This window comes from Ammospiza nelsoni, chromosome 5 (assembly GCF_027579445.1).
Source record: "Ammospiza nelsoni isolate bAmmNel1 chromosome 5, bAmmNel1.pri, whole genome shotgun sequence".
Lineage (NCBI taxonomy): Eukaryota > Metazoa > Chordata > Aves > Passeriformes > Passerellidae > Ammospiza > Ammospiza nelsoni.
In genome coordinates, this window is record NC_080637.1 from 39,217,180 (window position 1) to 39,460,665 (window position 243,486).

The 243,486-nt window shown below is 38.1% G+C and overlaps 4 protein-coding genes across 5 annotated transcripts; 3 read left to right on the forward strand and 1 right to left on the reverse strand.

Moving 5' to 3' along the window:
• The first annotated feature begins 21,610 nt into the window (after positions 1–21,610).
• PTPRQ (protein tyrosine phosphatase receptor type Q) lies at positions 21,611–121,090 on the forward strand. Its single transcript, XM_059472321.1, has 45 exons — positions 21,611–21,664; positions 22,133–22,244; positions 22,867–23,093; positions 25,060–25,129; positions 27,150–27,349; positions 28,734–28,983; positions 30,113–30,241; positions 30,983–31,129; positions 32,840–33,012; positions 35,372–35,585; positions 37,246–37,398; positions 37,516–37,695; positions 38,497–38,604; positions 41,002–41,283; positions 42,034–42,216; positions 42,885–42,986; positions 45,251–45,371; positions 49,093–49,253; positions 50,816–50,961; positions 57,896–58,049; positions 58,530–58,820; positions 59,041–59,316; positions 60,079–60,230; positions 61,365–61,506; positions 63,126–63,395; positions 72,987–73,319; positions 79,708–79,829; positions 83,468–83,654; positions 85,942–86,186; positions 86,808–86,874; positions 87,435–87,593; positions 88,795–89,017; positions 89,457–89,530; positions 94,940–95,039; positions 95,832–95,960; positions 103,508–103,534; positions 104,182–104,263; positions 108,618–108,708; positions 110,100–110,176; positions 112,571–112,705; positions 112,822–112,947; positions 115,114–115,262; positions 117,102–117,237; positions 120,372–120,495; positions 120,783–121,090. The coding sequence occupies exons 1-45, from the start codon at positions 21,611–21,613 to the stop codon at positions 120,818–120,820; spliced, it is 6,921 nt and encodes a 2,306-aa protein (XP_059328304.1). The 3' UTR covers positions 120,821–121,090.
• Positions 121,091–142,676: 21,586 nt separating this feature from the next.
• On the forward strand, positions 142,677–144,310 carry MYF6 (myogenic factor 6). Its single transcript, XM_059472712.1, has 3 exons — positions 142,677–143,206; positions 143,442–143,532; positions 143,685–144,310. The coding sequence occupies exons 1-3, from the start codon at positions 142,691–142,693 to the stop codon at positions 143,801–143,803; spliced, it is 726 nt and encodes a 241-aa protein (XP_059328695.1). The 5' UTR covers positions 142,677–142,690; the 3' UTR covers positions 143,804–144,310.
• A 6,075-nt stretch (positions 144,311–150,385) lies between these two features.
• On the forward strand, positions 150,386–151,942 carry MYF5 (myogenic factor 5). The gene is made up of 3 exons (XM_059473007.1): positions 150,386–150,892; positions 151,376–151,451; positions 151,589–151,942. The coding sequence occupies exons 1-3, from the start codon at positions 150,386–150,388 to the stop codon at positions 151,780–151,782; spliced, it is 777 nt and encodes a 258-aa protein (XP_059328990.1). The 3' UTR covers positions 151,783–151,942.
• A 19,072-nt stretch (positions 151,943–171,014) lies between these two features.
• LIN7A (lin-7 homolog A, crumbs cell polarity complex component) lies at positions 171,015–217,543 on the reverse strand. 2 transcript variants are annotated; one of them, XM_059473242.1, is made up of 6 exons: positions 217,198–217,543; positions 198,117–198,235; positions 181,585–181,656; positions 179,011–179,220; positions 174,558–174,766; positions 171,015–173,042 (listed from the first exon to the last, which is right to left on the reverse strand). In XM_059473242.1, the coding sequence occupies exons 1-6, from the start codon at positions 217,475–217,477 to the stop codon at positions 173,000–173,002; spliced, it is 933 nt and encodes a 310-aa protein (XP_059329225.1). In that variant the 5' UTR covers positions 217,478–217,543; the 3' UTR covers positions 171,015–172,999. The 2 variants fall into 2 exon arrangements, with proteins under 2 accessions (XP_059329225.1, XP_059329226.1); XM_059473243.1 differs by having other exon boundaries at positions 174,554–174,766; positions 217,198–217,540.
• Between the last annotated feature and the right edge of the window lie 25,943 nt (positions 217,544–243,486).

Consider the following 243,486-nt stretch of genomic DNA (forward strand, 5'->3'; position numbering starts at 1 on the left):
GTACTCTTAGAGAGTCGTGCTGGAGCCAGTGGGACTCAAATGACTCTTGAGTATACTGCTGGATACTTATATGCTCAAAATTAAGAACATGCAAATTCTTCAAGGTACTGTGGTTTGAAGGAGGAGTTTAACTTCTCCAGGAGATGCACAGATGCTATCCCTAGACCTCAGCAGGAAGGCATTATTCCTATTTTCTGTGCAGGATGTCCTGGAATTTAAAGAAAATATGGGGATTTTAATATGAAGGTGTTTTTTATTACTGTGATTTCTAAAAGGCTTTGTTTCACGTGCCTTGAATATTTTGCTGTGTAACTGCAGCCTCAAGTTTGACAAGCAGCAATATAAGCTCTCCTACAAAAAGCTTCTTAGATTACTTATAAACTGTATTTTTATTACTCTCACTATATTCAGAAATTCTTTTAACTTGCAGAATGTAAGAAACATTTCCAAAGTTGAACAGAAACCTGTCAATACTGCAGTTCTGCTTGAGGAGAATAGGAAGTATGATATTACAATAGAATCCCTGAAGAATGGCCAAATCTTAAGTGTAAAATCATTTCAAACACGTAAGTCAAATAGCACCAAAAATTTTTGGTATCTTTATAGTTAGTCTAACGCTGAAGATTAAAAAGTAGGGGTTCAGCTCCCAAGATTATTAATGTATTTAGGAACTGTTCATTGATGTATTTTTTCAACCATGAGTTGTTGAAGACATAATTTTATATAATATGTTTGGTTCATGTAACAATTCTAAATTATGAGACTCACATAAAAGTTTGTGAGATTTTTAAATATTACAGGTTTTTCTGTACTACAGTAATTGTAGAAGAAGAAATTTATAAAAGAGGACCATGGAAAAAGTTACTTAAAGCCTGGCAATTTCATAGGGCCATTGTCTTATATAAATTAAAAAAAAACAATTTTTGTTTCAACTTTATAAGAATCCCTCCTTAAAAAGGGTTAATAAGTATCTTGAAGATCTTAGCATTGTGACTAACTGGGAGCAGACTTTCAGTACTAGATTGTATGAGTTTAGCCACCGAATTTGTAAAAACATCATTTATAGCTGTAAGTCTGTTCAGGACCACAAGTCCCACTGCTTTCTAGAATGAAGGGGCTTTCCAATCTTAACTTGGTCAGTGAGAATCGTTTATAACATTACCTTTGTACACATTGCAAGCTTGTACTATTGCATATCTTTGGAATACAGACTTGTATCTGAATTCAAACAACATAGTTGGGAAAAAAAATAGTAAAAGTGCTGCAGGAGCCATCAATGGATGAAAGAACATTCGGCATGCTACAAAACATTTTTATGCTGCTAATGTGTTACTGCACTTAGCATCTATTACTTAACTGATATTCTATCTAAATATGCAGTTTTACAGTTAAAACACTCCTGAAAGTGTGCACTGTTATCTCTGCTTGCTTCAGACACAAGTTAATGTACCATGAAAATAAAGGAAAACATAACTTTCTTAAATTATGCTACATTTCCTTCTCTATTGAGGCTATCCCTCATCCCCTCTCAAAAGAAAAAAAGTAATAATGATGAAATAAAACTTTGAGTTAATTTTTTCTTTGTGGCAAACACAGTATTTATTTTTTCATTGTCTACCAGGTGGAATTTCACAAAACGACATCAAAATATTTGTGACAACTACTACAGTGTCTTTTAATTGGAGTAGGATGATCAAAGAATTTTCAGTTTCTCTTTTCCTGAATGGTACTTCTCAGATTATAAAAAGACCCAGTGGATTCTTTGTATGGAGAAATTTGACACCTGCAACCATTTATACATTTAAGTTTATATTTGAGCAATTAAATCCTGAATTTGTGAATGTGTCTCAATCACTGGATATTCAAGCTGAAACAGGTATATATTAGAGTTTCCTGTAGTCACAGTGAATGTAAGTTAGTACTGCATATTTTCTGGAAGGGTTAAGACTAAATCGTAAAATCCTGTATTGAATGTAATGTATTTTTGTAGATATGCATGTTATTTCTAGAAAGAAGAAATAAATTGAATGTTAATGACATAGGAAGGTTATTTCCAGTCAATACTTAGTATTTTAAGAGCAATAATTCAAATTTGCATGTGCAAATATTTGAACTATATCTTTGCAGTCTAAAATAGAGTGAAGTTAATGTTGAAGTTAAGCCTTGTAATTATTGGAGTGGATGGATGAATTTGGTTAGTTTCCATGAAAAGGCAAAGAAAATCCTGAGTTTGGTAAGAATTTGGAACACTTTCTGAAGCATTCAAAATGGTGGGATTTTTATTGTTAAGTGGCAAGCTTAGCTGTGCAGTATTTTAGAAGTGCTGTGAGGGAGACAAGATTCTGAGGATGTTATATCTTGGATGTGTATCCTTATTCCTTTAAAAGTGCTACTCTCATAATGCAACCTAGAATCTTTACAATTAGATACACAAAAGAAGGAATTATATACCATCAAATTCAAGGAAATAATTATTTTTCTAGATGCAAGAAGATATTAAAAGCAAATTATTTGTTGAATTTATTTTTATAATTAAAACAATTAAGTCATCAGAAACTAAACTTAAAAATTAATTCATTTTCTAGAGTATGACAGTGATTAGGGGATCTCCTCCATTTTTTTTTCTTCACTGGCCTGCAGTTGTAGCTTTTAATTCTGTCGGTCAGATTTTTTAAAACGCTGAGGACTTTGAAGGAGTGTTGGTTTATAAACACTGAATGTTTTGAGGGTTGAAATAATGACTTAATTAAAGGCTATTGTCCTCAAAATGTTGGTGTAATTGTAAAAAATCAGCCCTGCTTCCATGAGTAATACAGCATACCATTAAAATCCTGTCCTTGTTCTCCTGTAGGCACCTGCTCCCAAGGGTGGGTGGCATTCCAGAGCAGCTGCTACCAAATGGGTAAGGAGAGCAAGCCATGGAAGGTGGCACAACAAACCTGTGAAACCTCCTCACAAGGGGCACATCTTCTTGACATAGGGAGTGAAGAAGAACATGGGTTTGTGTTGTCATATCTCCAGAAAATTAGTCGAATAATCATGTTATGGACAGGCCTTAACGACCTAAAGGTCAGTATATTTTATCATCTTTGTTATTACAGATATGGCAGCAGAAGAATTTTGAAACAGAGGAGCCAATCCTTTTAAATAAATACAAACAGTACATTTATACATTATTGTAAATTACATTATTTCATAATATATTTAGTTTTTAAATTTTAAAATTAAATAATATTTAATTTATGTATATAGATATAATTTAAATATATCTATAATATATTTATAATTTATTTTATAATAAAAGTAAACAGTGCATTGGCTATTTTTTCATACAGTTGTTAGCAATTGGATGAAGAATCATTGTTTCTTCCAATTTAGAAATACTGAAAATATTTAGAAGGCCATACCTGGGGGGAAAAAACCCCATTGTGTATACTTAACCTGTAATATTGTGTGTGTGTGTGTGTGTGTGTGTGTGTACGTGTGTGTGTGTGTGCGTGTCTGTGCCAGGGATACTGTTTTGCCTGCAGGTGGTGCTGCATTACCAGATTTCACACCTCAGTCTACTCACTTGTTATTACGGATGTCGAAGTCTGGGGTTGGCTTTCTGTGTTTTGATGCAAGTCTGAAGTGTTGAGTGTTGAGCTTAGTGAATTTGTCCAGTATAGATGGAGCAAGGTGGTTCCTGTAAAATATTTCCTGTTCCTTGTATTTGGGACATGAAAGTTCTCAATGCCACATCTGCTGTTACAAAATGATCCGGTGTGTGGTTTGGGAGGAAGTACAGACATAAATGAAAGTATTGGGAAAGCTCTTGGAAAGATGGAGGCACGGTGCCAGAAATGTGGGACCCAGGCTTCTGTGATTTGGTTCAGTGAAAACTTACTTTGTGCTAAGTGTAGAAGATTGGATGAAAGCCAGTGGTTTTCGTTTTAAAAAATCTGCAATCTGAAATTTAATTTTAATATTGGTTTGGCAAAATTATTTTAAAATTATTTTCCTGTGAAAATAGTAAAGCCAAAGGAAACTTAATGTGTAAGAGCAGGAGTGGTAAGTGCCACACCACACATCATAGAGATAGAAAAATTCCTTTTTGCAGACTCTGTTAAATAATGGGCCTACCCAAAGAAGTCAGAGTGGGATAGCGTGCAGACTGAGCAAACACAAATCTGTCTAGGTTAGAGAAGCACTGTAACCATCCTGGTTAGTAAAGCACCAGAACATATGCACTTAACATGTAATAATATTCTGTTAATATGACTCCAAAGTCATTTCTCAAATTGCTGTAAGTTTTACACCATAGTGATATTCCTTGTAACCACCTGGGTATTTTAGAAATGAGGTAGTATTTGTAAGAGGCTGTCAGAAGCGTTAAAATTTTTCAAGTTGGAAAGAGTACTAGAAAGTTGTTTTTTTAAGCTCTGATTACACAAAAAAGAGTTGATTGCCAGTTTGGAATTTGACTATTGGTTAACTGTTTAATCATTGCATGCATTTTTATGTTCGTGGGAGTCAGTCAGTTAAATGAACTAGATGAGAACCATGTTTTAAGAATAACAAGATGTAATAACAAAATGCTTGTTTTACAAGAACTTCTTTCCTAAATATTTGTACTTAATTAATATGTTCCAAGTGCTGTCTGAACATGTTTCAGTCTGAAATGTCGTTGTCATCTGTTCTCATCCTATGAGAACTCTGACTTGTACTTGCACCAAATTGCACTTACCTCTGGAGTTCAAATATCATGGGACATACAGTACAAATTGCAGGCTTTCTTTAAAATTTGAAATTTGGATTGCAGATTCAATTATTTTTGCTCTCTCATTTGTATTTGAATTATTAGGAAGTTGAATCTCTGTTTTCAAAAAGAAATTTCAAAATGTCTATTTTTTCTGCAAGAGCCCCAGAACTTGAAATACTCGCTGAGAAGAAGCTGGGGCTATAACCTACTCAGAAGATTTCAGCAGCCTTAGGAAAACTGCCGAGCACTCTGACACTGATAAGAATTAGCAGCACTGTGAGCAGGATTAATTCTGTAGCATTTGTGTTCTCACAATTTCTTCTTCTTTAACCCTACTCTGATCTGTATCTGAATTCAAACCCTCTCTGATGAGGGTGATCACTCTGTGGAATGCAACAGAGGCACTGGAGGTGCAGGTTAGTGCACGAATGGATGGAGTGCCCTGGAGGGCACCCTCATGTCTGTCCTGACATGGTGCAGTTCTTCAGTTAGGAAGTGCAAAAGGCAGCCAAACACTGTTTGCTTTGCTTTCTCTTGCAAGCCTTGCTGCAGAGGTTTGTGGTCTCCTGTGCTTGTCATTAAATCTAGTGTCTAGGAAGACCAGTACATAAAAAACAAAAAAAGATATTCATTGATCTGTGTAGCATGTTTGAAATGGTAGACTATATGCATAAGTCCTCTTGAAGGACAAATTCAAGTACTTCATACCATTGAAGAGGTTCTTTGCTCTCTTGGGAAGTGAAAAATACCACAATATTTTATTTCATTTTTTCAACACAACAAGTTAATTGAAAAATAGGATTATTCTCAACAAATATAATTTTTCAGTTTCTCAGAGAAATGAAAAAAATGGGTTTTTCCTCCCTCTCCCCTCTTCTGAGCATCTTTAATAAAAGAATAAACAACAGAAGTCTTAAAATCATGGTGGTACCTCAACTTTTCTCCATTGGAGTACTTAAAGCCTTCACTTAGCCTGTAGGACCACAGACTTGCTATGTCTGAAAGCAGTCATGCTCTTTCAGCTCTGGGGTGTGCCCCAGTGCCATGCCTAAATGTTCTGGGTTATCCATTAATCCCCTGGAGATGTTAGAATATGTTAGAATACGTTACTGTTGTGCAGATTGAAGCCTGTGTCCCACAGGAGGGCTCTGCCTTGAGATGCTGCAAGCAGATCCTGCAAGCATCTTTCCTCCAAAATGTCATGTTGTGCCACCCTAGTGTTTGCTTCCTCTGCTGGGAAAACAGAAAGCACCTCAAAGGTACTTTGAGAAAGGTACTCCAGAAACCTGGAGTGAGGTGAGAATGAGTGTCCTAACAGCTGAGAAGCCAGCAAACAGGAGAAGGGGAAGATAGATAGCATTTCCTCATCTGACCTTATCTAGCCATGGTTTTTCAGCTAAATATTTTTGTTTTCAGACTCAATTTATGAGTATTTTTGACTGAGTGATTTTTTAAGAGAATACCCCTTTTAAAACATTATCCATACAAGATTTTTAAGTTATTAGATTAATAATGATTTTTAAAGTCTTGTTTGTATAGATAACGCATAGTCATGTGGCTTATATTACATTATGCTATGTTATATTATTATCTTGTAATCTTTTGTGATAGAAAGGATGGAATTTTAGATTGGAAACTTTATTAAAAATAGACCTATATAATTAATTTGTATAAATTAAGTACATAATTTTTGAATATTTAGGAAAACACTTGCAATGAGGGAAACCTTAATAATTTATAAAATAATCTAAAAATGTCTGGGTTTTAATTTCATGTATTTCAATCTAGGAAGAAGGTCAGCTTGTGTGGACAGATGGATCTCCTTATCTTCTAAAAGATGATATCTCATCTCTATCAATGATACCAGAAAATCAAACTGACTGCTATGCCCTTCAGAGAGATCCCACTGGCCCAGACTATTTCTTCACAGGATTTTTCTGCTATGTCCAGCTACCATATATTTGTGAATATGAATGTAATTATATTTTAAAAATATTTTTCATTTATTCTTAAATGCCTTGCCCTGATTGAATTTATATTTTAAAATACAAATATAAAAATAAAAGGGTTAATAATTTTCAATTTTTTAAATTTTTTGATGCCTTTTTTCAGTACCTGTGGTACCAGAAAACTTCATGTTTGATGTGAATGATGTCAAGACAACGGAAGCTGTATTTGTGTGGAGCAGTATCGACATGTGGCTTAAGTCAGACTTTACACTTACACTTAAGCACTACTTTGATCAGTGGAAACCATATATTCTGAAGTTGCCTGTGAATACAACTCAAACAAAAATTGGGCATCTGTCTCCAGGCCTTCACTATAGTTTCTTATTAGCAGCAAGGAACCCAGAAGGAGCACAGACTAGCTTAAGTCCAATTCTGAAGATAGAAACAAGTAAGTTACAAAAATAAATAGAAGTAACAACCAGATAACCACATATATTTTATATTTTCTCTTTAATTTTACTGTTTCCTGTATTCTCTGTTCATCAATATTCACTGTCACTGATACACTGTCAAGGTTGCTTTGTTAGATTTGCTCTAATGTATTTAGCCTGCATGTAAGTGTGCATTGTTAGGTTTTCAGGCTCTATTGGGAACAAACAAACAAACAAACAGGTGCAATAAAACACCCCACAGTTATTGATGAAAGGCATGAGAAACTATTCTCTTATTTCTGTTCCTAATCTTATTCAACAGGGCCCTTGCACTCCCAGAAGTTAGAGGCTACATATGTTTCATCTACAGAAATACATTTAAAATGGAAGTCTCCCCAGCATTCATACAGCATTTCTTTTCATCACTACCTGGTCAACATATTGGATACTGAAACCAACATCTGGGAGCAGTTGCCAGTTGAAAAAAGCAAGACTTCAATAGTCATACAAAATAGAAAACCTTTTCATCAGTATCAGTTATATTTACAGAACGTAGCAGAGAAAGGAACTCTAAGCTGCCACGAGAAGCCTATATTAATCACAACAGGTGATGTATCCATTTTCTAGTTGTTTTATTTCGCTAGACAGAGTCTAAATTGGAAATAAAAGGCATAAAGCTATTTTTAAAGCCATGTCAGTCAGATTGTGGTTGTTGGGATATTCTTCAGAACCTTCCAAAACTGTGTAAGTACCAATCCCTTTATTTATTTATTTATTTATTTGCCTACTTACAGCACATTAGTATAAACTAAAGAAGTGATATTCTGCTTGAGAAATTCTGATTTATAGTTTGAATCTCTAATTTCAGCAAAGCTAAAACATTACCATGATTCCTCAAATGGTTTAGGGCTGACTCTGTCACCTTTTTACTCCATATATATCCAGTGCAATGGAATATGCTTGCAAAATGAGTCCTTATTTGTTATGAGAATACAGAAAATAGAATCTGCCTTTAACAGATAGTTGCCTGCAAATTATTTTACAAAATAATTAAATGAAACAGTAGGTTTGAAGTTGTGACATTTTAGAAGAAAAAATAAACCCAGAGACATTATTCGAAAGTGATTGTAAAGTGATAGTAAGTTTGATGTGTGGTTTTATATTGACACATTTTTCTTTGATTAAGCTGTCAGTCCACCTACAGCTGTTTATATTCACCCTGAGGATGTAGAAGAAGAGAGTGTAATCCTTCACTGGAAGCTGCCACAAGAGTGTCAGGAATCCTACATTCAAGTGAAACCTAGTGCAGGCATCGGTGAAATGAAAAAGTTTTTATTAACTAATAAAGAAGAATTAAAGGTTGATGACCTAACTCCTGGAATGGCTTATCAAATAGCAGTGGCAAGTGTGAAAAATGGAACTATGAGTGAACTGAAGACCATTCAATGCACTTTAAGTAAGAGATTATTTATAGTGGAAACTACAGACTGCAATACATATGTTAGTCTCACCATTGCTGCTGTCATCTAATAAATTTTGTAGATCAAGTCGATTTGCTAAATAGCCAAGGATCAAAACTTAAATATGAAATGTAGAGATCCAATCCTAACTTTAACAGCAAAGTTAACAATTTTTGTATTAACAGCAAAGTTAACAATTTTTGTAAACACAGTGCAGCCTTGGAAAGCATATTGGTACTAGTGATAGCTGTGATGGGGACCACAGTTGGAAATCCTGCTCCCACTGGCAAAAGAAGCTGGGTCAATCATTGATTTGCATTGAAATCGGAAATTATTGGAATGGTTGAAAGAGATTATTGATTTTTGGAAGTACTTTAGTTGTTCTGAGAACTGTGAGAAACAAATGCCCTACCATTAGTGAGAGGCCGCTAAGAAATAATTAGAAGTAATAAAAGCTGAAATAAAAATTTTGCATTGTTTCTCAAAGCATCCTTCCCATTGATAGAGAAGGGTTTATTGAAGGGTCTTACTTTATCAAAATGTTGAAATGCTTTTGGTGAGGTATAAATTTCTTGAATATGTGAAAGAACTGGGCAGAATTCACTTATACATGTAATATATAAAGGCTGTAGCTGTCAGGGTATAGATTCATGAAACACTGCATTGTAATTTCTTTCTAAATGACTACACTATTTTGGAGGGTAACAGTCTTAATTCTTTCCCAGAATTTTTTATATAGGACTATATTTAATACCTCATTCACAGCACAGATGACAAAATTCTATATAGGATATTTCACAGCTGTCAGAGCTAACTGTAAGGGAAGAAAACTAAATACGTCAATGTTGTATCCATCAAGTGCATCTCATTCTCCATGGTTATCTCCCTGTCCACAACTACATTTCTGTATAGTTTTCCAGTTATCCTGCTTAATTTCTTGGTGCAGTTGTGTTTGAGAAGGAAATTCCAGTAATAAATAGTTTAAAAATCACGTTATTACTTAAGGGCAATGACATGCTATGGTAGCTATTAATTTGCACTAAGCAAGAGTATTTCTCAGGGCAGTTGCTTCAGATGTATTATGTGTTTTCACTTAATTTATTTTCAGCTGGTTTAACATGTGGCAATTTTTTTTCCTTCTAGAGCCCAAGCCTGTTCAAATTGTAGTTCCTTATGAGCTCTACAGCAATGCCGTGGTACTGTTCGTTCGCATGCCTGATCTCGGAGTATTTGATGGCATATATGTTACAAGTAAAGAAGGACCTAATGCAACATTCATTTTAAAAAGTGATGGTAAAATAACAATTGAGAACCTTACTGCAGGAAGAGAATATGATTTCTGTGTCTCCACAAAAAGTGGAAAAATGTTGAGCTCCTTTTACCATATAAATGGTGTAAAAACATGTGAGTGTTTTAAGTTCTTATAAAACTGCACAATATAAAATCTTTTAAACTTTATTTTTATTTCAGTGGAATAGAAAAGACATGCTATTCAAAAATCATCTTGATATATTTATGTAAGCAATTTGCAGTTGTATTAAGACTGTTTTTTAAACAATACTATAAGAATCCTTCATAATTTCTAAACTTACTAAATTGTGTTTTTTGCATTGTGTATAAAATGTCTAGCATGCATTTCAGTGACTGAGGCAGTATTAAATTATTATCCTTGTGGGACACAAGACACATTTTGACCACAAGTAGATGAGTATCAAAGGGGTTACTTCTGTGCCTTGAAATTATTGAGTTTATTCCTTCTGGTGCATCTTTAAGCAAATAATAAAAGTGTTCAGGTTCTCCAAGGTAATAAATTCATTTACAAGGACATTAAAAGAATTGTAGAGGATAGGACACCTTCTAGCAAGGCCTTTAAAAACATAATTTTAATAGAAAATTTAAAAATGTTTAAAAATGTCTGCTGAAAATCTGTGTTTTTACTTTCTTATTTTTTATTGTATTTATACTTCCATAAGTTATTCTTTTCCCATTTTATCATTTTACTTTAAAATTCTTTTTCTGCTCTGTTTCTCTCAGATTAGAAATGTTATAAAAGGAAAAGTTAAGATGGGATCTAAAGAAGTAAGAAAGACAAGGAGAATGAGGGCAAGACAGAAAAAATTGTCCCCAAATAAAGAAAGCCTTGAAAGCTGATACTTCTTAAAACACAGTTTTAATAAAAATTTGGGGTTTAATCAATCTTCTGACAGCATTTCCTAAATTTAGTGGGAAGCTGCCTTACAAAACCTTTTCTTGTTCTGACTCTTCTGGGGCCTCAAAAATTTGGAAGAAATAAAAATCCTGACACCTCACATGTATACAGCTTTCCCTTAGAAAAAGTGTAAATTTTGGTATATTCCAGAGAGAAATGGCTGTGATGGGGATGAAAGAGATGTAGAGGAGAGTGGAAACTCTCCAGTAATGTGATCTGAATTGTACCTAACAAGACTATACTAATAAGGGATTAATTGTATGTGTCTTGCCTGATCTACCCAGTTTTGCTGAGTCTTTTGACAAAATTGAGGTGCATTCTGACCACTATGGTACTGCTATTGGAGGGATTAGCTTCATCCTAACAACTTTCGCCCCCAGGAGTGCCAGCTCTGTCCTCAGGGAGAAATGTAATTTCAACCTCAATTAATTTTAAGATAAAAACACCAGCATTTTTTCATAAATAGTGGCATTACTGTATCTTTTTTCTTTCTCTATTTTCTTTCCTTCTCTATTTTGGAATTGCTGTGTGTCTGTACGCCTGAGATCAGATTTTGCCCTCTGTTAGTCTGTTACTGATTATCTTCACTTTTATGTCTCCCCAGGAGATATGAAAGTGTTAGATTGAGCAATGCCTGGGATTGAACAGAGGTGTTTTATGTTCATCTCTAGGTCTGGCAGCTCCCCTGAATGTTCGAGAGGGTGATGTCACTGACACTTCCATCCAGGTCTGCTGGGACCGCGCTGACGGAGATTTCGAGCAGTACGAGGTTACCTGTACTAACTGTGCAAGTGCTTTCAAGGTAGGCTGTGTGGAGCACCACCTGTGCCTACACACTGCAGCTATTTTTCAATCTTCTAATAAGTAGTCAGAGGCTAAATGAAGTGCTTTATTTCCCATTAAAAAGTTGGATGTGTGGTTTATATACGATAAGCGAATTTTGTAAGCAGTTCTGTGAAAACTGTACTTGGTTTTCTAGGTCCAGAAGGTCAAGCAAGAGGCAGCAACATTTTCCAACCTTATTCCTGGTAAGCTGTACAGTTTTGCAATTCGAGCAGAGAAGGAAGGTTTCAGAGACAGTGTTTTTGTGACAAAAGACATAGAGACAGGTAAGACCACAAGGTTGTGAAATTCAGTTTGTTTTACTCCGTCCATATCTCTTGCTTTCTTCTTAAATTTTATTTTGTTTCAAACAAAGAAGAGTAACTCAACTATCTTGGTAATTTTCTCCTTATTCTCTTTCATTAATATTTTTCGCATTCTTTGACTGCAAGGGGCCATTAAGAATCTCAATATAGCTGCTGTGTACAATGAGATACCAATGCTAACTTCATGTTGATTCAAGCAGCTGTACAGTCCAGTGGCTGGCTACCAATATTAGAAAAAAACAATTTTTTTTCTTATACTTCTCTTTAATGCTTTAATTTTTCTCTTCTTCTGTGACTTTGAACACACACTTAAATAACCACAGCTAAATTAGTTTTATTGTGTTTTCTCATTGCCTCCCCTTACATCACAAGTAAATTTGGGATTTACTACATTAGGTTTTACTTTCGGTTAGGACGTTTAATTCTCAGTAGTGTAGTTCTCCTCCATTCCAGTACCTCTGGCTGGTTGACACAGCCTCTCAGACTATTAGATCTGGTATGTTACAGTTTCCTCTAAAATATCACTAATGTGAAAAAATCAAGTATAGTAGATGTGATTGAAAAGATTCAGCATATGTGATCAAAGATATGCAATGTTTTGCACTTAAGTTAAAACTGGTACAGGAACAATGTAAAATTTTTGAGAGAACAAATCATGGAGAAGGAATTTTGGAGAAAGCAAATGATGTTTCTCTGATATTTCCTTTTCAAGAACTAAGTACTTGAAATTAGAAAACAGAAAGTAGGAAAGAAACAAAATTTGTAGATTAATTGCAGAACTTCTTGCTACAAGGCATTTTGTCTGATGATTGTGATCATAGGTTCAAGAGGTGAGCAAAGATATAAAAGAAAAATCTGCTGAGATTTATTACTTTGGTTCCTGAAATCCTTGGGCTGCAAACTGCAGTCTGGGGGACTACTGAAAGGAATTATTACCCTATGCAACTCTTGCTTTTTCTGCAGACATATCCTTTTGGCCACTGTTGAATAAAAGGTGCTGTGCTAGTTGGGACTTAGCAGTCTGCACAGTATGTTACCTCCTCCACTGACATTTCCTTTCTTAATATTTTGACAATGTCAGAACTGCTCTAGGCAGCATTACAGCCGGCTTGGCTCTGGATTTCCTGGATAACAAAGTCACTGTACATGTTTCTGTAGTGGTAGTATTCTGTATGTCCTTGAGATAAAGAAGAACGTGAGTTCACGTATGTGGAGTTTCTATTGCTTTCTGATGATGAGAGACCTGTCGTAAAGAAACATCTTTAAGATGTATTTTTGAATCAATGTATTCTGTTTTATTGTCACACAGCCCCAAGTGCAGTCAAATACCTGAACTGTAGCAGAGATTCTGAATCAATAACTGTTACCTGGCCCCCAGCCCAAAGCATGTTTGATGGATATGCTCTTTCAATAAACAGTAAGGTCTTCAATGAGAAGAAAATGTTACCTTCTGGTGTGAGGTATGATGATTACATTTTAAAAATAACTGACATGAATTCAAAGCAGCTGTTTCCCTTGATATTTAAAATAAGTAGCCTGTGCTGTTATCCATATGTTATATGTATTTGATAGCTTAGTTGATATACATTACTATGTTCATGTATTTTAAGAACTGCATTTTTAAATCAAATTGCAATTCTCGTATGATGTGTTTATACAAAGAAGAGCAAACAAAATACTGCATTGGGGTGAGCACCAGTAGAACCTATGTGCCACTCTGGATATTTAATTCAATATTTTAAAATTTTCTAGTACTGGAACTTGCTTTGAACCATAGTGTAATACAACCTACTTAAGGTTTTATAGTGCTAAAATGTTTTTTGACTCACAAGATACACACATAATGTGTAAATAATATCCATACAACTATAAAGAATTAACATTTGAACATACATATTTTTTTATAATCCCAAAGGACATAATCTTTTCTTTTGATCTTTGTAGAATGCACAAATTTGAGCATCTTCTGCCAGGCACTGATTTCTTAATCAATATTGTGACAACCAATGGATTAAAAAGAAGTCATCCTACTGTCCTCAAGATTAGCACCTGTAGGTTCAGTTTATTAATGACTTTTCATGGTTTCAGATACTTCAGGTGTTTTCTAAGAAAAGCTATTCCTTATATCCATGCATCTTAACAATTACTGAATGAACTCTTTTAAGTTTTTCTGTTCAATCTAAACATCTTTGAAAGTGACGAAGTATATAAAAGCTTTTTAAACATAGTTTCCTCTGCATTAAAGGGGATATTGCCACTAACTGAATCAGCAGTAGTGTTAACATGATAAAACTTGTCCATAAAAATTGACAAAGGTTGAATTTATTTCTGATTCTGTTTCTGATATTAGAGGTGATTTTCATTTATTTCAAATTCTTTTTAAGTACAAAATAAAATCTCTTTCTCTAAAGAACTATAAAATAATGAATTAAAACTATACTTTCTGTAGATGTCAACTTCTTTAAAATAAATATAGATTATTTTAAATCTAAATTTTACGTCCTCAGATCCTGATCCACCATCAGATTTGCAAGTGTTTGGACAAGAAGAAAATACAGTCTATTTTTCTTGGAAATTACCAAGAGGAGGATTTGATATGTTTCAGGTGAGATGAGAATGAGAAGAAACAATGAAATTTTTTTCTTGCAATTTATCAATTAGATTATCATTCTGTCTGTGATGCAAAACCAGTAATAAATATTTATTTTGATAATCCATGTAAGTATTGGGAGGAAATAATGATATTCAAAAAGGTCAGCTAAATATATACCTCCTATTACATAACAATTAAAAAATTATTAAAAAATTATAATTTTAATAGCTCTCAAAAACTGATTTTTCAACTAGTGTGAAGTAAAAAAGATCACAGGTCAAGAGTTGAATGTAACTGCAATGTAATATTTTTTCTTAGCTTTTCAAGTTTGTAATGCAAATTAATTTAACTGAAGTCAAAAATAAAAAAATTCCTTCCTTACAGAAGAATGTAAAAGAATGTAAATGTTTTTTAGAAAGCTAGAGAATAATTATAGGGTTTTTTTTTAATATAGTAATTTATTAGACAAAAATGCCAACCTTGAATACCTGCCATACCCTTCTGGCCTTGGGCAGTAAGTAGTTTAAGGATTTCCTGAGTGAAATCAGATATACATAAAGAAAAACAGGCACTATTCCTGATTTTTTTTTGTTATTTATAGTTCACAGATTTGTTATGCCTTGTTTTAAAAAAACTAGTACTTCCCTGTTCACAATACCTTTCATGATTCATAAACTTCAATTTTTTCAATTTCTCATCATTCCTTATTTCAGTTCTCTGTCAAATATGATCCACAATAGCATCTAAATAGCATGGATCACATTTTACTAAGACATGCAGCCCGTCTCTCTTTTGTATCCTGGCTTTTGCAGTCTGTCTTGTATTAGCCTTAACATTTTGTAGCCACCAACCAGCTTATGGTGAACAAAACTTGTATATTGCTGTTTTAACACATCACTTGAATCAGTATGGATTTCAATGATCTTTCACAGTTAACTTGAATGGGATATTCTTTGGTATACAGCTCTACCATGAGTCAAAGTACTTTGTTTTAATGATCTACACGGTTTTTACCCCACTATAGCAGTGCCCAATTCTTTTCCTTCTGCTCTCCTGTGGCTTCAATTATATCCCTACCTAAACCTGAAATCGTAATATCCTTAGGATAGTTCCTGGACATTTCTTCTCTCTTCATTAGTGTAAAGCTGCATTGATCTCAATGGATAAGAGCAGACAGTTAACCTCTCACACTATTTGCTGGTGCAGTCTGAAGCAAATTTACGAATTTTAAAATTAAATTTAATGATCTTGTTCATGTTTTGAGCCAGTTCAGATAGACTTCTGAAAATGATAATGCTATTTTCAGCACTCTGTGGAAAATAATTGTCATCTGTAATATTGATCTTTATGTCACGGTACTATTGTTCAGCATCTCATAGAGCAAGCAGCCACATTAGACAGTGCTTTGTCTGTATAAATGAGCTTTTCTTTAAATCTTTAATGAGAAAGGCTTTCGTAGACTGGTTGCTTAGTAAGGTGCACCTGCATAAAAGGGATCACTTTACTAATCATTTAAAATTAATCATCCCTGCTCACCAACTTTCTATGCAATATATTGTAGTTTGTAAAGTGAAGAGTGCACAAAAGGTACTTTCCTAACTTCTTCATACTAGATGTAAATCTTTAATCTATAGCTTTGCTTCTAGCATCTTGCAGTGCTGTAATTCTAATAAGGTGATGACAGTTTCCAAGATTTTGTTTGCATAAACAGACACTGTACTGGTAAAATAGACAGAGGGGAAATGGATCATTCCCCCCCAGATGAATAGCAGCTAACCCCAGTGCTTTCAGGTCACTGCCATGTGTACAACATCCCCTTTCTGCTGGAAGAAACAACTAGTGGCAGGACAGGACTCACTGTGCAGGCAGCTGCAGCCCTACTTGGTCTCAGCATTGAGCCATTCCTGAGATATATGTGTTTTTTGTTGGAGGTGCTTGTCCAGCGCCCTCCTCTGCAGGGCAGGCATGGTCTGCATCTTGCCTCTCCCTAGTGCAGATGGGAATGAGTCTGCAGGGACACTCTTCTAGGTCCACAGAAAGAACTGGTGCAGGAATTTTTTGTTACCTTAGAATTGTCTGGAAGGTCAGAAGGAATCTAGGAGTTAAGCCTAGCCTCTAGGAGTTAAGTCCCTAGATTTCAATGACTTTATATCTCCAACCCTTCTGTTTTCTGCAGTGGCTCTTAACAGATGAATTTTCAAGGGATAACAGTGAACGGAGTTCAGTGACCGATCCCTTGGGAGTCTTTTCAGAATCTCAGCTCTTAACAGCTCATGGGTGTGTTTTTTGGTTGAATGGTTTTAGGTGTTCGGGTGTTTTCCTTTGTTTTGCTTTGTTTTGCTTTTTTGTTTTGTTTTGAGGTTTTTTGCCAGAAAGATACAGAGTAATTAATTGTGCAGTTCATTAGTACAGCTGTGAGACTGAAGAGTCAGGGCACACTTTATTGTCCTTCCTCTAAGAGCAAAAACCTGTAAGCCTCAACTTCACTTTGCTTACTCCATCTACTTTTTAATATTAAAGTCATTGCTTGCACTTCTGGGCTATTAAGGAATGATGGAGTTTTATATTGGTGGAACATAATATAAAGCTCCTTGATTCTTTTTGTATTTAAAATGTGAAAAATATTCTAAATGTTTTTATACTAACAGGTAGTTGCAATCTCTAATCATTACCTTTATGAACTTAAATGGTCTAATATAAAGAATTCTTTTGCTTTGATAGCTTTCATATTCTCTGATGAATAATGAAAAGCTGCTTACCAGAACTATTTATGACAGCAGAACTGTAGTGAAAAATCTGACCCCTGGGACAGAATACATTTTTCAGTTATGGACAGTTAAAGGTTTGGATTCCTCTGTGGTTGTGGAGAAAAAAGTCATCACAAGTAAGGAAATATAAATTGTCCTTTTGAAAACCAGTAAATGTTCAGAGATATTTAAATCATCATTTGTAACTGAAAAAGATCACAGAGCTCAAAATGAGACTTCAAATTTGGGAGGAAAGTTGTGCTTCTTCTTGTGATAGTTGTTTAAATAGGAGCCTTGTACATGACTTGCTGAATTGAGGTTGAGGAGTCTAGACATGGCTGGAAATAGCTCTTTGAAAAAGCTTCCAGTTTAACAAAGTAATATCTTGCCAGAATAGCTTCCTATACTTTTATAATTACCTTGAATTTTGTTTACAATTGTTTCTGTATCTCCTAATTTCTTGCGAGTCCATGGTCTCAGATTGCAGTACTGCTCCTGTGCAAGGGCACAGAATGTTCAAGACAGTAAGAGGAATTGTGCCTCAGAGAGCTTAACAAAGTCCAGAAACCAGTACCTTGCGCTCATTTTCTGTCTCTGAGCAAACATGTATTTTCCAATGCTCCTGTGATACAACATAAAAAAGAGGGAAATGTATTTGTGGCATAAATTTAGAAAAGATTTACATTGAATTCTGGGCTTCAAAAGCAGATAAAAAGAGGCTAGTTGTAATCAGAAAATTAATCAACTCCAAGATTTATAAATATGCGTGTCACAGACCTCTTCTCTTTGATGGATGTTCTGTGGCGTGTTTGGACTATAACTCCTTAACTCAGTTAATAGTCAAGGAGGCTCTGCACTTAGTTATTCAAAGATAAGTGAATCTCTGAAAAAAAAACCAGAACAAGTCCTGCAGATTTTTGTGAATGAAACATGCAACAGAATATTCATTATCATGTTCCTGAAGATGCTTTTGTTCCTCAGATAAATATTTTCAAGAGAATTGTGGATGTGTCCTGAGTATGCCTAGATTATAGAAAGTGTAATTTTATTGGTAAACCCTTAGGATTTTTTTCATGCTGAGTAATAGGCATATGTTAATTATTATTTTTCATAAAGCTTCAAGCAAGATAAACTAATTATGTGGGAGATTCACTTTTTAGGGGGAATGGAAACATTTTTCTTTCCCAAGCAGCTGTGCTACACAGATAAATGGAGATCTTATTAGTGAATTATCTGTGATTTTAGGAATCTTCATATCATAAAAAATACTATTTAAGAAAGAAAAAAGGGATAATCCCTGAGACTGTGCTATTTACTCTGTCTCTAAGTGAACAGATGAACAGTTTTCTAAAATTATGTGGCATATAATGTATTAGAAAACTTCAGAATGACCAAAATCTCTACTTGTGCTTACGAAGTGTTCCATTCTCATCTTGTTGTACCAGTGAGCAATGTTACTGTTCTTAGAGAAGACCTCATAAAATTGAAATTTTCTCCCATAAATTTCATAATGCACACAGGAGGTACATCCCCAGGTTTTATTTACCCTGTGCAACATAGTGGCACTGTTTTCTATATATCCATACAAAGAGCTCTAAAATTTATATACATATTTCATGATGTTTTGAAGTCTCAAAACATTACTTTAGGTAAAAACTATTTATTTTTAAAAGCTGTTATTGTCTTATGTTTTAAGTACTAAGGATTAATCTTTTCTTTATTAATCTCAATAATTTTTACCATAGAACCTGCTGGGATATGTGGTCTGAGATTAAAAATGGTAACTACTTCCTCTGCAACTGTAATGTGGAATCCAACCAAGAGTAACTTCACTTCTTATAAAGCATCTTTATCCAACAACACCTTTATAGAAAAGTTCAGGATCCCAGGAACAGTGACAGACTTCAGTGCTACAGACCTCACAGCTGGGGGCATTTACAATTTCACACTGAGAAGACTAAAAGGAAATATTGAAGGATCTTCTGCTTTCCTTGAATTTGTAACAGGTCTGTATGGTTCCTGCTTCCTCTGCCAGAGAATGGTACCTGTCCCTAACAGTGCATGTTTATCATTTTGCATCTCACTCAAAATTTCAGGAGAGATTAGGTGTAATAATTTGCTGTCGTTGTGGGCATAACTTACTAAGCATATTATTTGTACCCTATTCAAGCTGCACATAGGGATACCTGTTAGAAACATAATGTCTTTAGCTGTGCTGCATTTCTTTTGACCATTTTTAGTATTTTGGATCTTATCCTGCAAAGAGATACACAGAAGCTGAATTTTACCTTGCAATTATTTCAGTAGTTTGTTTTTACAATGGGCGAAGTTAAACGCATTTAGAAATGTTTGTAGAATTAAGATTTTAGATTGTAAACTACATTCAGAAATTTATTGTGGGTCTGTACAAAAAGACCTCTATATGCCTAAAATCCAGCTTTAATGGAAGTTGAGATCCATGCAAGTAATAGGACTGATGAAAGCTGTAGGACTCAAAACTTATTAGAGTATATTAAAAGGAAGAACTTATGCTCTCAGTTAAACTTGCACAACTCCACATATATTGTTAAGATTTTTTTTTTCTTTCAGTGTTAAAACCATGAGTAAAAAAACCCATACATATAAGACAAATACAGATGGAATGTAAAATCTGAAGTTAGTATTTGGATATATTAATATTTCCGATTATTTGATGAACTGGAGTTATCTGTTTGAAACAATTATGCAACTTTGTATAGTCTGTATAAAGGGTTCATCAAATATATATAATCTTAGCAGACTTACAGCGAATAAGAAAGGAATGGAAATCTTTCAGAGCTGAAGCTATACATTACTCAGGCTGTACAGTATGATACCAATGGATAAACTACTAGAAGATTTAGTCTGAATTCAGAAGTACCATGTTAGAAAGGCAGACAGAGGACTGAGTGCAAGGGTGAATCTGAAATGAGGCGAAAAGCATCACTGACTGGGCTTGCTCTGAGAGATGAGCATGGGGAAAACATATAGTTATATGTGAATTCTAAAGTAGAAAGAAAACAGATGAACATGGCCAGAGATTGTAGAGATGAACAAATTATACAGTCTTATATGTAGATGACATTTTAATGATCTCCTGAAGAATTTAAATTCCTAATTTTTCATTCATTATTGATTATGAGGCTTAGAGTGAATAATACGCTAAATTTAAATACAGTAATTTAAAGGTGCATTTAAAAGCAGAAGAAAATGTGATGTTGTGACATGAGCAGGTGGATATTTGGCTTTAATAAAAGGAGTAAACTATCCACATTTTGGGATCTTAACTGAGTAGAGTTCATGGAATTACTGGGATTCCAAATACATGAAATGTATAAAATAGTTACCAGCCCTGTGGCAAGCAGCAGGGCAAACACTAGCTATATCTTGAATTTCAACTGTAGCAGTAGTTATGTCAGCAGTAGTGCTAAGTTTAAGGCTGAGGGCAGCAGAAAGCCCAGGACTGTGCAGAGATTTTGTTGTTAACTGAACACTGTGCAGAGACACTTGAGCTTGATCTCTGTGAACGGGCGCCCAGCACAGCTGAGAGGCCATCGACCAAATCCCAGGGGTAGTGTAGCAACCGTAGGATCACATGCTGCCATATCCACACTAATCCCTTGCATAGCAAGTAAACTCTTCTTTGATGCTTTTCTATTCAGTTGTAACTACTAATATACTTTAAATGGAGTTATTTAAGTGAATGTCATTTATTCCACAATTCTCTTTCAGAACCTGCAAAACCAGAAAGTCTTAAATTCTTCAATGTTTCATCACATTATTTTTCACTGTATTGGAGACTACCGTATGGACTTGTAGACAGATTTCATGTGGCTCTTGCTCCTGATCATGCTTCTGTTGTTATCCTAGATCTGGGAGTTAGGGAGTATCAAGTAAGTGCTTTTATTACAGGACTTGCAGGGCTGGCTTTTCCTTATGTGCTGTGCTGATGAGGAATTCAAGCTTTCCTCCTTAGCTGTTTAATGCATATATGAATGTGAAAGTATTAATGAAAAATTGGTGGGATGGGAGCAAATTTCAGCACCCACAGTTTGCTGCCTAACAACAGGTAGTGAACTTATTGTTGTTTTAAAGTCTACTAGAAGTACACAGACCGTCATCCAAGGATTCATGAATAGTTTAACAAGGGAAGGGCAGAGCTATTGAGTAGTACAGACTCATTAATTGTGTACTTGCCAGGAGGATCTCTGCTTAAATCATTAATGCAGGCAACATTTCACTGCTAAGCCATCAAAAAGATATAGGAGCACTTTTTGATTCTGCTCTCTGGAACATATAATATTAACAGAAATAATGGTTGTTCTGGATGTTTTGCTTTTGTTTTTCATTGGAACTGCAAAGACACAGGTATTTTATATAATTTCTTGCTAAAAAGGTTAATAATTATGCTTACTGAAAAGGATGGGCTAGTTTAAGGGTCAAAAACTTGTTTTTCAGGGATTTTTTTGTTCATTCTTTCAAAAAGGAGTTTTATAATGCTTCATATTTACTTTGATAATGATAATACAGAAAAACATCTATAGATACATTGATAGGAGACTCTGGGAAAAAATTAACTATTAATTTTATTGTTCTTCTATATTGAATGTTGCACACATCTTATGAAGGGTAGTTGCCAGCAAAATACTGTATCTAACAGATGTAGAAATTTAGTTATGAATTGATCAAAATTTCCTGTGGCTTTTTGTGCTTTTTTTTTTTGTAGGGATATTTTCTGTTTGTTTGTTTGTTTGTTTGGGGGTTTTTTGGAGGAGAGAGGGATTCATTTTTGTGATTCTTTATAAAAGGCTTAAATAAAATGATGTCCTATTTCAGGCTGATTTTTCCAATACTCTTCCTGGAACAACGTACAATGTTACAGTTTCTGCAGTTTCTTCATCAGTCTATAGCTCACCCGCAAGTAGAACTGTGACAACAAATGTGACAAGTGAGTTAAAAATGAAATTTTGTTCATTTTTTAAACTATGCTTTCTTATATTTTTTATGTCCACAGTAATGTACAAAAAAATATAATCAGTTTTCAACAGCCATTAAAATTTTTCATCTTCTTTTACTATTTAAAAATACGCTGAATTGGAAGTGCTCTATGAGAGCTTAAAAATTTACAAGCTTTTGAAAAATTTTCTATTGTGTCATGTAGTACTATCCAGACTCTGATTTACACCTATAGTGGTACATAAAGAAATGTTCAGAGCTATTTCCAACAAAATGTAGCCAAAGCAAATGTGCTTTTTAAGAGAGCACACTTTAATTGAATGTTAGAATATGTGAGATATTAAATTGGCATTAAACTCTGTTTTTAAACAAAGTTCTTGACCAATACATTTTTTACATTCTTACAGAATAATGTTTCTGGTGTTTCAAAATTGACCTAATAATTTCTAACAGGATTGTAGCTGGCAGATGATTTAATTTCTCTGTAGAATCTGTGAATGTGTCTCCACTCTCATGAATCTTAATTAAAAATCGGTTTACATGTGTGTGCTTGTGTGTGTGCATATGTGTGTGTGTGCACACATATATAATTTTTTTTTTTTATTTATTTTTAGATCCTGGGCCACCTGTGTTCCTTGCAGGTGAAAGAGTGGGTTCTGCTGGGATTTTGCTCTCATGGAACACACCACTCTATCCAAATGGGAGAATTCTATCCTATATTGTTAAATATAAAGAAGTCTGCCCATGGATGCAAACAGCTTATACACAGGTCACAACAAAGCCAGACAGTTTGGAAGTCCTTCTCACCAGTCTTAACCCTGGAACAACTTATGAAATTATGGTAAAGGCTTGACAAACACCTTTCAGTATTTTGAATTCTGATTTATTGTAAATTGTGTGAGTTTATAGTAGGATCCTGTAAAGTTTTCTGAGGGACCATGTTATTTACTGTTGCCATATAACAAAATATATTAGCCAGATATTTGTTTAGTTGAGTTTATTTGAGTAGTGTTTTTAAAATCTACTTAAAAATGTCCCAGTCAAACTTTCACTGAAATATACCTGCTTCTACTGATATTTGAATTAATATATGGCATTATGTGGTAAACCATAAGAAGCAAAGGGTAGAATTTTTGAGCACATCTAAATCCTTCTTTATCTTCATTGAGATTTAATCTTTCAAATTACTGGTGTACTTTGCATATTACATGTAGATTACTAAATCATCTCAGCCAGATTCTAAAAAGCATGTCTTCCATATATAGAACTTGTTTGCTCTGAGAATAGGCACTTCTGATACATCTCTGAACTCTTCAACAATAGATGACTTCAGGTGGGCAGAAATTCATTTCTTCTCTCTTGGCAGTATTTGCCAAGCAATTATTTGTCTGCTTTACTCTTTCATGAGAACCTTGGAGAGGTTCCTCTTTTCAATACCAAGAATTTAATGAAATTATGTGTTGATTTGCTTCATTCCATTCTGTTGCCTTGAAGCTGCACATATGAGGTAGGGGTTTCCACATCTGTCTGAATGCTAGTTTTGTTTCTGACCTCTTTCTACAAGAGCTACCTTGAGATGAGGTGATAAAAACAATGTTTAGGTGAGGACATAGTTTAAGATTTATATGGTGTAATTTAAATACTGTCAGAATTTCCTGACTGCATGTCAACCTGTGAAGATCTCCAGTCAATTTCCTCAGCTATTGCAATTCCTTCATCAGTTTCTAAGGATGTTTCAAGATTGTTCCTGTGAAGCACAAGTAGGTGGGGTTGGCTGTAGTCATGAGGTGGGTGTGCATGTGTTTGTATGGCTTAGGAAGGAGCTAGCCAGTGACACAGGTTCTTCTTGTCATCCTAGATTGTCTTTGATGCTACCTTGTATTCCTTTACTGTGTTTGTCTGTTGTAGCTTTGTCCTTTCGTTTAATCTTTACAGCATTTGAAAAGCACGCTGTTTAGTGCCAAGAAGTGATAAGAGCAAGTTTCCTTTCCTGGCCTGAGGCCTTCTGTTTTCTTTTGTCCTTTGCTACCCTTTGTGTGCTCACCACTCACCATCACTGTTGCAATTTTACTCATATTTACCTTTTGTTGTCCCTTTTACTTATTTTCAAAAAAATAAGTTAGACTTCCTTTCTCTTTCTTTGTAAATACTGGATGCCATGGCCCATCACTGAGTTGAATTGTCACCAAACCCAATTTTACCAAAGTTTTGATATATTGCTCTTCTGTGGGAAGACTTGTCCATGATTGTGAGCACTGAAGCATTTCCATCATAAAGTGCATCTACACTCTCCCTGACCTATTGCCTTTCTGCAAAAAGTTATACTTTCCTTGGGGTTCTGCTTTGAGTAAGGTTGATCTGCTCTCACTAGCCTACAGGAGACAGAGAAATAAAAGGCAGCTTGTTCTCCTTTTTACCCCTTTAAATTATAGTAAGTAAAATAGGAATGAAGAACCTGGAGTAAGTGTATTGTGGTAAGAAAAAGGAGTGTTACTGATGTTATTCTTGTTGTGGATTTTTGCATAAAATAGGGACTAATAAAATAGGGATCCTCTCTTCATGTGTGGATATTCACATGTGGTTTTCTCAAATTCTTATGCTGTTACATACTTTTTCCTTTTTATTTTTTTATATTTAAACATTGAGTATAAATTATACAACACAACTATAAAGGGCGTGTTCATCTGTATATTTATGGTTTAAAAGCTAAAAGCTCTATCTCTGTGTATCCTTAGGATTTTCATATTCCCTGAAACTGTATATAGTGTAGATTTTCTAATGTAGATCCTTTCTGTTTTTTCCTGTAGGTTGCTGCTGAGAACAGTGCTGGTATTGGAGTGTTTAGTGATCCTTTCCTTTTCCAGACTGCAGAAAGTGGTAAATTTAATAAAGCTGTCAATTATTTTGATTAAATTTGCTCTAATTTGTTCAAATAAATTTCCATTATGAATTTCAGACTTGAACAAATTCCAATGCATTTAGAACAAAATCCTTATTCTTATTCTGCCACTCAGTGACAAGGTTTCATTTAGTTCTATTTGCTAACAATGCCATTTAGGGTGTGCCCATAGGGGTGTTTGTTGTACACAAAGTCTGTTTTTCTTGGAGTTTTCCTATGCCAGTTTCTAGGTAGGCAGCTTCCAGAAAGCAAGGTCTTAGCAGAGCACAACTACCTATCAAGTGGATCCATCTGTTGTTGCCTGCAACAATTCTAGGAGACAGACTTTGTTGTGGGATCATCTCTGCCATTGTCTGCTAAGTCAATCTGTGTTTGTTTAGTGATGGGTTCTCAGAACTTCAGCACAGAATGTATTTTATTAAATTTTGAGGCATTGATTCTGAAGGTGAAAAAAAATCTGAAATGAAAATTTGATTTGGAGGTTTGATTTAGAAAGTTTGGTTGTGCAAACTCAAACACAGTCTGAGTTTGCACAATTTTTACTAATTTAGTGTTTGTGGTCTTGCTTGTGCTCCAGGAGCAGTTGTGCCTTGGCTGATGAGCTTGCAGCAGTGCACCTGTGAACCAGTCTCAATGAAAAACAGAGCTTGTGCTGCCAAGGCAGTGACTGCCCATCTGGGTTTAGGCTGCTTTCTCTTTCTGTGCAAACTGCAAAGCGAGATATCTCAGTTAATGGCAGAAATCATCACTCTGAACTAATAATGCAATAATTTATGAACCCAATATAAGGAGGAATAGTAAACTTGCCACATAGATATGTGTGAGATCCTTATTCTTCAGTATTTGTGCATTATTGCTGGTAAAACCTTATTTCTGTGAGCTTTATTATTTACTCATGTTTGACAGAGGACAGCACTGGCATTTCTCCATATGAGAAAATAAGCTTTTTATTTTTTGGAAGCATTTCTGTCTACATTTTTATTAAACCTAAAATGCCTTACTATAGATGTAATTGGAAGGTTTCTTAAAATTATAGGTGAGTTGTGTGTCATTGGTATAACATTTGTACTTTTCTTTCTCAACTGTTTTTTTGTTCTAATTCTTGCTTTATGGCTAAGGAAAGCCAAACATCTTAATCAATATAAAAATGGGAAGTTTAAAGGGAGAAAAAATAATTTAAATATAAAGGTTGAATTTTGGGAGGAGGGGAAAAGAGGTGAAATATGCGGAAGAGATTTAGCAGGACTGAAAGCACTAAATATGAGGCTTGGAGGAGCTGTCTCAATTCACCTGTGGAAGGTGTGTAATTGTGGAATGCCTTTTTTTAAAAAGACTGCGAAAAGCCTTTTCTCCTTGGTACTAAGACAGCTATAGCAGAACCTGCTGCTGACTCTGCCACATGTAGGAGCACGAAGACAGGGCCACAGGGCTTTAATTCCCAGGAGATTTCAGCATGTAAAATAGCATGTAAAATCTGATTTCAACGCTGCATCTCATTCCTTTGTGCTGTGATTCATACTGATGCGCTGAAAAAGGCCACAGAGACTGTCACTGATACAAAGAGCAGCATTTATGCAGCAATAGTGAATATTCCAACTTAATTGAGTTACTTAAAGCTATGTGCAGCAGAAAAGATGACACAGGTAAAGTGAAATAAAACAAAAAGTGTTATCAAATGCTCTTAATCAGAAAAAAAGGCAATGTTTTTCTATTTCTGGAACAATAGATAACTTTCTTCTAAGAAGAAAATTTCTTAGTTGACCAAACCAATTACTGCATATATAATGAGATTGAAATACTTATATTTCTCACTTAAACCAGATTGAAAAATAGCTGGTTGTAGATCAGCTACATTACATGTGTTTGTGAATATTTTTTTATGTGTTTGCTTCAGAATTTGGAAGCTAGAAATGGCATTTTAAAAAAATAAGTATTTGCTAATTTTCAGTGCTGAGAAGAAAAGTTTATCTCACTGCTTTTGTTTGTTTTCTTTTCAAGCTCCAGGTAAAGTAGTGAATCTCACAGTTGAAGCCTTAAATTCTTCAGCTGTAAATCTGATCTGGTTTCTCCCTCGGCAACCAAATGGAAAGATAACTAGTTTCAAGATTAGTGTGAAACATGCAAGAAGTGGAATTGTAGTGAAAGATGTCTTGGTTAAAGTAGAGGACCTTCTGTCTGGGAGGTTACCAGAATGTAATGTAAGTGCTATAAACCTTCTAAATTAGAAGTAGACTCAACCCACAGAATATAGTTTTACATTTAAAATTTGAGACTTAAAAATGTAGAGCCTTACTTTTCAGAAAGATTCAAAAACCTTACAGATTTAGTCCCAAGACAGGATAAAATGCATGAAGAAAAGCCTTTCTGTTCAAAGTAGTTTAAATTGAATACTTTTGCTTGAAAAGTTCAGTTTAATCAAAATAAAAATGTTATGAAAGGTTAAGTTTGGCATCCTTTTAACAGAAAATCATGAAATAGAAAATTTCTGTTTTTTTCAGCTTTCAATCTTTTTATTTTACACACAATTCAATTAGAAAAAACCCAAGAATTTACATGGATTTTTTGGTCCGTGAAGACATACTGTATTGTTAATATCTTATTTTCTATACAGTATGGTATTTTTGATATAGTGTGATATTTTTGTATTTTAGAAGTATGCTTTATTCTGTGTTGCACATTTCAGTATATTTAAAATACTTCTTATACCAAAATAAAAACTGAACATGATTGGCAGAGTGATTTTCAAAAATATGGTTGCAGTCTGAATTGTTCTTATTGTTGAATTCAGACCTGTAACCATTGAATACTTTTGGAATTTCTTGAAGAAAATTCTCTCTTCTAGAATTTTTTTTCTCTTTTTCCTTCTTACTTTGAGCAAAGTTTAGCAGTTACAGAAATGTCAAAACGTCAAGTAACCAAACTTTTTTTCCTTTGACTTTTTTTAAAAATTTCCTACACTTAGCGCTTTAAAGAAAAGTGCAATTTTAAATTGCATAAGTTAACATAAATTTGGTTTCAGTTTTTATTTGAAAGATCATTTTAGGCATTGCAAAGGTTCCTAACACCAGGCTGGTTTAATTCAGCTCTGAGAAAGCAGGCTGCCACCTACTGAACCATAAGCATTGGTCACCACAATGCCTAGCAATTTTTCAGAGTTGTCTCCTGACACAATGGATTAAGAAACTCCTTTCTGGTTTTATCCATGATGTGTGCATGTGTATGTTATGCATCTGTGTGCACATACACACATACAACATATATGTGATGCAAAAGGACCTCTCTAGGGAACGCTTTTCAAGAGACAGACTGAATGCTGAAAATGGAAACTGGGAATAATTAAATGAATCCTAGAGAGATGCTTCTGTTTATTCAGATTTGAGATCTTCTAGAATAAGGCAGGAAATTCTAACACTGTCACGAAGAGGATGCACTAGCAAAGTCTGCCTAAATTTGGAAACTGAAGTACAAAAAGGAGAACCAGTTCAGGGTAATTTCTTTCAAAGATGGTCAACCTAATTTTACATTTATTTACATTTATTGGTTATAGATGCACTTTGTTATGTTTGTTATTTTTACTTATAGGATAAGAGTGAATCTTTTTTGTGGAGTACTACCACTCCTTCAACTACTTTTGGGAAATCCACAAGTCTTTCACAGACTACAGTGACACCAAGTGCAGAGGCAGCAAGTCAGATGAGCTCTGTTTGGAGTGAACCAATCAGCTTTGTTGTAACTAACCTCAGGCCATACACCACCTATCTTTTTGAAGTCTCTGCAGTTACCACTGAAGCAGGCTACATTGACAGTGCAATTGTCCGGACACCAGAATCAGGTATGTTAAATACATATGGCTCTAAAATGGCAATAAAGGTCTCAGATTTGTGTGAAAAACTTCTTTCTGCTGCAAGATACTTCTGTCCTAATCTGTCTTTATCTGTATCATGCTTTTGTATTTTCGTGATTACTTAATTTTACCTGATGGAAACAATTGAAAATGCATATATATTTATGTATCTAATAATGTTCAGTGAGTGAGAGTTCACTTGTTGTTAGGAGTCAAAGATACCAAGAAACTCAGGACAGATCAAATTTTATGAAAAACTGAGGACAATTTAAGAACTGCTAATAATAGAATAATGGTAGCAGAATTGAAAATAAAGATGAAGGGTCATAACTGTCAGGCATAATATTGTAAAAGGATGTGTTTTGTGTACATAGAAATGCATTTTAGGCTTCTTTGCCTTTGTTGAGAAATACATTAATGAAGAAAACTCCTGTACTTTTGTTGCCAATCTGCACCTATTGCAGAAAGTTGTTCAGTGCTGAAGAAATCTTTAAGCACCAGGTGAAGTTGATTTTTGACTACTTGCAATGCACTGAGAAGCTGGAATTGGAAGCAATGGTCCATGAGCAGCACTTTTATAATGGCTTAGGTAGTGGGAGCACTGTTAGCAGAGCTATACAAAAAAAGCATTCCTAAGGAGCGGTATTCTGGCTTTCTGTTTGCAAGTACATCTTTCTCTTGCTTGACATGATTTGATGTTACTCAGTTCCCTTTCATACATACAAAATAGATAGCACTGTTCAGAAGAAGAAATTTTATTTCCTCCTAGAAATGTTCAGTTGAATTGCTTTGATGGAATTTCAATAGCCTTAGTTTGCTGCTCTCTCAAGGGTTAATGAAATTTTTGTCAGTTTCTCTTCTAATGATTTCAGGGCTATTTTCCAGTTTATTTTTCACCTTTGTCTTTTAGAGATTATTTCCATACTATCAACTCTCTTGATACCTTCCCTGAGAATTACCTTAAATCATAAATTAAGTTATTTTAATGATATGCTTTTATGGCTGCCCTTCAGAATATTTAATGTTTATGTTAGAAATGAGTTGTCTGTTATGGGGTTCTTGGACATCCTAATATAAAGTATTTTATGTTCAAAGACTTTTCCCAATATTGTTTAAGTTCCAGAAGACCCACCACAGAATTTTGCCAAGAGCAACATTACAGCAAAGTCTTTCTCAGTGATGTGGGACCCACCGACCATAGTAACAGGGAAATTCAGTTACAGAGTTGAGCTGTATGGACCATCTGGTAAGTCAGAGTTGATGTTACCATTTCTTTTGATTTTTTTGTGATTATTTCCTTACACATTCTTCTGGGCCTGCCAATCAAAAGTGGATAGTCAAAATCAGTCTTATAGATCCCTTTTTGGTATTATATGTTTTAATGGTTTGTAGATTGATTTTAAGGGAAAAGGAAGAGTATAAAGTTAAATTCACATTAGATATTCCTAGGAATGGATAAAATCAACTTCTCCTCAATCTTTCAGGAGATGCACAGGTTAAGCATAGCTGAATCGTTGTGCTTATATATCTAAATCTTTACTTTTTTCTCTTTCTGTTAAAGATTTCTTGAGAATGTTCATTCTCATGCAGTATGCAATCAACACTAAGTCTGTTTTGATGTTTTTGCATTTTTTAAAAACTCAGACATATATAAATGCAGAAGTTATAGAACTGTCTGTAGTTAAGTAAGACATAAGCATAAGCTGCATTCTAATGTTTTTATGGGACCACACAGGAAAAGTAAGATGCATTTTTTAAAATCTCTTAGTCTTAAAACTCACACCTCCTTGAAGTGGCTTGTTTGGTTGATTGGTGGATTGATTGGTTTGTTGTTTTATTCCCCATATATTCAGCATTATTCCACTAAAGTTGATTCTTGATTAGCCTTTCCCTGAACAAATTTGTCCTTTCATTTGTTCATCATACCAGAAAGTACTCATGGGCTGTTTCACTTTTAGACCTAAAATCTCTTTGTTTTTAATTCCAGGTCATGTTCTGGATAACAGTACAAAAGACCTGAAGTTTGTGTTTAGTAACCTTGTGCCGTTTACAACCTATGACGTGTATGTCAGTGCTGAGACAAGCGCTGGGGTGGGGCCAAAGACCAACCTCACGGTTTTCACTCCTGCAGATGGTAAGCACAGAGAGGAAAAAAAACTGATTGAACACGATAAAGGGTTTCAGTTTTCCCTTCAGAGCCTTTAAGGTACTTTGCAAAGGAGTGAATGGATGTAAGAGCCCTACAAGAGAGGAAAAGAAATCAGCTGAATATTATTATGACATTTATTTCTTTGTTTTTGTTAAGTTCATACTCTGTCAGTACATTTATCCACTATCAAAGGCCTTCAGAGATTGTGAAAGAAATGTAGTGTCTTTCTAACAAAAGAAGTTAATTTTCGGTACAGTAATTAAGTTGCAGGGCCCCCTCTGCCCCGTTAGATGGCAGCAAGAGGAAAAGAAAATGCAGCCCAGATTCTTGCTGCTGGCTCGTTCAGACCCCTGTTCCTTATGAAATCTCCCCTTTGACTCATCTTCACCAAATCCAGGACCCATCTGTGATGGAGTCACCCTCAGCAGTGAGACAGGCCCCACATGGAGGGCTTGTCCCAGTACAAGTGGCTGGTTCTGCCTCTGAGCCCTTGGTCCCGTGGAATTGTGGTCCCAAATGGTCAACTCACCAGGTTGGAACCCTTGGCTGCACGGAAATGCAGATTTAACTTACATATATGAGAGATTGTGCAGGACTCTTGGTCAGCATTTGAGGATGCATGGAGGAAAAATTGAGAGTTGCTGTGTAATAGAGAGGAGGTTTCAAGATGGTTATTTCTGTCTTAATTTTATGCTGCACAACAAAAATTTAGAAAATCTCTGCCTCGGGGATTGCTGGCAATGTTTCTTGTCAAGATGTAACACTGGGAGGAAAACCTATCTTTATTTATTTATCATATTCTTTTCTGAATGGTCTTCTTCAGGCAGGTGTCAGGGACAATTTCCAGAGATTACCTACCCAAGTAGAGGTGCTCATCTTTTGTTGAAATGCACTGACAGAAACCAAAGGGAATTTTGGTGGGTTTGGGGTAATTTTAGCATAACACAGAGTGTCTTATTTTAATGCCAAATCTAAAAATCCTCCTTATACAAGTAATTTCAAAAATGTCTTTTATTGATGTGTATTAGGAAAAAAAAATCTTTTTGTATCAAATCTGAATATCATTCTATTGAATATAAATGTATTTTACCTCTGGCAGTCCTATGGAAGTTACAATATAATTTAGACTGAAATTTTAATGAAAAAATTATAGAAATTATGTAATTTCTATCTATTTTATATATATATCTATATTTACACACATCTATAAAATATATAATATAAATAAAATTATATAAACCTAAATAAAATTATATAAACTTTTGTGAAAGGGAAATTAACAAGCTGTATCACATTAATTTTTTCCACCGCTTTTTTACTTCATTCTTCTATGGCTTTGATGATTTTAGAGCTAACCTTTTATTTTCAGGAATACTTAAGAGTCCATATAGGAAAATAGCAAAAGTCTGCTTGATTCCAACCAAGTAGACCTCAGTAGAGCAATCCTGGTTTACATCTTATTAGTCTTTGACCATACTCATAGATGTCTTATGTGTTAAAAAAAGTCTGCATATTTTTAGAACTGTAACTTGTTTGCTGAGAGAACACATGAAGTAACTCTCTACTCTGCACGGGATCAACTCAAAAGATAAGGATGTGAAATTGGACTGTCTATTGGACTTTGTATACAGTGCTGAAAAACCTTGTAAAAATCCCAAGTGTTTAATGAACTGAAATTTCTTCTTGGAAATTTAGTCCCAGGTGCTGTATCAGATTTACAACTAGCAGAAGTGGAAGCCACATATATAAAAATTACTTGGAGAAAGCCACAACAACCAAATGGAATCATTACCCAGTACAGAGTTAAAGTACATGTGCAGGCAACACTCGCCACTCTGGAAAACACTGTTCTTGGAGACAAAAATAAGGTATTATTTTCTTTTTTTTTAATATGGATTTTATGTTAGATTAAATTTGCTCTCTGTCTTATCTGACATTTACAGAATGAGCTAGCTCCCACTGATAAGTTGTCAGTTTTTTTAAAAGCCATCTTCCTCAGTCCACTGTCTTTCTCTGACTGGCTTTCAAAACGATTCCAGTAATACTGTTTCCACAACATGAAAAATTAAATCATTCTGGTAAAATGATCCAGCTGCTGAAGGCAGGAAGCCACAGCCCACAGTCCTTGGGTTCTTTGCAGGCCAGGGTGGCCAGACTGTTAAGAGTAAAGAATTGGGTGCCTACACTGATACACAGCCATTCAGTCAAACCTCTAGAAGACATGGGTATGAACCCTCTGAATTCAGCAGAAGTGTCCAAATGCTAACTAAGTGTTTTACTAGCAGGGCAGACAGGCTTAGACATTTCTGCCTCCTTTTGTATCCTTAAATTCACATGTGTGATGCTGCATGCTTAACTCCATGCTGTGGTTACATACTAAGGATGTCTGTGCACATCTATGGGATCATATCTCTGAGGGGACTTAGGCTGTCAATCAGTCTAGCTTCTGGATTTTGGGTGCTGATGTGCTTTATGTGCTTAGAGCATCTCTGAGTATGCAGCACAGAACTGCAGACCCCTGGCAAACATTCAGCTCAGGATTTAATTCTTTCTGGGTAGGGCTTTTTGGGCTGAATTTTGGAAACAGGTGCCCAAAGTCTGCATAATTCCTTATTTTTTCAGGCAGTGATGTCTTTCACTGGATCTGGATCTAATTTTTTGATGTAGGGCTCAAGGAAGGAGTTCACTTTCAAGTTGAATGATATACATTAAATAGAGCCTGGAGTCAAATGTTAAATAAGGAGCAAGGGGAAAAAGAATTAGGATAAAGATCCATTCATTAAACCAGACAGGCATCCTTGGGAAAGGAAAGCATGTAACTCTATAATTATAGATTGTATCATAGTCCAGACACAAAAAATTAAAATATTCTGCACAAAAATGTTTTGGTGATGGAATTTCCTAATTTTTGAGTTCTCAGTGCAGTATCATTGCTGCTTTATTATAATTTATAGAATGTATTTTTCTAATTAAAACCCAAAGCAAGTCATAAACAACCTTGCTTTATCTAGAACTGCATTGACCACAGCTTAGAGCAGCTACAGGGCTTGAACTGACAGACTCACTGTGCTAATGGTACTCAAAAACCAATAGCAATAAAAAGCTGTTGTCTTATATGTGGAAAATCCTCAGAACCAAAAAGTATTTCTATGTGGCCTACTATTTTGCTATAAAATGCTGGTGAAGATGAATCATAGATAGTTTTTACCTCCTGGTACTTAGGTGAGATTGGTGCTCTGTCTGTGCCTGCGGCTAATGTACCTCATGTTAAAGGAGTAAAAATGTGGCTTTGCCCTTTCTCTGCCCAGAGTCCATAGGGAAAGGACTAATGTGTATTAGTTACATTACTGTAAAAATATGTCTTTCTGGCAATGAGGTGGGCCATATGTGTGAGTGGGGAGGGTTCCAGATGACAGCAGAACAATTCAGAGATACTTGAGTCCTGGATCTGGTCCCAGATTTTGAAGGGGCATGAAGATCTGGTACTAACACACCATTTTGTACCTATGCTTTAGCCTCTCTCTCTCTTTTCTGCTTTTGTTTCTCCTCTCTTTGTTGTTCTTGCTCCACTTATATCTGCTGCCATCCCTTTCCAACATTTTTTCTTTGCATCTTCTGTCTTATGGGCCCCTATATCACGTTACCTCCCCTACACTCTCCCTTTTCATATATATACACCCTTATTTTTCTTTCTCCTTTATTTCATCAGCTTCTGGTTTTCTCCCTCTCCTCTTATTCCCTCTCAGAGATTTAGTCAGCCTGCTAATCCTTTCCCTGAGGGACTGGAAGGACCATCTGAAGTCCTTTTCAATGCCTGCTGCCTTCTTTCAGGAGAAAGTACAAATAAAATCTCCCAAGTTCAAATGTGTATGTATTCAATATAGCTCTAAATTTATAGCTGTAAAATTAAAGGCCTTACTTTAAAATTGTCACATTATTATAAAATACATATTTTAAGAATTGTTTTTAATAAAACATTGGTGGTGTTTGATTAAACAATAACGAGAATGAAATGTTGTAGGCTACTGGCAGCTGAACATTTTTATGACAAAGCTTATATTTTAAAAATTATTCTAATGACCAATAATGTTTGTATGCTAAAATTTATATAGTATTTATCTGCATGTACAAACATACAAGCATCACTTCTATATTATATATAAATTCAATTCTATAATTTAATGATGACTAGGTTTGTGCTTTATTTTTTGTATTTCTAATTTATAGTATCTGATTGACTCTTTGGAACCATACACAATAAATGAAAATATCAAACTTTCTTCTACCCCTTGGAATTCAATGGAAGCAGACAATGATTTATATGAAGGTTCAGCTGAAATGTTTTCCAGCATTCAGACAACTTCCCCAGTAATATTTACAAGTGTATCTGGTGATAATTTGCCTGATATAAATGGAGCTACAGAACTACATTCCGCTTTGGGTAAGATATTTTAGGATATTTTTCTACCTGCTTCTTTGTGCTGAAGGACCCTCATCACTGTCCCAGATATGATCTTTAGCACATGGTTCAAGCAAATTATAAATGGGTCATTTGCTGGAGTCAGATTTTTTTACTACCAAATAACCTTCTGAAGCAAATGGGAATGCCACACAGGCAGGAACTAGCCCCTTGTCACCCAGCTGACCTTCTTCCTAGTGAAAGGAGCACCCGAGAGCCACCAGCCAAGCTGCATAGACAATCAGTTATTACAGTTGCCAAAGCAGGTGTGATTGTCAGGGATTAACATATCTCCAAGCCCTTCAGAGACCTTGATTTTTCTAAGCCTTTTGACTAATAGGTTTTCAAATGTCAGTGAAGGTAAATAGGTCAAAAAGTTACAACTTTGCTGTATGGGTTACAAACAGGTGGAGATGACCCCATGACATGGTGATGTCGTTAGTGAGTACACTTGTTCTGTATTATCAATGGACCACTGTTTCTTTACCAAGTATGGATATTTACAAATCATTAAGCAGCCCTCAGCTGACAGACAGGGATTTCAAATATCACTCAAAATTTTTACAGTGTTTTGAACAGTGGGGAGAAAATATAGGTTTTGTTTTTTAAAAAATGATTTAATTAAGTCACTGAATTCATCTACATGCATCAGTATCTAAAACCAGAATTTAATCCTTTATTTTAAACGACAGTGGATATTTTCTGTGCTATGTTAATCCTGAAGAATCTTCTTTGTCGTACACAGGAAATGCACAGCATTTAAATGTAAATCTTCTTTTTATGGCCTCATTCAGTTTGAGGTATTGAGTTGCTAAAAGATGTCTGTGCTGCTGAAAATTTATTTCAGCCAGTGTCTCTTGTGATCTACCATCCAAGTATTGTTTTATAGGAGTTATTATAGTAGTTAAAGCTGTTGACAGCCAAATTTTCAACAGGGCCTGATGTTTTTTTCAATGCCCTTATTTTAATGCCCTTCTCACTGAATTCTGAGCCTGATGTTCAGGTATGTGAGGTGCCCACACCTTTTCATGTTGCACTGGCATAATGACTATTTTTTAGCAGATGGTTTTGGTTAACACAGTTGGATTGTGGCTGACTTTGAACTTTATTTTGAGTGCACCACTCTCTTTGTGGGCATGCATGGCTTCATCATTCTACTGACCACAACTCTTCTGGTAAAAATACCAGCGTGAAGGGATCTGTGAAGGCAGCCTTTCCAAGTATTGTTATTCTAGCACCATTGGGAGGGCAAGGAAGATGGAATTTGTCTTTCTTGATTGAAACTATTTAAAACCCCTCAAAAGCTCCATCAGTCTAGGAGCCATTGCTCTGAAATCACTGGAGAGACTAGACCTTATACAAAAGTACCCTTTCCTAGCTTCTAGAGGATTACTCACAAAACCTCACAATTCTACTCCTTTTACCTAAGCCTACCTATCTATTGTACACATGAAAAGGGACTCTCCTTTGGGGAAGTTAAAAGGTTGAAGGCAGACTTTTCTTTTTATTTTTATAATTGACATATAAATTAATTCTTTGAGAATAAAATAGTTCCAGGTTGCCATGCCAGAGTGAGTTTAGAATGAATAAGAAATAAAATGACTTTATGAGTAAGCAACAATTTCTCTCTATTGACTCATAGATATTCAATATAACATCGACATTTTGGCTGAAGAACTGTCATATGTTATAAAGGGCCTCACACCTTTCACAGATTACACAATTAGTGTGTCTGCTTTCACTGCTGTTGGAGAAGGACCACCATCAGTTCTTACAGTCAGGACAAGTGAACAAGGTAAATTGAAACTGGTATTACCAAAGTTGACATATATTAATTACTTATTTCACTGAATGTTTGAATTTTTTTTACTTATTTATTTACTTACTGTATGTTCTTGTGTTTTTGTTTAAGTCCCAAGCTCAGTACAACATATATTTTACAAGAATATTAGCTCCTCCTCTGTCTTGCTGTATTGGGATCCTCCAGCAAATCCTAATGGGAAAATCACTCATTATACTGTTTATGCCATGGAACTGGATACAAAAAGAGCATTTCATGAAACAACTTCAAACAACAGCTTACTTATGACAGGTACGGTGTCATTTAAGTAAAAAAAATATAAAAATTTAAACTTGCAAGTAAATTTTACAAACTTATTTTTTCTAATTTTATATTGTAGCCATTTGAAATATATGTAGATCAAATCTCACACATTCACACACATCCACACACACAACAAAACTGCATATAAAACCAAGGTTGGGACACTACTCAGATTGTCTACTGTGGAGGAATATGTAGGGTATGTGAGGTGGGAGAAGAGGGCTGGTTAAGATAAACAGTAATTTTTTAAATGGTACAAGCAGTAATCTGTGAAATGGATTTCTCCTTGGAATATTTGCCTCAGTCTCCTGTTTCCCCATAGGAAAATATTCCTAAATCATCAAGTCTTTTTCAGATTTGCGTTTTTTTTTCACAGTATTTATCTGACATCAATAACAATTTTCTTATTTTAAGGTAGTATTCTTTATAGTAATTGAAGCAAACACATTCTAATAGAGTTTCACTTATCATCGATGCTAATCAGAATAATGCGTACTGATTAAACCCCCATATTTGGATGTTCATATATGCATCCTTTGACATACTTCACAAATTCTTTAAGCTATTTACAGGGTTGAAGCTGCCTGACTTACTTCAAAATCTGCTGATTTAACTGCATGCCTGTTTGACTGTCACCAAATAAACAGTATTGTACATATTCTTTTAGCATGTATCAAAAACTCTCAGAACAGTATCCAGTACTATAGTTTTATAGGTAGCTATGACAAAAGAAGTCAACAGTCTTGCTATGAAGTTAAGAATCAAGATGTTTTAAATTAATCTTTTCAGGTTTAAAAAAGTACACAGATTATAAAATGAGAGTCACAGCCTCTACCGCAGTTGGAGAAAGTGCTTTGTCTGAAGAGAATGAGGTGTTTGTGCGAACCCCTGAGGACGGTAATACACTGTTTGCAATGATGATTTATTTTCTGTACTGACGTTTGTGTCTGTTCAAAAAGAAGACTAGCACACACAAAAAAGGGGGAACAAAGTGTATAGATAAAACCAATGTTGAAATTATTAGTCTTCTATCAGGCAGTGACTTCATTCAGATAATTTTTAGGTAAGTGCTAAAAAAATAGTAATGAAAGCTGCGGCATGACCTGCAATCAACTAATTTCAAATGTGATAGACAAATGGAAGGAAAGCTGCAGAGCTGAGGCTCCCTCTCTCAAAACAATGTCCCTAGCACTCATCTAAATAATAATCTTTGTGATTCTATTTTATTGTCTTTTTCTTTTTATCATGTGTAAATTAGGTTGGTTTGAAGCATATGGGCATTTCACCAATTCAGAGACCATATTTCTATTTGTAGGCAAAGATGCTAATAAAGTGAAGATTTTTTAATGCTGAATATAATAAGCAGTTGGTTTTGTATAGGTTTTAATAATTTTAGGACTGCTCAATAATTTTAATGTCAGGTGTAATACTACATTATAAAGATTTTTGAATCTTCCTTTCTTACTTGCAAGGCAGTTTCAACCCATGAAGGCACTGGGGCAAGAGCCGGAGTTGTCATTGGCTTCTGCAAAGAAAACATGGGAATTTGATTTGCAGAGCAGAGCCATGAATGTTAGTCTTTTCTTGTTTGCATCAAGTCTGTATTTTCACTGGTTTCAGCAGTTATTTCCAGGTTTACTGAAGTAATCCAGAGGGTGGTTGCCCAATTTTCATTTAGCTCTATCATTTTTAAATGTACTGTAATACAAGAAAAATAATTGAGTGTCAATAAAGGAGAGAAAACAACTACAGGATTAAAAATCATGGGTATTTTGGTAGCTTAGGTGACTTGAATAACCACACAAAATATCAGATTAAATGCTGAAACTTAAAATAGTTGCAAATCTTTTAAAAAATTATATTCTCCTATACTTTCAGTATTTTTACAGGGGAAAGGCATATCACAAGAGAAGAAAATTACTTATATCAGTATTTTTCTCTCTGAAAGCTTACAGTCCCTTGCCTGAGAGTATTAAAGAAATTTTTCATGGTAGAGTTTCTCTGTTCAGAGCCAACAGCCAACTGTTCATTCACTCATAAAAGAGCCATGCAAAGCTTGAGGAAACTAGTGAGAAACCCACCGAGAATTCTTGCCTTTTTATAAGGCTATCCATAATTGTTTATCTTCTTCTTCTTGTTTAGCTTTCCTGAAGTAATTCAGGCTGAGATTCATGTGTCCTAATTTTAGCCCAGAAACAGAAATTTGTTTGACTCTTGAAAGGAGAGATTCCTCCAAATAAAAGATTCACTACAACTGTCTTAGATAACTTGCATTAGGATGGAAGAAACTAGGCTGTTGCATTTAAATATTTTACCATGCCAGATAAATGGCAAAATACATTTAAATTAAAAATTAATCTTCTTCACATGGAAAATATTCATGTGGGCAGTCTTGTCATCCAGAGAACAGTGATCTGTTACAGTTAACACTTTCATGTGCTCAGAAATCAGGAATGAAAATGATTTGTGGGACCTTTTAGGCAAAAATATTCATAATGAATTCTGAAATATCTTCAAATGGATATTTGTACACAAACTGAATTCTATGATCCTGAGTAGGTAGTATATTTTCATATTGATTTTACAGATTATTTCAGGGGTAAAGTCGTGAAGCCTTCAGAGGAATCAAAGTTGACATTCAGAGCTGATTTTATTCATAAGTGCAGCCCACTCACTTCTTCAGCACTTCCATGCCTTATTAGCACACTGGAGTCACATGAGCTCATACATTGCCAATAGATTTAACCACACACCACCCTGGAGCTGGACTTGCTTTGTGCATGACCTTCACACCAGAGTGTGCAAGATTTACACAGGGTTCTCTAAATGGAATTTAGTTACTCTGCATGCAGGCCCTCTCTTGGTTCAATAGTTGATTAAGTACTAAGGGTGGTGATTTTCAAAAAAAGCAGAGGACATTAATCCAAGTTTAAAGAACTGAATATGAGGAAGACAATGAGAGGATTTGAAGGACCAGTCTGCATGAGACTAGTAGAGAGAAGAAATTTTTTTCATAATAAGTGCAGTTTCAGATAGATTTAGAAGTGGATGAGAAAAGAAATTCCAGAAAAGCTAAAGTGTCATAATGCAAAAAGATGCCTAATTTTATGGGTAAAAAAGAGACATATCCAAATTAAGTAAGGTAAAAAGTGGAAAGGCTTTGAGAACAAGATTGAGAAAATGAGCATAGCCCTTTTGTTACAGTTAGGATCCAACGCCAGGATCCAATAGGTTTATGATCTCAGCTCTGTATTCTTTATTTGAAAAGGTTTTTTTCTGATTTCTGTGTTGCAGAACCAGATTCCCCACCTCAAAACTTAGAATTAATAAATGTAACTGCAACAGAAATAAATTTGAGATGGTTACCACCTGAGCAGCCTAATGGTCTCATAACTCACTATGAAGTTCTGTACAGCGATTCCAACAATTTTTTTATTAAAAATGCCTCATCTACAAGTGTATCACTAAGTGAAATGAAGCCATATACTCTCTACAACATCTCAGTAAGAGCATTCACCAGACTTGGCTATGGGAATCAGTCATCTTTTCCTCTTCTGGTCAGAACTTCTGAAACTGGTGAGTACTTTTTAAAGAATGAAAAATTTTGACAAGAAGTTGCTTCATGATAACCTTTGATGTCCAGGAGATAAGTTTCAATAATTTAAAAAGTATTTTCTTACTTTGCCAGGCAGTGAGTTTGAATCCCATTTTTCTCTTTTCTATACAAAGCAAAAGAGCAAGGCCAGGTGCTTGGTAAGGGATGGGGAGTTAAGAGCCCCAGGGTTCCTGGGCCAGATGAGCAGAGGTGTCACTAGCCAGGACTCATCTCACCACCCTACTGCAAAGCACATGGAGCAGGCAAGGTGCGGCAGCCAGGGCCAGTCTGCAGTGCCAAACACCTCCTGCTGATGCCGCGGGTCTGAGATCAAGCCAGGAAAGAAATTTCACAAGTTCAGTGACAATAACCAAGGCAGACAGAGCCCAGTGACAGTGGGGCAGGCCTGCAGTGGGGGAGCCAAGCTGAGGCTAGGCTGCCATGTCAGGCAGGGACTGGATCAGTGGGAGTGGAACCATGGCCAAGCGCAGCCATAACAGCGATGAATATGAATTAAGATGATTTCTATATTTTTTTTAAAGACTTTGTTGGTATTGTGTGTGTCTAAGTGTTTTTGATCTTCAAATTCAGCCTCTTTAAAAATGTATTTCATTAAAAATATAGGATACAAATCTGAATATTTACAATGTGTTTAATTGAAACTGGTTTATAAGAATTCTTTCCAAATCAATGAAACTGACTGAAATCTTCTATTTTTTTTTTTCTTCTAGTTCCTGCTTCTGCACCAGAAAACATAACCTATAGGAACATCTCATCCATGGAAATTGAATTATCATTTTTTCCACCATCCATTCCCAATGGAATCATACAGACCTACACAATATATCTCGTGAGGACTAATGGGACTGAGCAAAGAGTTATAAACACTACCCTTCTGACACTACGTATTGCAGGCCAGTATATAATGATCTGGAACTTAGGGCAACTGTCAGTTTTGCTGGGAAATGTGCAACAGACAGAGATATCTTAGTTCATTGGTTGGACCTGATCCTTCTTGCCCTTACAGAAAGTTTTTTGCTCCCTGTCCTGAAAAAATAATTTGTGTCCTGTCATAATGTGGTGAAATGGGCCTCAAATGGTGGAGTCTAACATAAATTTCATTGTATTTTAGATGATTAAAGTACAAGGAACTTCAATATCGTTGTAACAAAGGAAACCCTTAAGTCACCTGCATATCTTTCTAATCATATTCTGGATAAAAAAATTCCTTTTCCACTCACCTTTGAATCTTTTCCTAAGTTCTGTCATTATTTCTGAGGTGTGGCACAGCAATTAATGCTGGGAGCTCAGTACCCTCACGGCTACATTTTCAGACTACAGCCAAGGACAAACTGCAAAGCATTCTAGGAATATGAAGTATAAACTGGTAATTAGGGCTTTGACCCTTCTTTTGCCAAGCTTTTGGTGTCCCAAGCTTTCCCAATGCTTATTTCAGTCTCTAATGACACAGATCAGTGTGATAGGCTTATTCACCACTTCAAAAATACTTGCAATCCATTAAAAAACTAATTTGTTCCATTGAATAGTTGTTTTATTGAATTATTCTTTTTTGTTTGTTTAGATTTAAATAAGTATACAGAATATACTGTAGAAGTGTCTGCTAGTACCACAATGGGAGAGGGCGTTCGTAGTTCACCTCTGCATGTACTAACTGATGAAGATGGTAAGTCAGAACAGAAGTTTCAGTGCATAATTTTCTACCTGTATTTTTAATTTACTCTTAAACTTCATGTCAGGTATTTTTAAGTCTTATGCATTTTTGTTGTAAGTTATATCTCTCCATTTCTATCTGTGCCTACGTATCTACACACAAACATATTTATCTACCTATCCATCTATCTACCAATATATTTATCAGGACAAGCTGTATGAAATGCTGCAATTGCTCTGCCTGACTTTTGATCTTAACAATATCTTATGAATCTGAAGTATCTTAATTTACTCATACTATTTTAATCTAATACATGACATGGTAGAATTATTGTACTTGGTTTTTCAGTCATGTGAGACCTGGGGAAAGGGAAAACCACAAAAAGGCAGTTTGGATGGTCCAGGGACATTTCTGTGGGGTTTCTTGTATTATTCTAAGCAGATGCACATACAGGTACACATAGATAGATATGAAATTATTAATAATAAGAAAATGCCCAAAGTCCATCATCTGTAGCACTGGACTTCCAAATTGAGCTGGGGTGTGTGCAGGCTGAGGGTAGAACACAGTTGTTGCAAACCCTGCTAATTTTTACAGTGGGTCACAAACCAGCAGAGGAACCTTAAAATTATACTTAAAATGTACTTTTAGAACACAATGTTGTAGTGCAAAGTTATCATTGGTCACCTTTCGAGTTTCTGCAGGGGAATCCTGAAAAAAATTCATGGCAAAAATCTTAACTTAGGTGCTGTGAGTGACATTTTGGAAAAGGCTGTGTCTGTTCCTCTCCTTTGCTTCAGCTGGAAATCTCTGGGAACATATCTAAAGGGACATTGACGCAAGCAACTCATCAGCCACACTGTCAGTAAAAAAACTTTGCTAAAGAGTTATTTTTCTGGAGCAGACTGAAAAGAGCTAGATTGGATAAATCAATTCTTTTAGCAGAGATTATTTTTATTTAGACCAATGTAGTTTCTATTCTTTAGAAAAAAAAAATTCCATGAATAAGAATTGTAGAATTAACTAGACATGTCAAAAAGATGACACTTGCCATATGACAGATCTTTTATTGTGTAGTCACTGAGGATAATATAACAAGTAAAACACAAAATACAGCTGTCAACATTTTTCACCAGTAAATACACTCACGGAATGCAGTAAACCTTTGTCCATGAAAAAATATAAAATAGTTTTTCTATAATATAAGGAGTTATAAAACCTTTATGCCAACTTTCAAGATAGTGAAAGGAACAAGAAGTGAAAAACAACAATATTTATAATACACCACATGTTCCGTATTCACAGGAACACAGTGTTCCAAGGTTCAGACCAAATGTTTCATAGATTTGCTAATAGTTATGCTCATATTTTCAATTTTCATGCATGACTACAGCTATGACCTGAATTTTTAGTGCATGATGCTCTTTGGTTTGAGAAAAACAAATGTAATTCTAATATTACTTCATGGTGATGCATAGGTCCATGAATCAAGATGCAGATAAAGATTCATTTCTCAATAACATGCTGATAATAAAGCAGCATAATTTATGCAAGCATTAGTTATTTGTCCTCAGTAAAATTAATAAGAACCTTAGAACAAAGACAAACGTGGTCTAACATTTTCATTTATTTACAATGTTTCCCTGCAGAGCTGGGGTATGGTGTCATCTAGGGATCATCTTAAAATTAATTTTAAGGATCTCAGTCAATGCCTATCTTTTCATTTGCCCTTGCGACACGTTAAATCTATGAATGTGGTCCTTGTTTGATGGAGTGAATAGATTTTACTGCTGTCTGTTATCCCACAATTTTATCATCTCTCAATGCCATGCTTATCCACTTTTCCACCTTTTGGCACCTCGTATAATTCTTTACAGCACATTCTTTTCCTCAGGGGAACTATTATGCTGTATTTTCATGTGTTCATATCTATAAAGCTCTTGCTTTTATTAGAAGGGGGAAAAAAATTACAGCAATGTACTTGGGTAGTAGGTGAATCACTGTGACCTAGCCATTGCTCTGTTTTCTCATGAAGTACTTTTTCCATTGAATCACAGAAACAGATGTTCTAACAATACCATGCAAAATCTTCTTTTATCATCTGTCAGAAAAAGGAAAAGAAGCTGTGCCTTAACATTAGCGGATGGATACTGTACCAGTGTGGTACAAGGTTAACTTTCTATCACAAGTAATTCAAAGCCTAATTAAGGATGCTGTGTATCCCACTGATCCTAGCTGTTTAACAAGGTGTTGTGTCCTATTCTCTCGTTTTACAGCTCCAAGTTCTCCTCCACAAGCCCTCTCTGTAAAACAGTTGTTGGGTGTCACTGTGAAGTTGTCATGGAAACCTCCACTGGAGCCAAATGGAATTATCCTCTATTACACAGTTTGTGTCTGGTAAGATTTTTCTGGAAGTACTTCTGAGGATAAATGTTAATCTGTAACCTATCAGGAATGTTAGGTTTTTGTTACACAATATGTTGAATACATGTTTTGGGAGAACAAATATCCATCCAGCACTTAAAATACTGGACTTCTTTATATGAAAATTCAGACTAGCAAAAAAATGGGGGAAGAATTTCAGCATTTCATAAGCATTTCCAACATCTTTTTCCAAAGGTTATGCTATAGTAAGTGAACTCAGAATCAAACTAGAGCATGGTGCCTATTTCCATTATATTCTGATTAGGCCTGCTGCAAGGCAGGGTGCAAACCCATGCTGAATTGTCAAGGAGATTTGAAGTAGGCTTAAAATAGAGAAATATTGCCTCCTGTTATAGACAGTGTGTAAGAGCCATGTTTAGAGTTTTTGTATGTGCTATCAATTATGCCTACTGTTGTATTTTGTATTTATTACATTCATAGCAAACACATATTTTTAACAGATACTTTTCATTTATTGGGTTCTAGTTTTTTCTATCTAACCATTTCTATTATATATTTTTTTAGTCCTGTCATATTTTTTCACCTTTACACAGGAATTCTGCTACTTTAAAACTTGCAGCTTCTGTCCTATTCCTTGCAAAACATAGTTTGGTCTAGCAATGTGACATCTTTTCAAAAATCTATAACTTCTACTGGAAGTGAAAAGGTTTTTTATTGATCACTTTTAATATATTGCATTTATGTTTTACCATTTTATTGCCATTGCTAAGGTGCAGGGAGCAAATACTAAAGTGCATAAGACATGAAGTAGATGTGCAAATCCTCAGTTTTTATGGGCATACTGCTCTTGAGCTTACATTATTTTATTGTTATTTGGGGTGGGGTTTGGCCTCAGTTACTACTATTTTTTTAAATGATAATTTCTAGTTAAGTTGATGATAAAGTGAAGAGAAGAAAGCTCTTCTTTCCAGAAAAGTTGAATTTGTCTTCTCTTGTTAGTTCTACTCTACTGGGAATGTCTGTTGCTCTTTAAAATAATGACTGTCCTCAAGCTAGGGAAAAGTTACTTTATGATAAGGGCTATGGTTTTGATGCACACTGTGTTCAAAGACTTGAGGTTATGCAACTTTGCATCCTTATGTTCCCTTATAACTTACTGCTTTTATTACTGTAAGAAAAGGTTTAGACAGAATTATTTTTAAAAAAGAAACAACTCTTAAAATATCCATATTTCTAAATATTGCAATTAAGCAACCACATAACTTCTTGCTGTAAGCCTTGCCCCTATTCTTCTTGCTCTGTCTTGTCTTTCCTTACTGTGCCATACCTAAATTTAGGCTTTAAGTATCATGTTAAGGCAAGGACATTGGAGAAAAACTCCCTTTGCCTTCAAAGGGGTCACAACTTCACTCCTTCCTTGGCAGGGAGCGAGGGGTGTGGAGGAAGGAGAGTAATGTTAAGTATTTAAAAGAATTGTCTATACAGTTTCATCAAATGCCTTGCAGGGGGAGATTTAACAAGGCAAATTGTCATGCCATATAGTTGCTGCTCTTGGGAGGTATTCAATATATTTTGGAGGAGACTGTTAATCCCAGTGCTTCTCAATGAAGCAGAAAGAAGAAGGTTACTACAGTTGTTAAATAAATGTTCCTTCACTTCATTAAATATTTTGCAACAGTTATAGAGAATTTGGTAAGCTTTCTTTAGCTGATTTGGAACAAGAATACACAATCAATAGAATAGAAAGGGTGATGTTTGCAATGTTTTCAGTTATATTTCATGGAATTTGTCAGAGGACAAGGTGGTTTTGGGTGCTAGTAGATAGTAAAGCAAATTTCTTCTTTCCTTGAACCCAAAAACTCATACTCCTTTAATGTAATTTTTGAGTATTAAATGTGCAATTAACAAAATTGCTGAACTTGTATGTAGCTATTGTTTTTTGACATTATCCTTTTCTGCAAATTTTTGTGAGATACTTATTGACTAGGTCTATTTGGAGGTATAGATTTTTAAGACAGTATGGTACCTGTCTTTGTCAAGTGGAATTATGCAATTTCTTAGAATCTGTCTTGTCTCCATTTTTGAAAAAAAAAATGCATTTTAAAACCTTATATTATTTTTTTTCAGTAAAATTTCTTGGCATAACTTATTCTGCTAGTTACTTCCTCACTGTCTGTGAAGGCTGCACTCACTTTGATCAATGTTTTCTTATTTTTATTGTAATCTTTGTAGTTTCTAAACAGAGTAAACTTCCCTTGAAATACTTCAAGTTTTTTCTCTTCTTTCCGTGCCTGGTTGTGGAAATGTTTTTTGGCAACTCATATGTAAGAATGCAGTACTCAGAGTAGAAATGTTCACAACACTAAGCTGTGGATTTTCTTCTTACTTAAATTATAACCAGATACATATTTCCATACTAAGAATACATTGGGCAAAGATCCAGGAAAAAATGTCTTTCTTTGTATAGAGTTTGATAACTGCAGCTGTAATCTCTTGTAAATTTCAGTGACTATTAAAAATGTCTGAAGTTTGGAAAAAATGTAAATGTTAACTTTCTCTGTTACCAAGAGTGTTTCCCATGTCAAGTGACATTCCACTCAAAATCTGATGGTTAGAAAGAATTTTTTTCTTTCATTCTTGTACATTTTCTCATTCCAGTTGTCTTTTAATTTGTTTTAACCTTTTTCAGATATATTAGATGGCGATCTTTGCTAATGGGACAGTCATTCAGTTATCAAAGGATGAAAGTTTAGTAATTTTGAATCACTTTTTTCTTTTTTTTAGTATTAGAACACATTGTCATTTGTGAAGAGTTTCACAGTGATTTCTGGAGCAAGATACTTGCTTTTAATTATCAAATTATCATCTCTGTATGAAATCCTATTAGAGATGCAGGACACATACTCGTACTATACCTAAACCTACTCAAAGAAATCTTTGAAGGAATGGAATGTTAGGTTTTTATTTTCCTCCTATTTCTTTCTGAAAAGATTATGTTAACTTTACAAGGAATATAACACTTTTTGAATTCAAGTTAGCTCTTTCTGTACCTTATTTTACTTTCTGATAATCATTTCATACCTATGCTAATACCAGTGTTTTATTAATGTTACATCTTGCAGTCTTTCTAGGCGGGTTTTGACCTGACTGGAGTTCCATTCTGATCCTCTGCTACATTCCACCAGAATTAACTCAGCACCAGCTAATTCCTGTTCCATATCATCTTCTATTATTCCATTTATAACTTCAGCCTTCTGACCAATTTCACAGAGTCACAGTAGGGCATGCTCCCTGCTATAATCTTTTTATATTTCGCTATTCCTGTCCAGGGAGACAGTTTAGTTATGCCCTACTGTGTCCTTCCCAGGGGTACCACATAACCATTTGAAAGCAGTTAATAGATAGAAATAATTCTCCTTAATATTTCATGTAACCATTGTCTTTGTTGATGTAATTAGCAAACATATTTCTGTGGGGTTTTGGGGTGGTTTTTTTTTTAAGAAACAACATGAAGAGCCCTACTGTGTGCCATGGTACAAAAGTTAGCTTTTAACCATAAAAGACAAAAATTTATCCTCGCCTCTTTTAAAAACCTAAATTACTTGTATTTAACACAATATTGCATTTTTCATTTTTGTTACAAATGCTGTAATTATATATATGGAGAGAAATGGTGTGTATATATAGAGAGAAATGGTGTATATATATAATTAATAAAATAATTTTTCTTTAGGAATAAAATGTCAAAGAGGAGTGTAAACGTAACAGAAACATCACTGGAATTCACAGACCTAGAATATAACTGTGAGTATAGTGCTTACCTAACAGCAAGTACAAGATTTGGAGATGGCAACATAAAAAGTGATACTATAACATTCAGAACTTCTGAAGGAGGTAAGCTTATATACAGTATGAACCTTTATTTTCATTCAGACTTAAAATTCTGTCAGCCTTTTTAAAGTTAATAAATCCACTGAAGTAGAAGTGATATTTGACTTGTAAAAGACAGACATTCTACCTGTCTCTGTGCCTCTATCTTTGTGTATACATGTATCTATGGCTCTATAAAATTATGATAGGTATCGCTACTAATTTACTGAGAAAAAAAAATATTTCTCTTTAGGACAGACAAGATCCAAATAATTTCTTTCTAAACTTTGAAATAATTAATATTATTTTTATAATATATTTTAAGAGATCCTTGCTTTAAGCAGCTGTGACACAATTTCTGATAGGGAAAATACTTCTTAGAATATCACTCTTAAGTCTGAAATATTTTTAATTTGAAAATGAACACTGTCAGTGTATATTTCATTTTAATTATTTTATACTTCCAACATGGAAAGTGACTTTTATATGATCATATGATATACTGGAAGTCATTTGGAAGTTATTCAGTTTAAGTTTTGTTTCTGGTTTTCCATCAATCATATTGCTATAATCTGTTGCAAAACAGATAGTATGCAGGCATACTTCAGAATCGTCCTGCACAGATATCAACAATTCCCCAATGCACAACCACTGGCAGGATAGCATCTATCCGAACCATCCCTCCAAAATCTGTCTACATCATCAGCTTTTAGATATTCACAGTTGCTGTTGAAACTGGTATGGGAATATAATTTTACTTTATAGGGACAGACTTTAAGGAACTGGTGCTGGAGTTCCCCCTCCAATTAATATTTTAATATTTTACACAAACTAGAGCAGCACAAAGCAAGAGAGATACATAACTCATAGTATTCAGTACTCTACTGCAAGTTCTGTAGAGCACTTTCTTGGATGGTGAGAAATATGGATTTAAATTCTCCTAAGCTATCTTAAGGAATTGAATTTAACTCTCCTACATCACTGTGTTACTGAGAAAAACCATATGCTGCTATTCTTTATAAATAGGAGGAGGGACTAATGGAAGAAGGCTTACAGAGGTCTTTCTGCACATTTAATAGGATGAGAAAAGAGGAAAAAAGATAAATTATCATACTGTTCAAGCTTAAGTAACTGGTTTACCTACATGAGTTGGGAGCCTAAATTCTGTTTATAATCAGAGAGAAAGAGGCTTTAAATTTAGGTTTTGTGAAAAAAATCACTTTTTTCCCCCCTACTAACTATATTTGGAGTATAGACACGTAACTCAGTCAACTTCCATGTCTACAAATTAGATTTTCTATGAGCACAAAGCAGTAAGTACAGGAAAAATTCTATAAGAAAAATCTTATCTGTTTAAAAATGCAGCTAAATACAAATATGATTGAAAAAGTGTTTTAAAAATTCATTTCACATATACAGTTTTAGTTCATTATTTTGTGAAACAGTTTCTACACCATAATCAGAAATACATTTTATTTGCCATAGGATGTTGTAAAATCTACTATAGTGGATGAACCTCCGGTATTAAGTGTAAAAATCCTTGAGGTACAAAAGCTTAAGTTATGCTAAAATTAACATTTTTGCAGCACCAAGTGATCCACCAAAAGATATTACATACAGAAACCTTTCTTCCACATCAATAATGCTATTCTGGTCTCCTCCTCAAAAGCCTAATGGAAATATACTGTACTACTCAGTTTATTTCAAAAACAACTCAGGAATATTCATACAGGTAAGCGTGTTTTTATATTATTTTGTAGAAGTAAATTAAATGTTCTAATAATTACTTTAAGATGAAATCAGTTTTATAGTTATCAATAAATTGCTTTTTCATATTTCCTTCATCATGATGTAGATTTTAAACTTACAAAGACAGAAGTACATCTTGTAATCATATGTTTTACATTGTGCATCTCACTGAGCATTCATATCATATAAGCATTAATGCCAATAGGTTTTGTGTAATATTCCATTATGCAATGTTTATATGTACATATATATATATATATATGTACACATACACCTAATATACATACACACTTTGCATATGTAGTGGATAGACTCAAGACCCACTACATGCATGGCACACCCCCAAGAGTGTTCTTTAAGTCTAATCTATCAATTTCAGTAAATTTCTGTTTCTGGTTTTACTTTTTAATACATAATGGTATAGTATTGAAAATATGGATGTAATGTGAAAGTAAGGATTTTTTTTTCATATTTTTCTTACTCTCAAAAGGAAATTACTGTTTAGTATATTGAAGCAAAGATTTTTATTCTGAAGTTAAAGCTTAAAAGACAAAATCCTGTAAATAATATTTTGGAGATATTTTGGAGATATATTTTAATTTAGTTTTTTTTTTTCCTGATGCTGCTTTTTTTTTTCCTGATTCCTGCTTTCATCCTTAATTATGCACTTCACTTATTAATTGTATATAGTCTTTTTATTCTACTTTCTGTGAATATCTTATAGTACAGAAATATAATAAGAGAAATAAGCTTCCTTTACAGTTTTTGGGTCACAAGTTTTACACATATGGAAGAAAAACAAGAAATATAAATTCATTTAGAAAATTATGTACGGAAAACAACCTTGACTGCATAAATTTATGATCAAGATATGTTTAGGTGCACTTTTTGAGGATAACTAGAAAAAATATTCACAAATGTTAGACATAGCTGTGAGTGAATAATTGCTGACATACTTCAGTGTATACATGTCTCTGACTTGTGTGCAAGTATGTAGTTGCTGGGCTCTGCATAGTTTCAGGTGCAAGCAGGACTGTGCCATGAATTCACATTCTGATGAGATTAAAATCAGGGCTACAGTTCAGATCAAAGATTCTGTTTGCACACACTGCTATGGCAACAGCTTTCTTCTTAAATCTCTTTAAGAGATTTAAGATGTAAAGTGGACAAATTTAAGTGGAAAAACTTTACATCAGTGCATCACCTGAACCAGCTCATCCTATGAAGGACACTTCAAGCAATTTTAGAGTAGGACTATGGACTTGGACTATTCCTGCCTTTAGGAAGGTGTAACTCTGAGATGAATGAGTAAGGCAAAGCTGACACACTGAGAGAGAGAGAGAGAGAGAGAGAGAGAGAGAGATATAAAAACCCCCAAGATGTGCCCAGGATTCTGTAAATAAAGGAAGATAGGGAAGATGGAGCACAGTAGCATTGGCCCAGCAAAGTGAGGGTCCGGTTTTATTATCATGTAATGTAGTTAGACCAGGAAATGTTGGTGGCACAAGTGGAAGTTAATGCTGCTTTGGCATATTATGTGTTGTCAGGACAAAAGTGCTGACAGTAGTTCTGTCAGCTACTGCTGACAGTAGTTTTACCTCTGTCTGTGGAACCTACCATTTTCATCCTTTTGACTTTGATTTCTATTCCATCCCTCTGCCCTCAGAAGATAAGTTTCAGCTGCTGTTGCATCTGTCTCTTACTGCCCATGGGATATGAGCATTAATCTCTCAAATCATGATCAAATCTTAATCTGTCTACTCCCTTTAACTCCTTATGCCCTTCACATCGTGTCTGCTCACTGTTTCTCTTGGCAACTACCAAATCTACACTACAGTCCTAATCTGCATTCCTATGGATGCAAGACAGATTTCAAACAGGTGAAAAAAAGCCCGCTCATTTCTGTCAGGTATTTTATATTACTCCTTTTACAACAGAGAAATGCATGTGTGAAAGTCAGCCTGATGTGTGACTATATATATATATATATATATATGTATATGATATATACAGACAGTTGTAAGCTGCATGAGTATGCACACATATAGCTTACAGCTTTCTGTAACTTAGAACTATAACCATGTAATTGCAGGGTCTGCTGCTAAGTTTTGTATTGCACATATTTGGAAAGAAAGAATCCTTGGCCGAAATACTCTGTGTCAAAGTCACCATTCTGATTATATTTAGCCAAACTGTATTTTCAGTTGGAGAAATTATACAGGAGAATTGAAAAAGTGGGTGATCTTTTCACATTTCAAATTTTCACATTGCAGGCAGCCATTCTCTACCAGTCTTTGCGTCTTTGTCAGGACATAATGCCAGAGGTCCAAGTCTTAAAGCATAACTTCTAGATGCCTGAATAAACACCTTAGCTGAAGAATATCAAGCAAATTAATATTTCCCAATGCTCTCATAATCTGAAATAGATACAGAAGTCATACTAAACTATTCTGTTGTCTCAATTTATCACTGTCTGTGTATTCTGTTGTCTCAATTTTTCACTTCTCACACATTCTCAAAATACTCAGGCATATTAAAACCTAATCAGCATAAACCACTGACTATTAATATGTTAAAACTAGGAAGTTAGTAGTTGCATAGTGAAGCATTTTGTTTAGGGAAAAAATGACCAAATACAAAAAAGACCTGAGAGAAAAGATACAGTTTACTCCCTGACATGATGCAGAAATTTGAGTTTTCTGTCAAAAAGGGAAAATTTATGTACCCTCTTCAGTCAGAAAAATAATGTATAGTTTCTTTGCTTTACTGGTCTACATGAAAAATAACACTGCAGCTGTCTAGTCAGAAGGCCTGGGATGCTCAGACCCAAGGTTCAAGACGAGAATAGCAGAAGGAAATATTTAGTGATGGAGATTAGATTTAAGGATTTTGGTAGATGAGTGGACTGTTTCTATGGGGATGCTGACAGTTGTAAAAGAAAATGTGTCAGAGAGGGAGGAATGGCTGGTAGCCAACTAGAATAAACCATCACCTGCATTAGGCTAAGTTCCAGTTCAGCATTATCTTTCATCTTCTGCTGTCATAGGTCTAGGGAAAATGCTACTTCATGGTGTATACACCCTGTCCCAGTGCAGTAAAGATCTGACAGGTATGCTGACAAAGAGTGCTTCCTTCACAGATGACATGACAGTGTACCTCTTCTTCACCTCACATCTCTGTGACACTGCCGGGTTCCTACAGTTTAAGATTTCACTGTTTGCAATAGCAGCTTTGCAAGTTTTGCTCCACGATGCCTTGCCTGGTGCTTGAAGCAATCATAGTGTCCATATTCTCAGTCCTATCCACGAACTAAATCAAAGACTCAATGGAAGTAACTTTCTCATGGCTAAATATGAATCTATGAAAGATATCATTGGCTTGAATTAACTCCCTTACTCAATCTCTATATATTTCTGTTTTGATTAGCAAGAAAGTGGAAAGGTGCTAATTACAAACATAAATATATGCTTCAATAAATTTCCCCAGTGTAGGAATTTCAGTACAGATGAAAGCTGTCCTGCTCTGACAGACCAGAAAGGGGTACCAGGGGCAAGGACTGAAAAAAAGCCCATGATCCTTCTAGCAACTGAATATCTGACACAAATCATCCAACCTCTACCTCAAGCCAAGCAAAATGGATATGACTGGATACAGTTCAGAGTGAAATTCAACTTGCTCTACCCCTGGGATCCAGACAAGGGATGCAAACGATGTATTATAGTACTTAACAATCAAACATTTTCTTCACCTGTATGACTAAAGTAGGGATAAAAAGGGGAACTTCTCTACAATACACTGCAAATTTTTAAAAAGCTGGTCTCAGAATAGTACAGCAGACAAAAGGAAATAACTTCACTTAGGTTTTTAATGGAACAGTGAATATTCCACTCCTTGAAGGATGATTTGGATAAGCCTTCACAGTATCACCACTCTCACCTGATTCCCAGAGGCAAGTAAGTGATCCTCTGACTCAAAACAAGAATGCAATAGAATGAACCTAAAAAAGAAAACAGAACAGAAGTAAAAGCTTAACAGTGAAGAAGAGCATCACCATGTTTTCCTTATACAGCTAACTACAGCTTTATGTCACTGGAAATATCTGCCACTTCCTGAGGTGAAGAAGATACTAGTTTCTGCTGACACTTTCATGGCTGGAGTGTATTGCTTACACTTAGCTGCTTTTAATAATATGATACTTTGCTATGTCAAAACTTCTTTCATGTATGGATGAAGAAAGGGACAGAAGGAAGAATTTCTTCAGCTGTAGCCAAAGATCCTAAGCTGTTTGCTTTCATCTACAGCCACAGTTAATTGTAAAACTTCCCAAAGTGTTCTATCCCCAGGGTACAATTAGTACAAGTTTCATCTTTTCTCAGTTTGTACCCACACAGCTCTTCCTGCTCACTATTACTCTTAATTATGTGCTCCTTTTTTTCCTGATATTTTGGAATTTACCTAATATTTTTTCCTAATATTTTGTCATATCAGTAGTGAGAGATATCTCCTTGGGGTCCTCACAGTAAAGAAACTACATCTTAAAATAGTTTTTGTTGACCCACCAAAACCCTGTTATTCATGTTGGTTCACTGAGTCCTTAACTGCCAGACAGCTGCCTAAATTGTAAAGGCCTTTTTAAACTAAGAGTTGAATTTTCAGCTGTTCATATCAATAAACTCCCATTAAATCTAGGATCAAAGCTTGATGTGGTAGCCTTGACATTTTTACCTTAAAACTCAGGTAATTCTTTAAGGTCTTATTTTAAGAAAAATGTGATTATTACGTGTTGTTATAAATTACTAACTTTTGCTAACAATAATAATAATAATAACAAAAAGAGGGTATTAGAATGCTTCCTCTGGGCCAGATGATGTTTTCTGTCATACCCTGCTTGAGTATCAGTGTTTAACTAAATACCTTAGAATCTGATCCACTGTTTCCTGTATCTTAACTTACCAAATATAACACAAAGCTCTTTCCAGGCTTTTTCAGTTAGGTGTGCAGCTAGTATGAAATTCAAACTACTTCTAGAAAAAAGTCTTATATTAAGGTGGAATTTTTTTGTATTTTGACTGATGTTGACTTAACTTAGTCTATTGGGCAAAACTAACAGTGTGTTTATAGTCATTTAATGAGTGGGTACTCACACATTAAATAAAAAAAATTATACTCACAATTTGTGCAGCTTCTGTTCTGCATTCAAAACGAAGGCTTAAGTTTTCATTGCCAAACTGTTTACTTATTCATTTTATGTCAGTACTAGTGACTGCAGGCAAAACTAGGTCTTCAAATACAGACATGAAAATCTCAGGGAAAGTAATGAGAGTGTCACCTATAGTTTTCTGCAAAAATAAAAATATTTTGCTCATACAAAAAATTGGTGAAGTGCTGCATGAGATATATAAATTGATATGTGACAGACATTACTGACAGACATAAAGGTTACATACTGAACTATCAGCTTGCATAGTATGGATTCAACTGTGTGATAAAGCATATCACGGTGACTTCTTCAATAAGAACTTTCCTTATGAGAAATGTAATCAATTTTTCAGCGTGCAGTTTTAGCATTCCTGTGCTTATATGTGGTATTTCTAAATTTCAATACCCAAATATTTCTGTTGCCTTTCTCTTGCTTTAGTAAGTTTGCTCTTGCAGCCTCTCTTTTTCAGAAAAAAAAATTTCCTTGAAAGCTAACTTGCCTTTTAAAGAAGTGGAGGGTGTGGATTTGATCTAACACCAAAAATAGGGGGCAGGTGAAGTAGCTGGAATTCATCAGGAGGCTGGAAAAAATCCATCTCATCCTGAAAATATTTCTGTGTAGAAAAGTTAGGATTTCTTTGGTCCTGAGAAGTGCTACCCATGCCATTTGCTCAATAGGGCAATGTGGCTGCTGGAGAGAAATGCTACTGGCTCTTTGAATCAGCACTGATGATTTGACTTGCTACCCAATGCTTGAGCTGAATATGCTGAAGGGCTAAATGACTTCTCAACAATTTTCAAACCATGAACCAAACTGTGTTGGATCATCTAAGTCAGGTTCCTGTAAATCAGTGGATGATTCAACACATTCAACTTCAACTGATTTGAACTTATGTGGTGTAGCTGAACTTACATAAATAATAGCCTTTATATTTTGTCTTTTCATCTTCCAAAATTGTTGATTCTAAATAGGAATGGCCTCCTTAGAGGTGCTGATCTGAGCACTAACTTGCTGTTGTAGTCACAGTATTAATTTTTTTATATAGTTCAAAAGACACTGGGACTGGGATCTTCTATTCTTTCTGTACCAAGTAACTGCACAGAGGAAAAAAATAATTCTGTTGATGCCTTCAGTTTAACATGAGTCCACTCACTATAGACATTTCCTTAGAGATAATGGCATAGTGTTACTGCAAGGGACAACTAGCAAAAGGAACAGTTTATCAAGGGGTGAGATGAGATCTCTGCCACTGAAAGATTTAAGTTCAAAATCTACTCTCATAAAAATAGATTAAAGAGAGAGAGGTCCTTTGATTTGATTATCAATGATCAGCCAAGGCATGTGTGGTTCATGTAATCTATAAACAATTAGCAGATGCTGGGTTTTTTGTTAATTTTCTTGATGAAATATGGATAAACATACTGCAATATTACAGTTTTAATCTCTGAATTGGTATTCAACAATTACAAACAATAGAAGAAGCCAATCATGTACTCTGTAGTACTTACAAGGGGTATAAATAGACATCATAAAATCAAGTATCTCAGAAAAAATCAGTACTCATTAGGAGTCAAAGCAGAGGCTTATGTCTTCTGAGTGCTATGGTGAATCATGTCTGCTGCTGGTGGTGGTGATGGCTAAATGGGGAACTAGAAAGAGAAATCAATGAATAAAAATCATTTTATGTGGTAACATTTTCTTTTATTTCTCTCTTTAGAATTTCACAAGTTATGGTAATGACAGCAATGTCAGTGTAGTGCTGGATGACTTGGCAAAATACAGCCATTACACTTTGTGGTTAACTGCAAGCACAGCATTTGGAGATGGAAACAAAACTAGTGAAAAAATAGATGTGTATACAGATCAAGACAGTAAGTTAATAACTCTTTTAGTGCTCATTGTATATCAGGGTTTTTATTAAATATTTATTAAATATTGTCTAACTTAAAAGTTATTTTACTGCTATGATGGCAAAGTTTGAAAAATACCATTAAATGTATTTTTCATGCTGCAATATTTTTCTTTGCAAGGAAGGCATTTTGATCTGAGTCTTTCAAACTCTAGAGTACATAGAACATGGAGCACAAGCCTCTGTGGATACAAGCAATAAAATGATTGTCTTAAGCTTTCATTAAGACTCTTTTCCTAAACAAATTTAACAGAAATGATTATTCATATATACCTTCAACCATTTTGCTTTTGATATTGAAACACAAATTATTTTTAAAAGTTGTAAAAAATGTTGCAGCTGACTCAGATTAATTATATTTGAGCAGTTATTTCTGGTTGGGGTTTGGATGTTTTATTACTGTAATCCATGCATTTAATTTTTTGCTTATTATCTCTCATAGTCCCAGAAGGTTTTGTTGAAAATCTGATCTATCAAAACATTTCCTCATCTTCTGTAAATGTAAGCTGGCTTCCACCATCCCAGCCAAATGGCTTAGTCTTCTTTCATGTTTCTCTAAGTTTAATGCAACTGGGAACCAGTAAGATATTATCTTTCCTTACTTACAACACAAGCATAATTTTTGATGATCTGGAGAAATACACTGATTACATTCTGAAAATCACACCAGCCACTGATAAAGGATCTTCTGAACGGCATACTCTGAGTCTTCACATAAGAACTGATGAAGATGGTAAGACTTTTTATTAATTCCTAAAGAAATTATTAAAAAACCCAAATAGCTTTCTGAAAGAAAAAAATGGTTTCTTTTTCTTGTTTCACTGAGTGTTTTTGTAATACAGTGACACAAACAACTGCCGCACATTTCTATTTTAAGACTGTGAAATAGAATTTTTCATTTCATATTTCTCTGAGATTATAGTTGTTTTTCTCTTTCTTATTTCTTCATGTAGTCCCAGAATCAGCACCTGTAATGAAAACATTTTCAAATCTCTCAACTACCTCAGTTATGCTTTCATGGGACCCTCCTGTTAAGCCAAATGGTATTATAATACATTATGATTTAAATTTGTTTGGGCCAGAAAGGAATAGCTCGTTCTCTACTACCAACAATTTTATCATTTTGGAAGATCTTCTGCCATTCACATTGTACAGCATTTATGCAGCTGCCAGAACAATAAAAGGACCTGGTCCCTCTGCTGTGCTTCAGTTCTACACAGATGAGTCAGGTGAGCAAATTCAATTATAAACAACTTCAAAATATCAGCTCTATTACAGCATCCATCTTAGATCTGAGCATCAGACCTGTTGATGTGAAGGATTAATATTCCATTGGTCTGTGAGTGAAGAGCTTTCAGGCGAAGGAAGCACTGCAAGGCAGGGGTTTCCTGAGTGCTCCTCCTCCTGCCACAGTGCACAAGAGGAGGTCACATTCTGTGCAGGATTGCAAAAATAACCCCATGAAGAAATATCTTTTGCCTTTGGAATGTGTTAGTTTGCAAATGCCAGGGATTTTGAAGCAAACAAAAGAACCTTTCTCTTCATCCCCCATGTAATTGAAAAATGATAAAACATGGAAATATTTCTGACACATTCACACAGTTCTCCTGGACATGGACCTCCTCTCACCTGCATGGTAAATTACACATCTTATAAATGTATGATGAGTTGTGGTCCATATATGGGCGGAGGAAGTAAAGTGTATTGCATTCCAGTTATATATGTAATGTGACTTCTGAGAAATGTCTTAGTTCTGACAGCAGGGATGTTTAAGTGACTAATAGATTTGTTAGATCTCCAAGAAGATCCCTTGCTGACTAAACATGTATTCTGGATTAATGGAATTTGTTTCATGTCAAAGAGGAAGACAAAAGATTGAAATAGAAATGAAGTACTGTTAGCTTGAGTTCAGATACAAATGTTAACAAAAGTGCCTATGTTCTTCTGCATGTACTATTTTGCCTGAAGTATTTGTGATTTGTCTTTTGCAGTGCCATTAGCTCCACCCCAGAATTTGACCATTATCAACTACACCGCAGATTCTGTGTGGCTAAAATGGGATCCAAGTCCTCAGTCAAACGGTGTTATTATGAGATATAATTTTAAGATTTATCAAAACAACACTGAAAAACTGGTTTTTTGGGTATGTTTATAATTAAGAGTGTATAATCTTTTAAAGTATTTTTTCATGCTTTAGGAAAAAAAAAGATATGGCAAATATTTTAAATGTCTGTTATGCTCCTAGAATTTTGAAGTGCCTATAAATTCCTATTTGCTAAGACAGTTTATTTTCCTTCCCACTGTACCTGTAACTCAATTTTTCAAATTAAACAGGAAAAATAGTTTGGTTTTAATGTGCTTTGGGCTTCTAATGTTTTACTGACAGTGAGATTTATTACTCCTACTTGGTGCTTTAGTGTAAGCTTGATGTTAGAAAATGACAGAAGTTAATTGATTTGTGGCTACCTTTGTTTAACTATTTAGTACCTATGGACTTTCAAGATTCAAAAATTTTTTACTATCTTAAAAAATAGTAAAAAACTGTTAAGAGGTCTTCATTTAAAAAAAATATCTAAGAATAAGAACTGAGTAAGTTGTAACTGAAGTAGATACTACATAAATGTTCAGGGCCAGGCTGGGTGAAGCTCTGAGTAACCCAGTCTTATGGAAGATTCCCTGCTCACAGTATGGGGGTTGGAACTGGATGGTCTTTAAAGGCACCTTCCAACCCAAACCATTCTATGAATCTATAATTTTATGATATGCAAAATTTTTAAAAGGCTTAAATCTGATTGCTTGGGTGGCCTCAAGGAATGTTCCGTGAACTGCAAAGGCAGCAAGCTGAGGTCAGGAATGCATCTCAAGCTTAGAAACTATATAGTGAGCCCTGTTCATCTGAGATACTTGTAAAAGCTGCAGGAAAAGACAATGCTCCAGTGAAGTCTGCTGTTATTCCCCATTGTGGAAGGAAGTTTCTTCCATAATGCCTGAAGGCCACTATGAGCATGTGAAAGAGAAACAGTGGATTCTACAGCCAGATACCTTTGGGAACACATTCTTAGGGTAGTTTCATAGAAACCACCAAAGATCTGTAAGGAAACAGAAGGTGAAAGGGGTTAATGTGAAGCTGGAGATAATTTTCAGTATTTGAGAGCTACTCTGATTGGAAGATGCAAAACTATGGCTGTAAATTTTCTGTTCATTTCAGTAGGTTCAAGGTGAAGGCTACAATGTTTCTAGAGATTAATTGTGTACTAATAATATTTCCTTCCTTAAGAACATTTCAGGTTCAAACCATGAGGCAAACATTGTTGGATTAGAACCATACAGCCCCTATTTCATCAGTGTCTCTGCGTTTACCAAGCTTGGGAATGGCAACCAGTTCAGTAATGCTGTCCACTTTACAACGATGGAATCAGGTTGGATATGACTTTTTATAAGCTGTCGTTCTGGCAGTTTTAAATACATTTCTATTTGTTTTCCTTGTATGATTGAACAAATGTCTTCCTCTTCTCTCCAAAGAAAATATAACCTAATACTAACTCATTGTCTCTTGCCTGTGTAGCACTGATTCATATTCCTATTGTAGCCTAGGTTTGAAGTCTGATTTCGGAAGTGTAGAATTAAAAATGTCCTCATCTGAAATGAGAGGCTTACATGGCTACTATAAATCTTTTAATAGCAACACAGATAAAGGGAAGAAAATTAGATAGGTATCAGTCTTTGCAGATCAAAGCAATAATTCAGATCCCTGTGAAAATAACTGAAACATTAGCAGTATCAAAAGCAGCTGGATAAAAGATTGGCAAATGAACTGGAAATTATATTAGACAAATAGAAATTTTTAAACTTCTTTTTTTTTCTTTTTAGAATTTATTTTAGGAAGGAAGCTAGCCACTAAAAGTGAAATACATAACATTCACTAAAGAGAACCCGTGGGTTTATGAAACTGGCTGTTGTGCAAAACCAGTTTTGCGCAACAAAACTCCTTTTCCAGGTCAGAGCAACCCCTAGGCTCTGTAAGAGCTGTCAGTGCCAGGAAACAAGCATGGGTTAGGGGGCTCCCAGGGTCCTCTACACTGTTAGCAAAGGGAGCAGATCCCAAAATAAAAAGGTCCCATATGATGACTACATGTCTGCTAGGTTCATGCTTCCAGTGAAGACACTTTCCAGAACCAGTAAAGAAGAGTTTCTGGGGAAGAGTTTTGAAGTTTATTGTACCAAAGAGTTACAACACCGTCAGAAATCTGGACCATCACTGAGTTGTTTCAGTTTGTCTGTTGGAGTCAGGCAGCTGAAGGTGGTCCTCCTCAAAAGCCATGATCATCCAGGAGTTGTTTCATTTCATCACTGACATTCCATACTTGTGTTACTTTCTTTATTTCTCTTTAACCAGTTGTTCATAAATAATTGGTCTATTTTCAAAGTGATTGTAGGATTATCTACCTTCACTAATTTTTATGAGCATTTAAAAAAAATTCTTTTGCTACAACCAGCAAATAGATGGGAAACAATAAGTTGAAAGAATTGATATGAAAGCTCTGAAATCTGCCCAGTGACTTCTGTACAGAGAAAAGTGCAGAAGGGCCTGAAAGAAATAAGGCTGACAGATATATAAGAAAACAAATAAGGAACTTCTACTGTTGATGCTGTTGCTATGTATATGGAGTAGGTACATACAGTATGTATACTGTGTATGTTATAGTACACTGTGTTTAAAAAGACATGGGGGAAATATGAGCAAAAAGTTTTGTTGAGGAAACAAAACTGAAGCCCACAACTAGGAAGAAGCCAGATAGATGCCCTCTTCTCTCTCAAGTACTAACATGAGTCACATTCATAGTAGTTGGAAAGGAACCAGCTAACGAGGACAAAGTTATAATTTTGTTCTTTCAATGTGTTTTTTTATTAATGTCTGACACTGCAGTGTTTGACTCTTGCTATGAACACCGTGTCTGCTTCTCTAATGATACTGTTGTGTGATTACAGTTTTAGTTGCATGCACATGTTAATCTTTGGTGCCTGTGTGTCCTTTAAGTGCCAGATGCTGTACAGAACATTCGCTGTATCGCCACGAGTTGGCAATCGATCCTAGTGCAGTGGGACCCTCCTGCTTCTGCCAACGGCATAATTACACATTACATCATAGCAGTCGAAGGAAATTCTACAAATTTTTCATCTTCTGGTACACTGCATACTTTCAGAAATCTGCTTTCCAACGTTACTTATCAAATTAAAATAAAAGCTGCAACGTCTGCTGGTGAGGGTGAAGAACAGATATGCAATGCCAGTACACTTCCAGAGAAAGGTAAATAATTATTCAAGTAATTTTTTTCTTTAATTTAAATGATGACTATGAAACAAGCAGAAATGGAAAAACTGCTTCAATACAGGCAGTTAAATCATTCTGTTGTTTAAATTTCTTGCTAATAAGGAACAAAGAGAAACAGGGCTTCCTCTTTGTCCTGTTATAGAACACACCTAGGGATGAGAATAAATTGCCATTTTTAAAAGCACAGCGAGAACATCTTTTTCTATGTGAGTTTGAATAGTTACTTTATTCATTTAGGTTGCTGTATAATATCTGCTTTGTTCCTAGAGTATTTATCATATTTGAGACTCTATGTCTGAAAAAGTTTTTGGGAGTGAAATTTTTGTGTTGAAATTTTGTAGGCTTTTCCTAACTGGCAGTGGTATGAATTCAATGGCAATAAAGCTGTTCAGAATTCAGGAAATTGAGAAGAATTTAGCCTCTACAAGCAAACTTTGTAATAACTGATCATGGGTAGGATTTTTTAAAGGAAGAAGGAAAATTGTGACCTAAATCCAAAGAAAAATGTAGACAGGTTTTCTGGCATCGAAGTGAAAAATTGTTACCCAAAGTCTGTCTTCCTTTTTCTCTACACACACACACTTCACACTTCACCTAATCTTGGCAGTGCTTTCACTTGACATGTGGAACATGGAGATGATATTCTATGCAAAATAGAATTAGTTCCATGTGAATAGCTGTGTACCTATCTTCTAAACTGAAAGTGGTGAGGAGCTCAAATCTGAATCCAGGAAGCACAGGCTTGTTTCAGTCCTCCAGTCAGGGATAATTGTTACTCTTGGGACTATTTCTTGGGATTTTTTTTCTTCTTTTGTGATAGTTAAATATAAAAATAAAAAAAATTATGTTAAGCTGAGAAACATCCAGATAAGATTTCATGTTTCTTCTAAATTAAAGGAGAAATAATTGCATTTAGCTCTTTTTTTTGTGTGTGTTATCTTAACTGAGATGAATTTATGCAATGGAGTTGAGGAGGTCTCTATTTCAGAAAAGCTGGGTAATTAGAAAACACAGGGGTGGGATGGAGGAGGGCTACTGTACCCCAGAGGCTTACAAACCAAACCTAGCTTTTGTAATATTTTATTACTAAGTTTTTGAATAACTTTAAAGATGAGTTGCAGCACTTGTATATACTTCAACAGAAAGAGTGAATTTTCTCAGGTCTGTCAAAGAATAAACACAAGACTGTGTCAGGAGCAGGGTTTTGGTTCAGAATGACAAATGAAGGGGAGCAGCTCGGCTGAGACATTGAACTCAGGGTAGCTCAGACTTACCCTTACTCTTAGATTCCCTGTTGCTAGCTTCCTGAGTGGCATGCACCTCCACTGCATCCCTCCTGTGGATCCCTCCACAAAGCCTTGGTCTCCCATTATGAGCTTTGATTTCCAAATTTCTTAAAATTAGACTCTGGATGTGCATGTCTGAATGAATCTAGACCACGTCTGTGTTGTCAGCTGAACTACTGCTGCTTTGGTTGCAGATCAAATGGATGAGCTCCAAATGAAGACGAGCCCCTTGCTGGCATATTTTGGTCAGCATTGTGAAAATAGCCAGGGTTGTACTTTGATGACTGCCCCTCCTCATGATACAGTCTATCCCACTAAAGCCTGGCCACATCTGTTATTTGAACTATGATGTGGCACATTCATACACATTTCTGATGAAAATTTTCTGCCTAAATTGGCTTCCTTGTCAACAGTTCCCCTACAAATGCTGCCAGTTTGTGATCCCTGATAGTCCCCTTCTGTCCAGAGCCTTGGCAATTTAAGACTTATGTCTTGTTCATCTGTCCTCTGGTTTGCTCAGAAACTTCTGTTCATCAGCAGGGCTCAAAATCCAATTTTGAAAAGGCAAAGGCATTGTTTAAGTATTAGACATGAGCATACTCTTACTCAACGTTTTACGGTGTTGGCTGGAAATAATGTATTGAGTTGAGCTGCTGTGCTCAATGTTAGATACATGTTCCTGCATTTCTGGACATTTCACAAATGCAGTCAGAACACTCAAAGCTTTCTTTTACACTGTGGCTGCTGAGGAGCCAACTCTCAGAGCCAGAGCAAGACTGAACCTGGGCATGGAGTTCATGGAGATAGCTGCCTAGGAGGGATGTTACCCTGTGGTAACAGAGGAGAACAGGAGACTTCCTCTGATCTTGGAGGATGGGGGAAAGGCTTCTAGTGGTGTTAAAGAAGCCTGACACCTGAGAAAGTTAATTGTTGGGATTTCTGAGAAATTTGGGAGTGTATATTTATTAGTCTTTGAGGAAAGACTGAGAAAGCTATGGATTAAGACTGGTAGTGTCCTATGGTCCATGTTATAAGGAGTTGTGCTAGCAAGGAGAAAAAAAACCACTTTATTACAGTCTTTATTTTGTAGCATTTGTTTCATGTGTCTTATCACTAGGAGCTTTCCTAAGTGAAGGATTTATACTACAACACGTGCTTTTTGCCACAAGCTCTGCACTGACCCTTTCTTGCTTCGTTGTTGCTTAGTCATATTTACAACAAACTAGTTATTATTAGGACATTTCTTTATCTGTGTGTTTGCATGAATTGTTTTGTAGTGACTGGATACTAGGAATTGGAGATTCATGGATGGGAATGGAAACAGTTTTATAGCTGTTGTCAGCTTCTTATTTATGGTGGTCTAAGATTAGTCACAGAATATGTAGCCAGCACTGAGTCACTGACAATGCATTTATTTCTGACATAAAGTGAAATCGAATTTGGCTCAGTGTCTCACTGCATAGCATTTGACCTTTAAATTCTTCGCAAGATTGTTTGCCTTTTTTGAGGTAAATTTGTTCATACCTGGGTACAATTAAACATCAATCATAAAACTTAAATTTATGAGGAGATTAGTAGTGTTTTTTGTCTAATCTAGCTCCACTGTCATGGTAAACCGCCTTTGTCAGGTTGCAGTATGTCATAAAAGCTGTCAGCTTTGTAGTGAAAGTATTAGTTTGTGATTAAATACATTATAAGGGATATCAAAGATAATATACTATACATACACATGCATAAATGAGTTAGGATTTTATGACTGAATATATATCCTTGTATTATTTTCAAGATAATGCACTTACTAAACTGAAATTTCATTAAGGTTGAAAGAATTTTTAGAAGCAAGATACAGCCATTAAACAGTAGGAATCTTCTCCAAAAGGCACACTAAAGCTGTGAATATTCAGTTAACTCACAAATCTGGGCAACTCACAAATCTGGGATAAGTGTCATTCAGTTTACAATAAAAATAGAACAATTAAAAAAACACTTGAGGTATGCAAAGCTTGAAAAGAAACCTGTTTCTGCTTTAAATTTTTTCATTTAGATTTTACTTTATTGACTTTTCACTGTTTTCTGAGAATATTAATCCTATTGATTGCAGTACTAAGACACAGAGAGTAATTTCCCCACTTCTCCCCCTTACTGCTAGTCATACCTGATATTATACCTGAGCACAGTCTAAGAAGAGGTTGAGGCCCCCACTGTACTCTGGTGACAGTCCTTACCATTTGTTTTCTGCTAAACAGAGATGCATTCATGATGACTTGCTTATAAAAGAAATATGGCTAGAAATTTGCCCAAGAAGTATTTTTTCATTTAAACTGGGCTTCATTTTCCAGGCCGTTGACTTGTAGCTTTACACAGAAGTATGCCTTCTGAATAAAGAAGAGCAGTGCCTAAAGGAACTGGTGATGGGAAACTTTCTCAGGTCTTTTGGCCTGGGGGTGGCAAATTAGCATCATCTTTTGTTACATGTGCACAAAATGTCTTTACACTCTGCACTCGAAAGGTTCTGGATTTGTATCTCCAGTATGCAGGTTCCCACTGGAAAGTGTGGGCTTTTTTAATCAGGACCTTTGAGAAGCACAAAGCATAGCAAGAGCCTAAAGCCTTCTTCACATCCAAGGAAATGCTGTTTCCTTCACCATAAATCCTTTTCTCAGGATTTGGCAGTTCATGACAGCTCTGAACTGGAGTTACATGATTTTCCTCATTAAGTAGTGAAGAAAATGACAGATGACCATGATGCACTGGAAGAATATTTAAACCCATGCCCTCAAGAGATTCTTAGGGCTGCAAGTAGGATGTGCAGTACAGATGGTTTGCCCTGGTTATCCTGAAGAATCAGCCTGCTGAAGAGCCACTGTGTTGGAAATGGCAGAGCTTCAGTGTCCCCTGTCACTGATGCAGGAAAGGGCGGTGTGTTTCACGTGTTCAATCCCTCCTGCAAATTCACATTTTGAAATTGTATTAAAGTAAAATCATCCAAAAATTTCAGAGTGAATTCTTTGAAACATTTCTTTCCAAGATGACTAATTTTTTTCCCAGATGTAATTTTCTTTATGACGTTTGGACTTCTTTACATCTTATGATTAGTTGTCTGGTCCAAATTTAAGTTGATGGCTTTGAGGCTGATGGGAAATCTTCACTAGAAAAATGCAGTATCAGTTGGTTGCTGCCAATGAAATTGTACTGGTGTGATTTTTATAAGGAGGTTGATAAATTAGATTATTCATATAGCATAGGATAATGGAATTTCTGTATTTTTTTGTAGGGACAACTCTGCATTACTATATAAGAAATGGTGGTGACATATATGTACAAAGCTGACATGTATACCATCTACAGGTCAAATACAAATGCTTACTGAATAACAGACAATGTTTTAGTTTAATGGAAAGCTGAACATTTAAGACTTGAGTACAGGTAGATTTTCACTACTCTTTTTAGCTTAAAGTAGTGCATTTCTCTCTATATTTGCATGATTTTATTTTTCAGTACTTACATTCCACAGTTGGACACTGAGGTTTCTAATGTGCTAAGGACTGAGAAACATGGTCCATAGAGGCTCTTTTAAGACGTGCTCTCAACTGTGCAATTTCCTTTAAAGCATGTCTGATAATGTCAGTCCTAAGTCATGGGAAAAATAGTATACAGTTTTTTACATTTTTATGTTAGCAAAATAATTTGAGTCCTATTCATGATGTACTTATTCATACTGAGCAGGACTTTGTATCATGATGACTCCTCCTGAAGTTAGCATTCTATACTCAAATAGTATTTAGTATGATCAGGGTTATCAGCTTAACCCATGGAACTCATTTGTGTAACTAAGCTTTCAAAATTTAATAGAGATAGTCAGTAAGAATATTTCATTTCTTTTCAGTTATTTCTATTTTCTGAAGACTTTTTTTGCTGTGTGCCCACTGCTGTCGGTTCTACTTTGTTCTTCACTTTCCTCCTATTGACGCTCTTAATACCGCCCAACAGACTTCTAGGCTGCCGCAGTCCTGTTAATCCAAACTCCAGCTACAAGCAGCTGTTCTGTAGGCAGGCTTTTTTTCATTAACTTTGTTAGGAACTATGCAATATCATATTACTTCTTCTGTTCACGGCCTTTGCAGCTGTAGTTGTTGCTTTCTACAAAAGTCTCCACAGAACACCATAACCTCTCTTTTCTCAGTAGATTTGTGTACGTGTCCTTTGCTGCCCTCAGGTTATCTTTGCATTGTGAATAAGGTGTTTTCTACCACGTGTTTTTTGTTAGTTTAAACCAGTTCTGCTGGCCAATTTTAACTTGATACGAGTCTTTCCACTGTGCTTTTTCTACCAAGAATTTCCTTATATTTATGTTATCAAATAAAAACTTACTCCAGAGCAGTCCACCAGCTTTGGAAGGACTGATTAGAATTGTAGCCAGACAAGCATAGGGCTGAGATCTGCCAAACTAACTTCTATTTAGGTGTTTAACTTTCTGTCAACTTCAGTGAGAGTTCAGGCATGTAAATAGGTTTTAGGAGCTTAATATCCCATGCGGATCTGATTTCAGTGACTTTGCATTGAAATTTAGGCATCATATGAACAATGGGAGATGAATCTGAAAATACCTCATTCCTCTTCCATTCCAGAAACTGAATTCACCAGCATTTCATGGTTAGCCTCTATGCCAGCTCCCTGGCTGGCTTTCAAAAGCTGAATTAGAAGCTATTAAATGGAAAATTAGGTGGAGTACATTGCACCAAATGTTTCAGACTTAGAAAAACTCCCTACTCCCAGAGATAGCTGAATTATAGTAAACATAATACAATAGGGAAACACTGTGAGATATGTGATGAGACTTAAGGGATCCTATGTATGATTCTTGGGAAATTTAAACTTGGAATTAGGATGAGAATTTCCACTAGCCAATCAGAGAACAGTCCTCAGCAATTAGTTTCTCACAATACCACAATCATAACCTTTCTCATGCCCTTTCTTTCAGTGCACCTTTCTCGAAATTTGGATTAATAATACAATTCCCATGAGGTACATATCAAATTGTCAGTGTATAAGAATTGATAATAAGTCTTTATACAGTTCCAATGTAACCTGCAATAATATTTGAAAAATATGCAGTTTCTGGCTTCCATAATTTTTAGTGTGAACAGTGATCACTTCATCATAGTTAAGTCATGTTTAGAAAATTTAAACAAGCTGCATGATTACTCTAGGAAGCATGGAATGGTTTGTTCAAATCAGTACCATCTGTGGAGAGAAAAAGTTGGGGGAATTTTAGTCATTCTTGAGGAATGGAAATCTGATTCTCCATGCTAGAGTAATTGTAATCTTCTTTGTATCTGTAACCCAATAGCATAGCTGTCTTGAAATTGTCTCTGAACACAATCACCAAGTTCAAGAGACACTGTGCCACTGGGTGTCACTGCTCTTCACTGGGGCCCTAGGACCAAATGTCTTTGATCTGCTCCAGTTTCAGGTCACATCTTTTCATTTGTTCCAATGAGTGATTACATTTATGTTTGATTTGCCTAGGTAAGGAAGGAGACAAAATTAGCTTGATTTTAAACTGACTAACATTTAAGGCTCTGATTCCATTTTAAAGGTCTGTCTAGGGAACGAGAGAGAAAATTTTACTGTGAATTCTGCTCACTGACTCTTGATTTTTAGGTTACAAGTATTTTGTTTATATAGGTCTTCATAAAGTGGAAAAAAGACAACAGAAAATAGTTATCCAAGCTTTTGTGTGAAAGAAGAAATGCTTGTCTGATTGTCTGCTATCAGGATACCTGCAAGTTTATCTTTTAAAATGGTTGTTTTCATGTAGTGTTACTGGGATGATCCCAGGTGTTACCCTCAGCCTTGTGAAGATATGTGTGGGCATCCTCAGCATCAGTTGGAAAAAGGGCAGATAGAAAGAGAAACATCATTTCTCCACTGTCCATTCTTCCCCCACTTTCAGTGAGTTTGTCACTTTTCCAAATACAAGAGTTTTCCAAATACTCATAGAAGCTGGATTTATTAGAATTTTGTTAGTCTGCCAGAGAGCCCACAAATCAAAGCCACCACCATTTTGCCTGATACAACTTCTAGTTCTGTGAAAGCCAAACATCTTTTCCTTCTTTACCGCAAAATTGCTAACACTTGGTTATTTTTGATGTCATCATGCATGTTGAAAATAAGGGAACCAGGTACTCTCCTTAAGAAGGAAAGGCCACCGTGGTGTCTAGACCATGGGCATTGCTCTTCCTTTGTCTGTGACCAGCCTCTTTAACCTGCCTTGGTTTAGGTGCAGAGACTGCAGTTGTCCCAGCCAGGGCTTAACCAGATGCACATTTCAGCAAGTGAAAGTATATATTTCCACCTTCCTACTAACACCCAGCAACTAACCAGTTACTATCTGCTTTATGACAAACCCTAGTATCTGTATTGGAATATAGTCTAAGAGTAGTTTTCTATTATATCCCACATTTTATCATTATCATATTTGAGTGTATAAGAAGTAAAATTTTTGCAGTATCTTAACAGCATACATTACAACAAAAATTAGAAGATTTATGGAAGAAAAATACAGGTATTTTCTACTAACCATGTAGTATTTCTCTGCCTTTTTTTCCATAAAGTAGTAGTCAAACTAGGACATTTCTTGTAATTTACAAAAATAGCTAATACAGCTTATATAGTTTTTATGACAATATTGCAGTTATTTTTTGAAAGGGGGGTAAATTAAGTATTACATCCCCAAATCTGAGCAAGCAAGAATGGTACTGCATGTTTTGATATTTTTTCTACTTTCTGTACTTATCTTCATGCTAATAGCAGCAGAGAAAAACAACTTTAATTTTGATAGCATGGAGTATAATGATGGAAGTTGTCTTTAGCAAAGATTTTTTTAATATCGTTTGGTTTTGTTCTGTGTCTGGTTAGTGTGTAGCGAGATGGGGGCCTATGGGGCTGTTGCATGTTGGGGTGCTGCTGGGTACTTGTGCATGAGAGCTCAGTGGAAGAACAAGAGATGGCCTATGGTTCTCTGCCTACTCCCTCTCCTGCATACTCTACCTGTTTTGGGTTCATTTGAAGGGATTTTAATTTCTCAACCTTTTCATCAACACATCTTTGTCTGATTCAGAATTTATATTTCTTGTTAAATATCCATATTTGGTGGAGAAGTTTTATCTTATTATATTGTGATAATTTTAATAAACAAATTGTTGCAGACAAAATCAAACATCAGATATTCCCATAGGGCTGAAAGAAAAGAAAAAGGAGTGTTTTCTCTTCCCCAGTAACGTTGGTCTGGGATCCTTTTCCTCTTTATGTAAGCCTTGGGATTTCTTCAGTTTCAGTTTGAGGATGTATCATGTGTTTTTCTTTTACCAGTGATACCTCTTCCCCCAAAGACTCTAAAGCACTCTTTAAAGCTATGTGCACACAATGATTTCTGAGCTGATTTTTCTGCACATTTTTTTGCCATAGAGAGTATTAGTATTATCTTACAGAGTCTTAGAGATAATATTAGCTTTCTGTATGACTATGTGATATAGAACAAAACCATATGTTCAACTGGTCTGTGAAATCTGGGAGTACACTGCTGACTCAATATACACAGGGTAAATGCGTGTACATGTACATATCTGCACTGCTTCTGTCGCATGGATCTGAATATAACTTCATACAATAAGTGGAAGCAAAGTTTGTGGGAAGCTTATTTTATCTTTTATTCAGCTCTTTCTCTTAATTTTCTTGTAAAGCACTTCTATAATGCCAGATAAACATATTGCATGTATTGACACTTTTCATTCAGAAGGTGAAACAGGAGATTTACAAAACTTACCTTGATGTGTTGTGTGAGGATTTCACATATTAGCAAGAGAGAAGGAGATACATGAGTATTTCTAAATGAGGGCTGAAGAACCTCAGTTAGAAACCACAGTAAAACATGCTATGGGTTTTAGCATAGAAAAATAACTTTGTGCAATATTCCCTCCATTAGTTGAGACAGTGCCCCAAAAGTAGAAATAGAAATGTAACATCTCTCTAAACTGGTCCTACATCCCATGCCTGCAAGAATTTTTTTCTTTATTTCAAAAGCTATAGTTAACATATGCTACCTAAATATGTACACTGTGATTTATGCCATTGGAAGTATTGCTTATTAAACATATTAATTTGAATCTTGATCTTTAGATATGCTTATTAAAATATGTTTTCAACAGTGGATAAAATCATATAGTTGCAATCACTTTTGATTCAAATTAAGGTCTCTTACAAGTGTTTTAATCTATAGTTCCTAGTGCACCCAGAGATATTGTATTTTCCAATGTACAATCAACAAGTGTGACCTTGCATTGGAGATCACCAAAATCTATCCTTGGCTACTTTCAAAACTACAAGATTACCACACAGCTACAATCCATCCACTGCAGTGACTGGGAGGCTATGGAATGTATTGAATATGAGATGCATCAGTATTTATATGAAAATGTCATGGATGACTGGATAGAAGACACAGTGTATGAACTGAAAAAATACAGATGGTACAGATTTGCTGTTGCTGCCAGTACAAATGTTGGTTATGGCAGTTCTTCACCTTGGATTTCAACTCAAACCCTTCCTGGCTGTAAGTAAGGATGTCTGCCATGTCTCATAATGCTATAACAATGTGATGTTCATTTAAATAACAAGAAATCTTGTAGAAATTATTTCTTCATAGACCTACAATGCTGGTGAAGTCAATAAGGATTTATAGCAACTCTTGACCTACTATATATATGTACATATATATATATAAGATATAAATTGTGTGGTAGGTATACATACCTAATACTGACTGGTATTTCAATGTATTTTGTGTACTCTTTTATATTTACTGCTTATCCAACAGTATTTCAATCCTCAGCTGTACTACATGTGTAGACTTGGTAAGTCTGAATTTTTGCTGGTATGAGTTGATAGGCCATTTTTCAGTACAATTTCACCTGCGGGGTGTGCCAATGAAAAAAGTATTCTTTAAATTCTTTGACTAAAAGTCTGTTCATTAAGTTGTAAAACTTTCCTGAAATGCTGTTGTGTGTTTTTGGCAGTGGAATTTAAGCAATAGTTTCTGAGGGATTAAGATTTCTTTCTAAAACCATATCTGCCTACAGAGTTTACTAATCAGAGTAGCCATGAAACATGTACAGGATTGCCTTACCATATATTAGAACTCTCATGCCTCAGCTGAGGACTTCAATTTCCAAGTAAGAGAAGAGGTAGTTGTCATAAATAAGTCAGCACAAAATATTTGAGAGAAGGGGACATGAAACATAAATTATTTAGGCAGTTGTCATGGGAATATATGATCTTCCCTACCAGTTTGCAGCCAGCCTAGGACAGAGAATACCTGAGATCTGGCCTCTGTAGAACAACTGAGAATCACCATGGATAGCCTGACTCAATCAGAGCTCTTTTAGTAATTTCCCCTTTCAAAATAATAGTAATAATAATAATAATAATAATAATAATAATAATAATAATAATAATAATAATATTAAAGCTACCAGGTACTTAAAGAGCTGTGTACCAAGGACTACTCAGTGGTCCAGATATTTGCCTTGTCCCACTCAGGTTTTTATAATCATGTGATGTGTGGACACTGTGATAGTAAACATCATAAAAGCCTGATTTTTTATAAAGCTCAGAAGTAGTCCTTTGGATTGAGAATTGCTGGAATCAGCTGCAGAGTCATTCTCATGTGCACTTACTCTCTTTGTCTGGCATCTCATGGGGAAGTTCTGCCTGTAAATCAGTGCAACATTTTAAATTAAGAGAAAGAAAAACCCAACAAACTCAAATGGAGCAGAAAATAGATAACAGAAGTTCTCCACAACTTGAGCAACTCTTGAGCCAGCAGCTCTGGGGAGATTTCTTACTATTAAAATGATAGAACTCAGCTGCTGATGTATGCAAATACTTTTAAAAAATTGTTGCGCAGTTAAAAAAAAAGTTAGGGATTTAAACTGGAAGGGGAAGCAGATAATGAAAACACATATAACTGCATACAGTTAGGATGCTTTTTATGATTTCCTCTTCAGAGAGTGGTGATTTGGTTTAAGAGAGAGCTACTTTCCTATCCAGCCCCACTGAGAGGATGGTAGATCAAAGTATAACCATCTCAATAGGCTGCATGAGCCCTTTCCATTCCAATTCAGTGCTATTCTCAGCAGCAGGTCCTCTGTGTGTTCTATTAGATGGTTTACAAGTGGTGGGGTGGAAAGTATGAAGGTTTCACCAGTTCTTCCAGCCCAGTGTCTGGGGCTGCTGGCCTGTATCTGTGGTGATGGAAGTGGGCAGCAATGAATTTCCTGGGAGTTAGGCTGGTGACACATCAGGAGATAAGCTGCCTATAAAACACGCCGCTGTGGAGTCAAGGCAGCATGGCACTACTCCAAACGTCATGTCCGGGCACTGGTCATTTTCTGGGGTAATGGCAATCAGCTGAGGAGGAAAATGAAGACAAAGGTTACATGACACATCTGGGTAGCCAGCTGACAGCTCTGTCGTGCTTCAGCAGTGCTAGGAGCCTCCATGAGCACTGGCTGATCTTTAGCAAGGGCAGGTTTCTGGGCACCCCATACTTCTCAAAGCCTAATTTTTAGAATTGCTGTTAAAAATCTCTTCAGTTCTGCTCTTTCTTTTGCAAAGGCTACAGCCTATAGCAGGAAAGAGCAATTCAGAATGCACCAAGCAGAATCAGCACTCTGGGCAGCCTTGTAACAGAAAACAGGTGTTGATCTCCCTCTCCTTTCCCTCATGAACAGGGCCAAGCATCCTCTGGATTAGCCTGCTGATACACAGCCAATATACTTGGTCTGTTAGGGCTTAAGAGTGCTTAGCTGCTATGTAAAATACCCTGAGTACTTAGCCCATAAAATCAATGGGAGTTGTGTTTGCACATTTGAGGGCAGAAGTTAGGCACTGTTTCACTTGATTTTCAAGAAGTGCCTCTGTAAGACATTGTTTCTACCAAAGGTAAAGTTACTTTTGTTGTGAAATAATAGTTAAAGGATTTTTTTCTTCATAATTAATTGGGTTCTCAGAAATGTGTGTTTCTCTCAAGCCTAAAGAAAATATTCACCTATCACATTCAGAAGGTTATTTATTATCATATTCAGGAGGAGCATACAAGGTGAAATCTGTTAGACTCATTTCCCAGAATATAAAGAGAAGAAACCTGAAGAGCAGCAGAAATTACATAAAATAATTCCTAAATGTTTTTTACAAGTTCTGAGGATTTGATTGTTGTGCTAAAGCAGAAATACCTAATAATTCTGACTATCCAGGGTGTAAGGTGAGGATCTTAGCTGTCTTTTTCAGTTATTCATTATGAAGAATAATTTAAGTCTATAGGAATTATTTTCAAGATTCTCTAACTTATTTGCAAGTCTCAAACAAAAAGTAATGTCAGTGTTCTGTACTGAGAGTGGTTATAGAGTTACTCTGTGAAAATACTGTGGATTGTTCATGCAGCCCAGTTCTCACATCACACAGATAAACTATTCAGCCTTCCATCCTGCAGATTACTCTCACAGGAATTGTTTTACTGTCTCATAAAGTAGTGTGATGGCACCATTATTACTTAGCTGATTGATTGCCCAAGAGCCAAATCTATTCTATAAGATTAAATATTTCCATCATAACTTAGATTTATATAGATACCAGCACAGAAGATCACAGTGTTGTATCACAGTAAGGGAAAGGGCAAGAAATGTTTTCCATAGCTATGGAAACTTTGTTCCTTCACCCCTACACTTACCCCAAGTTTCACTTTTATGAGGAGAACAAGATTGGCTGAACTAAGGTTTTCTGAGAGAAAAATAATCGTGGAGGGTCAGTGTTAGATGGAAAATGAATGACAGTGAGATCACTGACCTCATTTTAGATCTCATACAATTACACAATACAATGTTTTTGGTAAAGTGCCAAGGCCCCTAATGCCAGGATACACTGAGGTACAAAGGAAAATCCCAGATGTTCCAATGTCCCATGAAGGCCAGGACATACAAGCATGGGGCAGAGGGTTATGCTTCTCTTTTCAGAGCCTTCTTTCCCAGTCCCTGCTGATACCCAGTTGCTTGGTACTATTAAAGAAATGTTTCTGTGTGATGAAAAGCAACGAGATTTCATGTCTTGTTATGTGTTCTTTCTTCTGGAAAGCTTTGCCTGGGAGAATGTGTTTCTCTTTGTTACATTTCCTCAAAAGTAAACATTTGAAAATAATTATGGGCTAATATAAAATCTAACTGTTCAAATCTACATAAAAAGAGATGATTAAAAATTAAATAACTGAAGCACACACTTTATTTTTGCTGGGAAAGGGAAAAAAAGGAGCTGATCCTAACGAAACTGGCAAGCATGAATTTCTGTTAGAAAACTGGAGTATTCAGTCTTATTTTTGAAGATTATGCTAAATGATGGGCTATCCAGACTCATCTTCAAACCAACACACTTAACTGCTGCCTTAGCATCAGGACACAGATGGATGGGAAAGATGACCCTGACCTCCATAAGACCCACATTCCTGTGCAAGGATAGAAGCATGATAATCAGGAAATGATGGTTATTAGTTACAGAAAATGCATTATTGTGAAAACCAGGAGAAAAGTGCTTATGAGAGGAAGTGATTGGATTATGGGGGAATGAGAGAATAAGACTAGGTCATTCCTCCAGAGTAAATTGCTGTGATTTATAAGAGAAAGGGGGTAGTGATATCATGGCTTCATACTGACCAGATTCATTTCACAAACAAACCTAAATCAGAATGCGGCAGTCATCCACTGAATCAAACACAGATTAAAAAAAATATGTTTTTTGTAAGACATAATACATGTCAGATACCTTTCATTTTCTGGTTTTCTCCCCAGTTATACATGTAGTTTCAGAAAATATTTCTACATTTCAGTATTATTTGGTTAATGTCTGATATTTTACTTTGCATAATGAAAATAAACCATGTATTAATATTTAGATGCACTTTAGACAAGTAACTTAAATATAGCATAGTCAATCAGAATTTTCTTGCAAATATCTACAAATACATCAAATATAAACTGCATATTGAAATTAACCATAAAAGTAACTGCAGACTGTATAATTTGTAGATGAGATTATGCTTTAAAATTATTTCACACCATCTAATGCATAACTGCAGAGTCCATTAGTTCTATAAAACACCATGGAAAATGGTCTTTGGAAACTTGGTTTGTATGAAAACTAAGGCCCAAGAAGCTGTATATATATGTATATATATATAATTTTATACTGTTTTTCAGAAATTTCCTTTTGCAATAAAGCTGATAAATATCATTGCCATAGTTACTAGAAGCATTGTTTACACTGAAAGGGTGTTTGGTAACAAGCCTGACATGCATTACCTGAAAAATAGAATTTGTGCTTATTCTAATTTTCAGGGACAATGCTTTCCCTTGTATTTTGTTTTATTTTTTGCTGCTCTCCACTTGACAGCCAGCCTGCTCTGAGCACTCTCCTCTTTTGCCACCCCCCATGTGCACTCACAGTTCATTCAGTTACACTCCATTCATTTGTTCCATGCTCTTCAGTATTTTTGGGGACTGCTTCCAATGGTTGAATTTGATCCTGCCTATAAAGTCTTGTATATTCCTGCTAATCCCTGCACGGGAATCTAATTCCTGTATCCAACATCCCAAATTCATTTTAGTACCTTACCTAATCCCAAATATTTCTCTTTTATTCTGCAACGATGGTGCCAAATTTTCACCTTCATAGTGCAAAATTTTATTATTTTCCTCATTAATCTTTCACACATAACTGCAACAGCTACATACTTCTTTCCATGTTCTTTTCTTTTTCCTACCCTGTTCTTCCTGAAGAACTAAGTACCTTCTTACATCCTCCAGTTTTTTTCCTCATTTAGCCCTCTTACCTAATGATTAAATAGTGGAAAACTACATATTTATGTGTTAATCTTGTTTGAGAAAAGAGGCTGCATCTTCTGATTAGCATAGCTATGATCACTTTAGTAATTTTTTATAATATACTGTTGACTGATATGGATATTTTTGTGGTAGATTGAAAAGAAGGCACAATGAAGGCAAGTTGTGGAAATATGCACAAATACTTTTTTGTTTTTTACCAGGCTGCTCAGTGATACTTTCCACAGTTGTCCTTTTTTTGTTGTGCATCCAAAAGCAAGGCACCCTGGAGCCAAGTTCTGTGATTATCTACAAATCTGTTGTCATTCTATTCCAAATTTAATTTCCCTGAAATTTAAATGGTTATTATGGAAAAATAATACAATTTTCTGAGAATTGCTGAGTTGTTATTATGATTTTATAATTTTCTTGTTCATGAATAAGAAATAACTAGGTTAATTCACATATCACCTCAACAATTGGAAATTTTAGGGAAATCTCATTTCTTAATGTGAGCATTCTTGCCCACTTGCAATTCTTACCACTTCTTTTGTTTGGGTTTTCTGTATTTTCTCAACATGCTAAGAATATATTGAAAGGAAATGCAGAAAATTATTTCTGCTTCTACTTTCTGATACTACTGGAAATTTTTTCTAGCATTCAGAATTTGATGTCTTTTCACAATTTCTTGTTCTTGGAATGATTCATTTGACATAAACAAATATACTTGACTATTTGTATAAATATTTGCATATATTATGCTTGTGTCATGTGAAATACTTATAAAGAACTTGTATTTAAATAACCCCATAATCTCAATTTGAAATGAAGTCGTAGGCAGTCTATACTCTAGAAAAATTGTAGTGGTTATAATGAAAGATGTATTTCTAAATCACATGGTGTGACTTACATATGAAAAAAAAGAGAAAAATTATAGTTATTTAAGCAGTGTGTAATCTTAATTGTGAGATAAAGTTTTATTTTCAAACCTCTACTGGCCTTTAAAATTATACTGGGTTATTTTTTGCACACTTTGTTGGCCATGATTCATTCACATATACTTTTTTTTTCCTACAGCTCCAGATGGTCCTCCAGAAAATGTGACTGTTTTAGCTACATCTCCTCACAGTATTAATGTCAGCTGGAGTGAACCTGCCATCATTACAGGACCAACAAGCTACCTCATAGATGTTACCTCAGTAAGGCAACCCTGTTTACTCAGTGCTTATACAGATGGTTGGGGATATCAATACCACAGCAACAGAAATTGCAGGACAGACATAAGTGGCTTGAAAACCATTTAAGTGTGTCTATTTCCACAGAAATTCCTCATAAGAATTAATTGTACATTTATTCATTTATTAATAGGAGATAAAATCATTGGTTCATATTAAAAATGTGCTAATAAGAGATTAGCACATTTAGATTGCAGGGAAAAAAGTGTACCTGTAAATGTACACAGGAGAATAGTAGTTGAGCTTAGTGGAAGTGGACCTCTTTTTAACCATAATGACCTTTTCTTCTTCAGAGGAAGGAAAGGTTCATCGCAGTGATTTTACAAACCAAAAAAATGGAGAGCCTAGCAAAAGGAAATTACTTGTACCAAGTTACACAGCACCAGAGGGCAAACTTTAAAGTCAAGCTAGATTTTCCACTTTGCACTTGGTGCTCTGTCCATCAGATTAGTCCTATTTTGGTAGCACAGTAATAACACTTCTTTCTCCTTGATCTTTATAACCAAAAAAAGCTGACATAAGAGGAAAACTCTGGTGGCTTTTCTCTTTTCATCCTCTACTGCACTTACAAAACTCCTTAAACCCACCATTAATAAATCCCATTTCCTGCCCTGTGGCAAGATAGGCATCTTTCTAAGTTCAAGCCCAGGAGAAGTAGAATATAAGTTCCATGTTCTGCCAGGAATTATACAGACAGGGCTGTAAGTGAAAATAAAAAGTAGCTTACCAGATGTTACCTGAGCAAAGTTGCTGTTTACAGCTTCAAAAATTTTGAATCATTCTGTTTTGTAGTAGGAAAAAAAAATTAAAGTCTATTTCAAACTATTTAAGGCCTTTAAACACAAAGTTAAGTTTTCTGAGAAGAAAGTAAGACTGTGTGTCTATATTTAATTTTTCTGAATCTGTCATAAGGATTACTGATCTGCTAATATATTAATGCTGAGCTATTTCTGCTATCAAAATGTCTAAGGATATTAGTAAAAAAAAAAAAAAAAACAAATATTTTTAAACTACTCAGAAAAGTTTCAAGAAAGAGTAATGTGTAGTCCTGTAATATTCTCTTCCTCTAAGTTCATTGTACAACATGCAGAGAGAAATGTGCTCAGTTCTGAACAGGCTTAGTGCAGCAATAGAATGGCAGGATGAAGGATGTATGACAAGGGGAGGACTTATAGTGATGATTGCTTGGCCCAACGGGTAGGTCACTAAAAACTACATAGCAAGTTTTATTTCCTCTCTAATAAAGTAAGAGAAGACTTCTTCCTTGAAAGAATTCCTGTCATTTTTGACTAAGTAGCATTTTAGTGCATCAGCAGGGGAACATTTCATGGGTTTTATAAAACTTTAAAATTAAGTTTTCAAAGCTTGAATTTTTTGGGATTTAATATTTTATCAATTTGCATTGAAACAATTTCCTCTCTGTTTGATAATTCCAAAGTTACCAGTGATATCATCTCAATCTACACTCTAAAAATATATAATATAAGTTATAATAAAATTCCTGAAGGAAGATGATCTATGGAATGTTCTGTTGTTCCGTGTGAACTTGCCAGCATTTGAAAGGAACTTAAAAATTCTTCACTTTGGAGAAACCGTGTTTACAAAGTGAATTTTTTGGGTTTTTTTCAAAGTATATTTTGAAAGACTTGTGTTTATGGATTCCCTGTAATTAGATGTTGTCAGTCTGGCACTACAGGTGCCAGTTCTGGAGAATTTTAGTAGACAAACCTCTTCCTTCCTAAAGACCAGTAAAGCTGTCCCATTCTTTCTTGGTGAAATTTTTAGTATATATTTTATTGTCCCAGTGAGAAAGTTTTATGAAGACTCCAAATTCCACAAACTTCCAGTATGTATAATTTTACTTGTTCTTATTCTCAGCTGAGTATCTTTAAATATTTATAAAAATAGCATAATGGAACAGAATAATTTGGATTTCTCCTCTGTTATATACTAAAAGTTAATGATTAGTATTCATAACTGAATAGGAATATTAGGATTCTGCTTAAATTACTAGGATGTGCCTTGCAGCTTTAAGGATCAGAAAAGCTAAAAATTACTCCATTATTTTTCCTCATAGTCATGTTTTAGTTTGTCGTACTATAATTCTGAATGAGTACTTCTGAATAAAATATTCATGGAAATAGGTAAGGAAAATGGAATTTAACCATTAAAATTCATGGAGAATAGAAATAAATTTAATGATGTAGCGCTGTGATTGTACTTTAGCTGTTGGGTAAATATTTATATGCCTGATTCTTGATAGTCAGAAAGAAGAAAATGTTTCAGCTCTTGATGGCCATCCCAGGAAATGAATGTCTGTGTAATTCATCAGAAAGTTTAGTTCAGGTTAATTCTCAGTGGGGATATATGCCTATCTGTCAAATAAATGGTATGCTTGAGCTGTTCTAATGTTTTATCAGCTGCATTTAATACAGATTTTGTTCAGTGGGAAAACTACTGTACAGCTACCTAATTCTCTTTTCAAATTACACACTGAAGAAACAATAATAAAAACATTATTAACTGAAGCAGTGGGAATATACATAAATAAAATTTTGTAATTGATACTTGATGAAACACTAGAAAAGCACCCATTTTTTCCTTTTTATTGTTTTTGAAGATACCCTTAGAAGTGATTAATTGGATATAAAGTCCAACATAGGAGATTTTTCTACAGAACTACAGATTATTTGAGATGTAAAGATCAGAAGTATCCACAGTGTAATTCAACCTGTAGCCTGCTCTAACACAGAAAAAAGTGTATCTAAAATATTTCTCAAAAATTATTCATTGTCTTTTTCATATAATATCCAGTGCTGAAAATTGCTCAGCAACCCTCAACATATTATTTTACCTGATAACTAGATTCCTAGTCATGGCTTTAGTTCATTTTTAGGTATATCAATGCAAATTGTGGAATTTTTATTTCTGTTTGGTTTTTGGGTAAGTAAAATTTCTATTTGTATTTTTGTGAACACTGTAAACAGTGGCTTATCTTCAGTTTATTAATACTTTTTTTATATTTTAAAGTTATTGCTAGGTCTCCTATAGTCCACCCATTTTTAGAATGAACCTTAAGTCTTTCCAGGTTCCTGCTGGGAGAATTAATCCTTCCCAATTGTCTCATAAAAAAGAGCTTCTATGAATATATCCAAAGAAGAATTGCACCTTCCAATGTTGCATCAACATTATATATTGCTGCCCAACTTTCTAATTGTATCCCAAACAATCTTCTGATATATAGATGCTCATCTTCTGGATCTTTGCCTAGTTTGATGCCTGTTTCAGGTCACCATAATTGCCTTGGCCCAGTGTCTCCAAATTGGTTCACGTTTGCTTGGTGTGAGACAGCACCAACCCAAGAGCCCGTTCCCTTAAGCACAAACTACATGAAGTGCCAGAAAGGAGCACATGGGTTAGATGTATTCCCCAGCACAGCTTTGTACACTTGGGATCCAGAGACCCCTTGTGAACCCTTCTATATAACTAGTTAGGGAAGTGGAAGAATAAAACTTTAATAAGATATTAAAATAATAATTTCCTGCTTTTGCTGTTTCAAACCTTGTAACAACTTTTTTTTTTTTTTTACTGTTTTTTTACAGGTGGATAATGACAACTACAAAGCTCAGTTTTTGAAGACAAATGAGGAGGATAAAATCTTAGAAATTTCTGATTTGAAAGCATTTACAAGGTATTCTGTAGTGATCATTGCCTTTACAGGGGATGTTAATGCTGCACTCCTAGAAGGCAAGCCTAGTTCCCCTGTAATTGTCTCCACTTTTGAAGCAGGTTTGTAATATTTTTTCTACTTTATACAGATCAAAATTCACAGTTTTTCTTTAATTTGACAAATACATGAGGACTTTAAACACAATATGGGCTTTTAATACAGATTTGTTCTCACAATATTCTTTCTTTAATATTTAAAAAGTTGTCAGATAACAAAAAAGGGATGGTTATAAATACTAAGATTTACCTTCAGTTATGCTGGATCCTGTCTTGCTCCATGTAAAATTTGGCTTTGTGGAACACAGCCAACTAGATTACTTCTCTGGGCAATGAAGAGAGAGGTTCTGTCTATACAATACCATGTGTGTATGAGATACCTGTCTTAGTCAGGGGTGACTACTTTGTGGAGGTACCTGTTAAGAGACTACTGAAAACTTCACACAACATCCTTGGTATTGGTGCAAAATTTAAACATTAAAAATTAGGTGAAGTGAATCCTACCGTTTATAAGTGGTATCTGTGCAGACTTGAGGACATTATCTGTGTATTCTCTGTGGAGGGAAGTTCCTGGTGAAGGCCCATAGGAAACTCTGCTTGAGTTAGCTGTTCCACGGATTCTAAATGATCTGGAGACTGAGCTAGATGTTAAGGTGACAAAAGTAGATGATGCTGTGAAGTTAGTCAGAGAAATAAAACTGAGAAATGAGATGTTAAAGAAAAGTAGACAGCATTTGCATTTGCTTAGAAAGCTATAAATAGTACAGAAATATAAATATGTACATGGGGAAAACTTAGTCCTAACTTTACATACATAGATCATGGTTATCGTCTGTCTACTCTCTTTTCTGTTTTTGAATTTTTTTCCATTGTTTAAACCAGCAAACAAGCAAAACAATAAAAATATTTTCTCAAGAGGTATTGACGTTCTGTTTCATTTTAACGAATTATCATCTGTGTATAAAGCATAATTACCTTATCTCTAGAGGGTCTGATGCAGAACAACTTTTTAGTTACATACTCAGGTTAATATCAGATTTAAATGTACTACAAAGTGACTTATTTATCATCTAGCTTTCCTTTGATGTATGAAAATCCAAGGTCCCTATTGAAATGATACTATATGCATATGATATGTATGTGTATAGATAGATATAGATGCAGATATAGATATAGATATAGATATAGATATAGATATAGATATAGATAATCTCCAATGCTTTAAATAAGATAAATTCTAATTATTTCATTACCTATTTCTATGCCTGGAAGATCATATGCTCTTGTGCTGTGGAAAAAGTTGTGTCTGTGTGGTAGCTGGGACTATTCTGAGACAGACAGCATCCTGTGGTGCCTTTTCTGGTAGCTCTTTTCCTTATATCAATATGTGATACATTAGGAGGTGCAGTAAAATTGGAGACGAACAGGTTTATTTTTTTCCACCTCATTTCATCTGGTTTGTACAGCTTAGCATATGGCTTAGTCAGGACCAGTTGACACAGACTTACTGCAGAGAAACCTCAGTAAGCATTTGTTGGCTGGTATAAAAAACCTGGGAAACAGGATGACTGCATCTAAATCCTTGGCTGAGGGAATGTGTTTACCTTCCATCGCTTGATTTCACTATTTAGAGGTCACGCCACATACTTGTCTTCTCAGGTAGAGCAATAAATATTTAGCTGCCTGGAAAGAATGTTACAGCCTTTTCCTTCAGAGAGGGACATTGAGAAAATGATTTATACCTCTGCTGTCTTAAGAATAAGCTACTGGAATCAGCATTTGACAAGATACTGCCTCCAGGAAAAATGCATGTTGTGCTTGTGTCTGGGTGTCAGTTAGTGGAAAAATTTTCCCAAAGATTTAGTTGTGAAAAGCAGAGACCCTTAGGAGCACAGTGGCTTGTTTATATGTTGGGAGAGAGCTTGCTGTTAACAGAGCTGTTTTCAGAAAGGAATACTCACTGACTCGTGCTTCTTGCTTGTCAACTTGTGCAAGGATCTGTCAACCTCAGATGTGTTTTGAGGTATAATGACGCTTTCAGGCTTTTTAAATAGATAATCAGGAAAAAATTTTCTGAGTAGCGACTACTGAGAGTTACCTAATCATTACTTTAAAAGTTTGTAGCATTCAGTGCCATCATTAAGAAAAGGATTTCAGTAGATATTTGACTTTTTATTGTGTTTATGAATATTTGCATATGCGATAAGTATTTGAGAATTTTTAATACAACCCAGAAAATATCAATGAAATAATACTGATATACAAAAAATATAATTTTAATTTTTCAGGTTTTGCTCTAATAGTAATAGTAGTAAACTGATTAAGTGGGTCATTGAAATATTTATTTCAGTGCCTGAAGACCCACCTAACAACATAACTTTTCAGAAGATACCAGATGAAGTAACAAAATTCCAAGTAACATTTGTGCCACCATCTGAACCAAATGGAAATATTCAAGTGTATCAAGCTATGGTTTACAATGAAGATGACCCTGCTGCCATCCAGATTCACAACCTTAGTGTCATTAAAAAAAAAGATCAGTCAGTCACTGCCATGATAGAAGGACTAAAAGGAGGACATACCTATAATGTCAGCGTAAGAACTGATACACTTGTTGGGTGAGGGGGGGGGGGGAGTATTTCTTTTTCTTTGATATACGCGTGAGATTAGTTTGAAACTTTGGCTGAATATGAGATTTTCATGCCAGGAATGTTAGCTGGGGTGCAAAGAGAGGCAAGTGTGAGGAACAAGGGGAACAATGAACAGGATAGAGCAAGTGGGAGCAGGATGCATCACTGGTTTGGATGACCAGTTCATGTAGCAAAGCAATTTGTGACACATAGTCACAAGCACAAGACTAAATGTCTCTCTTAATTCCAGTACTGGCATTGCTCACTGGACATGAAAGGTCCAGTTCTGCAAGGAGAGCTTGCTAGAAGTATGTGCATGAAGTACTTTGAAATAGTCAGAGGCTGGGACACAAGACAAAGAATGATCATTCTTTGAGTGAACTTAATTACTCCTTTTTTAAGAGCTTTGTCATAAACAATGAAGTGTTACCACACTTAGGACTTCAAAGCAATATAAAGTAAGTTCTAGCCTAGTGTGAATGACAAAAGGAGTGTTTCAGCATTTCTTGTTGCTACAGATATATCCAGAACTGTCAAATATGAAGCTAATACAATACTCATTAAAACAAATGTTTGTTTTTTTAAGGTGTATGCAATTAATGGTGCTGGTGCAGGGCCAAAAATTCAATTGAAAATAACCATGGATATCAAAGGTATGTCCCATAAAGTATGCTGTATCTGAAATCTCTATAAATTCTGAAGAAATTGCTCTTCCACCTGTGATTACACAGCTGTGTGCCTTGAGCTAGTATTTATGGGCTGCATAATGTAGGAACAAGAATGTATCATTGATCTCCTTGAATTGTAGTGTTCAGTTTTGCTGATCATTTGCTATTTGTATCAGAAGCATACTGTCAAACACATGCAGACTCATTGAAATAATCATATCAAGTTCAATATTTCAATCACTATCAGCAAATAACTTAGGATATGACATAGGAATAGCTAAATATGCAGTATCACAGTTGTCAAAGTATTAATTGAAAAATTAAAATCACTCTTTTTATTGTTTTTTCTTTTAATTGAAAATTATATATGTAGGCATTTATCAGAATATAGTTTTTAGAGGCTTAAGATAGTAAGTGAAACTAAGTTGTCCCTGAAAATATGCTGGAGATTTTTTTTGCATAACTCAGCTGTGTCCCTTAACAACGTACCTCCAATGAAAATATTGTAAAACAGAACTCTGTGGTATATCTTTTCTTAAAAACAGAACCACCAAGGCCCAAAAAGAAACCAGCACCAGTTTATGATACCAATGGAGCATTACTTGTCACAGATACAACAATTACAATCAGAATGCCAATTTGTTATTACAGTGATGATCATGGCCCTATCAAGAAGATACAAGTTCTTGTTGTGGAAGCTGGAGGTAGAGTTTAATAAATTCCCTTGAAAACTCTTTTCAGGTTCAGGCTGTTTGTCTTTTTAATTTGTTTCTTGGATTTCAGTAATTTCATTTTAGAGGACAGACAACAAAGTCACTTCTGCTGTGGCAACAGCACTAAGGGCACACAATACCTGTGGGCTGGGTACTGGATTCTGGGAATGCTTTCCAGTGAAGTGTCTTCCATGCTGTTTGAAGCCACCGATATTATTCAGTCCCTAATTTTATCACTGCAGTTCTTTATTTTCTGTTTCGTTGAAAACCACCCCAGCATTTCACATTTGTGAGTATAAATAAATATGAGACTTTTGGGGTTTGGCAAGGTTATTCTTCTGTTGCTATTAGAGTTGCCTGTAAAAGAATGCAGCCATGTGCAGTTGATATTTCCATTTCATTATGGGGGCAGAGAGTTATATAAATCCCCTCTGCACACTGTGGGTAAGAATGTTTATTCCCTTGTATGGGCTGATGAACATTTACGTGTGCGAACAGTGCTGTGAAACCTTTTGAGTAATTGCTTACCAATGTGAGTGGGAGTTTTATGACAGGAGAGCTCATGGTCAGGCTTACTTTACCTAAGAAGGACAGACTCCAGGTATTTAAATACCCTATTTTACTTGGTTTCAAAGTATAGAAGTAAAGTATGCACATTAAGTGAACACACCTTAAGTGTCTCACCTTCTTCTGAATTTTGAATTTTAGCACTAATGCTAATGACACTTAGTTCATAATTATTGCAGTGAAGAGTCTCTTGAACTGAAAGATAAATGAATACCATGCTAAGCCACATTGTGAAGATTTTTCTCATGAGCTGCTGTGTAGTATCCACGTATGGATATCTAGTAATTTAATTGTGAAATAATCCTTTGCTAGCTAGCTAGCCATGCTCAGTTTCAGAGTTGAGTGTCTTGTGCAAATAATATCCTCTACAGGCAGAACTGCTGTGTGAATATGCCTCTCAGTTTTTCTAGTTGTGATTTAGTTGGCTTACTCAGAGTTAACAAAACATGGATAGTGTGGATAGTAAGGAAATTTGGGTTTAAGTGGAAATTCAGTTATAGGCTTATTTGTGTAAATTGTACCAACAGCATGCTAAGCTCTTAAAAATAAATTTCTTATGTAACTTCTTTAATTGCAGTCCGGTTAGAATGTAAATTGTATCTATTATTTCTTTTCTTGACAATAGCTCAGCATGATGGGAATGTTACCAAGTGGTATGATGCCTACTTCAACAGACCAAGGCCATATTTTACAAATGAAGGTTTTCCAAACCCACCATGCATAGAAGGAAAAGAAGACCTGAGTGGGAAAGAAGAGATATATGTCATAGGTGCTGATACTACATGTCTGATACCAGGCAGTCAAGACAAAATATGCAATGGCCCACTGAAACCAAGAAGGCAGTACCTGTAAGTACATTTGTCTTCATGTTTGTCCAAAAGAAAGATTTAAGTATAATATAGATTTATGCAAATTCTCAAAACATATAGTTAAATTAGAAAAGGAGGAAAACTGATCATCATATGTATCTAATTTTAATTTTTGCCTGAGTCTAGATATGGGAGACAATTTTTTTACAAAATTTTCAAGCAAAAAAAGATGCTTATTGAGTTCTTAAATTAAATAAATCCAAATTTGAGATAAGTAATTCACACTGGAATTTTTTATACATTTAAGATTTTGACACACTTCTTGCTGTCTGTCATAATGTCACTTTTGCAGGTGGAAAATTATTTAAAATTATGTTATACTAAACTTAAATATGTTTTTTTAGTTTGTAAGTGAAACCATACTTAAGAAAATGCACATCAACTTTATTTCATTACTTCTCCTGGTTTTCTTTCACAGATTTAAGTTCAGAGCAACTAACATTAAAGGGCAGTTTACGGATTCTGACTATTCTGACCCTGTCAAAACATTGGGTAAGAAGACTGTAATTTACTAAACTATTTCTCTAAAGTCTACACAATTCCATGTTTCTTTTTAATACAGTGGTTTCCACTAAGTCAGTAATCTCTGTGTTGTTGGATGCAGTTTAACTAGAATGACTGAAGAAATATATCCATTGCCTTGTATGTCCTTTTGAGGTAAAGGGATTCTACAGCCTGGACTGTTAAATGAAGAGGCATTATTGACAAAGTTTGTGTGCAGAGATTCAAAAACCAGTACAAATGTTGCCAGGATAGTTCATCTTGTTTTGCAAACTGCCAGTAGCTGTTCTGTTTGTGCTGTTTCCTTCTGTGTTGTATGTGGAACAAGTACTGGATGCATGACAAATTGACTGGGTGCCCTGGACCAAGGAATGGTGGCTGAATGGAGTTCATCTGGCTGGCAGCTGTTCCCTAGTGGAATTCCCCAGGGCTCAGTATTTGGCCATTCCTGTTTAATGTCCCTGTTGATGACCTGGCTGAGGGGATCTAGGACATCCTCACTCAGTTTGCAGATAACACAAGCTCAGCAGGAGTGTTGATCTGCTGGAGGGCAGGAAGGCTCTGCAGAGGGCTCTGGACAGGCTGGATCAGTAGGCCAAGGCCAACTGGATGAGGTTCAATAAGGCCAAATACTGCATCCTACACTTGGGTCCCAACAACCCCATGCAGTGCTGCAAGCTGGGGACAGAATGATGCCCAAGGGATAAAGCAGCTGGGAGTGCTGGTCAACAGCAGCCTAACATGAGCCAGCTGTGCCCACATGGCTGAGAAGGCCAATGGCATCCTGGCCTGGATCAGCAATAGTGTGGCCAGCAGGACCAGGTACAAATATTGTCCCCCTGTACTTGGCACTAGTGAGGTCACACCTTCAGTCCTGTGCCCAGTTCTGAGCTCCTCAGTACAAAAAACATTGAGGTGCTGGGTGCTGGAGCATGTTCAGGGAAAGGTAATGGAGCTGATGAAGGGTCTGGAGCACAATTCCTGTGAGGAGCAGCTGAGGGAGCTGGGGTCATTTAGGCTGGAGAAAGGGAAGCTCAGGAGAGACCTTATCACTCTCTACCTCAAAGAAGGTTGTGGCAAGATAGGTGTCGAAATCTCCTCCCCAGTAACAATCAATAGGACAAGAGGAGAGGTGGTGACAGGGGAGGTTTAGGTCAGATATAAGGAAAAATTTCTTCACAGAAATAGTGCTAAGATTTGAGCAGGCTGCCAAGGAAAGTGGTAGTCACTATCACTGGAGGTATTCAAAAGATGTGTAGATGTGGCACTTAGAGACTAGATTTCTGGTGGCCTTGGCAGTGCTGGGTTAGCAGTAGGACTTGATGATCTTAAAGGTCTTTTCAAATCTAAATGATTCCATTATTATATTCCAGTGAGCTTAATGGCAGGTCATTTGAGGGCATGACCCTTTAGCCCCTTCATCCTTTAGATATAGAAAAAGCTCTATATTAATTAATAAATTAATATTGTCTAATAGAATTCATCTGGTTCTAAAGTCACTAGCAAATAGGCCAGCAGTTATTTGGTTGGAAATCAAACATAATTCTTTCTTGGCCAAGTTGATATACCCCCAAAACTGGGAATGGCATCTCTTGTAGCAGATTGCAATAAGATCTGTTAGTTCTTTTAATATATTTGTAAGTCAAAAACTTACTTAGCTCAGCCTTAGCCCTGACTTTCTGAAAATGGATATCAAGACAACTGGATGACTACCCAGAAGAATTTTAGTGGGCACATATTTTTCATTTGGCATTCATCTCTGTGATATGAGCTCCCTTATTCATCTAATCAATTTTAGGAATTTGTTACATGATCTGATACTGAAGACCTTGAAATGCTAATTCATTACCTGAATAATCTGAAAGGATCTGGTACTATTTCTCCAGCCCAGAATGCTTTGGAAAGTGCAACATAAAAGTTGTCTTTATATGTTCTGAGTTTAAAAGTTTTAAGCAAATGAAGCAAATATTTTTACCAGTAGGGGAAAGATAGTGTGTCCAATCAGGGAAAACAAATTTACTGGAAATGAGTCCAACTGTATCCCATCCTCTGGGTAATTTTCTCCTTTCTAACAGAAAAATCCGCAATACTTAGTGGCAGGGAGATAGTGTAATTCGTTGCCTTATGTATTGTTACTGAAAACTTGCAACATTTTCTACCTTGTACATGATAAATAAGCAAGATCTGTTTGTATGCTGAATAAAATGCAGCAGGGAAAAAAACCAAAACAGGGGTAAATTCCCCAGCTATGAGGAGAAATGGGTCTCCTCATACCCATCCAATGCCTTCTATGCTAAACTTCAACATCAAGCTGTGCTTTTTAAGGCCAGATTACAGCATACTTTTGTCTGGTCTTAGCTTCTAAATTTCAGAGCTTCTAAATTTCATTGTAATTCCATCTTATGTGGAATAGATAATCAAAAGCTCTTCGAAAGCTTTCTTACAAGTGTTGGGAAATCAACATCAAGTTGATATATCACAAGTGATGCAGCTACGGCAGTTGAATGGTCCTGAAGATAGAGCACTCTCTTGACACATGGCATGAGGAACCTTGCCCAAGAGTTTCCTTAGAGAAGATGTTTGGTTATAGGAACTTCCAGATTGCTCTAGAAATATAATTCAGAAAAGATGCCAAAAAGTCAGCTTTTATAAATCTTTGCAACCCAATTACTTCTACTGCACTCAAAACATCAGCTGCTCTCCAGGAGAAATTTATGCTGCCTGGAATCCAAATTGCAATTTTATTTTAAATCAGATAGCTTCTTTAATAATAATCTTTAATAATAATGTAGGTTTCCAACATTATACTTTCATTTTATGAGCTGAAACATTAATTTAAATTCTGGCAGATGTATTCATACCAGTTCAAAAAATCCTACATTGCTCTGGTTTCTAAATCTACTGATATAAAAAAATCTTTGATTTGGAGAATAAGCAAGTTAATATTTTGGTGCAATTTAATATTATGTGTTTGAAACAGAAAAAATATAGAAAATTATGAGAAATCATTTTGTGAGACATGTCAGATGCTCTTGTAGATAATAGGAATTTTGTTAGGGAGGAACACTGAAGCAGAAGTCATGGAAATATACAGCTGCTGCAATGTTTTTTAATTATAGTAAAGGATGCATTTTAATAGGGCGCCCACCCACCCAATCATATTTGTTGTACCACAACCTTCTTTTGACCCAGAGAGGGGGAGTTTATTCTTCACAATCCATGACTCTCATTGCAAAGTTATTGTCCATGCTACAATGAAAGGTCAGCATTTTTCCATAAGATAATTAAGGTACAGTGATAAATACTGTTTAAACTTGTAATACATTAAGGCAGCTTGTAACCTTTTTGTAAACTCCAATGGTTTTTTAGATCACTCTGGGGCAACTGGTAGTTCTGTGTAAGTGCACCTTTTCCATGTTAAATATAAAGCTGATGAGACAGGAAATAATCAAAATGGGATTTCCTGACACTGTCTTTTGCGTAGAAACTGACCTTAAGGTATTTTATTATTGCAATTTTTTATCATCATGTATTGAGTGCAGTACTTCAGAATTATACATTATGATATTCTCTATTTTGTCTCCTTTTCCATGCCCATGATTATCTCTACAGACATTCCTATAAAGATATGTTTAGTCCTCCCCTGTTGCAAAGAAGCATGAGAAAATGTGGGGTTTTAATTCTTGGTTGGCATCCTACCAGCAGTGTTTTTTTTAATAACATTTGCATTTTTTGGATTAATGTTAATTGCACATTTTAACATAGACTTCAATGTGCAGTGCAAAATAGATATAACTTTTGTAGAGGTTTCTTTGGATATTCTTCTCTTCTTTCACTTTGCTAACACTTTTGCCCTATCACTGTGAAAAGTGAGTGGCAGGAACTTTTTCATTCCTTTTCTCATTGAAATATTTTTGTATGTACTTGGTTTTCTATCCTATTATCTTAACCTAATATTAAACTTTTTCTTTGTAATGTCCAGTGTTGCATCTAAAATTTTAATAATGCAGTGGAAGGATTGTTTCAGGTGTTTTTCAAACTATACTGAATTCTGTTGTCTGTCACTTCATACAGGCCTGATATTGCTCATTAATGTCCGTGTCAGTCTATAATAATCTTGCACTTTCTTCTGATAAATTTCTAACTAGCCTACTGCTTCCTATGCTGTATTATTGTAGCTGATTATTCCTGCCTACATGTAGAACCATGCACTTGTTCTTACAAAAGTTTATCCTACTGTTTTAAGGTGACTTCTTCTGATAAATCAGGATCATTTTGAATTTTAATCACATTCTCTTGTGTACATCAGTCCAGATCATTTGCAATATACTCTCAAATCCAAAAATCATCCAAAAAGCCAAGACTATGGTGTTTCGCAGTGTGTCCTTGGGAGGATGTCATTCCTTGTCTGGGAAATAGTTTCATATGGCAGGAAGCAGTACATTTTCTCCTTCTCCCTGAGGCTAAACAGGAGCTAAGTTTTTCTACAGTGGACCATCAAGTGGAGGTGAATGTCAATAAAAGGGAACAATACCAGCAGTGGAATTCCCTTGCTTTTCTTATTTTCACTGTTGTCTAAGAGAAAAAGAGGGTGAGTTTGAGGTACAGGATTACAGGAAGGGTGGGAAATTAAATGAGCCCCAGAAATTTAGCATTATAGAAGTTCAGAAAGAGATCTAGAAACTACTAAGCTAAATAGTTTACCAGTTTTTGAATGGGCTTTCATTCTCACCTGGAAGGACTGATTAGAATACTAACACCTTTACTTTGCTATCATAGAGGCCTTTATGATTACTTTTGATCTACTACTGGTGGTTATTCCTAACAATATCACCAATTCTCACATAAACCAGGAGCATGAGTTATTGGTCAGTGAGGCAGATTAATCCAGAAAGTTCAGATCTCATCATTAGTTCAGTTCTTTCAGCACCCTTAGAATACCTCCAAAAATAGTATGTTTTACTTTGTGTCTGTGAGTGGCAGCTGCAGGTCTCGTTTGTTTGGAGTTGTGTCTCCCTTTTCCACTTGAGGAACTGGAGCAGTCCTGCAGAGACTGAAGCAGGAGCTGAGCTCAGGCCAGTGCTCAGACTGATGTTACTGCAGTATAGACTGACCTTAACCTGTTCAGCAGGCAAAACTGAAAAACACCAGGCAACACCTGCACATACAGCTGTATTAAAATAATGTGTTGGATAGATCAGCAATGGTTAGGAACCCTTACATAAACTCTTTCTCGTTTTGATATACTTTTCTTTCTGAAGCAGCTCTTCAACAAACATAACATGAGTGCAGTTATACAGAGACTGAAAGGGTCTTCCATTATTCCCTAATTTCATATTGTCAGAAATTTAAAAATTCTAAAGAGTCTACGATATATTAGCTTTCTGCTTTCTGTTGCAGGTGAAGGACTGACGGGAAGATCTGTAGAAGTTGTCCTTGCTGTTACTTTGTGTATAATTTCAGTTGTTCTTTTGGTGGCTGCAGTGTACGCTTTTGCAAGGTGAGATTTATACATTCTTGCCATAGCTGGTTTGAAAACACTCAAAAATGGTTTAAAGAAGAGTTGAAACTGTCCTATAAGTGCAACTAATCTGTAATTACAAAATGTATTGATTTTTTGGTTGGGTGGTTGTTTTGTTTTGTTTTTTTATGTAGAACTTTAGGGAGAGAGAACTCACAAAAATTGAGTCTAGTGAGGGCAACCTCCATAGATGAAGAAAATTCAACTTCTCCAGAGGGTAAATCAGAGTGGTGGCCTTTCTTAACCTTTCAGAGCCACTTCTCTATTGACAGATCAGAGTGTCAGCTGGTTGTAGTTATCATGATGGCTAATACTATCTACAGCTGGGTATGAAGTAAATATTTCAATTATATTTTCTGTTTTCCTAATAAATTTATCAGTTAAATACATTGAGTTCTCACATGGGGAACACAAATTGAGTTTTAATTCAAGTAGTGAACAAAATATCCATGTAAAGAAGCAGGATGTGTAGTGCACACACGGTGCTAGTTTCCTCATTCATCAGTTCTGTTCTTACTCAGCTGCATTATTCAGGCATTACCAAAGAATTTATGTAGGAAAACTAAAAGAATACATCATGTAGATTCTTTCCTCTGAATTTTAGGCAACATAAATTTCACTAAATTACACCGTTATGAGGGGGACAACAAAAAAAGCCAAGGAAGGATTCTTGGCAACCATTTTTCAGTTTCAGCCTGTCAAATCAAAGCATTGACATATGTGTCCTTAAATATTTTGCATGTGTATTTTTCACTGTTATTTTCCATTTAGAATTCGGCAAAAGCAAAAAGAGGGAGGCACATACTCCCCACGAGATGCTGAAATTATTGACACAAAATTCAAACTGGATCAGATGATCACAGTGGCAGACCTGGAGCTGAAGGATGAGAGATTTACACGGTAAGCATACTCCTTAGGCAAAATAGTAGCCCGAAGGGTCTGTAGCCATGACCCCTTTCTGACCTTTGCTTGTTTGGAAGTGTTTGTGCTGTTCTTATTTACACAGGTCACTGAGATCCTTTTTCAAAGAATGACCTCCATCCTCAAGACACTTCTCACTAGCTTTTAGAAAATCACTTAATCTTAAGCCCTTTTTACAACAAGATAAAAATCTAAGTGCAAATCACTGTTTAATTGTTAGCCAAAGAAGGGTTACATGTTTTAAACATGCAGAATTTCTGAGTGTTTTTAATGGCCCAATTTTTTGTTTAGGCTGCAAAATTGCACAAGCTTTCTGAAACAGCCAGACTCCTGGAAGTCCCTGACAACTAATTCAAGAACAAATCAACTAGCTCAAGAGCAAATCTGTCATTGTTAATTGACATTTTGAAAACATTTGTCTTTTTTGAAAAAGGGATTGGCATAACATCTGGGTTTCTGTGGAGCTCAGCGCACTGGCTATCCTAAAATCTACTCATTTAAGGTGCATGCAGCAATTCACATTTTGTACCTGACAAGAAATCTTGTCACAGATATTTATTAGAAGAATTGCTTTTTGAGTTTCAGAAATGTTGATATTATTCAACAAATAAATATACAATGATGATTATAATATAAATATAATGGTGATATCAATAATATGTGACATCCAACTATGTCAGAAATATTTGGTGAACGTTCTTCACCTGTCTGTATTTTCCCTGCTGTCTCACAGATGAAACACTGTGGTAGGCAGTCTCCTTAAAGACGAGAAGCCCAAAATAGTCTTGTCCTAGTAGCCAGATATCCTACTGTTGCAGACTAGGAATAGCTGGAAGATGAAAGGTTGTAGCTGTTGACCTGGGGTTTTTGTGTATGTCTGTGTGTGGTACAGAGTAAGTTGATTGCATGTAAAAACCTGTTCAAAATAGAGCACACAAGAATGGCTGCTGGTGACAGATGAGAAAACATACTGGGAATCATCTGGAACTCATTGATGTAAGGCCTGGGGTATGTCCTGTGCGGGGCACTTGCTCAGATAGCAGAATTTAGTACTGCTAATAACAGTGCAAAGCATCCTCTAAAGGCAGAACCATTGCCAATGCACTGCAGTAACTGTGCTTCAGATGAATTATCTCCATGGATTTTCAAAATTACCTTGTTTCCACATTGTTAGCTGAATAAGAATAGTACTAATGTTGTTTATGTACTAAAGTGTTAATGGATTTTACTTCCAGATACTCTTCATTTTTCTTTAGACGCAAGGAGATTTTTGTCATCCAGTAAGTTTTTGTATTATTGAAACAACATGGTGTGCTTTCCATTCTCTTCTCTTAACCTGTGTGTTATCATACTATAGCAAATGATACAGCTAATCAGAATGAAGCATCAATCTTTGCAGATATTCTAATGGCAAACAATGATATTTTTCATAGTGAAATCGTGTATATTGTTAGTCTCTGATGTTGAATTAATGGGCTCCCACAACTATTTTCAAATAAATCAGGGTAATTTTTAAATGGAAATTATAACACAGTATGGCAGTATCGCCTTGGTGTAAACAACCTATCCTTGAAACAAAAGCAGTGTAAATGTGACATAAGAAACATGCTGCTTCTTTCCTTTGGAAGTTAGGATATATATACTTAAGAGAAATTTGGTCTTTTCCTCAACTTTCTTTTGTACTCACACTGCAGCTGTTTCATACTATGTTCCTGCAATCTCAGCAACATACCCACACAGTCAAATCCTTTGTTGGTTTGCAGATACCATTCTGCCACTTTTCTGTCTGAATTATCTGTATTTGAAATTTTTACAGTCTCAAACTCTAAAGGGTAATTGAAAACTGTAATATTTCATACTTATGTACACTTCATTATGTGATTTATGCACAGCAAGACCTTTACTGGATAGTGCTTCAGCAGTTTTAGTTACGTTACCCTTATTTTAATGAGTCAGTCTCACTTTTTGGTTTGCAATTTGCCATGTCCTTCCATCTCTATGTTCCTCCTCCCTCTTTCCAACTGTCCTTTAATGGCCAAAAGCAAAGACTTTCTACTTCTGTCATTGTAAGGCACAGGATGGAGCTGCTAAAATTTTGGATTATTATTTTTCAAACTGCACTGGCACTGAACCTACAGCAGGCTCCTTGCCCAGGTCCTTTGCTGAACATTATGACAAACTGATGAAGTATAGGCACTAATTGAGAGCTCCTCAGGACAGGATTCATGACTTCTTTTCATCTGGAAGACAGAAAATGTGCCCTGAGGAACTCTCCTAGATAACATACATATAGTAATGAGGGGCAGGATGTGCTTTATCCATCAAAAATTCTTTAGTTTATTTTGGCTTTTGTTTTTTTAAGCCTCTAAGAATCTTTCACTATGTGTATTATTCTGTTCTGGTAAAGTCAATGACAAGAAGGGACATTTTATGTGTCTCTAGTGCTGTCTTTAATATAGTTAATCTTTCCTGGTAATGACGAGTTGTAACAGGGAGCTGGCAGAAGCATGGCAGCAGTACCAAGGCAGCTTACTGCAAAACCTAATGACTAAAATGTTTTTGTTTCCTGTTTTTAGACTTCCACAGTTGCACCATAAAAGAACTTTTGTACCTGTTGCAACTGGGGAACAGCTATGCTGAAGTCAATCACAGTCCCAGATCTTGACCTGATCATTCTCATGATTTGTGGCTAAAGCAGTGACATGTCAGCATGTTTAGTTACAGTATTTAATGCTGATGACTGCAGTCTAACTTGCACAAATTTCCCATGTGTTTGAGATGGGCATCACTGCATCTGCACTACCTACATTGGCTGCATTTAGGCAGCTGTCTCAGCTGTGTTTGCAGAGCTCGCTGTGTCGCAGTTCGTGGCATCTTGCGAGTGTATGAGGAGGGCACAGATGGGCAGATTCCTTTTCCAGACTGGCAAGTTTGTATTTTTCAGGCAGCAGAAAATCAACTGAAATCTGGTCCAGCTTCACCCTGAAAGGGCAATGGGGAGTTTGTTTGAAAAGCCTAGATGAAAACAGGACAATATAGATTTATTCTCACTAGCTATTAATCACTCAATTCACTGCTCATTTGAAGGGGGTATTTTGGAAAACAGGGGTTTTTGTCACTACTCTGACATTATATTATTCAGCTACTATAAATCAATAAAGGCACACACTTGCAGCTGACAGAGTTCATCCATAGAATCAAAATAGTCTGGACTGCTCTATGAGATCCCTCTTGCCTTTCTCTCATCCATTGTCTCCTCAGACATTCTCTCATACTTGGTGGATTGCAGCTTATGATCTTGGCTCATATTCTCAGAAAATTTTGCAGCTGGTATCTCATGAGAAAAACAATAAATTAGAAAAAATTTATTTTCTGTATGAATATGACTGTAAATACTTTTCATCATTCTTAGATCAAAAATTCAACATCTTGAAGCCCAGCAAATGTTCAGTATAGGTTAATCAAAACATTATATTTCACACATTTTTATAATTTTTTAATATTAAGTATTTTGCACTGTAAAAGTCAATTTGAGTAGGGAAAGAGAAATTTAAAAGTGCCAAGCATTACATTTTGACAATTTTGAAACTTTTTTGTGGGTAACTTTTTTTTTTTTTTGACTAGGAAATTAAAGGAAAATCAATACTAGTCTTTTAAAATAATAAAAATCATTAAAAATATTATTGACAAACTTCAGTGGCTAAAATTACTAATTCTAGCTAGTACATATACACTCACTCTCAACAAGTCTTTCTTAAGCATTTGACCAATTGGATGTAGTTTCAGAGGGCATGCAGGGAATTAAGTCCTACAGAATTTAGTGGAAAATGTGATCTTCTTTATGAATCCCAAATGATAACTTTGAATGTCTGGGACAAACATTGCATTCCATGATGGTGGACATGGTGTGAGACAACAGTAAAAAACAACTTTGTTCAAAACATACATAGCCCATCAATCTAAACTGGATTAAACACTGTTTCATTAAACTCACTGAATATATATATATACTGGATGCACTTACCTGCATCACTTACCTGACTTAGAACAGGTCCACAGGGTTTGCCAAGTCACTCTTCAAGGCAGACACTAATCTTCTGTGAATAAACTCTATCCCTAAATTTTCAGTGTGTGCCAGGTTTGGTGAGATACAAGTTACTCCTCCCTGTTCCAGGTGCTTACCTAGGAGAAAACTTCTCTGGCACCCTACTTTTGCAGTGGTTTCCACAGCAAGGATGAAGCTATTTAGATCCCTGTCTTTTAAAAATCTGTCCTTGAGAAGTTGAACCTTGTGGTTGATCATTTTAGGCTTTTGTTTCACTCTGTGTGAGACAGCTTGTCAAGAAAGTGAGGTCAGAAGAAATATTTCTGCATGACAGCCACTGTAGCCCCTGCAAATACCAGGTAATTATGGCAAAGTGTTGTAAAGAAAAGGATTGTCTGATCTCATCTTTCCTATATACTATGCATTCAATGGGTGTCTATATTTGAGCTAACAGTTTTGCCCACACATTTATTCCTATAGACCAGCTTGATACTTGGTGTAGACAGACCTGTCTTCCTTTGAGTAGGAATAGGCTTGGCTTCTGCCTTGTCTTTTTCTTTAGCAGGTTTCCCTTTAGTAATTAGCTATCAAAAAGAGGCTTCCTGAAGTTTGTGCTCCAGGAGAACAAGGTTTGTGGATCTATGTGTCCTGGTTCAATGGAAGAAATGAGCATGTGTTCTCTTTCCTTAGGCCTTTAATATGTAGGAAGGGTTAAGCTCAATATTGCTCTCAATTAACTTGTTAAAAATTAGTTCCTCTGTTGGTCCTAGGAAGTGTCAGTGGTGCTTATGAGTTAAGCCTTTTGCCTACATAGTAATTTCTGTAGTTTTCTGGTTGGACGAAGTTTTAATTCCCTGTGGATTTCAGATGATTGACCCAGAGAGAAAGCTGAGTCTGTGTGACAATATGTCTTCAGTTATCACTGCCAACACAAATAAATGGCTTCTTTCCAGCTCTATCATATGTAATCTGAGTGGGATTCAGATTTTTGATAGTCTTCAAAAAAACCCCACACATGAAACAATACACTGTTTTAAAAGAAAATCAGATTTAATGCTATAAAGCATTCTTTATCTTAGAGAATGTTTTTCTTTCCTCATATCAAAGTCAGGCAAGTGGGAATCTGAAATGGTCCAGCTGAAATAAGGACATTTTCAACTTCATGGCTTGATTATGAATTGTGCTCATAAAGATCTAGTGATATTAATATTTTAAGTTTTGTACAAAACACTGGGAAATCTGGAGGACAAGATTACATACAGATAAGTATTTGTTCATTGACAAAATACTGTAAGATTATTACTATGTATTCCAAGTCAAGAGACATAGAAAATATACTATTTTTTAGGCCTAAGAATGTTGAACTTGAGAATTGCTGGAAGTTTTTAGTGAGAACACAAAATTCATGCCTTCTGAAGGTCCTTACACAGCAAAGCCAACACCTTTGCCACAGTCAGACAAGTTAGACATTAACTTTCCTATAAGCACTTTAAAGTAAACCATCTTATGAGCTGCCAAGCTACTGCTATGTGCACTTGCTACTGACAAAAGTCTGACAGTTCAGTAGTTCTAAAAATCACTTAAATTCCTACAGATAGGTTAAAATGTCAAGCCATAGATGCCTTGCTTCTTAAACAAAAAGTAGACTTTTACTGTATAAAACTGTATAAACAAAAAGTATACTTATACTGTTGGATCCATGTGCCTTCAGCCCTGAAACACTGAATTACCTACCTGGGTTGATTATGCACAGCACAGAAATAATTTTAATTTCCTAATGACCAAACTGCATTTTCTTACTGCAAATTATGTGCAGTAAACTCCTCATTGTTAAAAATGTGAGAGGAGAGTATTTGAAAAATTACTGGAATGTCAACTGGGACAAGACTTTTTTCTGTTGTTTTGTGGTGAAGATAGGTGAATTCAAAGAAAAAAGAAGCGTAACTTGCCTTCAAAGTCTGCTTATAATTTTGACCCCTCAAAAAAGCCTACAAATGCTTCTGTTCTAGTCAAAGACAAACATTTATTTGTGTGCAGTACTTTGGTACAGCTATTGAAAGTCCTTATTTTTGTTAGGAATCTTTAGTTCTATAATGCTGCCAATATTACTAGAAGGTAGTTTCATCTACCACATAATGCAAACAACTTGTGTGATACAATGAGCCCAAGCTACATGTCTAAACATTCTGAATAAATAGAGTGGCATGCTTTCTTATCTTATTGCCTTCTTTTTCACTCTAAAGCTGTCCTTCAGTTGTCCTTCTTAGTAAGCACCTTTATTTCTGTGAATACTTTTAACTCCAGTGAGACTGATCTAGTGAGGCTTTCATAGCCAATTTCCTTTGTTTCAGGATAACTGCTCTAAAAAAGTATGTACCACAAAGGCATTCTTTATAGCTTTGAAATTAAATTTCCTGATGCTTAAGAATAAATTATTCAACAATTGCATTAATTTCATTTTATCTCAATTAAAATTTAAATAATTAATAATCATTTAATAAACTATTTTAAAAGCAATTTTTCTTTCTCTACTAAAATTATGGCAGCAATACAGTAGACTTTGTACTATAGAACATTTTTGTAATATTTTCTGTAAGGATGTATATTTGGAGGAACAGACATATAAAACGGGTAGTCAGAGTTTTTGAAGGAGTAGGTTATCTTTAAAACTTAATTATTACAAACTTTTTACTTGGTCATTTAAACAAGCTTTCTGAGTCTGAGTGCTCAAAATTTGGTTTCTAAATCCATTCAGAGGCAATTTTGACCAAGTTTCAAGGCCATCTGAAAGTCCTCTGAGTATAGATGCTCATGTTTCACCTTCATGAAACCTGCTGTGAGATCAAGTTAAAGATTTAATATGTATCACAGTTTTAAAAATTGACATATACAAAACCAGCCATGAACATGTGAAAAATGAAGATAAAACCAGGACACTAATTTTTAAAATCTTTAGAAAACAACCACAGCTGTGGTTTCTGTAGAGGCACACCAGTATCATGACTCATCTGTGACTCATTTTAGAGATCTGCTTCAAATGAGATGAAATTACACCTATTTCTCCTCATTGATTATAAAAGAAATATAGAGTGACTGAGAAGTAGGCGTCCGTGTTCAGTCAGATTGATCCTACCCTGATGCTCTGAACTGGCCCTTAGGAGAATGACATTGGGTCAAGAATGCAAAATGAAGCCTGTCAATGTGTGTGTAGTAGTGTGCAGCAAGTATGGGTTTCTCAGGGCCATATGAGGCCAGAGAACTGTAAGTGATCTAAAGAAAATGACAGAAACTGTAACTACGTAATTCATATCTGCTGATACCTGAGATAAGAGCTAATAAAGACAATCACCCAAGGTATCTGAATTTGAATCCATAAGAGAAACCAATCTTTAGGTACAGGGTATTTAATCTAGAACCTATTAAAATGCACAACATTGGTTAACTCTCAGCTTGCTACATTTAACAAAGATCTCTATTTCAGGTTGCTTAGTTATAGAAAATCCATCAAGTAAGTTTACTAAAGGTTTTTATGTTATGTGTTCATTGGTGAGTCTCAATGTGTGGTTCCTTCCTCAATGTTAGAAAAAAGCTCCAAGCTGCGTATAATTCATAAAAGCATGACTAATTGCATGGTAACTGGAGAAATGCTTTCTCTCTCTCTGGGGTGAAGCCTGCATGTCTGTGTTTTAGCTTGGGAAGTAATACAGGGTTATTTAAACTCCTCAAGATTTAAAAACCATGTCATTATGAGAATGAGGTCACTGCAATATTTTATGTGTCTAAAACCTTGCAATGTGTAAAATGTTTTCTGTCTGACAAAGAAGTATTATGTACCTTAGAATGCAATAACAAATTAATGTCAAAACCTCGCTTGAAATGCTGTTACCTATAAAAACAATCACAGCCTACAGTACTGTTAACATTAGCAAAATTAAAAATGTTGTGAGGGGGAACAACAAGGGGATAAAATGTTTCTCTTTTAAGTGATCGAAAATAAATCAAATAAGCATGCTGTAAGCAATTTCTAATTTTCTGCCTATAAGTATCATTTTCCATTGAACTGGAAAATATTGTTTATTAATAAATTACAGTTATATAAAAAGAATGACAAAGATATTCCCTATGGGTTTCTAATTCTTCTGTCTTTACTTTCAGGCCAATAAGCAAGAAATCCTTTCTACAACACGTTGAAGAGCTTTGCACAAACAACAACCTAAAGTTTCAGGAAGAATTTTCGGTATGTTGCTAGCAGTTGTCACAACATCGCACGACCTTCAGTCGTTTCATGTGTCACATTTCACGTCCATTTTAAGCAGGCAAGGCCATGAAGGACTCTGGCCTTGATAATCAATACCCAATTACCAGGTTGATTGTTTAGAAAGTAACAGTACACTGATTCTGCAGCCTATACTACAACCTGGTCAGAATTATTCACCTTAGTGTCAGCCAAAGATGATCTTTAGTCTCCAACATTTCAAGACCACCATATTTATGTTTTTACATAGCTAGTGTTGCATACATAGGTTATCTAAGAACAAGTAAAGAGTTTTCTAACATATACACAGGTGTATTTAACTGCTATAAATATGTTTGTTTTCCTGAGTGTTGATGACTCCAAAAGGAGAGTTAATGTAAATTCTGTAAAATTTTCAGGCCTCAGTCATACTGCCATGAAACTCAGGGATGTTTTTCTTTCATAGATTTTGGTGCAGAAAGTCAAAGGTTTGTACATGGTACTTTGGCTTTTGTTCCTCTACACGTAATAGGGCATATTTCTTATGCTCTTGAGAATAGCTTCCAAATGAATAATCTCCATTTCCTTACATGAGCAGATGAACACAGCCAGCCTGCATTTCTGAAAGGAGCCTCATTCTCAAAATATACATTACAGATAATATAATACATATATAATTCCAAATTTAAATCTCACAGTTTTCACTATTTTCATTAAGTAATATTTTATGGCTATCATATTTTTTTCTCAACAATAACTTCTTGTTATTTCAGAATCTTTATCATCATTATCTTTCCTAACACATACAGTTGTTTGCCCAAAAAAAATTTGCCAGTGTCCAGTGACTTTATTATTTTATAAATTTACCATGAATAATTTACCAGTTGGATTAACAAAAATGAAAACTTAACAATTGGCTTTTCTTTTGCTAGATATATTTAGATATATTTCAGTTTCCAAGAAAGCACTAACAAAAGTGTATAAATATTAATGGTATTACCTACAGGTTTTTTTTGCTATGCTCATTAGGTAAAATCGTCTGGATTTTATGATAAAAAGCACCATAAAATTCTCAGAGCAATAAAGTAGAAGTGTTATTTCACTTGACCAAAAAATGATTATAGTTACATTATGCATGACTGAACAGATGAAAAGTTTCAATATCAGTAACACTTTACATATTAACATTCATTACTAGAAGGTCCCTAGTATTACTTTCTTTAGGTGCAACCCACGTTGGCTAAGCCTTACTGCATTGCAACAGCTTAAATCTTAAACAATAGTGTTTTATCAAACCACAATCTGCAATCTGCTTAAAATTTAGAGAAATACAAGAAGCTGAGGTCTCTTTAAAATAATGTATATAGTCAACCTATAATAGACAGTTTTATATGTTATTTAAGTTTTCAGTCTTTTTACTCTCTGACCTTCAACTGCCATGTTTCAGAGTGTAGTGATATCTTCCCAGATGACTTGTCCAAGGGCAGGCAGAATTTGAAGGCATGTTCAGTCCCTCAAAATGAGTCTATCTATGTTTTTTGTAGCACATGTTTTAACAGATAAACGATAGGATTGGCAGCACACTTGAAATTATATTGGTAATGACAATGCTCAGGAACAAGCAGTGCATGCAATAAACAAGTAGACCTCATGATCTGTGTTGTTTTTGTCCTCATGCATAATTCTACTTTTACATAAATGACTTGACCTGAGGGTCCTGCAACATGTGTAGGAAAGATTAGCGAAGACATAAACCCTTGAACATGATGTAAACTCGTATCTGAAGCACATTACAAGTGGTGAAACTGGAACAAGTTTCCTGTGGAAGCTGTGAATGCCCTATCCCTAGAAGTGGCCAAGCCCAGGTTAGACGGGACTTAGAGCAGTCAGACCTGGAGGAAGGTTGTCCATGGCTACCTGGGGTTGGGCTAGATTATGTTCATGTCCCTTGCAACTCAAATTGATCTATGGTTCTATGAACAGCATAGTGCTGAGCTTGCTTGGGCTCTCCGTCTGTCTTTGGAAGAGTTAATTCAAGATTACTGGGAACGGAATATGAGGATATGATAATTTACACCAATAAACTGCTAGTATATTCCCTGTGTTGGATTTGGACTGTTTCACCTAACAGTCTTCCTGGACAATTCCAAGATATGCTTTGGTAGACTAGGGATAATTTACAATGGGCAGTTTGTGGACAACAAATATGGTTTGGACTTTTCCATCATGAATGTGAGTCTTTCTATTTCACTTACTCTTGTAATCCATGGACATTCCCAGTTTTGTCTAATTTGCCTGACTGACCAAACTTCAGTGCCAGGGCATCTTCAGGGACCAATCTTGGTTCAATCTTGGTGGACAGGACCTGTGTGTAAATGTGATGAGAAGGGAATCTGGACTTCAGAATGGACCTGGATCCATTTATTGTCAGAAAAGACAAGTTTAAAGAAACCATAGGGAGCCAAAGAAACTAATGATGGGCATCACCTCATTGCTATTCAAACTTGCAGCTACTTCCAACTTTCTGGCTGATTCCTGTGTCTCTCAATACATTTGGGAACTTATGCTTTTCTAATAACTGGCAAATTACTGAAACAGAAATACTTGTATAATATTTGATTTATGATAAGTTCTGCTCATGAGTAAAAAAACTGAATTCCTTCAAAGAGTCACCAGTGACACAAATGTGCTACAGTAAACAAAATGCCAATGTTTTATTTCAAAGTTTTATGAGTTTGCAAAGAAACATGGTTTCTGTGACAAGTTGTTACTGAGTCTGGGAACCCAAATACTCTTCCCCTAAATACGAAAATAATAGATAAGACTGAAATCCCTATTAATGCAGAGAATTGGTATGAGGCCTTTCAGCATTTGTTTGGTTATAGAAGCATCCTTATGAAAATAACAAGATCTGCTTCTCTATTTCCTCTCTACTACAAAGTGCTGTATAAGGGTGCTACTTCTACAGTAGTTTGCTGGCAAGCTAAAATTCAGTGGAGTGAGGCAAATGAGGGAAGTTAAAGTTCACGTGACACGGGATTCCATGGCCCAAAATACTATTCAAAACAGGCATTTTGTGTATATCCTTCCTTCTTGAAAATATTCAGTGACAGAAACTTTATGGGAGAGTTTCAGCTTTTTGAATTAGAGGAATTTTAACATCTCCACCTTTGACTGTGTTTTACACACCAGGATGACAAAATATTTGAATTAACAATGAGAGAAAAGGATTGAAATAAAACAGTCCTGGTTTTCCATTTTTCATTTCCTCTCTTATTTATTTGCTAGGAGATTCCCATTAAATTTTATTCATAAAAGACAGACTGCCTCAAATACCTTGGCAAAAGGGCATAATTAATACTGAGCCTCATAGTAAGGCTATCTGCCCAACTTTTGGACGTAGCCCATGCAGACGGTAACTGCTAATATTAAAAGACAAATTTGAAGGGATTTCAGCAAAATTTTGTATTGTTCTCATTCAAAGCAAAAAGTAGACCTCTTAATTTATACCTTAGATAGATAGATAGAAAGATAGATAGATAGATAGATAGATAGATAGATAGATAGATAGATAGATATAAAAAACAGACTTGTGAATAACATTTGTCAAACAAAGAAAAATTCTATTGAAATTAACAATGTATTTAGAATTCTGGATTTTCTGTATCTTCTATTCTTTTAACAACAAAGTCATCACTTTAACACATTTTCTTCATTAATAAGGTCTGAAATTGCCACTCTTTTAATCAACTTTGTAAATTATACCTGTTAATGCACACAAACATCCCCATCAAATAAGTTCCTCAGCATGAATGATTTATCCATCTCTGTTCTCCAGTAATAGAACAAATGGCCAGTTATGAAGCTGCAGTACAACCCAAAATAGCTCTTCCCACCCCTTTCACAAACAGTCCCAAGAACAATAATTAATTGCCAGTTGTCTCAACTTAATTGAATTCTCATCAGTTCTCATGCTGTACCACAAACACTCCCAAACTACAGCAGTCAGGAAAAGGCATTATTCGACTGAATCAGTAGGGCATGGTAACCAAGCATGTGACTTCATGAAAAAAATCAGAAAACTACAAAATGTGATAGACTGACTTTATCCAGACTTTTAAGGGTGAAAGTTCATGTAAGCTTAATTGTTCAATTTGACAGCATTGTCTGCAGCGCTGCATCTAACATTGCTGATTTAACTGGGGTTGACAGTCTGGCAGGAAGCTCTGTAATGCTTCCAGCTGTACTTAGAAATGCACTGTTGCAAAACTGTGGAGTTTTTCTACTTACTGGATGATTGTACCATATCTTAAAGTCAAGTGGAAAAGTTTTCCAACAAACATTTATTCCTTTGCAGGAACTTCCCAAGTTTCTTGAAGACCTTGCTTCAACAGATGCTGATCTGCCTTGGAACAGGTCTAAGAATCGTTTCCCAAACATAAAGCCATGTATGTGTGTTTACTGACCAACTCCTCCATTTTGCTCTTTACTTTCAATAGTGTAACAGATATTTGGAATGCAAGTGTATCTTTGTTTGATCTGTCTTTGAAATAGCAGCACAATCAAGTCCACATTATGAAATAATTTTCTGTCAAGTAATCTGTCTTTACTTTGCAGGTTTTTTTAAAGCCAGTTTTATTTGCAAGTAGCTTTTAACTTGCTCTCACAAGCTTTAATATGCAGGTGCAAGAAACTGTAGCCTCAATAGTTTCTTGGCTTTGTAATTCAAGCCATGTAGCAAACTCTTTAAAATTCTTCCTCATTGGTTTCCCCCCCCCCCCCTTTAGTAAGAAGTAATTTTTTAAACATATAAAATCCACATGTTTGTGCATTCAGCTACCTCAGGAGTCTGGATTTGCTTTCTTGTGGGTATGTGTACATGTGCTACAAAGGTTCCACAGAAGATCAGAGTGACTGTATGATAACTTATAAGCCCAGACTAGATATTATCACAGGAGACAGGAGTCTGTCTCTCTATACTCAACACTGCTTCATTTTTCAGTTAATAAGACAAGAAATGTCATTATTATTTTAGGCATTAGCTGTGATGTGAGATGGAGTGCATAGCATTCCTTGGTTAATAATGCTACATTCTGCGCTATTTACTTTTCAGAGCAGCTGTTCCTGCTATCTGCTGCCTTGTTCAAGACATATTCTAAGTCACAGTCACTAAAAATTTATCTTCATGACAGACAATAAGACATAAGCAGATATGTTTCATAAATATTTAACTTTGTATTCTAATGTTCTTTACCAAGTTGAAGACCAAACACCAAAATTCTGGTGTTACACACATGATATGTTTCTTGGATTTTGTATTTTCTGCATATCTGCTGTGGGACCAAATCAGAAACCCTAAACATTTTACTTTTTTTTTTTTAATAATGACTTAACCTTATATTTAAAAACCCCCAAAACTATATAAAAGTGCCAGAATCTGGCTCAGTGACCTAGGCAGCAAGTAAATGGAAAAAACTCTCAGATCCCTGACCCTGCCCTCTTATTCACACAGAAGTTGTGTGTACTAGGACAGCATGGCTTGGAGTACAGACTCCTTTTAGGTACAGAATCCTCCCATACATACATCAAATTGGAGGTTTTGGCTCATTCACCACTAAATTAAAAAGTATTATCTGCAGCATGTCTGGAACATTGAAGAAAGACCATACAAGTAATGGAAAATGTTTAAATTACCTTTGTAATTAATGTTCTACTCCATCAAATATTGTTACTGCTAATAATAGTATTTTTGATTTCTTAGCACTCCAGGAACACTTTTTACATAGTTTATGGTTTTTGAACCAATTTTTTAGTTAACTAGACTTTGCTTCCATAATAGATAATAACAACAGAGTAAAGCTGATGCCTGATGCTGGTATTCCTGGATCTGACTACATTAATGCCAGCTATGTGTCTGTAAGTAGAAAGTCTCTCATATTTTTACTGTATTTGTTTTCTGATAGAATATTAAAAAAATAACTTGCAACAAAAACAGGATTCTAATTTTTCTTTCATTCACTACAGCCACTGTTGCCATGACATTGTTCAAGTCCCACGGGACTAAAATTACAAGTTAAAAAAATATAATCTCATTTTCATTGCTGAGCAATGATTTCCAATAATAATCAAAACTGTGTCCAGCAAGTTGCTTTTTATAAATTATTTTATACCATTTTCATAAAAGTCAACAGTGGAACTCCCTCTGAGGTAAAATGTTTAGATAGGTTATTTGGTGTCTTGATTCAACAGTTAAAGTTGTTGTATATGAATAGGACAATGCAAAGATAACTGAACTGAAAACTTTCATAGAAATGGCTAAAAGTTTTGGCATGCTCCTTATTATTATGTGAAAGTTATGATGGAGGAAAATGAAAGTAGGCTTCTCAAAGAAGAAAGTAATAGTATATTTTTCATCCTCATCTTTCTTCACAGACTTTCCCATTTTCTTATTTTGTGCTCAGTAAATTCTTCATCTATATTTTAATCTCACTTTTGTCCTGTTATAGCTCAAAGTGTGAATTATAGTTATGCATCAAATCTCTTCTAGCAGTGGCTGGTGATCTCACATGAGATCAAGACTTGATTTATATTAAAGACTTTTCAAACATGTAGCGAGACATGCAGAGTGTAGTCAAAACAGACAGCACAAAGGAAAGTGGAAATGGTTATTTGCAGGTAACTAAGAGATATTACAGAGAATAAGTAGTAGAGCTGAGAAGATCTCCCTTTCTTTGAGCAAACAATATTTATTCCCACCATGTCTTTGTTCTGAGAGTTAGCAGATAGGAAGAACCATGCCGCTTGGTGCTGGGACTGCACAGAATGGCTAAGGAAAGCAGAGGCATCTTGGAGCATGGTCTAGTCTTTACTCTTCCTGCTACTGACAGGCCAAGCCTTAGGCAGGGAACACTAACAGCAACTTCCAAAAAGCTGCAGCAAAACCCAGCTACAGAGTGTTCCCTGCTGAGATTTTGCTTGTGTGCATACATTTTGGATGACCATTCATCAGTGAATAGACAATTCCAATGTTATGGTTTCTCAAGGCTGAAGTTTCACTCTTGATATGCTCTCACTTTTCGTGTATGTTGATGTGTAAATATATGATTGCATATAGCTGTAAACATGCAATATGTGTATTTACATATCTAATTACCTAGGCCTGTTTACATATGCACACTTCTCCTCTCCATAAAGAGAGGAAAAGAGAAGTCTTGTACAAATGGGAACTCTGCCGCTACTTTGACTTTCATTGGTTAAACAAAGTCAGTAACTGAACTGTGAGCTTTGCATCCCTGAATTACAGTTTCTCACCTCACTCTTAAACTAAGGAGGATTAACATACTTTCCCACTGCCACCTGTTCTTTATATTATAGATGGAGTAAGTAACAGGCAGCTGTGAATTATAGGGCCATAATTCCAACAAGAAGCTTTGGTGGTGCTATAAACCACTGTGTCAGTTGTTTTGAGCAATAAGCAGAACACTGTGATATTATAAACTGCAGGTTCTACACCATAAATTTATTGCTGTTATTGCTATTGTTGTTATTTTAGACTTTGTGTAGTACATAATAGTTCCTGTAGGTGTACTTCTTTTCTGTGAGGAACCAGATCCATGTCAAACCATGCACTCAGAGCATCTATAGATTTTTTCAATAAACTTCCTTCTTCCCAAGTTTTACACAAATTTATAAACTAACCAAAAAGCAAAAGCCAACACTAAAATAAAAGTCAACACCTTCAGTAGGTTTCTTGAAGACCTTTAATTGGAGATCATTTATTTCAATGAGCTTCAGCCCCAAGCAGATCCCAGACAATCAGCAAAGAACAAGGTTATTAGTGTGTGTATTACTTGCACTGGCTCTCAGACTGCTCCTTAGTTGTTTCCCTGGCTCCAATGCTCCTTGCACTATTTGATTCTCCTGTGTTGGCCACCTCTTGATTCAGTTCTTGGTGGCCTCTAGCTGGATCTGCAATAAGTATAATATGAAGGCTTAGATACTTTTAAATGGGAAATGATGACCTGATGTCCCTGTAATATCTCTGCTAAATGCATTTCTATTACCATGGCGCTTCCCACACTATAGTAGAGTATTGGTTCATAACTGGACTACCAAAAAAAGCCATTTCTCTTTTAGCTTTCCAAGGCAGCCTGCCGTGCAGTGACTACTGAGGCATAAGTCAATTTGCTTAGTAGGTCTGACAAGATTTTTAGCCTTAGGCATGGCAGATACAGGCACAACTATGACTCACATGCAAACTCTTTTGTTTCCTTGCCAAGCATTATGTATTAAACATTTTCTCTTTCTTAGGGCTATTTATGTCCAAACGAGTTTATTGCAACTCAGGGACCATTACCAGGAACAGTGGGTGATTTCTGGAGAATGGTGTGGGAGACAAGAGCTAAAACACTTGTGATGCTCACACAATGTTTTGAAAAAGGACGTGTAAGTTACCAGTGAACTGATTAAAAGCATTTGACATAATTGGAAATTCTGTATGTAGTTTCTGTCAAGATTATAACATGATAATTGTTAATTACTTAGTAATCATCTCTCTGCAGATAAGATGTCACCAGTACTGGCCAGAAGATAATAAACCAGTGACTGTGTTTGGGGATATAGTGATTACTAAATTGATGGAAGATATTCAAATAGACTGGACCATCAGAGACCTAAAAATTGAAAGGGTAAGCCAGCACTAGAAGTTGATAGAAAAAAATTCATCCAACACCTGAAAGAACATCAGATATGCTACTTCCCACCCAACTACTTCCTCAATATTCTTCTTTTAATCTTTTAGTGCATATGCATTGTACTGCCTGGTTGTCCTGTATTTTATTTTCATTCATGTTTTATTTCCTGAGAATTTTTGTCACAAAGAGCTCAGATATTTATCCAATATGCTACAAAGGGCCTATTAAGGTTACTGAACTTCTGGTGGGAGGTGAAGTTTCTACTTGGACACATTGGTGTCTGTTCTAGAAAGGAGAAATCTTAACCATTCTGAGATCAGACAAATCCCTTTGAATGTATCCCTCTCAGATTAAAGGGCGAGATTCTCTGGTGCAGCTGTTTTGCATTGTACCACCAGCCATTGGCCTCCACCCCCAGGAGATTCACCCAATAAGAATGAGAATCATCAGTATTACTCCTACTCTTTGTGCTGGGAAGGAGGAGCAGGGTACAGCAGAGATCTTCACCTTTGTCATGACCCCACAACTACAGTTTTCATGTATTGGAAAAATATAACCCAGTATTAACTTGGAGCAGGAGGTGGGCTCAAAAAGCAATCTGGGACTAAAGACCCAAAATTAAGTCAGTTTTCTTTTGCACTCCGAGAATTGATCTGTGTTGAAAGTAGTGCAGCCAGATCCTAGGACCTGAATTTGGCTGTGCTAATGCAGGCATTACCATCCTGTGGCATATGCTTGTGACAAAGGGCACACAGCAGGTGAGGGCTGGTCTCAGCAGTCACCCCATAGGGATATGCTGTGCACATAGTACAGAGAAATGGAACATTTAAAAATGACTCAGAGAAGATAAACCTTTTTTTCTGCTAAAAATAGAACATGGATAAGCAAGACTGGAAAAAGAACTATTTAGAATAAAAATGAATTCCAGTGAAATGCCAAGTCACTTGTGTTAACAAGGATGAGGCTGAAAAGAAGATAATCTCAATTGACTGGGTGATCCATTTACTGTAGCTGAACCACCCTGCACAAGAAGCTATGCCCTTTATAAGCAGGTCATTAAATTTGCTGTATTGCTGGTTTTAAGATTGTATGTCCTTTCACAAATGAGTGAATGCTTGATGATCTTCCAGTGAAGATAAAAAGCATATGTGAGGCAAATAAGTCAAAATCATTCCCATTGTGAATTTCTCTTGCATTTTTATGTTGATCAGTTTAAAAATAATAGTACAACTGCAAAGTAGTTGCTACACATAATTGTTCACCATCTTTCAGTATTTCTTATGATATGAAAGAAGCAAGTGATTGGTTCAAAAGCAATTTGAAAAAATAGAAACTGGTTCATTACACAACAGTTGATTAAACTGTAGTATTCCTTGCTGCAGGATATTGTGAAGGCTAAAAACTTACAGGGATTCAAAAAATCTATGTAAATTAGTAGAAGAAAATATTGATGAGTACCATTAAATTCCCATTTACTGTCCTCTCACTGAGGCAGTTCACAAGTCACAAACTATTAAGAATGGAAGGGATACTCTAGGGAACTACAGCTACATTGTTGTCATGTTTTATAATGCTCCCTAACATTTTTTCTTGACTGCTGTTGGAAAGAGCATATTGATGAAGACAGGCCTTTGGCATGATCCTGTTCTTTCATTTTTTACATCCTTCAAAAGTAATCTTTTGAAGTATTAAATCATAACCTCTTTTTTGAGGTTAGTGTTGCTGCTGCTCTCATTGAGAGAGCATGAAAGAAAATATATCTGTGTTCACCCAGTCTGTGTGTTGGCCTTTATTGCATTGGATCACTCTTAGTGTGGTTGCTTTTTCCTGAACAAATTTGTCATCCCAACTCACTAAATTTCTAAATGAGCCATAGAAATTTCAACCTGCAATCTACAAATTGTAGATATAATGACTAAAGTAAAATGAAGAGTCACTACTGAAAACACTAATATTTCCTGAAAGATGGACTTGATGCCATCCCTCAAAAAATGTGCCAGAATTTCTGTACACAGCAAATTATCCCTTCATGCCAGTAATCTTATAAATATTAGGTGATTCTAACTTTATTTTTTATGTGAAAATAGAAGGTTACATGTACCTTACTGACCCTTCTATAGCATTTATTCAGTAAAAACTGCATTATTTTGTATTTTTCAGCATGGAGACTGCATGATGGTGCGGCAGTGTAACTTCACTTCTTGGCCAGAACATGGAGTCCCTAAAACGACTGCACCATTTATCCATTTTGTAAAACTCATCCGTGCAAGTCGAGCACACGATAACACACCGATGGTGGTGCACTGCAGGTTAGTACATCCACCAAATCATCATTTGGTAGATTTGATAATAATAATGCACAGGGAAGTTGCCAAAAGAACGTCCATGGAGGCTGAGTGCACAGTAATGATTCTAGGATGGACAAAGGTGAACGTTTCTCTAGCAGTCCTTCTTAGTCCTTTATAGAAGGCAAAACACCAATGTCTAGCAGTCCTTCTTACTCCTTTCTAGAAGGTAAAACACCAATGTCTATTCTTGCATTTATGGAAATCCATTGAGGTGATGTCAGGGAAATAATTGCTCCAAAATTTACCATAAAGTACTGCTGGATTTTTCTCCATTTTTCTCTTTAATCATAAGAAGAGGAATAGCAAATGACATGTATTGGTTTAAATTACTTTTATTATAATTAGAGCTCCTCTTAAGAAGCAAGTATTAAAAATATATTTTAAATTTATATGTCGTATATCATAAGGAAGAAAGTATTTGAAGCCACTGAGAATGCCAAATAGAAATAAGGGTTTGCATAGGCCAGATTTCAAACTTGGATGCCTGTAAACAGTTAAAACCTATATTTAGGCTCTTAAATAAATGGTCTGGTGGTTAAAGGTGTTCAGTTGTCGTAGTTTCCACTGGTTTCATTAACACCTTTCTGTTTCAAAGGGTGTGTGGGGTGTCCTAAGTCTTAAGGAAGCCAATGAGTGTGACCTGCATTTTGTGCAGGTCAGTGTTCCCACTGAATGTGTGGGCATGCTCCATAAAAGGGATCTGAACTCATAGGTCTGCTACTGAGCCTTTGCCCCATTCTCACTTGGTGTGGGTCTGGAAATAGGTGGAAGGGAAAAATGGCTCTGATGCTACCAATCTTTTCCACTTTATCATGTATGGGAGTTCTTATTATTTGTCCTCAGTATCCTATGGGTGCCACCCACAAAGGGTAGTAAAGCCTTACTCATTTAATATTGCTATCTTTGATGAACATTTCCCTCTAATGCAAGGGCCAGAGAGACTATGACAGTGGAGAACAAGGCAGTCTTCGTGTTTTCAGGACACCTATATATAGTGAGGACTCTTTGCCAGGAACCCTATATTCTTTTCAGAAGGGAGATATGTAAAGGGGCCAGCATGGTCCTGATACTCCCCCTGTGCTCAAATTCTTGATGGTTATAAAGCATTGCTGTGTATTCTCATATCCAGCAAACTCATTCATTACTTTTGCCTCATTAGATATTGCAAACTCAAGAATTCTGCTATACATCTCTTGATTATCTGCAGTAATATACCCTACATTTATTACACCAGTTGCAGAGAAGTCTGATAGTCATTTGGAAACAATCCTATTCATTATAAGACCCTGAAACAAAACACTACCTACCAGCATGTCTTGCACACTCATCCTCCTTTTAAAAGCATTTTAATTTTTTTTGCTAGATCCCAAGTTATTTTGTCTCAAATACTAAAAGTATTACAGAATCCCAGTGCGATTTCACAAAATCTTGTGATTTTTTTTCCTCTCATTTAATAAGCTCTAGAAAACTCACAGAAAAGCTGTAAGATCTTTTTTCTTTTTCCATTCAAACAGGTTTGGGTCATATGAACATATAAATGAGTAATATCTCATTTATCTGATTAAAATGAGAAATCAAAAATTATGAAAATGTGAAATCAAAATCAGAAAATGGCTTAAATACAGATTTCACTTGATCCAATTCAGAAAGAAATTCACAAGATGTAAATACTGAAAAAAAATTAGGTTTTGTTTGAAGAGTTTTTCTTTTCACAATAAACAATTTATCCAGAATATTCTAAGAAAATGCTGAAAGCATTAACATAAAAGCTTTATTTTATCTTGTTTATCATGTTTGCAGTGCTGGTGTTGGAAGAACAGGTGTTTATATTGCACTTGACCATTTAACCCAACATGTAAATGACCATGATTTTGTGGATATCTACGGACTTGTAGCTGAGCTAAGAAGTGAAAGGATGTGTATGGTACAAAACCTGGTAAGACTTACCCATTCTGTTTTTCTGTTGTTGAAAAATTATTCATCTCTTCACATGATCTCCAAAACAGGACTATAAAGCTAATAACAATCTTCTGTATAATACATTTTCTACCAAATCCTGCTTTTATTTAAGCACTGTGGAAGTATAATGTCTGTATCTACCTAAGTGCACTTAGCCAGAAAAGACAAATGCTGAAAATAGCGCTATTTATTTTTAAACCTAAATTATAATTTCTCATTCTCTACTTAATTTGACTTAATTTACTTCTGTAGTGTATTTTTTTTTTTTTGTGCATGCATGTGTGGCATAGTCCACCAAACTTTAAAATATTCATTTACCTTTGAACTCATTATTAATTCCTTGATTATTTTTCAATCACTTCAAATAAAATAGTACATATGGATGGATTTAATCACAGATTTCAAATTGTTCAAAATCAATGGTGGGTTTTGGGTCTAGAAAAAGTACATTTACAGCACTTATTTTGTATGGACAGTAGTCAGTGATGACCTGCTGGTGAGTAAGACTTCCTTCTGCTGTATCTGGAATTCTGAGGACATGTAAAGAAATAATATTAGAATTTAAAGCTGATCCTAAATGCCCAGTGGACAGAAAGCAGCTTTGTTTGGATAAGGCTTCTGGCATAAGTCTCCTGCTGGCCAGATCTAACCCAGGGCAGCCTGAAGCTTTAGAGTCCACAGCATGACTTACCAACTTCTCAGTATGGATGAGTAATTTCAGGATGAACTTCCACATGGCGGATGGATTTAAATTGATTTTAATATAGGGAGACTTGCTCCATTTGGAGTGAAATTCTGGTATTCCAAATCACATCAGAATATGTAAAAAGTGAGTCAGAATACACAAAGCAGTTAGTCCTTCTTCAGAAGATTTTATGGGACGTTCTGGTGATATTCTGACATGATGTATCTTGTAAGGTGCAGTCTGGATATCATGTGCTCTAAATTTTCCCTTTTGAAGTTTTGATGCAACTAAACAATTGCCAGTACTTTCTTGTGATGATGCATTCTGGGAATACTTTTTGGTTCTTGTTTTACTTTTTTGACTAGAAGTAGAATCATCAAGAAATAAATCAAAGGCTGGAGGGCAATTTAATGGGAGCACTCACAAAAAAAATCTTGAAACAGTGAGACATTCAATAATATCATTTTATATTTTTAAAACATACATCATTTTTCTGTATCTCTTCATTTGAATGTTTTGACAGGGGCTAGGAAAAGGTGTGCCAAAATGCAGTACAAGATGATGGTGTCAGAGTTCAGATTTTCTAACAAATCAAGTATCCATCTGTATGCTAGCTGCAACATTCTGAGATAGCCTGTTCTCTGTCCAGGTCATTTCTAGCTCATATTTGCAAGACTACAAAAGTCAGATCAGCAACAGAACTTGCCCAAAGGGAATCAAGCTTGTAAAGTTTTATGGTAGATTCAAAAGTCAAGCTGTTTGAGAATTCTCTTATAAAACACTGTTGAGTTGCCTATTAATCAGCTTTTATGTGATCAGCACATAAGAAATAAAAGAGAGGAGCAATTCCTTCCCAGAACTCAGTATAGAAATCCCTTAGTCAAACTGTCTTTAAGATCTATGAGTAAGATAAATAAAAGCTGATTGCTCTTAGACCTGTATTTTGCTTGTTTATAGTTTCAAAATAATAAATAATATTCCTTTTGTTAACAAAGTCACAATATGTTACTGTAACCAATGGATGAGAATAGTTAAGACTGTTTCTAACTGAGAAAATATCTAGTTAGACATAAATAGCCCAGGTAGCCTGCTTCACTCTCCCCTGGCAAACCCAGAAAGATTTTTATTTCTACATCATTAGAAGTTGCTGTATGTCTGCAAGAGATTACAGAGCTTTCAGAGGCTGCATTCTGAACTGGAATAACCAATCTAAACTCCACTGAAATTTAAGACCTTCATTCTAGAAATCCATTCTTGTTCAGCAAACATTTCAAAGTTTATCTTCTTGCCAAATACAAGGGCTGGTTTGAAGTAATGTCATGCATTTATTTCACTAAGAAAGTTATTGAAAGGTGTAATGGTGCTGAATGCTTCAGAGGACCTGTGAAAAGCTGTTTTAATTACCCACCGTTCTGGATCTGTGGCAGTAACTCTTATCTATGTAAGCAAATTTCTCTCATATATCTGAGATACTTGAATTGCAAATTGATTGGTGTTCTGAAACAAAATAGCAATTATTGAGCCAAAAAATTACATAAATATTTTTATCTGTGCAAAAGTCAAGGGTAAGAGTATGATTTTGGTGCAGATATTCCAAATCCATCTCAACAAGGTCCTGGGCAAAATGTTTTAGCTGACCCAGCTTGAGCAGTGGGTTGTTGCACCAAGTGGTCTCAAGAGGTCTCTTCCAATCTGAATGTATCTGGCTTATTTTCTGCATCTACATATACAGTACTCTTCCTATGTGAATATATGTTTAATCAATTTATTATATTTCTATCTATTTTCATTCCTTTATTTCATTCTTACATTTCCTTATTTTGTTTTCTTCTTTTCAGACTTTATGTCCTTAAAAGTATCAAACTAACTTTAGTTGCCTGCTCTTTGTGTTGTCATATGTTAAAAATGAGGCTTGGGAAGTATCACTCAAAACACTGGGTTGATTTGCTCCTAGCACTGGTGCAATCTCATAGAACATATAGGTTTAGTTTTACTTGAACTTCTGCATTTGAGTGCACCCTGCTGGTTTTCTCTATGGTAGAAAGAGGAAATTTTTCTTATCTAGATATTACATTCATGTGGTTCAGTTTCTTCAGCCTGCATCTCGTGGCAAAATGCCTTTTCATATTAAAAACATCCACAGAAAATTGTGGAGTAGTCTGTTAGTCTCAGTAATGGTCAGTCTAATTTCATATATTTTACTATTCATAAGGATTAATATGTTTTGGCAAATTTAAAGCATTATGTTTCATAATAATTGAAATCAGATCAGCCATATACAATATGGTCACCAAAGTACTGAGATTGCTGAGTTAAACTGCAGTTTCTTTGAGATTTTCTAGGTGTTATAGAAAAAGATAAAGCCTTTTTGGTATTACCAGTAGATTTTTCTTCTAATCAAGCATCTTTAAATTCACATTTTGCAGGCACAATATATATTTTTGCATCAATGTGTATTGGATCTGTTGACAACCAAAGGAAGTAGTCAGCCCTTATGTTTTGTAAATTATTCAGCACTGCAAAAGATGGACTCTCTGGATGCCATGGAAGGTAAGGAGATACAGACTGTGTCCAAATTATTTTTTCACAGCAGGTGCAATGACTTTTCCAGACTGAGAAGCAGCAAAAAAGTCCTTTGACATGCATTTTTTGCTTTAAAAATATAAATATCTAGCCTTTTGCTGCTCTTTATTCCCCCTGACAATAATGGTCATTGCTAAAGTTTCCCCACGTTTTTCCATGCAAGATCTTTTAAATTCAGTGAAAAACAGTTATCTGCCATAAGTTACTATTTGTTTACAAGGTAGGCTAATTTAATATATCTGTTTCTTCTGCAGGTGATGTGGAGCTTGAATGGGAAGAAACAACCATGTAAATACTGGGAGTAAATATTACAGAAAAGGAGATTTTGAAAATCAAAGTAATATTTTTCTAAGCACAGGGGCCAAAGAGAATTCCCCTATTTTGTTGATTAAAGGAAACACAGATGATTGAGACATCTTTTCTTCTATCAATGTGCCTTCATAAATAAGTTAAAGTACTTTATTCAGAACACTGAGAATAATGGTTTGGAGTACTTTTGCACAAACTGCACTTCTGGTGTTATATAAATAGTGCATTCAGTATGTATTTAAAGTGTATTTGAACATATTCCTTTTTTCTAAACTATCTTTGTAAAAGAAAAATGAGCCAAATAGGATGTAAAAATTTAATATTTCCATTGAACCTACTTTGGTGTGAATTTGCTGTGTTCTGTGTGTTTTGGTTTTAAGTAAAAGCTAAGGTTTCTTTACTCATTCTTGATAGATTGGCTTCAGTGTTGTCAGTTCTTGCAGATTAATTCCAAGACCATCACAATGATCTTTACCTAACTGTATGTTCTTGTGTTTTGAATATTTTTTTTACAAGTGGTAGTACATCAGCTCATGATCCTGAACAGCTGAAGAGTCACCTTCTGACATGGGGAGGATTATTCAGCTTTTACACAGCACACAGTAGCTCTTCGGGGACACTTGGGGCTATTTAAACTATTTTATAATCAGCAGGTTGGGTTTTTTTAAATACATAATGATGATTGCATATGTTCTGGGCAGAAAAAAAGTGTTTTACATTCCTGCTACTTTTTCAAGCAGATAAAACAAAGTAAAACTATAAATCCATTATCTGTTATAGTGAATGCTAGATTGACTTATGTAATAGAATGCTTCAAATTCATTCACCTTTCTTGAATATATCACTATTCAGCATTTTGAAAGGTTGCTCAAAATTTAGTATCAATGTATTTTATAACATGATTGTCAAGTAAAAATGTTTTTGCACCTTCCTCAGATTTGGGAAATCACTGCAGACACTGAAAATTATGGGAGTAAATATCTGGAGATTTAATAAGAGAAAACATCTTCCACTCCCAATGATGATGATATGATAATTATTGGTATTATTGTAAATAGATCTGAAACACGAATGAGAGAGGCAGGAAGCTTGTATCTGAGAATGAAAGCAAAAATTAGTAGATTAGGAAGACCAGAGAGATAATGAAACTGTGTGCCCTGGTTTTACATGGAAGTGGCAGTATTCAATTGATATTATTGGGTGGAAGGGTGGATTGCTAAGTTTTTCTCAGGTAAAGAAATGTATCATCATTCTGAATAACAACAAAACTGTGACCTTAATATGAGATGCAAAACATAATAGCAAAGAGACTTTGGAACTGCCATCTTATATATTGTGTTTAGACAGAAGAAGTCAAAAGCTGTCTTGTTGAGGCATCAAGCTCAGGGAAGTCAGACAAAACTCTTTAGAACCCTGAAATATGTACTTGAGGGGCTGTTCTTGTGTGCACACACTCTGAACAGAATATCCAGTGAACAAACATTTCCATTTCTTCACTGTAACTTCCAGACAGAAATGCTATGCAGAAGGTAACGTGGTATTTTCTCAGAACCAAACCACGGTGTTTTTAGAAACTGGCAAGGATGGTACAGTGAAGACCCTTTGTAATTTTGCAGAAAGTGCCAAATATCTAAAATGAAAATTAAAAGACAACATTCAAGAAGGTAGAAGTGGTCTACAGAGATATTTGGGCAATCTGTCTTTTAGGAAGATCAACGGTATTGTAAACATCACCTGTCAGGCTCAAAAGAAAACAATGCCTTTTAAAGCTTGATAGGGGGAGAGAGAGGTGATGTCCACAGCTGTTCAAGTCTCTGGCAAAGCATTCGGTGCAGCTCTAGTTTCATTTGGTTCCTATGAAACATGTGTTCTTCATTTATTATACATGTACTTTAAAGTATTCTGACAAATTGCTTATAGGGACTTACAGATGTTTTTCATGATTTGTGGTTGTACTTGGTAGCAGTGCAGGGAGCCCTGTGATAAATTGACATTATAGAGTCATAATCTTGTATAGTCTTATATCCACAATGGTGGAATATCTGCAGGAAAAAGCTAAGCCTTATGCAACTCAGAGATGCAACTCCAGAAGTTCTAAATGTGCTAAAGGGTCCTCTGGCTTTTATAAAATACTTAATGGTGAAGATTCTATACACTCCTTTAGGGGACCTGCCTATGATTATACTGTGGCTTACACTGCATTCAGGAACAAGCTTGCCTGACAGAAAGTGGGACTCCCTTTTCTCTATGAGAAGCAATTCAGGTACTTTTCTGTGCAATTTGACATAAGCAATCTGATATATGCTACCTTGATGCATTTGCATTTTCTCCAGGGTAAAAGATAATATTCAGCATGAACTGGCCACAGTTCATAAGGTACATGGTCAGGGAAAGAAGTATCTCCCAGCAATTCTCTCCAAGTACTGGTTCTTAGTAGTTTGAACCTTCCTGTGTGTCTGCCAATGCTTTATAGGGATGGAGGAGCACCCATATATCAAGAAATTCCTCCAGATCTCAGTTCAGTTATGAAGGAAGAATTTGCACAGAGTCTCTTGTCTTCCATCCCTCCTTCCCTTTTGAAATGACCTTTCCCTATGGTGGTGCTACTGACAGCACCACAGAGCTGAAGTCAAGCAGAATTTGTCCAACTGCTATTTTAAAAATATATTTTTATATATGAAGCAGCCCATCAATTCATTTTTAATGTCCCCACTCAATTTTCTACAAATTCTTGGCACTACTAATATAGCAAGAGTGTACTCTGCCAAAATTAGAAATTGAATGAATAAAAACTGGAGAAAAAAATCAGAAATTCTTCAGGATGATTGAAATTAGGTCACACTGTATTAAATTATCTGGGAAATTTCTAGAGACTCAGATATCTCCATACAGAGAAGAAACAATATTTTTATATACATATATTTATAGCAGTTCTGCTGGACAAGAGACTACTGTCAGGGCCCTTAAAATACTGACTTGTTCTCTTGACAAAGATAACAGAAAGACAGCAGAACGTTAAGTTCTTGTTGGATTTTAAGCACTTCTTATACTATTAAAAGAGTTGATAAAAACAATTGTGAGTTCAATTGTGATTTTGCAGCATATATGGAGCTATTCAGTAATTTAATTTCTTAACATTATGTGAAAGATTAATAATATGAATTAATCTGTATAGTACCATCTATATATTGCTGCACTATGGAGCATGATCATAAGCAGTTACTAAGAAAATCAGCAAAGAACAATGAGTCAATCATATTTCATGCTAAGGTAGCACGACAGGGAGCTTTCTTGGTTGCATACAGAAATTGAAAAACAACCTAGATGTGGATATGAATTTGATGAGATTCAGGATACAAAGCCCTGTGAAGTCTGTGGACAGAGGAGATTTTTTTCTGAAAATAAAATTTGAGAAGGACCTGTTTTAGAGGGCTACACGTGTGAAGCATAAGAAAAGATCAATGTCTGTCCATGGAAATATTCAGTAAAAATAAATCCAAAATAACTTTTCTTTTAAGACATGACAAATACTTAATTAGCCACTGGTTTAGAGGATATACACATGGTAATAATGAATTCAGGGTTGTTTTATAACTAAGTTATCTCCCCATTCATTGCTGCAGTACATTGAATACAATAGACTGTAACTGTGTAACTGGAAACCACTGACACATAGCACTGAACATGTCTTTGTTGGTTTTGATTTTAAGGAAATGAGTCAGAGAAAATGTGCTGAAATGTGATGCTCTGTTTCAACCTTTTCTCTGTGACTGTTGCATCACCACTATACAGTGTCAAAAAACCGAAATTCCTCCCAACATTGTTCTCCATCTTCTCTTTTTTCTAATGCTGTGTTTCCTATCTGTATGTGACTATATTAGAAGGAATTGCAAACAGTAGTATGGGTCATCTGAATTCCAGTACTGCAGGTAGTGGTCTCACAGGTGTGGTCTTACTGCAAACCTTCCCTCCATCTCTCTCCCATGAGTTGGCTTCCAGATGACATCATGGAATATCAGCCGTGGTTTTGCTCTGACTCCTGTTCAATACATTTTCTGTCCTGTCCTCTCTGTGGCTATGATTACCAGGCAAGTGCAAAGCTACTTCTGTGGTTGCAGAGATGAGCTATGTTGTCAGCAGCACGTCTTTGCAGCATCAGCTCTGTTTACAATTGTAAGGGTAAGCTGATTTCATATTCAGAAGTTCCCCTTAGTGCTAAAATAAATTCTGGTATGAATTTTAGTGCTGGTCATTGTTCAGTGTAAGCTGAAGAAAGAAGGATGGATTCAGTGTTTGATATTTCGCATGGAGATTCTCTTTTCCCAATAACTTTTCCCAAACAACGCTGAACTGATTACTAATTTTGTTTCTTCTCACAGCTCCCTTATCATGTAGGCCCTTTTTGAGATTCTATGTAAACAAAACTGAAAATCAATGGCTTTTCACATATTTCATATATCCCACATCATCAGGCAGCTTGCAATGAAGCTGTGAGTCTGTGTTTCAGTTGAAAGACAACATTTAGAAGGTTTCAGATATATTTGGATCATCTTACTCTGCTTGTTGATTGGTGTTACCAGGGTGATCTTTTTGTAGGATGACAGCTGCACCCAGCCATCTACTGTAATAATGAATAAACTGTTCCAGTACTCCTTACAGTCGGTGCTGTGAGAGCTGGGGGAAGTTTTACAAGGTTGTTCCCAAAATATTTTCAAGGAGATGGATTTCTGTATGATATAAAAAGCATACTTGGATACTGGAAACCCAATATGCAGCTAAAGCTGTACCATTCACAGTTGCATTCCATGAAGCCTGCTGAGCAGGGGGTGTGTCCTGGAGCACACAGAGCATATTTGGGACAATATAACGACCTGAGGAATGCATGCTGCAGGGCCATCCATGCAGGAATGAACTTAAATAAGATTTACCATAAAATGCCCCTGGTTTACTTGGAAAACACAAATGCAGGTAACACCCATTATGGCAGCTGGTGACATCCTTTGTGATTCAACTTAGTGTGAGGAACAAAGGACTCTATTTAGTAAATTCTTTCAGTAATCTTAAATATAGAAACAAATAGTTTGACACTACAAGTGTAGAACATGGACAGACAGTATATAGACAAGGAAGATTTTCTTCCATTCATGGAGGCACTAGCATAAAACTAATTAAACCTGTATGTCCTTCTCTTCCCCCCAGTCTGCTATCAGCATGTGCTACCAGTTGGGAATAATAGTCATTCAAAAAATAACATTATTTCACTTTTAATTTGATTCCTGTATGGCTAATCCCCTTCCCAGAATCCAGCACAAAGCAGTTACAGAACTGTGCCTTTTCATCTATCTGCCTTCTGTTTGGATTCACAATAGCTCCATCTAACTAGTTTTCTTACAGAATTCTGCTAATTCTCTGTCAGTATTAGAGAGACAATACACAGAGTGTGAATCTGGGCTGGCATATTGTGCACAGAATCCTTTACTGAGCTGCACTAACACAATGCTGTACTCCATGCCTGGACAAGGAATCAGCCTAAGGAGAGTGGCTGCCTAGCATGCAATCCTACTCCCTTTGAGAACAAGATAGTTATCTGACAATGCACTGTCCCATTCAGGGAGTCTAGAAAATGTTCTCAAAGCTGTCTGACATTTATATTTAGGATTTTCATCCGAACCTTTCTCTGCTAAGGATAAACAAGAAAATTCAGGTCATTGTCATCATTGTCAGCAGCCCATCTTCGTTGTTTAGGACACCAAGAAGCAAACCTCTTGTTTAACTGGTATTAATGGTGCTTTTAACTTATAAAGACCTACTGTCTTCTTCGTGGTTTGCACTTAAAGTGCACTTAAATTTTGACACATTTCTGCCCTTTGTGTCTTTATTTTTTTTTTCTCTTTTAAAGTGGGGATTTGGAGAAATTACTTTTAAATAGTTACAGGTTGTCTTAGGAAAACAGTGAGCTGTCCTGATAAAACAGCCACTAGAAGGATTCTTTGATAAAAAATGTTCTATCATAATGGCCAGTTTATTGTAATTCCTAAAAGATACTCCTACACCCTGTAATGTGGACGTTATTGTAAGAAAACCTATCTATTAAATATTCTGTACACCAAAAGTATGACTGAATGGTCAAGAAGGCAGATACATTAATCGCTTCTTGATTTTCCCATTTTTTTGCCCTCCCAGTTCCTATTATCCTATCCTGGCACTCTAAAGCAGGGTTTGGGAACATATCAGGTTGCTGGTTAATGATTATTAATGCATCAGCTATATTAATTCTGTCAAAATTTAATGAGACAAACATTCCCCTCCTGCATGCTGGTACGCCCTCTCTAAAACCAGAAGGGATCCCTGGTATCACTACCAGTGGCTGCTGGCAGTCAGAAGAAGATGGTTCTCTGCTAATGTGGGAGAAAATCTTTTCTTAGTTCTAAGTTTTTATGGACTTTACATGTCTGAAACAGATCACTTAATTTTTGCATAAAAAATACCTGTCAAACCTTTTTTCCTACCTATTATCTGTCCTATGTATTTGTACTTGAAAGCTCTGGGGGAAACCAGTTTCTTCCAAAATGTCTTTGTGCACCTTCTGTGACAACTAAAAATACCATCAAAGTAATAAATTCCTTCTCCATCCCAACCAAACAAATGGCCAGAAGATTGTTAAAGGTCACTATGGATGGCATCACCGCAACACAGTGCTCGTGCTTTGCTTAGCTTTCATCATCCCTTCAGTTCTTGCCTTGACAAGGAAGAACTGTGGCAGGCAGTGGCTCCCAAGATGAAGGGCATTAGCTAAGAGAGATTTTGCATGGAACTAACTTCATCTTTCTGGAAAGATTCCAAATTTGCACTTCAGGAGTAAAGCAGGTAGTTATCAACCAAGGCATCTTCCCTCTTTTTCGGTGTTTGGGAAAAAAATCTCCCAGCTCTGTGTCTGGAATACTGGAAAAATTACTAAAATTACAAGCATTAACTGAAGATCACTTTTTCTAGCTTGTGATCATTGTTACAATATATCACATCCACACATCCTTTATTATGTAATCATGCACAAGCAGCTACTCAAGCTCTGGAAACTAAAAGCAAATCTCAATCAGTCATGTCAGGTGCGACAAGCTTGTTTTGTGACCATTAATTCTTGAATCTACAGAAGTAATTGGTTCTGATTTCAAAAATAAGTTTTGGGCTCTCATATTATCTGGTTCTCCAAAACCAAAAAGAAAGTTCAGTAGTGTCATTAAGTAGACTTTGTGAAACAAAATTTCTCAAACAGCTGAAAGAAGAAGAAAGCTTCCATTGAGATAAAACTAACAAAGAGTGTCAAAAGGACAGCTGGTTGGTGTCAATTCCAGAAGGATTTAAAACTTAGACATAACCTTGAAAAAAACATTTCAATTGGGCCAATATCTGTATGGAAAGAACCTTTTACTTAGCAAAAGTACCTTGAAAGATATACTTGAAATACATGTATTGAAATGCTTAGGAGAAAAAAATAGTGCATTAATTATATACAGAAATACTATATTCCATTGATATACAGCAGCATATGATGTTTTTCTTTTTCCTGAGAGAGAAATTCCAAATAAAAGTCAGAGTTTGGGGTTTTGATGAACTTGGCTAAGGGGTTCATCTTAAAGGGTTCATCTTTCAAATATGTAAATCTATGAGCAAGACTTTATGGTGTCATTTCTAAGCAAATACAAATCAAATTAAATTATGTTTTCTATTACAATTTCTATTTTTAAACAAATCTTGGTAATCTATATAAGATATATTCAATCACATCTAGGAAATCAATACAGTATATACTGTAGAAGAACTACGTACAGTTCTTTCTGGAGAAGGACTGCAAGAATAATTTTAGCCTCTGTATTTCAGTAGAGGCTAGCCTTGTGCTGCTCACAGGTCACACACAACTCAAATGAAGTTCCATGCCAGAGACACAGCACATGACTGGCAGCGAGGGTCTGCTGGCATTGCTGGGTAATCCAAGCCCTGCCTTTGGGAGGAAGTGAGTCAGGGGAAGCTGCTGAGGCCAACAGCATCAGGATAGCCCAGGCACTCAGCCCAGTCATGTCCCACAATGAAGCAGTGAGCTCACAGGACAACCAAAGCCATCTCCTGCATTCCAGCCCTTCCAAATGAGCGCTCCTCTCCTGCTTCTCTGTGCACCAGAAACACTGGTGCCTCTTGGGCACAAGAAGTTTTCAGTGTACAGACCAGGCAGATTACAATCTGCTTCCTATTTCATGCATGGACCTTTTTTTGGTTGTTTGTTTTTTTTTGTTTGTTTTTGGTTTGTTTTTTTTTTTTTTTTTGTCTGAAGGTCAAAAAGAAAGGTATTAAGAAAGGAGCAATGACGTAAATAGGAGTGGGGTTGTGTTTGAGAATTTCAAGGACATTTAAATGTTACAGTGCTTAACTCTTGGGCAGAATCCTTAGCTGACAGGTAAGTGGCCAAGCTCAAAGCACAGAGAAAACCAGCAACTCAAAAAAGGAATTCTCAGAAATTATGAATGAGACTTAGGAAAAAACAAGGACTGATGATGTAGATAAAAACTGTTGTCTAATTCAGCTGGAATTGACAATTCTGATTTCCCCTTCTAAAAAAAGTCCAGAAGTAAACTGCTAGGCTTTTATCTTAAGCACTCAAATAATCCACTGATTTACTTTCATCCTCTTCTTGATTCAGAACAGGGAACTGTTTATCCTTGTTTATCACATCTCAGGAAATCATCACACCAGGGAATCACACATGCATTATCTGTCTTTTCCCAGTAGAGCCATTTTCAAGTTTATTCAGATATTCCTTCAGAAAAGAATATACCCAGAGGGGGGCAGGCTCTTACACGAAATGTGGACGAAAGCTATTCAAAACTTGAAGTACAGTAATAAAAATATTACAGGAGCCTGGTTGGATCTTCTCCCTCCCCACAAGAGCACTGATATCTTGACTGCTTTTCTTCTTCTACCTTTAATGCTCCTCATTATCCACATGAAAAGAAAGTAGAATTCTTCATAATAAGGAACAATCATAACATATTGCATAGCAAAATAGGACAAAGAAAGGAATCTCATTGTCCCATAATCTGCATATTTTGCTTGAAGGCAGTGTCACTTCCAGCTGACGTTTATTTGCTGCTTCTCTGCAGCCAAGCTATCTGGCTTTTCTTTCTATCAGGACACTGACATAAACTGCCTTGTTATAACTAATTGCAGCTATTTGTTTCCATCCATGTAAACACCAGCAACAGTTTACTCTGTTCCTCTTTGCAGCAGTGTTTACTGTTTGCTTGATCACTGCCAGCACTTTCCCTTTACTTTTCTGTACTCTTTATCACCACATTCATTCAACATTTACACAATGCTTCCAAGCACCTCATCATTCTTGTTAGCATTTTGTCTTCCCATTCTGTGCTGTCTATAGTGGTACCAGCTGTATCAGTTTTGAGATGCAGAGCAGTCCCTGAAAATGGATAAGGAACTGCAGCTAAGTTCCCAGCCTGGAACAGGAGGGAAGGAGTACCTCATGTGCCTCTAACCTGTTTGTATGTCCTAGTGGGGTGTGTGGGGTTCCTTTCTGAACAGCATGACATATGTTCATCTTACCACTCACTGTAACTATCAATTTCCTTCCCCTGTAGAATTACCACTTAGCTAGGTACTCAGTATGGATTTCTGCAGTGATCTTCCCCCCTGAAATGCTAATTTTGTGCCATTGTCCTCATCAAATTGAGGTCATGAAGAATTTGAAATCTACACAAGTCCTCCAAAAAGTGATAATTCAAGATGTCTCTGTGATACCTGCAAACTTGACAAGCATATTTTCAATTACCAAAGTTCCTAGAGGAGCACTCTGGGAAGTCTCGCATTTAAGACTTCTGCTTTGATGAGTTTTCAAAGAGTTGAATATGTATATAAGTTTCATTACATAGTCTTCATAGTGTTCGTATGAAGATGGCATGTGAAAATGTAGAAAAAACTTCATTTAAATAATTTCTGCTTAGTCTCCTTATATTCTGCTATATTTCTGCTTATTGCATAACATTTATCATGGCAGGACAAAAAAATCTATTTGGCACAGCTGAATCTCAATGCCAACTCCATGTTGGCATTATTCACCCCTTTGTATTCTCAGAGCTGTACACAAATATTGCATAATTTTTCAGTATTTTCACAGAAACTTAGGTTGGATTTCTCATCTACAAGTCCCATTCCTTCTGTTTCTGCTTTACATTTGTCTGTCTATACTTCCTGCAAGCTCACTCATACACCAATTGTTCTCAAAAACGTCAGAAAATGGTAAAGATAATTTCAGGCAATTCTCTAATTACACTGAAGCTAAACCAGTTTTAACATGTAAATTAATCTAATAATTTTACCTCTTGGTTTTTCTGTCCTGTCTTCACTCCTTCTACTTCTGTTATTAGTGCTAATAATTTTGTTAACCAGCTAATTGCACTTCATTTTTAATAGCATTTTTAATTGATAGATGCATTAAGCCCAGCATCATCTCTAAATGGTCTTCTCTCTATTTAGGTCTGCTTTGTTCTCTTGATACTGCAAATCAAACCTTAATAGAAGTTTCCCATTCATTTTTATGAGTTTTGATATTGATTTCTTGATTTGTGCTTTGCCTTTCTGAATCTGTACAAACATGTCTATGCTTCCCTTTCTTTCCCAGCTTTTTTTTTCCTGTGTTTCTTATGACTGTTCTTGCTCAGCTTTAGAACAGAGCTTTAGAGTAATTTAGGCTGGAAAGGACCTGTGGAGGTCATCCAACCCAGGTCCATCTTCAGAGTTTGATCAGGTTACCCAGGGCCTTGGTATGTCAGGATGGCCATTTATCTTGTGCCTTCACTAAGAGGCAGTTACAGTCTATCAAGAATGACAAGTAAGTCCTGAACTGCCACATAAAATGCCCTTGGCTAAGTTGTGTTTGAGGTTCAATCTAGAAAGTGTGTTCTGACTCCATCTGTTCTAGGTCAATATGTCAGCACATGAAAAATAATGTCCCTGGCTGCTCTGCTGGGCCAACAGCAAGTGATTTCTGCATGCATCCAGAAGATCATGTTTAGATACATCTGGAAATTTACTGATGAAAAATGCAGCAAATATACCTTTCCAGACATCTCTAGGGCCTTGCAGCAGCAAGGCCTGAAAGAACACATGAATTTAGGCACTCAAACTGGGGCACAGGCACATAAATCCCATGTGTGATCAGGCCCTTGATGGCATTAGTGCTAATTGGCATGTGCTAACTAACCTATGCACTCCCTGATGTCTCTTGGCAGCTCTGAGACCCTTCTCATGGTTAGTCCAAGAAGGATTATCTATCTAGACTTCCCTTCGCTGGCTTGTCCTTTGGGACTTGATCCTGCAAGCCCTATCAGATGTAAGTAATTGCAAAAAATACTTTGGGAGGTGAGACACTTTTGGGATGTTCAGAAAGGGATTAGATAAATTGATGGGCAACATGTCTGTAAACAGATACTAACAGAACTGCAGGGATGTTCTCTGTAACACAGAAAGTTGGAAGAGTCACACTCATCCATTAATTATTTCTGTAAGCTCACTGTGTCCAAGAACAAGTATGTGATGATGGGCACAGACTGTATGTGACTGGTGTGATGTCTGTGTCATATTTGCTAAAGGAATCCATTTGGTTCAGATCAATAGTTGCTATCACATATTAACTCTTATGGCAAAAGGGAATGTAAGGATGGCTGAGACTAGTCCTGTTGGAACCCGGATGATGGAACCCTGGATGCTGAGAATTTTAAACTTTCTGTGCTGAAAGGCACAGACCCACAAAAAAACACTACAATTGACCTGAGGCCATGGAGAAAGCTTCCAAAATTGATTAATAGCACTGAGATTATGGATGTGTAGTTGGTTAGAAGTGTGGAATATCACAGGGTGAAAAATTTAGAGTTTGGGGTTTTAGAATATAGAAATAAATATGAAGCAAGATAGAGGTTTTAGGGTGGGGGCAGGTTGTTCTTTTTCACCTTCTTCTTCCTTCTTCTTCATGGCTTTGGCTGATATTTTGTAATTGGACAGAAACATCCCCATTGTGGGCTTCAAGGGATCAGTTATTGGGTTAAAAGGGAAAATAATCTAGGTGTCATTTCTTAATTAGATGGTTTAGTCTTAAAAGACCTTGTAACAAGAGATTTAGTTAGCCATTTTGCGCCTTCTAATGAAAGGCTGCAGAACTCATGGTTGTGAGGCTGTTCCACTGATGAGAAGTAATAAACACCTGAGTCTGAACATGAAATACCATCTCAAGTGCCTTCAATCCCAGCCTCGAGAACCCACAAGTCCAGACTGTTCTTCCCAGTGCTGCATTTCCTCAGGTACAACAGAAGATCTGACCTAGGATCTGACCATGAAGATCTGACCTAGGATTGCCACTGTGCTGAACTAATGGTGACAAACTGGTCAAGCAGTGACATGCAGGACAACAAGAACTTGTCAAGTAGTATCATGTAATTTCTTTCAGAAATATCTGTTGGGCATTTCCTGTCTTCACCAGAGCTCAGCACAACTGTTTGTGTCAGTGTGCGCTGACAGCTCAAGTGAAAAAGCCATTGGTCTAACTTGGACTCTTCAAATGAAAATAAATTCTGTTATCAGTGACTATAAAGTTGCAAAGAAATCACAAAGAATTCACAATTTTGTCCCAAGTATTTTTTATTAAAATAATTGCAAAGTACTTAAAACCAAAAGCTATCACAACCAGAAAGCAAATTCCTTCCAAGAACCTGGTACAGTTGATAAGATCACTCTCGATCATGACTTACTTAGAATTTTTGGGGCATTGGAAAAGTCACATCAAGAAGTTTGAGTACCATTATCTCATTTACAACTCTCTATATATGTCAGTTTGAGTCACAGGCATTTCTATTGTTCTGTGCATGCCTGCAGTTCTTGAATGTGCTGTAACTAAGGTGACTCAGTGACTTTTTTCAGAAATAAAAATGTAGCTATAATTTCTTTTTTATTAGCTAGCTCCCGTTAGTCAGGAAAAAGAGAATTATTTGATCACATCAGGCAGCTTCTCTACTGATTGTAAAACTCTTGCCTGACTTTCAGTTCAGGGACATTGTGAGCGCATATTTATCTTTTGTCAGAGGATATCAACTGTCTCAAGAAAATGACCTTTTTTTTCTAGTCTCGTATTTTCTCCTCTTACTTCAGATACATGATTTCACACACAGCTTGGAAGTTCCAAAAAATGCTAAGTAAGTCCATTATTAACTAAATTGGGACATAAATACAGTACTGAACAGCTGGAATTCTGGAAAATACTTTATGTGAAGTGTCACAAAATTCCTGGGACCATGGAAATGTCAAATTTGAGAGGCTTGACTGAGAAAGCTCCACAATGAGAAGTGTTAATCCAAGCCTCTGCAGATTCTTTATTGTTTATAAACTGTTGCTGCTGCCTGCATAAATCAACTTCATCAAAGACACATCCTCTGTCTGAAAAGGCAGTTTAAATATCAGCACCCATGAGGCATTGATGGTGCTTGAGTGGGCTCACACACTGCTTTTCAGCCACTATAAAGAATAATACAATTTGTAAAGATGTGCCAATTGTGTGATCATTTAATAACTCCTTATTCCACTAAATTCTGGGGTCTAGCATCAGCTGGATCAAGACTATACATATATATATATATATATATATATATAAAGTCCTTCTGTAAATTGATGTGACTTTTGGATCCAAATGGAGCAATCCTAGTGATCCAGAAGCTTCAGAGGGCCCTCTTCTCCAAAAGAAATTCCAAGTAATTAACAATTTATTAATTCATGGGCAGTCTTTCTTGGTAATTCCTCATTAATGACATTGAAACTTCGGATGCTGATTTCTAATTCTTTTGTACTAATGAAAAGTCATTTCCTTGGGAAAAAAACTGTAGGAAAAGTGCCTCTAAGGCTTCTCATAATGTCACTTTCTTTACCACAATGTCCTTGAGGGTTGTATATTGTGCAGGGTGGATTTCAGAGCTTAAAAGATGACAAAAGATTGAATCTCATCTCATTTATACAGTGGGCTTTTTCGAAGTCCAAAGGACTCAGCAGCTCACACTGAACAGAGCATGACTAGGCCACTATGTATGGACCTATCAAAATAGAATTAATTTACTATTGGTCATGTGGAGTTTATTTAGGAACTGCTAGTGCACAAAACTTAAGGACATTCTATTTTTTAGTTATTATAGTCATCAATAATCCTTTGAAGTAATAACTGTAAAGCTTACATTTCCAGGCAAACATTTGTATTAGTCTGATCTAATACGTGAATGTTGGTCACAAGTAATGACAGTACAAGTTGACAGGTTCTGTCATTAGCCAGCTGGTTTACACTTCACAAAATTTTTTCTCACTTTTTCTCTGAGTCTAAGCATAGATATAATTTGACAGTCACCAGTTTCAAAATACAGATCTAAGATTACTTTTTCAGGGATTGTTTATCTAATCAGAACAGATTATGTATTTCTTCTTCCAAACTTTTCCTTAGTGTTTAATTTTCTAATCATTTCCCCCAAAACCACAATCAATACACTTTCTTAAAAAATCCACATGCACCAATTCAGGTGAAGCCTTATTTTGGGTGACTTTTTGCAGGTCAAGAAGGCATCTGGCAATCTTTTAGTCTGTGCGCTTTCTCTGAAATCTTGTCCTGAATAGTCTAGTGAAGAATTAAATACAAGTGGGTTTTCAGCATGATTTTTCACAATCTGATTAGAATGAGAAGGGTAAGACCCATTTTGTCAGACAGAATCGCTGAATACTATCCCACTTTCATTCCTGTCTTTGTTTGTAGTGCCAGATGAACTGCATGGGGAAAGAAGGGTATCAGCTCAGCCAAGGTTCTTTCCATACCTTGAGAAATGTCATGTTCTCTTTTAGGAGAGACCATTAGACTGCTTTGGATTTTGGAACATCACCAAGGTGTTTTAACATAGACAGAAGTAGGCATCAGAGCCATTTACTTACTTCAAAAATCTCAAGAAATAGATTTGCAGATTTTCCTTTGTGTCACATACCCATGGAACATTCAAGAAAATAAGTTAAAACATCTAGACTCCAGTGAGCTTTAAATAACATGGTTTTTGACCCTTCAAGAATACCAAAGCAAATGAAATCTTAGCATATAAACATGCAGAATGTTTTAAGTGAAATTATGAGACACAAACAGAATACAGAGGCAAAGGAGTACAGTACAGGTATTTCTTGGAGTGGCAGATCACAGGTAACCAACCTTGCATATAAGCATGTGCCTTAAATGTGACACAGATGAATAACTGGGTGACCTTCACAGCCCAAAACAGTTTTGCAGCTGTGCAACAAGTTTCCGTAACAACAGGATACAATATTCAAGGTCATTACTGCTATTTAATACAGTGCAAATTTCTTTCCAGATGACTTTATCTCAATAGCTTCTATTTTCCAAAAACAGCAGCTATTTTCTTTTTGAAAGTGAATCATTTGGCATAATAAGTTCATTATTTTCATTTCGCATAATCATTTGGCATAATCATTTTATGGTGATTCGCTGTTTTAAACAATCCCTATGTTATTGCTAAGGAGAGACTTTCCTGCATTCATTGCCCTCAGTGCATCTCCACAGTTTCCACTCCCAAGCCACTGTCATACCAGTTTTCCATTGGTCATGTGGAGTTTATTTGCAAAAATCCCTTGTGAGAGGCCTAGAACAGTAAGCTGTCACTTTTCCACAGTCTGAGCACCAAACTCTTTTTTTGTACATAGACAGCAGGGGTGTGATCAGCCTGTGCTGGATGCAGAGACTTGCTCTTCACATTCCTGTTTCTTCCTTTCACTTGCAGAGTTATGGTTTGACTATTGCCCTTTGGACTGAGATTAGGTTTAGATGTCACAGTCATCATGTTCAGGAACAACATGGTGTGAAAATGCATTTTATGCTTCCAACAGTCTGTAGTGTAAACAGACAAATCAGCATTCACTGTAAAAATAGCCTTTTGCCTAACTACAAAAAACATGACAACAACAAGTGATTGCACAACGTGATGTGTCTTTTACTCATGCCACATTTCATGTTCCCCGTGTTTTGCCTAATCACAAGTAGAAGACATCTGCCATTATTACTCCCTTTCTCCCTGCAAGAAATCCCTGCTTGTGGATAGAACCATGGAAAATGCTTGTCCCAGCCAGCAACAGTGCAATGGGCCTCCAGTTTCTGATAGGCACTCCCTCCTCCCCAGGAAAACGTCTTGTAGTAAAATAAATGTGTTTGTGCAGTGGTGACTATTTATCACTGCAGCCCCTGACACAGGCATTAAAGCATCTGCCATTTAGAACTGTGTCTCATAACTGGCCAAATGAGAGCTGCAATGAAACCCTATCTCACCATATTGAACTGGAGAAGTCTGTTTAGTTAGCAAGGTTGCACCTCTCAGATACTAACAGGACCGTAACTGATATGAACACTAAAGTCCATATCCAATCAAAGGCAAACAGCAATAATTTGGAACAGCTATACAGTAAAGACCTCTGCAAATAAGAATTTTTAAATCTTCCCCTGCAAAGATTGTAAATTTCTACATAGTTGTCTTTTCCAGTTCTCTGCCTTTCTGGCTCCCCAGCTCCAGAGCACATATTACACTGTTCACTACCCTATTTGCAAAACTTACATTCGAGGGATGGTTGCTGCCATGTGCTTTTAAATTAAAGTGTCACATACTTATATATGAGCACTGGTATGTACAGTACACACACTTCCTCTGGTCAGTTCCTAAATCTCCAGTGAGAATGCATGTGACATTGTGGATATGCAAATAATATCAAACCCTTGGACAAACAGAATTTGAATAGGGTCAAGTGAACAAAAAATTCTAGGTAAACAAAAGTCAGGTAAGTCTAAATTCATATATAAATTAAAATCAAGAATTAAAGCTGGGCTGCATTATTCCTACAGACCTCTGTGAAATTCATTTTAAGGCAAGAAGAGATAATGAAATTCAGCTAAGAAGTCAGCTACATACTACAAGCCATGAAGCTTGATATGCTTTGTTCCAGCAGCAGGAATTATTACTACTATTATTACTTTTGGAATGTCAGAAAGGTTCTTTTTGCTTAAATTTCCCATGGGTTATTGTCAGCATAAAAAATGCTGGTCCCTTGTAGAGCCTCCACTGCCCAAACTTTGAAGAACACACGTGGAAAAGCTATAATCTCTATTTACCAAACATTTCTGTAATATTTTGTAGATTCAGGAATAGATACATGCTTTTTAACACACTACCAGTCTTTGGTGTGCCAACTCTCCCCTTACACATTTGTCAGCCATTTCAAACATCCTACAAAGCAGATGCTTAAAATATCCTTCTGAAGGGAAGGGAGGGATGAAGTTTCTAATCCTCAATTTACAATCCTTGGCATAATATTCTATTTCAGCAGCAAATCACACTTCTCTAGCTGTTCCCTAAGAACTGTGACTACAAATGCCAGCGGATCACACAGGAGAGCCAGGTACAGATCTGTCTAACCTGGCAGTGCTGAACACCCAGCATTCCCTTAACATTTCAGGGTGCCTTCCAGCTTAGTTTCTCATGAACAGAACCCAGGTGACACACCCTTGAGAGCACCCTGTTAGGAGAATGGAAAGTGCAGTAAGTCAGGGCTAGTCAGAGATTTCCTTGTCAAAGGCATTCCTGACAAAGTGAAACGAGAATGTAAATATATCCTGGGTGAGTATCTGGGTGTACCTACCAACACATCATGAGAAATGACAATTAACCCTGTTAACAGCTTAGACTGGTGTCCTGACTATGTCACTGCACAGGCTGCAAGTGACAACAAAACATGGGCAGTAACATATATTTCTAGACACACCACCTACCCTTACCTGAACAACCTACCAGACTGGTGAGAAAGCCCGTGTGAACTGGAATTGACACAGAATGCAAAAAGAGCAGTAGCCTAGAGGTTTTCAGTAGCAAAGAGGTTTTCAGTACTCTAAGTGGTTGTCTGGAGACAGTAATGAGGAGAGCATTTTTTTTTTTTTCTGTTGAGAAATTAGATGAGAAATGCTACAGTTTTAAAAGGTGTTATTTTTCCTGTGGGGAAAAGAAAAAAATGTTGGAAATAGCAATCAGGAGAAGATATAAAGTCAAATGTTAGAAGGGTTTCAAAAACACATTCAGAAGAATATAAACTGCTTGAAAAGGCAAAGGCAGAAAAACAACATCTTGTATTAACAATAAAATACTGAAAGTTTCTATTAAGAAGGATGCTGCTGAGCACGAGTGTGAAAGGAAGAAGAGGAGTGTGAATAGAAAGATTTCCATTTCCAAAGTGCAGAAAAATTCTGAGAGGCCCAGTATGCCCACAGCTGGACCTGCACTACAAGAAGCAATTTAAGAATCATTACCCTGGTAGCCAAAGTATCTAGCCATCTCTCAAATCAAGTATTTGAGGTATGAGTAGAACAGGGCTATAACCAGGCCTGAAAATTCCACCTTCACCCAGGTGCCCTATCACAGCAATGGATAGGATGGATCCTCACTGATTACCAATGCCACTGCAATGAGGTGTTAAAGAGATCAAAGATTTAAAACACACTGTGCCTGTGCCTGGAAGAATCTTGAGAACAGTGAAGGAGAAAAATGAGATATTTGGAATGGTATAAAGTGTTAAGTGAGTCCTAGCTGACAAAATACTTCTTAATAGTTCTGGACTAAATTTCTGCTTAAAACTTAAGGTGTAACAAGTGACCAGGGCAGTTACAGACTTATTAATCAACCACAATTATCCATAAAAATTGTAAGTGGCAAAGTGAATTTGGAGGGATCTAATTCCTTGAGGCCAGCTGTGACTTAAAATGCAGTGCATCTGTCTTGTGTTTGGTCATCCTGTTCACTCATTGAATTTACAAATCACTGACTTTCTGAAATATTTCTTTGGCAAAGATAACAGACCTTGTAGACCAAATACAACACACCAGAGTTTTACTTGTATAAATAGTCTGAAAGTGCATTTACAGTAGAGCTACCATGCACAGAGGCATGAACAATTGAATAAAGAACTGGCTTCAGAGTAAGTTTTTCTGTGAGGTTCTACCAAGGCAACTGAAATGACAAGCAGCCTTCATTAGTGATCCTCCTTTCAATTCTATGTCCAGTTGTTCTTATTCACATGCTTTTATTTCCTCTTATGTCTTTGTGCTTATATCTAACATGATAAGGAATAAAAAGCATGAAGAGAAAAAAATCCCATACCAACTTTGAATCCTCCACTTCATTCAGTTTTGTAATGGAGAACATCTCTGAGGATATTTTATTCATATGTGCTAGGGCTGTTTTCTGGCTGGGTTACATAAACCAAGGAGCTGCAGTGGGAGATGCAGCAAAATTCAAGTTTCCTATATGATGGGGAATCTGACCATTTTCATTCAAATAAAAATTTATTTACAGTTGTTAGGAGTTTTTCTCCTATCAGTTATTCCTATAAATGACTAATTATGTTGAGCCCACATCACTGTGAGGAACTGGATCTGTTTACTCTGTCACTAAGTGCTGGGAAGAAAGAACATATTTTGTTTCCTGTTTAAAAAAAAAGAAATCTGTTGAAAGCAGCAGGAGCATCTGGCTCCTAAACTTACAGTTTCCCAACTTGCTGAGTTCACTTAAAGCTCTTGAAAGGACAACAACAATTTGGTAATTATCTTTCTCCTTTAAACTAAATTTTCATTTGTGCACCTTACCAGTAGACTGATCTTGTCTGTCTTGTTCCAAACATTCCCAGGGTAGTATTGAAGAAACAAAAGATTAAAAGGAAAAAATGAGCGTAGTAAATGTGAAAAAAAAAAAACTAAACAATGCACTTTTGGTTTGTGGAGTTTGGGGTTTTGGGGGTTTTTTTTGGGGGGGGTGGTTGTGTTTGGTTGGTTGGTTTTTGGTTTTGCTGCTTTGGGTTTTTTTATTATTACTACTATTAATGCTATGGGACAAAGACCCCTGTAATACCTGAAAGCATGTAAAGAGCAGCTTTTCCATGGATAGTCAGCAAATTAAATCAGAGACACAACGGATGGGTAAAGGTCAACATTACATCCCTCTTTAAAGGTGGAAAATTAAATCACAGGAAAAGTAAGTGACTGGTCAAAGGTCAAACAGAAAGCAAGTTGCAGAACATGGAAATGGAGAAACAGTTTCTTATATTCAGTACATTAACTGCCAGACTGCCTTTTCTTTAATCTGAAGAGGGAAAAAATCCTCAGTGGTGGAATAGTATCAAAATTAGTTTTGCTGAGAACGGTGTGAATTTCTCTGTCTCATCCAAAACTGGATATTGTTCTGCCTCATTAAAGAAGAAATGAGATCCACTCCAACAACACTGATGTGGTGAAAACAAAACCACAACTACTCTTACTATTGAAGATTTTTGTACTCCAAAAAAATTGGTTTGCAGTTCTGGAGAAATAGTTGAGTCAATGATTAATTTAATTGTAGCTTTAGAGAAATAAACAATACTACCACACTTGCCTTCAGAAAGCTGAAGTTTGGAGCTACATTTGAGAGCTATGAGACCATTGCAGGTGCTTCATCTTCACATACTATCGTTTCTATAAAAAGCTTACACATGTGTATATATACACACACACACAGGAATATACTTAGTTATCCACATAAATGTGCATGTGTGTGGGCATATAGATACAGGCACATATGCATATGCACCAATGTCTATTTATGTAAACATAAAGACATTACATGGTATTTAAAGAACACAAGGCAGTGCAGGAAAAGAGGCAAAGAGGTCACTTTCCCAATCCTCTTTCTTTATGAGAGACAGCTCCAGACATGATGTGACATTACAGTATAAGCTAACAGAGAGTGGTCACAAGCTCCATTTCTGTCTCTGTGTCTGGGAAGCTCTCTATACCCTGCCAGCCCCAAGGGATTAAACTTCAATTACACCATATGCCTGGGCTTTGCTTGCCCTGAGCAGCGTCAAGGACAAGGGCTGTGCAGCGAGCCCCATCCCACTGTGACCCAGTCACCTGGAATCACTCCTGTCACCTCATGGGCAACGTGGGAAAGTTCACAGTGACAGGCTAAGCCGAGGGGCACTATCTGTGGGTGCCGCATCATCGCAGCACAGCTCTGCCTTGGCAACCTTCCCCGTGTGTGCAGAGGAGCAGCGAGCTTGGCTCCCAACCTTGGGCTGGCCCGGGTGCCTTGGGTCACAGGAATGGCACGCAGGGGGAAGGTGGCGGGGGGTGGAAATAGCAGGGGCTTCTACTGAAAATATTAACCCGTCTATTTGGAAAGCGATGGCTGCCTTTGAAACCTCTCCTGATACCTGTGTGCTCAGCCCCGGGCCGGGGGCGTGCGCCGGGGCTGTCCGGGAGCGGTGGGCCGGGGAAGGGCCCCCCTGCCTTTGTCCCGCAGCCGGGCCCCGGGGCCGGGCACGCTGCTCCCGAGCGCACGGCACTTCGGGGGAGCGCGCACAGCTGGGCTGTACTTTTTCCCGCTTGTTTTTGGGGTTGTTTTGGTTTGGCTTTTCTTTGTTTGTTTGTTTTAAATTTTTTTCTAATTTGTCTCCCACCTCTCGTGTCCCCCCTCCCCCATCTAAATAGGAGATGTTCTCAGGACAGCGCCCAGGAGACTGACTGGAATCAGTTTTGGAGGGTGATACACCGCGACAGCTAAAAGTTGGATAGGGTTTCAGCAGCTCCTATATAAAGCAGGGGGGACTTATGTCACTGCACTAATTAAATTCCATCTGGGTTGTTCCTCGGGGTGTTTTTGAGATTGCCACCCAACTCAAGCAGGCAGAGAGGCCCAGGGACAGCATGATGGACCTTTTTGAAACTGGCTCCTATTTCTTCTACTTGGATGGGGAGAATGGAGCCCTGCAGCAGCTGGAGATGGCTGAGGGATCCCCGCTGTACCCAGGCAGCGATGGCACCTTGTCTCCATGTCAGGACCAAATGCAGCCGGAGGCCGGCAGTGACAGCAGCGGAGAGGAGCATGTGCTGGCACCCCCGGGACTACAACCCCCTCACTTCCCCGGCCAGTGTTTGATCTGGGCTTGTAAAACTTGCAAGAGAAAGTCGGCCCCCACGGACAGACGGAAAGCAGCCACCCTGCGGGAGAGGAGAAGGCTGAAGAAGATCAACGAAGCCTTCGAGGCTCTGAAAAGGCGGACTGTGGCCAACCCCAACCAGAGGCTGCCCAAGGTGGAGATACTGAGGAGCGCCATCAGCTACATCGAGAGGCTGCAGGACCTCTTGCACAGGCTGGATCAGCAGGAGAAAATGCAGGAGATCGGGGGGGACCCCTTCAGCTTCAGCCCCAAGCAGGGAAATGTAAGCACGGCCGCTCGGCCCCTGCGCCGCCACGGCAGCGCCGCCGCGCCCGTCCCCTCCCTCCTCCTCCTCCTCCTCGGCAGGGCCGCCGCGGGTCGGCAGGGCTGGCGGGCGCTCCCCGGGGAACCGGCGAGCCCTCGGGGCTGCCGAGCTCCGCCGGCCCGGGCAGCCGCGGCCGCCCCACTAACACCCGTCCCTCTCCCCGTGCCTCCCCGCTCCCGCCTGTGTGCCGCAGATCCCCAGCTCGGACTTCCTGAGCACCTGCAGCTCCGACTGGCAAAGCGTTTCCGACCATTCCCGAGCCCTAGGAGTCAGCCCCAAAGAAGGTAACTCGCCCCCGGGCCCGATTCCCGAGCCCCGACGGCCGCGATCCCGGCGGTGCCGCCGCCCCGCTCCCGCCTGTGCCCGGGCTCTCGGCAGCCCCGGCGAGGAGCAGCGCTCCGCTCTGCTCTTTAATGCCTTCTCTCTCGTTGAGCAGGAGTCTCCGCTGTCGAGTCGTCGGCCTCCAGCAGCCTTCGCTGCCTCTCCTCGATAGTGGACAGTATTTCTTCCGACGATCCCAAACTGCCCAACGCGGAGGAAGCGGTGGAGAAATAAACCGGGTTTTGTGGTAGTATATTTAACGGAGATGGAGCCTCCGTCCTCTCTCCTCTAAACTAAGTAACGAAGCAAATTCACACAGTGGAAAGCCCAAGCAGGGCCCTTTTTAAAATCGAATCAAGGTACACCTACCCCAAAGAAAATGGCTCCCACCACTGACTCGAGCCAGACAGACTTCTCTCTTGCCTTTTTTTTTTTTAACCCGAGTTTTGTTTTCTTTAACTTGTGTTGCATAAACCACCCTCCTTTTTTATTTTTATTTTTAAGATACTTACCTGTGTACCGGTGATCCGCTTTGTCTGAGACTCACCGGGAAGTTCATTCCTGTCTGAGTGAAGCCCTTGGTTGCATTGCGTGTGAGTCATATTTAAAGAGTCCCCGCCTCATTCGTTCCTGTAAATAATTTCAGTACTGTCTTTTCTTTTGTAAACATAACATATATATTTAAATGGTGGAATGTGATATTGTATATAAGAACAGATGGATTTCTTGGATTGTAAAATAAAGCTCTTTGTGTTACAGTGTTTTCTTCCCGTCCTCTTAATTTCATAAAATAACCCGATCCCGGAGTTCAAACCTGCCACTGACCTCAGTGAATGAAGGCCTGAAGAGTCAGAGCCGTGTAGCAGAAGCACGACCCGTGTGACTGAAGGCAGGACACGGGACAGATTTTTCTTTCGTTTACCCCTCCAAGGTTTCCCCTTGAGGGCCTCAGCCGCGGTGTGAATCACCAGGGTGTGAATCCCCCGTGTCTCCGTGGGCTCCCGGGGACGCCCCGCGGGCACGGGTGGGTGCCGGACAGGACCCGCCGCCCCTCCGGCCGCCCGCAGCGCGCCGCGGCCCCGTTCCTGCGGAACGCGTGTCCCGCTGGAAAGCGATATTTCTGCCCTAAAATGCCCGACAGTGCCGCTCGAGGACCTTGCCAGGCAAAGATGCTTCGCTGGCCCCGCGCTGCACATGAGAGGTGAGGTTCGAAAAGGGGCATGAAAGAAGATAACCCCGCCCGTCGTCCTCCCCACTCATCCCCCCGACCTCCTGCCCCGGTCTTGGAGCTGGGAGAGGCTCAGTGCGTCTCACCTTCTCCTCTCGGCACCGAGGGCTTGAACGCAGGGCTTCTCTGCGCCAAAACTGACGGGCCTGCTGCACTAATGGGGCAGCAACTGGCTGTGACAGAAGCCCGCTCCCTCTGGGGCTGGAGGGAGCCGTAGTTTCTTCCCAGGAAAGGTAACTCCCCCTTGACTTCCTTGAGCCTGAGGGAGAAGGGAATGGGGTCCTTCAGGGAGGAAAGAGTTAAGCGACCGAAAGGATTTGGGGGTGGGGGGGTAACAGCATATGAAGCCTTTCTTTCACTCGGTGATGTAAAAAACCACAGCCTCTCTGAGGATGGTGAAACGGAGCTGCTCACAGTCAGAGCGTTACGGTTTGTAAAAGGTTGTACCCCCGGGAAGGGGCGACCACCAGGGATCGGAGCAGTCTGCCCTGGCACACACACAGGGCCCGCCGGACAGCCTGCACAAGTAAACCGGACACTTGCAACTCTACCGCGCGCGGTCTCCTCGCCAACTTTAGCCCTTGATTTATTCTTTGTTTCTGTTTTTTGAAAGGTCACAGTCGCGTTTCGGGAAGATCTCCCCCTTCCTGGCCGTCTGGGGCACGGGTACATCGGTCTGAAGGGGAAGGTCTGGGCAGAGCCTGCCCGAGAGCTGGCACTCCAATCCACCGTGCCTTCCTGCCGCCCTGTCTGCGCCGCCGTGGCCAGCCGGGTCCTTAAACCAGTCCTGTACTACCTCCAATTGCTCTCTAACGAGATACTCCCTTACAAAGACTAATTGCGGCGGGACAGGACAATGTGGTGGGCACAGTGATGCAACACTTTCCCCATGTTTTTTCCTTCTATCAAATTAAACCCCGTTGCCTCGGGGAACCCTCGGGCTCTTCAGAAAGCGGCGCGTCGGGGAGCGCGGGGCCCTGCGTGCCACCTCAGCGACCTGGCACGGGAGAGGATAGCTGCAGCTCGCTTCTGTGGCGAAGGCACTTGCCCAGTAAGAGAATATTTCAGATCGGGCTAGCAGCTCGTCGACTCCCTCCTAATTTGTTTCAACGCCGCCGAGTCCGCGGGAAGGGCTACACACGGTTCACACGGCGATCCGAGCCCCGCGGGACCCGCTGCCCGCATCAGGGCAGGAGCCGTGCTGAGCCACCCCTCAAGGCACAGACACCCCGGGGCACCGACTGCCAGCTTCACCCGCAGCCGGGCAATCACCCCAACAAGCCGCCCGTCCGCCCGGCAGGACCCCCGCGGCAGCGGCTCCCCCAGCAGCAGGGTAACTTGAGCGATTGTTTGGAGTAAGTTTGCCTAAAGGAGATTTTTTTCATTAAATAAAGAAAATACCTCCCGAAGAGACTCTCCGTGACCCCCGCGGCTGCAGCTGACATGCCGGGCTTCCCAGTGAAGGTCGTCAGTGTGTTTGCAATTAAAATGTTTGTGTTAGATATTAATAACGATAATCTTTACTTAAGTCCCCAGCCAAAGCAAACAGGGCCCTGGAATCACAAAATCAAAGGGCAATAACTGGGTAAAGACAAGAGGTTTGTGATTTAATGAAGTCTTTTTCCGGAGGGACCACGCACAAAGTCATCGCAGTTTTTGCGCAAATGAAAGTGCCCCTGCCACTCCCTCCTCCCCTCTGCGGGCTGGAAATCCCATGTTCAACACAGCCTCCCTCGCCTGTACCTGCTCCGCTCCCTGGGAAGCAAACACCTGCTCGCTCCCTCAGGAGAGCCGGGATGCGGGGCTCCGCCGGCCCGCGGTGCGGGGTGCCCGGCCTGAGGTGCCTGCGGGGCCGGGAGCGGTGGGAGAAAGGCAGGGGAAGGGAGAATGGGGTGCCTGTCTGCAGGGCTGCCCTGTTGACACCCGCTTTCCTCTGAAGTGACGCGACCCAGGGTTTAAAGCCTTGTTTTGAGGTTTTTGGTTTTGTATTTTAGCTGGTTTTTTTTTTTTTTTGTTGTTGTTGTTGTTTCGTTGGAGTTTTTAGGTTGGTTGGTTTTGGCTTTTATATTGTGCATCTTTATTTTCCTCGGTGAAACCGCCCGCAATCCAGGGAGGGAAGCGGACAGTCAGCAGCAGACTTAACTCATTCTCTGAACTCAGAGTGAAGGCAGTCAAACGGCGACACAGCAACTATTTCCACGGGAAAATTCCTGCGTGGACCACTGATTTGTGGACCCCGCACGACTTTTCCGCAGTTTCCGTCTTTCTGTGGAGAATGAGCTGAGGGTGGGCGTAGGGGGCAGGGAGGGAGGAGGCTGAATAATTGAGCCATGTGCTCGCTGGGACGCCCCTCCGATAGCAGGAACTAGCAACTTTTCCCAGTCTCAAGGCTGCTAAAATCCCCTCGTGTCCCTTTGATCTCTCCTGGGAGTCCCGGGGAGCCATCAGAGGCCAATGCCTTCTTCAGCTGTCCTCTATACAACTCCCTCTGGCAGGTACTAATGTGTTTACTTAGGTGCGCACGGTTCCCAGCGCTGGGGGGAACCAAACGTTTCTCACACGGCTGGAAGCGCCCGGCCCCGCCAGCCCGACTGGGAAACGATTTTGTGGTGGGGGCATGGCGGAGGAGATGCCCGTGCCCACTCGGTGCCGCTGCCGGCGGGAGCCGGGCGGAGCTGCTCGGCACCGTGAGGTTACGCGCTCTCCTCACCGCCCTGCGCGGGCCCGCGGGTGCGCTCCGGGCAGCGGGCCGGGCACCGCGCAAAGGCGCTCCCAGTGCCGGGGCTGGGGGTGCGCCCGGGGGGACCGCAAACACCTCTCACCCCCTCAGTCCCGTGACTTATGGCTTCGGTAGGATTTTCTGCTCTTAAATATAAAGGTGTGGGACTTGGGAAAAGATGGCACGCTCTGCAGAAGGTGCCCACATTGGATGGAATCCCTCCAGGAATTGGTGCGGCACGGCGATTCCTGAGGAGTGGGGACGGCTGGGGTGAGGAACACCATTTAAAGGGATCCTGACACGTTCACCACTTTCTCTCTACCAGCCCACAGGAGCAGACAGTGTCTGATGCTAAGGCTGCTCCCGCTTTCCAGACTTGAGCCTCCTGAAATGCAGCACCATCCTCCCCCTTCCCCCAGCCCGCCCTTCGCCAGCAGCCTCATTAGCCGGCCTTGCAGTGCGTGTTTTCTCCCCCCTTTCTTTGGTTCCACTCGCCTACTGCATTTTTGCAAATTTGTTTTGAGATCACTTTACCAGAGGAGCCGGGGGCTCCTTAAGGGATACTAATTACTGATTTTTTTTTCTTCCTGAGTGACAGACCCTTCCATGGTTTCTTCTATTTCCCAAAAAATATTCAAGGAAAAAGGAATTATATTTTTTTCCCATCTCTTCAAATACTTTTGGGGAAAAGCACGTTTCTTAACAGCCCAGCTCCTCTGAGTTAAGAGTCAAATCTGCGAGCTAAAGCTGTGCATGCCAGGAGAGCGGGATTGAGGGGCTTGGCGTTGTGCACCGGGAGATCTACAGTGCATGCTTGGAGAGAACCCAAGCATGCACCAACCCAGAAAAGTGATCGGAACTGCAACCGGCACTTTAAAGATCAAGTTTATTTGTGCACGAAGCATAAATATGTAAACAGGTCTATTTTAGCCAGCGCGAACGCGGTAAATGAAATTGCGTGTGTGTGTTTGTCTATGTCTGTGTGTGTGCACGCCACAGCCCAGTGAAGAGTTCAAGTTACTGCTGAGCAGAACCCCTCCTGACTGGTGCTGTCTTAGGAAAACAGTAGGGAACTGTCCTGTTTCAGATGTGGGCCAACAAAACAGCAACCTGCACCTCAGAGAGGCAGAAGCCTGAAATTCTGAGATTTCCCATTCTGTAACTTTACTCTTTTATCATCTCCCTGTTTTTCATACAGTATTCATTTCAAAGGGGCTCCCCGTGTTTATGGCCCCAAGTAAACCAAAGCAGTGCAGATGTAGCCTTCCCCAGCTTTTAGATAATTTTGCAGCCTTTCATAGGAAGAAGGGTGTGTGCATGATTGCTTTTTAGGAAAAAAATTTAGCCTAAGAGTGGCAGTCTGCCTGTGGGGGTTCAGGGATGGTGGTAGCGGGGAAACAAGGATGGGTTCCCTCCAGCCCCAGCACAGGCCGCGCTGCTTGCCTTTCCCCGCCTTGCCCGTGCGGACCGGAGAGCTTCCCGGCCGTGTGCGCTGCCACAGGGCATCTCTCTCAGGAGATGCTTCCCTACCGGCCTTGCTCACTTGGAGACAGGCGGCTCGCCGTGCCACCGCATCACCCCTTCCTGAAGAGAGGCTAACTGAAGGCGCCTTTTTCCTGGGCACAAAAGCCACCTCCATTGCGTTTGAACCGCTGTTGGGTCATTTGCTCTCCGTCTGACTTAGCCTAGGTCACATAATTTTATTCCCAGGTAGGGAAGGTTTCCTTTGCCTTCTCATAATATTTTCCTCAGCTACAAAAGCCACCTGGACGAAACCAAAGGATTCCAGCGCGTTAGCAAATGCCTGTTAAATGGCTTCATTACCACTCTAATGACCCTTGCACCGCTCCGCTCGGCTACTGCTGCGGCTGGGGCTCCGCAAGGCTTTTGTCCCCTTGTGTAAAGTTACTTAGGGATTGCGGGGTTAGAAATTTTACACTTCCAGGAGGGGTTTGTTGCACTGGCAGCTGGGACGCATCTGTAACGGTACAAGTTTGCCTGAAAGCAGAAAATTAGCAAGCCCAAGGCACTGCTTGATTGTTGTGTCCCTAGCAGCTCCAGGTCACAAGAGGAGGAGAAAGAATGGGAAGGGATTTGTCTCGGAGCAAACACATACACTTTTCTTTCGTGAGTACCTTCCCTTGTGATCCGATCCGGCAGCACTAAAATCTGGTTTCCCTTCTCCTCGTCTCTCCTGGCCACAAGTAGCTGTGCATTGCTGTCCCTCAATCTGCAAATTTGAGCGGTTGGTGGCACAACTTTCATTACTGGATAAAGAGCTCCTCGAGATAAATAAACACAGGTCTAAGAAAAAGGTTATAATTTTTCAGGTTAGACCTGGATCACGGGATGTGGGAAATAAAAATGTGCAAGTGGACAGTATAGGTGTCCCTCCCAAGGAAACGTGTGATGGGAAACGGGAGATGTGCACACCGAGACGAGAGAGGGGTCTGTAGGAGCCACTGACAAGTGGTTCGTGCGCGTCCACTGCCCCTCTGTCTCTTTCCATGCCAAACTGCAAATTCACAGACTTGGTTGGAAATTCGGAGATGTCGCAATCAGCTCTTGGGAGGTCGTTCATTAGAAAAGTGCCCATCTCTCGGCGCTCCAAAGGAGCGGTGCGGAGCAAATTGTCTCCTGGGGACTGGAGGGGGCTTGCCCAGACAGCTCCCGGCAGGGGCTGTGGTGGGATATGCTAATAAAGACTGGCCTCTGCGGACCAGCCTCCCTTTCCATGTATATATAAGGGCCCCCCGCATCAGCCGAAGGACACTTGGTCTCGGGTCCCTAATTACGGAGGAAATTGCCCCAGCGCGCTGCGGAGCGCCTCGCCGAGAGCCGGTCCCGTACTGACGCCTCCGCAGCAGGGATGGAGGTGATGGACAGCTGCAAGTTCTCCCCGTCCGAGCTCTTCTATGACAGCTCCTGCCTCTCCTCCCCGGAGGGCGAGTTCCCCGAGGATTTTGAGCCCAGGGATCTGCCTCCTTTCAGCGCCCACGAGCCCCCCGAGCCCGGCTGCTCCGAGGAAGAGGAGCATGTCCGAGCTCCCACTGGCCACCATCAAGCTGGTCACTGCCTCATGTGGGCTTGCAAAGCCTGCAAAAGAAAATCCACCACAATGGACCGAAGGAAGGCAGCCACCATGAGGGAGAGGAGGAGGCTGAAGAAAGTGAACCAGGCTTTTGAGACCCTGAAGAGATGCACCACTGCCAACCCCAACCAAAGACTCCCCAAAGTAGAGATCCTGCGAAACGCCATCAGATACATCGAGAGCCTCCAGGAGCTCTTGCGGGAACAGGTAGAAAACTACTATCACCTGCCGGGACAGAGTTGCTCCGAACCGACCAGCCCCGCTTCCAGCTGCTCCGACGGGATGGTAAGACAGAGGCAGGAGCCATGGGGCTGTGGGGACCCCAGGATGGCCCGCGGGCAGGTCACCCTCGGCCCAACGCCGTGGGACCAGTCCCATGGGTGTGGGACGGGCCGAACGCACCCGGACATCAGGAAAAGGCGGGCGGTTTGCCCTGGAACAGGCCCCTTCCCAGGTTTTCCGCTGGACACGCAGCTGGGCTCTCCGGGGATGCATAGGGGGAGGTAGCGCTGTCTGAGGGCTGTCCCCCCTGTCCTGCAAGGCCCCGGCCCCCGGCGTCCCCTCTGCTGTCCCTTAGCAAGGCCCTAGCGGGGTAAGGCTGGGGGAGATGGGGAAGGCGCTGCCCAGGGCCAGTGGGAGCCTGGCTGGGGGCGGCTGCTTCGCTCCCTCCCCGCCGGCCTTTATGGCCCTTTCCCGTCTCGGGGAGCGTCCCCGCTGGCCCCTGGGCGGGGGCGGCAGGGCCGGCACTCGCCCCTCGCTGTCTTGCAGGCCGACTGTGGCAGTCCCGTTTGGTCGGCGAGAGGCAGCGGCTTCGACGCCGTCTACTGCGCCGAGATGGCTCACGGTAAGCGCGACTCGAGCGGCGCGGCCTGCGGGTAGAGGCGGGGCCCGGGCTCTCCGCGCTGCCCGAGGCGCTGGGGGGAGGCAGCGCGGCGCCCCGCGGTAACGCGCTGCCCTGCCCCGGCCCTCCCCTCGGCCCAGGCTACGCCGCCGATCAGAGCAGCGCCCTGTCCAGCCTGGACTGCCTCTCCAGCATCGTGGACCGTCTCTCCCCGGCGGAGGAGCCAGGGCTGTCCCTCCGCGACGCCGACTCCCTCTCGCCCAGCGCCAGCATCGACTCGGGGCCGGAGACGCCCGGGACGCCGCTGCCCCGACGGACCTACCAGGCGCTATGAGGGGCCCGAGGGCCGGCACCCCGCGCCTGCCGCCAGGGCCGCCTCCTGCTAACGCTTCTCGGGCGAGAGGGGCGGCCCCGCAGCCCCTTGGGCCGCCGCTTCCCTCTGGGGCTGCAGGCAAAGCGCCGCGCCCGCCCCCGGCCAGGGATTGCCCGCACCCCGGCAGGGCGGGCGGGCCCCGGGGCTCGGGACAAACGCGCTGCCCTGGAATCATCGCTGCAAATAAAACGTGCTGTGAGAGAGCTGTCTGGCCGGCTGGTTCTTTAAGTGCATTCCCTGGCATGGGGGAGGGCTGCGAGGCTCGGCTGCGGGGCGCCCGCTAGCATCCATGCTGAGCCCCCACCCAAGCTCGGGCTCCTGCCCGCGGGACACCCCCTCTTACCGCCCCCACCACGGCGGTCCCCAGCCGGGACGTGGGGTGTCCTGCCGGGCTGGGCCCTGGGACCTCGTCTCTCCTTCCACCAGTGCGTACTATTCTGAGATCACTCATGGAGCAACAAAAACGTGGACGTTTAAATTCTCACACTATATCCTGTTCTGGGCAGAGTTTCCTTTATTTTCTGCAAAGTAAAATTACTATTTCACAGTCATATATTTCTATCCTCTCCTTCCTGCCTTCCCTTCCCATCCACCTCCGCAAAGCTCAAGTTTTGTTCACTGGGTATGAAGATGGACTGTGTATTCCAGAATTTGACCTTAAAATTGTGTGGTGACTCTGCTCCTAAAACCACTGTATGATCTAGCTCTGATGCTGTGCTGGGGAATTTTTCTTGTTGCTCTGGCAGAGACAAATTTAGTAAAGTTAGTAAGAACAAACCACATGTATCTCTTTCATAAGACACAAGATATATTTCACAATATTCAGAAAGCAATATGGATTTATTTGCTTCTAATTACTTTGGTCTTTTGGTTCAGGATGCAAATTCATTACTCTACATCGCTCTAGAAATAATCAGGTCAAATCTTCATGTGTTTTCAAATTTAATACTTTTAAAAGTATTTCCTTCCAGGCACTAAATTAGGTTTACCTACCATGAAAAGTTTCCATAGTTTTGCACTCTTCTAGATATAATTCAAAACTTTCTTAGCCAACCCTCCCCATCTCCCCCCCCCCCAAAAAAAAAAAAAAGATGAGATGGAGAGATGGGCTCTGTCAGTTCATCCAGAAATGTTTCATATGATAAGTACTCTGAGTGGGAAGGGATATATCCACCTCACTATTGTGGGATAAGGATGTATTTGCCATTTGTGTTTGTGTTGCTAGCACTCGGTGGCCAAGGGGCCTGGCAGTGGTATTTCACCTCTGATAAATCTTTCACTTGAACCCAGCCCAGCTGAGTCATGTCACCAAAAGTTATCATCTGACTGGCCTTTGGCAGCATCTCTGAACCAAAGATAAAAGAAGCCTTTGCTCAGGCTCTGTCCCTGTGGCACACTGAGGGTCTCTGTCCCCCCCACAAGGGGCCGCAGAGAAAGTGAGGTGGCACCTGCCTTCCTGAGCCTGCAGCAGGGCAGCAGCAGGTGTGTGTCTGACACAGGGCAAGGCCAGCCCACCCTTTGTGCATAGCCTCCCTCAAAATTACTTTCAGTCCTTGCCCATAGCCTCGAGGTAAGTGTTCTTTTCTTGCAGAACATTTCAGGAGGAGCCTTGACCAGAATGGGCTTTCTGTGTATACAGATATGTCTGAACTCATCAGGGACTAGAAGTGGTTTTAAACCCCTGAGTTGCAGTCATGCAGAGGTACAAACAAAGTATTTTCACACTCCTGTCACTGCAGATGCTTCAGCAGTATGCGAGGGCCTTAACACAGACATAGTCTTGGTTCTGGAGGATCACTTCCCAAGCCTTCTGTTCACAGGAATTCTTATGCTAGACTGTGAACATCACTGGTTTTATTTCCTGGCTTCTGACACTCTGATGCAGTGTTGCAGTGTTCACTCCTCTCAATCAAAATACCATCCCAAGGATACTTCTTATGCCCAGGATTTAGTAGAGTGCAGATGATTTGAAATGGTATTTTAAAGTGAGTTAGCTAGAGAACTTTCAGCATTTCATTCTGTGCAGTGCTGACCTTGGCAAGTGATCTCGGATGAAGTATGCAGAGTAACACTAGCAAATCACATGCTGGTAATGTACACCTCTCTTTGGCTGGCAGACATTTTAGGAGTCGCAAAAAGGTCAATACTTCTGAGAAGTAGATTTTCAGAGTGTGAGGAGAAGCATTCCGTCTGGGGGATGTTTGTCCATAGGCTCCCAAGTCCTACTACAGTATTTTACAACCTCTAGGTTTTGCTATACACATCTGGGAAACAAAAAATTGCAGGACACCTATGAAAAAAACTCGCGTGAGGCGAAAAGTGCAATAATCCTTGTAAGGAATGGAAGTGAACTTCATGAAACTGCCTTCAGTCTGTGGATTGGGGAGAACAAAGAGGCTATTGGGAGATACACTGTTCTAGTCAGATTTTATATATTTCATAATATTAATAAGTGGAACTGAAAAGAAAGATTTGTATTCTATATGAAACATGTTCATTGAAGGATGGCTGTACCCAGAAATAAATAAGAAGGTCATGGTCTAGAAAATCTGAGCTCCACTGATTGCTACTGATTGCTTAAGGCTCTGGGGCAGCATATAGTGGCCTCACAGGCAGGTGGCAGATGCAGGGATGCTTCATGGTGTCAGAATAATGAATATAACACAGAAGGTGTGTTACAGCAAGTTTTCTGACTACCACTCGCTGCAAGGAAGGGCATCATCCTGTACACTTTTTAGAATACAATAATAGAATACAATAATACAAAATAAAATACTATATTTTACTTCTGAAAACCATGCATATTTGGCTTAAATTATGACTGATAGAGGCAGCTGAGCTTTGGGTTTTTGGTGTGTGAAGTCTCTTGTACTTTCGTTAATAAACTAAACAGAGATCTTTAGTGAAATAAATATTTTAAATTTAGATCAAAAGGGACATTGCACATTGCAAAACTAACATAGAAACCTAGAAAAGATATCTTAAATATAACATCAAGACAAAAATCCTGCTTTCCTAATGTTGAAATTTCTTGAGTTGCTTGTGTGGAAAACCACTCCCTTTGCCTCTAGGAAAAGATCAAACTCTTTTCCTGTGGTAAGGCTTAAAAGTGATACATTTTTAGTAATTAGTTCTTGGAGGATTAAAGGATCTTTATTTGTAGTGCTTGTCCAAATATGCCTAGGAATACCTCAATTTCAGTGGAAATTCAGCATCTCTTCTTCTCAGTTCACCCTGCTTATCAGGAGCAGTCAGACTTTACCACAGCAGGCAGCTGACCTCTCCCCACCCTAAACCTCCTCCCTCCCTCTCTCCTTTCCTCCTCTTCTTCACCTTCTCCTCTGCACAACCCTTGGCTCGCTCATCACTTCTCCCTGCTCCTTGTTAGTTTTCTGTGGTTTTTTGCTGTTTAGGTGGCCTGGAAAGGCCCAGGGATGGCCTTGGAGAGCCGACGCTTCAAAGAACGAGGAGAGACTTCTGATCTTGTCTCGGTCTCGGTGTTTATTAATTGTTTATCTAAAAGATTTTCTTTCAGCCCGACAGAGGTCTGCACAGCAAGTCAGCCATGGGCACACTCCCGAAGCCCCCGGGCGGTCACTTATCTTTATACCCTAAGTTACGTGTACAATATTTATCATTTTTCTCCAATACTTTCTACTCTTATTAACCGGTGCACTTCTAGTAATGACCAATCCCAAAGTGCCACCACCACCACAGAAGATGGAGGCCAAGAAGAAGAAGAAGAAGGACAGGACACGCCCCAATTCCTCCATCTTACTTCTCTAGACCCCCCTGTACCAAAATCCTAAACCCTGTGTTTCACACTTTAACTAACTTATCCCTTCACCATTCACCCAGTGAATTCCTCCTATCCTCATACAGGTCTCATCTCCTGTGTAGGATCAAAATCCTGCCACCAGACACTTCTGGCAACATTCCAGGATTCCCGAGCCCCCCAAGGGTGGTCTCGGCCTCTCTGCACCTCCATCCTGAGGTGCTGAGATCCCACATCTCCCCCTTCTGTTTGCACCAGGAAGACTTCCTTTGTTATCCGATTCATAGTGTGTTTTAAACATGCAAATATGCATGGGATGACAAGTATGAGGAATAGGAGAATTATTAAAACATAGAATCCTACTCTTAAAATTCCTCTCCATATGGGAGAGATGTCAAAGAAGTCTACCCTTAAAATTCCTCTCCAAATGGGAGAGATGTCAAAGAATTCTACCATACATTTTGCTTTGGCTGACAGATAGGTAAATTACCCCCATTGCTTATTTCAATGAATGAAAGAATGATGCGTATAAGCATCATGAAACTCATGGCTTCACTTCTGTGTGACATCATTGCTTTGCTTTTCATTCAGGACCTTAACAGAGAATCCCCCCAAAGTCCTTAGTTTCTTCTTATTTCTCTTCCGAGTCGTCTTGGCAATCTGAGTCTCGACCCCTGTTTGAGTACTCGTCTCTTTTTTTTTTTTCTTGGATCTTTGTTCTGGGTTCCGTATTTTCATGTTCTCGCACTCGAAATGGTTTCACGTGTCGTGCCGACACCCACGTCTCGATCTGTGGAGATACAAGCGAAACCCTTGCCCCCCACTAGGTGGCGCTGTCACCGGCCTCCCCAGCTCGGATGACAGCATGAGCTCTACCGCCCCTGTCCTGTCGACTGCCGTGTTCGTGATCTCATTTGAGACCGTGTCTGCTTGGCTTTTAATTCAGCTGAAAATGGAGCTTGAACACCAGAACGTCTCCCTTGAAGGGAAGGGACTGGGACTCCGAGGGTTATACCAGAGGCATCAAGTCTGAGGAGGGTGTGGAGCCGCTGGGACATAGGATCCCGAGCACGGCCCCTCCTCACCCGAGACGTCACTCTCTCCCCCTCGTTCCACCTCCGAATCTCCTCCCCTCGGTCTGTCCCGACTCTGTCTCCTCTCCCTCTGACGTTGTGTCCCTGGCTCCTCCCGCCGGTGTGTACAGCCCGCCCCCCGCCGGCACCCGGGCCCGCCCCGCAATTCGACCCGACTTCGCTCCCGGGTTTTTGCGAGTTTTGCCCGCCGCGCGCGTCTCCGCTACTCTGCCGGCCGGCCGGAGCGGCCGCCACCCCCCGGCGCCGCGCTGATAAAAGCCGCGTCTGCACTCATGTCTCCCTTTTCTGTCTCTTCACCCGCGCTCCCCGCCGGCTCCGTCGCTGCCGCGCCGTGCCCCCCGCGAGGAAGCGCCTCCCCCCCCGATCCCTTCTCTTCCCCCTGCACCCCCCCCTCCGATCCTGACTCCCTTGTATTCTCCGGAGTTTTAGGACGCTTTAGGAGCTTCTTGGGGTTTCTGGGTTTTGGGACCGGGGGCTTTAATATTATTTCCTGCTCTCTTTTCTCGAGAGCCCTTTCCCCTGGCTTCTTGAGGCCAGAACTAATTAAAATTTTTTCTTTTTTTTTTTTTTTTCTCCTGGAGCTTTGCTCCCCACCCTCCTTCTGAGGGTGCCGGCAACTTTTCGTTGCTCTCCCAGTCTTTTCGACTGCGCCGAGATGATGCCTTTCTGGCATCAATCTTGCCGACGAGAGCAGCTTTAACGCTGTCTCGTCCTTCTTTGTTGCTAAAAAATATAAGTGCCTATTAATTTCCTGCCAAAACCCCACTTCGAATAGCAGGCATGTTTCGGCCAGTGGGTAATTAAGCCTTGCCCACAACAACAGCTGTTTTAATTCTTTCTTTTGAGATCCTTTCTGTATATGTTTGAGCCACGCCTTGTAAGGCGGACAAAATTTCCCGTTGTTTTTTGGGAGAGTGTGCAATTATGTTCTTATTTTTTGACCTTCTCACCGAATCTGTCGTCAGAGCTGTCCGAAGGCTCCCGTCTCTGTCCAGCAGGTCACAGGAGAAGGAATCCAGAGGCGCCTTCTGGTTCCGATCCGGGCTGCTCTGCGAACTGCCTTCGGCAGAAGCTGAGAGATGGAATTCTCAGTGACTGCTGTTTTTTTGCAGACTCTTCTGGCTGTTTTTTTTTTTTCTTTTCTTCTTTCTTCTTTTCCTTTTTTTTTTTTTTTTTTTTTCTCAGGCTTCTCTCCTCAGGAGCTGTTCTCTCGGCTCTTCAGCTCTTCAGCTCTTCAGCTCTTCAGGGCTGATCCCCCCCCGAAAGGGTTGGTGGGGGGTGCCCACGCAGCGAACGCCACTTGTAAATTTCCTGGCGTTCTTCTTTTCTCTTTGCTGGGCTGATTTATGTCCAGAGCTATTTCAGGGACGCCGCTTGTTAGTTTTCTGTGTTTTTTTGCTGTTTAGGTGGCCTGGAAAGGCCCAGGGATGGCCTTGGAGAGCCGACGCTTCAAAGAACGAGGAGAGACTTCTGATCTTGTCTCGGTCTCGGTGTTTATTAATTGTTTATCTAAAAGATTTTCTTTCAGCCCGACAGAGGTCTGCACAGCAAGTCAGCCATGGGCACACTCCCGAAGCCCCCGGGCGGTCACTTATCTTTATACCCTAAGTTACGTGTACAATATTTATCATTTTTCTCCAATACTTTCTACTCTTATTAACCTGTGCACTTCTAGTAATGACCAATCCCAAAGTGCCACCACCACCACAGAAGATGGAGGCCAAGAAGAAGAAGAAGAAGGACAGGACACGCCCCAATTCCTCCATCTTACTTCTCTAGACCCCCCTGTACCAAAATCCTAAACCCTGTGTTTCACACTTTAACTAACTTATCCCTTCACCATTCACCCAGTGAATTCCTCCTATCCTCATACAGGTCTCATCTCCTGTGTAGGATCAAAATCCTGCCACCAGACACTTCTGGCAACATTCCAGGATTCCCGAGCCCCCCAAGGGTGGTCTCGGCCTCTCTGCACCTCCATCCTGAGGTGCTGAGATCCCACGGCTCCTCTCAGCTGGACCTTGGCATACTGGAGGACTCACAGCTGGCCAGCTGACTTCTGACCTTTGGCAGGTTCTGCATGGGGTATCAGCCTTACAGCTGGCCACAACTGCCCTCCTGGCAACTGAAGGCCTAATGAGCTTGGCCAGCTGGAGACTGGGCTGGAGTCCTGCTGGCTGATTTGTCCCTGTGTGAAGGATGGAGGGGTTCACCCCCAAATGTGGAGGGAATAAGCAGTGTATCTGTCTGTGTGCTGCCCCAGGGCATTAGAGTCAGGCTTCTCCTACAGCCAGTTGGATTACTGGAATGACTAAAAAAAAAAGAGGTAGCAGAGCTGTTTTTTCTCTTTCTTTCTTCTTTTTTTTTTTTTAATGGAGTTTGCTGTTGAGTATTAGGCTTCATTAGTGACTGTTACCCTCACTGCATCTCATGCTGTTCACTCCACAGAATCCAAGAGATACACCCATGGGCTGAGGGACTTATTCCCCTTCCCAAACACAGTGGAATATATTGTCCCTTTATCTAGCAAGTGCCCCACTTTCCTATCTCCAGGAGGTTGTGCATCTTGGACGCTTATCATGAAAAACATTGTACTGCTACTTTCTCAAAAGTCTCCTGCTTTCCACTCCCCTGACCAGCTGAAAGGCATCATTGATCCATGGAGTTAATTTACTTCTTGAGCATTAGTAACCTTTATGAGCTGCCTGGCAATCTGCTGAAAAATGTTGCTGGCTATGATGCCAAAGGCATTGCTCATCTGTGCTTGAAAAAAGTGATACCATGATATATGAGGGTCAGCAGGCCCAGAGAGAGATCAGAAAGGTGCTTCAGTATCTGCATTAAATCAGGTGAATTTGGGTCTGACACTCTCTGAGAGGCCCTCAGACCTGGAGTAGCAGCAGAGGAAAAATCTGCATTTTTTCTCTATTTCTCTGATCTTCTGCAAATAAGTGCTTTTGAACGGATACTATTTTCTGTTTTAAAAATCCATATAACATGACTTGAAAAAGTAACTTTAAAAGCATTGACACCCCTTCTAGTTGGCTGGAGTAGAGTCAGTCAGTCATCTGGAGGTGGCTGCCTCTGCTCTGTCCTCACTGCCATGGTTCTGTCTCCTTTGGATAGCATCAAACTGATATTGGGAGCAGACACAACACTCACTTCTCCTCTGGGTCTATGCCTACCAATAGCTGTCATTCTGAGCCTAGGATTCCTGCATTTCATTAATATTGTGTCTTGAGCAGCTGGGAGTCCTTCAGGCCTTTTTTTTCACAGGTTGTACATAATGCTGTGAATTCCCAAATGGGAATAGTTTGACTGTAAAACTTCTTCAAATGGATGAGCACCATCCTCTTGGATGCCTGCAGTAGTGAAGACTTACACAGCACCTAAACAGTAAGATTTGAGCTCATAGTGAGATTTGAGCATGGTTAAATGGGGATTTTTCTGGGCCTCATACTGAGTTTAACATTCACCCTCCTCTTCCTTGCAAACTTTGTGCAACTGTTTACCTGGTCACAGGTAGTGTGTGACATCCAGTGAGGAGTTTGTTCCTGGGTGCAACTGGCCAAGGAAGACACATCCCATGAAGGTGCTTCACATGGTGGGGAAGCAGACACCCCACTAATCTGAAGCTGTTTGATTGCTGGAACTATGGGTGACTTAACACCCAGACTGGGAGAGTGCCTATCTCATATTGGGAATTCCCTTTGGAAGACACACGTGGTGACAGAAAAAAGGGGAATCCTGCTGAAGCCAGGAAGGTTAGCCACAGAAAGGGAGAGCAGTGGTCACATGGCTGTATATGCAGCTACTCAATATGGAGTAAAGGGGTAGTGACTCTGGGAAAAAGTTTAATAACTCCAAAATCCCTTATGCTGAGCATGAAGTAGAGGAGAAACCAAGTAAACAAGGGCTGAGGCAGCTGTATGCTACCAGTGCCTGAACCACAAATTTCTCACATGTTTATTTCCTGGGCGAAATACAAAAATGACTGAACTTTGAAACATGAAACTTGTTATTTCTAAACTTCCTAATAAATGACACAGTGAAAGCCTTTAGAAAAGCTTTAGAAAGCCTTTATGAAATTGGACTTCTCAAGCAGAAGTCTGCTCTGAGGAGTATCCTGACCATGTCTGCCTCCTACAACCCACATCCCCATCACTCTCTTTACTGTGGAAAATAAGAAAAAAAGAAATATGTATTTTGGTGTATGGTCTTGCTTTAATACATTCTTTCAACAATACCATGATTACTTACATTCCTTTTTATAAAGTGAATAGTCCTATTCATTGCTTTTTACTTCTTTTTATTGTCCATTTTTCCCATCTATATAGAGTTTTATTGTTGATAAGCAATGTGCTTGTTTACATGAATAAGTTTGAGTCCCGTTTGGGTTGAATATATACAGAAACATCTCTTTATCTTCATGTAAACTGTCCTTTAATCAGAAATATTGTATTATAAAGTACAGCTAGACAGCTAGGTTTATTCTTCCTGCAACTCCACTGAAGCCCCTGGAGTTTCACCAGGAACAGATTTGGGCCAGAAGGCCCAGAGTATAGTTACAATATATTCGTTTTCTCATGCTTCAAAAATGGACTGTTTATGTGCCAAGCTGTAAACTGATATTCATGATGACTGAAGCCTGAACAACATTAAAATATCCAGATCCTCTGCTTCAAATCCTCTGGTATCTGAAACTGTTCCTTTGCTTTCAAAAGGAGGGGTTTATTGCTGCTGAGGGTAAACAAGAGTAGGGGCACAGCTTTGGTGCTCAGGCTGAAACAAGGACTAGCCTAGCTGATATTGAAGCTTAACTGTGGCGAGCCTATGTCTCAGAAGCTGCCCCAGCCCCCAAGTCTGCCCAGGGCCCTCTGGTACCAGCCCAGCCTTCCTGCTCCTGTGGCAGAAGGTTTCTGTTGATCCTTTCAGCTCAGAAACCCTTGTGAGACTTGCTTCCCTATTCCCAGAGGAGCTGCCATTTGAGAGGACTTTTTCTTTAAATGAAAAGTACTGTGGAAAATTGCTTTTTATTGCAATTATAATGGATACAGTAGTTCACATAACTTGCAGTGTACTTGAGAGCCAGAGCCCACACTGTTCACACACTGGCATATCAAGTATAATCATGGTTTTTGTTTAACTTGGCCATGATATCTAGAAGTAGGATCTCACAATAACTCACAATTGTGCTCACAATAACTGCAGTGTTGTTTTGATGGTCTTGAATGCCAATCAGCTGTTACTAAATAGGTAAGATAGGTAGGTACTGCCTTACTTAGCACAGTAGTTATCGATAGGTAGTAAGTGCAAGGAGCTCTTGAAGAACCCTTCCTCTGGAGACTAATAATTTAAAAAAAAACTTTGCCTATCTGTTTAGTTAGAAAGAAATCCGGAGAGAAAACGTTGCTGAACACATGATAAAACCTTCCACTTTAAAAAAAAATCAGATCTGTTAAAAATAAATCAGTATGTCTGAAATATTAGAGAAAGATGCAACAAAATTTATTTTCACATCCTTTTGAACCAGTAGAAATACCTGTCAACGAACATACTTTATATATGCAGGTTTTAGCAAATTTAAAGCCGAAAAATGGAGTCTATTTGGGGGAAGGAAGAAAGCCAATATGACAGTATTACCAGATTCTTTAGTTCAAATGATGTAGGAGTATTTTGGGGGGGATTGGTCACGTGATGCTTGACTGAATCTTCAGCCCTCATGTAATTTTATTTATATGTAATCCTGGTATGTTTTATGTAGATGTCTGTAGTGTCTCAGGCAAAGCCTTTGCCCATAGCTTTACCATCATACTGCTACAGGTGATTCTTTCAGAAAGCTCAGGGCCTTGAGAGATGTTAGGGGCTCCTGGAAGCAGCAGTTCTGCAAGGGTGAGATTCAGCATCTTTTAGCTACCTGAATAGCTCTGTTTGATTCTAATCTTGAAGTTCACTTGTTTAAAAGCTGTGAGCAACACCTACAACTGTTCTTCCTCTAATTACAGGAAGAAATATGTCTAGCAAATATTTGGTGGTTTATGAATGCTTTTATGTTCCCTTTTCCTGTTTCCTTTTGAAAAGGAGAAAAGCAGTGTATAATCCAGTTGAAAATGTGGGTTATCTGAGAACTGCCTGTGCTGTAAGAATTAGAGCATTGCCCCAATATTAAACAATCATCAAAATTTTCTGTTGATGTGCATGCTCAGGCAGGATTTGGCAGGTCAGAGCTGACATCGGTGCTGTTTGGCGTGGCAGACATGCAGACCTGGGCTCTAACTTACAACTGGAAGCAGGGAGAAGAACTTCTGGATTACTTTTAATGCTGCAGTTCTCCCACTGCAATTAAATGAAATGAAGCACCTGGTAAGAGAAGGGGAAAAAACCCTGAATCACACTGAAAGCATATGCTGTGCATCTGAGCCAAATGTGACTTAAATAGCCATAGCTTGAAAATTGGGATTTATAAGCATAACCCCAATCCAGCAGAAAGTATAACACACAAATACTTATAAAATTAAAAATAATTCAGCAGCACCCAAATATAAGAACACTGTAATATATATTACTTTGGTCTTAATAGAAGTGCCTACCTTCAAGTGACACCCTGCACTTCTGTGAGCTTTTACTCCCTCTGGCTTCTCCAGAGAGGGCTGCTGCAGCTGAGGCCCTTTTGGGTGCAGGAATTCAAAGCTGAAGAATCCTTTTTCCAGTGGGATTATTCTTTTTATAAAGCTCTGTGTGTGCGCTGGAAAAGCAATTTATTTTGTCACTAATGTGGGATAAAGCATCATTATGCTTCTCAGCTGTCATTGGGGAGTATTTGAAAGTGGTAAATCTATTCTGGGCCCAGTAGTAGCTCTAATCATTCCAGTCTGAATAAAAAAAGTAGGAAGTACAGGACACAGTCTGAACTCTGCTTCTCCTACCCCAACCACCACCCCCCCCTCCAAAAAAATTCTGAAACTTAAGGGACAGATTTTTTACAGAATATAGGATTTTTAAAATTTTCATTTCTCTAAAAATGGCATTCTTCTTCTGTACTTCTGTTGAAGTACAGAATTTTAAATATATGACTAAAAAATCAAGTGTACTATTTAAAATATTGAAATGTACAGGAGTTAGGCACTTTACAAAATCCTATGACAGATGAAGGCTCAAATTGTCCAGGGGGATTAGGTGTTTAAATATAGCTGAGAATCAGAGACTCCAGGTCCACAAGCTGGGTTAGGGATGCCCGGTGCCAAGGGCCTTGTCCTTGTAAAGCTATACAGAACACTGGGAATGTGGGAAATTCTCAACATATGGGGAGAGGCATCTGGGCCCCAGTGTCATCTCTGGGAATTCATCCTGTGAAGCAGGGCTCTGCCTAAATAGCAAGAATGTGATGAAGAACAAGTCTTACTTAGGTGTCTTAATCTGGATTGGAATATAGTGTCTTTCCCCAGTCAAGATCAATCTGTCCATCTTTCTTTCTGTCTGTCTGCCTTTTCATCCTGTGCCCAAGCCCTGTGTTTCATGGTCTAAGCAGGGGTAAGTACTTCATTTACAAAGTAAAAGGGGATGTGCAATTGTTCCCCTTTTATTAACTGGGTTGTCACCTACAGCACTCACTCATGATGTGGGAAGATGAGTTTGTGCCCTTTTCTGCCTGTGTTGAAGGGACTGTTTTGATTAGGAGAGAAAAGGGTGTTTCAGGGCCTGGTGTCTCCAGTGCATATTTGAATTGCATTAATGCATGGACTAAACTAGATGGTCCTTCCTTCAGCTTCCACGATGACTTTGGCTTCTCAGACATTACATTTGCCCCTAAATCAGATTTCTGCTTCCTTTTCCCCCAGGTTTTGGGATGGATGAGTTGTGTGGCATATAATACTCTCTTTCTAAAGGGCTCTGAGATCTTTTTGGTCATGTGCCTGGAAGCACAGTTACTACATGGCTAAACTGTTGGTGTTTCCCATCCTGCAAGGACAGCACATACAGTCCTGTGACAAGGCTTCTTGTGTGTGCTCAGACATGGTGGGAGCAGTCTGCTCATCCTCATTCTCGTGTGTGTCCCTTGCAACATATATTTTGGTCACAAAGGAGGCATACTTCTCGTTCAGCACAAATAGGCAGGGTCAGGACCTACAGCCCATGCCTCTTCAGACTGGGTGGATATCCTGGAGCAAGAGCCTTGTACCCACTGGGACGCTGAGGAAGGTGGATCTTTGTGGGCTGTGAACTGGAGACCCTGTGACAGGAAATTCTATCAGCTCTGCTGTGGTCTGGGTAGAATGTGAGCAGTAGGAATAGTGAGGTCCTAATCCACCACAACTGTTTGCTGAATGACTTGGCTATTTCTTTGGGTATTTCTAGACCTCTTTGCCTTCTAGAAGAGGTCTCCTAGCCAAACCTCATCCTCTTAGGACGAGATGGAGCTCTAGGACAATTATAAACAAGGTTTCTGATAGACATCAAGTATACATACTGGAATAGCAATGTATAATAACTTCTTCTCTGCCTTCGTCAAATATTGGAGGAAGTTTCTTTCCAGTGGTCACTGCACTTCAAATAGTTATGTCCAAGAATGATGAACAGGTTTGCATATTACTTGAAGCAACTGAGAGCATTGAATGAAAAACAAAGAGAAATCTGAGAATGCTGCAGGTATTTGTAACCTCTGTTGTTGAATTTTGATTCTGTGGGGAAGGAGGTTAATGAATTGAGGATGAAATAGCAGTAGCCTCAGGCACACATCTGGAGCATGTTGTTGCATTGTATCTCTTATATTTCGGAGAAAATTCAGCTTCAAAGTGCAGTGTTGCACTATCTTAAGGACTGGGGAGGCATCCTGGGATCTTGCAGCAGATCATAGAATGTGGTCATCATTTTTCCAATGCTCAAGTCGTTCCTGGCTTGAATACCCTCAAAATGAATATGTGTGTGGACAGTGACTCATAATGCTGAAGGATGCAGCAATGTCCAGGCAGAAAATTTTGTTCTTTGCTGCATCACAGCAAAAGCTGGTATAATCTGGCATGATTCCTTACATGCTTGCACTGTTCTGTGACCAGCATTTGTCACTTGGTTGCCTTTTTTTTTAACCTCTATTCCCTAAAATCCTGTAACTTAGAGTGACTTAAAGTGGTGGCAGTCACCCATGTCAGATTCCTGTGATTTTGTACATTTAAGGATGCTAAAGCAGCAAGGTCCATCTCACAGTACATAGGATGCATCTAACTACTTATCCTGCTTGAACCTGTTTATCTCTTTTCTGAAAGGAAAAACTGATCAAAAAGTGTACTCTGCCTGAATAAATCCATTTGCTATTACTAGTGCACAACAAAGAGCCAGGCTGCTGTTTATACCTCTCAGAAGTTGTTATGATGTGGAGTGGCATCAAAATGCACAAAACCATTTTCTGTCTGGGTCCCTGGGGAAGTGTGGATGCTGTCCTTATGCATTTAAACTGAGCCTTTTTTCTGCTGCTTCCCAAGCTTCTCAGTTATAAATAATGCTGATCCTGCTCCTCTACTCAGCCCTAGCGAGGCCACATCTGGAGTGCTGTGCCCGGTTCTGAGCTGCTCAGCACAAGAGAGTCATGGAGCTCCTGGAGCAGGTCAAGCAGAGGGCAACAAGGATGATGAAGGGACTGGAGCACCTCTCTTGTGATGATGGGCTGAGGGAGCCAGGCCTGTTCAGTTAAGTTGTTGATTCAACATTGTCTGTGTGCTGCAGACATGCACAGATGTCATTCTGGGTCTCAGTTACTGGCACCACTTCATACAGTCAGAGTTTGCTTGCCTTCTGTGCACTAATCTCTGGCAGTTACTGTCCTGTGGTAAAACTTTTTGTGTTCATCAGCTAAAATGTTGCAATCTGCAGCATCTAAAATTTAGGCTTTTTATTTCATATATTCTTGTAAGTTCCCTCTGTAGTGAATGAAGGAAAAGAGGCATTTCCCATTATTGAGATGGAAGAGATATAACTACCCAATATATTTTCTTCAGTGACAAGTTGGGAATAGGATGTTCCTACAGACAAACCAAGAAGCCACAGTACTTTCAATGGGGAAAGTGAGACAGTGGTTCTTTGCTGCTACGCTGGCTGAAGGAGAAACATGTTAAAGCTGAGATGGGAATTAGGACTGGCAAAGGAGAAGGATGGAGGAGAATGATTAGAAAATTCTTCTGTCTTCACTGGGGAAAAAAAAAAATTGTGCCAGTAACCATTACATAGATGAGGTGAAATCACCTCTTGGAGATAATTGTTTCCTCAGCAGTAGAGAGATGGTAGCTGCAATTAATTGCACCTTCACTGACACTGGTCTGTGAAAATAAAATCAGGTGTTCTGCCTGATTTCTGAGTCACTTCAGCTGTTTCAACAGTGAGTTTTATAGACAAAAGAAACATGCCAAATCTTCATCTGATTTGACACTTCGACCTATTCTTTTTTTCCCTCCTATTTTTTTCCACCTTTGAAGGTTGTCATTCTTTGACTCTTGGCTTACAGAGCAAATTTGATTTAAGATTGCATTCATCTCCTCAGTAAGCCAGATCACCTGCATAGCTGAGCTGAATAATTTAATAAAGGCAAGATGACTGCATCTAAAACATGCTTTGGAGGTGTACAAATTGTAATGCAGACACCTGCTGAGGGTTCATTAGTTCAGCAAAGACTCTGGTTGGAGACTCTTTTGTATTGCAATGAAATCACCTGCACTTCGTTGGGAGTCAATGACATTTCTCACATCCTTGCTCCATGCAGATTTAAATAATCATCCTAGAATTAGCCAGGGGTACAGGGAAGAAACCAGCCTCAGTGTAAAACTTGTTTATAGCTGTCAGATTATTACTTAAAGCAATTGGCATGCGTTCTGACAAAATATATTTTTTGCCTTACCTTGCCTTAAAGTCTAAATTTGGCAAATAGGTAGTCACACCAGAAAACTGCAGGATGAGCACAGGTTTCCTGACACCCTTCCCTGCCTAGGAGTGTAACCTTTTTAAGAATAAGGGAGTTTCTAACAGAACTGGAGAACTTGGGCTGCTGTTAAGCCCCATAGTCAGAACATGAAAACTAAACAGGACATCTGGTCCTAAACAAACAGGGAAGGCTGTCAGAGCCTGGGCTTTAGCTCTGGAGCTTGCTGAAAATAGGACTATTTTATAATATTGACTTCTTTCCTCTGTCCTTTCTACTAAGAAGTGGTGCCAGTTTTCTGAGGGCTCTTGTATTTATTTGTCAAGCTGGTGCTTCTTGGGGTATTGCCTTCTCCCAGGGCCTTTCAGAGAGAAATCTGCCTGAGAATATAAGATGTGGTACACAAAATGTAGCTCCTTGATGGTTTTCCCTGCTGAAAAAATGAGAACTTTTAGATGCCTGCATACTTCAGCTAAATATCAACGCCTTGATTAAAGTTGTGGTGGAGGAAGAGGAAGAAATTTCAGGAGTGTCTAGAAGGGGAGAAATAAAAATGCCTCTAGAGCTTGGATCTAATGATCCAGGATTCTATTTGGGTGTCCCTCTGAGGAGGGTAGGCGGTGGTGCAGACTGTTACCATCTTTGAGACAATCACAGGTACAATGGAAACCCAATTTCATGGATATCTTTGGCAAGTCCCTGCTAAAAGCAGAGCAGCTGCTGCAGTGGGAGATTCATGGCTTACATTGATTTGTTACTGCACCTAGTTTACATGGCTCCCTTCAGCAAGGCATGGAGATGTGCTTCATCTATTTTTTACTTCAATGTAGGTTACACACTTGCCTAGCATTGGGGACATTTTTTTCATCAGCACATGTATAATCTTCAGCAGCAGCAACAGAAGGTGAAGTGGGATCAGACCCTGTGTGCAGTCCAATACCATGTTAATATTTACATTAGCCCTAAAATTATTACCCAGGTAAGAGTATTGCCTTTATTGCCATAATCCTATGCTATTTGCCATTCTTAACACAGGGAGTTAACTCTTGTGGCGTTATTCTACATATAAATGGAGTTCAGTTCTGAGTTCTACTCACTGTAAAATGTGGCAATACGCTGAACGACGGCAGCGTACAGCTCTGTGCGCAGCTTTGTAAGGCTGGGAGGAGAGAAGCCCGCAGCGGTGCCGGCAGAGCGAGCAGCTCCCGGTGCCATGAGCATCGCTTCACACTAGGCGTCTCCCTTGGCACGGTCCTTCAGCTGCGAGCTCCGCCTGCCGCAGAGATGCTACAATCCAGCTTCACACATCTCGGAGAGAGGAAGCAAGAGTTACTCCCCTACCTTATCAGCTCTTTGTGATTTTGACCAAAGGAATTGCAATTGCTGAAGCATATACTTTTCTTGTGCTCGATGAGTTGACAAGAATATGTGAAAAAAACTATAAGAAAGCAACTGGAAAGATAATCAGAGGTTAAACTCCTATGTGACTTTTTTTCCTCTTGGATCTTGGCTGTTCCTTTTAGACATCTGCTTTTGTAATCTTTTTACTTAATCCTAGATAGCTGCAGGTTTTAGATTTCAGAACTGGGCAAGTTTTGCTATGACTTTTGTTATCCCAAATCCCTATGGTGGAAGTTTAATGGTTGTCATTTTTGTGCACCTCTGATTGTAAACAGAAATCAAAAGCAATAGTTCATCTTTTTGGTTGCAGGTATTGTAAAATGCACACACGCCAGGCCAGTGCTGGGGTGGCAGTAGAGACTTCTGCTATTAGCATTCACAGGCTGAAGCTTGTTGCAATCTGCTCCTGTGTGCACCACAACCAAAGCATTTTGCTAACAATACCTGTGCTGAGCTCTTAAATTTCTTAGAACGGTTCAGAACATACATCTGTAGTGACAGGAGCCTCCTTACAAAGCAGAACATGTGCAAGGCCTCTTGGTCGTCTGAGCTATGCATGTAGAGGTTTAAGATTAGGGGATTCAAACACTGGGGACTTTTTATTTGTTATTTCAAAGCTGTGTATGAGTGTAGCAGCAACACCCCCTTAAAAGCCATTATTTATTCCAAGCTAGTAGTTTAAGTTGTTTAGTAGTGGCTCTGCTTATGATCTTTTTAACAGAATGCCTAACTATATTTTAAGATGTATGTCAGAGACAGGTGAAAGGAATCACATTTAATGGATACTTCCAACTCTTGACTTTGGAAACAGCTCCACAGCTTGATTTTGGACAGCTGAAGGTAGAGACAATCAATTCATCAAACATGTATCAATCTTTCTGCTCGTTCAGACTGCATTTACTTCATGGACAAACAGGGTTAACATGGGTCTGCTTGCAAGACTGAGCACATCCCTAATTCAACCTGACCTTCTCATGGCTAAGCACAATGAGCTGTATGTCTCATCAGACGTGTACAGCAGGCAGCACATTCTTGCAAACTGTCCCAAAATACTCTCAGGTTTAGAAATCTGTTTTGTTTTATTAGATGCTGGATATGGAAACAGTCTCACTAATACTTATGGAGGGACAGTACTGCCTCTAGCTAATAGCGTGGAATGGTCCTTAGTACTTCCAGACACTTTTCTGCATAATTCTGAAATTCAAGCTGGTGAGCTTTTTGCTTTATCAAAGACTATGGAGTTCTTCAATACCTTATAAAGTGCCAGTCACATCAAATAACACAAACAGAAAAGCTATGGCTAGCACAGCAGAGCCATCAACTTCACTAAGTAAATACCACCAACACTAAATACTACATCTCTATTATAATTGGATCCTGCATCTGGAACTTTGGTGTAAGTGAATGTGATGCAAGAGTGTGTAAACACTCCTTTGGCTACTGTAATAAAGAGACAAAAAAGGCATCTTGGATCTTTAGCCTCAGTTTGCTGCCACTGCAGAGAAACATGAGGGAAAGCCCCAAAGGTAAATATAGGCAATAAAACTCACTAAGTTGACTGAACGAATATCAGTTTAGTGTAGTGTAACAGCAAATGCCAGGAGACCAATCAGTTAAAATACAATGCACTATAAATAGCTGCAGACCTACATGTGGAAAGGGTTTTCTTCCCTGCACTTCTTCTGAATACTAATTCAGCTCATGTGCACACGTGGAAGTACCATGTTAAATCAGGACTAAATACATTTAAATCATAAATGAAAATACTGACTAAAATCCAAAACCATATCACAGGCTTAGGGACAGTGGTTATTTTGTGATTACGTAGCTGTATGTTTTATTGATCAGTAAGGGGCATGAAAAGCAACAGAAAGCTATTTCTTCCTGTTTTCACTTCAAAGTCATTGACAGTCCTTACTGTTAAATGTTGGTAAAGACTAGAATGTTAATTTTAATGTGTATAAATATTTTATTGAATAATAATATATGAAAATGAAATTTATATGCTTCTCTATATGAATGACAGTCTATTATTGAAATTTATTAATCAGCACATTCCACTCAAATTTTTTGAGGAAGAGGAGGGAAGGAGGTTGAGAGGTGGTTTGGAAAAATGCAGTACAGTGGGCTGACTAAATCTGAATACTTGGTCTCTGAAAATGCAGCTATCAGGGTAATCCTAATCATACTGATGAGATACAAGACCGTTATATGAAGTCATAATAAGAACTTAAAAACTTTCAATATTAACAGCAATGCCTGTTTGAGAACAGTTTTAAAATAGGTACATACAATTTTATTAAGTATAAAAAGACACCGTGCAGAGCACAATACAATATATTTCATCTTCAGTTCTGGTAGTTCTCAAGCTCCACGCTCTTAATTGATATTGTCACCAATGATTACTGAATATAATTACCTCTCTGTATAAAACGAGGCTTCTCTAGATGAATTCATGCTGTTTGGTTTTAAACATACAGTAATTTCCTTTCAATGGCTACTTACACTGATCAAACACTGTCAAGTCTGTTGGCTAGCCTGCATTTGGTTTCTAACATATGCTATGATACTGCCAATTTACCCTGTTTTGCTTTGTCTCTCTCTGTTTGAGAATAGACCCTCCAATATATTAATTGATTCTGACTTGGTTCCAAGTTCATAACCAGAACACTGTTTCTGACCATTTGTACATTCCATTCTGCACATTATTGAACTTTCACTGACATCAGCAGGAGTTTCCAACATGCAATTACTGTATGGTTTTCCCCTAATCCCCTTTTCTCCCCCAAGTCTTTTCTAATGAAGCATAGAAGGCATGTAAAAATGATCTTCTTTTAAGGATTTGAGAATCCATTTTCTTATTTTCTTGAAAGCAGATGACATTTATGGCCCTCCAGCTTTGACTATCTTCTTTGGAAAAGCAGACATGTAAACTTAAGAACTTACAGATTTTACTTGCACATTCCAGTTCAGTTTAATTTTAAAAAAAAGTCAGACTGTAATTTCAAATTGATTTAAATGATAATGTGTGAGTCCTAAAAGAAACAACTTACATTTCCTCCTCTCTAAAATATATTAACATTAGACTGGAAAATAAATTAAACAATACAGAAGTGCAGAGATTATGCTATCACAGTAATATCTGCCAAACAAAGCTTGGTCTTTTGCTAACATTAGCTTACTACATTTGCAATACATGCTAAGCAAAGACCCTACTTCTCTAACAGGTACATTCAGACAATATATATTTTATTGAATAAATATATAATATATCCAGTTATAGATTTCTGAATAGTAACTATAATAGATACAAGCAATACCTACGTTTAAAAATACAGTTCTAGGCTTCCCTAACTTTACTACTAATAAAATTAAAGTTGACCTAAAACTTTTTCACTCTGTTGATGCATAATAAAATATATGGAAACACCAAGAGTAAAAAGCCAATTGCTTCTACAAATGGAATACTTTATAAATATAGTAAATTGCTATTTCCAGAGGGAAATCTGAAAATTATAAACAGGAAGTTAGGTTAAAACAGCTCTACCAGATATAGTACAAAGTGGTTATGAAGTGTGATGTACAAGTTTGATGTCTGTGGCAAAATTTCGAACTGATGTTTTTCATTTTTGGAGATAACTGTAGAGAAAGATCCTGCTCTCAAAAGCAGCCAATCTTAACCTCCCTAAACAAAACTTTCAGAGCCTAGAGAAAGCCAACTAGAAATTTGTCAGAGTAAGGAGTGCAAGAGGAGATCAAACAGAATTATTTGGAAGCCCTGGACTTCGCTGTTTCATAGGGTTTACCAATCATGCTGTTCTCATTGGGAACAGAGTCACAGAAGCAAAATGTATCTGTGACCACTGTGTGCTGAAAAGCCTTACCATGATGGTGCCCTCCCTACAACTCACTTTAGTCTGGTACTGTACATTCTCCAGATGAATTCTGTTTCATGTTCCTGTAGTTGTTTTCTTTTGCTGGAAGAGTACAGCTCTGGTTGCCTGATTACTGAACTCTTGATTGAGGCTTCTTCTTTCTCGAGAACAACCTAGAATTAAAGAAACACATTGCTCAGAGCAAGCAGAAAAAATTGACGAATTAAGCTGGTGGCTGTCTCTGCCTGCCATTTCTCCCTTTCAATTTAAAATCAGCAAAAATTCCTTACTTGCTAATGAAATGATTTAGGCAACTGAAAAGAATTAAAAACTTCATGTGTATGTCTGTCTCCTGCAATGGCCTTGGTTTACTTAGAAACCCCAAACTTACTTCATGAAATACTACTGTTTATACCTCTTGTCTGAGTAGAGGCTCTGAGGTGGAATTCAAAACCTTCTCAGGGCCCTTGTTTGCCCCAACAAATCTGGAATACTGGTGGTCACAGGACAGGGTGTTTACAAGGTGGGTGTTTTCCCCTGATTACCAACAGAGGTCAGTGTCAACACTGATGAGGATGAGACCATCACTGGGAGCTTCAGATTTTGGCCGTTTGGGGACTTTCTGAGTCACTTACTGACTCTTTCAATACATGTATACTGTTTTGGGAACAAACAGCTATGAAATGAGGGTTGAGATTTAAATCATCCTACTTGATTTTATTTAGGCAAATGGAGCATATCTATAAATTTATTCATAGCACAAACTCTCACTGATTTCAGAAAACTGCATATACAAAGAACCTCTGAACCTCACACACCACTGGGAGACTTGCAAGTCTCTTGGAAGTTATTGTGATTTTGAATGTCAGTTAAGAGTGAATGAAATACTTCCTACCAAACTGTATCCAAAAGCAAGCACTTAGAGGTGCCCTGCAGAGTGACCAGAATGAAGTAAGTGCTCCCTGTGGCAAGGAAGAGGCTTCAAAGACTTATCTTCACCTACCACCAGCAAATCTTGAGGTTTCATTGTAGAGTGGTAACAGATTAGTTGAAAATGCTTTAAACTGTCTAAACCCGGTGGCATATTCTTGTCATAAATGCTCTGGTTGTTAATATTAATAAAAAAATATTCCCAGGACTCCTTTCACTTACAGATAAGACAGAAGTGCATAGTGGCTTTTGATCTCAGGGTTATCAGTTGGAAACTGGCTCCAGAATTTTCCAGTGCCTTTAACCTGTTGTCAAAGTGCATCTTTACTGGGAAAAACCATGTGGAAAGGTACCAAAGAATGAGCTCTGCTCATCCTGGCAGTAAGTGCTGGCTGGGTCCCCAAGGGTATGTCCAGGCCCCTGACTGCCCGCCTTGGGGCTCCCTCCATCCTGTCCACAGCCCAGGGCCTCATGTCAGGCACTAGGGCTGCCATCTCCTGCCCCAGCAATGCCCCAGCAGGGCCAGTCTCCAGCTCCCCATAGCCCTGCCCTGCCCAGCCATGGGGGGCACTGTGGGCTCATGCCCCAGCCTGTCTCTATCCCCAGGCAGGTGCCCAGGCCTGGGGCTGCCCTGCTCCTGTCTGGGGCTGAGATGGGCTCTGGCAGCAGAGGCTGCCCTGACAGACCCTGGAAGTGGCTGGCCCAGGTGGGGTGCTGCCAGAGCACTCTAGGGAAGAACACTGAATCCTCTCACCTACGACATGTGGTTTTGCTGTGTAGTTTGCTGCTGCTGCTGCTGCTGAATGAGCAGCTGCTGCTGTTGCCGGCGCCGCGCTGTTCTCAGCTTTTCGAAGCGAGCCTCCATCTCCTCCAGCACCTTGGGAGTGTAGCGCACCACCAGCTTCACGCTGTCCTTGGCCGCCTTCAGCAGCTCCACCGCCTTCTCATGGTGCTCTCCTTCCACACTCTGCGAGCAGGGAGAACAGATTTAAGAGTGAAAATGGTGCTTTTATCCAGAGCTGTGTCTTTTTCATATGGAAAGTGTGGCAGAGTTTTACGCAGTTTCCACGCCTTACATTTTTTAAGGGACCGCTAAAAAGAAAGCATCAACACTTATGCACTGCTGGGCATGCATTAATTCTCAAGCCCTGACTTCTATGCTATTGCTGTTTGGAACAGTAAATTTCCAAAAGAGGGAGGTGACTCAGCTGTTAAATAGAGTATTCAATTTCTATCATTAAGTGGACTGACTGGAATCATATGCCTTTTAGGCATGTGCATTGTTACACACCTTAAGAAAAAGGGAAAAATTTTCTAATGGTGCACAATTGTCCACTTGTTGTAGGACATATTTCAAAACCAAATGTATCTCTGCACAGAAAAAAACCCAATAGCCTGAGCATCTGTAACCTTCACATGGGCTTTAGATAATCTAAAAATAAGTATTTTTCTTCCCATTTAAAATAAACCAAAGTTTTACTACCTGCTGTGTTTTAAAACTTGTATGTATTTTGAAAATATAAGTCTTGAGAGAAAGTGTACAAAATTTGGCATTGTTTTATATTTCCTTTTTTGCTTGTAAATCATGGTCAGAATGGCATGGCATGGACATTCAGAGGAAATGAGAGGATATTCAGTGGTGTCATTTCGGTTTTGCTGTGCAACAGCATGAACTTAGAACAGGCTATGAACAAACACTGTAACCTCCCAAGCTTCATGCAGTAGAAACATTTCTTTGCTTGCAAAATGCTGGATGTTTCTTATTAACACCAATAAGAAATTGTGATTGTTTTGCAGGGGAATAATAAGATGGGGTGTTTTAATACATCATTCAACAACCTAGCAAACTGCATTGAATTCATGCTTGTTTGTTTTCTCTCCTGGTTCTCTCCCAGCCTTGTTCTTCCAGTTTAGACAGTATTTTTTAATTAGAAATGAAGGGTTTGACTTTGTTGCTATCCAGGTCAATGGAAAACTCCCATTGATCTGAATGGTAACGATGCAGAATTAAGCCTAATGCTCTGAGCCATAAGCAAAGAGGGGACAAAACCAATGGCAAACATAGCGACGCTAAATACAAATCCTGCTCTCTGAACACACCTCACTCAGATCTTGACAACCACAGTTTTCAGCTCTTATTAATATGATGGTTAAACTTGCTCTTAGTGTCTTTATTGCTGCTTGCACTCCAGTTTTCAAAGTATTACAAAAACTTTACCTGCTTAACAACAGCTGCAGAAGTGGAATAGAGATGGAAAAGGAAAGGGCAAAGGGAGTTGTTTTGCTGTGGGAATGCTTCTGCCTCTGCAAACCTCTAAGGCTGGGCTGGCAAAGGACTCCTGCTGGTATCGGTCATTCCTCTACAAGGTACTTTGCTGACTGGATTATGCTGGTGGGGGACATTGCAAGGATCTGACACACTCATGTTACTTTAGAACTGCCCACCTAATGGGTAAAATTGTTTTTGAAAGTATATATTTACTTAACATATAATTTTTTATTTCATATACTTATATACACTTATTTCTTTTTTCCATTATTGCATTGGCAGATTGCATGAAAGAGAAGGTTGAAAAACATTATAGAGACAAGAACAGCTGAAAGAACTGCAAATATTGTGTGGGCAAATACCAACAATTACTCTATCCTGGTTCACAGACTTGCCATAAATCTAGAAGAAAAAAAATTCACTTTCCTGAAGACAAAAAGAACATCTGCTAGACCACAAGTTGGGAGACTAAGAAGAATATTTCTATTAGGTATCCCTAAAGAAATACTTGGTTGACAAATTAGTAATTATAAATCTATTTTGCATCCTTTCTGTATCTGACTCACACAAGGTATCTGACAAATGCAGAATCTTTGCCAGATATCAACAGGCACCAGCAAGTGTTTTTGTCAAGCCATCTGCAGGGCTTACTGCTTTCAATTTCCTTTATTTTTAGGGGGTGTGGGACAAAAGTATGTTACAAAATCCTCAGGATAATGAGAAAACACTGTTTTTTAACATGCAGAGAAACAGCTCAAGGAACACTCTTCCCAGTCATGCTGGGACAACAAATCTGGATTCTGAACACACAGCTCTAATTTTATGTTCCTAATTATAAGTTGGATAACCATCAGTGATTGAGCACAAACAAGTTACAGATATTTCATTTAATGTCCCACCACTGAACTGTCTGTTCTATTGTACATACTGTACATTATTTGCTTTTCTCCAGCTAAATTAAGAGAACCACAGAGTGAATGTCCCAGTGAACAATGCTAAATTTAGATTATTTTTTGTGCTGCCTCAAGCTTGTTTGCAACAAATAATCACTTCTGTAAATTTTGCCTTTTTACAGATTATATTGTGTGAGATTATTTAGCCCAAGACTGGTTTATGAGCAGTAGTTGCTCACTACTGTGAAGGTGGTGAGGCCCTGGAGCACGGTGCCAGAGAACTTGGAGATGTCCCATCCCTGGAAGTTCAAAGTCACATTGGACAGGTTCTGAGCAACCTGCTCTAGTGGAAGGTGCTCCCACCCAAACTGTGCTATAATTCTGTGATTGTTTCAAGTATCAACATGGATTCAAGCTTTGAATTCCGTTGTTTACACTCTGAATACAAAAATATTTCTTTTGCATCTCTAAAGCAACTTTCTCTTGCGTCCACATGCAATTGGGAATTTTGTACTGTGTTTTTTGCTGCATTACCTAAATATTCTAAAGTGCACACATCAAATTTTTGACTGAAGAATCATAAAATAGAGGTGACAAGAGGATCAAATTCAATACAGCTTGATATCTGAATGTTCACCCCTTTCCTCTCTGGTCTTTGTCTAGATACTGATAGTAAAAGGATTTTTCAAGAACCATCCATCAATTAGTAAATTGAAACTATTTTCACCTTTTTAATCACTTGTTGAAAAAAAACAACCACCAAATTCTCTGGTTAACTTTAAATCAGTGTGAAGTTTAAACAACCAACCTCCTAAAGTATTCCATTGAGTTCTTTTCATTGAAGACTAAATAATCTTTTCAGTGGGTGTTTTTTTCCTTTCTTACTGCTATTTGGTACAAGCAAGTTTTCAGAAATAGTATTTCTCTTTTGAGACCATAATTGATAGAAGAAGTGGTAAAAAGTCTGTCTGAAGTATTACCCTAATATTTTGTTACAAGAGAAAGGGAATAGCTAGTGTTGAGAGAAATAGATGAAAACATAGAACATTTTTATTGTTTTTCACCTTGCAACAACAAAGAAATTTAAGTTTTGAAGTCTTAGATTTCTGACTGAACTCAGAAACTGCTACTCTGTGCCTTTGATGTATTTAAATACAAGGCCAGATGGAAGTTTGCATGGAAAAAGACTGCATGTTCACAAAGGGAAGGGTAGGATTATGTGAATGAGTATTCTAATCTTTTCAATACTTTCATTTTGCTTTTTGTGTGCTCTTTTACAAAGTAATGTAAAGGGCAGAATTTAACCTGTATCATGGAGTCAGAGCCTTATATGTCCTCTAATCCAACAGCCCTTTTTTTTTTACCTCCATGTTGACATTCACAGTGAAATTACTCCAAAATACTCCAACTTGATTTACATGAAAAATGACCATGAAAAAAATGTACCATTTTACAAAGCATACATGCTCCCTGTATGGGATATGTTGATTTCTCTGACAAAGATATCACAGCTGGATGAATATCACTAAAAGAAATCTAGAATGCACCCTCCACTGCAAATCAGCACCAAATGTGCTTACCAAATTTTTTTCAATTTTATGTGTTCAGAGCTTTTGAAGGTCACAAGACTACAGAAGTGCCATTGTGTCATCATTGTGCTTGGAAAGGGCTGTGTGCCCTTGAAAGAACGACACTCTGTTATTAAGCTTTTACCGCAGGACGGATTTACAGAATTATCAATTATCACTAAGGACATAGGTTCCTTGTAAATTAGGCAGGCGGTGTGGTTTTGAAATTAAGCTCTTCAAGCACTCTCCATTACAACAGAAATTATAATGGCACAAAATTGTTGGTGGAGCTCTGCCTCACTGCAGAGCACACAACGCTCTGCCTCACTGCAGAGCACACAACCACAAACGCACACTGAAGGTCTCTCACAGAACTAATTATTTTTGTTTTGTGTGGCTGCATTTTAAATCACAATGTTAGAACAGCTGTGAAAAATGAAAATCCAGATGAATATGAAAGCTCTATCAAATTTCCACATACCACTCCATTAACTGAAAGCAGCTGGTCCCCACGTTTGAGCCCACCATGCCTTTCTGCCACTCCTCCAGGAATGATACGAGAAATATAAATAGGTGAATTTTGTTCCTTTCCTCCCATGACATTAAAGCCCAGGCCTTCCTCAGTCTTTGGCAGCTCCACCACTCGCGGGTGTGAATGGCCTTCACTCGCAGCAAATGCAGCAACTGTTGCCTGGAAGAAAAAAAAATGATTGATTTGGCTATTTAAGGGTAACAGTGATAGACACTTTGTTGTTCATTCGCAGGAAGAATTCCTTCCTGTGAAAACATTTCAGGATTTTATTATGACATTCTCTGATTACCTGAAAATGTTTTAAAAACTAAGTTCTATGCCAATGTTTTTTGAAATAAAGGAATAAACAGAGGAACAAATAGTTAGGTGACTTGTCAAAGATAATAGAGAAAGTTACCAGCAGAGCCAGAAGCAGGCACCAGGAAGCCTTACTCTGTGGTGATGCCCCCATTTATGATCATTAGTGCATTTCTTCTTTGCCTTTTCACAGGGAGAAAACTTATCCCTGTGGGATAAGATAATGGGATCTCTAACGTGTTCCTAGTTGAAATTAAGTAGATGAACTGAATTTTTAACTCTCTGCTTTGCTTTCAGAGTTATGGAATTATTTATTTTAAATTCTCAGATTATATTATTAAATTAAAAGTTTAGTTTATAATCTTTGTGAAGTCTTTGAAGTCTTGCAAACTAAGTAACTTCTGGAACAGGAATAGGAGGTTTATATTATATAATTCTGTCAAAACTTTTATGGAAAAATTAAATCTTAAGACAACAACAGATACATAAATCAATTACAAAAATCTAGATTGTTTAACTTATTCCAGGGGGAAAAAAAAGAGAAGTAACATACTGTAAAGCTTGCATCCAGAAAAGTATTACATTTATACTTGATTTTTCTCTACAAGCATTTTCTTACTTATTGGTCTTAATAAACCATCAAATAAAGATTAAGAGAATATTTTATCATTTTTAAAATGTGTTCACAGTTCAAACTGCTTGAACAATTTTGCATCACACTAATATTTTTGAGCGTCCTAAATGCTTATTATGCTTAATCGAAGCTAGTGGATGATGTGATATAATGGATCATTCCAAATTACATGTTTTTGCACATGCAGAACTTCTCATCATGCATACATATTATGTTAGACATGAATGCACTAGGAGAATGAAATGCAGACAGCCCAGAAATAACCAGGAAATATTGCACTATTGAAACATTGCTCTGTAACCTGCTGTTCTATATGAGTAAGAAATGAGAATGGCAAACACTAATTGGACTTCTCCCCATTTGCTAAATAACACAGCAATAATTTCTATGTTTATCTGCAGTGTAAACAAATCAGGATTTCATATACACATTTCTCCATATAGAACGAAAGATCTTGCAAAATTTACATTGACCATTAGCTTTCAATCAGAAGGTTAAAATAAGAAAAATGGCCTACAGAAAAGAAAGTCCTATTTAATATGGAAAATACGCTGCAATTTAGAGTGTATTAGGTTATTTGTTGCTATTATAGAGCTTGCTTCCCTAAAATACTCTTAAATCATTTTGTAACACACTCCCAACCTTCCTCTTCTGATACAGCTTTAAATTAAAATCTCTGAGCATAAATACTTAATAGTAAGAGATCTTAGTTCCACTAGGACTTCAGGGAGTTTATGTTCACAGGAATGGGACCATAAAGAAGTATCTCTAAAAAAGATTTATGGGTTTTGCAATTTATTTTGCATAGAATCTGTTATACCACATAAAAGACAGTGTTTTGTGCAAAATGATAATGGAAAAAAAAAAGCCACGGTGGACCCCCTGGTTTGGAAGCATCTATTTTTCTGCATGTTATGAAATACAGAGCATATTTCATACGGCACATAGAATGGGTTCTTTCATGGTTGTGTGAAATCCTTTATAATTTCAGCAGCAGCAGTAACATAGCTGTCATTGTCTTAGGATATGAGAAAGGCAGGTCCACGTGGACAAAGAGACTATATTTTATTAAAACAGGCAATGTATCAGAAAAAAAGCCCCAGGCTTACATTTAGCTGTGGAGTCAATAAAATGTTGATCAGGCCATTTCTGTCACTGTTCATCCTTACCACTTGCTCAGTACCTACAGTTCCCATTAGTTAAAAGGGGAATTTTGATTGTTTAGTTTCTACCTCCCAAATAACTGTGTCCTCTCTGGATGAGATGTATGGGAAAACAGTCCATTAAAATATTGGTTGTTGCAGGCAGACTGCTATAGAAGAACCAGTAGATTTGCTTTTGCAAAGCAACTTTTCAAAAAGCATCATATTCCATAAAATCATTCTCTTTTCTTAAGCTACAGAAGCAGCATAAAGGTTGAAATTTTCCATTATGATTGTTACCTGGGAAGTAGCACTGGTTCTAGACTCTGGGCTGCCACTGATGTCTAAATTTTCTTACAGTGTACACACGAATACCTGAAACACACACGCGCACAGTCAATTACTGGATCACTTTGGTACCACGTATTTCAACAGCTGCACGTATCCTACCTTTGCAGTGGCCCTGGCTCGGAATTCGGGGCAGCCATTAACAGTTATGGTTTCATGCATGTATTGATACACCTAAAATGTTCATGAAAACAAAATGAAATTAATTATAGGAGCAAAACAAGGACTTTATTTTAACCCAGATAAGGAGAGTCCCTTTCCCTCAAAGAACTAACATCCATTAATGCTGTATTCATGCAATCACATAGTAAAGTGCCAGCTAAACTTGAGCAGGCTTAGGTTAACAGAGAACATCAATCTGTGTTTCTCACAATAATTTCCAAACTTAACTTTACATCTTCCAACACAACTCCCTTCCATTCTCTAGCAAGTAGTTTCCTAAAACCAGCTAAGTTCTGTTTTCAAAAATTTGTGTTTCCAGGCAAGTGATTTGAATGCAATTGATCTGAACTGACTTGAGTGGTGCCTCAGCCTCCAACAATGACTTCTTTGGTCTCTGAACTTTCTTATGAACTAAAAGACTTGGGAAACTGATTTTAAAAAATATGTAAGCTTCTCAGCACACAGAAGAAGAAAAATGCTACTCAGCTGAAGAATGGAAGTGAAAATAGCTCTGGAGAAAGGTGACAGTACTACCTTCCAAATCAATCAAATATAACTAGGAATGTGAAAAGGGTTTACAGTCTGGTAGGTCTGGTCAGACATGATCAATGAGTAAGATTATCCTTTAAAAAGAAATTGTACATACACATAAATTACATAAAATCGCAATGCCAATATATATATAAATTTCTGCAATTTTTTTTTTCTGGTATACACTTTTGGCCCACCTTCCCTGATCCTTAATCTCCATTTTAAACATCTCCAGTAAAGAGAAAGGAAAAGGCTTTGTCTTACATTGCCTTTGTTCTCTAGATTTGTCACACTCTCAGAGTAAAAATAACACCCAAAGCTTTGATACTAGCCAGTTATTTTGAAAGCAAACTTAAAAAATAAAAATATTTACATATAACATACAGAAAATTTTTTGGAAAACAAAGGTGAATGCAAACAAACCAAACCTTTTATTTAACTTTCTTATAAAATCAACATACTTTAAAAAAAGTTGCTATATGCTACTGATTTCCTGTGGGCATTTTCTCAACCTAATTAATCAGAAATTTTGTCATTTCATATGTCCTGTGTCTCAGGCTCCACTTCTCATCAGAGAGAACCTTTGCTGGTAAAGTATGTCAGTTTTTACAGCAGTCTCCTTAGGTTCCTTGAGGAGTGCAGATTCAAACGTACTTTCAAAAATAATTTTATCTTTCACTCATTTGCTGATGCTTTAACACAAGTGCCAAAACTTTCCTCTTTGGTAATGTAAATGTTAGTTTGTTGGAGAAGTACTTAGCTGACCTACAAACAATGGCTTTTCCCATTGATAGACAAGTGTTCCCCACTGCCCTGTCCCGATGACTTGTCATGCAGTACCATAAGGATGCATCTCTCCACACTGAGCCTGTTAATATGAAACTTAACACACTGACAAACATATGCTGCAAACATCTAAACACAATTAAGATTTGTGTCTCATTTCTGATTTCAGTGGACAGACATACTTGTCAGACATGTTAATCAAGAAGTCTTAAGTAGAAAAATGTTTGGGGGATGACTTATCCCCATACCTTTTTTCTTGGGCTATCATACATAAGGGAAAGGCGAGAAAGGAAAGGAGATAACAAACGCAATACATTTCAGAGATCTAAAATATGACAAACACTTCCACAATACAGCAAAAGATTCTTTGTCTTGACTACTGACAGCACGTATGTCATTCTAGAACTGAATTCTGGAATTCAGAAAAAAGCCTGGGCCAATGAAGAAAACTGAGACAAGGGGATCATGCTGAAAATCTTCCTGCTTTCTCCATTTGAAATGAAATCTTGCTTCCATTGGGAACATGGACATTGACCACAGCAGAAACCAGGATTTTGCCCTTACTTGTAAACATTTGGGAAAAGAAAGCTCTTTTATAGTCTCTACAGGATTTCTGGTTTCTTATGTCGTAGTACTGGATGATACTGTCATAAAAATGGGTTGAGCCTACATACTCAGCATCATACTGCACTGATCAGTTCAGTGTTTATTGTATTATGCTGCAGGACTTATTATTACATAAGAAGAATTACTACGTTATATAAGAAGAATAATTGTGTGTAATTGCAATAATGAGTCATTACATTGTTTTTTCTTCAAACCCATAGTGTACTGAACTACTAATAATGCTGTATTTTCTTCAGGTTCCACTTCATCTTAGAACATGACAGCAGATTGTACATATTGTTTTTGCTTACACAGCTTTAAATGCTACGGCTTGCTAAAAGGTCTAAAGGCATATATTTGAATATTGAACTATTATGACATTAAATTGCTTCAAAAACAGGTCACAGTATTTCATATAAAGGAACAGTTACTAAAAATTATTTAAAATATTCATGACTAAGCTCAATAAACACAAAGGTGAGCATTCATTTCACTGTTTGTTGGGTTTGAAGTCATATAACTTCCTGTTGACTGCATCCTACCAATATCTAGCTGGTAGACTTTTTTAATATACAGTATCCTGGTAACTAATTTGTATACTGGTGAAAGAACACTCATGAGTGTGAAATCAAATTAGTAAGATAAAAAATAATCCAGCAGTTCAAAAACTTCTGGAAAAATATGATCAATAGTGTCATATAATCCTTAGGTAATTTGTAAATTCTAAATGCTAACAGATTAAAATGCTGTTCTGCAAAGAGTTATTAGTGATTGTATCTGAGGTAACTGAGGTAACTGAGGTATCTATACCTCAGTTCTTACAGAAAGAGAGTCCTGCATGTTAGATCTCACTGTCTATAAGCAACAGATGCAACCAGTCTTGAATATTTGCTTGAGGCATTTGTAAATCAAATTATCCTATTTGACAGTTAAATAATCCTGAATGTAATTTGAGTGTAAGAATGATAAAACATATACACCCACATAACTTTCTTATTACTGAGTCAGTCTGACAACCAAACACAGATTAATCGTACCTGTTCCACCAAGCCCCTGAAACTCTCTGTAGGGTTCACATCTAATCAGGGTCCATCCTTGCAGTGCACTGGAGTCCATAAACAAACGTTGTTTGTTCTCCTGTAGCCACACTAAGCCCTTTATCTATGCTGTTCTCAGCACCACCTTAGCCATGACTTTAGCACAACAAATCCATTCTGCTCCCTCTTCTGTGTACACAGAACACGTAAACTGAAAATCTCTTTGTTCTCAGACTGAGTAATTTGGTATTTAAATCCTCCTGGTATGAAATATAGCTTCTTGTTGAATCCACTGTATGTGATAAGTAATTGAAATGGATTTAAAAAGTATTTTCTTTCAATTCCTGCTATTACCTATACATCTGATTATATTTTTAACATATAACAATTCTCCTGAATCCAATGATGTCATCCTTAAGCTGCCTGTATAAGATTTACTATAGTTTTCTTAAACAAAATATCAGTCAGTATAGAAAAAGACAAAGGCACAGATTTTAATTCAAAGCACTTGAAAATCTCCCCTGTAGGATATTTACAAAAGAAGTATTTTAAAACAGTGATCTTTGTCAACTCCGACAGATGAATCATTTTGAAAGATATCATTGGATAGTATGATTGAACTGAAGAAAGAAAATTAACATATTACAGAGTCACTGACTGGTTGAGAATGGAAGTGACTCTGGAGGTCATCTCATTGGCCTTGCTCAAGCAGGGCCACCTAGAGCCAGTTGCCCAGCACAGTAACTAGTTGGTTATTATATGTTACTAACTTGAAAAAGAGCATATCTATTTTTGTATGTACAGCTATATCTTTTTTGATGTCTGTAAGACTACATGGGTGTTTAGTAATATTATTTACTGACAGACTCCATAAAAGCCTGATGGTCTAGTGTCTAGGGAAAAGAGCTTCCATGATTAATTAGTAATAGAAATTAAATTACAGGTGAAATGTCAATGATTCAAGACACAAACTTGCAGCTGGAAGGTAAATGGTAATGTTTCAGATCATTTCTCTCCCCCAGTGATTTCTACCAAATCTGTGAGTGTCTGTGTGCTGAATGTTCATTGGGTAAAGGCGTGCTGCAGGCAGGGGTTTGTTCACACAGATCTCATTTGTGCTGTGGAGCAAGACATACTCAGCTTTGTTTTCTCTTTCCTGTGGAGCACAGAATACAACACTCCCACCAAGCAATACTCCTGAAAGCATGAATACAGATCTCAGACTTTTTCAGCTTCTGCAGGTAGTCTCCTCAGACATAACCTGAAGTTATTCTCCCACACTACTCAAAGATTACAAAGAGAGTGCAGGAGGTAAATTAGAGCTAGAAAATTTGAACTTGGAAGTGAATCCTCCTTGTACTCTGTCAGCTCTCACAGGCACAGAGAAATGCACATTTTATTACCTCTCCCAGCAGGAGCTGCAGTGAGTCAGATGCAGCAGGTATTATTGTTATGATGATGGGCCTCACCCCCACGCATTCAGCTGGGAGGCAAAGCAGCTGGTTTAACATTACTGGAGCACAGGAAGGGGAGAGCCTTACAGGTACTTTAGGAGCTAGCTCCTTATCAAAAATTACTCCATACAGACTCATAACAAAGCAGGTTATTTAGGGCTTGGCTATTTAAGTCAACACAAAGCTACAGAAGGTCCTGGAAAAACAGTGCACTTAGCAGCCTGTTTTGCAAAGGTGTCTATAAGCAGTATTTCTCTTTACAATCAGAATGATGCAGCATCTTTTCTGATTAATTCTCTAAGACAGAATATAATTAAACAATTTAATTGAATTAACTTCCATAAATGGTATTTAGTGATTCATCCCCTGATGAAATATGTAATTCTAAGTACAACTGTACCTACAATAATGATGCTCAACTTTAGGACAAGCCGATCTGAACACTAAAGGGCAGAGGTATGAGGCAGAAGTCATTTTACAGCAATGAACAGGTGCTCAGAACCCCCCATAAACACAGAGTACACTGCAATTCAGACCTGTGATGTAGCAAGTCCAGATGGAGTTTTCTGAAACTTCTTAGTGTGGAAGTAACCTTTTTTGAAAATGTTAGAAGTTTCTTAGCATGAGATCATAGATGTAAGTAGCAACAATCAGCTGTGTTTCCAAAGTGCCTGCAGTATGATAATAATAAAAAGACATAAAATGACTCCTTCAAGAACTCACAACCTAAATAAGTGACTCAGGTAAATCACAGGTAAGCAGGTAAAAGAGTGAAATGAAGAAAAAACCTGCAAAAAGACCGATAAATTATGTTTAAAATATATATTGGCATCATCTGGGTTTATCTCCTTCACCATATTTTTTGTTGCTTCAAGTGTAGAAAAGAATTGCATCTCTATTTTTGGAAGAAGACCTTCAAGGAAGGGAAGACAAGAGCCTGACAGACAGTACAGAGGGCAGAGTTAGCATGAGAATAACCAGAGCAAGGAGGACATAATTGGTTTTACTGCGCTCCTGTAGTCATGTCAGTGGAACAGTGTACATGTGTGCATCCTTGCAGAACTGATGCTAAGCTATAAAAGAGAGAGATTGTTATTTACTTACACCTCACTACTATGCCTCTGCCATCAACCAGCTAAATCCCTATCTTCCTAATTGCCTTTGTATGTCAGACAGGATGATAAATATTTTTCCCTTCTAAGATGTCAAGCAAAAAGAAGTATCTTAATCAGTCTTTTACCATAGTGAGAAGAGCAGAAGATGCTTTATTCAGCACAGTTGCTGGCCTCTCTTCTCCCCTCCTCTCCAAATCTGGAGCAGGAATTCAGTCTCCTTCTGCTTGGAGACCCACATTTAATTTCACTTGATGCATGACCCAGTCCTTGGGGCAGGCCAGGAGAACACCCAACCTTGTGACTGGGAGAAGTTACAGAGAGAAGGTGCACTGGAGAGCTGCAACCCCTCCATGGTGGTGCCTGTGAATCCCTTGTTTCTGAGAGCAAATGCCACCTGCAGCACAAACTTTGTGTCTCTCCCACTCTACTTTGTTTTCATAATTTTTGACTCTTTCACATTCTGTTTGGGATTTTTCCTTACACATAACCTCTTGCTTATATTTTCCATTCTTAATCCAACACATTTATGTCTGTGGAAAGAAATGCATTGGTTTGTATGCCTGGACAGATTCCCCTTAAGCCATGCTTCAGCACCCAATTCAGATCAAGCTTGACCACATGAGTGAGCAAGGCTTAAATGCTGCAAAGGTTAGAAGAGACTCTGGTAACCTCTGGTACAACATAAACCATGGAATCTTACCTGGTAATATTTTACACCAATCGCCATTTTTGCTTGAACTACAGACTTTCCAGAGCTCAACAGTTTTCAAAATTTCTGCCCCTTATGGTAGATTTTCTGAAATTTCAAACACTATTTGCCTTTCTACAAAATTACTTACAAACAAATCTAATTACCCATCTAAGATGACACCTGAACAGATGATGACATAAAAAAAAGAAAGCATGTCAAACACAACTGAAAATGTGTATATTAGCAGCAAGGAGGTATGCAGCTGACCCAACCACATTTCCTCTTTCACAATTCCTCTTTCTTAATTCCTCTTTTGTAATGACTTTTTACATCTGAAATCTTACTCAAGCTCAAAACCAAAGCAGTGGAGCATGTACTTCCATTCAGCCATAGACCTGTGGTAGCTCAATGAAAGTGGAAAATATCTAATGACAGTGGGTGAAGTTTTGTATCTCTTGAATATCAGATGGAATTTCTGGTTTTGCGCCTGTGTTCTGCTTCTTAAAAAATCATCTCATGTGATAAGCATGCCTGGGAAAGCACATTTACATCTTTAAGAGCATGTTTTCTTCAGAACTATATATATGCAGAGCTATAGCCTCTTGCTAAGATACTGTCCTAAACACTGCCATACACCATCGTTTAGAACAGTAGTTCCATTTGAAAGTTGGAAGTAGTTCCATTGGCAGTTGAAAGCAGGCTGATTTTCTCTCCTATCAATCTAGTTGACTCAAAAAATATTAACATTGTGTTAATAGCTACTTTTATCTTTGGCAGTTAATTTAAAAAATTGGGGAAGGGACTATTCTGAATGACTAAAAAGAAAGAGAATTTGGTAACTGTCTAAATAGCAGTGCTTGTGAGGGACAGACCCCCACAAAACCACTGGTTGTGGGAGAATGCCATGGATGCGATGCATACACACCACAACTTCAAGTTTACAATAAACTTAGATTCTTCTTAAACAAGACTGTTTGAGCAAATGAATCACAAAAGCCCATTTTGTTATAGGATTATGACAGGTGTTTGAGTAATCCAAACAGAAGCAGAATTAGGCAGTCTTACACCCAAGATCACAGTGTATATTCTGTACATAATCCAGTCTGCCCCTGAGTGCAAGCTGACGAAAGTTCTTTTGTCAATGTCAGCAGGACAAGCCAATAGGTACCTGTGAGTACAGAGAGCTTGAAATGGCTGGAAAGTTCATTTGAGACGAAGGCACGTGATACATTACTGTTCTTACTGGAAGCACTGACAGGCCTGTATTACGTAAGTTGCTGCTTGCAGCTACTGAATTTCGACAACTGAATTTGAAAAAGCTGCTTTGTGACAACTAGTCTGTATTAATGAGCTATTTTTATCAGACAGAATGTGGTCATTCAAGGTTGCTGGCATTCTGAATATTTTCACATGATAAGCTCTCATTACCCTTTGAGCAGTTACAAGATTGCATTGGAAAAACCACTGGTGTCTATTTTCAAAACCAAACTTTGCACTATTTTCACAATTGTTGCATTGTTCCCTTTCCATGAAGTAACACAGCATGGCCACATGATGCCATAGGGATGCTAACCCATTAAAAAGCACAAACCTGTAAATGAAATTCAATCTTGTTTAACAGCTTGAGGAGATGAGACAGTTTTAATTTCAGACCATGTGTAAGAAATATTATGAATGTTGTCTTTAGCATTTTCATTGAGGATATTTTATATAAATGTTCCTTCTCTAGGGGATGGGGGCTATGGAGGAAACTAGGTCAGTTCCACCAAAGTGAAAAAAACTTATCTGAATACTGATGCATTATTAAGCTGTCCTTAGGCAGTAGATAAAAAACAGCATGGGCCTGAGACATTGTTAAAAATAAATTAAGGATAATCACTACAAAGGTATAATATTTTAATTTAGGGTGTAATACTTCATGAAGGCTCAAGTTAAAGTGGAATTTTTTCTTTTATTTTTTTGTGTGGAAAACGGTGGTGTGCACTCTGATCTGACAGTATCTGTGGTGACCAAATTCTGGTCCCTGAGCTCTTGCCATATGATTCTGAGTCTGTCCAAGAAACAACCCAACAGGGGTTACAGGCTGGGGCCAGAATCTCTTTCCTCCCTTATGTGTGAACAGAAGTATGTAGCAGATGTACCCGAAAATGCACGCTGTCACATCCTCTGCACATACTGGGTGAGTCAATTGAAACACGCCCCGTGTTGCTGTTAGGATACACAAGACCTCTGTGTGCCTCCTCTTCCCTCCAATGTCAATTCTGTCTGGAGTCATCACTGACACTCTGAAGTCAGTAGGAAGTTGCTTAATACCCTTTTAAGTATAAGGAAAAATAGACTTTCATTTGCAAGTAAAAACTACTTATATGAGGTACAAGAGAAATATACTTAGATCATTTATTTTATTTCCTAGAACAGTCTTGCACACTGTTCTATATTCTGTTCTAAGTCAATGGGAACTATGATATGGCATCTTTAAAACAGTGTTACAGGTGTTGCAGAAACTGTATCCTTTGCAATCACTAAACCTTGGCAAAATACAGTCCTAAAAGTCTCTTCTGCTGTCTCTACTGCAATATACTGGGATAAAAAGAAATACCAACATGTGTGATTAGTTAATTCCCATAAGACCACTTGGAACTCACAGCCTATAATTTACCACCCTCTTAGATCTCTCTGCCAGGTACTTTTGAGTTCAAAAATACACCAAGCATTAATAAACACTAATAACCTCCACTTCATCAGTAAGTTTGTATATGCTGTTGAGGCTGACATAAGCAACAGCCATATTCCAAACTTTACCAGATTTGTCAAAACCTTGCCAAAATGAGCACCTGGATGAAACATGACATCATCATGCAGGCTCATCTCAAATGTTCCTATCAAGCTGAGAAGACGGGGGAAGGAAGGAAACTACTGATGCTTCTTGTTTTAAAGGACAACAAAAATACAGATAAAATAGAGTTCTAAAAGAGTTTTACCATTTCTTCTCTTAAAACAATGGAGATGGAGCAGCATTTCTCAGGAGTCTTATCAGTGACATCAATTAAGTAGCAGCAGAGGGATACTAAGGCTCCACCAAGGCAAAAAAAATGGTGCAGTGGCTTCCAACAATCTTTCACTTATTAGCATTACTCGGTAGTTAAACTGTTGCTGATTCCTCTCAAGAGGAAGAAGCAGGCTTGAGATGAACTGCAACAGAGGCTATTCTGTCTATTCTGAAGAGTTTTATATAATCAAATAGGATACTGCAATAATAAACTAAAATGATAATGTGAGCAAACCAAAAAGATGCTGAGATGCACCACACATGTGCCACTGGAATTACCTTCCATAGCACATGCAGCTGCAGCTGTGTGCCAAAATAAGAACATCACCTGAGCACCACTCAGTTTTGGTAATTATGATACAGCCACCCAGATAAACTGTACAAGACATGTGATTGTTTTGAGTCTTGCAGGACTCTTGAAGCACTAAAGTATTTATTTATCTGTTGTAAAAGGCACAGTTACACAAGCAGGGCGTAAGTATAATTAGATTTATAGCCACCAGACAACTCTAAAAAATGATCTTTAATCAAAACCAGTGGGAGAAAGCATCCATTAAAGACCCACGATACAGTCTGGTCCCAGAATCTAGAGTAATCCATCTGTGAAATCTACGTATTTAGCTCTAGGCAGATAAAAAAACCAGGTGACAACAGCAGCTGTTTTAAATCTCCTGCAGTGAAGACATGAAAGTGGTAGGAACTTAGTAATTGCACAGACACTAAATAATGACTTCTCTCAGATAATGCCTGGGCAGCTTGGTAAATTCATATAATTGCCATTAATGAAGGCCATCTGCTGAGTTACAAGGTAATCATTTGCAAAAGTTCTCATTCATGCCATCCAGGGCTTGTGAGCAACAGTTATGTTTCATTGTTTTTCAAAACTGGAGTAATTTCTGATTACATTCACCCTAAAAAATGGCATGTTTTAACACAGTAGGGTAATTAAAACTGTGTGTACTGCTAACTTATGCTTTTCTGCTGAACTTCCTCAATGCCTAATCCAGCATGGTGGCAACACAAAGAGCAGACAGCTCATCTTTAGAAACTGGATTTTTTTATTATCTAATAAACATAAATTACAAATCCTTCTTTCAACTCATCATTATGAGTACAGTACCTACAACCAGGAGGCAGAAGGCAAAATTCTGTAAAACATGAGTGAATACATTGCTACTGTGCCATACCATCATATTTGAGACAAGCTAAGTAATGGCCTTTCCTGTCAGTGATGGAAGTACTCATTTAGCGGGAACTTATTATTTTATGTGGCTTTTCATCACTGGGACAGTGGAAATGAAAAAAGCATGGAAAGGTACAGTACAAAATTCTTGCAAATGCTATACAGCCCCAGAATTCAGGTAAACTGAACTGGTTTGGCTGACATTATAATCTACTCAAATATCTAAAAAAAGATAAAATAACAAAACTTTACAATTAACATCCAGGAATACAAATTTTATTGAAAACTTACAAATAAACCAATGCATAAACCTGCAAAAATCTGAATTAAATTGGTGAATTTGCACAATTCCATATTTGCTACAGCATGTATGTATACAGCAGTATACATCTTAGTACTAAACTAATGGTGCAGTGATTCTGAATAAGCTATCAGGAACACTAGAACAAGCTATAACAAGGTATCAGATTAGCCTAAGGAGAACTCTGCTTCCCAGCCAGTCTAATGAGGCATCATGCTAATACAACCACACTGGTTTTGTGACCTGAGGTAGAACTCTGAGCTGATAAATCTGTCACTTTACTCCTATGTGTTGTCCTATTGCCCTTTTGTTTACTAATTGCCTTATTAGTAAGTCTGGCATATCACTTCTGCTCAGTCTGACCAGCACTCTGGTTTGCACGGGCAAATGCGACAGCAGGGGATCTTTAGATATCAGGCTTCCCACTGAGCTTTAATCACAGTTCTGTGCTGTGAATTATAGCTGTAAGTCTTCTCAATACATTTTTTTTCCCAAGCTTGCATCTTATAATTTAAAAACTTCAAACGCTGGGCTTGCCCTGTGGAGATGATCAGAATTGTATTTCTCCTCCTGTAACAAATATGCAGCTTTCAGCAAAAATAAAGCATGAAGACAGGGCAGAATTTGGATTTGGGGGCTTACCTTGGTGCCAACTGAGAGAATTTGGCCTGCTGCACCTCCATTTTCATAAGGACTCATGAGGCAGAAAACAATGACAATCTGCTTTCAGAGACTAGGTCTGGGATGTGGAGTAACAGCATTATATTGCAAACGGAACAAATAAATTTTAAGATTATTGAAACACAATGAAAACAGGTATTTAAATGACTGCTACATTAAAATCTTAAATTAATAATTGAATAAAAGAATAAATGAGGATTTTTGCCTGAGTCCTGCTAATATCCAGATTGTTGTATTCAGTAGAGCCCTGTAAAAATGGAGTATACAACCACACTAGGACATCTGAAGTGAATGAACATCTAAGGGTTCCAGCCAGCCTTCTGTTCTCACACATGGCATCACTGTATAATACCACCAGATCCAGTTTTCACCACCCAGCAGCCTTCTTCTGGTCCCTTAATATTTGCAAAGCCACATATCAGTGTTAATAATGGAAAGTATGGGTGGGCAGCTTGAGGAAAGGATCAGATAAAAAAACATTGCCCATCAGCAGCACTGGGATTCTGGGCGTTCAGATCATGAAGGCATGGAAATGAAACTAGTAATTAAAGGAAATAATTCCAAAATACTGACTAGGCTTATTAAACTATACTACCTAATATATAATAAAACTATGATTTTAATACTATACAACATGTGCAAGGATATCTCTAAAGTAACTAGGGAGCATCAGGAGCTCATGAAAAATATGGGTCAGTGTTCTGCCATTGCCATTTTTATGCCTGTAAGTCAAGAGAAGTCTTTAAATGTCCAGGATGCTCTGTTTATATTTTATAGCAAGCTTAAAAAAGTTTTAAACTACTGACATAGGAACTAAACTATTTTCAAAGACAACATGCTTTCCCAATGACTAATCTCATACAAAATGGACAAGATTGGAGTACTTTGTCCTCCTTCATCAGTGACTGAATCCTACAGATTTGCTTTTCTGTGATGACGTGATATTTTGGTGGGAGTCATAACAATATAAAATAATGGTTACTTTTGTGTGTCTGGTTGCCACATTTTTATCTGATTCATTTTGGCATTGATTCACCTTGGTATTTCCTAGTGAGATCTTACTTCAAACAATATCCACACAGAAAAACTTAAGCTTTAACCTTGAAATAAAAAATTGAGTAGCAAAGATAAGCTGGGAGAAAAACGAAATACACCTGAATATTATATATTTAACACACAGAAACGGAAATCAGGGAATCAATCTAAAAGAAAACTTTGCTCAGGAGATTCAAGTGTTTATTAAACTGTACTGTTATTCTCCTGGTTCTTGACCACCAATTATCAGATTTTATTAGTAAATGAAATTCGCATAGCTGCTAAGGCATGTCACTTTTTCTTGCTGATGATCCACGATGTTTTGCTCAGCTTTTTATTCTATAATCTGTGCCCACAGGTCCTTAGGGTTTCTTTCCAGACCAGAAATTTATCTTATCTTTCAGTTCTTACAACTTTCTTTTGCTGACTTACAACAATTAAAGTAACTTTATCAGTTAGGTTGTCTAGTTTTATGTTGCATAGGAATGTAACTTCTCAGTAGCTCAATTGCATTCACTTTCAAAGCACTTTATTTATTCCAGTAACCTCTTGGAAATCAGATGACTATAACATAGCAACAGCTTTAAATAAACAGCAAAAACATTTAGAAGGGTAAAGGACTTAATGGTATAATGGGAAAGATTTGTGCAAGTTTTATCAGATGACATAGCTATAGAAGACTAATTAATCTTCATGTAGCTAGGGAGCTTTTAAAAGAAGTAATTTTAAAACAAAATTATTTTTTTCCAAACTGACTTTCGGTATGATCAGACTTTGGTTAACTTGTTTTCTGGTCTAGGAGTATTCAGGTGAAAAGGAAATACTGAGGCCATTATACACTTCAATTATTTCCATTATTTTCAGAGCTAATCCATATTCCTGCCTAGTGCCAGACAGAATATTTCAGTTGGTGGCACTTATATTTAGCTAAGTGAGAACCATTAATCACCATTTCCTAACACAGCATCCTTGAAAAATGCTAAAGTACTTCTATTTAAATTTCATTCCCTCAGTCACTTTAAAAAAAAATATTTCTATGGAATATTAGTGTAGAGATTTGAAATTTGATTTACTAAATAAATTCCCATAAATACAATTAATTACAGCCATTAGATAGATTCCTACACATTAGATAGGAATGTATGCCATCTAATATAATATTTCATACTTTTAAAGGTTAATGGGTCGTGAAAGTAACCTTCTGCTTCTGTAGTTGTAGAACTACTTGTAGAACAGACAGGACACATTTAGTTAGTACAGTGCATATTGCATTTCATCTTTTATCCTTTCACCTGCCCTCAGCCCAATGCTGAGTTTCTCTGGGACTTATTGTAACAATCAAACTCACTGGACAGTTAAGTTTCCATAATTTCTTGGAGTGGAAAATGAAAATTTTTATTTTACAAAGTTCCTCCACTATGGTGTTTATATGACTACAAAAGTCAGCCTTAGTCTCTTTTACTAGATTTTCTGATGAAAGAAAGTAAGGCTCAGATCTTGCATTATAAAATGAACACAGCACACTGCAGATCTGAATATCTGCATATATATAAAAAGCAGCCTCTTTCAGAATTTGCATACTAACACAAAGCCTTTCTCCTCATCCCATTTTGATTACTCCTACCTACAGCTCACACCCGGTCTGCTTCACTCCCACTTTTCTCATTATTTCCAACTGGCTGCTGTGCATTCTCTTGTAATGTCAACAACTTTTCTCCTCCAGTCTGTGTAGGCACTAATAAAGAAAATTAAAATCTAGTCACCACACTCTCACATCTTGCACTAAGGTAAGAAATGACAAACAACTGGACAGAGCATTTGTAGAGAAATTTCTGTGTAGCCTTAGCTATCTCAAACGCAAACACACTCAGAAAAATCTGTACTGTTCAATAAATTCCAGTGTACATGAAGGACAGACAAGAAGGGCATCCCTGATTAACAACACAACACAGCTCAGATACCCTCCCAGTCCCTCTTGCAGTGCTTGGAGATGGCTGACAATGTAATGTGACCAAAATATTCCATGCTTTTATAATATTTTTTTATATAGAAGCAATTACTTTCTAAGTTTTCAAACAGCTCTTCAACTGGTAGGAAAAAAGAGAGTTACAGTCTTCATATTTGCCAAGGACTTAATGTAGATGAAAAGAGCAGCCGTGTGTAGAACAACCTTAAGTACTCACAATGTACATATGTCAATCCTCCCACTCTCCTAAATGAAAAGATTTATTATTGGACCTTTTATATTTAATTTTTTTTCTAAAAGAAAATTTACACACGTATCAGAGAATGGTACAAATTTTTTGGGTGTAGAAATTTTGTTCTATGCTAGTGATATGTTAGAAAGATGATATGTAAGCTTAATAAGAAATACATTTTTTTTTAATGAAGTTGGCAGAACTGTTATTCATAATCACTCAATTCTTGTGTAACAACTAGCTCCAGTCACATGCAGATTGTCTTTACACAATACTCTGTAAAGTTCTTTTGTGCCACTGAGATGATTTTGTCAAGATCTACTTTCAGTTCATTGAACTGAGAAAGCGTTTTTCTAAGCCAGCTTCCTTGTTCTTAAATTTTGCTTTTGCTATAACTGTTTTCTTGAGACTAATATAAATTTGTTTAAGATTTCACTGATGATGCTGCAAAGACTCAAAGCTGCCTTTAACAATTGGAGTACCAGGCTCCGCTATCTGAAGAAAACCCAAACAATCCCACAACTTTTCTATGTTCTGTAGTTACTTAAAGAAGCATTTAGTTTGCTTAAATGAAATGACTAGTCAGAATGTCAGCTTTTGAGGGTACACAGTGCCATTATTATTGTCAGGGAACACTATTTATTATTTATTTTCAGGGAACACTGTTCTCTTTAAAAAGTCTTGAAAACTGCAATTTAATTAGGTGAAAGCCTCTCTCTGATTCTCACACTGAATAATATATTCCATAAAACAAAGTGTGTGTTCCATTTTGCTTATTAAACTGATGTCTGCTCATCTCTTTTTTCCTTTCAGCCACTCAGCAGTCCACTCAATCAATCTGCTCCTGTTGCTTAGTTATCAGGAGCTCAGTTTTGCTACCATTGAGGGAACATGAGATTCCCCATTGATTTCAGCAATGGATGATTAGGTCCAGGCAATAGACAGACAAACTGAAACAGAAGTTCTTACAGGTTTTCTAAAAAGATGTTGCCTTGATTAGGGCACTTAGAGCTGCTTCTGTTCGGCAGGCTGTGTCTCCTTGGTTTAGAAGGTAAAATATCTGACACAACGTTGTATTAAGCAATGTTTTCTTTCTAATAAACTTCCAACAGAAGTGTTTGTTGTTTAACTGCTTTAAAGATACTGCTTGTATGCATGTAGAACTGTGGTGCATCTTCTCTAGGTTGACTTGAAGAAAACAATTACTATTCATTCATCTATCTACTGTTGGGCAGAGCTTAGGAAGGCCCTGACCAGAGCTGGTAGTGGAATGATCACAGTTCTTAGCAGTATGACAAGAATTTCTGACATGAGAAGCAAAGCCCACTGGGACCCAACCACTGATTTCCAAGGTAAGATTCCTGTCAGCTCAGTTAACTTCAGCCTTGCCCCTTTTGGCTGTCCATGCATTCTGATTTTATCAGCACCTCCCTATCACACACCTGAGCTCAAAGGAGAGGCATCCAACCTTGCACTGACCCAGACTGGCATGACCCCATATCCCAGGACAGTGCTGTACAGGCTACCACAGACCCTCAAACAGTGAGAGCAGAATACTAAAGTACTAATTAATCATAATCACCCTTTCTCCTTAGCAAGGCTGATTGCCTCAGCCCTGATGTCTTGCTGACGCAATTGTTCTGTGTCTGCTTTTCAGTAACTTCCACAGTCTGCACAGTAGCAGGCAGCTACAGACACATCTCACATCCATCATCCTTTATACAACATAGCACTGAACGGCAAATATGCTTTTCTGTACCGAGGAATGTTAGTCTGAGAAATAACTATAAATTTCAAATTCATACCTCTCTGATAGCTGTACAAAACTCACTCTGCAACACCTTCTTTAGAGACTGTAGCTTGTGTACTGGTACTTCTCCAGATTCCTGCAGTTTCTCCAGTAACTCAATTGCTCTTGCAACATCTGAGTAGGGAAAACAGAAGACATACGGGTCAGTATAAACATTGTCGAATAAATTACTAAAAAGGGCACACTGTCATTTTAAATTTAAAATCAGCTTTACCTACACATACTGTATTAGTCTTGTGTCAGACCAGACTTTGCTAGGCAACAAACACTGCTGTTGAGAGATCCAAATCCCAAAGTACAGACAAACCATGCACACACACGTACAACAGACAGAGAGGTTCAGTCTTAGCAGCAAACAATCTTTGGAACAAAGGCACAATTGAAAGTGGCTAATCTGTATTAGAACTAAAATATTTCTTACTTTCTGCGTAAGAGAAAATGGCACAGCAGAAACATAGGGTTTGTTTTCAGAAAATCTGAAAAAATGAAGCTGTGTTTTATGTAAGTACCCTCAGGATGACAATGCCCAAAAAAACCCTTTCTTCTTATAAATCTAAGAATGATTTCTAGAGGCAGATAAAGTCTGCTCTGGAAGAATGGGAAGTCTACTAGAGAAGAGTAAATGCAATGTTCTTGTTTAGGTCTCTAAAGACCTGATCTACTACACAAAACCTGTATAACTCATAGAAATACATGGAGAAATACACTAAACAGGGTTTTTTGTGGCCTGACTTCTCCTTAAGCACCTCTGTATTGTCAAGGGAAATATCAAAGTGTCTCTGAAGAGTAGTCTAGGGGGCTTAAGCCATATTGAATGGTGAGTGGGATTCTGGTCTGGCTGAACAGTACCAGTACCTTCACTCAAATGTTTTCTCTTTAACACTAGTTCCTAATTTACACAGCTATTACCAAAATACATTAAAAAAAACCCCAAACCAACCTATAAGATGCTCAACAATCCTTTATGGCTGGGGACACAGAGCCATAAGGAATAGTTATGGAGAGTAGCCTACTCAAGCAAGGAACACACTGTCTTACATTATGAGTGAACTGAGCAAAACACATCCTGCTCAGTCTTCAGGATGACAGAGCTTAAGCAGAGGGGATTTTCTCCTCTGCCACTTCATGGCTGCCTTCCAGCTTTGCCTGTAAGTTTGCCAGTAGAGTTGAACCTGGCAATGCTGCCATCTTGACTCTGTGGCCATCTTGACATCTTCTTGTGTCTTTTGCACAGCCACCAGAGCCATTACTGGCCAGTTACACCACTGCTAAACACAGCTCTTTATCCCAGTGAAGAAATTAATGCATAGTATTTAATGATAAAATGCTGTTTGAGGCTTTTTAATTCTGTGTTTTAAGTGCAGAAAAAAAACCCCAAAAAACACTTCTCCCTTCAACCACACAACTCCAGAATTCCTACAATGTCTAGAAGCAACCTTATATAATTCTCCTTTCTGATCACAAAGATCGTACTGTTCGTGACTGGGAGATTATCCTAATTGAAACAGTTCTTACAATCCTTGGCTTGTAACTGAGCTATACTGACCAGATGTCTGATGCGATAAAGACATGAGAAATCTTCTGGAAATAGAAAAAACACATGACAGTGGATGAGATGCAATAGGAAAAAAAATCATAATAATAAATTTGTGTTTATCAGAAAAACATTATTATCCACTGCATCAATTTCTCTTTTCCACTGGAAAAGAGTAGATGACATCTCAAAAAATTTACAATGTAATTAAAGAGGCAGGCAGCTAGTCAGCATGGCAGCTGCTGCCTTAGTAGATTAACAAACACCTAAACACTTCTGCAGCTTTTTTAGAGGCCTCTGCCAAAAGACAGTTCAAATTATGAGAGGAAGCATGGCAGGAAGCACAGCGTTTCTTTCGGGAGGATGATCACTTAGTGGGCTGTAGCTTGCATGGCAGAGCAGTCTTGGAGCTCATAAACTTTCAGATGAAACTAACCCGACCCTGGATTCAACAATTGCACCTGAACTTTTGCTCCAAGAAGAGCTTCACCTGCTACTGGGCACCCAGTCCATGTTACCAGATCACTGCTGTATCAAGCAAAATAGCTCTAAAAACTTATTGAAGTAATGACCAGAAAGCTAAAAGGAGATCTGGGATAATAAGACCATGGAATCAAGAATAAATTAGATTCTAGAGAGAAAAATATCACTGATAAGAGCAAATACATTAAAGAAGATGGTTTTAGGATTTAAGTAGCAGTAAATATATTTGTAGCAAGAACCATTTCAATAGAGTGCAAAAAATGACAAAACATTAAGTAACATGGAATCACAGAATCATTTAGGTTGGAAACCTAATATGAAAACCTAATAAAATTTGTGATGTTCTCAGTAATAACAATGTTGCTACAATGATTTTTTAACAAAGTTATTGAATGATTTGCCTTGGAATTTTCTTTATCTGCCACACAAGACTTGTAGCTAGTTAAGTACTGAATCCAGACTCCCCAATTATTACTACTAGTTTGTGTAAACTGATATATCAGACAGCACAAAGTAATTGTATCATTTATTCTGAAGACGCTTGAACAGCCTACCATACTAGATCAGATAAAGCTTCTGTAATTCATGTGATACATGACAGCTATTGACATAATCTAAATCAGACTGGGATATCTTATCCAGTCCAGTTCAGCTAAGTTTCGGACTGTCTTTGCCTCTCAACAGGTATAGCTGTAAAAGATAATGCCAGAGATGGCAGATTGGTTGCTATTTTGCAGTTGTTTTGAAGTGTCATCACCACACCTGAAAGTTCTGGGAAACAGCCCACATTTCTAAAGTCCTGAAATAAACTATATTAAATGAGAAATTTGTAATGATTGGAAGAAAACATAAAAAGCTTTAGGTACATCAATCAATCTAAAAGAGTTAAGTACAGGTCTGAACATTTCCCTAGGGCATAGGTCAGACTCTAGAGGATAATTAATGACTTTTAAAGTGATGAGTGTTACAATACAAATGATAAATTAATTTTCTGGTTGAATAGTCTAGCATGGGTGTTTACTATGTAGCCTCATAGGCAAAACTGGACACTAAGTTGTCATTTGCCAATACTAGATTACTTAACTTTCTGACTCAGAAGTGATTGGAGGTAAATAAAAGCAGAATATCCCCAAAGCATTCTGATTTTTCGCACCTCTAAATTCATTCAGCATGCTAAAATACACGAATGCTGATGCCCAAGTTCTTGCTTTGATTTATTATTCACCTATCCATTAACAATAAGCAGTCTTCTTTCTCTTGTCACCAATAGGCCCATAGTTTGCTCTATTTGGCAATGACTTGTGGGATATTGCTCACAGAAGAGAGAACAGTATATGAATTACAGGAAGAAAATGAGGCACATATTTAGGACCAAAGCTGTTGGTTATCAGCTGATGCTTTGTCAAGGGCAAAATATAACACTTTGCACAAAACAGACAGCTTTGAGCCAGCTAAAAATGTAAAAATGTGAGTGTATAAAATATGACCTCATGAAATAGACTGTATTCCTTTCCATTAATAACTTTGAAGGGGAAACTTTAGGACAGGTAATAAAGTGAAATTTAACAGTGCACAAGAGCTTAAGTGATGCACAGGCTTCTTCCTGATGGTTCTCTCAAGATGAGCTCCAGCTAAAACTGGAGTAAGTCTTGCTCAAAGAAGTGACATGACTTACAATGAGTAACACTTTGAAGTTACATTAAATAAAGCATATAGCACGGAATCTGCCCCTGTTGAAATCAATTAGAGAGTACTGTCATATATTTGACAAATACTGCTAGGGTAATTTTCTTGTCTCAACCCATCTTTGCTTTTAAATCTAACTAGTTTTGTTTGTAAATGCTATCACCAATGATTTGTTTTTAAATACCATTTTCTTACATAGTTGTGTGTCGCCACATTTCTCCTCACAGAGAAAAGCAAGGCAATCTTCCCAAGAATATTTTTGGGATTCACATACTCTGAACCTCAAAGAATGATCAAAACCAATTCTTATCTCATTTGCTGTGCCTGTGTGGGTGCAAAGGTAGAATGCAATATGGAGACTGTTTACCCAAAGTGATGGTGTTTTGTTTCCTTGGCCTGTCAGGGCCAAGCGCGCGTCCGTGTGTCGGGACGGTCGGCTGACAGTCATGAGATTCAGTGCAGTGGAGTGCAGTGGAATGCTTGGCAGATTGAGTTTAGATGTAATACAATATAATGTAATATAGTATAGAATAACATAGTATAATAAAGTAATTAATTAGCCTTCTGATAAGATGGAGTCCTCCTCATCATTCCTCCTAGACGTTGGGGGAAAAATATCTACTATAGCTGTGAAAAGGACAAATGGATGAAAAGAGTGTGTGTGAACTTACATAGATACGTGTTTAAAAAAATATTGGAATTATGTTAAAACTAGTTACTTTTTATCTGTGCTTGTTTCCTTTGCCCTCTCTCCTTTGCCCTCTCTTGGGCAAAGAAACTTACTTTTGAAAAGGATGGTTTTGTGTACTCTCACACATTTTCCAAAATATGAACTCCATTATATTAACATGCAACTTGTGCTGATGTGGTTATTGTTATTTCCCCCATTCATCTCTCGGAAATTGGTAGGAATTGACTGATGATGCAGGTAGAACTATTCTTTTGTGTTCTATGATATACACATCTTAAAAGAAATATGCACTTACTTCCCCCCCTTACTAAATCCAATTCTCAGCACACGTTTAATTTTTTGCTTTCTCATACATATGCACAATTCCTCTCTCTCCCATTCTGCTTAACATTCATTCCTCTTTTTTCTTCTCATCATCATGCTTGCCTACAGTCTTTCAGGAAATAATACTCTTTCAGTGTGGTGGGTCACGTTATCAGTGGAACACAGAGAAGGCAGGGGGCTGTGGGTGGATGGAATGTATTTTATCAAGTGCACTCATCATAAGAAAAGCATGACTCTCAGAAAAAAAAAAAATCTTCGAGTGTTCTTTCTGTATTTTCATTTGAATGATGTTCCACTTGCACTGCTAGCAGGACAGAAGCAGAAGATTATTATACAAACCTTTGGAGAAACCACTAGAACCTGGAAGTAGCAGGATACCATACTGCAATACAAGTGGAACATTGTATAGATCATGTATACATATATATACAGCTGAGTGCAGTTGAAAAAAAAAGGTTATCTGGCTTAGTTAGCTCTTTGTTTTGTTATATATGGTTTTCACTTGCTGGCTTTTGTTCACTTGCACTGTAAACTGATGGCTTTTATTTGCTAGACATTTAAAAAGCAAATGACTTTTCTAATACAGCTTTTACAACTTGAAAGTAAATTATGAATCCAGAGAATGAATCCTGGCTGGTCTGAACTTGGGGCTCTTTCACATAACCACTGAAGTTGAGTAGACCAGGCTCTGAAAGTTGTCAAGGCTGAGGTTTTACTCTGGTAGATTTTGTGCAAGGTTTATATCTGTTTCAGTTTAGTCAGGTTGAAAATTATTGAGAAAAATATAGCAAATTATTTTAAAAGTGTCCTATTAAATAAATACCTGAATGACTCTTGGAAAAGAAGGTATGTGCATGTCTTATACTGCAAAATAATCTACCAAGATAAGTGTAGTCCTTTTTTGTGCTAATCTATGAGAGAATTGGTCTGCAATCTTTAAAATAAAAATATTATCCTCTGACTTAAGACAATATTAGGCAGTTAAATAGTAGCTGCAATGCCATGTAATATCAGTTTGGGTCAAAACAATAATCATACAGAAACACAGCATTTCTTTACTCTGGTAAGTACTCTAGAATTAAGTTCTTGGGCTGTTCCCAAAGCCACAATATTGTGACCTCTTGTACTACCAAGGTATTAGAGAACAGGTTTCTCATCTTCTTGAGGTCTTTCTATGCCTCATTCCTTTTAATTCTGGGGACTATCACTGCATTACTATGCTAGGTTACTAGGAAAAGTAAATGTGCTGCATAAACACCAGCCTTTGGTTCCTCATTGAGGTAAAACATCACTGCAAATTGACAGCAAGTACACTGGGTAAGTCTGTAAAATATTCACTAGCTTCACCATGGCATTACAGAATAATAATCCTGGAAATTTGCAAGCTCAGTTCTGTTGTGCCTGAAGACCTTTAATCAGGCTGAAGGTGAAGAATTTGTATGACATAAAAGGTCCTTATAATTGTCAGTAGTTTTTCATACCTCTAATACTTGCATTCAGGTTCTGTTATTCATTCAAGCTCATGAGAATACATTCCAGAATTCTTAATGCTATTCTGTCAACTTTTTATCATAATTCCACAGGCCTACACAGGATGCTTTATTATATTTAGCAATCTTCTGCAAACACTATCAAATGACAGCAGGTAATCAATGGTTGGGAGAGCAAAATTCAGTGGTGATTAGCAAAGTTCATTCATAATTCATAGCCAACAGCCCTAGTACATTGTATCAAAGTATTTATGTGACTTCATGGTTAAAGCACCAGCTTTGGAAAAATTTCAGCGTCTATCTCTGGAAAACATTCTGTATTACTAGAGTTCTGCTGTCAGCCACTGGTTTATACAACACAGCAAATCTTACTCCTGTGATACCAGACTGTCCAATATGCTTCCATTCACTTCTTTGGTGCCTCTCTTATCAGCACAGTGCTCTCCTAAATTCAGAGGGCCTTCCATTAATTTAATATATTTATTTAATGTAATCTGGAGAGTTCAGAAATGTTGAGGGAAAGAGCAGCCTTTTTTCTCGTTGAATTGATATGTTTGTCTTGCCCTAAATTTCATGCTAATCAGTAAGCGTAAAGATGTACTTCACCATGGTAAATTACACTTGATGTACAGGGAGCAAAGAGCTAAACTGTTAGAAACCAGCAAAATTATTTAACACTTCATAGTATGTATCTGTAAGATCTATTCAAATTAATAAGAATAAGCAAGATTAAACAAGAATAATACTACCAGTGCTTTCACACTCTGGTTTAGATGATATGGGTACACAGGTTTAGCGCATTGTCACTTTACAGTCCTACAGTTAAACATTACTATGAATAGATAAATAAAAATAACAAAAAGCAACCATACAGAGCTCTCATGACTCATCTTCTGGAGAGGGTTTCAGTGCTGCACTTTTGACGTAGACATGGACAGCTCAGCGACTCACCCTCAACTGTTGTCATAGTCAATGAGGAAGAACAGACACTTTGAGGCTACAATTCATCTGACCTACTTTACATGAAATGAATCATACTCTGGAGTGCCTTGCCCCTTTGTTGACTATAAAGGGAGACTAGATGATTACCTCAGATGTAAATGCCTGGATGAAACCCACTCTTACTGTCCAGATATATAGAGAAAGACTCATGCAAATTTATCTCCCTGTGGTCCAGGAGACATCATACCTCAGAATAGTTACATTTGACAATAGAAGTGTCATTACAAGGCAGGCCAATGTGGTTTTGATTTAAAGCTTTTTAAAATGCCCTAACTGATTTTTTTAATGGGGGTTTTTTCCTTCTTAATGTATGAGAAAAAATCAGGAACTCATGAGCTACAACTGAGTATATGTCTGTCTGTCTCATTTTGCCTGATGTGAGATGACTGCCCTCAAAAACATTAATGGCATATCCCCCTGAGTTTCTACATACATTCCCCTATTGCCTGGGGCATTGGCGCCTCACTGTCATCATGTCACCATACCATCAATGTCATCATTTTCTCTGGCTACTCATCAGACCTTGTTTTAGTCTGTATGTTTGAGCTGTGTTCAGATTCTGTTTGGCTCTAGCTTCTCATGCATACCACAGACATGCAGGCTCTCTGCTTCAGTCCATTTCTCAGACACAGAGCCTCTGAAGCAACTGTTGCATAACCCAGGGCAGTGTTATACACCACGAGTTTTTCCAGCAGCTTTGGCAGCAACACCTGAATAAGACAGGCTGGTCTGAGACATCTGAGATGTTCTGCGAAACAGCTCATAGAAAAGACACAGTTTATCTGCAGAGAAAGCAGTGCCATCTGTGATCACAGACAGCAAACTGTCTTGAGACCTCCCGATCCAGCATCCTCAACACCACAAAAGCTGTTCAGTGCTATCTTCAGATACTTCAGTCACTTTAGCTGGTTTGGGCAAACACTGAAATGATGACATTTCAGGCAAAGTGCTCCTGCATACTCTGCTTAGCTCATTCAAATACAACATTCAAAAGGTTCCCTTAAATGAAAAAAAATGCTCTCTGTGTTCTCTGAACCCTACAATGTCTACAACATCTTAAGAAATCTTGCCCTGCTTCTTACTCTACTAATTTTGACTAGTGACTCCTGTTCATGTCCTCAGCTAGGGATTTTTGTAGCCTTAACCAAGTATGAAAGCCAACTTTGAGAACTGTATTTGCTTTACTTTGGTCAATCTTCATAGCATATTCATTACTCTACATAGACAGAATGAGTCCAATTTTTTCCTTGAAGCCTCCACATGACTAATGTAAGTCACGGGAGCATCTTTGCCAACAATTTCAGATTTGATTTGCTTGTGCATGTGTGAGATTGACCTGTAGAGTACCTAGAACTATTAAGAGTTCAACAGCTACTTAGAGAAAGTGTCATGGTACTGTCACATTTCCAGTGCCAATTTTTAAATAAATAATAATGAATCATAGAACAGTAAAGCAAAAATTAACAGATAATTCAGGATAATTTCAATAAGATGAGTTTCACTGGCTTAATTGAAGGCCTGAAGAGCAATAATGCAATTAGAATTTTCAAAGATGAGCATTTAAAATGAACCTTAAAAGCCTAATAATTTTTAAACACTGATATAATTTTTCTTCTTCTTCCAAATTATTAGCTTCATTGCAATTTCTAAAGCAATCAGGATGAGGAGGTGCATAAATATGAGTTTGAAAATTTTCACCAGAAGATTTTGCCATCTGTGAGAAAGATGAAATTACAGCTACAACAACCCTTTACATTTGACAACACCCACTGCATTGTATAGAAGACACTGAACATAGCATCAGTGTAAAAACAAGATACCAAATTATCCTTTAAAAGAAAAGATCAAAACATAAAGCTGAAAATGCAAAAAACAGAAGAGCATTGAAAACTACAGTATTTTCTAAGGCAGTACTTATAACAAAATTTTGTGATTTTTTTTCCCCTAAATTAGCTGCAGAGAAGAGGGAAAGGAAGGTAAGAGTACTTTTTTGAAAAGGTAAAATCTCTTCCCTTTGTATGTAGTTTTGACTTCATAATGTCTCATCATACCTGCTCTTTGTGATCATAACTGTGATTTATAGTTAGCCACTCACTAAGGAACAAAATAGTTGAGAGATGATTTTGATCCTTTCTTTTTGACTAGGTACGGTTGGCTACAAATAATGTTACAAAAGACAACAGTTTTTCTTAAAGTTTATTTTGTATTCAAGTAAGAATATATTATTTATATAAGGAATATACAAGCATTTATTATTTAACACTTGTTTCTTGCAGGAAGCAGGGTATTCTGTATTTTCCCACTTTGTGTTATTTAAATTCTCAATCCTTCTGTAAGCATTTATTTAAAAAATAGAGATCACAAGTGTTTAAAGCAGTTATTTACCTACACAGGACATGGTAAAATTATGTCCTCTCCGACTTTTTGAAACTGTGAAATAACAAAAAAAAAAAAAATCCTTTGAAGGAAAAATATAACTTGCTGAGAAAGTCAGTATGGTGAATACACCCAGCCTAAATTCATTAAGTTCATACAAGCTGAACTACGAGAAAGCAAGGAAACTGTCTGCTGCCTTCTGTAGCAATAAACATCAGGTAAAGTGATGCCTTGATAACTTCACCAGCCTCTCTTCTTCTTTTGATCACATCACTTGATCTTGTAGGATCAGTTCTGCATCGGTAGACACCACTCAGAATGCTGGCATGAAGCTCCTTTGAAAACTATACAAAAGCACCCTGGACACTTGGCTGGAATAGCAAATGTAAACACTTCAGAGGTTCTGATCCCAGATTAGAAGAAAATAAAGGGTTGATACATTTACATAACCTGAGGACTTGAACATAATATTTACTTTAGTGTTTTAAACCTGAAGTATATAGAGGAAAAAAGTTCAAATCAGTGAAGGAATTGAAAATTTGACTAGGCTAGAAGCAGAAACCAGAAATTATTACAATGAATAAGCTAGCCTGAACAAAGAAAAACAGAAGGAAAAAAGAAGATACTTTCCTCTTATCTAAAATCCATTCTCTTCGTCTCCTGCCTAAGCAAAATAAAGTATTTATACAAACTGTGTGAGCATCAAGAAAAAAACCTATTGGCATATGGGCAACCTCATGCCTTTCCCACACTGCTATTTCCACTGTGTATTTTTGGTCAGCATCACAGAGATTTCTGTTGGCAGGGAAGAGACAGAAAGAGGGGAAAAAAAAGGACCCAACAGGTGTCTCACAAAGGGAGGTAGGGTTAACCTAGGGATGCTAATTCTCCTTCACAACAGGCACTGTGCTCGAGCCAAAGCAGTAACTCTCACTTTTTCCCTGCTCTTATGTCATTACTAGAGTCTCCCGCTGCCTCCCCTCAGTTCTTACCTCTCCAGCTAATCTTAGCCTTAAATCTCTTCATGTGATTACCAGAAAGATGAGAAAGATGGCTGTGGGCTACTGGCAAGTGTACATAGTGACAATACAAATTGTCACTTGAAGTCTAGAATCAGAATTTTATCTTCTCTTTTTCTACATGGTATGAGAGTCTAATGAGACAACAATGAAAATACGTAATTTGTGCAAAACAATGGATGCAACACAATAATTACATACATGTTTAACACTTTATTTGTAGGTTTAGGTAATGAGAAGAGAGTTAATATTCTGTCTTAAATTTTAGTGGATTTAATGATACTGCTTTTTGCAGATTGAATCTCTCTGGTACTCAGTTACATCCTAGTCATTTCTCAGGAAAGGAAAAAAAACCAATTCTTTCTAAGTGTGTAGGTGAAAACTGTTAACAGCAAAAAGAAAGTGATATAAATAAAATCCTTTGTTAATAAACCCCTGCAAAATGAGGCAGTACAGATTCACTGCTGGCAGATTTTAACAAACTGATCCCTGTTAGCTTTCAACTTTGAAACAAATATGATCTTCGAAGAAAGCTGTGATTGTTGAATTGCTGCAGCAATTTACGAACAAAGCCTTGAAACAGAAAACCCATGTGAAACAGAGAGCTCACTGTCACCTTTGCAGTTCTGTTGCTTGGTGTCCTACATGTTGAATGATCCCAAGAATGAAACAGGAGTACTAGAACTCCTCTCAGGTTGCAGCTTGATTTTCCAAGGTATCTACCCAAGATATGAGGGGCACATGTAATTCTACAGTAGGATGCAGAAGGTGATATCTAGGAACTCCATAGCTAGTACTATCACGTTACAAGACTGTCAGGCTACAGAGGAGATCAGACACACAACCACCTATTTTTCCAATGACTGCTTCATAGATTTGAAAGCCACCACACCCTCTCAAGTTTCTCTGGTCTGTCTCTGTGTAACAAAGAACGGCTATATTATCTTTTTGCTACTGTGCTGATTCGGTAAGTACTGTCTCACAAAAACACAGTTGCCAAGTCAATTGAAAAGTGAAGAGATGATGATATACCCATTTCTGAGGGCTAGGATTGCTGCTGATGGCCAGAGTTATCCACCTAATCTGTTTCAAGTACATTCTTCCCTAATGCTCCACTGATTGTAGAGGAATTGATTCCTTAAGGTCTAGGAGATTTACTTTTTCAGAAGACATGCTTGAAATAGAAAAATTAAAGAGTTAGTGGATGTGAAGGATTAGTGATTAAACATGGGCTTTTATCAAAAAGAACTAGTAAAATGTAACTTTGGCTCAGGAGAAATAAATTAAGAGCCTATTTTCAGCAAAACTCTTTCTTCTACAATTATTCCCATGTGAACAGAAACAAAATCAATGCTTTGATGCTCTGTGTATTCATGGATACTTCATTGTTCCATCTTTTAAAAAATAAAGAACAATCATCCTCTGAGCTCTTCTTGAGATATGGTATTCTAATAAAGATTTTTTTAATCTCTTTTTTTGTAATCAAGATTTTTTAATCTCTTTTTTCTTATAATTATTAGTAAAGTAGCAGTAGGGTAACAACACATCATGAGAAGCTGTGTGCATTTCCTGGTATCTTAGCTAAGTTCCATTTGAGAAATTTGAGGTTTAGTTAACCACTCCCTTTTGGACCCTGGTAAAACAAGTTCTCAAATATATACACACATCTCCCTCTTTATTTAATATCTCTAAGATCCAAGCTTGTTGTTTATACACTCAAGAAAACATTTTTATTATATGTAAATGTGTGTATGTGTAAAAATTATCAATCAAATCTTCTTATCTGAATAGAGAATTAACAGTTCAAAGTTTCTCGTTCAGAGGCTGACTCCTCAGCAAATGTCACAAAAGCAGATTAAACTGACTAAGATTAACTTTGAAAATGCCTGGATTTACACACATGTGTATAATTAACATTTTTATGATTTATTTTTATTTTTGTTTATGTAATTCATAGCACATTAGTAAATAGTACTTTTTAAAATGTCAAAAATGCATAATGTAGAACAAGTATTTTGTTTGTTTATAATTGTTTTTATAACAAATTTAGAGCTATGTGCTTCAAAACACTATCTGACCTAGCTTGGTCTGCTCTTCAATCCTGCCTTCTCATTATTTGTGCTTCTAACGAGTAACCGGAATTAATAATTTTACTTAATTCATATTCCAAATTCTATTGCATTAACTTCAAGAACAGTATTTTGTATCCAAATAACACAGGTCAGACAAAAACTTGTACTTATATATTTTGCACTTGCATGAGGGTCATCTATGTTAAGGAGAAATGGGGATGTACATGTCCTGAAACAGCAAACTCAAAGGACAAATAATCCTCTGCAAAAAGGTGATGACTTCACCCATTGCATTTTTCAAAAGCTTTCTTTTTGGTAACATCATCAGAGAAGTCCAACTCAAGCAATAAGAAAGAATTAAGAAAATTGTTTATTTACAATTACATCAAAAGATTAATACATTTTTCTGGAGTTATAAAAACGTCTCTCAGACATTAGTGTGTATGACCTAGCACAGGGATGTTATCTAGAAAATAAATTCTCTTTTCCAACATTATCTGTAAATAGAGAGTATACATTTACAACACACAAAATAGTATCCCTCATGCCTTCTCATCACTAATACTCTTGCAGCCTGTTGCAAATGGTGAATTCTGCAGGTTCTTGTCATAGCAGGTGCTCTTAGAGGGGTCAAAAGCAGGATACACACGAGTCCACCGTACCATTTTTCTCTATGGAGGATAAATTCAGATGGACTAAAATGATTCATTCAGTGCTACCATGTCTAAAGAACATTTTTATCTGGGGAGAGCAGGAAGAATTCAAGGTCCCTGCAGTGCCATCGGTTTTGAAGGTGCCTCACAAACCTGTCCTGACAGCACATCCATCTTCTGCAGGTTCTGCCTTCTTATCAGTTAGGTGTTTCTGAAGGAAACATGATGGACAATTTAGGGGGTTTCCCCCCTCTGCAATTCACAAAGGTGACAATGTTAAAAGCTGCCATGAGTTCTGCAGCAGATGTTTCCACCTCTCTGCATACAGGTGCAGCTCCCAATTTCCATGTCACTGTGCATCACTCTGGGATGAAGGACAAGGTTGTACCTACAAGGGGAAGTCCATCCTAAAAGATGTGCTCCTGTGTATGCCCAGTGCCTCAGGCATATCCCATCTTGCAAAGAGCTCCTATGTGTCCCAGCACCTCTTCAGGTGAGGACTCTGCAGAGACATTTAAGCTTGCACACGTGTATTACACTTTAAACCACTTGTGACCATCAGAGGTGACATGTATTTGTTTCTATGACATAACAGAGGGTATTTGCTTCCACTCCAGCTCTAGAGCTCCAGGTGGCACAGCTGAACTACACACCTAACTTCCAATGCTTTAACTGTACAGATTCTCATAAGGTGTCCCAGTCAACACCCACAAACCACTGTCTCAATCCACTTAACTTAATCCATCCTTTCAGAAAAATGCATTTAAAAAAATCAAATAAATGGTAACGATGTAAAAAAACTAAGCATTTTAGCCTGAAACTAGAGTTGTCACTTTTTTTTCTGTCCCTATAAACAATAGACATTTTTTTTTCTTGGAAGAATGAATTTGGTTATTTAAATGTCCTCGGTTGGCACATCAAGAGGAGAAATGTTAGACTTGAAGTGTGTGGCACTTGCAGAAGGATTTTTCAGTTTTAGCATGCTAGGCTGACGAGCAAGAGAAGACATCCCCATGACAGACAGGCAGGCAGGGAACAGCACATCACTTAGCACTGCTCCACAGGGCTTCACCCTGTGCAAAGGAGATCTGGCTTTATGCTGCTCCCCTGTCAAGGACTGTATTTTACACTTGATGAATCTGATTTTCTCTTCCCGATGAGTATGTTTTATCTTTTTTCCAAGATAATATACATTATAATAATATATGCACAGCCTGATGCCACTTATGTTCGATGCAATTTCTGTTGTATATGGGCACAGATGGGGAAGAAATCCCCAATTATGTAGGCTATGAGTATGTAGTGAGGAGAAGAAAAATGACAAGAAGAGATGAGAAAGGAAGGAGGAGTACTCTAGCAAGCATCTATGTACATTAATGGCCAGGTGCCACCTACTACCATATCTGAAATTTGTCTAACAGCTGATGACAATTCCAAGCTCATTCATATTCTTATTTCTTGTCGCTGAACATGGTGCTTTGTAACAGATTTTCAGGAAGTTTTGGGACACCCACTCCACTGGAAAAGTATTTGCTTGAATTTGTAAAAAGAAACAGAACTCAGTTATGCATTACAGGCAAACAACAAGAAATCTTTCCATTTCCAAGGATGTATTTGAAATCAAGAGAAATTTGCTAATCAAGAGCCAATAGCTATGACCTGCTATGAAACTTCACAGGGATTAAGGTAGCAGTACTGTATATTCAGTCTATTCAAATTTCTTCTTTTACCCTCAGTCACATTAAGAAGTGAAACCATCAGTGACATGAATAGTAACTATTTAGGGAAAAACATAGTAGGATATGGATTATTTAAAAAAGGCAGTTGAACGTCTCCCTTCATATGAAAAGATATTTCCTTGTTCTTGATCAGGAGGTGGTCTTTGTATAGGCTAGTTGTGTATTTTCAAAAACAAGAATGCACCCTTTTAAAACTGCCATTTTCATGAGCCTGTTCAGAGGAACTGGGACTGCGATTTTGCAGCAGTTTGAGAAAAACTGAGCAGTCTGGTCAGTTATATTTTGAAGCAGATTTTCATCTTGTAAGGAAGAATACAAGCAAAATTTGAATTAAGGTTTATGAAAAATATGTCAGACATTTAGTCAAAAAAGTTCAGATAGAGAGGAACATCTATAATGCATAGCTAGAAAGAGGTCTCCTTCCATTTGCAGGCTTCCTTATGACCACTCCTTAAATGTGTGCCAAGGGAAGCACAGAAATCTATTCCCTTCTAACATATTTCCAAGAGGGCAATGGTACTTCTAGAAAATGCTTTCATAAGGCTGTGCTAAAACAGTCTAAGTGATCCCACCCACAACAAGCTTGCTTTAATTCCTCATTGCTTAGAAGATGTACCTGCAGCATGCAGGAACTCACAGGAGGTCTTCCTATAACCATGAGGAGGCTAAAGTGGCTGGGGAAGATGACACTCCCCCACTTGGAGACAAGCAGAACATTGCTGCTGGATCTGTGTGCAGCATTTGAGACAATGTCAGGCTGGTGAGGTGCTGAGAGTCACTGGACAGCAGAACCCAGGGTTAGGGCAGGAAATTGGGTTGCTGAACAGTGAAAATGGATTAAGATTAAGGACAAGGCACAGAGCAATGGTGTTAACTGCACCAGGGCTTTGAGAAGAACAAGGCAAAAGAAGGCAGCATGCAAGGGAGACCTGGGGCTCTGGATAATAAAGGGAAAGGCAGCTACTGTTGGTCATGGGGTAGGGTGAAGCAATGGCTCTCTGGAAGACAAAGAACACTGAGAGGAGGGTTTTTTAAAAAATCCATAACCTTGAACATAAAATAAAAAGAAAAATCCCAAGTTTGCTTTCTTTTACTTGTCATTTTATTGAAGACATTGCTGTAACTTTGTCTCAACCTGAAACAAGGTATAGCTCCCTACACCTTGAAGGTTTGAGCTTTGAATTTGCGTGGAAAATTCCACCAGTTAGCTCTCGTGGACACTGGAGATTACTGCTGGGGTGCTATTGATTCAGGGTGTAAGACATTCGCAATAAAGGTAGGAAGGGAGCACTTTCTCCAAGAGATGACTCACTTGGCTGTTGGAAGACACCCAGCAGGCACTTTCCTCTCCCAAAACTCCCAGATGCTGAGGCCACTTTCCCCTAAGTGGTACCTCCTCACTACAATGCCCTAGGTTTCCCTCCTGAAACAGTTGCTGACTTCTTCCCCTCCTCCCAGCAGAGCACCACGCAAAGGTCAGGCCTTAGAGATTAAATTGTCAGTGATTAAAATTTCCATTATTTTGTGAACTTGTTCTACATATTAAAGAGCCCTAATGGAACTTGCACACATTTGTGCAGGTAGAAAGGCACATGATGATAGGAATTAAGGAAATTAATTCCTGTGCTTTGGACTGAAGTAATCTTCCAGAATATAATTGGCTTTCAATCATTCACACACACCATGCCCTTCACCTTTAAATGGTAATTCATTTTACCATACAGGTTTCCAATGCCATTTACATCAGGCTTTAAGAAAGCTCCCATCTATGTACTAGAATACAGTCAATATATTTTGTCCAGGTGGAGACCACGTCAGAGTGTAATTCACATTTCTAACATACATATCCTTATGGTGTTTTACCAGTGTCAGTGACCCATAGCAAGGGGCAATGCAGAACACTTCCTGGACAGAGATCAAGCAGCAATTCCCTCAGAAGAACAAGACTAACAATACCACCTCTCCTGAAACGCTCCCTATTTTCTTGCTGTGCTGAGCTCCCTGTGGGACATGGTGAAACGGATATGAGGGTACAAGACTTTTAAGGGCTATGCTTAGATCACAGCAGAGAAGTGCAAGGCATAGTGACAGTAAACATGGCTCATCTGCTTTAACCAAAGTAACAGGAATCTAGAAAATCTTACCATGCAGAACTTCCCCTCTCTCATGACTGTGAAAGGAAGACTACAGAGGAAATATCTGGAAGCACTGGTGTGGTCTAGTTGCCTCTGGAGTTGCTTCAGCCCATCCTCTACAGTTGATGCAGCAGCATGTTACAAGTGATGAAGTGTATCCCTCTGACGAAATGGCCTTCAGCAGGCCAGGCACACTATTTAAATCTATTTCCTCTTGCCTGTGTTTTTGTTTTGCACATCACATCCTATCATTCTGAGATGTTTTATCTCACTCACGCTAATGCCAGCTGTGGCTGACAACCAGGAAGACTGTAACACTGCCACGCCTGCCAAAGGGTTAGGCATATCCTGGACACAGACAACAGATGCTTATATTTAAATTAGGACTAATTTGCATTTTTGTGTATTGTGGAATTTTTAAAGCATAGTTTTGCAAAAAGGGATGTATAATTCTGAAATGGTAATATTTCCTTTGAAAAGTCAGGTTTGCTAATGGATTGCCATCTGTTCAACCCTTTGCCAGAAAGTAGATTTGTCCTGCTTACTGAAAACAGTATTAGGGTGAAACTGTAGATTACACAGTGGATTTCTGAGCAGTTTAATTTAAAGTGCAGGCTAACACTTTGCTATTTCAGTAAATAACTTTAGCTTCTCCCTTTCTACTAACGCTGGAATCTAAGCCCAGCAAACTGTATTTGGAGTACTTTGTGGGCTGTTTTGCTCTCAATCGGGTTCTAGTAAAGATACCTACCTGTCCTTTACAATTCTGAAACTGAGTCTGCATAGGATTCATTTGCATAGGATTCACAGAAAAAAAACAACTCCATCTTACTTCAATCCATCTTAATCCTTTGGAAAAAAACCCTAACATTTAAAACAGCAAGGCACTGGCCTCAAATATTCTTTCAAGAGTACAAGACTCATAGGGACTGGGAGCCTCTTGGAGCCTCTGGATGCAAGTGAGGAAGGAGGACACCTCGGCAATTCAGAACGCCGTACTGGGAACGGTAGGAGCAAAGTTGCTCTCCCTTGTAACCCACAGAAATCGAATGAGGTTTCTGGTGAGCCTTGTTATGGGAACAACTGCACTGCAAGGGAACGAGGTTCAATTTTTACAGCCTCAAGGCAAAACTTTAAGTGTAAACTTCAAGATTTCAGCACCCTCTTACGCTACCTGTATAAGGTTACTGCTGACACAGCCTCAGGGCTACCCGAACACCACGCTCGCCCTGCCGGACCGAGCACCTGTCTACGGAAATACGCAGAACCTCTCTTCTGCAGCGAACGGACAAGTTGCAGTCACGGATCCCTTCCCCGCACACCCCCGCGCAAGCCCCCAAAAAGCCGCATTTTGCCGGCAAACGCCGCTCTCGTCGAGAGGCTCCGGCTCCCGACCCGCAGCCGGAGCGGCGCTGCCCCGCCACCGAGCATCCCCCGCCGAGCCACCTGCGGGGGCGGCGACGCGCGGCCTCGGCGCGGAGCCTCGGCGGGGAGCGCCCACGGGGGAGCCCGGCAAGGCGGCGGCGGCGGCGGAGCGGCACCGAGGAGCGACTCCGGAGCGGAGCGCCGACCGCGGAGCCGCGTCCTGCGCTTGCGGCACCGCCGCACTGCCGGCGGCGGGATGCCTGCCCCATGCCGGCCCCTGCCCGCACAAAGTTTTATCTCCTCCGTGTCAGACCTTCTCCCACAGCCCACCTGAGCCCCGTGGGGAGGCGCGTCCCCGCTGCCCGCCGCCACCGCCGGCCGCGGGCACTGGGGAGCCGGAGCGCTGCCGCGCTGGAGCTGCGGGGGCAGAGCCGGCGCTTGCCGCAGTGGCCCCCGGGCAGGGCGGCCGGGGAGGCGCGGCCGGGGAGCGGCGGCAGCCGCGCTTACCTCTGTCCAGCGTGAGCGGCTGGACCGCTGTCAGTGTCGCCATGTCTGCCGCGGGGCTGGAGCCCGAGTGACGCGCGGCTCCGGCACCGGCGTGGAGTGCGGGGAAGGGCGGGGAGGAGGCTGGCAGGGAGAGGGGGCGGAGGAGGAGGGTGGCTCCGTGGGAGGAGGAGGCGAGCGGGGCGGAGAAGGTGCCCAAGGGTGGGCGGCTCATCGCGCACGGGCCGCCGCGATGCTGCGGGCGCAGGGCGGCCCGGCGCGGCCCAGCGCGGGCTGCAGGCATCGCTGCTGCGCTGGGGAGCTGGGCCTGGCGAGCGGCCCCCGCCTCACCGCGCTCGCCTCGGGCAAAGACTGGGGACCGCGGAGATCGCAGCAGCTCGGGCCGTGCGCGGGGGGCGGATCGCTGCCGGTCCCGCCGCCCCGGGAATGCCGCAGCTGCCGGCGGAGGAAGAGAGAGGGGCGAGGGCGGGAGCTCCGCAGCGCCGCGGGGCGGGGAGGACCGGCGGGGCCGGATCCAGCGGCTCGGCCTCGCCTGGGCCGGGGGCGGTGGGCCGGGCCGGGCCCGGCAGCGGCACGGGGAGCGATGTGCCTGGGTGAGGCCCTGCTCCCAAGGCTGCCTGCGGGGAAGGGAGATCCGGAGCGGAGCCGGGAGAGGCTGTTTCTGCCGTTGTGCAGGGCTCTGGATTAAGGGACATAGCATGTAGCCACCCTTTTGGATGGACCAAGGCGGCGGCCTCATCAGTCCAACCATCCCTCTTTTCTACGTGCTGTGTGCGGCCGGCCATGGTTCAGCAATCCCGCATACACACCGGCTCTCCAGCGCCAGGGGTTGGACACTGACACGTGGCGGCCGCCTCCTGTAGGTCAGCTGCATGCAGCTCGTGTGAACATGGAGGCCCCTGATAAAGACCATCCACCAAGGTGGAATTTCACTGGAGTTCTGAGGTTTGTCGGCAGCCTTCTGGTTTTCCTACCCTTGTCCATAAGAAGGGAAAGGAATGTGGTCAGCTGCCATGCGAGAAAGGTGTCACAGGGTGGTAGAGTTAGCTACTGAGTTTCTGCTGCCTTCTCTTTGGTGGATGATAGTGTAGAGAAATAAATGATGGAGTGAAGAATGGTGTGCTTTTTAACTATTTCCCTGTGTAGTGTCTGTGCACCTTTAGGCTTGTTTGGAATGCTGGGATAAAGGGAAAGGTAGCATTCTTCTCCTTACCCGCTATGTTTTCACATACCACAGAGAACTTGAAAGTGCAGCAGTTCAAAGTTGCGCATAAATAAAAGCTTTCTACTACAAGGGTATTTAAGCACTAGTATAGAGAATTAGGGAAGATGTGGAAAAACTGCCACTTAAAGTTTTCTGAGCAGATCAAAAATACATTTTGCTGTTTTAAAATTAGAGGAGTTTAATGTATATATAAACTACCCACTTCTGATAAACTGAATTCAGCACAAATTTATCTAATTAACAATAAACATTAGCATATTTGGTTATCTTGGCAAGAAGATGTTTCAGTTAAATACCAAAAGTTGAGAAGTAGTTCCTGGTGAACAGTTTTTAAAATCAAAATTAACATCAGGAATGTTATTATGCAAATTTTATGTACTTACATCGCAGCTGGGTTGACATAAAGTGTAATAGCTCCTCTTAAGTAGTCACATTACTGTATATTAGATTCATAGTCCCAAATGGAGAAGAAATAAACATTTGGAGCTATAACAACCCAATGTGACAGCACTCAAACAGTTATGACATTAAAAAAACCTTTTATTAAAGATGTAGAAGTGTGTTCAAATAAAATTATGAGCAAGATGGCAAGTAAATTAGCTAAGTAAATATGGAAACCAAGTTGCTTTCCATATAGGACTTCATAACCCTCAGATTTGCTTTCTTTGAGTGCTATCTTGGGAACAGACATTTTGAAGCAAAATGCTGTCATAACAATAACATGTCTACCAATAAATATGTAGCATTAATGCCAAGAGCAGAGTCCCTGTGGAAAGCAATAAGGTCCTTCTGGGTTTATCTTTTCTCTGCTGCTGGTCAGATTTTGTGTGCTTCAAGGACTCATTGGCACTTAGATAAGAGACTTGAATAGAAGTGCACTCAAGGAGGATGTAAAGCAGCATTTGCTGAATTTAAACTATGGTTAGTTCCCAAGAATGTTAAAGACCTAGATGGGGAATACTTTAGGCAGCTGAACTTTTGCAGAAAATTGCAGAAGTTGTACAGCTGAATTTAGCAACTGGAGAAAGGAGGTGAATGAGGCAGTAGCTCTTGCTTTGCTAACTCCCAGGAGCAATGGAGGGCACTGATAGCTAAAGTTAGCAGTCAAAGAAAGTACCAGCCAGCTTGCCATCTTAGAAGGTAAATCTTTTTTTGACAGAAACAGCTCGTCTGACTCTCAGTCTTCTTGTTTCCTTGGGCTGTGTCGCAGCTTTTAGTTCAATATCCCATGCTGTTTACTGACTCAGTGAAATTAGACTGAATTAACAGATTTTATATCTGCTATGTGGACTGTAAACTAACACTTCTATAACAGCTAGTCATTGATCAGCTCCCAGTGAACAAGGTTGTTGCTAGTTAGGTGCATGTATACTTTTTGTGGTTAAATTTTTAAACAAAGCTTAGTTGGTTTTTTTTCAAATACCTAAAATGTGGTCATGAAGTCCTCCATGGCTATGCTTTTAGATAATACAGATTTTATTATATAAAATAAAAAAAAAAATGCCTGAAAGTGAGTAAACCATGGAAGAAGCTGTCCAGAGAAAGAACTTGGACAGCCTGTTGTTACTGTGACACTAGGCTTTAAGCAAGAGGTCAGACTGGATATTTTTCAGATCCTTTTAAACATAAATGATTTGATGGCTCTGTAGTAAACTGTCTGAATTACTAGTAAGAATTATCTGAATAGCTGGATTCAATCGCTAGATTTTAAAAAGCAATATGTTTTAATGCTGCTGCAAGCAAGCAATGAAGAATGCAATGGTTTCTTCAGGACTGGAGATTGTTTTCGGTAGGGATGTTCTTCTCACTCAGTGTAAGTTCTTTCTGGGATGTCACCAAAAGGACAACGCAATATTCGAACATATAAATGAAGAATGGCAAACACAAATAGGGAAATTATCTTTCTTCTGTATGTAGCATCAATGGAGCAACTGACTGGAATATTGTACCCAGATGTGATGTTTGTCTTTTAAGATAGAAAATCAGTTTTGACATGAGGTTGAAGGACTTTAAACAAAGTTTATGAAAGAAAAGAGATAAGAAGGGAATGAATCACTGTATGTAGGAAGAGGCATAATGTTGGAGGGATTTAGTCTTTAAATTTATAGTCGTATGACATAAGGTGATCCCATGACTGGAAGTTTAACAAACACAATCTTGAGTAAGCTGTGCTGTTCTAGCTATTAGGGTAATATAGGGATTAATCACTTGTGATTGCCTGAAATCTTAACAAAAATCAGAGGTCTTTGTAAATGGCTTGCTTTGATCTAACGTCTGAAGAAAATACAATGGTGCTGGTATTCAGGAAGTTAGATGAGATAATGAATATGATCTGTTACTCTCCTGACTTTTATGACCCTTTGTCTTCCCTCAAGAACTGCTGCTACATGGGCCAGAGAATTATTTCTATGCAGCACAGTGCAATGCAATATGGAAAGGTCCAGCACCACTCTGAATGGGCCCAAGGGCTGCCAGAGTAGCACATCTAAGTTTTGCATGGGATAATTCATAGAATCATGCGATGATTTTGTGTTGTAAAACACATTAAAAATAATCTAGTTCCACTCCCTTGCCCTGGTGAGGGTCATCTTTCAGTAAAACAGGTTGCTTAAAACCCCATCCACCCTAGACTTGAACACTTCCAGGGATGGAGGATCCCCATTTCTGGGCAACTTCTTCTAGTGTTTGACTATCCTCATATCCTCTAATCTAAACCTTCCCTCTCTGAGTTTGTGCCTTGCACTTCAGCACAGCTAAAGGCAAAGATTGCAAGTGTTGTAATGTCTTGTGAATTCTCAGAAGACTGAAGATTTTTGTCATCATCCAGACTTGCTTTTGGAGTAGCATTTTGCATCTAAAAGGGAAAGAAACCTTCCATTTAAAAAAAAATTCCAAAGGTTATTTTCCATGCAGTTTCCATGGCAGAACTTGCTATTTGAGGAATTTGATGGTTTAATAGCAGCTTGTTTATTGGGCAAAGAGCTGCATTGGTTACTCATAAGAAATGTGATTTAGTGCTTTCTGTGAACTATATGTGTTTCTCACAAGTACAGTTCATTTTGTCCCAGGAGAGCCATGTCATCTCAAATAATATTTCAGGTGAGCTGGATGCACAGCTACCATGGATGCACAGCTGTGTATAGTTCAGTATTTTTCCACTGTACTACCCCCGACCACACAACTGCACTTCACTACAAGACTCGTTTTAGATTCTAATATTGTGTAATGGATTACTTTTTGTAGATTGTGCAATTACTGCTTTTTCCCAAACACTGAAATCAATTTGGCTTTTTTTTTTTTTTCCCAGTTTTGCTAAAGATTTAATGGAAGTTGACAGCAGGGAGAACAGGGTCAAGCTTTGCCAAAATTCGCCTTGGGCTACATTGAATTTCAGGTGGGGGATCTGCTCTGCCTGGCAAGTTTCCACCTATAATCTACAGAATCCTCTAAGTTGATGTAGGTTCTTAAAAATAATTAATGCAAAAGCTAAGAAAAGCAAACCTGTTGCTGGTAGGCCTAGGTTTGCTGTTGGGGAAAGTGGGTTGTGCCTTGGTGGGCACGGTCCCCCCCTTTCTTTTAGGCAGGGAGGCAGTTTAAAAGCAGTTATAAATCAGACCTTCAATCTGTTATTACCTTTGGATACACATGAAATCTGAAACCTGAATCCCTTTTTTACTCTGACTTTAATCTCATTCTTAAAACAGTAATAATCTCATTCTTAAAACAGACTTATTTTGTCTGTTTTAAGAATGAGATTCTTACTTTTCAGTACTGAGGACCTCTGAGAAACGTGCAAGTTACCCTTTGTGTGACCACAGATACCTTCAGTTAGTCAGTCTAATGCCAGTAAAAGCTTCACCTGCAAGCACTGAACCTGCACTGAAAACATGCCTATAATGAATGAATTCACATAGGGTTTTGAGTTATTTGAACAACAGAACAAAAGTATTGATTTGCTCTCCTCAGAGACCAGCAGCATAATGAATTATCCATCGATGCTCATGTCCAGTCTTTTAATATACATTTTGGATAGAATTTTTTGATCAATGTGATTTTTTAACAATAAGCTTTTGAATGGGAAAATCCCCAACCCAACAAATAAGTAGACTTGTCCAAAGGAATATGTTTACTGGTTATGCTTCACCGAGTTTCTCAGTGTTTCCCTCAAAATCTCCCTATAAATGGAATGACAGAGAAGGAATATGTCATTGTGAAATAGATACTTTAAAAATGTGAAACTGCAGAACATTAAATTTTAAAAAGTTACAGATTTATAAATAGTGAACTAACAGTGATAGTTACTAGAAGGTGCATAGTTAACTATGGAGGCATAAGGAAAAAAAAAAAAGGAGTGCAGGGACAAACCACACTTGCATATAATTGCTAGAGCTAATTAATTTGGGAGCATGAACAGTGCAACAGATAACATTATGTATCAGATATTATCTATCATATATCTGTCTTCTATTTCCTGAAACTTAGTACTGTGTTAATTTTCATGGAAGATCAGTGACATTATGATATGCATATGAAAATGGGTGGGACCTTGATTGCAAGGAGTTATTGTAATTAACACTGATTTTAGTATACTCTGTAAGTACCTTTTTGAAGTCATAAAAATTAAAATATGATTAAGAATCCCTTTGGGGATCTAGAGTGCATTTTCACATTTTAATTGGGAAGTGTAGAAAAGCAAGCTGCTTGTAAAGATGATGTGTGTACAGCTGTATGAATCAGGAGAGGTTTAGGTTGGGTATCAGGAAATAGATTTTCACGCAGACAGTGGTTGGGCACTGGAACAGGCTCCCCAGGCAGTGGTCACAGAACCAAGCCTGACAGAGTTCAAGAAGTGCTTGGACAACACCCTGGGGTACACGTGTGATCATGTGTAGGGCCAGGGGTTGGACTCGACAGTCCTGAGAGGTCCCTTCCAACTCAGCATATTCTATGATTCTATGATTCTGCTTAAATACATCTGGGGACCAGAATGTCAGGGTGACTGATAATTCTGGTTGAGAATATAACTTTTTCTTTGGAAGGAAAGAGAAACAAGGGGAAATATGGTTAAATTCCCTTGTTCTGAAAAGTAGTTTCATGGATATCTCTGCACATCCAATCAGCATCACTTCAGAGCTGATCTGTGTGACATTGTGATCTCCGTGCTCACTGCAATGCAGTGGTGCTCACTTGCTGAGTTACTCTGTTTCCTTCATCTGTTTCCCAGAGGCAAAAACAGCTTCAGGACCTGTGTGGGTTTTAGATGCATACAGATGCTGATATGACTGTGTGCAGTTCCAGTAAACTTGTTTGTCTAGAGGCAGTTTGAAGTCTTAGTTCCTGATCTGGACAGTCTGCAAGACTAGTCTGGCAAACATCTGGGTGTACTCTATCTTTGCTGTTATTGCAGTTAATTAGTGTGAGAACATGTGCCTGAGTCAGTTCAGAATCTAATTAAATGGCATATGCAATATTTTCTTCCTGGAAGGCCTTAAGGAAAGCCTATACAGATTTAAGGTTATTGATTAATTTTTTTGAGAACTTTCTTTTAATATTTGGAAGAACGCTTCCTCTTGGCCAGATACTACAGCCTTGGAGAGGGATTTTTCACAAGGGCATGTCATGATAGTACAAGAGAAAACAGCTTCAACCCAACAGAGGGCAGATTTAGAGTAGATATAAGGAAGAATTTCTTTACTGTGAAGGTGGAGAGCCACTGGCACTGGTTGCCCAGAAAAGCTGTGGCTGCCCCATCCCTGGGAGTGTTCAAGTCCAGGCTGGATGGGGCTTTGAGCAACCTGATCTAGTGGGAGGTGTCCCTACCCATGCCAGGGCGTGGAACCAGATGAGATAAAGGTCCCTTCTAACCCATGCCATTCCAAAATTGTATGATTGTATACCAACTGACAATAATATCCAACACATGCTGTTGTTCATCTACTCATAGCCCTCAGATGACACCATTCGGGTAAATTTGCTCTTCATTCACATTCAAAGCCATCAGCTTCACTTTCAAACTGACCCATGTTCTTTTCTAGGCCAGAGACCAAATTCTCAACTTTTATAATTGTAATGACTGCAGCGTGTCAAATGTTTACTGTTGGGATTAACAGCAGGTCATAGGGGTCTTCTGCCCTGGTCTCTGATGATGAACAAGGCTCATCTTAGCAGCACTCTTGTCACATCAGCAGCTCTCATCAAACAATGTGCTTTCAGTTTTTCTCCAGGTCTGTTTTAGTGCCTGCCCTGATGGTCTAGACTATCTTACCTAGGCAGTGCTGCAATGAGCCTGTAAGTGCTTCAGACTGAAGCTCTATTTGATGGTCCCATCTCTCTGCACTGGCAGAAACCATCTTTTGTTGCATGGCTTTGCCTAGCCAAGCAAATTCCCTTCAAGGACATGTAGTTAATCATGCTTGACAGGCAGCCCTTGGAGGCAGTGCCTCTGAGCATGGTGACTGCTGGGTACTTGCCAGCTTGCTCCTGACACTTGGTGTGAGGGTGTGGACATAGTGACCAGCTCAGCTTTTTACCTTGTCATCTGGTCCCTGCAGAGGCGCAGCAATGTAAGAGTATCCCCAGCCAAGGCCTTCTGCTTTACCAGAGAGTGAGGTGGTAGGGTGAGGAGGAGAAATTATCAGAGAAAAACCAAGTTCTGGCTTGATTCTACTCAGCTTAGTTTCTCTGAGTCCAGCTTTGTCCTTTGATTTGAGTAGTACTTTTCTGTTCATTTTTTATACAATGCTCATGTGTACCCTGGCCAGTATATGCACTTCATGTACCAAATTGCCCTAGATGCATTGAGGATCTGCACTACGGAGTTGATTGCACATTATATTGTGCTAAGGTAACTGAGTCTACTTCTGCAGGTCCAGCCATGAAGGTAATAAAATTAGCTAAAAAATCAGTGAAGATACAGCACTGATTTTATGGTAGGGGAATGGATCCTCACAATCCTCAAAAGGATTAATCTGAGGAAAGGCAGAAGAACTGCTGATCTTTATTGTCACCTTTCTTTATAGAGAAAATTTCATACACTGAGAGCAAGCCTTTCAAATCCTGCTCTTGTCCAGCACCTTTCCTGCAGTTACACCTGAATTTCACTCAGCTTCACCAGTGTAATACATTTACTTTTCCTATCCAGGATCCTCTCACTAGATGTACCTGCTGAATTTTCTGATAACTGCCAGTGAGTGCACTGTTGAAATCATGTCAGGATTAGGTCCCATATACAATGACATGCAGCTACAAGAATCCTGGACCAGCCTAATACTATTATTATCAGTATTAATGCTAAGGCATTAATGCTATCACTACAGTTCCTCTATTGTATTGCTAGCTGCTCCTTTTATCACCTGATGATATCTTATGTGCTAGGAGAGATAGAAGGACTTGATAAGTTTGAGTGATCAGAGTAAGTTTGGGTCCAGCAACTTTACCTCCTGTCTCCAGATCCAGTTTGGCCATGGAATGTCAGGGAATTTCCCCTGATTTTCCCCACTGCTCTGAGTTGCAGAGTGGAGCATGAGACCTGTACAATGTCTGCCATTATAAAGACTGAACTAAATTAGCTTTGCTGAAGGCAAGAGGACTCCATAAGGTTGAAAATTTCTGTGTTACATTCTTCAGCGCTGTATGTGCAACCTTGTGGGCAGTCAGGCTTTGGCCTGATTGTGCATCACTAAGACAATGTCAATGGATTTCAGATGGGGAGAACTGGGTATTGGAACACTGAACAGCTCAGAAACTCAGCAAGGACAATAGCAAGAGAAGGGCACTGATACCCACAGACTGTGGGATAGGAATTTGCTTGACTTGCCATTTTTTCTTTTGCTCTCTCCCTGCAAAAAGTCTCAATTTTGCAATAAACTAATTTTTATTTTCCTTCTGAAGTGAAACTAAACAGACTATTTTGAACTTGAGTTCTCTGGCAGCAAGAAGGGAAACTCTTTATATCATAGAAGGGTCAGTGAAGGTTTTAAAATCCATTTTCTTTTTTCCACTCCAGAGATACCTATGTATTCTTAGTATCCATGCAAAAGAAAATCTGGGTCTGTTTTCCTAGGCTGTGAAGAATTTCAAAACTGTCTTTATGTAAAGCTACTGAACTTGCCTGTACTCCAGGATATTTCCAAGACAGCAGAACTATTATGAATGACCTTATATAAGCAGAGAGGATTTCAGGATCTTGATTCACATTGTTCTACTGGTGCAGGATTAGAAATAAGGTGTGGAGCTGAAAAGATCTTCCCCTCTATATGCAGACCTTGAAACACCATCCCCCATCAATTATGTGTGCTTTACACTTTCACTCTGTGTAGATGTTGGAGGAGAAGCTTTTCCCCAGACACACTGCTCATCTTCCAGGCCAACAATGTAGAAGCAGAGCTGGCTTTAAGCTCAGCCAATTTAGGCAAAAAAAAAAAAAAATAAAGGAGAACTTAGCATATCTGTATGGCTACCTGAACTCTGTGGTCATGCTGAAGGTGAATGTTGCTGCCTGCAGGGAACACTGCCATGCAATGGGAGACAGCAGTCCTGACAGCGCTCTGACGCCTTCTAACTGTGCTGTATGGCAAAATGCTGTCTGCTGGCAGGCCAGATCCTTCAGTATTTGCTTTGCTGGAAAGCTGACTGGAACTTTGCTGGGTGCAGGGTTTGGATTAGTGCCATTTCTTCCATTTACATGTGAGCAGCCAAGTCAGGTGAAGACCAGGCAAATTTTCAGGAGAAGACAGTGTGTTCTTGTTTCCTGATGGCACAATTTCATGTGTCTGTGCTGATTTGACAGATGGAGCAAGTTAAGTCAGGGGAGAATGATAAAGCTAGTCAAGACCCCAGGATCCAAATGGCTCAGCCAAGTCCCATATAACCACTCCAGATTTATGCTGGGACTCAATAATCTTAAAGGTCTTTTTCAACCTGAATGACTCTTGACCCTCAATGATGGTCTCTCTAGAGACTGATGGGAAAGTTTGATTCCCTTCCTCTAGTTTCTCTCATGGTCATGCTATTATTCCTTGATTTCTGCGCTTCTGTTAAAATACCATGTTTGATACACCTAGAATGCTGAATGCTACAGTCCTTAATGCCTGTGTTGGTGTTTCTGATAAAAGCTAAAGGCTGTTGAGATCCATAAATGAACTACTGCATATTCAATTGAGTATCTAAGTGAATTTTATGCTGTGAGACTGGCCTGCTAAGGCACTTTCTTAAGTGCAGAAAATGCTTTTTGACTGTGTATCTCTGGAATTCAACCCCTGAAAAATTAAAACTGCTTTCAGTGATACATGCCAGAAATGAATCTTCATGTACAACAAATGAATTGCAGTGAGCCGTGAAGGATATTTTAGGATCCAGTGCTACCAGATACTGAGTTATGCTAATTCTCTGGAAAGTTGAGTAGGGGAATGCCTCTATGGAGAACTCCAGGGCTTTTGAATTTGCATTGTTCAAAGCTACTTCCCCTGTTCCCACATAAAAATACAAATTGCATGGAGTGCAGCAAGAGAAAATACAGCAGGCATTATTTTCCAGGCTTGCTAAACAAAACAGCATTGTGGACAAGTGAAGAGGAACAGTCAGCCTTTATACTGAGCATAGCAAGAACTAGTTGAGACATAATTTATCAATTGCATTAATTAGTTTTCAGGGTTAATGTTGTTATTCATGGATTAAATTATCATCCACAAGGACAGAAGAACTGAAGAAATCCAAGAGGCTACGAAAAGCAAAGATGTGTTTTGCCCATCAGTGGGTTGATAAATATTTCAATACAGAAATGGTCAATACTCTAGGGCAAAGCAAAACTGCAAGTGTTGAAAATTTTCTGAATAAAGCTTCCATCACCAGCTGCTAGGCATTTAAAAGGCATTACTTCATTTTCCACTAACCACAAAACAAATTGTGGCTGGCACAGGAAGGCATTCTGGCTTTGCATCAACTGAGATTTCAAAAAAGAGAAAAATTATTGTTTTCTTCAGACCAAAATGAATGTTGTGGAGTGTGTTTAAGACCAGCTTCAATTATCAAAAAAACTGGAATTTAAATATTTCTACCAATGCAATATCAGGAAATTTTGGTCATTAAATGGTATTCATTAGGGATTTGGTTTCATTCATATCAAAAACATAAACAAAGATGGTAACATTCCAGATTTTAGATGTAGAGATTTAAGAGAGAAAGTGTTCCCACCATCCTTTTTATGAAGACAACTTCCCTAATATAGTGTAGTAATTTCAGGGAGTAGGATTATAAGGCAGCTAGAAAACTGGCCTTGTTTCTTAGATTTGGGCAGAATATAATTATTGTAAAGCTTTAGGGAACAGATGGCCAGAGATTTCAGAATTGGTAAATACCAGCTTTCTGCTTCGGACTGGTGGTGTTAGGCCTAGAGGTCACATTCAGGCTGCTCTGGGTTTTCCTGCAGTATCTGAATGTAGCAGGACTCTTCAGCCTCTCAGGGCGTCCTGTAAGGATCCAACCTTGGTCCCTGAGCAATCCAGTGGGGAACCACTGGAAAGCATTACTGCACAGGGCTCCAGCACATGGCTAGCAAAGGAATGAGACAGCTGTACCCAGATGAATTTTGCTTACTTTGGGCCTTTGTTTCTATTGGTTATCTTGACTGTCAGCATCACTGTGTCAATGATGGATCATGCTTGATTACAACCTTCTCTTACTCTTTTTTATTTTCCCCTGAAAAATATTTAAGGATCAAGAAACACTGAATTAATCCAAAAGAGTTTTTGTAAATTTTTAGTGCAGACAGACTTAAAATATGGCAGAAGAGATCAATAGTGGAGGACATTTCAATGGAAGCAAATTCTTCAGAACTATTTCTTTTCCTTTTAGTCCTTTCCAGACACAGTGGAGCTTCAGCTTAGACAACTGCTGCAACATTTCAGGCTGTCAGACTTTGGGAAATATCAAAAAACATGAATTATTCTGCTGTCTTCACATAGCTTATGGGAAACAAGGAATACCTATGTGAACTGCTATGTGTTTCATCCTGTCAGCACTCTGACAAGGTTCTGAAAATGTGGGATTGCTTGGGGAAAAGTTGAGCAAAGACTTAAGAATCTTTGGAAGTAAAGGGATCACTTGGGGTTTATTCTGAAAGAATGTGAGTAATTTCTGATACCTCCCAGAGTAAAAAAGAGAAGTATCTTATGACCTGTTACAGCAAAAGCTGCAAGGAAACGATTGTGGGTGTTTCTCTAATTATCTTGGGAGTGCCTGTTAGCCTTACAGGTATTCACAATCTGGAGCAGTAGCAGACTCACATGCACCTTTAAAGCATATTTGGTGTTTGTAGCCTTTTAGCACTGGATAACATGCAGCTTGTGATAGCAGCTACCTGAATTGGTGTGTTTGCTCTCATGCTATAATGTTTTTTTCCACAGGCAAGAGAGATTAATCAAAATCAGAAATTTAAGTCATTGCTCCCTTTAACCACTTACAGGATTAGAGAAGACAGCAACAAAGACATCAATTATTAAACCATAATTTACCATATTGTGTCCAGAATAACTAACTTCAAAGAAAACACCATTTATTTTTCAGTAGCACACAACATAATTTATACATTGCATTTAAAGTGTGTGAACTTCAGTGATGAGTTAACATAAATATTCAGCATTTGAGTCAGGAATCCCAGCAAAGGAACAAACTCTTTGTCCTTATCTTTCACTGCCTGTAATAATTTCTCCTTGCTAGGTGACTGTTGCTATTCTTGGTGATTGGCAGAGCAGTCTGTGAGGCTGACTGTCAGCAAAATGACACGAATTATATTATCACCTCTCCCTTTCTTATAGACTGCTCCATCATTTGTATCTTGGTAATGAATGTTGTTATTAGGCTTGATGTTCTGTTCTCTAAATCTTGAAGAAAAGGGTATTTTTTACTTTGACATACTATATAACAATGTCTTCTCCCTTAATATAGGGAAATTATAAAAATTATTTGAAATATGTTTTTATATAAGAAATGAAATTGATTTATTGAAAAAGTTATTACTTTTCTTTCTTTTAACATGTGATGGTGTATTGCTGCAATTTTTCTTTCTTCCAGTCATTCACCCCTTAACAACTTCAAACTGTCCGAATCTGATCCCAGTTCATTGCATCTGATGTACTGAATCAATAATTTGGTGAGCTCAAAATCATCCCAAATTATTATACTCCTGATCTTTTTGTGGAAAAAAAGGGGAGGACCTGATAGGTGAAGTCAAGAAGAACTTTAATGTTCATACAATTGAAGTCTTAACAGTTGTATCAGCAAGATTTCAGCATCCCAGGTCTTTTCATAGAATGACCATGATACTGATGTTAATGGCTTTTTTCTCACCCCAGGGCTCATTTTCATGTGTTGGCTACACCTTGCTTCTTCTTCATTAATCTGCAATGTGGCATCCCATCTGGGTTTGCAATGTATGTTGTGGTCTACATCTGCTGGATATACCTGAGTTTTGTGAAGCTTAATGCATGTTTTGTACAGCTCCCAAGGTTACATTCATTCAATAACCACTAGTTGACTGCTGGAGAGTTTTTATAACCCTGGAGCCACCAGCATCATCCTCTGTCCAAACTCTCAATGCCCCTGCTGTCACCTCATGCTTGAACTCCGACACTCTACATTATTTTAATATACAAAGCAGTTCATTTCCTACAGTAACTATTTGTTGCTATCATCTATTAGTTACAGAAATATATGAAAAATATATGAGAATATTTTATCACACATTTAATTTATTAAAACTAATACTGTAGTTCATTTTTACTGCTTGTTAACTGTTCCTTAGCTTTCAGTATGACTTACTTTTAGGATCAATGTTACTGCTTTTCCATTTTTAGTCAGTTCTGAAAATTTGGTAGCTATACCTTTTCTGTATTCATTGCACTTCTAAGTCCTGACTGGCAATTCATTTCTTGTTATTATGGAGCAAAACATCATCTCCTCATTGGTCCTATTTCCATTATTTCCTCATAACAAGTAGCTGTATTAATTATTCTAGTGGTTTTAATATTTTGTATTTCAAATGAATGCTTCATTGAACTATTCCATTACCAAAATTTTAATTTTTAAAAGTAAAGGAAGTAGTAATATAAAACATCTGTATGCTGCCTCTATTTAACATTCAGATCCTTCCTCATCATTTCCTGGCAGAATGTATTATAATAGTAAAAGTAAGTGGCTTTTTTGAAGTTATTTTATTAATAGAATCTAAGGAAAGTAACAAACATATGAATATAAACATTCTGATAGCAGGGAATTTTCTGATAAGAAGATGAGTGCTATGTATACTTGCAAGGCCCTGAATAAATTGCTAGTAAGATTGTCTTCTCTTGAATACATCCAAATTTTGTGTTCCATCAGACATTTATCACTTACAAAACTAATGTAATAAGGAACATCACTTCATCACTGAGAAGTTGAAGCAGTATGTATTTAGAAAGAAAACATTAACAGCTGTATTCTGAAATATATAAAAATCCAGTTTTAGCCATTGCTTTATTTTCTGACACATTGCCAATGAAATTTTATCTTATTGATCTAAATGTGATAAGAACCGGTACCATTTTGAGGGTTCTGAAGGTACCTCTCAGCTTAGACGTGTGCAGATGGCAGGAAGATCTTGAAACTCTGACTCATCATTTGAGGATGGTTACATTCAAGTATATATGACCATTTTCCTGGGCATTGATTAAATGACATAGATGCCTTACAATGGTCCTCAAAGAAAGAAAGCCCCAGTGTTTGTTTTTTTCCCAATCACTTTCTTCCTGAGAATTGCATAAAGCTGACAGGTTTGGTAGTTGGTTGTAGGCAGTGTTAAGCTTTCCTTTTACACAAGATATATATTATTTTACTCATTTTTTTACATGTTAATCTTGCTATCTTTTAAAAATTGTGTCCAAGAATTACTAAGAGTAATGGAAGTCAAAAAGAAAAGATATTCAAACTCAAGTTAGTACATGATTTTACTGATCAGCAGAAAAAAACCAAACTTGCAGGTCTCTTGAAGACCATTCCTTCAAGTTCAAGAAGCATGGTTAAATAGAAACAGGTGCTGCAGAATGGATGTATCTGCAGATGATTTAAGTAGTTATTGGCATGAATCTTCTCTGAAATTAGGAAATCCAAGAGGTAGATGTCAGGAAAAATGTCTTTAGGGAAGAAGAGAGGAGGCAAGGGAAATTATATGCATGGTTGGCAATGGGCCACTGGGTAAGAAAATAAAATTACTTCTCCAGATAGGAAGAGATTTACAAGGACCATAGCTGTCTGTCAGATGAAAACCTAATAGCATAAATGAAAGTTCAAACACTGAAAAGTACAGCGTTGAATTATTTAACGAAAACTATGGTAACACAGAGCAAGCTGAGACTCTGCATGAAACAATACTAAAGGTAACATAACTGTGGCCTTCTGAACATCTATTTCTGGTAGGAAACAAAGATGTGTACATACACACAGTTGCATGGAATAGCTGAATATACAGTCTGTTTTGTTAAATTAATTGCTGTTACTATATTTAGTACTGGAATTGAAAAAGAAATTTGGAAATCCTGGTCCTGAGATGGGGAAGTAGTAAAACACCTTCTGAAAATGATGGTATGTGTTTGATGGTATATGTTTGTGTTCTCCTCTACTCAGCAATGGTGAGGACACAGATTGGAGTGTTGAGTCCAGTTGTGGGCTTCCCAGCAGGAAAGAGATATGGGTATACTGGAGAGAGTCCAGTGAAGGGTCACTACAATCAAAGGACTGGAGCATCTCTTCTACAAGGGAAGGGCTGAGGCTGTTCAGCCTGAAGAAAAGGCAGTTCAGAGGAAACTGTTCACAATGGAAGGATGTAAAGAAGTGAAACCAGAGTTTTTGTCATTGATTTTTGGTGACAAGATCAGAGACAAAGTGAAACAGAGGAGGCTTGCTCTGAGCATCAGGGAACAGTCCTTTACTATGGGCATGACTGAGCACTGGCACAGGCTGCCCAGGGGCGTTGTATATCTCCATCCTTGGAGATATTCAAAAGCCATCTGGAGATGGTCCTGGGCAACCAGCTTGAGGTGGCCCTGATTGAGCAGGTGCTGGATCAGATGCCCCCCAAGTGTCCCCTCCAGCTTCAACCAGCCTATGATTCTACCAGTTAACATAGGCATAGGTGCATATCTGTTTTGCATATATTCCCCTGCAGGCTGTATTATTAGAACTGCTGGTGCCAATCTGACCAGTTTTGCACTGCTGAGGACACAAAGGGCACTCTAGGGAAGACATCACAACTGGTAGTCATGAATTATGAAGGGGATGAAGTGTAATTTAATACATACACTAGGAGTGTTTTGAAGGACATTTATATGTCATTACATGAGAGAACAAGTAAGAAAAGGGATCTGTGATATTTTTAGCTTTCTAAACAAGGCAAATAAAAAAATTATATTAGACAATAACAAAATCATTGCATTAGAAGACATCTGTTTGGAAAAAATATTCTTCATACAGCCAAGTGTCTCACAGATTTGTCATCTAACCTTTAAATAACTAGAAAATGATATTTTCAGCAATAGGCTTCTGAAGTCCATAAGGCCCTCGGAAACCATGGTAATTTTCCTGAACTCTGAAAGAGACACACCTACGTGTCTGCCGTATTAACAGGCATTTGCATGTCTAATTTGTATTGCATTGTGCTGAGATTTCACTCTGCTGGAGTGGCAAAGGGTCAAACCTAACTGTATTTTGGAAGAAAGGTTTTAAAGTTGGTCTGGCAACTCAATTATATTCCCTCAGCTTCTGAGAAATAGGCTCAGCCTGATCCCAAAAGCTCCATTTCAATCTTTTGATTAGCAGAGCTTGAGAGCACCTCTTGGCTGGCAAATCAAGGCACCATAGAGCAAACCTTGCATTCTGACTCATAAAGTGTTTTTGCAAGTATCACTAGCAAGCTTTGGAATAAATCCTTCCTTCAGTTTTTTTTGTAACATTTTTTTCATCCCAATAAGAATTTAGCATAGCAAGACATTTTGTACACAAAATCCATGTTTGATGGAGATGATTTCTTATAGATAGGACACAACTATTTTGTTATATCTGGTCAACACTAGAAAGGTTAGTTTTCAATGTCTGTTTTTTGTCAATTTGTGGTACAGGACAACTTCAAATCTGCTGACCTGATTAGTGCTTGGAGACCTGAATATTGCACAGCAGACTTGTGCTATGGGCAACACTATTTATGGCTCATAGTGTTTAGAAACCTAACAGCATCAAACACAATAAAATAATATAGCAAACACAATTAAAGGTGAATGCTATATGACTGAAAGATTGGCATACATAATTAAATTCAGATTCCTGTCTGCTTCATTACTTTCTATGTAACTTTTTAATTGTATGGAAAAACATTTCTGCTTAAAAACACTCCTCTTCATTGCAAATCCAAGGACAACTGCAAGTTCTGGGTAACAGAGAATGAAACAGTTCTATAGATAAACAGCATATTTAATATTTATTTAGTAGAGGAAGAGTAAAGTAGTAAATGAAAAAAAAAAACTACTCTTGAAAATAAAGCACTGGTTTTGGGCTGGGAGTTATGAATTTAATTAATTTCCTGTCAGGATTTTATTTTTATAGTAGTCATTTTTACTCATGAGTGGGTGGCTCTTAAGATGAGTAGCTGAAACAATTCAACTGAGACCCTTAGAGCTGCGAAATTTCAATTGTACACTGCAGAAGAATTTGATAGCAAGCAAGAATTCACTAAATGTGCTGTTTTGACACACAATGCCTTTGAATTCAGGATAGCCAAGTTTTCTTATGTAGTGAATGACTTGTTCTAAAGCAAAAACTAGATAAAAATCACATGATGGAGGTAGTCCAGTACAGGTTAGCTGCTTTTGAGGCTGTAACTCTTTTGCAAATTGTCTTTGCCGACCTGTGTGGTCAGGAATGTGGGGTTGTGGTCTGTTATGTGCAGTGATGAGAGCCATCATGGTGTGCATTCATGCTGGGTGACTGCAATAGGAAAATAGCAGCCCGGGTTGGTAGCCAAAGGAGAAGGAAAAAATGCAACAGACAGGCAAGAATGACATATACGCCCACTTGGAGCACCTTAATCTTCCTATTAGAGAGGCTGGAATAACCTTTTAATAGTAGATGTGTCAGGTGGACAGGTGCTAATAATAAAACCCTAGACTACCCCAGTCATGCTGGACATACTTTTGTGCTGCCAAACTAAATAAAAAGAAACAAGAAAGCAGCCTTGTCTTCTAGTCCTCCAGGAGAGACAGAGGAGTTTCCCACAACTTATTCAGAGTTTCTTCTGGTCTTCGTTGCCCATATTGCTTGTGTTCCTTTCTTTTTATGGGTTCCTACTTCACAATCACAATATCTTTAAAATACAGCTGATGATTTTAAAATCCTCACTATAGAAAAAAAATCCAAACGAAATAATTTTACTTTTTTCTTTAAACTCAACAGCCATAATATATTTCTCATCTCTTCTTTTTTCAGAGTATCCCTTATGCTTTTTCTTTATATTTTCTCAAGCCTATTTATTGTTCACTGCTTTCAAGATCTAACTGTGTTCATATCAGCATTGAACAGGTAAGAAAGGCAGAATTTCTGTTCATGCTGTTTCCTTAAACCTTTCTCTCTGTCCTTTACATCCTCAGTTAATGGGAGAGCAAAGGCTTCTGTTCCCCTACTAGTAGTGCATCCTGGTCATGCTTAGGCATAGAAGTAGTCCATGTAGTAGTCAGACATAGCACTACTATGCTATTTGTACTAAATTTGTAAGTGTTGCTTTCCCAGATACTATGGTGACCTTTCTTGGTCCACAGAAGCTCATGAGAAAGACCCAGAGAGGACAGGTGGTGAGTATGATGCTGAGAGTAGGTAAAGTTGGCCTTTTGTGACAGGCAGTGTTCTCTTCATATGCTATGCCTAGACTAGAGCTCAACTCCTTAAAATTGTGAAAGTGAAGGGAATATCTCATCTCAGTGAAGAGCTCGTCCTGAGGTAAAGAAGGTGTTTTCATCATTTGCTATTCTGCAGTAGTCATTTTGGTGCTGGTGCTTCTTGAATATAAATGTAACAACTCAGGCTTCCATGGGTTTCTTAATGAATAGAGATACTCCCCTTGTAATGTGTGTGATCACTCACATAGTACTGGCTGCATCATCTGAAGCTGCTGTAGATGTGTTGCACCCAAGACCTTATGTTATGAGATTCAAAACAACTCAGTTAAATAGAAAAGCACAAAGATAAAAAGCAAAAGGGATTAGAGGTTACTAAGAGATGACTAATGGGTCTGATTGGTGACAATGCAAACTGGGGAAATCTGTGAAACAAAATTATTTTTGAAGTTCAATTTAAGATCTAAAACCAGAGAAGAAATCCTTTATCTGAGGTATCTCTTTTTTCACTAAAAGAATGCAGCAATTTTGTGCTTACTGGACATCTCTGCAACAGAATTCATGAAATAGTCTGGAAGACTGTTAGGTTGACATGGAGATAACTTTTCAATGAGATAAAATTTTTTAATGAGCTCCATATTTGCAGATGTAGAAATAAAGTGAAAATCAATAAATCCAGTTGTCAGAAGTAGTCAAAAATAAGATGGAGTGTATTTTCTGATAGTAATTTGGGCCCTTCTGAACTCACAGTATTACTAGTAGTAACTGAATTAAAGTGGTAAGTGCTGTGCTTGAAAATGATGCAAAACAGTCAGATATTTGAAGCACGAAAGAAAGATATATTTTCAGTATGTGAGGCCAGCCCTGGCATATGACACCCTTTGTGCCCTTTAACCTGTATGATTAAAGATTCTTATAATTTGAAATAAAGTCATGTAAATTATTGCAGTGGAATAAGAAATTTCATGCAAAAATTTTGAATTTCCTTAATTTATATATTTTTATAGACTTATATGGAATTTATGATCTGTGGTGTTCCTTTCTTAAGAACTGCCAGACCCAGAAGTAATGAAATACTATCTCTAAACAAAGCAACTTTTATTATTTCAGGAATCTGTGTAACATTATCATTCTTTTGGAGCTTTTCACTCTGAAACAATCTTCAGAAGTCCTTGATATTAAATAACTTGATGGCTCCAGGTCATTAAAAGGACCTTCGGTTGGGATAGCAGTACCCACCATTTGGAAGCTGAAAAAAATGCACCTGTATCATTGTAGGTTTGTCTAGAAAAATGGGTGAACAAAGATTTTTGCGAGGTAGTGGGTTATCTAACACTTAGGAGCAGTGCAGCTTCTCCCTTTAATACATTAATAAGGAATATTATGTTTTGTTCCTCATGTTTGTACTTCCTATCTAGACCTTATATTGAAAATATTCCCTGAACAACAGAAGAAAGGGAGGTTTGCTGCCGTGAGTGGGCACTGCTTAAAGTGTTTCTCTTTCCCATGCGGGCTGAGGAGCAGGTACAATTGAGTTTAATGAGAATCTTTCTATGAGTACACTCTGTAAGCTGAAAATAAATGTGTAAGGGAAATTTTAGGAACTAGTAGGCACTTTGCTGATGGCCTTCTTGAACTTCGCATCTCTGTATCACCTACAGAGTTCCATTTTCCTTTCTTCTTTCAATGAGAGAACAGAAGGGTCTTGATTGAGTTATAAAACCTTGCAGCTCTACATCTGTGTGGCAGAGCTTGAGGGCTTTAAAATATAATGTTAGCTTTAAGTGCTTGAAGTGGAAATACCAATTGTTTCATTTTCTTTTAACTTCAAAATAAATGAATGTAATTTAGTCAGTTCCCTTTGAACACTCCTTATATCATTACTACATCTTATAATCTGTGAAAAGACTGAAACTCTTTTTGATTTGTATTTTCATGTTTGAAATTCTTTCTTTCAGGCAGGGACTGAAAATTCAGTGCATTCTTGTTTGTTTGCTTTGCAGAAATTTGCTTTCCTGATAATCTTCTATCATGATGCCAGAGATCACCAAAGAGTTATCTGACCACTGGAAACATATTCCGTTGTTTGAGTATTGGTAAAACAAACTGACAGAATATAGAAACAGCAGAATGAAGTAACTCAGCCTACTGTGTTTTTGAGTGAAAGATACTATTCTGGCTTTGAATTTTATGATTAAAAGTACCCCATGTGGATGAGTTTGCCATTTTTGAATAAATCCCACAGACTAGTGATAATAAATGCATTAGATTTGCATTTCAGCTTCCACCCCACATTAGCTACCAAAATTCTATTTTGAGTTTGTGCTGCTGCTTCTGTCTAAACATTCACTCTGTACTTGATACCTTCATGCTGAAACAAACTAAAGCTGTTAATGGAAAGCCTCCACAATGAAACATGAATAAATTTTGAAGGAGAAAATCTGTTGCAGTTCCATTTTTTCTTTTTCCAGCTGAGAAAATCTACAAGCAATACTTGTTGGTGCTGTTACAGATGTCTAGGTTCAAAACAGCCTATCTTGCTTTTCCTGCTTTTCTGCCTTATAATTTTGTTTTTACTAACTTGTATGCCTGCATGGGCAACAGTGATACTGAGGATGCAAAATGTTTTCTGCTTTGAAGCCTGATTTCACGTAATGATTTTGTGACTCATTAGCTCTTGAGTTGTAATTTTCTATTTATGGTTTCTAAGCAAAGAAGAATCTTGTCAGTCTGGTTGAAGCAGCTCAATTATTTTTGAGTGAAGACCATGTATAATACTGTCCCAAAATATAAAAGTGCTTCAACAGATGCTGCTGGGGGGAAACTAATGTCCTATCACAGTGTGAATATGACAAGTGTATAAGACTGTTTAAAATACACACATAAGCTTTCTTTTGGGGTTCTTTAACAAAACTGGACATACCTACCTAAGGAGTATTACAGCTGAGAGGTATGTGAAGCAAGGTGAACAATGAAATACGTGGTGTGCAGCTAACTCTAATTTCATCATGCTGCTCTACAGAGCTGGATGAGAGCGTTCCTTTTGTTGTTACTATTGCATGTAATAGAAAGAGGTTTCAGATCACAAGCAGGAGGCAGCCCTTTTATTGCTAAATTTTTCATTAGTCATGGAGCTAATAGTGACGTGTAGGTGTGTGGATGGGCAAAACTGAAATGAAGTATCAAAAAACTGGCTCGGAAAGAGCACATAAAATATCATAGGACTGTTCCTGTCCTGGAAAAAAATTGTTCCTATGAAGGGGAGAGAATAAAATGGATCCTTATTAAGATATATGTTTTCTTTAATTTTCACACCTGTTATGTATCTTTATGCTCTTGAGAGTGCATGTGGAAGCATCCAAATAACTGACTTACACTACCCATTCTCTTCTACAGTTCTAACAACTTTCTTTTCTCTCTCTTTAAATTATACAATCCACATATTTTTAATAGTTCTTTATATGGCACTCTGCATTAATTCCCATTATCTTTTGATGCTGTTGATATTGCAGGTGAAGGTGTATGATTTAACTCAATGCTGTTTCATTCCTAGGGTTTTAAAAATTATTTTCTGTATGTTTTTTTACACGTGCATACAATACATGCTGGCCTTTTTTCTGATTCTTCTAGTACTGAAGATATGTTGCAGGACCTTTACCACTAGACTAAAGGAACTAAACAAACAAACAGCTATTCCATTCCTTATTTCACATTGCAGTGGATTGTAGAAATACACATGCTACTTTTCCATGTTATGTTTGCTTTTTGACATCTTTTTCAGCAGCAGAATTTCAATGGCTAATACGCACATTTACACCAAATAAGAACAAACTTTAAACCTGTTCCTGTATTATTTATTCTCTCAGCAGAACTACAGAATTTGCTGTACAAATCCACATTTTCTCTGTTAGACATAAAGATTTGCCTTGTATTTTTCAAAATTACAAAGATGTAATTTCTTATGAATTTATTTATTGTGGTACCTAAGAGTCTCTTGAGTGCTAAGCAGAGAACCTGTATTCTGAACCTGAAAAAAAAGAATAACATTTGAAATTTTGCAATGTCTGTCTGCAATTCTGCAACCAGGACTGATTGCTTTTATGTGTATCTGTATCCATTCTTAGACTTCTGAAAAGACAGAAAGTTAATGAAGCTTGAGATGTTAAGAAAGCAAGTGAATTCTTTCTTAGTCCAGTTGAATACTTATTTTGATTTCCTTTTTTGTCACTGCAAAGCAAAAAGAAAAAATAAACACATTTCTGGATCCTTTACCCTATCGCAATAAAAATGCCAGGCAAAAGTGATAAACAGAAAAATGGAATTTCTGATTTTTCTCTACAGACAGGGAAGACCATCCTATATATGTGTCTGTTGATCTAAAGGCAGTGTAGGAAAAGGTGATGTCTCTCTTTCCTAGATGATGCTTACTTGCCTAGGTTCATGAATGAGAGCATTATGAATAGGTTTTGAATAGTTGGCTTGGGTGTTCTCGTGGAGCATTATTTTGATAAAAATGGGGAAAAATTCAGAAATCAACAGTACAAAACTCATTGTCTTTCATTATATCTGGAGTCTTGCAGAAGGCCTTGTATTGGGGAGTTAGATCTTAGCCAGGCCATGTTTGCTGTGTGGGGTCCTGTGTTTAAGCATGAGCAGCTGCTGTAAGGAAATCTGCTGGAGTGGCCCATATGGGTCTGTTCTGCATGCTGGGGATGTTATGGCAGAGATAACAGTCCAGCCTGACAGGATAAGATGCATGGCTTTACTTGTTAGACAAAGTGTAAGACACTACAGCACAGAACGGAGAATGAACATATCCCAGATGGGATCTGCAGAGTGTGCTGGGGGACAATCCTTCTGTGGTCTCTTTGAGGCTGTATGAAACTGTGCCTCCCAGTACCTGATGGGATGCAGGATTTACTTGCTATCTATATTAATCTTTGTATTCAATCTTATTAAACCACCTATGTTAGTATGGGGTCTTTTTTACTGAGATTTTGGGCCTTTTTTACTGAGATCCACCAAAAACCCCTTCACTTTCTCTGCCTTCCACACTTGTGCTGCAGAACATTCACATTTGTAAAGTATGAATTCTCTAAAATGCAATTCTGCTTTAAAAAGGGGAATGTACAAAAGAATCAGGCTATGAATTACTGTATGACACTGATTCAGAGAAGGTAAAAAAAGACACTGATGATTAGTATTTGGTGCTGTTTGGTACAAGGCAGTAGTTACCTATTCATAGAAAGGCCATCAAATATTTTGTGAAAAAAATGCAACCGACCCCAAGCAGAATAAACTCCAACTCACTTTTTTTCCCTGCCAAAACCCACCACCAATATTTCAGTGCAGTGGAATTGTTAGGAAACTTGAAAATGAGACTAACAAAAATCAAGAGGGTCAGTTTTTGCCGATGAGTGTTTAGAAGTGTTGAGTGACTCAGAAGAAATGAACCACTGCAGCTCTATTCCAGAGGAATTTTTAGAAGCTATTGTTTAAACCTGAAAAATATTTCTGCTATGCTGTTCTCATAAAATAAGGCAAAAAGCATAAATAACTAGAAAATGAGAAACTCAAATAGGGCATCTCACTGTTTTTTTTCTGATGACCTTAAATAAAACTTTTCAAACACTCATTTCTACAAGAAAGAACAGGGACAGAGTGCTGCACAGGAGCCTTTAATTGTAACAAATAAGTCACCAACAGAACATAATACACAAGAATTAGAAAAAAAAAAGAAGAATAATGTATATGACTGAATAGAAATGAAGTACAGTATTATGAAGTCAATTTGAATTGCTTTTCTTTTTTAAGCTATTTGAGAAAATATTATAATATAATTTCAATATAACTTTTCTTCTAAGTCTTTCAGGTTAAAGGGGTATATTTTAGAAATAAGTGAAGGCTATTTTTAAAATTTTTACTTAGTTTCTTCTTTAATGGTGCATTATATTAAAAACATCCACTGCATCACATAGAAATGGCAGTATTTTAAAAAAAGTGATTATACTGTTTACTTTTGAGAAAAGTAACAACATTTTTAAAGCTTGAGTTTTGATAATTCTGTGTATAAGTGGCAGCAGTATCAAAACAGCCAACCACTCCATCATTAGAAATACTTCAAGAATTCCATATGAGAAAAACTGTGTCTCAAAGTTTTCATTATTTTTAAAATATTTTAAAATTCAAATAAATTAAAATATAATTAAAGATGTGTAGTTTGTTGACACTTCTTATTTCAAGATTAGGGTTTATGGTATCTACATGAAAATCTTAAATAAAGCGTAGTCTTAGCGATAACTTCATTTTTTAATAAGGGGAATGCTGATTACACTTGTACTGATTTGGTATATATAATGCTAGTATAAAATATGCGAAAGTTTGAAATTGGAATGGAATGGTGCATTGTTTATACAGTTAAAATGCTGTCAGCTAATTTTCCTAGAAGCTTGTGTATGACAATTTAAAAGAAAATTATCTACATCCTCACAACATTTACTTTTAAAAGGAGCTGCTGCAGATCCCTCGCTGTATCCTGACTACCCTACATAGCAAGGGCTGTTAGGATTTAAAGGGCTTGTGCCAGTAAGGATGTTATAGAGTTTCCATTCCCCTCTATCCACTGAGCATATATCCTATTCTTGCGCTTGGCCAAATTGAACATATTTATTTCATAGATTTGAAAATAAACTCCGTGGATCATTACTGATGTAGGATGATCCTATATGTCTTTGTAGGCAAGCAAAAGACACCAATGAGCAAGACCAAAATTACAAGTGACCCACCTGTGTGTCCTACATGCATTTGCAAGCAGATCATGTGCAGCTCCTATAATTGGCAGTGGCACTGTAGTAACTGGGAAACTGCTGAATAATTGGAACTCCCAGGTGAGCATCCAACAGCTGATAGTGGTTGCCCTAAGATCCCACTGCTCAGTTCTGTCCCAGCCTTTGGTAGAGTGATGAGCTCTGTGGTACTCACTCATGTGCAACTAAGCTCTCCTCAGATCTCCAAGACATGAAATATGCATATAAAGCTTAATTGACCACAATTTCTTTGGTTTGTGGTTCAGAAAAGGTCAAACATTCATTAGAAGTGCTCATATTAAAATCACCATGGGAATTGGTGATTTTTAACTGAGACAATGCAGTGTGTTGC

Bases quoted from the DNA above. Each gene is read 5' to 3' on its own strand.
- PTPRQ (XM_059472321.1), top strand. From the start codon at position 21,611: ATGGTTGTTCTGGATGTTTTGCTTTTGTTTTTCATTGGAACTGCAAAG. The intron at 63,396-72,986 runs GTAAATAATTAT...TTTAATCTATAG, and splicing joins CAGTACACTTCCAGAGAAAG to TTCCTAGTGCACCCAGAGAT. The intron at 103,535-104,181 runs GTAAGTTTACTA...CTTTACTTTCAG, and splicing joins AGTTATAGAAAATCCATCAA to GCCAATAAGCAAGAAATCCT.
- MYF5 (XM_059473007.1), top strand. From the start codon at position 150,386: ATGGAGGTGATGGACAGCTGCAAGTTCTCCCCGTCCGAGCTCTTCTAT. The intron at 150,893-151,375 runs GTAAGACAGAGG...GCTGTCTTGCAG, and splicing joins CCAGCTGCTCCGACGGGATG to GCCGACTGTGGCAGTCCCGT. The intron at 151,452-151,588 runs GTAAGCGCGACT...CCCTCGGCCCAG, and splicing joins CTGCGCCGAGATGGCTCACG to GCTACGCCGCCGATCAGAGC.
- MYF6 (XM_059472712.1), top strand. From the start codon at position 142,691: ATGATGGACCTTTTTGAAACTGGCTCCTATTTCTTCTACTTGGATGGG. The intron at 143,207-143,441 runs GTAAGCACGGCC...TGTGTGCCGCAG, and splicing joins TCAGCCCCAAGCAGGGAAAT to ATCCCCAGCTCGGACTTCCT. The intron at 143,533-143,684 runs GTAACTCGCCCC...CTCGTTGAGCAG, and splicing joins AGGAGTCAGCCCCAAAGAAG to GAGTCTCCGCTGTCGAGTCG.
- LIN7A (XM_059473242.1), bottom strand. From the start codon at position 217,477: ATGCCTGCAGCCCGCGCTGGGCCGCGCCGGGCCGCCCTGCGCCCGCAG. The intron at 179,221-181,584 runs GTAGGATACGTG...TTTTTCTTCCAG, and splicing joins GAGCCAGGGCCACTGCAAAG to GCAACAGTTGCTGCATTTGC. The intron at 174,767-179,010 runs GTATGTGGAAAT...CCCTGCTCGCAG, and splicing joins TGCTTTCAGTTAATGGAGTG to AGTGTGGAAGGAGAGCACCA.